Source organism: Lissotriton helveticus, chromosome 8 (assembly GCF_964261635.1).
Source record: "Lissotriton helveticus chromosome 8, aLisHel1.1, whole genome shotgun sequence".
Taxonomy (NCBI): domain Eukaryota; kingdom Metazoa; phylum Chordata; class Amphibia; order Caudata; family Salamandridae; genus Lissotriton; species Lissotriton helveticus.
The window spans coordinates 856,470,458-856,758,815 of record NC_136069.1 but is presented as its reverse complement, the minus strand read 5'-3'; the positions used below and the strand labels follow the sequence as shown (position 1 = coordinate 856,758,815).

The window sequence follows — 288,358 nt, the reverse complement described above, 5'->3', positions numbered from 1 at the left end:
CTTACTCACATGTATGTAGATGTCAAAGTGTGCTCTACAAAAATAATTTATGGTGAAATGTACCTATCTGTTTTATTAAATGTCAATGTCCGTTGCGCCCAGTTGGCGATATACTGAACCTGTGAATGAACAAAAGGTTAAATAAACCATAGTGTAAAATACATGTTCATGAAAAACTGTGTAAATACACAGAAGGGTAACAAGGAACCAAAAATAAGGTCCAGGAACCCTGGGAAACAAAATGGAAAAATACGAACAAACACATAGACTAGGACACACATTAATAGTCTCTGAAGATCTCCATCTGGTTCCATAAGATGAAAAAACGGAATTAATATCACACAGTTATCAACAGATGTATATTGCTTACTTATAGTAATGGGCTAAGTAGTCTCATGAGCCAAAAGCGTGGTATTGGGGGTGTTCTGTTCTGCCCAATGTGGCAAACTATGAGATATTAAAGGAACCGAGTTTTAGGATCTAAAGCAGTCGATCCTGATACAGGTTTAGGCAAACATACATTCCAACACACACACTCACGGTTACAGCGTGGCCTGGTTGGCTCTCATCCCCTCAACGCGGCTCCGACGAAGTGTCGGTCCAGTGAGAGACAAACCCCTTATATAGTGCCTCAAAGGTTACTGATTTTCCCTTAATTGAAAAAGGAAACGGCCCAAACATGGACATAACCCTTAAGTTCCGACCCGGTTCTGTTGGGTGTGTCCAAAGTAACAGTGTCCAAAGTAACCAGAGTATACGCGAAGGGGAGACACTAACCGCAAGCGCATGCGCATGCGCAAGGCGGTAGTGTCTGCGAAGACGTTCAGGCTGCAGGATGGAGTTAGCAACTACTCGCGCATGCGCGAGTGAGGCGTCCCATTTATTGCTTATCTCAATTTGGGTCTTTTTGGGAGCGTTGTGAGCGCAGCAAATATGTGCTCGCGCTTCTGACATCACTCATGTTACCATTGGCCACATAGTCTGCTTTTGTATATGGGTAAGCCCATTCTGCTGTAAACCGGTCCTTGTCTTTCTTCAATTTGTTAAATTTGCTCTGTTTTAATGTAGCCTCAAAGTCCGACATTTGTTGATTAAGTTCCTCCAGCCCTTTCTTAAGATCAGCTGGTGAAATGAATGCTTTCAATTGGACTTCTAGTCTTTGTATCTCAGTTTTTAACTCCTGGGATTTTCGACTTGCAGTCTGTACTATTAGTACCAGCCAGTCCCTGGTACAATGCCAGGACATTAGAGACCAGGCCTTTTTGAAGGTGAGGTCGTCTTGGAAGATGTGAGGTTCATTTTTTACTATTAAACCCTGAGGGGCCAGTTTGTTCCTTAAATACTCCCTCATCAACAGACCATGTAGAGCAGCCCTGATCTGTACTTTCCGTACATTTGTCAATTCATCCCAATCTCCTACTGCTGGAGCTGGATCATTGGTACTTAGTCCTTCGAATGGATTTTCTTCTGCCAAAATCCTGTCAATGCCATCCTCACTGAATGTTAGCCCATGCTCATCCTCCATGTTGGTGCAGATGAAAAGGATGATGAATAAGATGTTGAGTGTAATGTGTGTCGACAATCTATATGTGTTCAGGTTGGTTGGGAGGGGCTCCCACAGCTGTGCGCTGTCCAGAACAAGTAATAAACAAAGGGGGGAGGGAGAGGAAGAAAAGGATTCTGTCTCCCCTAGTAATATGCATACACAAAAGGAATCCACTAGATTGGGTTCGGTGATCCTTACAGTGGTGGGGAGCAACCAGTGTTGTTTAAATACCCCTCACACACCAAAAGGCCCCTTGGTGTCATGCTTCATCATCGGGGTCTTTGCAAACCTCTACGGAATGCGGGGTGCTACGACTCACGACTACGTAGGAGCACTGAAAGTGAACTATGTGTTGGTGTGTGTGGGGTGGTAAAATGTGAGTAGTGAGGTGAAAGTGAAAACTAAAAAATACCTGGCTTGTAGGTAAACAAAAACTTTTATTGAGTCCTCGGCTGGTATCATTAAAAAGTGAAAGCGAGGTTGTTTTCTACTGATTAGGGTAAGGCTCCCTCAAAAGTGCGTCAACATGTTTCGGAGTAGAAGACTCCTTCTTCAGGACAAGGATGTGCATTCGTTATACTCACCTTACTCACATGTATGTAGATGTCAAAGTGTGCTCTACAAAAATAATTTATGGTGAAATGTACCTATCTGTGTTATTAAATGTCAAAGTCCGTTGCGCCCAGTTGGCGATATACTGAACCTGTGAATGAACAAAAGGTTAAATAAACCATAGTGTAAAATACATGTTCATGAAAAACTGTGTAAATACACAGAAGGGTAACAAGGAACCAAAAATAAGGTCCAGGAACCCTGGGAAACAAAATGGAAAAATACGTACAAACACATAGACTAGGACACACATTAATAGTCTCTGAAGATCTCCATCTGGTTCCATAAGATGAAAAAACGGAATTAATATCACACAGTTATCAACAGATGTATATTGCTTACTTATAGTAATGGGCTAAGTAGTCTCATGAGCCAAAAGCGTGGTTTGGGGGTCTTCTGTTCTGCCCAATGTGGCAACCTATGAGATATTAAAGGAACCGAGTTTTAGGATCTAAAGCAGTCGATCCTGATACAGGTTTAGGCAAACATACATTCCAACACACACACTCACGGTTACAGCGTGGCATGGTTGGCTCTCATCCCCTCAACGCGGCTCCGACGAAGTGTCGGTCCAGTGAGAGACAAACCCCTTATATAGTGCCTCAAAGGTTACTGATTGTCCCTTAATTGAAAAAGGAAACGGGCCAAACATGGACATAACCCTTAAGTTCCGACCCGGTTCTGTGCGGGCTTGCTGGGTGTGTCCAAAGTAACCAGAGTATGCGCGAAGGGGAGACACTAACCGCAAGCGCATGCGCATGCGCAAGGCGGTAGTGTCTGCGAAGACGTTCAGGCTGCAGGAGGGAGTTAGCAACTACTCGCGCATGCGCGAGTGAGGCGTCCCATTTATTGCTTATCTCAATTTGGGTCTTTTTGGGAGCGTTGTGAGCGCAGCAAATATGTGCTCGCGCTTGCGCACATCATAGTGGGAGAGGGTTAATTAAAACTTGTCAGTGTTAATGAGGCTATCATACTCGATAGAGAGTAATGTACAAATACAAACGTTCTATCAATTTTGGGGGGCATAAGGTCTTATGGTGACAGTGAGAGAAAGACATTTTTACTCTTAATTGATGCTGTTCAAGGGTAGGTTGATAGTCATTGGCCTGTTATCAACGTAGTTGGCTCCCAGGAATGGAGTCATTTAGCCCAGTTGCATCCGAGCCCAAGCAAAAAACCCATCTCTGTTCTTTTTCAAATAGGCCCCTTTCTGAAGGCAGTTGCTCAATTACAGACCAATGTATCTCATTCACACAGTGCTGTGCCTCTAGAAAATGTGATGCCATTTTCGTGGTCTGTTTCTTGCACCTTACATTGCTTTTGTGTTCATTTATTCTGGTTTTGACAGCACGCGTTGTCATCCCCACATATTCTTTTCCACATGGGCATGTAATTAGGTACACAACGTTCCTGCTATTACAGTTTGTGAAAGCACGTTGTTCCCATCTGGTGCCGTTTCTGAAGGTGAGAGTAAGACTTTTTTCAGTGAGGTGGCAGCTATTACAATTTCCACATGGATAGTGCCCATGAAGACCTTGCAATCTAGTTTGTTGGATCACATTGGTACGAGGTCTTGTGTGCACCAAGATATCTTTCAAGTTTCTTCCTCTCCTGTGAGCGAATAGGGGTTTTTCTAAATTTAGACTCCCACTTGTCAGAATCCGCCAATGTTTATTCACCAGTTTAGAGATCTGGTTTGAGATGGAACTGTACGTCGTCACACAGACTGTTCTGTTTTCTGTTTCTTCTTTTTGAGTACTGTCTTCCAGGAGGGCTTCCCGATTATTATTGCGGGCCCTTTTCATCGCCTGTTTTATGATTTTGTCGGGATATCTTCTTTGTTGCAGTTTTTTGCTTAGGTCTAGGGCTTGGGATTTGTATTTTCCCACATCGCTGCAGTTGCGGCGTAGGCGTAGGAACTGGCCATATGGTAAGTTCTCTCTTAGGTGACGTGGGTGGAAACTGTCGTACCTAAGGAGGCAGTTCCTAGCCGTGGGTTTAAAATGTGTCTCTGTTTTTAAGTAACCCGCCTCATGGTAAATGTTCAAGTCCAGGAAAAACATTGACTCATTGGACATTTGGTGGGTAAACTTCAGGAAGTTATTTTGATTATTAATCCACTGCATGAAGTCCATGACAGATTGACCATTCCCTGCCCAGATGACCAAGACGTCATCGATATAGCGCCTCCAGGAGAGAATCCTCCTCCTGAATGGATTGCTGGGGTGCAGGATTTTGGCTGCTTTAGATCCTAAAACTCGGTTCCTTTAATACCTCATAGGTTGCCACATTGGGCAGAACAGAAGACCCCCAATACCACGCTTTTGGCTCATGAGGCTACTTAGCCCATTACTATAAGTAAGCAATATACATCTGTTGATAACTGTGTGATATTAATTCAGTTTTTTCATCTTATGGAACCAGATGGAGATCTTCAGAGACTATTAATGTGTGTCCTAGTCTATGTGTTTGTTCGTATTTTTCCATTTTCTTTCCCAGGGTTCCTGGACCTTATTTTTGGTTCCTTGTTACCCTTCTGTGTATTTACACAGTTTTTCATGAACATGTTTTTTACACTATGGTTTATTTAACCTTTTGTTCATTCACAGGTTCAGTATATCGCCAACTGGGCGCAACGGACTTTGACCTTTAATAAAACAGATAGGTAAATTTCACCATAAATTATTTTTGTAGAGCACACTTTGACATCTACATACATGTGAGTAAGGTGAGGATAACGAGTGCACATCCTTGTCCTGAAGAAGGAGTCTTCTACTCCGAAACATGTTGACGCACTTTTGAGGTTGGCTTACCCTAATCAGTAGAAAACAACCTCGCTTGCACTTTTTAATGATACCAGCCGAGGACTCAATAAAAGTTTTTGTTTACCTACGAGCCAGGTATTTTTTAGTTTTCACTTTCACCTCACTACTCACATTTTACCACCCCACACACACCAACACATAGTTCACTTTCAGTGCTCCTACGTAGTCGTGAGTCGTAGCACGCCGCATTCCGTAGAGGTTTGCGAAGACCCCGATGATGAAGCATGACACCAAGGGGCCTTTTGGTGTGTGAGGGGTATTTAAACAACACTGGTTGCTCCCCACCACTGTAGGGATCACCGAACCCAATCTAGTGGATTCCTTTTGTTTATGCATATTAGTAGGGGAGACAGAATCCACTTCTTCCTCTACCTCCCCCCTTTGTTTATTACTTGTTCTGGACAGCGCACAGCTGTGGGAGCCCCTCCCAACCAACCTGAACACATATAGATTGTTGACACACATTACACTCAACATCTTATTCAACATCCTTTTCATCTGCACCAACATGGAGGATGAGCATGGGCTAACATTCAGTGAGGATGACATTGACAGGATTTTGGCAGAAGAAAATCCATTCAAAGGACTAAGTACCAATGATCCAGCTCCAGCAGTAGGAGATTGGGATGAATTGACAAATGTACGGAAAGTACAGATCAGGGCTGCTCTACATGGTCTGTTGATGAGGGAGTATTTAAGGAACAAACTGGCCCCTCAGGGTTTAATAGTACAAAATGAACCTTTCATCTTCCAAGACGACCTCACCTTCAAAAAGGCCTGGTCTCTAATTTCCTGGCATTGTACCAGGGACTGGCTGGTACTAATAGTACAGACTGCAAGTCGAAAATCCCATGAGTTAAAAACTGAGATACAAAGACTAGAAGTCCAATTGAAAGCATTCATTTCACCAGCTGATCTTAAGAAAGGGCTGGAGGAACTTAATAAACAAATGTCGGACTTTGAGGCTACATTAAAACAGAGCAAATTTAACAAATTGAAGAAAGACAAGGAACGGTTTACAGCAGAATGGGCTTACCTGTATACAAAAGCAGACTATGTGGCCAATGGTAACATGAGTGATGCTGACAGCGTCAGTTGAGATGGAAGCTCCACTAGTACTAACTCAGGGGGTTTCAGGAATAAAAGACAACAGAGGGGTGGTTACCGCCAACAGAGAACCCAGTTCCCACGCCAAAGAGGGTGAGGAGGTTACCAAGGACCACTTCCTTTTAACCCCTTCCAGGGCCAGTATCAGTTCCCCCAGTACCAATATGGCCCCCCACCAATGGGACCAATGTACCCACAATGGGGAGAAGACCCAACCACTGCACCACAGCAAAATCAACAGCCTTTTTTATCATGGGGTCCAGGATCCAACAGAGGCAGGAACAGGAGAGGGAACAATGTCACCTGGCAGCCGGTGGCCGAGACAGACCCCAGGGTACAAACCAGGAGTATGACAGCGAGTCGAGCGTCAACGAGCAAGAGAGGGACCTAGTCATAAATATATCCCCCTGGCCATTAACTAACATGCAAAAACAAGTACTAAATAAAGGCTTAGGATATGTCCCTACGAATAAACCAGATATATTCCGCCTACACAAAGAGGTTCAGGACTTTGTCAGAACTATCAAGCTGAAGGCTTTCTTTTACAATCAGGAACCCACAGTTGAGACATCCGATACAGGCTTAAAACCTAAGTCGTCCTTTACACCACAGGATAACCAACTTCCTGTTGAAGTCCTGGCCTTCGAAAAAGCTGTCATGTTGGAATTAGGCAAAATGGATATCGACCATTAAGTATTCCACAATATGAGCAGACAAGAAAGCGAAGCAATAAGGGAACTTTCTCAAAACAAACTGATCGTTATAAAACTTGCGGATAAGGGCGGGGCAGTGGTTATTCAGACAGCCACTGCATACGATCAGGAATGCAGAATACTCCTTTCGGATAGGAGAAACTATCAGGTTCTGGATGAGGACCCCACAGAGTCCATACGCATCCAAATTCGGGCAATGACTGAAGAAGCCCTTGCCCATGACTGGCTTTCGAAAAAGGAGGCCCAGTTTCTGACACAAAAAAAACCTCGAAAACCTTACTTCTACACAATACCCAAGGTTCAGAGGAACCTACAAAATCCACCGGGCCGCCCCATCGTGTCCGGCATTTCGTCCGTACTCGAACCACTTTCCAAGTTCGCGGATGCCTTCTTGACACCTCTTGTTCAAGCTACAGACACATATCTTAGGGACACAAAAGCTGTGCTCCAAATGTTACAAAACCACCCATTCAACCCTGACTCCCAAATACTACTGAGCCTCGATGTGGAGAGCCTTTACACCAGTCTCCCACACGACGAAACTCTCCTAATCATTGATGAAGTATTACACAGCAAACAATGGAACTATCATACCCCACGTGGAGTGGTGATGGAATGTATTTCGATGGCACTTACCAAGAACTTTTTTGAATATGAAGGAACCCTTTATTTACAACGTCATGGGACGAGTATGGGCAGCACATTCGCGCCGAGCCTGGCGGGTCTCTATGTACACCACTTGGAGACCACCAAAATCCTGCACCCCAGCAATCCATTCAGGAGGAGGATTCTCTCCTGGAGGCGCTATATCGATGACGTCTTGGTCATCTGGGCAGGGAATGGTCAATCTGTCGTGGACTTCATGCAGTGGATTAATAATCAAAATAACTTCCTGAAGTTTACCCACCAAATGTCAAATGAGTCAATGTTTTTCCTGGACTTGAACATTTACCATGAGGCGGGTCACTTAAAAACCGAGACACATTTTAAACCCACAGCTAGGAACTGCCTCCTTAGGTACGACAGTTTCCACCCACGTCACCTAAGAGAGAACTTACCATATGGCCAGTTCCTACGCCTACGCCGCAACTGCAGCGATGTGGGAAAATACAAATCCCAAGCCCTAGACCTAAGCAAAAAACTGCAACAAAGAAGATATCCCGACAGAATCATAAAACAGGCGATGAAAAGGGCCCGCAATAATAATCGGGAAGCCCTCCTGGAAGACAGTACTCAAAAAGAAGAAACAGAAAACAGAACAGTCTGTGTGACGACGTACAGTTCCGTCTCAAACCAGATCTCTAAACTGGTGAATAAACATTGGCGGATTCTGACAAGTGGGAGTCTAAATTTAGAAAAACCCCTATTCGCTCACAGGAGAGGAAGAAACTTGAAAGATATCTTGGTGCACACAAGACCTCGTACCAATGTGATCCAGCAAACTAGATTGCAAGGTCTTCATGGGCACTATCCATGTGGAAATTGTAATAGCTGCCACCTCACTGAAAAAAGTCTTACTCTCACCTTCAGAAACGGCACCAGATGGGAACAACGTGCTTTCACAAACTGTAATAGCAGGAACGTTTTGTACCTAATTACATGCCCATGTGGAAAAGAATATGTGGGGATGGCAACGCGTGCTGTCAAAACCAGAATAAATGAACACAAAAGCAATGTAAGGTGCAAGAAACAGACCACGAAAATGGCATCACATTTTCTAGAGGCACAGCACTGTGTGAATGAGATACATTGGACTGTAATTGAGCAACTGCCTTCAGAAAGGGGCCTATTTGAAAAAGAACAGAGATGGGTTTTTCGCTTGGGCTCGGATGCAACTGGGCTAAATGACTCCATTCCATGGAGCCAACTACATTGATAACAGGCCAATGACTATCAACCTACCCTTGAACAGCATCAATTAAGAGTAAAAATGTCTTTCTCTCACTGTCACCATAAGACCTTATGCCCCCCAAAATTGATAGAATGTTTGTATTTGTACATTACCGAGTATGATAGCCTCATTAACACTGACAAGTTTAAACTAACCCTCTCCCACTATGATGTGCGCAAGCGCGAGCACATATTTGCTGCGCTCACAACGCTCCCAAAAAGACCAAAATTGAGATAAGCAATAAATGGGACGCCTCACTCGCGCATGCGCGGGTAGCTGCTAACTCCCTCCTGCAGCCTGAAAGTCTTCGCAGACACTACCGCCTTGTGCATGCGCATGCGCTTGCGGTTAGTGTCTCCCCTTCGCGCATACTCTGGTTACTTTGGACACACCCAGCAAGCCCGTGCAGAACCGGGTCGGAACTTAAGGGTTATGTCCATGTTTGGGCCGTTTCTTTTTTCAATTAAGGGACAATCAGTAACCTTTGAGGCACTATATAAGGGGTTTGTCTCTCACTGGACCGACACTTCGTCGGAGCCGCGTCGAGGGGATGAGAGCCAACCAGGCCACGCTGTAACCGTGAGTGTGTGTGTATTGGAATGTATGTTTGCCTAAACCTGTATCAGGATCGACTGCTTTAGATCCTAAAACTCGGTTCCTTTAATACCTCATAGGTTGCCACATTGGGCAGAACAGAAGACCCCCAATACCACGCTTTTGGCTCATGAGGCTACTTAGCCCATTACTATAAGTAAGCAATATACATCTGTTGATAACTGTGTGATATTAATTCCGTTTTTTCATCTTATGGAACCAGATGGAGATCTTCAGAGACTATTAATGTGTGTCCTAGTCTATGTGTTTTATTCGTATTTTTCCATTTTCTTTCCCAGGGTTCCTGGACCTTATTTTTGGTTCCTTGTTACCCTTCTGTGTATTTACACAGTTTTTCATGAACATGTATTTTACACTATGGTTTATTTAACCTTTTGTTCATTCACAGGTTCAGTATATCGCCAACTGGGCGCAACGGACTTTGACCTTTAATAAAACAGATAGGTACATTTCACCATAAATTATTTTTGTAGAGCACACTTTGACATCTACATACATGTGAGTAAGGTGAGGATAACGAGTGCACATCCCTGTCCTGAAGAAGGAGTCTTCTACTCCGAAACATGCTGACACACTTTTGAGGTTGCCTTACCCTAATCAGTAGAAAACAACCTTGCTTGCACTTTTTAACGATACCAGCCGAGGACTCAATAAAAGTTTTGTTTACCTACGAGCCAGGTATTTTTTAGTTTTCACATTCACCTCACTACTCACATTTTACCACCCCACACACACCAACACATAGTTCACTTTCAGTGCTCCTACGTAGTCGTGAGTCATAGCACGCCGCATTCCGTAGAGGTTTGCGAAGACCCCGATGATGAAGCATGACACCAAGGGGCCTTTTGGTGTGTGAGGGGTATTTAAACAACACTGGTTGCTCCCCACCACTGTAGGGATCACCAAACCCAATCTAGTGGATTCCTTTTGTTTATGCATATTACTAGGGGAGACAGAATCCACTTCTTCCTCTCCCTCCCCCCTTTGTTTATTACTTGTCGGTACCAATTGTAATGAAACCTAAATACCATGGGGTAGATTTACAAGCCCCTTGCGCCAATTTTGCGTCACTTTTCCCATGTTAAAAATGACGCAAAAGTGGCGCATTGGGCTTGTAAATCTGCCCCCATATACCTTATAATCAGAGCACTGGCCCTGTGTCTGGTTAGCAGAGACCAGGACACTGTCAGAGTCAATTACCACCAGTATCAATCAAAAAAAGGGGGTGATCAGGGTAAAACGAAGGAATTTCTCACAGGAAGCATCAACAATTTGGAATTGTTTATTTAGTTTGGTGGTCAAGTGCATAATGAAATCAGTTTTGTGACCTCCACAGTTAGGCCTCATTCCAGTCACTTTGCATCTGGTGGAAGTGTCATTGTGGCCTAAGTGTTTTCCCTGGGTATTCCTCCAGGTCCTCCAGCATTTGCACACAGTGTGAAGGTCTCAATTTTGCAATGCAAACTTATTGAGGAATCCTCCTTTAAAATAAGCTGGGTATGGAGAACACGGGAATAGGTTTGTGATGAACATGCATTTATTTGTGTTTCAAGCCAAATTTTACAGGTTTTCTCCCGCCACTGGTAAAACTCATTCTCCAAGATGGGGATGGAAGGGATGTTTCCATTCACTGCAGGCATGCACTTGGCTCACATAGTGATTAAGGATCTGAATTGGGTACTGGTGTCCGAGTTCCTTCTCTGGGTCACAAAGTGATCTTAGAAAAGCTCTTTCAGAACTTGAATTTAACATTGATCTTAGTACCATTGAGAGACAGTTGAGACCTGGAAGACATGACAATGCAACACTGTCACAGTCATTACTGGCATGAAGAAACCTATCATCCACAGGTGGTATTGACCTGCTGACAATTACCAGATAAGACTGCATAACTCTTTTCTGCATTCAACATCATTTTCTCCTTGGGAATACTCAGGAGCTATTTAATTCTGACAGAGGGAGAGTTAACTGTCACTCATATCCTATGAAATCAGTGCACAATTATATACAGAGAGACAGTAAATAGCTAAGCTCATCTCATCCATTGCTTGATGCATGCGCCATTTACATTTTGGATCAATTTGTGCGTCAAATTTTAGCAGATGGGCGTGTCAGCCATGAATTATGGAGCATGCCCTCTTCTTGAAAAATCTGCAAGGCAAAGGGGTCTATCTCTATGATGCAGCTGACGGGTGGAAAGTTATGGCATGAGTCATGCAAGCCTGGGCTGCCCCTTCTCCTTGCTTTCACGTGTGGCCTACTGGCCTGCTACCCTCGTGTGGCACAGCATTAGGGGCCAACATTCTCTCAGCCATTGCTGTCACACAGAGAGGATAACAACCAGGCACAAAGCTCCATGGCACTGCCCTTACAGGGATTTCACTTCTTGCAATAGCAAATGCCAACCCCAAACACAGTGACTAGTCCTGAATGTAGCAGGTATCATGGAATGGTGATGTTGTAACACTACCAGTCCATCATGTAACCTTTAATGTGAGGGACGTGAAATAATGTAAAATATGTTTAACCTATCATAAGAAAGCATCACCATCATGTTAAAGGCGATGAGATACACTCTAAGGTGACTGCAGAATGAGTTAAATGTACTTGTGCGAATAGGATTAATGAGCGATGGTACAATTCAGAACATGCTTTCAAGATTAACATGTGATTGGGCAAATCTGACAAGACATATTGGTGCTTGTTCTAAACTATTTGGGGCATTTTTGGTACCATGGTGACAACTCTTGACATTTTGAGGTTACTCTTGGATCAATGGTGCTCACTCCTGGTGTAACCTTGGTAATGGCATAACGGATGTTGGTCTTGTATATTGTGAGGATTCTTGGCAAAATTGTACCCAGCCATGCTGTAATTCTTACACTCGTTTAAGTTTGGTACTGCTTGGTTTTTAAACTTTCATATTTGCAGTCTGAAGTCTAAGCCTATAAGATTGATGAACCAGTCTGCGTCAGTCCATGAACTCACTCTCCCATTCATCCATTCATGCACTTAACCATGTAACCATTCACACGTGCACTTACCGATTTATTCTTCCATGCACTGACTCACCGGTTAATTATCCCTGTACTTAGTCATCCAGCCAATGAATCATTCTTGCCTTCATTTGCTCACAAATCAACACAACCACACACACCCAAATGTGTCAATCGAGACAGAAGAAATATGACTGAAAACCGTCTGAACTATTGGCTTCGCGTTTACTTTTCAATTTTCCTTTGGAAATGGAAACAAAAGCACACGAAAAAAGACCTTTAGTCACAATTCTTTAATTCTGTTATTTGGAACCCCTCACTCACAAGAATGCTTCACTCTTCCTTGATCTTAAATCATCTTTTAACTGTAGGATGAATGAACACCAACCTGCACATCAGTGGCGTAGCAAGAGGGGGCGGGTATAGTCCGCCCCGGCCGGTCTCAGTTTTGGGGGCGGCGGCCTCCTCATGTATAAAAGGATTGCAAAAGCCTGGATACCATCTCGTGTGATCAGTGAGCTACACGAATCAATATACCATAACATGCAAATGAGTACAATAAAATACAGGAGAGAAAAAATAAAAAAAAACGGTCAAAACACAACATTACGCAAAGAAATTAATGTTTTGCAATCATTCGTTACTTTTTTCCCGAGTTTTTAAGGTAACATCGTTTCTGTTTTTCAGAGTAGAGGACAGGTGAAGAGGACACCTTTTCCCACTGGGTTCTCAAGCAGGTGGCCGTGATTAACCCCCTGAAGTTGGAGACAACCGCAGCGCGCGCCGTCAAATAATTGCCACTTAGTATATCCCATTATCCCATCGAGAATCCGGCTGGGCAATCACTGTTAATGAGTCATTTGAATGCGTGATAATGTAGAAGAGATTGTATGGCGGTATTGCGAATTGCGCCTCACTCAATTGTGTATCAGGGAAAACATTTTCAGGTGAAGTCCTTACTTGTCTTTTTTTTTTAATGATAGTGGCAGAGAAGCATCGGCACACACATCCCTGCTTTGCAGATTATTATATTTATTAGCTGTGTTTAGATGTTTAGAAAGCATCCTTCAGTACTGCAACCATTGTTGACTCGCTGTTGAGCAACATGGTGGCAAGTTACAGGAAACAACACAATGCAAACCTCTACTTATCTTGTGAAAAATACATGCTTTAATGCTTTCTGGTAGGTTGCTGCTTGTGTTTGTGGCCAAGGTTACAGTCCTGCATAAATCACTGTTCTTCCATGCAGCAAACGATTATCTCAACTTAGTACGCACTGGCACGTCACTAGAATCTGCACGGTAAATGGTTAAACACGGTAATCCATTCAGCTTTTCTCGCCTATTCGGCCTTGTCAGTTATTCTCAGTCACCAATCTTTCTGCTGCATTAGAGTACCAGTGTCCATGACGCGCCCCAGCCCTGTGAGGCTGTCCTTTCTCTCACCTCCATCAGTTGTGTGTCATTAAGCAGGGCCATTGTTTTTTAAGTTTATACTTAAATATACGCTATATCTTTATGCTACATATCCAGTAATATCGTAATCCATTACAACGATTATAAAACTGGTTAACCTGTACTCTAGCACCGCAGTCAACTGTAAATTTAAAAAATGATATATCAATAAAAAATATTGGGGCTGATCTACGAGAATCTAAAGCAGCGCGGTGCTGCAAGTCATTTTGCTGCGCCGTGCTGTGTTCGATGCACAGGGATGCGGCATAGTTACAACAATATGTCAGATCTCTGTGCTTCCCCCTGCGATGGTGCACAAACTGCTGCCATGCGCCGGCGCAGGCACCCTTGCACCATGGTACAAGGATGCCTGTGTCGTGGAGAGATTGTTTTTGTTTAGCAAGGGGCACCTTCCTGCACAAAAATAATCAATTGAGTTGATTTCGTCTTCCAATGTGTGCTGTAGAATGCAGCATGCATTGAAAGAGGAAATAAACAAGGAGAAATGAAAACATTTCTCCTGGTTGCACCTTGCTACGACACCCCTAGGGTGGCGTAGCTTTCTGATGCATTTCCAGATTTACGATTTCTCATTAATCTGGATATGAATCAGTGGACATGGGTGTTGCGTGGGAACTCCCACAGCAACATCCATGTCACGCCCCTAACACGCAAAGTGCTGCGTGGCCAGGGGCGATATTTATAGGCACAGGTTAAGTCACGAAGGGTAACTTGACCTGTTCTTGTAAATATCACTTAGCAGGCTGCGCCACCGGTGCATCACACAACATGATGCACCGGCGGCGCAAGGGGCTTGTAAATCTGCCCCATAATTTTTACCTTCTTGCGTAATTTATAACATGTCCAAGCATTTCCTTTCATTTCCTAAACACACCGATAAACAATATTCCTGCTTTGGTACATAAAGTGATGTTCTCACAGTTACAAGCTGATGATGAATGTTCATTTTTTGAATAACAAGCATTAGCTCTTTCCGACTTTCAATGTGCAAAGTACTACAAAAGACTATACATTGCTCAAGGACACGTAGGTACGGGGAGATTAAGGGGCAGATTGACAAGGCCTCTGCCTCACTTTTGCGTCACTTTTCCCATGTTAAAAGTGAAGCAAAAGTGGCACAAGGGGCTTGTCAATCTGCCCCTAAGTGATTTGCCCAGAATCACAGGATGTTGAGCGCCATTACCGAGACTCGAACCCGGTTCCCGAAATGAAAAATAGAGGTTAGGCTACATCCTCTCCCCATACTTCATTTGAATGCAAATTTCACAAATCCTTGACCATCAGGAATTGACGAGTGGAGCTTTCTACCATTGTTTGTACTTAAGAAATGAGCTTACTTTTGCACTTCAGACTTTCATTCAGTGCATTCCTAGATACCGACCATTCCAGCTTTATATAGAGGAAATGCAATTTTTTGTTTCCTAGATATTGCTTTCATACCAGTTGTTTTTATTGAGCAACATGATGTATAATAAGTACAACAATTTGAGCAAATAATGAACCAATCAGCATGTCAGCGGATGCTGCCAGATTATCATACTGAACATTAGGTACTCCTTTGGACCAGGATAAAGCTCTCCTAGTCCAGAGTCCAACGCAGATGATGCAATACAAGAGATCTAGCTGCGTCTCAGCATTATTATGTCTACATGAGCCCCAAAAAATTAATTGGCAACATTAGAGGCAAATCCCAACAGATAGTCCCATTTCCCTCCATCACCACCCACCCAATTCCCTTGCTAACTTCCTCTGTATCCTATCACAATAAATCAAACTCAACAAGTAGAGAAAGAAGAACCAAGAAAAGAAAAGAGGGAAACCAAATGTGAAGAATGTATCCAAATACTTTGCCTCTGTAATCCCACCCCTGTCCTGGCTGAAGACCAAATCTCGCTGCCACGATTCTCCTCCACCGGGCTGTAATCTCGAGCCTGCCACAACCTATTCAGGCCGCCATACAGCTATTCTACACAGGTCTCATTAATTTGGAAGAGGGCCTCAAGATTTGGTCTTCAGCAGCCTGCCTCATGGCCTTATGTTTCTGTTACTTTCTAGGGGGTTGATCTCTCAGTGTAAGAGTATTTTTATTCTTTACCTTATTACTGAGGTGAAACTGTTATATATGGGCTATTTGGCAGCACACCTCAGATGTCCCCACATATTTACAGTCCTGATGTGTCAGTGACACAAATCTCATCAGGGTCCATTGACCGGCAGGTGGTCCATTGAGGCATCTTCATTCCAAGAGCTCTCCTGAACAGCAAGGGAAGGACTTTCTCCTGTTTTGGAATGAGAAGTGGTATGGTAGGCACAAAGGGCTGGGTGCAGAGTACATTTGAGTGTGATGCCCTCCAGTGCAGCCTGTCGAACCATCCTTTTCAAACTACTCATAATTCATTCCACAATGCCATTTGTTATGTTATGTTATGTTATGTTATGTTATGTTATATGCGGATTTGTAACGCGCTCCGATAGTCAAGACTGTCCTGGCGCGGGGAAGAAACTGGATCAGAGTGGAAAAAGGAGTCTGCTATTCATGAGCTTGAAAGAGGTGAGTTTTAAGCAGTTTTTTAAAATTGGTCAGATTGGGAGCGTGTCTAAGAGCGTCTGGCAGGGCGTTCCACATTTGAGCTCCCTTTACCGTTAGAGATTGTCCACCCATGCGGGCTCTTCTGAATCTGGGGACGACCACCTGCTTTCTGGAGGTAGATCGCAACTGACGGGTCGGGAGGTAGAGAGTGAATCTTTTGGCAAGATAGGAAGGGCACGGTCCATTGAGGGCTTTATAGATGATGACCAAAGATTTAAAGCGCACTCTTTGTGCCACGGGAAGCCAGTGAAGCTCCTTCAGCTGTTTGCGAACGCTGAGTCTCCTAGGGATGTTAAAAATGAGTCTCACCGTAGCATTCTGGACTACCTGTAACCTTCTGATCATATAGTCAGGAGCCCCTATATAAAGGGCGTTTGAGTAGTCCAGACGGGAGAGAACCAGAGCTCTGGTTACCGTTTCTTTGGCCGTTTGAGGGAGGAGGGGAAAGAATTTGCACAGAGAGGTCAGGGTTCCAAAACACATCCCCGCCAAGCGCGAGATCTGGTCGCGGAAACATAGGTCGGCTCCGAACCAGATACCCAGGTTCTTGGCTATCCCACTCTCTCCCGTAGGGCATGTTGATTCGCTGGGCCAAATAGACTCCTTAAAGTCAGTGGGGAATTGGCCGTAGAGCAGAATTTCTGTTTTTTCCTCGTTGCATTTGAGGCATGATTTGGCTAGCCAGGCAAATACAGAGGATAGGCATTGGCGTACTCCAGAGGTGCACAAATTCTCTTTTTTCCAGGTGAAGAGAAGCTGGGTGTCGTTGGCATAGGCCATTATCTTAGCACCCCAGCTCTCAGCCAGCCGGATCAGAGGAGTTAAATAAATATTAAATAAAAGGGGACTTAAGGTCGACCCCTGGGGGACACCAGTCTCTACCTTTCTATTGGAGGAGTAATATGGGGGTAACCAAATCTGTTGGGAACGGTCAGATAGGAAAGACCTAATCCAATCTAAAACCGTGCCCGAGATGCCAATGTCCTCCAGCCTAGATAAAAGCTGGCGGTGGGGCACCGTGTCGAACGCGGCAGAGAGGTCCAAAAGAATAAGGGCCGCTCTGCCGCCTCCGTCAAGGCATTCCCTGATGTCCTCAGCCATTTCCACCAATGCAGTTTCTGTACTGAAAGAGGTGCGGAACCCTGATTGGGCCGGATGAAGGGCCTCAGAGGATTCCACGAATCTCTCAAGTTGCGGGAATGCCGCCTTCTCGCAAACTTTGGCAAGGGCTGGTAGGAGTGATATGGGCCTGTAGTTGGAGGTGATCGATGGATCTGCGGAGGGTTTTTTTATCAGATGGAGAAGTTTGGCTTGTTTCCACTTGGTGGGCACAGCTCCTGAAGTTAGGGATTCATTAACCAGGGTGGTGACCATGGGGGTAATTACTTCAGCTATTCCATTCAGGACACTTGCAGGGCAAGGATCTATAGGTGACCTTGACTTCAGAGTTTTTAATAAGGCCATAACATCTATACTTTCAACCTGAGTGAATTTGGTCATTTCCACTTTAACCCTTAACATTAGGGAAAGTGGAGGAGAGAGAGGTTGGCAATTTAAAGCTAGATCCGTTTGCGAGACAGGTGGCTGGTCCGGGTTATTCAGACTGTCTTGAATTTTTTGAATTTTCTCGATGAAAAAAGTGGATAGTTGTTCGCACCATTCTGTTGAAGGCGGAATTGCCATCTTCTCTGCTACCGGGGCAGTAAAGCTTTTAACTATGGAGAAAATTTCTCGACTGTTGTTTTTGGCTTTTTGGATTCTAGACGCATAGAATTCCCCTTTAGCTGTTTTAATCGCTGCGTAGTAACTTTTTTGGGCTGCACGAAGTTTCGTTTTAGCAGTGGGACAATAGTTCTTTCTCCATACTCGCTCTAACGCCTTACATCCTGTTTTTAAAATTTTTAATTTTTCAGTATACCAGGGGGAAGTAGGGGTGGTCCTATGGTTGTTTTTACCTTTGCTTTTTGGTAGTGACTTAATGGAGGAGTCTATCCAGGATGAGAAGTTGTCTACAGCTTCATCCAAGTTTTGTGCTTTCATAGGGGTGGAGTGGGTCAGGGCCTCCACTAAATCCGGAATATTAATTCTTCTAGGGCGTTCCTCAGTCTTAAGAGTGGGTAGCACACGAATTTTGTTAATGAACCAGGAGAAGTGAACCGGAAAGTGGTCTGACCATGAAATGGGGTATGGTGGATCGGTGGAAATGTTAAAGTTGAATATACCAGATCTAAACAGTGCCCCCCTTCATGAGTGACAGATTGCACCTGATGAACCATCTGAGCCAAACTACAGATTTCTTTCAGCTCTTTAACTCCAGGAGCAGAGCTCGTGTCCATATGTAGATTTAAGTCTCCCAACATTAGGAAGTGTGGGAATCTGAGTGCACGTTGGATGGTGATCTCTTCCAGGGATTTGATGAAGTTGCCTAGAGGACCCGGAGGGCGATAGATCAATAGTCCCCCCAGACCATTTGCCTGTGGCCAGAGAGGTGTACTTTTCTGATGCTTGATGTTCAAACAATAAAGAAAGTCTACAAACTCTCTGCTATTGAAGGGTGAGCCATTGTGAGATTTGAGAATGGAGGGAACACCCTATGTTGCAAAAATGACATTCAGCCTTTCGATTACTCGGTCATGTGTAGTTGATGATACGTCTTCTGCCAGAGGAAAACGTGAGTTCTCATTGACAACTACCATGGGAGGATGTCTGTTGTTGAGAGATTCAAAGAACTTAACACCAATCTTTCCCAATTTCCCTATCCTTTGTGTACCAGTTCAATAACTTGCTCTCTCATGTTTCACAGATAACTAACCTTTACCCTCTTAGTATGACACAATCATTTGTAACAGAAAGTTCTTCACAAACATTTTTAATTTTCTGGTACTCAACATCATCTGTAAGAGGTTGATTATGATTCCTCCATGATTTTGCTGTAATTATTTCCTTGAGCTTAACCCTGCCTTTGTCAGTATTAGTAGCTGCCATAATATTTTCTATAGAAAGAGCTGCATGTGCAATTGACTTTACTATGAAATTGATGTAGGGAAGATGTGAGGCAAGATAGTGTCTTTGTGATCGCTGCAGGAGCCACTCACCCCAGTTGCTATTACAGTATAATGGTGTAAACTCTGGCAAGCAATCGAGTGCTTTGATGAAACTCCACCAAGAAATCAGACGACTCTGGGCAGCTAGTAAAAGTTGGATACTGTGAGGGTCCATCAGAGCCAGGCAACTCACTTTTTTGCTGATCTGAGCTGTGCTGAATGTACTTGGCGGTCATGGACAAGGCTGGCAATAGCTTCAGCGGCTCAGAATGCCTCCCAAACAGACCAAGCCGCCCAAGAATCACGCAGGGGCTGGAATGGCTGCAGCGACGTGAGGAGCTCTGTCGAAGACGCTAGCTGGATGGAGGACAGAGGACGCTACTCCCCCTGCGGTAGGACAGGAAGCGGAAGAGGCAGCCAGCAAAGCGAAACCGAAGGAGCAGCGTCCTAATGAGGAAGTAGTTAGAGCGAAGCAAGCTGTAATTCCGGGGATGTTCTCTGGACAGGTTATTGAGGGCAACAAGAAAGCAGCACCCTTGGAGGTGGTGGCTGAGACGCAACAGACCATTGGAGCTGGTGATGGTGCTGTGTCCTCTGCTAATGGCATGAGTACTGATTTGGCTCCTTTTACTTTTTTTGGGACAGCTCTAGGGGGCATGCAATGCCCTGAATGCTCTGAATTTTCCTTTAAGTAACTCTGAGGATGGGGGGTGGAATTATGCCCTACCTGCTCAACAACCTCAGACTCAACAGGGGGAGAGCTTAATAATCCTGGGGGCCCTGTTTACGAGGCCAGAAGCGAGCTCCAATTGGGTACACTCAAAGGCTAGGGGGACTCCACATTAAAGCAAAGCAAAGTGAAGCTTGACTGGAGAATAAGAGGGCTCACTTAGCTACAAAACAACGTCAAGGGGCTCTTCGCAAGGTGAATAAAATTTGCTCCGAAATATCAGAACGCACAACTATGCTGGAAGAACGGACAGGTGCACTGGAGGCCGGGCTGAGGCTATGGTGCAGCAAGTTTCCTTACACAAACCCTGGATGACAGACACCATGTGCAAACTTGAGGGTTTTGAGAACCTCCAGCGGGGGAATAATCTGAGAGTGCTGGGTATAGCAGAGAATGCTGAGGGGGCGGACATCCGGGCTTTCGTCTTGCATCTGCTGAAGGGGGCCTTTCTGGAATTGGCTCATTGGGACTGGGATTCAGAGGTGGAGAGAGTGCATCATTTTCCACTCTGATCCTAACGAGAAACCTAGAGCCTTATTGAGTTTTTTCAAGAACTTCCTTGTTAGACCCGGGATCCCTGGTTGGCTGAGGTAGGTACCTTAGGCCGATTAGGGACACGTTTTCCAACTTTAGGGAAAGGTAGGTCATCTTCTTAGATAGCCGAGCTCACCCCCTCGGTAGCTTGGCACGAGCAGCCAGGCTTATCTTCAAGACAAATGTGTAAAGTATTCGAAACCATGCTCAAAATAATCCGATGATGACACCACAAATAGACTCCACACAAGTTTTATAAAACAAGTATAAACTTTATGTAAAAAGATATACAATAAGACCATACAATATAAAACCAACATAAGAGGGTGTGTAATATTTCTCCTGGCCGGTTGTTAGGCCAGCCAGCCCTTGTAAGTTCTGGTGATGTCAATGAGCACTTCTAAATATTCTCCTGTACTCCTAATATCATATCAGACAGTTTGTGATGCTAGAATCAGGCACTTTTGTAATGTAAAAAGTACTGTAATGCATAACGTAGAAATCAATTTCCTTGAGGGCAGAACTCAAGCTGTCCGTCTCACCCCGTTCACCACTCCTAAACTGGCAACCTCATATGGAGTCCCAGGGGGTTCCTCCATGTCGCCCCTTCTTTTCAACTTGTATCTTCGCCCCCTGATCCACTCTCTAAAAAACATGATGGTCACCACCTTTAACTATGCGGACGAGCTTCAGCTGCTTTTTAGCCTGATAGCTCCACTGATTCCATCCTTAACTTCCAAACCACCATGCTCTATATTCAGAGCTGGATGGATCAGAACCATCTGAAACTCAACCCGTGCAAGACTGAAATAATCTTGCCCGGGAAGAGTGCACTTGCCTGGGGACCCCATTATTGGCCGGCTGAACTGGGCCCCTCTCCCTCCCCTTCTCCGTCGGTAAAGAGCCTTGGGGTCATCATTAACGCCGACCTTTCTCCCAGAGGGCAAGTGGGCGCAGTGGTCTCCTCCTGTTTATTTCAGCTACGGAGGATCAGGAAAATTGTCCATTTGCTTACTCACTTTGCTTTAATAAAGGTTGTGATTGCTCTGGTTCTGTCACGCCTAGATTTTTCAAATTCCGTTTATCTGGGCCTCCCTCTGGGCCTACTTAAGCGTCTCCAACTGGTCCAAATTCAGGCCGCCAGGCTAATTCATAAACAACCTAGATGGTCATCTGCCAGACCGATACTGGATAAACTCCATAGGCTCACTATGGCCCAATGCATCGCTTTCAAGACTGGGTGTATCATCTTTAAAGCTTTGCACGGCAACAGCCCAAAATTCATTAGCTGCAGAATAGTCAGGCACACACCCTCTCGTAACCTTCGCTTGGCCTACCTCCAGCTCTTGTCTGTTTCTGCTTTCAAGCTTAAGCGCCAGGGGGGCTGCAGGTTCTCTCATCTCACCCCATCATTCTGGAACTCTCTGCCACTGCCAATCCGGATGAGTAATAACCTCCTGACGTTCAGGAGAATGCTTAAAACTTGGTTATACGAGCAAGCACTCGGGTGATTTCCTTCAGTGTGATTCCTGCCTAGTCAGCACCATGAAACCTCTGGGTGGCCGTGCGCTTTATAAGTTCCTATTAAGATAAGATAAGATAAGAATCAGACACTCTGCAATGAAAAGAATGCAATGAGTAATGCAACAATTAGGCACTTTGCATGGTAAAATAATGCAATGTGCAATACAACCCCCAGATATATCGTTCTGCGAAAATAAAGCAATGCGTATACACTAATCAGGTAATTTGTTATGCAGGAACAATGCAATGAACTCAAAAAATTGAGAGAGGGACCCCTTAATAGTATCTGAGAGTTACGTGTACCAGATGGAAAGTGGAGCGCTCTGTTGCCGAGATTAAGAAAGCGATAACGTCGGTTCGTTGACAAAAGCCGCTTGTAAGGACGCCCATATAACAGTCAGCGCTCCCGCATCGCAAGTACATTGAAAGACGATGCAAATTTCACCATGGTAGGAACCAGGAATAATATACGGAAACATTTTAAACATCCAGGAAAGCCACCCGATAGGAATGCGAAAGAACACAAACAGATATTGCTTTTAAATAGACAGACAAATGCACCGTGAATAAAAAGGGAAACACCACCAAATGCTCAAGTAAACAACGTTGAGCCGGATCTTAAAAAGGATTAAAAGACACAATTCTGTGGAATATAAGAAAAAGGAGACAAAAAATGTTTTCTGGTCTTGATAAAGATGGGTTTATAAGCAAGATACCATCGAAACGCGTCAACGCTGGAGTGAACACAATTCAAGGACTAATCAATCCTAGTTGAATGTTGATGGAATTGAAACATCCAGTTGGAGGATTTTAGAATCAGTTTTGAATGTGTACTTGTATTTGGCAAGGGGTTATGTCATACTGTTGTTTTGTCTCTTCTTTTTATGCTGGCCATAATTAGAAATTGTTAAACTAATTATTGTACAATTTTTCTTTTTTTTGTCACAATAGGAATAGTTGTGGGAAGGCAAATTGTGTTTTTAGAAGTTATGGAACAGGAAATGATTTTAATTGTGTATAAAATGGATGTATAAAGGATAAACCTTTTTTTAAACTTTCGAATAAATGCAAACATAGTATTAACACATCGAATGAAAGAATTGACTTTTTGGTATTTGTTTGACTATTGTATTTTGATTTCACTTGGGTCAACTGAACTGTTTTCAGCTTAGGAACAATGCAATGTGCAATACGCTAATAAGGTGGTTGTTTATGCAGAGACAAGGCAATGCATCATACAACAATCAAGTAGTTAGTTATACAGAAATGATGCAATGTGTAATATGTCAGTCAGGAACTCCGTTCTGCAGATATGGAATACTACACAGTAAACTCAGGCCCCAATCACCGGGCCTCATGCGGTCTCTCCGCCTCTCCTTCTGACTTTCCATCAGCCCCTTTCAGTTGCCCCCAACACAGTACAATGTAATTCCAAAGTGTAGCTTTGCACTCCGGCCCCTGTACCTCTACTCCCTTGGCAATATGGGCTGAGATACAAGCCGAAGCAGAGGCTCGAGGTGCCAACATGAGAGAGAGGCCAAGAGCGTCTCCCTCCGAGCCCGCGCCCAGCCCCAGGAGTCGACACACGTTACCTGGGGGTGAACTCACTCTCCTCTCCTCGTCCAGAGGCTGGGCCTCCAATGCAGCATGGTGAAATGGCAACAGTGGCTCGGGCTGGCAACTTATCTCCTCTGGGACTGCCGGTCCGGGCCGCTTCACTTATGAAGATCTCAGGCTGCCACAAAGCACAATCACACAGCGTCGCTGAGTCTTCCTTCACTCCGGGTGAACAATCTCTGGGCACTCTACACACAGGTCTCAGGCTGTACGAAGATCACATGCACAGCGTTGGTGAGACTCACTTTACTCCGGTGCACACAACAACACAGCAAATCCTCACAAAAGTCTCCTGGTGCACAACACACCCACACACAGCGGCGATGAAACTCACTTGGATCCCGGTGCACACAACAAGGCAAATGCTCATGAAGGTCTCACGGTGCACAACACACATGCACACAGGGTAGGTGAGACTCACTTGGATTCCGGTGCACACAATAACAAGGAAAATCCGGACGAAGGTCTCACAGTGCACAACGCACATGCTCAATGCGTTGATGAGACTCACTTGGATTCCGGTGCACACGATCACTGGACAATCCTCACAACGGGGTTCAGGTTACACAAAGCACACGCACACAGCGTAGCTGATCCTTGCTTGGATTCCAGGTGCCCCCAATCATAGGCCGATCCTCCTGAAGGTCTCAGGCTGCACGAAGCACACGCACACAGCATCAATGAGACTCACTTGGACACCAGGCGCCCATCATCACAGGGCAGTCCTTACGAGAATCTCAGGCTGCAACAGGCACGCTGACACAGTATCGCTGAGACTCTACTGGAAACTTTTGTGTTCCTTTGTTTCAAAACAGGGAGCCAGCTCACCTCAGGCCATTGGGGATAAGGTACTTAAGGACACAGCACACAGCAAAGTCCTTCATGCAGAGGGACACAGCACACAGCAAAGTCCCTTTAGCCTTTCCTTGGTTGAAACAGCAAACTGCAGGCCAGCCCCAGATCACACAGTAAGGGTCAGTCCTATCCTTCAGTCTCTTCAGTTGTTTCTTCCTTGGTAAAGGGCCTCTTGACACATGAAGTAGCTCCAGTCTTGTTCACACGTGATCAAGCAATTATCCAAAGTTGAGGCGCTTCAGCTCTCATAGTTATACCCCTCAATGGTTTTGAAGTCTTTGTGTTTCAGGGGGCACTGACCCCTGTTCCAACCAGTTCTGGGTGCCTCCCTGCCAGTGACACCTTTCTTCCTTTGATTAGTGGGGTCTGGATTTTCAATCACTCAGCAGGAGATGAGCCAATTGTTTTATAGCAGCAACCCAGGCCTCTTGACCACTAAGGGCTTCTCCTCCCCCTACACTCCAGATGAAGGTCAGCCTGTTGCTATCTCACCTCCTCCCCTGGGTCAAGACATTCCCCAGATCCTATCGCTTTCAAATCCAGCCAGTTAATCCACAGCCAGGCAGCGACACACAAAAATGTTAGAGCACAAAAACTCGGCCACTTCTAAAAGAGTGACTTCTGGGCACACAATGCAAAAACCACCTTCATAAAAAGATGTGTTATTACATTGTGAGTTCAGGCATACTAAACTTCACCTTTCCATTGTAAGCCTTTGGGAAGATAGGCAAGAAAACATATTACACAGCCTTCCCATTCTATCCTATGGGCAAGATGGCCGTTCATCAGTGAAAAATGAAATGGAGATTATTTCACTGTCAGGACATGACACACACCTTAGTACATGTCCTACCTTTCACATGCACTGCACCATGTCCAGGGGGTACCCTAGACTGACCACAGGGGTGTCTGATGTACACAGAAAGTGAAGGGTAAGGTCTGGCAAGTGAATGCACTTGACAGAACAACCTGGCAGTTTAACAAACTGCACGCAGGCCCTGCAACGGCAGGCCTAAGTTCCCTTTTTAAAGCTACTTGTGCGGGTGGCACAAATAGTGCTGCAGGCCCACTAGTAGCAGTTGCATTACCAGCCCTGGCGCACATAGTGCACTTTACTAAGGACTTCCCTTAGTAAGGCAAATATACCAATCATGGACAACCAGTTACCATTCCTTTATACAGGGAATACTAACACGTTGACACTGTTTAGCAGTGGCAAAGTATCCAAAGCATCTAAGTTGGCAACACCATGTCAGAAAAAGGTCTAGGGGGAAAGTGAAAAGTTTAGGGACTTTAGTCAAAAAGGGTCAAGTCCTAAATTCCTCTTGCAACAGGCGTTTTTGAAAATGCAAGACCTGAGGCCAGGCACTATGCTGATGGACACACTTTTTTGTAAGACCAGACTTCTGCCATATGACTGTGGAGAGAAGGTGGTGAGAAGGTGGAGACTGCGGCAATTGATTATGCTTTTTCAGAAGCTTGGGTGCGAAGTGTTTTTGTTGAGTTCTCCCCGCCTTATGGTTTTCTTTAAGGGGAACCCAAGGGTGTTCTCCTTGGAAATTCAGGCTCAGGAGTTCTTACAGGAAATCTCAGGTGGAGGGAAGTAGGGGGTGACATGGGTAACAGAAAGGTGGGGTTTGTGGATATGGCTTTTTCAGGGTTTTTTCTCTCTCTCTCTTTTCTCTTTTCTTTTTTTTTGGAATGCTTTAGAACCAAAGTTGTAGAGTTGCAGGTATATAAGGGCTAGGTGGGTGGCGTGTGGTGCCAGTGGGATTGCAGGAGGCATCACAAGGTTCCTCAGACCTATTTTGCCTGATAAGTGGGGGAGGGTTGGAGGAGGGCTAGGGGTGGGGGGAGCTGATCCAAATAGGTGTTTTTTCTGGGAGAAGGTGATGTTCAAAATGCCCAACATGTACAGACTGGTATCGATCTTGTGTAGATGGGTAAGCTAAGGATTGCCTCTATCAATAGTTGTGGTTTAAATAACCCCCTAAAGAAATGTAAGGTCGAAAAAGATATACAACACTTAAAAGGGTACATAGTGTGCCTTCAGGAGACACACATAGAGGCAAGCAGACGGGATGTTGCTGAGCTGGTGGGCTACCAATTGGTCTCTAGTATGTTAAAAGGGACTCATACGCAGGTGTAGCTATTATGGCATGCAAGGTAACAGCTAGGTTTCCATGTTGCAGCGCAGACAAACAGGGCAGATGGGTGGTTACGCAATGCTACACTGATAACATTTCTTTTACGCTGTATTCAGTGTATGGTTCAGTGATGGATCACCCCGCTTTGTTTGAGTGGCTTAATACCAAATTAGTTGGGTGACCGTATCACGTAAAATCTGTGGAGATTTTAATATAAACATTAGCTCTGGAGGGAGCAGGGGCAAGGTAGGGGGAAGATTGCATCACAGTTGTAAACCTAAGGTTTCTAAGTCCCAGACACACTTATGCATGGGCTATCTGATGTCTGGTCTATGAAAGAACCAAAGGATCTGGGGTGTACATTTGTTCCAGCACCGCATCTGGTGCATGCCAGGCTAGACTACTTCTTTGTATCCCATGAGTTGGTGCAGCTAAGCAGAAAATATCAATTCGCCAGAGTTATATCCAACCACAATCCCCTGGTGCTACAAATTGCAATACAGGCAGTCCTGCTCCAAGTTCCCCACTGGACATTCGAAAGGGCTCTGCTGTATAAGAGGAATTTATTAAACATATAAATATCTGGATCCCCAGATTTATAGCAGAGAATAAAATATGTGCCCAGCTTGACGTGGTGTTTGACGCCCTCAAGGGGTGAGACATTAAGATATAGCTGGTCATCCTGGAAAAAAGGGAAACCATTGGTGTAGGACCAATATGAAAAACTGCTGGATGCAGAAATTCATTTGGCTGGAGCAATTTTAGGATGGGAGGATATTGATAAGGCCCAATCGAGAGTATTGGTTGTTAAATCTACAATAATCGATATCTCGTCAAAGAAAGCCACAGGGAAATATACGGCTTGGTGAAGCAAGATGTATGAGTGCAACAAAAGAGTGGGGCATCTACTTGCACTGTTTACAAGGCAGTGGACAACTCAGGGGGATATCAGGGAAATAAGGGATCCAATCTGTATCCCAATTTCAGGCCCAAGTGCTATACGCTCATCATTTCGGAGGTACTATCAACAGCTGTACACTGAGGATGTTCACTATGGGAGAAGAGAGATAGAGAACTATTTGGTGGGTATACCTGGGGAAAGGTTATCTTCAGAGGAGAGGGAGTTGCTGGACGAGCCAATTGTGGAAGAGGAGGTCACTATGGCAATTCAGTCGCTTCTGACAGGGAAGGCGGTTGGACAACACTCAATACTGGAAGAATTCTATAAGGTGTTTGCTTCCTGCCTCGAAGAATTTATGAGAGACGTCTTCTTGGAGGCACAATTAGTTGGGTTACACCAGATTCATGGGGCTCTGCTAATATAGTTGTGTTCCCCAAGAAGGGCAAGCCGGTCAACGAGCTCGGATCATACCATCAAATTACGCTGGTTAATTGCGATGTCAAGATCTACGTTAAGAATTTAGCTATGCGACTGGTGGGGGTAATTAAGAAATGTATCTCCCTGTTTCAGCAAGGTTTTGTCCTGGGACATAGTACAATTGATCACATCCAGCGAGCAATTACCCTATTTGACGCTTCAAAGATTACCGCAGATCCTATGACTTTAAGCCTGCTAGACGCAGAGAAAGCATTTGATAGGGCCTCCTGGCCTTTCTCATGGGCAATAAGAGATAACAAAGGCTTGGGCCCGGGCTTTATTAAAGCTATCCATACATTATATCATAATTAGGCTGTCCGGTTTTAGGTTTAAACCTATATTAACTGATAAACTGCACCAGAAAGGGAAATAGCTATCACCAGTGTAAACATTTAAACACTGAAACAAAAACCTGCACAAGCACAAACCAAATGCAATTCAAAGAAAGGAAAAGGCAAGTGAAAGAGTCATCTTTATTTCTTCCTCAAGGGGTCGATACAATGTAATTTTATTCTATAAAGTGCAGTAAGAAAGACTGGGCTAACATTATTCTGCTTGACTTTTGTTGTTTAGGGATGTCACTGAAATATTGTTTCTTCTTCCTTTTTTATTTTTGTGGTATTTTGTCTAAAGATATAGGGGTTTAAAAGCATGTTTTAGGTGTTGTTTATTTATTTTATAAACCGTAGAGATTCAGGAAATGTCAAAATCATATTTTATTTTCTTGGCTATATTTGAGTCTTTCACTGGTAGGAAAAATGGAGGTTTCAAACGAATCTTTCCCTATATGTACCATCCCATTTACCCACAGAGAATGGGTAAAAAACCTTGATACATCAGCCCCCTTATCTAGTGACTCAGTATTGATAGTAGGTGAATTGCCAAACACCCCAGCCTTTTAACATTCAATGCAAGGTACAGTAACAGGTATATGTGTAAAGAGTGCGGTCACAAAGCATCTGGGATACTGGTGAAAATATCACACCAGACTTTTGGAAAACATGGAACACAGTATCACTTGGAATGCTGCTGCAAAAAGTTCTTACCAAGTGTATTGGCAGTGATTCAGCTGCGTATATTAAAAAGTTGTCTGATGACCTGTCAAATACGATACCTGAGCTGAAGTGCTTCCCTGTAAGAGATCCTTGCCACTTGATAGATGGTATGCTAAAAGTATCTTTACAATCTTCCGAGTTAATGAAGAATGCTATTAGCTTTTTAGTCCGTTCTGGTGCACTGTTTTGTTTTGCACGGAAACTAAAACACAAATATTTCTCATTTTGTGACTTGAGTGGCATTAAAGAAAGAGTCATCCCAACTGTGTCACTTAGCTGGTGGTTCTCAATCCTAGAGACCATGAATGCTATATTATCCATATGGCAATTATTATTATTATTACATTTAATTTGTAAGGCACAACAGCTACCCAAAAAGGGTTTCCCAGCGCCAGCCAGACCAAGGAATAGTTAACAACTTAATGATTACTGTTTAAAAAGCCAGGTTTTTAAGGACGTGCGAAATTGGACATACACCGTTTCATTCCGAATTGAGGTCGGAAGTGAGTTCCGTAAGGAAGTTATGCAAACGATCAACCGCCCATCTGGGACAAGTTAACTCTGGGCACAGAGAATTTCTCTTGGGTGGATGAGCGAAGGCAACTAGGAGGCATGTAAGGGCGGACCAGAGACTGCATATACTGAGGGGCCGCACCTATTTTGATTTAAACATGTAGCTCAGGGCTTTGAACTTAATATGATTCTCAACCCTGAGCCAGTGCAGGTCCCGTAGGTGACTTGAGACAGAGATGGTTCTAGGAACCCGACAGAGCAATCTTGCTGCTGAGTACTGAACCATCTGCAGCCTGCGGGTCACCTCGCTTTTACAGAACCTTTGCTGAATGATGATGCCAAAGGCAAGAAATGTGAGGATCTGGGACCACATATTGATAATGATTTGAAAAAAGTACATTACACTGCATGTTTAGATTTTTACAGGAAAGCATGACTGCTGTAGTGGACATAATAAGAAAAGTAGAGTCTGAAAGCACACCTGTTAAGGTTAATTAGTGTAAATCAGCTGGGTGACACTTCTTTTGACTTTGACAAATCAGCAATTTTTATTTTACAATGTACGGGAAATAGCCCTTGAAGGGGAAAACAGGTGTAGATGGGACGGGTCCTCCATCAATATATGAATTACTATTGGGAACTGAAGCTAGGGGCTGCCTTTTACGCCATATAGATTTGGCTATTTTAAAAGGGTCAGGTTAAAACTGTGATTTGTGCGTTCAGGGTATGGACAGTCGTCCGGAAAAATGTGGGCTATGCCGTGTCAATGCTTATACCCCTATGTACAATAATGGTATACTTCCAGATATATTTAAGGATGGATATATGAAATGCTGGGAAGAACTTTCTTTGAGTAATTTTGGGGATCTCATGGATGATGGGGGGATCCTTTCCTTTGAAGCAATTAAGGATATATTTGGCATAGAGAACATGCAATTTTTTAAAATACTAGCAAATAATGGACTTCCTGGTGAAAAAGATGGGAGGGATGTGGCTTTGAAAGAAGGGTTATACTGATTGAGCTGCTTCTTAAAGCTGAACCATCATTGGCCACTATGTATAGGTTACTGAATGAGGAAATGGTTGACAATCTAGTTAGGCATATGGATAGGTGGCAAGGTCTTATGCAGGTAGGGACAGGGGACTGTGAAGGTTCTTTGCATGTAACTCAGACCTCTTTTATAGAAAGCCAGCCTGCAAATGCAATGTTTTAAGACTTGGTTTAATCCATACATCACCCCTGCTAACATAGCAAGGGGGGGCTCTGCCGGTTCGCACTGCCTTCGCTGTGGCTGCTACGATATAGCTTCCTGGCCCAGCCTTGATATTCTTTGAAAATAAAATGTATTACATTTTCCAACTTACATACATCATTGCAGACACTAGTGATAAATTTCTTGGTATGCCATCAACATCTTTGCACATCTGAGTGTTATAGAAGCAGCTGGTAGTATTGTCACACTGCATATCACTTATTACATCTCCCCCCCTCATAGGTGCATACATAGGGTCTTGTGGAAGGCGGACAACACATGTTGAAGCAGTTAATATTTCTATCTCAGTGTTTCGATGGGTTACATTGACAGTTTGGATCTTAACTTGGCATATTCCGTATTAACCATTTCACTCCACACCAGGCAAACCACCGAAATGCCATACCCAGCCTGCTTCTTCTTAACGGTGATTATTTGTCGGATTGTTCTCTCAAGTATTCCAGCAGTGGTTCCCAGATATCTCTGGGGCATGATGAGGTGGGGAGCAGCTCTGCAAAGCATGTCAATTGATCCCTACAATAAATGAAGTCCGATAGCAAATCCCTGAATTTAGGGGCACGTCCCCTACCCCATTTACATACAACTTTGCGTTTATCAAGTAGGAATCCTAATGCTATATGAGTTTTTTATGCGGCATGTGTATGTCAGCTGTATAGTTTAAAAGCGCAATGAGCGGGGAGTTGGGTACCTGTAGGGGACCTGTTGTCCGGTTGCTCACGACTGGACAACAGGTTTCTTACGGGTCTGGAGACCTTGCTCAAGTGCAAACAGTCCCGACCCCCGGCAGAGCTCCATGGAGCTTTGACCCCTGAATATAGGTGTACAAACTGAGAGAAAACACCTCTTACACACACAAGCACCTTAGCGCGTGCTTCAAACACAGGGACGTGACAAACATATAGATCCCCGTAACATCCTCACACATATTAGGCCGTGAAGAAAGCCAGTAGAAGAAAAGTTCTGGATGAAACTAGTCGATCGCACTGGACGTTGGAGACCATAAGTCTACCATGCATGTCCAAAGCCTTTGTTTTTAGTCACTGCCTGGAGCCCATAAATAAAATAATCTTTGGGACCCCAAGGACAGTATTTTAAAACTTGACATACGCCTAACACACTCACAAACTCGATAAAACCTGCTCCGCAGTAATCTGGCGTCGTAGCACACCTGAGGCACACTCGGTGCCTTGGATGGGGTCCGATGATGAAGCATGCCACCAACTAGGTTGGTGGGTGAGGGCCTTCATAAAAAACCAAATGGTTTCCCATACAGACACATAGCACACTAAAAAGAGCTAGTTCTGGTTGGTTGATAATAAATCCATTATAAGCATAGTTTAACAAAAAATGAAGTTTCAAACGGCGAATTGTTGTCATGTAATGGTTGTTTGTTATTAGACAATCAACATGTAGATTATAACAACCCTAGTACAAATACATCAACAGTTAATATGACATATCAAACATGAATCATTTCATTCTGTGGTGAAATAACATTCTGGCTTTCAAGTGTTTTCAAATCGAAAAGCATTTCAACATAGCCCGATGCATTTCTGGACTCACGGTCCCTTCCTCAGGGGCCACTATGTCACATGAACTGGCAAGTCCAAAGCTGAAGACTTCTGCAGATATGCAAGGGTAAAAACACTGAAATGGCCTGTTATGACACACTCTTGAAAGAAGTAAACGGAAGAGGTTAAAAGACGGTTCTGCCAGAATCCAAAAACGCAAAGACGCGTACCCTGATCCCGAAGTTTGAACAAAGAGGGCTGCCTATGCGTGTTGTATAGTTTTGCAGAAAAGCCTGTGAAAATATCAAGTATTTCCTGTGAGTTTATATGTTGTTTAACTTCATTGACCACTATCTCTAGGACCTGATTAGCAAATCACGGGGGTCTAGTTGCTTCAGCCAGTGCCCTGCCAGGGCATTAACCCTCCCCATATGCTCGCGCTGTGTGATATTTAGAGAGAAATTCGGATTGATGCTCTGCTTCAGCTGTGTACTCTTTTAGTAGTTCTTTGAGCTGTGCTTCAGCTTGGGGTGAGAACATTAGTTATACTGTCTTCTGCTTGTTTGATGCGCTTTTCTATTGCTTGTAAAGCCCCTCTGATGGCTCGCAGTATGCCTCCGCTCTTGGCAATGCATATTCCTCGGATTGTAAATTTAAAGATTTCCCAAACACTCATCAGTGTTGGAACACTGTTCCGGTTTCTGGGAAAGAATTCCTCAATCTCCTGTTGTACTTCTTCGAAGAAGGCAGTATCAAATAGGGTATTAGGTTGCAGTCTCCAAGCTCTATAAGGGGATTCTCTACATGGCAGTGACAGGGTTAGGAGTACGGCTGGGCGTAGTTTGCGCTACGCGAAGCTACGCAAAGTGCACTTCGCACTACGCTAGCTACAAGTAGCACTACGCGAACTGTGTAGTACCCTGTTCGCACTGTGCAAGATGCCATTTTCAATGATTGCACAGTGCGGACAAGCATCCGGCACTGTGTAATCATTGAAAACGGCATCATGCACAGTGCGAGCTGTAGTTTTCTGCCGCTAGAGTAGATTTTTACTCGAGTGGCAGCTTTCTCAATGCGGACTGGTAGTTTCTCGTCGCGAGTATACGCGACCACTCGCAATGAGAAACCTGATCTCCTCCCGTTGAGAATCTCCCCGGGAGGCTTATTTTCCATGCTCCCGATCAGCAACTTGATTTTGCCGGTCGCGAACGAGGAAAAAGTCTCACCTGGATGTCATTTTGCTTGCTCACGGTCACCAACTTGATGTTGAGGGCCACGAACAAGCAAAAAATGACTGCTGCACTACAAAGTGGAATCTTTTCATGTGCAGCAATAGTTCATGTGTATACAGGTTAATGAAAAACTTGTATTTCAGATCAAAATTGTAGTTTATTTAATAAAAGCAATCATATTATGGTTCGGCAAATTGAATTTATTATTCTAAAATTAATTCGAAAAATGTGTTAAGTACCAACATTCATGGATTTTCATAATCTAAAAACGAGTCTGGGCATAAAATTAAGAGCTATGCAAATATATATCAAACCTGTATTTGCTTGATATTCACTATTGCTGTCAGCAGCTCTACTCTTTCTGGTCGAGAAATGTGTGCAATTGTTTTATTTATCTACCTTACATCTTAAAGGATATTTTGAGTCATACAATGTGATTGAGAAACTATATAGGAGGAGCAGCCAGCAAGTAAAAAAGCGAAAGTAAAGCAATATTCTATGACAATAGTTGGCCATGTGAAAGCCAGTTTCCTAAACTGACTGTATTATAAATGGCATTTTAGTGCTTAGGAAAAGGGTGCTAAAAATGTATCACTTTGCTACAGGTTTTTTGGGGTGGGTGAACCCCAAACACAACTGTTGTAGATCAGTCATACCAACTGCTTGTCACCATAACACTTCTGGAACATTTCAGGAGGCCACCTTTATCGCATATTTATTTAAAAATAGTGGTTTACAAGCACTCCATTTGATTTCTTTTTTTGAAAACATAAGCGAGAAAACATTCTCATGATCTCTACAGGAACTCAGACATGTTAGCTATGCTCACTCCATTTAAATTCAGGGTTGATATTTATATCCCAACACTTTCAAAGATCACCAGCCACCACTACTTGGAGGTGAGCACCCTACTACAGTTGAAAGCATAAGGTTCACTTGTTGAGCTCATGCACTTGTACTGTAAAGAGCTTGTTGAAGAATTGTTACCAGAGCTGCCTTGCTCACCAGCTGAGCTCACACATATGTATGGTGTATAGCTTGTTTAAGAATTTTTACCAAAGCTGCCTTAGGTACCATGCCAGCTTCTGGTGGAAGCTGCATTATGATCTAGTCAAGGCATGATGTTATGTGTGTCATGTAAGCCCGAGACCCGGCTGTAGAGGGGCAACATTTAGTTAGGAATTAGACTGACAAACTAGCATGTCATGTAGTTTGCACTCCACGGTATGAACTCAGGATATGTTGTCCTATAGGCCTGCTAGCTTACAGTGCAAGCATAAACCCCCCTAGACCTAGTCGGCTAGCAAATGGTTCTGGCAACCACTGAACATGACAAGCCTGATCTGAGGAAAAGTAGAAAATGACTCACTCTCCCCACCAGGGATCTATCCAGCAGTTTGCATAATAAAGCAGCAAAGGAATTGACAGGCAATCTGTAAAATTAAAAGACATCTTTATTATAATTAATTATGAGGCTTCGTCGTCCAACTGTAGTTTTACAATTGAAAGAGGGAGCCTGCCTGAGCTTTCTCAGGCAGGCCTTTTATACAAAAAGTTTGGCCCTAGGCTCACATTCTTGCTGTGAAACACATCATTGTAGGTCGCTCCCATGGTACCATAACAAAGCAGGCTATAATTATGAATTCCATTCTACTTGCCCAAACTGACCAACCCATCTTCCATCATGAACATATGTCAAACTTCACATATTTTCCTGTGCAGGCCGGAGAAGCTCACAATAGAACTGGTTTCCTCCCCATCATATAAACAGTCACCTCCCCATTGTAAAAGCCCAGAAGCAGAGAAACAGAGCCAGGTGTGGAAGATAGAAATGTAGGATAAGGTATGCTTGTGGGTCATAAACAGGCATGGCTACTGTATTCGGCCTTCTAATCTTGCTCAGGCCAATGTACACAACAAGTTGCTCAGATCTTTAATATAGATTGACTAGAGGGCATGGACTGGTTTGGTGAGGCCAACATCACGTAGGCAGATTCAGCCTGTTCAGGTCAAATGGGAGTCAGGGAGAACTCAAGCTAAGGGGTACGTGTCCTTTAATACTTGCTCTACCAGAATCATTGGCTCATGTATATGCCTATGTAAAGGGCAACACCTAAGATGGCTGCTGTTCACAACATAGAACCTGTGGGCTCAGAATGAATTTGTCAATAACTTCTGCATTCATCATTGTATCGTGATGAAAATACACACACATATAAAACTTGCCATTTTCGTTTCTCTGATATCAAAATCAAAGCAGAATAATGATATTTTAAACACAGGTTCAGATTTCAAAGAACCTCAGATCCACCAGGAATCATGGTTACAGATCTAGACCCTTTTGCTCAGTCACTCGTGCGCTCTTCTTCTCGGAGAAAGATACAAGGAATACACAGTGGGACATTTTCAATGTTTATTGAACCAACGTGATTCTTGGATAAAATATATGTGCTGCAATGATCAATTTACAGAAGCATATGAAAGTGATCAGAAGTACTAGGGCAGTAAGCAGAGTAAAAATTCCACCATCATGCTAAGACAATGTGCATATGCAGGCATATAAAGCAATGTGTAAATCTGGTGTATTCCTACTATAGGCCCCTTAACCTGTGTTTAGAGCATGGATACTCACAAACATTTTCCCTGGGGCCGCAGAATTTGGTCTATGGTGTGACCGAGGGCCGCACTGATTCCAGTGGGGGGTGTAAAGTGGGTTTAGGGGAAGCAAAGCATGTATACCTAGTAGTTCTCTTTACAAATGACAGTGTTCCTAAAGTTATTTCCTTTCGCTAACTGCAATGAACCTTTAAATAAGTATTTGCTGTATATTAAACTTTTGTCCCATGTTAGTGCTGAGTCAAGTTAACGGCAGCCCAGTGCTGCTGCTGCCCCGGGGGCCTCATGTAAAGGTCAGGAGGGCCGCATGCAGCCCCCAGGCCTTACTTTAAGTATCACTGGTCTATAATTTGTGTGTGTGTGTTCTGCCAAGAATCCCCGTACTGGATGATACAACCCCAGTTTGCTGAAAGGAAAGACTGTAAGTCCCTGTTGTGCACACAAGCTGGACGCCCTTTACAGAGATATCAGCAGGCAGCTGGGACAAACCATCAGTGTGTAGAGACCTCACCAATGACAGCAAAGGGCTCCTCTACCTAAACCTGATAATGCATGTTTATTTATGCTGAAAAGCATCCATGTGTGTCCTTAGGCATGCCAGCATTGTTGTGGTCTATAGATAGCCGTGTCACCTCGTGGATAAATAATAGGGCAACATTTGCACAATGTGTGTCAAGGCCTTGGTCATGGTGTTCAAGGAGTCTTGATTATGTTCTTGTGACGTGGAATATGTAAGTAAAGCAATTTCAGATAAACTAATCCAGCATTGTCAAGCAAGCAAATGTGTGTAAAAGGATATTGTGTGAAAGGGAAGGCAACTTAAGAAACGTGTACATAGTGAAAGATGGCAATGTTTCTTCATGGGCCGAACTAAGACACATGCCAATCAGGCTGAGCCTAAGTGTCAAGGCAAGGAGGTGTGCAAACATGTTCCTGCTTGATTATGCCTATGCAGTCTGTTATCATCAATCACAACAAGAGAGGCCAAACCCACCAGGGTCACTGGTCCCTCTTGCTGACAGCTTCTATCTCCCTGGGCAGTCTGTGTGCTGTGTGCATTACTGCAGCAAGTCCAGTCTACCAGTGGCAGCCGAAAGCCTTCCTACTTTGCTCTCACCTGTCCTTGTTACCAGCACAGGAAATACGCATGGGTCTGCAGTCAGTCAACTAATGGATTATGAACACCACTTCTCCAGCAAGAGGCTGTCCACTCCAAAAACTAGACCATACTGGGGCTGCCTGGACACTACTCGCCAGAATGTCTGGGCCAGACCAGGGACCTCCTTATAGGAAGTTACATTATTTAGTAACTACTGCTCACAACCAGCCAAGTTGAGGCAAGAGAGTAAATGCTTATGATGTAATGCCTCACTGGTTTCCTACTCCCACTCTGGACCTGTTTGTGTTCAATTGTGATCTGTTTTATACTCTGTCCAAAACCTCTAATGAAGCTACCTTAACCTGCAAGGGTGCATTTCAAACTAGCCATGATTGCATTGCTTTATGTGTCACACAGGACTCCATATTTATGTCCCACCTACACATCTCCACTCTATGCCATTCTACGCTATGCCACTCTACTCTATGCCACTCCACTCTCCTCTATGCCACTCTATTCTATGCCACTCTATGCCACTCTCCTCTACGGCACTCTGCTCTATGCCACTCCACTATTTTTAGCCACACTGCTGTACAACATGGCTAAAAGACATTGGCAAAGCCAAGAGCTCTCACATACACTCTCACATAGGCAAGACCTATTGGCTTTGGCAATGCTTGTGACACTAGCAACACTGACGTTTATTTTTAGGGAGTGGGGCATAATGTCCATCATCAAAATGTAATCCAGATTAAGAAAGAGTAAGACAGAAATGGAAGAAGGAAGCAGGAAGACAAAGATAGGAAGGCAGGACCAGAGGAAAAGGCAGCGATGAAAAAGAACCTGTAACAGTGAGATAAAGAAACATGAAGTATAGGCCGATAGAGCAAAGAAGCATGAGGTTGAATCATGACGAGGCAGTCTTGGAATTCAGCAACCCCAGCCCTCAGCAGAACCGACTACAGGCTTCTAAGAAAAACTATGGCCCCCTGCACCTATTTTTAACAAATTAAACACAGCTGATAACGGAATAGTAAGTGGAACCCTTTCACAAAATGTGCCCAGTCTCTTGTAATTAACCATTTTGAGATTTAGTGCTGTCCTCTGATGTAATTGGAGAAATATATCTGTCTGTCCCTTCAAAATATGGGCAAATTGTGTTATGTACAACAGATCATGCTTAACCCCATGCGCGCTGCGGGTTTTCCCGCTGTGCGCTGACTTTTTCGAAAAGCCTCGGTTCATGACGAGCTCAGCTCGTCATGAGCGTACGACAGGCGTAACTCATGACGAGCTGAGCTCATCATGAGCATTGAAGGGGTTAATGAAAAATTTGAACCCTTTCAGATACCACCCCCTCCCGGCCACAGTGCTCTTGTTATGGACAAGAAACAACACTTTTGTGTTATGATTTCTTCTCAAACTAGAGTAAAGTAAAACTGACATTGGTTGCTAGTAGTTAATACCCAGTGGGATTCACATTGAAATCAGTGTAAAGTGCACATTTTCCATGATTGGCACATATGTGATTTATAATGTTAGTGTCATTTGTGTAGTGCAATGTCTGCCAATAGCATGATCTAGCAGCACTGTCATGTATCCAACTTGCCTTGCATACCATGCTGCTATGGAGCGGTACTGAAAGTGCTAGAAAATGTTATGTTATGTTAATCAGAACTTATAGAGCGCATGTTCAGCAACAGGTTTCTTGGTGCAGGTATTTTTTCATTTGTGGTCACTAGTCATAAGGTCTAGGTTGGGTGAAGAGCCAAGTCTTCAGCATCTTCCTAAAGTGAGGGAAGTCTGACTCTAGTCTCAGTGGGGGTGGCAGAGCATTCCTTAATTTGGGTGCAAGTATTGAGAAACGTGACCCTCCTGTTTGTTTGTGTCTGAAGCCCAGAACCACCAATAGATTCATGTGCATGGATCTTAAGGTGCGCTGAGGGGTGTACCTATGGATTTCTGAGGATATGTACTTTGGGCCAGTCCCATGCAAGGCTTTAAACAGGACACAGACTGTTTTGAACATGGAGTGCTGCTCCACTGGGAGACAGTGCAGCTCTTTTAGCAGTGGCTTAATGTGACATTGTCTGCCTTGTTGGTATATAATACTAGCTGCCTAGTTTTGTATCAGCTGCAGACGATGTATCTGGTTGCGCTGGAGGCCTATGTATATTGAGCTGGCATAATCAATTTTTGATAAGATCAAAGAGATGATGATTTGGATGCAAATGTACCATTTAGCTCCATTTTGTATCACTTTTTCATGGTAGAGCTCTGGGTAAACCACAGTCATCCCCTGAGAGTCAGGCTCACTCACTACTGGCACCAAAAAATACACATTTAATAAAGCTTCTAAATATTTGCTCCATTTTACGTTACCCGGCAGAGGGGTTGCCTGTGTTTTAGTCTGTTTTAGCCCCCTTGCTGTTGTAGGGACTTACTGCTTTTGGCATTGAAACAGGTCTCTGCTTCTTTAACCTGTAAATCAGGGCAGGTGCTTTTTATAGCAGATTAGTGAGAAGTGCAGTGAAACACAGTAAGCCAAATAAATGAGATAATAGTTGACCTTGAACTTCAGAAGCATCTGGGAGCTGCTGAATATAAGGGAAGGAAGGATAGGAAGGTAAGGAGAAAGAAAATAAGGGAGAAGCAATCAAAACAAAATGAAGGTAAGATGGAGACAAAGAAACAGGTACAGATTAGCATCAGATCTTTGTTCAATTGGGACAGAGTCTGTGTCAGTGTTAGTCTTTAAGGCCTTTAACCCCTTGCATGCTGGTGATGAACCCCAGCCGTCACGCTCCGCGGTGCTCGTGTGCTGATGACGGCTGGTGTTCGTCACGGCCCCGCCCTGTTTGTTTTTTTACCGCACAGCGGCGGAAACGGGCCAGCAGCGAAGGGGTTCATGAGTTTGAAGCCTTGGCTGGGCCAATGCAGCCTTTGATCCTTCACAGGCCAATTGACTAACTATCATTAAAGTGAGTAATAATAATGCCTGTCTTTTATTACCATTGGGCAGTGTAAAATAGTGGTCCTAGGACCTATGTAAAAAGGAAGTTATAACTCCAAGTATTACCATGCTTGCTAATTTTTTTAAACTTAAACAAAGTGCTTACAGGTATAGTAACTAGGACTGGGAGGATCTCACGGAGTTACCAAAAAACTCAGCCACATTCCACAGAGTTTCACTAGCATGCAGAGTAATGATTCTGTCATCCAGCAATGATGATCTTTGGAGACTAACTCTACCCCCTCACTCAAAGTTATCCGCGAGACATAAATAGAAGTTAAGTTTGTGAACAAATATGTCCCGGGAGACTGCATATGAACATCAGTGGGGTTCAGGCAGCTCACACGTTGCTTGCATAAAATTCAAAAGAAATCTAAAGCATCAGAAAAGAAAATATTTCAAAGAGCATACTGCCCAGGTCTACAATAATTGATTTGCCTCTGACTGTAGCTCAGATCAAGTTGAATGTTGTGTTTTTTACTGAAGGGAAAGGCTGAAGTGAAAAGCCATGTGCTCTGTGCTGTTTCCCCTTATTTTCACAGGGAAGGTTGGAGTCGGGCACCGAGAGAGAGGAGGCTGGAGAAAGGAGTTTTCTTGCACTTACCTGCAGAGGTCCGACATGGAGGCAGAGACCTGGCGTGTGGCAGACCCCATCGCAGCTCTTTAGGATTCCTGGGGGCAGCCTCCGCCTCAGGCCTTTCAGAGGCAGAGTCCTGACAGAGTATTCTGTAACCCTTGCAGGTGTCCTGCTCCTTCAGGCCGAGAGTATCCAGCAACCCCATCCCAGTGGGCCCCCACTTGCCATTTCCAGCCACTCTTGCCCGCTTAAGGTCCTACGTTCCTCCAGCACCACCAGTAAGCGGCGAGGCTCTGGCAAGCAGCCAAATGCTAGCTGGGGCAGACTGTGTGCGGACAAGCGATGCCCAGCATGCCAGCTCCATGAACAGTAAGGTATTCAATTACTTATAGGGCCAGCACCAGCCCCGCTCCCTTCCTGCACCCTCCTCACACCCGCCGCCAGTATCCAGACTCCGACCACCCCTCCTGCTCGGCCATGTTTGTATGTGCGCAATCTTAGGATTCGAGCCACCACCATGGTAGGCCTTCGCCGTTGCTCCTTATACTCTCACTTGCCACACTCTCACCTAGTGCATCACAAGTTCCCACCGTATCGAATGGTGATAAACACTAGGGGCCTCATTTATGAGGCTATGCGTCACTTTTACGCCACTGGTGCGTCACTTTTTGTGACGCACCAGTGGCGTAAAAAATGCGCCTTGTTGCACCATATTTACAAAGTGACGTATCTATGTAGATACGTCACTTTGTAAACCCCTGCGCCACATTATACAAGCCCCAGGTATAATGTATGCAAGGAGGGCGTATTGACGCAAGAAAGGGTAGTAGAAGTGACGCAGTGAAATCTATGTGATGTCACTGCGCCACTTCTAGGACACAAAAGCGTCAATTTCTTACGCCTGCCTCACAGCAGGCGTAAGACTGACGCAGGCCCTTTCACATGGGGCTTGTCCCATGTGAAAGGATACATTGCTGGAGTTGCGTCACTTTTGTGACACACTCCAGCAATGCATCACTTTTGTGCCATACAGATACGTCAGAAATACTGACGTATCTGTAACTCCTTGCACAATGATGCATCATACAGTAAATATGACGCATCATTGGTGTTGCAAGAAGGGCACAGTGAAAAGTGACACATCGCTGTTTTCAAGCAGCGATGCGTCACTTTCCATAAATGAGGTCCTAGATCGCTAGAAGAGTAAGCAAACTAACAACAGTCATGTTGGGTTGGTGGGCAAACATGAAGAAGTGGTCTTTCTGTAATATAGTGCTGATGTTTTTTATAGGGGTGGGCGGTATACTCCGCTATGCTACGGTTGGCAAAGTTGCTGCTGAACTCCACGCTACATGTGGAGCACGGAGTGGAAAAACTCTGTGAACTCTGCTGGCGAAGCGGAGTGTACCACCCACCCCTAATGGTAACCCAGTTCTGTGCGACATCCACTGCAGTCACTTATGTGTGAGCAGTGAGTCACAGACTCAAATCTCCGCCTCCCAAACATTTATCCTTCCCATGTCAATTAAAAAAAGCACCACTGTGATGAGTAGCAATACATATTTTCCATCATTGTCAATGTACCACCCCACAGGCAGTGATCAAGCACCTTACAAATAAACATGTTATCTCATTAAAAATGTCAACTACTTGATGTGATTTTCTTTCCTTTCTTGTTATGTTATATGGCAGTAAACAATCATTTATATGTACCATTCCTGCATTTTATCCCATCGCTCCAATAGTGTGAAATTGTGTGAAACATCCTCTGCTGTGCAGGCCCACACCCTCGGAGTGACGATAAATATGGATGAACATCTAAAGTGGTGGATGTCCAAGTTCAAACGGTCACACCTGCTCTATTTGTGTACTTTGGACCACTGATGCATGAGAGCACTGTAAATGATAAGAATCCAGAAATCATGTTACATAGCACTCCTATATTAATGACAGAACTTGCACCACACTTGTAGCGTGACCGACTGGCAGAGCCAATAAAAAACTGAAATGATGTGGCTCAACCTATGTGGCTATAGGCTGCACAACAAGCATTGAGGGAGCAACTGTGACATTGAGCCTACCAGGAAGTGGGAGACTAGTGGAGGAACACGATTAAGAAAACAGCCAACGAAGACATGATGGCAGGGAGATTACATAATAAATATTACTCAAAAAAATGTTGAATGCTGCTCGTGTGTGTTCATATGTATGTGATCATGTACATAAGTGCACTTGCACCTGTATACATGCATGAGGAAGCTTATGTAAATAGTCCACCCCTCCACAGCACGATGATACCCACTGTTGTTATAATGGTTACTCTAATATATTGATAGTGGCTCTCGACAAAATGTGGGAATCTATGGCATGATAATGCCTACCCATTTTATTATGCTGCCCCTGTATACCGGTGCCTTTAATGTGGAAATCTATGGTACACTGACACCAGGTACTTGAATAAAGCTGGCCCTGACATAGTGAAGGCCATTTTTGCCATATTAAGGGCACACATTGCATGACAGTAGTATAACATGGGCCCAGATATATTATGTCCATCCTTTTCATAAGACAGTGATAAATGGGTAATGTGTGGTACACTGTGTCCTTTTGTTGTATTAGTACTCAAACATATTGTATAAAAGTCACACCAAACACACATTCACTGAAAATAAAAAACTTGGGGCCAGATTTATAAAATCTACAATGAGATTTACCAAGCAATGCAAGGCCATCTTCTGTGGCCCTGCGTGGCTTAGAAAACCTGGACTAACACAAGGCAGTGCAAGTCGCTGCCTTGTGTTACTCTGCGGCAGGAAGACGTTCCATGAGTGGAGTATGGGTGTTACTACTCATCCACCCATGCATTCTGCCGCAGTCCCAGATTTACCAACAGTGGTAGACCTGGGAATGCGTAAGAATTGTATGCCTCCCCACCAGAGGTTCAATGAGGAGAAATCTTGGTATTTCTCCTTGTTTCCACTTTCTACACTGTGCTGCAGCAGCACACATATAAAAAGGAAAATTCCACTGAGGATTGTTTTAGTGCAAGAAAGTGGCCCTTCCTGCACAAAAACAATCCTGCCTACACCACAGTGCAAGAGTGCCTTCGTTGGCGCAAGGCAGCACTTTGTGCTCCGGTGCAAGGAAACAACAGGAATGCGTTGTATGATGTTAAATACGGAGCACTCCTGCCCTTCCCCTTTCATGCAGCGCAGCACAGAGAGGTGGCTTGCTGCATTGCGCTGCGTCAAAAATTTATACATTTGCCTCTTCGTATTTAACAGTAAAAATTAATTGTATATGTATTGATAGTTGTTTTTGGTTTGGGAAAATTAGTTTATTCTTCTAAAAGAAAAACGTTGCATTTAGTAAAATCTGATCTGAATATTGTATTTCCAAATATATGTATTTAAATAACATTTTATGAATTATTTATTGGTGACACCTTTCTTCAGAATAATACTGGTGGTGGCCAAAAAGTATTGGTTAATGGAGCTCTTTGAGCACTTTTTAATTTGGGAACTGTGAAGACATGTTCATTGATGGTCTCTGATCAGGTACTCTCACATACATTGGAACCCACAGCGAGCAGCTGACACTAATGTGTAGCTTTTCCAAACATTTTTGTCAAATTTGGGTAGGCCAGCTATAGAATTGATATTCCTCGATACCGAGTGTACCCTGATGCTTTTGTCTAAAGTTGTATCGAAATGCTTTACTCTTGGATTCCTTAAAGTAGTAACTCCTGACTTCTAAAATGATCTTTTGTTTATATCCGGTTTTGATCTATGTTACTGGCTGATTGTACTTGTAAATGAGTTATTGGCCTCACTTTTTTGAACAATCCAGATCGCCTGAAAAATGAACTCAAATTGGTCGCAATTTTAACTAATATGACCGATTCCTTTTACCTGGTGACTTTCTATAAGCTAAGACTAATGACAAAAATTCATTATAGAAGTACCTGGAAACCCATTGTAAAGTTGCCTATAAATCGAATACCTTTTTGACCTATTTCAATGGCCAAATATAGCATGTATACAACCTGGGACACTAATGTCTTCACCTATACCTTGGGGATTACAATGTCCGTCCTGTATGGATATCTGTGAACTATGTTCAGCTATGACTAACCTGCTTTAAAAAAAACATTTGTTGCTCACTTACCCCTTAAAATAAAATCGATTGCATGCTTCTAAATATCACTGTTAGTACAGCACTTTTTTAAAAAGCTACCAGGCTGAACCTACCCCTGCTCCAATGACCACTTCCTTGTCATTGCTGGGGGGCAGTTTCCCCAAAACATATACTCTTGGGTTATTAGTAAAGCAAACAGGGATCTCTAGTAACAACCTTTGTACTGCACAGTAGCAAAGCCATACATGTATCAAATTCCACAGCGACCTCTGGTAAAGACCTGTGGTACTGCAAGTAGGAAAGTCATTGCGTGTGTCAAATTTCATGTGGACCTCTAGAAGCATCATGAGGTACTGTACCCTAACACATCAGTTGCATGTGCCACATTTCAAAGGGTTAACAACTAATGGAAGGCATCTACCAGGGTCACAATTTTAGTCCATACACTAAAGCAAACACATTAGCACATGTACTAAAATCAGACATGCATACACAGTGTGAGTACTATTATTCACTGAAGAATCAATTTTTACTCATGTCCCTGTCTGCAACTTATTTCCTCCTGGTCGGTTTAGATGTGCAGCCTGCACGCGCTGTTCATAGGTCCTACCTGTGTTCTGCTAATGAATGCTATTAGAACATGAGCCTGTGCTGGGTACCTGTAACCTGCTCCTATGAGGACCTTGCACCTTTTAACCTGCCCCTATCAGAGCACTGAATACGTTGCCCATTCGTTGCACCTATGGCTATCTCTTTCTGTTGGCAGCACAAATGTGTTTTTGCCTGTTGGCTTCAATTGCTCGAAATGAACAAAACATGTGACCTGCATATTTGAGAGAGACACAAAATCCCCTAGGTGATGTAGCACTGTACACAGTATCACAGCTTTACATACCCAAAGTCATGTGCTGAATATTTTCCTACCCGCAAACCTATGCACTGATCATATGTTTTTGTTGTATTATTATTGTGACTATCTGTGTGCTTTATATTTTTCAGTATAATCATTCAAGTTGAATTTGGTTATTAAAACAGTATCGAATTGATTCACATTAAAGTTAGAAGACACGTTTGTAAGGCATCCTTTACAAAAATAAAGCAAAATACACTTTTATGTTCCCTACTTCATCTGTGTGGAGTATATTTTATTTGTTCATTTTTGTATAGGGAGTAGCATTACGGAATGGTGTTAAAAGTAGTTTTGCTCTATTAGTAGCCCAGTAATACAAGCATAATAATACATGCTCAGCCTTAATATTCACAATCCTTTGCATAGATATTGTATTTCTGTTTCATTTTTATTATGAACAGCTCTATTTCTTATGTTTTGTAATGCAATAATTCAAGTTCAAACCACACAATTGAACCACATAGAATGGTTTGCTGCCCTATGTTTTCAGATATTCTTTCACAAACATAAAAGAAAACACTATTTTTTTATGTAACCCTCAGTATTGTATATCAGGTAGAATTTTTCACGTACCGTTCTCGGTGCAGCATCCAGGTTGCAACTAAAAATGTCTGTATAAAGAGTAACCCTGGGCGTAGTTCGCGAAGTAGCGCTACAATTTGCATGGTCCCAATACTTTACGGAATATTTTTATAGCTGCCATTCTTTGTACCGGTCTTGTTTTTCGCTTTCTCTATTACTGTGAGGAGGTGACTATTTTTCATTTTGCAATATTATAATTCACGTGTGAGATTTTCTTTAATACATTTGAACCACATAGAAAGGTGTTTCACTCTAAATTTGGAAGGTACCTTTTTTGAATTGATAAAGAAAAACATTATTTTCCATTTATCTCATACAGGATCTATGTGGGCGAGTTCTTTATGTGCACCTTGTTATGTGGTTCTTCACGTACTTACTGTTCTCATATTCTGCCTCTAGAGCTGGATAAGCTGAAATCGATGTCTTACCACTACAATTGCCGTGTGTCTTTGCAAACTAGACAAGGAACTGTTATACCAAGTTCAGTGTGCACTACTCTGGAAGTCCCTATAACCTGAGTTATACACCTCCTGCATCCCTGAGAAGAAGAATGTAAAGACAAAATTAAGAACTGGTCAAGCTACATGTAACCATACAAGTTGTTATACCTAAATACAATTGTTTTGAAACTTATACCTTACCCCAATCCTTACTTTCAATTTTGTTATCTTCATCCTTACCCATTTCTCCTGTTTTAACTATCATAATATTTAGGCTTCCTTCCTTTCTTCTTAAATTCACAAGTATCCATCCCTTTATGGGAAGATTCATCCATTTGCAACCCATCCACCTTCACTCAAAATCTTTTCAGTTTGCTTCACCTTCGATTTCGTTGCATAACTAAAACCTAGATTTTCAACATTAGTAGCTCTGTTGTTCTCTTCACTTCATAACTCCCATCTCATGTACTGCCACAGATTGCCCTTGAATTTGCAGTGTGGAGGAGAGCAGTGTAGTCTCTTTTTGTATTATCTTTTCCCTCATCTTCTTTGAGACTCATTACTTATCCTTAACAAGTTCCAATTGCTACACCTTTCTTACCATTTGCGGATCCCCTGTCCTCTTTCTATGGGTAGATAATTTCTTATATTCCAATATACATCTTTCACTGTTCTTTTTGATGATTTGACATTTTTATAAAACTTTGTTTCTCTCTGCCCAGGCTTCCTAATATTTCCAATTCATTGCTGAAATGTAATATCTTACACAACTGGCTACTCACATTTCCCAAACTATGGCTCTTATTTTAATTCAGCATTTCATTCTATCTTCTCTGATATCTCTATTGTCTTTCTATGAAACCTCAGTACTGAGCACCATCACATGTCATTTTCCTTGTTCCTCATCATTCACTAGTCTCCTTTCCATCCATCTTTTCCATTAGTTTAACTAGCTGTGACCTCTGCCTATTTTACCATCATACTCTTGCCTCACCTGTTGCACCCAACCTTTCTCGTCTTGTCTCCTTCATTTCCTTTTATCTCATATTAACATTTACATCGCTCCCATGATCATCTTCAATTCGCATTTACTACTCTCTCACGATCTATTTTATCCATTCTTGACTAACAACCCCTGATTCTTCTTTATAATTTTCTTGGTGGCGCCCTAGCCCTGACTCAGCGATACGTTTAAATCACTGTGTGTGAGTTTAAAGCAGAAAGGAAGAGAAAGAAAACTGACCCGCTCCAAGCGCCACTCTGTATCCACACTTCCTAGGACCTATTTCCTGCAAAACAATTCCACATCTCAACCTTATAATTTCCATATCTCCCCATCCTTTTTGCTTATTGTCCCTTTTTAACCAGCCTCTCTTTTCTTCCCTCATACACCTTCATCTCACCCCATACTAGTTTCTGAAGGCTCCCTTCTTTCCTTTCAAGACTGACACGTTTCACAAGGTTTAAGCTCACACTTCCTGTTCAACTTGTATGTCGAACCTCTTACAGAAATTCTCAGAGACGCAAACATATCTTATCACATGTATGCGGACGACACGCAGATATACATTAGGATCGCATCTCTGGAAGACATCAAGTTAATGAATGAGGCCTTAAAAGTGTCATTACAATGGTTAACTAGCAATCATCTGAAGCTAAATGCACAAAAATCGGAATTCCTATTAATTTCACCACCAAAGAACCACACAGAAGTGAAGGAATGGACCAAACTGATCACATCACTAAACTGTACCCCTACTCTAGTGGACTCAGCGAAATCACTAGCAATCACACTGGATGAGAACCTAGACATGAAAGCCCACATCAAATCAATGGCAAAAAGTGCCCGATTTCATTTGAACTACATTAGAAAAAGTGAAACCATTCATTGCTCCGGCGGATCTCAAAATGGCAGTCCAATCCTTAGTTATCTCAAGGAGTTAATATGGTTGTACAACTTTAGCAGGTCTACCAAAAATTTCCACAGCACCACTAAAAGCATGCCTCAATGGAGCTGGCAGACTCATCACCAGAACGAAGAAATTCAACCATATCTCCCCACACCTGAAAGCGTTAAACTGGCTACCGTACAAAGCCAGAATTCGACTTAAATTGGCATGTATTACCCACAAAGTGCTCCACTACAAAACACCAAGATACCTGGCCCAAACAAATTGAGTTATCAGGAGGAAGCAAACCAGCCAGGAGTGCCAGGGAGCTGTTGCTGAGACGACCCATCTTCTGGAAGAAGAAAATGTACGATAGAGCTTTCTCAGGAGCTGCCCCCAGAATATGGAACTCACTCCCTCCAATCATTAGGAAAATTCCAAACACAGCAACATTTAAGAGGGAAGCTGAGATCTTCCTTATGAGTAAGTTCCTTCCATAGGCAAGACAGTTCATCACCAGCAACGTGACATAGATGTTTCCAAAACAGAACAACTATGTAGTGAAGAGAAAGTCACCAGCTATACTGGGGATAACCTCTGCCGGCCCTATACTACTTCTGACCTTTGTAGAATGCACGGGAAAAAGACATTTCAGAACTATTTTGTACTAGAAGCCCCAGTACACCATGATATCAAGTTGTATCCTAAAATTACCTCATGTCAATGTATTTACCTATGTTAATACTCTATAGCTTTATACTTAACTTACCTCATATCAATATGAATTGTTATGCTATACAAGATGTAACTCTAAACTACCTCATGTAAATGTGAAGCGCTCTGATACCCAAGGGCCACGTTTGCGCTATACAAAATGCTTTAAATAAATAAATAAATAAATAAATAAATAAAAATTACTCTTCCTGGTGTAAACCTCACAATGTTCTGACAACTTCGATCTCATCTTGGCTCCTCTTATTCATATTTATGATCTCCATCATAACCTGATACTTTCTACTGTTGTCTCTGGCATCTATCAACACTAAACCACCTTATTAATTTATAGCTCTCCTCTAGGATCTATTCTTACAGGCACATGCATCAAGCGTTTAAGAATTCGCAAAAATTGCGAATCGCAAAACAATAGCAATTGCGATCGCAATGTTCCATGTCGGAATGCATTAACCTTATTTTTGCGAAAATATGTAAGTTTTCGCAAAAATAAGGAATCGCAAAAGAATTCTGTGAAAACCCTTGCGAATTCTTATTTGCGATTCTCAAATACAGAATCGCAAATAAGGAATCGCAATTGAAATGCATAAAAAAATCGAAATTTTCGATTTTCATAGAAATCGCAAAATTGCAATCGCAATTTAAGAAGGGACTGAACCAGGTGGTAATCATGAGTGCAAATCTGAAACAGCTGAAGAGCAACTGAAAGTGATTTAAACACACCCACAATGAGGTCCCAGAAGTCAAAATGGCTGGGCTGTACCTGATGGCGAGGAGGATGAGGCTGCAAGCTGCTCGACAGAGAGGGAGGCAAATCAATGAACGCATTTTCAGAGTCCGCATAACGTTGCTAGGACAGCAGGAGGACGAGATATATGATAAGTATAGGCTGAATGCCCAAATGATACATGATTTAATCAATGAATTGGACCCCATCCTGCAACAACAGACTCATAGGACCAATGCAATTCCAACGCATGTCCAGATTTTATGTTGCCTACATCTACTGGCATCAGGCAGTTTTCAGGGAGTAAATGCAGTAGCAGGAGGTGTGTCGCAGAGTGCATTGTCACGAATATTCAAAGTGTTCCTTGATGCCATGATGGTGCGGATACACTCACACATAAGTTTCCCTAACACAGCCCATGAAATTGCTAGGACCAAGCAGGATTTTTACCAAATAACAGGCTTCCCCCAAGTACTGGGTTGCATAGATTGCAACGATGTGGCAATATGTGCCCCTGCAGCACAGGAATATTTGTATAGAAATAGGAAATGTTATCATTCCCTAAATATTCAGGTCGTGTGTAATGCCAAAAACAATAAACATCATAACGGACATTGTCTCACAATTTCCTGGCAGTGCACATGATTCCTATATCTTCAGGCAAAGTGGCATTCAGACTCGTCTAGCAAGGGGAGATTTTGGAGAGGGACATTTGCTAGGTAAATATGTGCAAAACAGCATTCCATTCCTATTACATATGTTAATGTCAAACATGAACTGACAGCCTTTCATCCCTCACATGTAGGTGACAGCGCATACGCCTTGCGAAATTACCTGATGACACCATATCTCAATCCTACGACTGCCGCACAAAGGAGATACAATGCAGCACATATTTCTACAAGGAACGTGATAGAACACACAATTAGGCTGCTAAGGAGCCGATTTAGACGCCTCCATAAGACCGGAGAAGCAATGAAATACAATCCTGAACAATGCTGCAAAATAGTTGCAGCATGTGCCATGCTGCACAACATTGAGACAAAGGGAGGTTTGGAAATGGAGCTGTCTGACAGTGACTTGGAGGATGGGAACCAGCAAGTGCAACACCACCCTGCCCTACAAGGATCAGGCGCAGCAGAAGGGCGCAGGCGCAGATTGGAGATTACACAGAATTACTTCTAAGGTGAGTATTGATGACACAAACACAGTATATGCAATGCAAAGTAAGCTTTATGAAAAGGTATTGTGACCAGGGAAGTGAAGCAAACTTCAAGAGTGACTGTAGCTGTGGCAAGCCTATTGTTAGACTTTCCTTGCTGTTTGAGCTGCTGCATTAGTTGACGGTGCTGTCTATTGTGCGATGTTTGCCCCTCCTGCATGACCTTTGTCAGTTCCTGGACACTACTGGCCAGTACTGCTAAGTTGGCTGACATTTTTGCTATTTACTCCTTCACTAATCGGGTGTTCTTTCCCTGCAGGCGATGTGAACGGAGCATCTGTCCCTCCAAGCCACCCCAGACCTGATTTGTCTGCTCAACCTGCTGTGGTCTGCGTGCTCTGTGTCTTCTCCGTTGCACTCTGCGATTGCCTCTCCGGATCATTGTTTGTGTACTTGTGGCGCTAATTCTTTTACGAACACTGACCGCAGGTGCAGCACTGGCCTCATGATCTGACTCCATGGGAAGCAGTGTTGGTACAGGTGACCTACGGGAATGAGGTACACGTGACTGTGTAGTTGGCAGAGCTGGTGTGTTCTCATGTTCAGAAGCGCTACTGTGGTGCATTTCCGGATCCTCAATATCCCCGGCCTCATCACGTTCTGCATCTGTGAGGTTAAACAGTGCAAAACTGCGTTAATGTATGCTTGTGAGGTTAGGTCACTGTTGAAATGCAATAAATTTCATATTCTTTTGAACATCTGCTACACTATTGGAAATCGTTTTTTGACATATGTGTGTGTTTGTCATTGTAACTGCTTGCCCTGACCACAACTCCCATGATGCACTGCCCACAGTAATGTAAATCTAGTACATGCTTTACAGTGTGCGCTGTGCTGAGCTGACATCATGACTTCAGTAATTGGGACAATGTGAACCTGCATTCCTCTTACCTTCAGACGTGTGTGCAGCTCCTGAGGTGTCCAGCTGCGTGACTCCAACAACAGCATCAGGCTGGATTGTTGACTCCACCAATTCCTCCATGGGAGTGTTTCCAGTGTGTGGTGATGTGCCCCCCCCCCCTGTTTTGTTTGCCTCCTTCAACCGATCTGCAATGCGCGCCTTGGCCCGACTGCGCAGATCGTACCATCTCTTTTTCAGTTCTTCTGTGGTACGGTGAGTCACCCCAAGGGCATTGACTCTGTTCTGAATCCTAATCCATATCTTCCTTTTTTCCTGCTCAGGTACCTTCAGTGAAGCTTTTCCAAACAGCTTGTCATTGCTGTGCACTACTCCCTCAATCAGAGTTTCTATTTCTTTTTCAGAAAATTTAACTTTTCTTTTCCTAGCACTTTGGCTGTCCTCTGCTGTATTTTCAGGTTCCATTTTTCAGTTGCTTGCAGGTGTTCTCAGTCGCTCTCTCTCACTCTCCTGTGCTCCCAGAGCCAGCTCCCTCCTCTCCCTGAGCCTCTGCACTGAAAATGAGGCTTGGAGAGCACACTTCCTGGTTCTGATGTCATCAACATGCATCAAAGTGCGACCCCGGAAATTGCGAAATCGCAAATTGCGAAATCGCAATTTGCGAGTTCGCTAAAACAAGAATTCGCATTATTTTCTGCGATTTTTACCGATTCCTTATTTAATTGCAATTTTCGTGATGCATCGCGTTTTGCGATTCCTTATTTGCGATTCCTTAAAAATCGCAAATAAGGAATCGCAAACTCATTTCTTGATGCATGTGCCTGTTAGTTCTTTAAACACAGCACTGTTCACTGAATCCATATTCTCCTGACAACCTTCTTCAATTTCTCTTCTCTCTTTTTAAAGTCTTTTTCCTCGTATTTTATAATAATGTTTCGTTTGTATTATGACTCTGTGTAGCTCATTGCTCCTCTACAAAAAAGGTTGTATTAGCCATTCATTTATTCATAGAAATCTGACACATATGGCTAAAACAGTTTAATGTACTACAGTCACTGGAAATGAAAGACACTGACCAATAAATTAATACAGCAAAGTAAAAGGAAATACTGCATTTTTGAAACGGAACTAATTTTCAAAACTTCACTCGCGCCACACAACTTTGTCAAACACCACAATCACGATTGTATCATTTCTATGGGTTTGCACCGTGAATTGAAGTACAGTTATGATATTTGAATAAATAGAACAATTGCATTAGATTTATTTGAGTTTTCATACTCTGCTTTAATGAAACCATTCTTAAGACAGACACAAATCAATGAAACTAAGGGGGATATGTATGATGAAGTGGCGGAGCATGTCGTTAGCCACCTGGGCTACGCAAGGCTGCACCATATTTACAAGAATGTGGTGCAGCCTTGCGTTTCCCACTGCGATGGCGCTAAGTTTCACAACTAGGCACGAGTGCAAGGTTGTTTGTATGCAGGGGAGGGTTGGTTATGTGTAAGTATGGGCGAATTTTGCGTATTTGCGGTCCGCGAAATCTCCCGCAATGGCAAAAAAATCAGCGAGTTCACGGGAAAATCTGCGAACTCGCGGATTTGCACAAATATATGTGACCACGCGCCGAAATGCGCCGAGGTCCCTCGAGTGAGCTGTCCATCATAGTGAGGAAAGGGCGGGAAGACGTTGCATACCCTAGTGTGTGTGGGGCGGGGCCAAACGGGCGGGGCTTCCATGCGAGTTCACATGCCTCTTGTTTATAAAGGGTCAGAGACCGATCAGAGCAGCAGATGAGAAGGAAGCAGCCTCCTGGTCACTGCAAGTACACGGGGATTGCGCTCGAGAAACTCGTGGATGCAAAGACCTCCATCAAGGATTACATCTAATTGTAGACGGTAGATATAGGGAGGAAGCACACCTGCCTATCCTCGGCCGTGTTCACTAATTTTTGGGGCTGAACGTTACCGAATTTGAGCTTCAACTCGGGCATGTGCAAAAAAAAATAATAATCTGCCCGCGAGCGGTTTTGCGGATTTTTCGGCAATTTTGCGAGATTCGCGAGCGGAACGGATTTTGCACCCATACTTAGTTATATGTTGGAAGGTGTCCCTTCCTGCACATAAACAATCCTAAAATGCCATTTGGTAACTTTCATGTGTACTGTAAATGTAAATGTATGTATACTTGTAAAGCGCACTATCACCTTTCAGGCATCCTGGCGCTGTATACCGCTGTGGAACCCTTCCTGGCTTTCCCTGTGAGATGCCCTCTACTGGGCACCCCCAAGGTGAAGCCAGGCATCCTAGTGCTTTCGAGGCCGTTGTGGAGATTAAGCAAGCTATTGCCCGGAGTTGCAGAGTGGGACCCATGATTAGAGTAGGCACCGAGGCGAGAATTATCGAGTCCATGGATATTGAGCCCAAGACCCTGCAGCGTCGGGCATTGAACCCTGGTCCCGGGCCAGACCTCTACCTCAGGGTCTGCCGCTCTAATCGGTGAGCCACACTTCTCCACAGACCAGGGCATTTTGATTTTTCCATGTGTGCTGCACAAAGCAGCACACATGGAAAAAGCAAAAAAGATGAAGAATAATGCATTTCTCCTCGTTTCGCCAACTTAAGACCAGGTTTTCCTGGTCTTAATTTTGGCGCAGCCTCCTATGCACCCCACCCTTGTACATAGCAGGCAGCGTCAAATACAATGGGTGTTGCAGTGGAACGCCCACTGCAGCACCCCCTGCACGCCCCATTCAAACCAACAGCGTGAAATGGTGCCTTATGTACAAGGCAGAGTTAAGCCACATTAAGTGGCTTAACGCTGCCTTGTACATAAGGCAAGACCCTTATCACCACGGGAACTTCACAAAAAGTGACATTCCCGTGTTGATAGGGCCTTGTGCATATACCCCTAAGTTCTTGATGAAGCAATTTATTTATTTTGCAATTTTTTTATGACAAGAAACACTGCCAGCAATTTCTGAAAGAATTGACATGACAGAATAGATTCAAATACTTGATAAACAACCCTATAACAAACTATCAGCGTTATGCATTTTGATATTATTAACTGTGGGTAGCGTATTTTACAACTAATACCATGACGAGTACCTTCATACATGCGACGTCGACATCCTAAAGCACAAAGAAATTACAGCGGGGATAGAGATGTAACAAAAAGCACCCAACAGGGAATAGCCCATGAATTACCCCCAGGTCCTTTATGTCCTCATCCCATTCATTAACTAATTGGAGATAACCATCTCCTGACAGAAAAAAAGAGCAGAGGCATGCTGGGACCCTAATACTGCCCCTCCCACCGGGAGTACATAAGCAGTACTTACCCAGCATCCCGTCTGTTCTTTTTTTCTGTCTGTCGACAGAAGTTTGCTGTGGTTGCTGGTGCTGCTCCTGCTGGGCTTGGGCGGCTTCCCTTGCTTGAATCACCCCGTCCGGCTGCCTGGCTGTGCGGTCGGGGTGTCTGATGTCCTGCCTCCTGGCCTGCCGGGTTTGCTGGGAGGCTGGTTTCTTCCTGTCCCTGGCTTTGTGGATGCGGGCCGGCCCTTTGCGGCTGGTGCGCCGGCCTCCGGGTCTCTTCCGGGTCAGGGGGCGCGTCTTCCTGGTTCCTGGATGCAGGGGAGACGCGCTGCGTTTGCCTCCGGCTGCCTGCCCGGCCCTGGCGTGGTTCTTGTGGTGTGCTTTGGGCTGGTGGGGAGGGGGGCCCTTGTTGGTGTCACGGCCTCTCTCCCGGGTAAGTTCCGCGTAGCGGTTTCTTTTTACCCTTCTTTGCAACTTTTTGCATTGTGTGCTGTGGGCTGCCGTTGTTGGTGCTGGGGCTCCTCCTCTGGGTCTGCCGGCAGTTCGTGTTCCTGCATTGCCCGGGGGCCCTCGGCTTCCTGTGATTCTGGCGAGTCCCCCGTGTCTGTCTCTGGATTTCTCTGTTTGTCTCCGCAGTTTCGGGAGGAATGGCAGGCTGAGATGGCTCAGTTTGGAGTGCATTGGTCGGCAGTTCTGATACCCTGGTTCAGTCCCAGGTTCCGGCCCGGTTTGCATTTATGCTTACTTTACAGTCATGGCTCTGGGGTGTACAGTGGTGCTTTGGGACCATTTCGCTGTGCCTGGTTCCTTGTGCTCTTCTGTGAGAATGCCTGTTATGTCTGTGGCTGGTTTTGAGGGGGGCTCTCCTTCTTGTATTTGCCGCAATACGCGCCGGAGGCTCCTGGGGTTGCAGGGGTTTGACCCTGGGGCCTCTTGCATGCGATGCCTGTGTTCTGCCGCTTCGCTACATCCGCGCTTATGTCTGCGCCTGCGTGTCCTGGTGCTGTCCTATAGACTCCCCTCACTGCTCCTGGGTTTCCTTGCCCTGGTCTTGGGCCTTGGGTTGGGTCCCACTTCCTGTGTGTGCGCGTTCTGGTGGCTCTTCTGGAGGGGGCTTTCTGTGGGGGCTCCTCTCCTCCTCTCTGGTTGCCTGCTGCGGCCTTGGTGCTCTCCCTCCTGGTGCTCTCTGGGGCTCCCTGCCCCCTCTCCCCGCCTTCGGAGCTTGGGTGTCTGGCCCAGGGTCTGTTTGGGTGGACACGCTTTCTCTACATTGTGTGTGGTGCCCGTGTCCTTGCGTATCTAGGGCTGTGTTTTTCTCTGGGTTTTCCTGTCTGGACTGCTTTCCTCCTCCTTCGGGCTGGCCTGCTGCGTCGCTCTCCTGTGGCTGGGGTGCGTTGATGGCTGTGCCTGCTGCTGGGTCCCTTGGGGGTGCCTGGTTCTGCTCTCGGCGTGCTTCGGGGCTCTATTTTTCCCCTTTCTTTCCTCTTCTCTGGCTCCTCTTCTCTGTGGGCTGGAGGGGGACTCCTGCTCTGCTGCTGCTCTCCCATGCTCCTTGCTTCGCGCAGCTGGCCTCTGGTTCGGGGTGCTGGCCTGTTTACGGGTTCGGTGCTCTTTGGCCTACACTGCCCCTCGGTTGCCTTTGGCTTTGGCGCTGGCTTCCTTGGCCTCGGATTGCGGGTTTTGGTTCCCTTCTGCGGTGCCTCCTTTCTGTGCTCCTCTCCCTTGGTCTGGGTGGTGGGTGTTTCTGTTACTGGGCTTCTCCCTTTGGTTCGCTGCATTCTGGTGGTGCTCCTGCTCCTGGCCGCTCGTGCTCCTGTGTTTTCTTTGAGGCGCTGTTTGGGGGGGGGTCCTCCTCTCCCTGATGTGCGTTGGCTGCTTCTCTGTGTTGCTGGCCTTCGCTATTTCCGTTTGGTGGCCTGCCTCGGTTTGGCGTGGGTTCCTGTCGCCTCTGCGGTGGCTGTTTCCCTTTTTTTTCCTGGCCCGTGTGTGCTTGCTCCTGGGGTTCCAGGTATTGTTGGGGTCTCTCCTGCCTGCTTGCTTCCGCCTTTCCCTCTGCGGCTCTTGTTTCGGAGTCGCCTTTCGCTTCCTCGGCGGCGGTCTGTTGAGGTTGCACTTCTGTTTAGCCTACGGCCATACCACCCTGAAAGCACCTGATCTCGTCTGATCTCAGAAGTTAAGCAGGGTCAGGCCTGGTTAGTACCTGGATGGGAGACCACCTGGGAATACCAGGTGCTGTAGGCTAAAAAAAAAAAAAAAAAAAAATAAAATGCATGCCTCCTTTTCGGGGTGTCGCTGGTGTGGGTGTCGTGACCTAGCCTTGATGGTGCTGCGTCCGCCCTTTTTTTGGGTGGCCTTGCCTCCGCTGCGGGCTGGCTGTTGTTTTGTGGCCTGTGCTCCGATTGCTTTCTGGCTCTGCGCCTCCGCTTCCTGGCTTTGGCTTGGTTGGTCGGGGTGTGGGGCGCGGGGGGCTCCTGGTTCTCCTGCGCCTCAGTGGTTCGTGCTGCCTTGGATGTGGCTGTTCTGTTCTCCTTTGCTCCAGCCTGGGGCTTCGGGTATTGTCCCGGGGCCTTCTTTGTGCTTGGTTGCTTCGGGGGTCTGGCTGCTTCTGTTCTTCCTTGCTCATGCCCTGGCTCTCCCTGTGCCTTCCTTTGGATTGCTTTGGGTGTTTCCTGCCTTCCCCTCCTGGTGCTGCCTGTGTTCCTGCCTGGTTTGATCCCGGTTGGGGCCTCCTGTGGGTGCCTGGTGCGGCTTCTCTGGCTGCTGTTGTTGGGCACCTGCTCTTCATCTGTGGTGCTTCCCTCCCGCCGGGGTTGTGTTTCTGTTGGTGGTTCGCCTTTTAGGCCCTGGGGTTCGTGACTCTGCTGTTTGGGCCTGGCCGTCTTTGGCTGTTGCCTTGTCCTTGACGGGGCGCCTGTTTTCCCCTCTTTTGGTCTGTGGTTCTCCCGGTTGGTGGCCTGTGGCTGTACTCCCGTTCTGCTCTGGCTGGGGGTCTGCTGGAGCTTTCTGCTCCTGCGTGTTGGTCTTCTTTTTGGGCTCTGCATCCTTGCATGGGCTCTCTTTTGTGTCCTGGTGGGGCGCTCTGCTGTTGTGGCCACTTCCTGGTGGGTCCTTCTGGGCCTTTTCCTGCTGGCGGTTCTCTTCCCGGTCTTCTTTCGCCTGGGTTGGGGCCTTTGTGGGGTCCTGTGGCTCCTGTGGTCTGCCGGCTTCCTGCTTGCTCTGGTTGTCCTCGGGCTGTGCCTCCTGGGCTTGCTGGCTGTTTTTGCCTGCTCTGTGGAGTGTTTTCGTGTGCGTTTCCTGGTTTTGGTGTCCTGGGTCGCCTCTGACTCCCTTGCTGCTCCCGGCTTGGTTCCTGCCCCGTCCGGCTGTCTGACTGTGAGGCCGGGGTGTCTGCTATCCTGCCTCCTGGCCTGCCGGGCTTGCTGGGAGGCTGGTTTCTTCATGTCCCTGGCTTTGTGGATACGGGCCTCCGTGGTGTTCTTGCACCGGTGGGGTCCTCTCTCCTGGCTGCGGGTTGTCTGGGGTCTCCTGCTGCCTGGCCCTCTGCTTCTCTCCTTCCTCCGGCTTCTGCCTTGGCGGTTGTCTCTGTTTCGTTCCGGCCTTCTGTTAGGTCGGGCGGTGGTGTGCTGAGGGTTCCATGCTCTTCCCTGCCCTTTTGATGTGACCTGGGAGTTGCATGGGCTCCTTCCGGGGTTTTGGTGGGCCTGCGGGTCCTCCTGTGTGGTCCGGTTGCTTGGCTCTGGTCCTGGCTTCCTGGTTCCTTTGGCATTTGTTGCCCTGGTTTCTCCTGTTTTCTGGGCTCCTCTCCGGCTTTGCTGGTGTCGGGCATTGAGGACGTTTTGGTCTGGGTGCTGTGCGTCCTGTGGCTGTTTGTTTTTCGGCTGTTCCTTCCCGTGCTGCTTGCTTGGCCTGGGTGTGGGGTACCTGTGTGGTTCTCTGCCGTGCTGGCGCCTGCTTTTTTCTGCCCTCCGTGCCTTGTGTGGGGGCTGCTGGGTGTTTCCCGGTTGCTCTGGCCTCCGGTCCTGGTTTGTTTCCCTTCCTTTTGGGGTTGTGGGTTTCTGTGAGTTGTGGCCGGTGGCTCTGCCCCCGCCCTCGTTGGGCTTGTTCGTTTTTCCGGTCTTGTCGGCCTCTCCTTTGTTGGTCGGCTTTTGGCTGGTGCTTCTGGGGGCGTCTCTGGCCTGTGGTCTTTGGGTTGGCCTTCCCTTCCCCTACTGTTTTGGGTTCGGTGGCCTTCCTGGTTTGATTGGTGGACTCCTTTCCTGTGGTTTTTTTTGGCCTCCTGGGTTTTTGGGTGTTTTCCCCTTCCCTCTCTTTCTGTTTGGTTGGGGTTTCGCTCCTGCTTAGCTCTTGCTCTGGTCTCTCTGGTACTGAGTCGTTCGGTTTGGTGGGGTGGGCCTGTTTCTGGCCTGTCCTTCCTCGTCCTTTTTTGATCCGTGCCTTTGTGGCTGGTGTGTCCTGTTGGCCTTCGTCTTGGTCCGGGGCTGGGCGGCCTTGTCTAGTGGGTTGCTTGGCCGCGTCCTTTGGGTCTTGGTTCCGGGTGCCCTGTCTCTGGGTTTCTCTGGTTGGCGGCCTCCTTTTTGGGGGTTCTGGCCTTTGTTTTTGGGTTGTCTCCGGTCCTTGTTTTGCTCCTGCTGTCCTGTTCTGGGTTGCGGGCCGGTTGTTTCCTGCAGTTCCCTTTTTCTCCTTCTCGGTGCTCCCTTGGTTGCTGCTTTTGTTGTGGTTTCCTGGGTGTGCTTGTGGGGGCGGAAGGCTGGTTTTCTGCTTTGGTATTCTCCAATTAGTTAATGAATGGGACGAGGACATAAGGGACCTGGGGGTAATGTTCCATTACTTACCGGTAATCTTTATTACCCCAGGTCCCGTTGTCCTCGTCCCATTCATGCGCCCCTCCCTCCCTCCCTCCCAGGCGGCCGGCCTTCCTGTCTGGGCTTGGTTGTACAGACGGGATGCTGGGTAAGTACTGCTTATGTACTCCCGGTGGGAGGGGCAGTATTAGGGTCCCAGCATGCCTCTGCTCTTTTTTCTGTCGGGAGATGGTTATCTCCAATTAGTTAATGAATGGGACGAGGACATAAGGGACCTGGGGGTAATGTTCCATTACTTACCGGTAATCTTTATTACCCCAGGTCCCGTTGTCCTCGTCCCATTCATGCGCCCCTCCCTCCCTCCCAGGCGGCCGGCCTTCCTGTCTGGGCTTGGTTGTACAGACGGGATGCTGGGTAAGTACTGCTTATGTACTCCCGGTGGGAGGGGCAGTATTAGGGTCCCAGCATGCCTCTGCTCTTTTTTTCTGTCGGGAGATGGTTATCTCCAATTAGTTAATGAATGGGACGAGGACAACGGGACCTGGGGTAATGAAGATTACCGGTAAGTAATGGAACATTAATGGGGAATTATATCATTGCTCAATTATTATTGAACTCAAGACCTAACTTATTACTTGTACATATTTAGAAAGAGAAAATCAGTACCTGCTAATTTCACAAACCAAATCATATGGTCGTCTCATGAGTTAATTGGCTAAAGGCTTCACTTCAGTTCCATAGGTATTAATCCAATACTATTCAATAAATGACCCATGTAACAAGGACGTGGTATTATTCACAGGTGGGTCGGAGTTGATTGAGCATCTCCTGATGAATTTCCTTGGTGTTCTGAGAGGTTAGACATTCGTTTACAATTGAATGGTACAGAGTTTGCTGTGTTTCTCTCAGGGCACGTTCCTGCTCTTCCAAATGTAATATATTTCTATTTAAAAAACGAAAATACACAAATAGTGAGTGCTCAAAATAACAGTTTCCACACATCTGGTGAATTAGTTCTATCTCCTTACGAGTATTTAAATTAATACTGAGGTCTGATAAAAACAAACATTGTTTCTACACATTCAATTTACAAAGGTGTATAAAAAAAGAAATGCCATGCTGAAGCAAACCCGCAAATCTGTTGTTGTTGTTGCAGTTCTTATATAGCACGAAATCGACCAAAGGTATTGGAGCGCTTTACACGAGCACCAGTTACATTTCACGAGGATCATTCATTTTTTGGAAGGCACAGGAAGATCAAGCGATTTGTCCATATTCACAGGATGTTGAGAGTCGTTGCCAAGACCTGAACCCCGTTTCCCAACTCCAACGTCTGCAGCTCTGGCCGTTAGACCACATTCTCTCCCCAAAGATGCTCAATGAGGCCCTCAAAAAGAGTTAATGGCTAATTTCCAATCCCTGCACAAACACGTGTTTGAGAGATGTGTGATACTTATCACATCCTGGCAGTTTTCCAGCTGATGCATTCCAGCACGTCAAACCTGCCAAAATGTATCGGGGTAATGGGGGAAGGTCTGAAAGAAAGTCAAAAAGTGCAATTCAGTGTTGAATACTCAAAATGGGAGGCATTCCACACACGTTAGGAGAAAAGCATATCTACTGAAGCATGTCATTGAGTGTTTTTCTCTCGTGCCTCCGGATGCCACAGGTGGCTTGGAAAACAAACAATGCAGTTAGCAAAGAAACCAAGGGAGGATTGAATATGGAGATAAGATTTTTGAATATCAAGATTTAGACTGAATATTGTCCTTGGTAAATGGCGTTTCCAAGCTTTACTGCCTGCAACACATTTCCTAACACGTTCAGTTATCAAAGTACGTTGTATGTAGCACTCTTTTGTGGAAAACGAGCACGCTTCCCTTCTGTGATAAGAGGAACAGAACAGGATCATTTTATGGCCCCTGATGCCTTAGGAAAATGACAGTTATCAGCAGAACAAAGAAGTGTGTGATTGGACTAAATGTTAGGCACTGATGGTAAATGAACAACATTTGTCTGTGTACCATTTTCAAGTTTTTACTTGCTACTTTAGCAAAGGTCCATGCAGACTTCATGAAGTTATGAATTTTTATGCTTTCCTATGTTTCTTTGAAAAGTGTGACTTTTACAGCAATTCATATTTCAGAAGGTAAACTTGCAGAGTGTGGTTTTTGGTGCATATTGATCACAAATGTTTGCCATCGTTTACATGTTTTTATGTGCTTTTAAAATAAATATTTCAGAAATGTGGACTATTTTGTGTGCGACAAATTCACCTATACTGCTGACTAATTACAAAAAAGGCACGTATAGGGTCTTCAGGTAAGCAGTTTGATTGAATGGATCGGGGAAGTGGAGAGAAAATAAATTCATGCCTCTAAACAAACTAAGTAGAAGCTTCTATGCCATTTAAGGTCAAAGAGAAAAGTGTGTTATTCTACCCATTCATTGTTTACTTGTAGTTCCTGATTTATTTCATCTGCACAGTCAGTTTCATTCAATGATTATAAAATCCGGCACAGAATTAAACAGGTATTCACGTGCCAGATGTTTCTCGCGTTCAGTATATCCACTGCCACCCCGATAGGAATTAAGGTATGACATCTCCTTTAGCTAGCATTTAGTTAACTCAAATATTTAATGTACCGTTTCATACTTCATTAAGGATCATACGATTGTCATAAATTTTCAAGCCACAGCCTTGTCTCCCTTGATCAAATCAGCAAAAGAGAGGCCATAGAACCTTCCATTTCTGTCACTAATTTGAACATTAAATTTGTCCCTGCCGAATCAGCAGCAGAATTTCAATGAGTGGACATCACGCTCCAGTGATAATGCCTTGAACTTGTGTGCTTGCTTTTGAAGTAAGAGGACTTACTTTCTACGGTTTTGAATTCCAAAAGAGATTTCAGGATAAAAGCAGGAGTTCCATAAAATGATTGCGGTATAGACTTTCTCTTGAATGCCTCAACTGAGGGACAACCATTGTAACCTCTATTACCTCTTCATCTGGTTTCCTAGCTACAGGCCTTATGCTTGAGATCCTTCCCCCCTCTGGCAGAACCTATTCCCTGGCTGAGATAAAAAAAAGTTCCCCCAAAATCGCCGCTGTTACACTGGCACTACCACAGAAGGGAGGAACTTAGGGGCATATTAGCAACAAATAGCGATAATTATCGCTAAATGCCCTTAGCGCATTTTTTTTTATTGACGCCTATCGCCGGATATTATCGTAGAGATAACATGCTATTAGCAACGTTTATCTCTAAAGCGATAAAATGTCCGGCGATAGCGGCTCAATGCGTGAATATCACGGGAAATCCAGCGATATTCAGGCATTAACGCTAATGGGGCCTTAACCTGAATATCCACCTCCCAGTGGAGTGGTGTGGCTCACTGGTTAGAGGTGGCAGACCCGAAAACAGAAGACGGCCCCGGACCAGGGTTCAATACCCGACCCGGCAGGGTCGTGAACCAGGGTCAGCGGACTCGATAATTCTCGCCTCGGCGCCTACTCTAACCAGGGATCACACTCGGCAACTCTGGGCATTAGCTTGCCTCATCTCCACAACGGCCCCCCACAAACGCCGGAGATGCCTAGTTTCACCTTGGAGATACCCAGAAAGGGAACATCTCACAGGGAAAGCCAGGACGGGTTCCCCAGCGGTCTATAGCGCCAGGACGCCTCCGGGTAGCAGTGCGCTTTACAAGACACACACATTTACATTTACATTGGATATACAGGTTAAGTCAGGGTCTGAACAGGCGTTAGGTTCTAGCAATAATCGCGCTTAGAGCGATTTTTTTTATCGCTTCGCCTGCCTTGCTAATAGGCGATATCTGTGTTAGCGGCTGCTTACAGTCGCTAACAGGTTGGGTACGCCCACTTTGCATGTCATTAGCAATAAATATCGCTGACATGCAAAGCGGGCCCCAAACTTGGAGCTATCGCCTGCATGCTGTTTCTAACTGCTGTTAGCAACAGCTTGCTAATAGGGCGATAAAAATATCGCAGCTTTAGCGGGAAAAAGTCCCACTATAGCGGCGATATCGCCCTTGCTAATATGCCCCTTAGTGTGTCACATTCAGTTTTTTTCTTTCTGACAATCACACCCTATGCTGAAAATCTGGGGCCTTATTTATGAAGGACTTGCGCCGCCGGTACGTCACTTTTAACATGGGAAAAATTGACGCACCGGTGGCGCAAGGCTTTCATAAATGAGGCCCCAGATGTTAATGTAAGTGGGAGAATTTGGGTTACTAGTTAAAGGAGGGTGAAACTCTACTCAAGCAGCAACCACAATCTTTATCAGGGTGAGGCACAAGAAAACCCCAAATTAATCTGTGCTTAACCCTCTGGTAGCTTGGCACTGAGCAATCAGACTTAACTTAGAGGTAATATGTAAAGCATTTATGAAGCACTTCAAACAGTATTAAAGTGAAAACACAAGAAAAATAACACACCAATTTAGAAATGAAGAGTAAATTGTGATAAATAAAACGGGACCAAAATGATAAAAATCCAATCACTAGAACTGGCAATATGCAAGCTTAAAGAGTTCAGTAAAAAAAGGCACCAAAAACTACAAAGGGCCAACTGTGGATATCTGGTCACACAGGACGAGGACATAGTCAAAAGTTCATTCCGGGGACATAGTCACAAGGTCATTCCGACTGTGAGGAGGCAAGGACCAGCTGCAGGGCCCTAGTTAGGCTGGCTGAATAAGAATACCTTAAATCCTGGTTTGTGAGGCATTGCGTGGTCACGCATTGAGGATGCATCTCACAGCAGAGGTGATGGGTCAGTTTTGAGAAGGAGTGAAGCTATGAGGCAAGGTCCTGCGCTGCCATTGAGGATCCTTGCAATGTGAAGTCTAGCATTGAGGATGCTTCATGCAGTCAAGGTGATGCGTCAGTTCAAAAGAGCTGTAAGGCTGCAATGAGAGAACCTGCGTCATCATCGAGGCTGCTGTCGACGAGGGATTTGCAATGCAAGGGGCTGCATCAGGAAAGCTTTGCACATGCAGCAGTTCTGATGCAGGCTGCAGGGTCGATGCAGTGTCCTTGCCCTGGGAGAACCCTCACTGCAGAGGCAGTGCATTGGTTCTGAAGTCGATGTGGCAAATAGCAAAGGCGAGGCACCGGTTGTGTCAAAGATGTGCTGTGGAAGAGATGCATTGGTTCTGCTAGATCCACAGATGGGCTGGCAGAGCACAATTAGTCCCACTTCCAAGGGTCTAGGACTGGAGTGGCACCACTTGGCAGGGTAGTACTCAAAGAGGGCAGAGTCCATGTGCTAGGTTTAAGTTTGTTGAAGCCTTTGGTCCCTGAGGCTCTATTTAGGAGGCCAGCCATCTAGCTATTGAAGTCACTATGGGTTCTTGGGTTCAACAGATGCAGGGAAAGTTTTTCTCACAAAGGCAAGAGGGCAGAAGGCAGCAAGTCAGCACAGCAGGGTAGCACATTTCTTCATGGCAGCATTCTAGCATAGTGGCAGTCCATTCTGCAGCACAGCAGTGCTTCTTCCTGACAGAGTATCCACAGGTCCAGAAGTGTACTGAAGAGTTGGTGTCTGGGGTCCAATATTTATACCTGGGTCTTCCTTTGAAGTGGGAAAAGCTTCTAGTAGCTTCCCTGTGCAGTCCCCAGCAGGGCTGGACTGGGAACCCAAAGTAGCCCTGGCAAATTTGTCAGACCGGCCCTCACCCCTGGGGGGAGGGGGCGGGGGTGTTTGGTTAGACGTGAAGCACTGCTGCTTTTGTTCCTGGAGACCTATATTGCAGTATCACTGCAAAGTCGGCCCCCAGTAACAAAACTTCCCCCCACTCTTCAAAACCGCCCCCTGCCACTCCAAAACCGGCGCCACCCTTCCAGCCTCCCTAGCAAATGGTCAATGCCCGCTATGGCCAGTCCGGCCCTGGTCCCCAGGCATCCTGCCATCCTAATCCTGGCTCCAGATGAACTACAGAGGGTATGCAACCCTTTGTGTGGAGGCAGAACACAGCCTATTCAATTGTAGGTAGGGCTGTGCCTAGCTCCACCCTCCCATCCCCCCAGTGATGGCCCATCCAGGCATACCTAAGCTGTCTATTGTGTGTGGCTATCTAGGAGGAATACACAAAGCCCAACTGTCAGCTAACCCAGTCATGTGACCCAGAGACAAGCTGTAGGTACTAAATGGCTAAATCAGGAAAATAAACATGCAATGGGTGATAAGTTATCACCGAACCCGTCCAGCACTGCAAATGCTAACCTCTGGGGTTCTGCCACTAATTTATGTTTAGGTGTAGTTTTCTTCTGCACAAATAATGATCATTTATCAAACTTTTGTTGCTAATCTCAATATTGTTGTTATTTATTTACATAAACAAAGCAATACATTTTCAGCGTACTATCTAAATCCATATGCAAATTCATATGTGTCAATTAACAATAATCACAAATAATAATCTTGTATGATTTCTCTTCACATCATAACAAAAAACAGTTGTGAATCCCAATGCATTTCGAGATCAGTTGATCTATTCTTCAGGGTAACTGCAATGTAAAAAAGTTCATATCAATATAACATTCATATTATCAAGTCAAAAAAAGAGAATCAATTACATGAGGTCTAATGGCATTCAATCGATTTAACATGAGTTATGAGTTTCTAGTGTGGCACGTTAATGGTTAAAACAGAGTTATTCACTTCCTAAATAACTAACCAAACTACATGAGTGTTGGTATTTCAGTAAAAGTGGCTTACCAACAACTTGATGAAAATTCTGACTGAAAGATCCAATGAAGTCACTCTAATCTGAATCATGAAAGACTAGAAAGTCAAAAGCAGGGAGAAATATTTTTAGCATACTGATGGGAAACAAAAACTGCTACATGTGACAGCAGTTACACGCTGTCCTAGCTGAAGTATCAAAGAATTTTAGCATACCTTGAAAAAGCGAAGAAAGAATATAGCTGTTTACACTGTGAGCGGCGGAGTCCTACAACAGACATGTCAAAATAATCTCAACACTTTACTCCATCACTGCGCTGCAAATGCATGACAACAAGATGCTGCTCATAATCGGTGAATTTAGTAACTATGCTGAAAGTACCTGAATTTTTGAAGATCAATGACGGATGTCGGACTCACACGGTTAACGTGGTATGTTTTCTGAGGAGAAATCACGCAATTTTGTCAATACCTTGTTAGCGTGGCTAAAAGTGCCTGTAAACAAACCAACCGTATATGTGGCTAGTACCTGAAGTTTAGAAGCTCAGCAGGCAAGAAACAAACTCTTGCGGCAAAAAGATATATTATCTGTTGGAAAAAAGCCAACAATCTATAAGTCATTTGCTAATATTTAATCACATGACTCGTTTATGCGGCTCATTAATAGCGATAGAATTTACCTGAACAAATGTTCGATTAGGTCTTTCAATAGTTCTTTCACTGCCCGTAAAACATAAGTATCCGTGCTCGATCAGATGGTCACATGATACAAGAAGATTTCGTGTCTAAAGAGAAATAGAGTGATCTATCAATACTTGACTAATGTGACAAAAGTCACTCGTCGAAACTATTAATTTGTAGCGATATCATTTACCTTGGTAAATATTTAGAAGAATCTCTCACTTGTCCATTCGCGATCCGGCGGCGTTTCTACAACGGTCTCATGGTCACAATAAATGAGAAAAACTCAAAAGAGGACTACGGTCTGACTAGAAAGGGAGTCGGCCATCTTTGGTGAAATCGAGTTTAAGAAGCAAATACAACAGAGCGCCCATTTTAAGCTAGTCTCTAATGGACTCGATTACCCTCTGCGGTAAGGAGAAAAGTGCTGGAGATGTGAAAAAGTCACGTGGTTAAGAATGGAAATCGGATGTCACCGAAGCATAGTAAAGACCGGAAATCTCATGCTCTTGACAGAAAAAACCTTGTGTGTAGAAACTAGTGATGAATCACAGTTCGAGAACATGTGACAAAAATAGCTTGTGTATATTTGCCTCCATGTACAATATCATTATCTAACACGTGTGTGCAACTTTGTGGTGAAAAGGTGGCACTTAATAACTTTCAACAATGTACACAAATTGCTGTGCTTAACGGGCTAATACATAAACATTCATTTGATTTGCGTAGACATTTACAGATATAGCGCTCATCTGTTAAGCTGGCATTAAATTTATACTGAACATCCTTACTACTGCTAATTCTAGGAAAACCAGCATGTTTACATTAACAAGTGTATACACGTAATAATGTATGACAAATTGCTCAGACAAAGTACAACTGATTGATATACCTCTCTAATGCTCACTGTGTCAACAACAACTGTATAGAGTGTTATTCTGTGCTTTCTCCTGAGTTATCCAATTGAATATGATTCTAGGCACAACTGTAACTAGGATCCTAATCTAAGGGTATCTGAAAACACTATCAAACTTTCTATCTGGTGAGCTCGATGTGAATTTGGAAATGACCATTTGGTTAGAGACTATAAGCGATAACTGCTGTTGTTCATGGAAATAACAAATGTTCATAATTAAAGAGTTCACAAAAAACAGACCATGTCAATCTTGTCGTTAAGTACTTTGGGAATCATGGTCTCCATATATTTGATCCACCATATTTCTCTTTGTGATAAGAATTTCATGTTGTCACGGTCTGGTTTTTGGTCAATCACTTCCAATACTTGGAATCTGAGTTTTGGTATGGTATGATTCATTTCATTCCAATGTGAAGCCAGACTCGATGTGGTAGACTGATTACGTATTCGGCTCTTATGTTCAGATATACGTATTTTAATTTTTCTGTCAGTTTTCCCTATATATAGTTTGCCACACGGGCATTTTATACTATATACTACATGAGTTGTATTACAATCAGCTCTAGTGCGAATCTGAATCGTTTTGCCTGTCCGTGGGTGTTGAGTAGTTCTGCCAACTATAACATTGTTGCAGTGAAAACAATTAGTGCATTTTTTCATTCCTTGTTGTGCTGTACTTAATTGTGTAGGCAATATGGTAGGTTTAGTAACCATTTCTTTCAAGTTTCTACTTCGATTATAGGCAAACAGGGGTTTGTCCTTGAAAATTCCATGAAAATCTTGCTCGGTTTCTAGTAATTCTCAACGTTTATTGATGAACTTTTTTTTTGGGGCAGATGGTGTGGAAAATTTAGTGACAAATACCATCCGTGATTGTTTAGTTTTCACTTTGGGTTGTAGTAATTGACTCCTTGGAATGGTTTTGATTCTGGATTCAGCTTGTTCAATGATATGCGAAGGGTATCCGCGTTCTGTGAATCTTTGTTTCTGAAACTGTAATTATTCAGAGTAAGCTTGATCTGTGGAAGAGATCCGTTTGGTCCTCATGAATTGTGAGAAGGGTAGGTTTCGTAGTAATGCTTTTGGATGAAAGCTGGTAAACAGCAGAGTATTGTTCCGATCAGTCGGTTTGTGGAACACCATTGTTTCCAATTGTCGTGTGTTGTTATGTATCAGTACATCCAAGAAAGGAATTTGACAAGGATCTGTTTTCCATGTGAATTGGATACGCATGTTTTTAGTGTTGAGATCACTGATCTGTTGGTGAAGCATTGTTTCTGGACCATTCCATAACAGAAAAATATCGCCAATGTATCGCTTATGGAATACCAGGTGTTCGTTCCAAGATGCATCAGATAAAATAAAGTCATTTTCGAATTTAGCCATAAAGGTGTTTGCAAATACAGGTGCTTCGGAAAAACCCATAGAGGTTCCACTGATTTGTAAATACCATTCCGATTTCCAAGAAAAATAAGAGTGTCGTAAGCAGAATTGCAGAAGTTCAAGAAGAAAAACTTTATTAGCTGGTAAGTCTGGTGTTTGTAATAAAGCCCATTCACAAGCTTCTAATCCTTCCTCAATGGGTATTGACGTATACAGAGAGGTCACATCAATAGTACACAGGATTAGGTTTTTGGGAACTGTGGTCACTTCTTGAAGCAATTGTAAAAAATGTGTGGTGTCTTTCAAATAAGTTTTCCATTGTTGAACAAATGGTTGCAAAAATTCGTCAATGTATTGCCCCAAGGGCTCAAAAATAGATCCACATCCACTGACTATTGGTATGAAAGGTGGGTTTTCTAAACTCTTATGGATCTTGGGCAACATGTAGATCCGAGGGCATCTAGGTGTAGATGTTGTCAAAAATCTGTTTGTGGTGTTAGAGATCCAGTCCATTTCAGTAGCAATCTGTAAGATGAGCTCCAGTGTTTTTGTGATGTCATTAAGGGGATCTTCTGACAATTTCAAATATGTAGATTCATCTTTTAGATGTTCAAATACTTTAGTTTCGTACAAAGAGGTATCCATAATTACCAAGGCTCCTCCTTTATCTGCGATTTGTATCGTAAGAGACAAGTCCTGGGCTAATTTTTGAATGATTTTCTCTTCATGTTTATTGATATTTTTTCTTGTCTGTTTGTTCCAGCTGATTTTTTGTAAATATTGTTTTACCAGGATTTCAAAAGTGTCAAGTAGTTTGTGTGAGACTGGTGGCATAAATGTACTACATGGCTTGAATTCTTTGTATTCACTTTCGGTAGTTGTCGACAGTTCCGGTGACGAAGGTACAACATTGGTGAAAAAATGTCTCAAGCGTAATGAGCGCATACATTTGAAAAGACTGATTTCAGTGTTAAAGTAATTGCTCGAAAATGTGGGTACGAAGCTCGTGCCTTTCTGTAAAGTTTGTAATTGCTGTTTGTTAAGAACCTTACTGGAAATATTGATCACTAGGGTTTCCCCTTGCTCCGTAGATTTGAACTGGCAGGTTCTTTGACTGCGTCTTGTTTTCGTGTTCCTGCCGTTTCTGGCGGTTTGCCTAAAGCTGGTCCCGTCTCTAAAAAACTCTGTTGAACAGTGTCTTGACTGGCTGAGGCTTGTGCTGAAGTCCCTTCACTTGTCACTGGTGGAATTGTGCTTGTTGGTGGTTGACGAGACAAAGTTAATTCCTGATCTGATACTACACTCTCTTGTGATGATGTTGCTGAGAGTGTAGGAGGTCTCGGTTGGGCATACACCTCTGCCCAGGTGTAGACCTCGTTTAATTTGTAGTCAATGGTGTCGCGTTTAAATTTACGCAACTTACGGTCTTGAGTGTGCTTTCCATATTTGTCCAATTTATCCTGTAGTTCTTTCAATATAGCACTCCATTCTTCTGATTGTATTTGTCGTGCTAACTCATTGGTCAATAGTTCTAGCTCTTCTTCCAAGTCTTTAATGATTTTTGCAAGTTCTTCTACTAGCAGTAGAATCAAATCTAGTGAACATTTATTAAGAATAGCGTGCCATTTGTCCATAAAGTGTTTATTGTATTGAAATTTGAAAAGCATGGGTTTAATTGGTAGCCTTAAGCCTCGCGGTATTCTTTGGACTTTATGATACTTTATGAGAGTGGAAGCATGGAGTTTCTGGTTCAGTACTCTTTTAGATAAGAATTCCAATTGCCGTAGCTGTTGTGGTATCGATCTGCTTTGTTTGCTGAAGGTTTGAATGTCTGTAATCAATGCGTAAATATCAGAAGCTTGTGCTGATGTATAAGTTTTGGTATCAGCTTTATCATCCGTTATATTTGAAATAGAGTCGAACTGCATTTTGGTGGTGCTACAGTACTATTAGCGAAAAAATCAGATTTGTGGTGGGTTGTACTGTGCACTCAAAATTCTACTACTTATCCTGAGAATCAAAGCTTATTTTGTTTAAAATAGGGCGTGCGGGTAGGGAGGAGGACGCTACTCTCCTATGAAATCAAATAAACATGCAATGGGTGATAAGTTATCACCGAACCCGTCCTGCACTGCAAATGCAATTTAGGCAAACCGCCAGAAACGGCAGGAACACGAAAACAAGACGCAGTCAAAGAACCTGTCAGTTCAAATCTATGGAGCAAGGGGAAACCCTAGTGATCAATATTTCCAGTAAGGTTCTTAACAAACAGCAATTACAAACTTTACAGAAAGGCACGAGCTTCGTACCCACATTTTCGAGCAATTACTTTAACACTGAAATCAGTCTTTTAAAATGTATGCGCTCATTACGCTTGAGACATTTTTTCACCAATGTAGTACCTTCGTCACCGGAACTGTCGACAACTACCGAAAGTGAATACAAAGAATTCAAGCCATCTAGTACATTTATGCCACCAGTCTCACACAAACTACTTGACACTTTTGAAATCCTGGTAAAACAAGATTTACAAAAAATCAGCTGGAACAAACAGACAAGAAAAAATATCAATAAACATGAAGAGAAAATCATTCAAAAATTAGCCCAGGACTTGTCTCTTACGATACAAATCGCAGATAAAGGAGGAGCCTTGGTAATTATGGATACCTCTTTGTACGAAACTAAAGTATTTGAACATCTAAAAGATGAATCTACATATTTGAAATTGTCAGAAGATCCCCTTAATGACATCACAAAAACACTGGAGCTCATCTTACAGATTGCTACTGAAATGGACTGGATCTCTAACACCACAAACAGATTTTTGACAACATCTACACCTAGATGCCCTCGGATCTACATGTTGCCCAAGATCCATAAGAGTTTAGAAAACCCACCTTTCATACCAATAGTCAGTGGATGTGGATCTATTTTTGAGCCCTTGGGGCAATACATTGACGAATTTTTGCAACCATTTGTTCAACAATGGAAAACTTATTTGAAAGACACCACACATTTTTTACAATTGCTTCAAGAAGTGACCACAGTTCCCAAAAACCTAATCATGTGTACTATTGATGTGACCTCTCTGTATACGTCAATACCCATTGAGGAAGGATTAGAAGCTTGTGAATGGGCTTTATTACAAACACCAGACTTACCAGCTAATAAAGTTTTTCTTCTTGAACTTCTGCAATTCTGCTGACGACACTCTTATTTTTCTTGGAAATCGGAGTGATATTTACAAATCAGTGGAACCTCTATGGGTTTTTACGGAGCACCTGTATTTGCAAACACCTTTATGGCTAAATTCGAAAATGACTTTATTTTATCTGATGCATCTTGGAACGAACACCTGGTATTCTATAAGCGATACATTGACGATATTTTTCTGTTATGGAATGGTCCAGAAACAATGCTTCACCAACAGATCAGTGATCTCAGCACTAAAAACATGCGTATCCAATTCACATGGAAAACAGATCTTTGTCAAATTCCTTTCTTGGATGTACTGATACATAACAACGCATGATAATTGGAAACAATGGTGTTCCACAAACCGACTGATCGGAACAATACTCTGCTGTTTACCAGCTTTCATCCAAAAGCATTACTACGAAACCTACCCTTCTCACAATTCATGAGGACCAAACGGATCTCTTCCACAGATCAAGCTTACTCTGAATAATTACAGTTTCAGAAACAAAGATTCACAGAACGCGGATACCCTTCGCATATCATTGAACAAGCTGAATCCAGAATCAAAACCATTCCAAGGAGTCAATTACTACAACCCAAAGTGAAAACTAAACAATCACGAATGGTATTTGTCACTAAATTTTCCACACAATCTGCCCAAATAAAAAACATCATCAATAAACGTTGGGAATTACTAGAAACCGAGCAAGATTTTCATGGAATTTTCAAGGACAAACCCCTGTTTGCCTATAATCGAAGTAGAAACTTGAAAGAAATAGTTACTAAACCTACCATATTGCCTACACAATTAAGTACAGCACAACAATAAATGAAAAAATGCACTAATTGTGTTCACTGCAACAATGTTATAGTTGGCAGAACTACTCAACACCCAGGGACAGGCAAAAACGATTCAGATTCGCACTAGAGCTGATTGTAATACAACTCATGTAGTATATAGTATAAAATGCCCGTGTGGCAAACTATATATAGGGAAAACTGACAGAAAAATTAAAATATGTATATCTGAACATAAGAGCCGAATACGTAATCAGTCTACCACATCGAGTCTGGCTACACATTGGAATGAAATGAATCATACCATACCACAACTCAGATTCCAAGTATTGGAAGTGATTAACCAAAAACCAGACCGTGACAACATGAAATTCTTATCACAAAGAGAAATATGGTGGATCAAATATATGGAGACCATGATTCCCAAAGGACTTAACGACAAGATTGACATGGTCTGTTTTTTGTGAACTCTTTAATTATGAACTTTGTTATTTCCATGAACAACACCAGTTATCGCTTATAGTCTCTAACCAAATGGTCATTTCCAAATTCACATCGAGCTCACCAGATAGAAAGTTTGATATTGTTATCAGATACCCTTAGATTAGGATCCTAGTTACAGTTGTGCCTAGAATCACTTTCAATTGGATAACTCAGGAGAAAGCACAGAATAACACTCTATACAGTTGTTGTTGACACAGTGAGCATTAGAGAGGTATATCAATCAGTTGTACTTTGTCTGAGCAATTTGTCATACATTATTACGTGTATACATTTGTTAATGTAAACATGCTGGTTTTCCAAGAATTAGCAGTTGTAAGGATGTTCAGTATAAATTTAATGCCAGCTTAACAGATGAGCCCTATATCTGTAAATGTCTATGCAAATCAAATGAATGTTTATGTATTAGCCCGTTAAGCACAGCAATTTGTGTACATTGTTGAAAGTTATTAAGTGCCACCTTTTCACCACAAAGTTGCACATACCGTGTTAGATAATGATATTGTACATGGAGGCAAATATACACAAGCTATTTTTGTCATATGTTCTCGAACTGTGATTCATCACTAGTTTCTACACACAAGGTTTTTTCTGTCAAGAGCATGAGATTACCGGTCGTTACTATGCTTCGGTGACATCCGATTTCCATTCTTAACCACGTGACTTTTTCACATCTCCAGCACTTTTCTCCTTACCGCAGAGGGTAATCGAGTCCATTAGAGACTAGCTTAAAATGGCCACTCTGTTGTATTCGCTTCTTAAACTCGATTTCACCAAAGATGGCCAACTCCCTTTCTAGTCAGACCGTAGTCCTCTTTTGAGTTTTTCTCATTTATTGTGACCATGAGACCGTTGTAGAAACGCCGCCAGATCGCGAAATGACAAGTGAGAGATTCTTCTAAATATTTACCAAGGTAAATGATATCGCTACAAATTAATAGTTTTGACAAGTGACTTTTGTCACATTAGTCAAGTATTGATAGATCACTCTATTTCTCTTTAGACACGAAATCTTCTTGTATCATGTGACCATCTGATCGGGCACGGATACTTATGTATTACAGGCAGTGAAAGAACTATTGAAAGACCTAATCGAACATTTGTTCAGGTAAATTCTATCGCTATTAATTAACCGCATAAACGAGTCATGTGTTTAAATATTAGCAAACAACTTATAGATTGTTGGCTTTTTTCCAACAGATAATATATCTTTTTGCCGCAAGAGTTTGTTTCTTGCCTGCTGAGCTTCTAAACTTCAGGTACTAGCCACATATACGGTTGGTTCGTTTACAGGCACTTTTAGCCACGCTAACAAGGTAATGACAAAATTGCGTGATTTCTCCTCAGAAAACATACCACGTTAACCGTGTGAGTCCGACATCCGTCATTGATCTTCAAAATTTCAGGTACTTTCAGCATAGTTACTAATTTCACAGATTATGAGCAGCATCTTGTTGTCATGCTTTTGCAGCGCAGTGATGGAGTAAAGTGTTGAGATTATTTTTACATGTCTGTTTTAGGACTCCGCCGCTTACAGTGTAAACAGCTATATTCTTTCTTCGCTTTTTCAAGGTATGCTAAAATTCTTTGATACTTCAGCTAGGACAGCGTGTAACTGCTGTCACATGTAGCAGTTTTTGTTTCCCATCAGTATGCTAAAAATATTTCTCCCTGCTTTTGACTTTCTAGTCTTTCATGATTCAGATTAGAGTGACTTCATTGGATCTTTCAGTCAGAATTTTTATCAAGTTGTTGGTAAGCCACTTTTACTGAAATACCAACACTCGTGTAGTTTGGTTAGTTATTTAGGAAGTGAATAACTCTGTTTTAACCATTAACGTGCCACACTAGAAAATCATAACTCATGTTAAATCGATTGAATGCCATTAGACCTCATGTAATTGATTCTCTTTTTTTGACTTAATAATATGAATGTTATATTGATATGAACTTTTTTACATTGCAGTTCCCCTGAAGAAGAGATCAGCTGATCTCGCAATGCATTGGGTTTCACAACTGTTGTTTGTTATGATGTGAAGAGAAATCATACAAGATTATTATTTGTGATTATTGTTAATTGACACATATGAATTTGCATATCGATTTAGATAGTACGCTGAAAATGTATTGCTTTGTTTATGTAAATAAATAACAACAATATTGAGATTAGCAACAAAAGTTTTATAAATGATCATTATTTGTGCAGAAGAAAACTACACCTAAACATAAATTAGTGGCAGAACCCCAGAGGTTAGCATTTGCAGTGCAGGACGGGTTCGGTGATAACTTATCACCCATTGCATGTTTATTTGATTTCATAGGAGAGTAGCGTCCTCCTCCCTACCCGCACGCCCTATTTTAAACAAAATAAGCTTTGATTCTCAGGATAAGTAGTAGAAATTTGAGTGCACAGTACAACCCACCACAAATCTAAATCAGGAAAATGCCAACTTTCTAAAAGTGGTACAGACTGATTTGCATATGGTCATGTCTGAACTGGGGTGGCAGAGTGGGCTAAAGAACGGTGATGGATTAAACCCAGATCTGTTGACTGGGTGTGAGTGTTTTATTGGTTCAGATGCTCCGTCCATCACCACCCCTTTTGTACAACTTTCTAAAAGTGGCATTTTCAAAATTGTAATTTAAAATCTGACTTCACCATGAGGAAGGATCTTTCATTACAATTCCAAAGACACCAAACATGAACTATTTATCTGCTTCAATTTAGAATTTATCACTTATTCAGTATAATAAGGTAACTCCAATGTTATCCTATGAGAGCGGTAGGCCTTGCAGTAGTGAAAAATGAACGTTCACTACAAAGACAAGTGAAATGAAAAAGTACATGACCCACTTTTTAAATACACTGCATCCTGTCCTGTGGGCTATCTAGAGCCTATCCTAGGGGTGACTAACATATATTAAAAAGGAAGGTTTGAGCCTGGCAAAAGGTGCATTTCGCCAGCTCGACATGGCATTGTAAAAACTACCGTTCACACAGGTTGCAATGGCAGACATGTTTTAAGGGTGGCACAATCAGTGCTGCAGGCCCACTAGTCACATTTAATTTACAGGCCCTGGGCACAGGTAGTGTCAATTTTCTAGGGACTTACAAGTAAATTAAATATGTCAATTGGGTATAGGCAAATTCTAACATGTTTAAGGAGAGCGGATAAGCACTTTAGTTCTGGTTAGTAGTGGTAAAGTGCACAGATTTTGGCAAAAATGAAGTCAGCTACAGGAGACTTGGTGGTAAAAAGTTAGAGGATAAACCACTCAAAGGATGACAGGCTAAAAGTAGCATGTATTTTTGTGCTTGGTTTTAAACCGCTTTGACAGTATTTTGTCTTTATGCTGCTTTTGCCTGTAACACTGTGCTCTAGCGGGTGAGGCTCAACAGGGCCCCCCTTACCCTCATGGCTGGCTTTCGGTCTGGTGGCACCCAGTTCGACAATGTTTGTCGGAGCCACCCAATGACCTCCTTCTCAAGATATTCCGCCATTTCCTCCCTTTAACAGTGCCCCTCAAGTCTCCATAGCCACTCTCTCGCTCATGTATTTCTTTTATTTTATATCGCCACTCCTACCAGTGTAAGGTATCAGAACACTTTACATCACATTCACATTACACAGAGGCAATTAATCATGTGTGTAAATCAGTGTATGGTAAATGTTACATTAGAGGACTACAACGTGTAGGAGTTACAAGTCATTCATACTGGTAGAAAGTATAGTTTAAGACTGTGTGGTCTGGAGAAGCACAAACACAGAATTTAAGTAATGGTTGGGGGTTGGCTTTACTAATAAGAATTGACTTCTACCCAAGTAAACCCTTTTTGCAACATTAGGATAAGGAAAGACTGGGAAAAAGCATAACGCTCTATACCTTGGAGTTTGGAAGCAGCTCTTTGATGACAGTTAACAGCTCACTGTTCTCTATTAGTATTTAAATGTATAAACTGCAAGTAACAGTAAAAGGGTCTCTCTGACAGAAGCAGTAACGCATTGAACTATTTACATTATATGCACTTTGTGATCTGCGTGGCAGACTGCTTTGCAGCAGGCATTTTAACCGCCTGTGCTATTTTATGATGAGTTAAAACTTCCACTAGACAAAACTCTGATCTCTCTGCAGCAGGTCCGTTAATCCTCAGAGTTATCTTGACACTTTTATGGTTGCCTGAAAATTGCTGGAGGCAAGGAAAACAGCAGCAGGTACTTTTAAAACCATATTGTACTTGAAAACACGGCACACCCACAAAGTCATTGCCCAGTGCGGTGGCACCAATCACACCTTCCTAGAGCTGGCACTGTTTACCCTTATCTCACAAACTTGGGAAGCAGTCTCTTGTGTGAGGCTTCAGCAATTGCTTCTGCAATGCATGTGGCCTCCCTCACTGACCGATCATGGAGTCTTGGTAGCACTACTTCAAGCAATCCCCCGGCCTCCCAAGAATACTTTTGTGGGAGTGGGTTGCCTAGAAACTGACTGTAAGCAGGAAGTTTTCAGTTGGTTTCCTTCCCCTGCAGTGGCGCAGGTGACTGTGAAGATGACATCCATGGAGACTTCTGATTAAGGGGCAGGGCCCTCGTCTCAGCCCTCTTTAGCATCTATACAGGCGATGGTTATTGCTCCAGCAGAAGAAGCTCACTAGGCTCATCTGCCTCCTCCAAAGCTTTCAAGAGAAGGTTTAGAGGATCAGAGGGCACACCCTGATGACCTATTAAGCATTTAAGGGATAACTTAAATCTTCCTACTCCTGACCCTTCAGCTGATGGGGATGACTTTTTAGCGCATTGTCAGCATATAGAGCCAGATACTTTCCCCTTGTATAATGCTATCAAGTGGGTCCCATGAGTGGAAAGAAGTAGATAAGACATATTTTCCCATGTTCCTTTCATGCCTTTATCCTGTGGTTAAGTTTGCTGATGAGTTTTTGTTGGTGGTGAAGGTGGATAATCTGATGTCTGGTCTTTCCACTCAGGGGAATGTGGTGTCTGAGAACGCATCATCACCAGATGCAGTGGATAAGGTGTATGGCGCAGTTAAGCACCGTTATGCTACTGTCAATTTTTCAAATTGTGCCAACGCATATACCACATACACCGTCCAGTCCCTTCTTAAGTATTTCCAGCCACTGACAGAATGCATGCCTGAAGGGGTAGACTTTTTGACTCTTTTGTCTCTCGTAGAGCAACAAGTCTTCTCTCTTTCGGATCTGTCATTAGACAATCTGTGTGCCTCGGTAGCGGCATATGAAGCCACTGTTGCTGCACGGCTGCATTCATGGATGTGTTCATGGAATGCAGACGCAGTTCAGAAGGGAGTTCTAATGAAGCTGTCTTTTGAGGGTTTGAAACTCTTTGTCCAGCAGTTGAAGGAGCTGATCAAGAAAATAGTTGAGAATAAAAAACGAATGGCTCTGGCTTGTCCCTTTCCTAAGGGTACATGTTTTGCCTATTAGAGAGCTTTTCCTCCGAGTCCTCTGAAAGGTACGTCACAGCTCTATCTAAGTCAGGGTCGTGGCTGAGAATCGCAATCTTGTCAAATCTCGTTTCCAGGCTTCCTCCAGTGCACCCAACCCTCCTCATCCCAAGGCATTAGTTTCTGAGGTCTTGTCCAGTTGGAGTGTGCCTTCTGGAGTTTTGGACCCATTGGTAGCAGAGTCTCAGACACATGGGCGATTCAAGTAGTCTTTGAGGGGTATCAGTCGGAATGTTCAGACCCCCCCCCACATTACTATTTAAAGCACTACCCTGCCAAGATATCCAGTTTGGATCAGGTGCAAACAGACAGTTAATCCTGTCCCTCAACTGGAGCAGAGGCAGAGATAGATATTCCATACTATTCCTGGTGCAGAATGTCTCAGAGGACTATTGTCCATTTTTGGATTAAAGTAATTGAATTCTTTTCTGGTTTACTGCACGTTCAAGATAGCCACCCTAAGAAGCATCTTTCCTCTGCCCACCAAGGGACAGTATGTGGCATCCTTGCATATGTTGGACATGCATTTGCATATCTCAATTTCTTTCCCTCTCCACCAGCAGTTTCTGAGATGCTATGTGGCAAACCAGCATCTCCAGTTTTGAGCTCTTCCATTTGGCCATGTCTTGGTGCCCAGGGTCTTAACAAAAATACCGACTCGTGGGTATTTTGCACTCTCGAGGTATTCAGGTGGTTCTATACCTTAATTGCCTCTTCTACTCTCCAAGACTGTCTAGGGTGTCAAAGATATCTTTATTCCTACTCGAGTATGGCTTTCTACTAAACTAAAGTCCCACCAGCAGTCATCCCTTTCTCTGCAGTTTATAAAAGCACTGTTCAAGATGGACTTGGCAGAGGTCTTTCTTGCCCCAGATCAGAGAGACAAACTGCTGCATCACTTATCAGTTCTTCTGGCGCTCCCAGAGTCTCCAGCAAACATGTGACTCAAGAGCCAGGACTAAATGGAATCTAATCTAGTTCTGGTGCCTTGGAGACGCTTACATATCTACCTCATTGTTCATCACATTGCACAACACTAGAGCCCGGCTTTGCAGGACTACGAGGCTCAGATTCCTCACAACCCTCACATTTTTCAGGACATTCAATGGTGGTTGAACCCAGTCAACCTCAGCAGGGGCCATCCTCTGAGTCAACCCCCCCCCCTCATGATCATCTCAACCAATGGCAGATAATTGGGGTTGGGTAAGCCGTGAGAGAGCTTAATGCTGAGGGGGTTTGGGGCGAGAGAGGTTCTTAAGTCCTCAAAGTAGAAAGAGTTGAGTGCAGTAAGGGAGGCTCTCTTTTTATTTTCTCCCATTGATCAAATCAAAGGTCAGGAGGTTTATGTCAAAACAGAAAATCAGGTGAAGAGGAACTATTTGTGCCATTAAGCGGGCATGATCCATTCCCTCTTTCTGCTTGTTCAGTAGATTAAGCTGTGGTCAGAGCAGGATCTTCAGCATCTGACTGAAGTTTATCTTCTGAGGAAGGAGAAAGGGCCTGCCAACCAACTCAGTCGGAGGTTCCCTTGTTCGATCTTGATGTGTCTCTCTCCCCGTATTTTCCAGAGGTTTGGGATCCCATGATTGGACCTATTTTCCATGGCGGAGATCACCCTGCTTGTCTGTTTCTACTCTCAAGCTTGGGCAACGGACGCTCTTTGATCCCATGGCCAGGGGTTCTGTTATACTGCTTTCCTCCCATACCATTGATTCCCAGGGTGTTGCAGAAGGTAATAGCAAATCAATCTTGTGTTCTTCTGGTGGTTCTGGGGTGATCTCAAAGATCATGGTACCCTCTTTGCCTTCATTCCCCCTTACTTCTTTCCTCTCCATCCTTCCCCCTTGAGTTAAGCGATCTAGTCGCATGACACTCTGTGGCAACTCAGTCTAGAGGTTTGGCTTCTGAGCGGCTGACTCTTTTGGCTCAGAGAGGGAAACAGCGTTTACAACGCTGTTGTTACAATGCAGTGCTTTTACAACGCGGTCGTTACAATGACCATTTAGTTACTATGCAATACCTTTACATCGCAAGTCATTAGAACGTCTTGCTGTAGGGGGGCAAGGTATTGGATATGAAATCCACACCTTCCCTTCTGTTGCGCAAATTGGAGTAGGAATAGTAAATAATTCTATTCCTAAGTCCAGCGCTACCCTACAGCAAGTCATTATAATGACTTTTGATGTAAAGGTATTGTGTACTAACAACACAGTTGTTGTAACAACCGTGTTGTAATAGTACGCAATGTAATAACATGCATTGTAACATGCTAAATTCACTCAGATGTTTTTGGTGGCAGTTGCAGAGTCAATGCATTTGTCTCATGGACTCTCAACTCGCAAATCATATGGTCAACAGTGGGGTCTGTTTTAAAAAAGGTGTCAGGCAGAGGGGTTTGTTCCATCAACTTGCATTCCAGTGTGCATTCAGAATTTTTTGCAGGATGGTTTCCATATGGGGTTGGCGATGTTCACCTTAGAGCCCAGTGGACCATTATTCAAGCTTGTTGGATGGATGGTCTCTCTGAGGTTGCTCCCTTGGCTTCCTGCCTTCTTCAGTGTTTCTTTCTTCACACACCGGTTTCCCATTCTCCGGTCCCCCCTTTGGATTTTCCCTTAGTGCTCCAGGTCCTGACTGGTCCTACTTTTTAACCACTGGACTCTGTCTGCGGTAAATTTCATAGGGTTTTTGGTAGCTGTGTGTTCGGACAGACGGATGGGGAAAATTGAGCAGTGTTCTTAGTTTCCCCATTTGTTAATTGTTTCTAGACAAGGTGGTTCATCAACCTAGTCCTAGTTTCTTGCCCAAGATTTCTTCGCAGTACCCCTGTTCCGAGGATATTGTGCTTCCTGTCTTATTTCCTCATCCCTCTTTGGTTGAAAAGGAGGCTTTGTATTCTCTCAATCTCTGCAGGGCCTTGGCAATCTATCTTGAATATATCTCCTTTTTAGAGTGGACTCTTTTTTTGTCACTTTTGGTCTCCCTAATAAAGGGTCTCACCACTCTACGTCTTCTATTTCTCGATAGATTGGATAGTGTGTGTGTTTTTGCCATTCTTGCTCCTTGCTCCTTAGTGGGACTACAAAGGCCAGTGATACCAGGGCCCCAGGATGCAGTCCTTGGTAAACTTTCCACATCTGCAGTCTGATGAGCGCTATAAAGCGCAGCGAGGAGTCCCGCAGCGCAGAATGCGTTTGGGAAACACCCGGGAAAAGCCCACACCAAGTGGCAGTCCAGTCAGCACCTGTTTGTGTGCCGGACTAGGCTTGGATGGGCAATCCTCCTAACATCTACCCTTCAGCTGGGGTGAGTGCATGTCTGTTAAAACCTTTACATCTATATCTGATCCCCAGTCATTTGGTGTTTTCACTTTTGCCAATGTGCACTTTTGATAAGACAGTATGACTGTACGAGCTGCAATGTGGTAGTGCCTGGAGTGAATGGAAAAGTATTTCTGTAATTTTGCCATAAATTAAACAGCGAGCCTCTGCGTTGTTGGAACTTTGGTTTTGGCCTCCTTAGTTTCCTACTAAGGTATAGGGTCTCTTCCATTCTGTGTGAGAAAGCCACAGGCAAATGGAAAGGGGTTGGGAATTCTTTAGCTGTTTCCTCGCCCCATAAAACGACTTCAATCAACAGGATGTTGCAGAGGGCTACAGAGGTAACCGCTACTGAAATTAAACTTTCAGAGAGGAGACTGTACCTGGGAACTGTATCTGGTCTGCATTTTCTAATTCTCAAGATGTAATCCCTTCTATCACTACAACCAACGTTGGCCCCCCTGACCCAGGAAGCGGTATTTCAACAGCACAATGTCCATTAGTTACCTTGCCTTTCCCTGTGGTTAGCCATGAGGAGTTTTGTAGGACCCCAGTTATTACCAACACATCTAAAAGATTGGCTTGGAGCAAAGTTTGTAAGGTTGGCTCACAAGTTGACTTATCCCTGATTTCTATATCTTGCAAGCAGCTTAATGGACATAATTGGCGCTGGGTACTGACTTACAGGCTTCCTGGATGGCTCAGATGTAGTAGAGCTATTGGTCATGGTTAAAGACCTTTTTCACTAAGAGATTTCTCCCATAGTGCTGCGTCTTACGGCAATGGATAAAAAGTCTTGATACTATTAACAAATTGCCACTTGCTAGATGGCATGCATCGCGGCCTGCAGCTCTTACTAGAGAAAGGGGTATCTTGAATGCTGCCTCTTCTTCAACTGTCCCTCATAATAAAGTATTCACTGCCAGCACCTCCTAATGTGACAGGCTAGGCCAGAGCAACTCTTTCGCACCACATATGGGAGCCCACATGCTCAAATGTCAATCTACAGATAATAATAAATATGGTGCATGGCTGCAACTCGATGGGGTTAGACATGAGCACAACAAGCCTCATAGTCCTATGCTAAAACAGAAACTTGCCATAATTAACTCGCCCACTGCATCATGACCTTACATAGTGATTATTTTAGGAGGGCCACAGTTGTGAAAGGATCAGAGCGAAATACATGATGAACTAGCAAATAAATCTCTGGACTGGCTTGTGCAGAACACAGATTTCCCTTTCACTATGGCAAATAATATCCTACTAGCCCGCATGGTGGGTTGGATTGGGATAGGACCAGTGGATCATCAAGGGGACTTCATTATTCTCAACTTTAGAAACCCACATGTATTGCGCAGATTATTATTTGACCTTGTGGACAATCCTATTGGTGGCTTAGGTATATCTTTATTGCCCTTTGGAGACTTTTACAAACAAAGATTCTTTGTTAGGCAAGACCGTTCTTTGTTACAGAACACTTCTTTTTAACCCCCTCCACCTTCAGTAAATGCCAACGGACACTGATATAATCCTGTGGGCTACAATGTTCCAGTTTATAATGGTTATCTGTGCTTGAAGGGATTGATTGACTTATGGATGTCGGGGGCACAACAGTCTTATTGGGACTGATGTAACTATCCTTGGATGTTGTTTGGAAAAATCACTGCAGGAGGGAGAGGGGTGTATGACACGTTCAGCACCACAGGTTGATGATGCTGGGAGTCAAGTTTTTAGCTTCCCTGATCTATGATGTGGGTTCAATTGAGTCAACAGGGGATCTCACTTGCCTTATTGAGAATCAAAAACTGCCAAACAGCCAAGCTGGAAGATGTAATGGAAGACCAGTGCAATCTGTAAACTATACGTGCATGCACCTAGATGAACCCCATATTAGCAACAGTGACATGGGGGGAGGGGATTTTGATAGGGGATAGCCTATTGATGCACTCACTCATTACAATTCTGGGGCAAGTATATGGTAAGGGTCTATTGAGGGGGTAGGCACTACTGAGCCTAATCTGCCAATTAGGATCCGCTCATGGAACATTGCCTGGTTACGTACAAAGTTTGACTGTACAGACTGTGACATCTTTATAGATATGCACTATTTTTGTCTCTTCCAGGAGACATGGCTCTCCAAACCAGCTTGGTTAGGCCGGGTTAGGCAAAATTCACGAAGGCTGCAATCAATGGGGGCAAAGGTAGGCTTTCTGAGAGTCTTACGACACAGGTGAGGTTTACATTTGGGTGTACAGCCTATGAAGTTAAAATCAACTTAGTGATAAAGTATGTGTTAAACTTTCATTCTCACATCATTGGTTGTTTAGGTTTATAATGTTTATTCCAGGTCTGTGGGGAATAAGAGGGAATATTCAACTATTGACATATTGTCCATGCCTTTAGCCTCCTTTCCGGAAGAAGTGTTTAAAATCGTGGCTTGGGATTTCAACTGTCAATTTGAGCCTCTTGATAAAATCATTGTTAATCTTGCTGAAGAGGAGGACAGAGTTTGCTCTGTCCCTGATTTCCATGTTCCCCCCATTAGAAAATGGTCCCCCTTGGACTTACAATTAAACGCCCTAGTCCTAAAACATTGTATTCATGCTTGTAATGGTAGAACTCCATCCGATTAAGAAGGGAACCACACATGTTACTTCCCCTCATCGGTCATGGAGCCTCCTGCCCAATGCCTTGCTGAACACAGCTTTTTGTGAGGAGATACGTCAGGAGATCAAACCACATCTATACACTCTTCTATCCCAACTACTACACATACCCACCATCACCTACAAATAGTACACAACTCTATCCTATAGCACTAACCAATCCACTCATCACTAACACAACACCATTCAACACCATACATAACTGCATTCCATCCAGACACACGCTCCCTGCTCTAATTACTCCTAACACACCACCTTTTATCACTAAAAACATATAATCAGCCTTCCATCATTTGTCTAATCAACCCCATCCTCTTGCTTCTACCATAATAACATTAATACACAACACATACACTGCACATCACCACACTTTTTAACTCTTAAAACAAACCAGTCTAAAACAAACACTCTTACCTCTACTTCATTCCCACCTACATACAACATACACTCTACTCATAAACACATCACCACCCCCTCTACCTTACAGCCTCCTCTCAAAAACAATACTATACAACCAAATCCATTGCATGAAACAAATACACCAGCACCCCTTTTCACTACTCCTTAAAAAAACATATCACACACACCAGCACAACAAGATCTTCAAAGCGCAACATCTCATAATACTTACCATCACAAAATACAAACATACACCCACCTTACAAACCAAACAAAGGAACAAACTCCAATGCCAAGCTTACTCTCTTCCACCACACCTAACACAGATACAGCAACACAGCAACTCTCTTCTAACCGCCTCTCATCCATTGGACAATTCATAACCTTACTACATGACCCACATGCTGCACCACCACCCCTGGCACATACACCTCCCACCCTAAACACATGCAAACAATATAAGCGACAGGCCACACCTCACAACTTCGCTTTCCCATATCTACTGCACAACAATGTTACACCACGAAAACAACACAGCACACCAACTCACTCTCAAACACCATCTCCACCACATACACACACAGACCCATCAAAATACCTTCTTAGCATGCTGAATGAGGAACATGATACACAACAGCTACACAATTGCTATCATAATACAGATAATGCCAGCACTAAAAACACACCTGCTACAAACCCACACAATACTGATCACTCTTCTACAAAACAAAGTCTCACTATCACCAAAGGCCATTCTCTAAACTGTCTACTAATAAATGCTTGATCCCTCTCTAAAAACAAACATCACATCTACGACCTTCTCACAGATGCAAAACCAGACATACTATTCATAACTGAATCATGGTTGGGAGATGGTATGGCTCCAGTCCTGTATGAAGCTGTTCCTCTAGGCTATCAACTGATCACCCAAAATCGTATAGGCAAAAAAGGAGGTGGTCTAGCTGTTGTGTTCAGGCAAACATTATATATCACTAAAGTTGCCGACATCTCGATAAAGAATTGTGCGGCACTTCTAACAAGATGCAAACCTACACCGTCTTCCTCCTGTAACTTTCTGCTCCTTTACACATAGCAAGGCGACATTCCCAGATGCACTTACAGACACAGTTTCAAACCTGATAACAATGCACTCCAACCTATGCGTTCTGGGTGACCTCATCATTTGGTTTGACAAACCCAATATGACCCATCCAAAAACAATAACCGCTGGCCTAGACAGACTGAACCTGCATCAGATTGTCCACAAACCCAAATACATTGCTGGACATATTCTAGATGTCATTTTTGAAAATACTGAACTAGTTACCTTTCAAACTATAACTCCAGTCACATGGTCAGACCACCACTTGCTTGTTTTCCAATTTAAAACAACACTAAGCGACTCCCCTAAAACTACCTTACATCCATTCACCTATCAGCCATGGAACAAAATCAATTTGTAACACTTAGAAACACAACTAACATCCAGTACAAATCTTGAAACAATACATTTTGTTCAAAATCTATATGAGTGGCTACAGGAAGCTTTTGACATCCTGATACCACTGAAAACCACACAACATAACTAAAGAAAAAATGTGCCTTAGAGAAACATAGAAGTAAACGACATAAAACAACAAATTAGAAAGCTGCAAGGTATCTGGCTCAAAACAAATGCCAAGCAAGACAAACATCACCTACAGAAAATTAACAGATTATACAAGTCAGCTATCAAAAAGGTGAAGAAAAGGTACTATTCAGACAGAATTCAAAATGCTAAATGTGCAAATAAAGAATTCTATAAAATACTCAATGAATTTCGCAAAGCAAATTGTCTAGGAGGAACTCATCCTGTTACTCAAGATTTCACAGACAAACAGGCAAATCATTTCACAGACAAAGCAGACCCATTGGACTCGTACTTAAAACAGAAACAAAGTACCAGCACTAACCCTTGTACAAAACAACAATCCAAGAATACTCTAACCCAGCCTCTCCGCTCCTTCCAACACATCTTACACAATGAATTTATGGACCTGGTCAAAGCAAGCAGGCTTGCTGGCAGCCCTTCTGACCCCTGTCCACCACAAACGTTCAAGACAACTCTTTTAACAACCTCTGCTGCCACTCCAGTAAGATGAATCATCAACGATTCCTTAAATACCGGAATATTTCCAGAAGAACTCAAAAAGTCACACATACATCATTTACTGAAGAAAACAAACTTGGACCCGCTGAACTCTGACAACTACAGACCCATTACAAATGGACCTTTCCTCGGCAAACTGATAGAAAGAGCAGCGCTTGTCCAGATGTCACAATTCAATAAAGAGAATGAAATACTTTCAGACTTTCAAACAGGATTCCATCCGAGAAGAGACACTGAATCTGCCCTCCTTGCCATCGGGGATGACCTGAAGAATACAGTAGACTGCAACGAGGTTGCTGCGCTACTCCTCTTGGACCTCTCGGCTGCCTCTGACATGGTTGACCATGACACTCTAAAACAAAGACTCTATGAAGCGGCATAGAGGGCACTGCTCTACACTGGATCGCGTCATAACTTCGAAACAGAACTAATGTCATCCATAACCCACCTTTGTCGTCCAAACCATGATCCTCAAAAGCAGGGGTTCCTCAAGGCTCTATCATCTCACCCATGCTTTTCAACATCTACATGAAGTCATTACTGGTACTGATCAATCAATTTCACCTCACGTGCTATAACTATGCAGATGACAAGCTATACTCCTTTGACTGGAATGCCCAAAGACATTTGAAAATCCCCAATTTTCAGTTGTCTCAGAGCCGTGGATCAGTGGATTACTTAGCGCCATCTCAAATGTAATGCTTTCAAAATGGAAATACTCACGTGTGGCAATTGGAAACATTATGACCCCCTTGCCGCCTAGCCTGATGAACTGGGATCACCGTCTAAAGTATTGAAGGGAGGAAGAAACCTCGGAATCCCCCATGGACAAGCTGTCGATGAATGCCCAAGTAGACAAACTAGCAAGATCAAGCTTTGTCATTATAAAAACACTGCAACAAATTTTCCCTCATTTGGGATTTCCACACAAGTTCCAAGCTACCATCTCCCTTGTTCTGGCCAAACTTGATTATGCCAATAGCCTCTTCCACGGATCACCTTAAACGACCATGAAAAGACCATGAAAAGACTAAAACGGATTCAGAACTCGGCTGCCAGACTACTCTTGCATATCAAACCGCAAGACCACATCTCACCAACTTTGAAAGCCCTGTATTGGTTACCGGTTGCCAGAAGATCCACGTTCAAGCTACTTTGTATCACCCACAAAGCAATACATGGAATGGGACCGCTCTTCATCAGGAATAAAATCACCAAACACATTCAACAAAGGAAACTCCGCTCTAAAGGGGCATTTTATCCTCAAAATCCCTAAATACAAGAAAGAAAACGTGGGTGGCACATCCTCCTCTGTTCAAGCAGCGAAAATGGAACTCTTTACCCCCAGCATAACAATTACCGGCAACCACCTTATCTTCAGAAAACTACTCAAGAATTGGCTCTTCCCCACATAAGTACCATACACAACCAGAAATTTACAGCATTTCCCACTGTATATAAGCATTCATTTTCACTATATTTCCGGAGTAGCATGCTCCAACACCCCATCAGGGCTAACATGCCTTATATAAATACAAATCTTTTTTCCTCTTCTATCCTTCTGCTATCCTTCCAAATCCAAATAACTGATTAACCTACACACCACTTAAAATGTAATGGCATGTTTCACTATACTAATTCAACACTAGTCCTCTATGGGTCCTGGAGTAGCGCGCTACTCGTCGAAAAAGCACTTCAACGCCACGTCAGGGGTAGTAAGCTCTATACTAGCTAGGTACCTAGCTTGCAAAAAATGGAACGAGCTCCTGATCGAACTCCGCATGGGAATCGTCGGAGGTAAGATTCTGACTTAAACTGAAAACTTACCTATTCCCTCGAACTCAGGGCACTTATTAGTTCCTCTTCCCCCTTTGTGATGCTAAGTACACAAGGTCTTGCTTGCTGGATGGACTGCTTCCATAGCGCGGGACACACTGTTATAGTGTAATCATGCGCACTACAAATGGTTTTTATTATTATTATTATTATTATTACTAATGAAATTACAATACAATATAATTGCACTCATTGCACCAGTCTGATTATTTGCTGTTAGATGTAGGGCTGTGGGAATGCTTTGTGGACATGGTAGTTACACCTAGGCATGATAGTGATCATAATGCCCTAATTCTGACTATGGGCCTACCTAAGTTTAGGGGTCCTTGCAGTTGTTCTGATCCTCTTGAAAGTAGGCTGCAATTGTCTTCCAACCATTGTAGAGTTAAATGGTGTACCTTAGTGCTGTCCCAAGAGCTGGTTAGGTCATTTTACAAGCTAGTGGAGGGTACCCTTGAGCATTTGCTTGGTCTGAATTTGACCCTGGTTTCAGATAATCCTCTCCAGTGCTGACAGGGGAATCCCCTAAGCTTTTGTTTGAGGGCTTGAGGAATTTACTTACTAAGGAAGTCAAGCCCGTCTTTAGTTGAAGTAATCAACCCAATTGGTTTAATCGATCTTGTAGAGACGCAAAATCAGAACTGATCACTTGTATAAAACTACAGGACAACAGTCTTATTTAATTAAGGAGGGCTGCGCATAACATTACTATCGCAAAAGCAAAAAGGGAGTGGGTTTAAAGGAAGTGGGAAGACTTATTGCTGCTTCAAAAGAGGGTGACCAACGTTCTTTCTGGAAGATAGTAGTCACTGGGAATAAGGCGGGCTATTGTCCTATAAAGAATAATATTACATTGGCTGACTGGATAGAACATTTCTCCAGTTTATACTCGAATGGCTCGGTGAGCGATGGCTTTCGCACACCTGTGGAGATGGGCTCTGAAGCAGCATATTTTTGACGGTTTTGGCAGTTTCTGTGAACTGACGTGTTTAGAATTGAATGTGGAAAAAACAAAGAATATGTTTTTTATCTGCAGCTCGACAACCATAACTAATCCTACATTAAAATTGTTTTCCTTAACCAGGTACACACCATAAAGTATCTTGGAGTCATCCTTACAGAGCAATTTGAGTGAGCTTCTCACATTGTGGGCTTCTCAGATCTCGAAGCGCAGACTCACACTTGAGCATCAGATTGGAGGACTGATAAAAGCCCAAATGGGCTCATTCTGAAAACCTGTCTCCCCAGTAATTCAAGTTTACAACAATCAAGGCATTGAGGTTGTGGAACTCACTTTCTGCGACAATTGCTACGTCTTGCGGTTAGTACCACCCTACTTCCTCTTAGGATGGATGTGGGTCTCAGGTCAATCTCCGATGGATTGGTGTTAGACCAATCCCATATTGGAGAAGGATCTGAGTCACTGCTGAACTGGAAGTATACAGACTAGGGTTGGAGGAAATACTCAATTGGCCGGGTAAAAGAAATTCACAGTTGCTAAAGTATGGGGGTGAATCCTTGAAAGCCATGGGCAATGATAGTCTTTGGGAGGCCCAAAGGAAGGTCCGCATATCTACTGCAAAAATCATTCTAAAAAGTAATTATTTACAGTATAAACAGAGTACATTGTTATCTAGGACTTCATTGGGTTCCCTGACAGATGCTGTCCTACAATTGAAGGGTGATTACAGAGCACAGGGGTTTCTTGATGAGATTCAGCCCACACAGTTGAGGACGTTCTATATCCAGTTCTGGGATGCGACTTTGCCAGTTCACGCATTTATTGCTGGCTGGGCTGGCCCATTAAGAAAGACTCAGATGACTTGCCCGGCATGTGAAAATCCCTCAGAGACTGTGGTACATATCTGTTTTTTCTGCCAACTGAACAAGCCAGTGAGTTAAATGGCTGATACCTATATGCCATGATTTGGGAACTAGGTGCTGTTGCAGCAATTCTGTTCAGGATTAGAACTATGCTTGGGACCATAGATCATCAACATGTAGGGACTGAGTCAATTTACCACATCAGTACCTATGGGCCCGAATCCTACTAGCATATAGTGAATCACTTGCCCTCCTAACCTTCCCAGAGAGAGAAATTATTTGGCACCTGTTAGAAATGGGGGTCTCTAGTTGGCAGCGTGTTACCCTGTCCAAGTAGGGATCCTTCTTCCTAGTCAGGATAAGGGAGCTATACTTCCAAAATAACCTCTGCTCACCCTCTTAGTAGCTTGGCACAAGCGGTCAGGTTATCGCAGAGGCAGTGTGTAAAGCATTGGCACATAACATACAGTAATACAGTGAAAACACTACAAATGGACACCGCACCAGCATTAGAAAAGTGTCCAATATTTCTCGGTGTAAAACAAGACCAAATCAATAAAACTCCAACATACAGTTCTTTAAAATAACAATAATGCAAAAATAGACTTCAGAAATAGTTCCTTAAAGTGGATAACTCCGTCTGGAGCTACCACAGTGGTGTGGAACAACCACTCCCACTGTTCCAGCCACCGAGGCAGTGTGGCCCGGCTGCGGTATCAGAAGACCCTTAAACAGTACCTTTTGTTCCAGTCGACTGCGGTTGTGCAGGCCGGCTGTGATGGGCATTGAGGCTGCAGTGTGAAGTGGAGCATTGCTGCGTGTGGTTCCCTTAGGTCGTGGGGCAGTCAGCGGCTTGATGGAAGTTATCCAGTGGCGTCGGTAAGACCAGGGATGCGGTGTGAAGTGGGGCAGTGCTTGTCGCGGTGCTGATGGTCAGGGTGAAAGCAACGCTATACTTTGATGATCAGCTGTCACTGGGGCTGGTGTCAGTGGGCAGCGACTGCGGTTTGGGACAGGGCGGTGCTTTCTGTAACTTACAAGTGGTGCCCCCAAACCACAGACAGTGGCGGCAATGTCAGCTAGCAGCATCGTCGTCGGGGAGACCAGGGCAGCGGAGTGAAGTGAGGCATTTCGGAGTGCGGTGCCCACAGGTCACAGTGCAAGCAGCAGCTCGATGTTGGCGGCGGATGTTGTAAGTGAGACCAGGGTTGTGGTTCCATTGCCATACATAAACCAGTCCTGCCTGGCTCAGGCGAGGTTCACTCCAGGAGGTGGAGACAGCTTTGTGGAAGGCAGACATAGTACATTCAGGGGCAAGTGACAGCTCCTCCCACCACTCTAAATGCAGCCATGTGTATTCAGCATGGCTATGAGTCACCCAAGAAAGGCAGGACACACCTCAGCCCCCTTTATGTTCCTGTCTATTGTGAATGCACAAAACAGCCCCTGTCATTCCAAAACCCACAAAGCTAATACACAAACAGGCAGAGGCACATGGATGGTTAGGCAAGGAAATATTCACTTTCTAAAAGTGGTATTTCCAAACACACAATATAAAAAGTCCTCTTTACTAAAGGATGAATTTTTAGATCCTGAGTTCAGGCATACCAAACTCCACTTTTCTATCAGCTACATTTGTAAAAGTGTTATAAAGCAACTCCCTTGTTAACCTATGGGAGAAATAGCGTTTCGTCAGTGAAAACAAAATGCACAGTATTTCACCATATGGACATGTAACAAACACCAGTGCATGTCCTACGTTTCCTTCACGCTGCACCCTTCCCACAGGGGTAACTTGGGCCTACCTAAGGGATGTCTCATGAATGAGAAAAGATAATGTTCGGGCCTGGCAGGTGGGTGCCCTTGCCAGGGCAACATGTCAGTAAAAACTGCACATTGATCTTGCAGTGGCAAGTCTGAGAACGAATAGCACTCGTTACTTAGCATGTGTTTAGTACGCATGCCATCACAACGCGGTTGTTAGTAGGACCGCATTGTTAGTTTGCATACCTTTACTACGCAATTTGGAACAACGAATTGCATTAGGGGGCGCTGGATGTTGGAATAGTATAATTTACTATTCCAACTCCAGTCTGTGCGGACACTAGTGAAGGTGTTGGATTTTAAATCCAACGCCTTTTCCCCCCTAATGCAAGTCATTGTTCTGACTTGCGTAGTAAAGGTATAAGAGCTAACAACACGGTCGTTATAACGACTGCGTTGTAATGGCATGTGAAGTATCGCATGCAAAGTAAACGCTGTTCACCCTGAGAACCCTTTGAAATGCTGCTGGTGTGGGTGGCACAATCAGTGCTGCAGGCCCACTAGCAGCATTTGCTTTACAAGCCCGGGCACACACAGTGTACTGTACTAGGGACTTAGGAGTACATCAAATAAGCCAATCAAGGAAACATCAATCTATAAACACAATTTACAGTAGGAGAGCTTGCCCTTTAGTACTGATCAGCAGTACTAAAGTGAGCAGAAACACTAAACCAGCAAAAACAAGATCGAGAGTAACACAAATACTAGGGGGTCATAAGCAAAAAGACTAGAGAAACATGCCAAAAAAAGCCTGGTCTAACAGCACCGAAGAACACAACACTTTGTTTCTTTTTTTATAATATTTTTATTGGTTTTATTTTATTTATAACATATCAACTTCGAACATATGATGGACAGTTTCACTGAAGTTACTTCAATCTATCTACTTTACATGTACGCTCAACAATCTCCCAGGTATAGCATATCTCCTCTTGCTTAGGTCTTAGTCCATTGAGCCCCATCCCTTTGTCCTTTTTTCTCGGTTGTCTGTTAGTCCTCTGTTTGTGGTTTGTGTGGGCATATCTAGTAATTCCAACCCATAGTGATGCAACCAACTCCCCCATATCTTACAGAACTTTCCAGGGCACCCTCTGCTTTTGTCTGTTACCTGTTCCGCGGCCATGTATTGATCTATTCCTATCTTCCACTCATGTAATATTGGTGCCATCTGTGCTCCCCGGTGTCTTGCTATATCTCTTTTGGCTACTACTAGGTCTAGAGCACTGAACAGTAGTTGTGGTCGTGTAACATCGACTCGCTATTTATCCCTATGAGGGTACATTTTTGTTCTAGGGGGAGGGTGACCTGCAGTACCTCATTGAGTTCTTGTGTAATCCCCTTTCAATAGATTCGTATAATGGAACAATACCATATTGTGTGGTAAAAGTCTCCTTTTTCGTAGTGGCATCTCAGACAGTTTGGGCTGTCAGCTCTGCTCATCTTGTGGAGCCTGTCTCTGTCATAGTAGGGCCAATGGAGTATTTTGTATTGGATAAGCTGTAAGCACGCCCTGATCGCCACCTTCCTAGGGTGCGTCAGAGCCGCCTCCCAGTCAATATTTTCCACCATTCCAACCTCACTCTCCCATTTGCCCCTAAGGGAATCTAAATTCTCTGGCATATTGTTGCTCAGTGTTGCGTATGTTAGTGAGACTGCTTTAGTTGTAAGTGATTCCTATAGGAGCCGGACTTCCGGTGGTGCGTACTCTGGGAGGTTGGCCGATCCTCTGACCCTCCTCCCACCATGCATGTCGCAGTTGTGCGTATTATAGGAACTGCGATTTGTGTAGTTGATAGTCAGTGCAGAGGATGGAGAAGGTTCTTTTATTCCCCTTGTCACAGATGTCCCCCACTGAGGAGAAACCCAGAGTGTCCCAGTGACAAAATTCCTTTAATTTACTGTATTCCTTTATCCAATTCCCCTCCCACAGTGGCATTGCCTAAGTGATTTTACGGCTCCACCCTAGTGTCCTGGAAGCCCTTTCCCAAACATTGAGGGTGGTTCGTGTTGCAGGTAGTAGTCAATGTTTTCCTTCCCCTCCATATAAATAGTGAGTGAATGAGGGGGTGTCAGTGTTTTTCATTCCAGTCTGTGCGTGGGATGGTCGCCCGCCACATGTATCCAGTCATTATAGAGGTTAAGTGGTCTGCCCAGTAGTATGCTTCAACATCTGGTATAGCCAACCCCCCATTGTATGGATTTCGTTGCAGTGTGAGCAATGCACTCTGGGTGTTTCCCCAGCCACAGTAGCGAGTACAACACAGTGCCAATTTCTCTGAATATTGTAGGTGGGAGGAGGCGGTATGTGTTTTACAGTGCATATAAGAACTGTGGTTTAAACATTGCGGCATGTCCCATGATTGTAAGTGGTAGGGTTTTCTTTGAATTGGTTCAATATTCTTTGGACATTATGCTTATGGCACAGTCTCTGGTCCATCATGAGGTATATGCCTGGATATTTGAAGCCTTTCTATGCTACCCTCAGATCTTTGGGGAGGGGAGGCCATACTCTCAGTAATCTGGGGCTGTATGCCATTGACTTTTGCCAATTTACTTTATAGCCGGAATGTCACCTGTATCCCTCAATGGTCTGGAAGAGCGTGGGAATTGTATTAACAGGATCTGTTATGTACAGCAGAAAATTGTCTGCCTAGAACCTACTTCCCACTTTTATCAACATTGGTGAGTGATCGGGCAGTCCCCTTGCTAGATATTTTGTTTCTCTGACCGCCCCAGGTCCCCTACGGGGATAAAAAATAGTCCAGTCTCGAATAGACCATGTGTGCCCCAGAGAATTATGAGTATTGTTTAGTTCGTGGGTTCTGTGCCCTCCATACGTCCACCAGACCCATTCTGTCCACAAATCGTGCCAGTGGGGTAGTGGTGGTGGACTAGCCCTGGCCTCAGGTGCGGTCCATGGACGTGTCCATTATATTGTTAAAGTCTCATCCTATTACATGAAGGGACATCAGTTCTTCCAAGAGGACTTCCAATACTTTGGTCAATGTGCGCACCTGTAGTTGTGGTGGAGAGTATACGGAGAGAAGGGTCAACTTCATTCTACCTCAGGTGCCCGCCACCCAAACGTGTTTGCCACAGTAGTCCACCCACGTGTGTGATACTTCGAAGGGGAATGTTTTCCTTATCATGATGGCTACTCCTCGGGATCTGGTGGTATAGCCTGCGTGGGCCAACACCCTATAAGGTCCTCTCCCCAGGAACCCATACCTGGTGCCTTGTAGGTGAGTCTCCTGGAGCATCACCACATCTGGATGTCGCCATTTAATGTGACACGAGACTAACCTTTGTTTGATACTCTCTCTGAGGCCATTCACGTTCAATGTAAGGCACGTGAGAACCGTGTTATCTATGGGGGCCGGAATGGGTAGTGTGTGTCTTACCTTCACATTAACTGTATGTGTCCCATGTATGTAGAGCTGTGTATCGAACATTGGAACCACTACCCATCCAAACCAGTGGGAAAAAACGGCATTAAAACTTGCAGGACAAGATTTCTAAGTCCCCCCCAACCAGCCCCTTACCCCAACCCCACATCCTTCTCACATCCTTCGACCTCCAAACCATATGAATTCCGTGTGTAAGAAGAGAAGGAGAGGTCTGTCATCCGCCCCCAACTAATAAACGTTAAGCTGTAACTCAAACTCTCACATCATGCAAATAGTTCTCTCTTTTCAGGAAACCTGTCGCCTTAGGGATCCCACTGTTGTCGAAGTTTTGGTGACAGGTGAGAGGCAGCCATCATGGTGTTTAGAATGCCATTGTCTCCATGGCCAGAGCGTATGGCGCAGTTCATTCTCCTGAATCGGTTGGTCCTGGTATTTCTTGCTGGTGATCCGGTTCCAGGTTATGCTCCATTGCTAATATTTTAGTGACTAGTGGGATTCGGAGTTTCGTTCTCCAAGGACAGCTCGGGATGGTCGAAATAAAATATGAAGTCTCTCTGACTGGAGTCATTTGTTGTTCTTGTGATCTTCCTTATGGGCGATTTCACCTTTATTTTGAGTTTTCTTCCACTTTGCCTGGATCTCCACAAAAAGTAAGGGGTGTCCCCCATATTTTGACATCTCTTCTGTTCCATTTTGTGTTTTCGTTGTAGTTTCTCATTGGTCCCATCAGCACAAGTTACCTGTAGACTGTGCAATGCTAAACAAGGCGACATACTAATCTGCCCATGCAAAGAAATGCTTCAAGCACGGTGGAATCTCCTAAAAAAAAAACGTTTAATCTAAAAGGTATCCACACTAGGAGGCAAGCTGTGTTAGCCTGTCTCAATCCAGAAAATACCCAGCTAAATTGCCGACTAGTCAAATTCTTAATGATAGCCGAACAAAAACTGCTTAAGAATGCGTAAGACAAACAAGGATCTGCCTCCTCATTCCACCTATCTCTGGGAACATGTTCCAATAAAGACCATCCTTTCGGACTCATTTTCCAACCGCATTGGAACTATGCCTGCAGTACGTACGTAAACACATTTCAAACTAAACCTCGATTAATACCTGGGTTGTGGCCGATCTGCTATGATGCTAAGCCACTGAGGGCTACCCCTAAGAACACTAGTTTGACTGCACATAACCTCTTTGTATAAGGACCTTTTAATCACAGGGGGGCAGATTTATGAAGGCCTTGCACCGCCGGTGCGTCATTTTTAACATGGAAAAAAGTGACGCACCGGCGGCGCAAGGCCTTCATAAATCTGCCCCAGGATCTTTTGCACAGACTTAGAACGCACTGCTTATCGTTAAAAATGTTAATGGTTTTTAGAGCCGGTCTGAGACGTTTATAATTTTACATTTTTTTTATCTTGTAGTATTTGATTTGGTTTTACTGTATGCAATGGTTTTAATTAACTATGCAAATAAACTTGAATTTGGATCTGATTCTGGTCCCAGAAAGTGCTCTGCCCGAGGCTCGTACTCCAGGTCCCTTCTCTCTGGGTGGGTGTAGGACTGGCCTCTCCTCCATCCATGTCCAGACCTCTTCTGGAGATTGAAAGAAATGTGTTTTACCCATGTAGATGACTTTGAGCTTTGCTGGGACCAAGAGCATATATTGTATTTGGTGAGTTCTGAGTTTGCCAATTCATAAACTTTATTCGGCAATTAAGTCATAAAAGCATTCATAAAACATACATAAAACCACAGTTTTTCAATATAAGAATCCAATAAAATAATTCAATAAATATCTAAGAATAGATTAAACTACTATAGACTATTGCCGAATATCAATTATTTCAATTCATAAAATCTAAAATCATAAAACAAAATCCATCATTTTTTAATAGAACAGGGGGTATTGCACATAGGTAACATAAAATGAGTAGGCCCACATATTTACACATAATCAACAGTAGTAATTAATCAATAATCAGAGCCCTGCCCCAACAAGGCGCATACGGATTACCCAAGCCCATTTCAGAAATTTAGCCATAGCAATGGCAATCAAGGGGCTGGGATCAGTACATAAAATTCTTAAGGCCTCTGCATGCCTGCGTGTGCCAATCGCTCTGCAAATAGGCTTAACCCACATGGCTCTGGGTGCAGAATATAAGGGGCAAAAGAAGAGAAGGTGGCTTATTGTTTCTTGTTCTTCCCCGCACTTAGGGAATTTATCCTTACCGTTTTCCCCTCCCCATTTGGATGTAAAAGACCTAACTGGAAGGGAGCCTACTCTAAATTGGAAATAGAGTTTACGATCCTGATTTTTCTCTATGGCATCCCAATATATTTCCAGTTTCGGTTGGGCCTTAAACTCTAGAAAACGGCCTGTTAGGTGTGAGGAAAGACCCCTTATACAAGCTTCTGCATTTACCATCTCCCAATAACTTTCTTTCAGAATTTTCTTGGAAGGGAATGCAGCATTTATCGGGTCGTCCCATAGCTCTTTCAATCCCAACCTAAACAGTAGGGACCGAATGGACTTCAGCCAGTGTATTTTTTGGGAGCCATCTTTAGTCATAATCTCCCTTAATCCCTGTGCTTAATGCTGTAGTTCCTCTGTGGTCCACAGTCATCGCCAATACAGCAAAGGCCGTAGGGAGGCAAGGTCCTGGACCGCTTTTTTTCCGAGATCCCACATTAGAGGTATTAGAGGGGTACTTATGGGGACGCTAGTTGCTTTACGCAAAAACTCGTTTTCTGCTAGCGTCAAATTTCTCAAATTCTGAAAACCCCATAGCTCGGCACCATACAATGTCGAGCTTAGCACAGAGTCAAAGGTTTGCCATTGGCTCTGTACCTCGCCGCTATAGTCTGGGAAGATCATTATTTTGGAATTTTTGTGTCTGATTTCTCCCAGGCGTCCGGCTTCTCGCCGAATCATGTCTCTATCGAGAAAGTTAAGCAATCTTGCTATTATTGGTCTGGGGGGTGCGCTTGGAGGGGGCCTCATGGTCAGCGCCCAATGTGCTCTTTCAATCACAAAACACATAGAGACTTTGTACGGTTGTTTGATGTTTTTCAGCCATGTGGACAGGAAGGTCAGCACATTCGCCTCTTTGACGCTTGTAAAACCCATGAATTGGAGATTGTTTCGCCGGGCCCCGTTTTCAGCATCAGCAATGCACAAGAGAAAGTTTTGACTGGTTTCTCGCAGCTCTGCCACCCCTGTACGGAATTCTCTTAGTGCTTCCTCTGCTTCTGTAACACGTTTTTTAGCCGTGGCAACACTCTTGGAGACGTTTCGCGAGTCCTGCTGAAGCATCTTTACTTCCGATTGAACTTTCTATATTTTATGCTCTAGTATCTCTCTAGAGGATTGTATTGCCTGCAGCAATGCAGCCATATCCGGCAGCAGGTGTTGTACAGTTTCAGGAGGGGTGATTGGCTTCGTATAGTGGTCCATTTTCCCCTGTCTGGGAGGTTTGGGCTCTGTCTCTTCCCAATATGGGCTGCATGCGGGGTGTCAGTGGGGTCCCCTGACTTGCTCTGGTTGTACCCTTGTTCTCAGTGTCTCTCCCTCCTTTGATCCTGATGTTGTGTTGATCGTATCGCGGGGTAATTAATTTGGGTGTTTTTTCATAATTTATTTTAGCGTGTCTCTGACCATTGGGTCTATACTCCCCTGCTTCTCTACTATGTGGTTCAGGGCTGGCCCTAACCATGGCACCTCCTCCCCCTCAAGTTTAATGTCTACCCCTGTTCAGGGGAGGTGTGGGGAGGGCCTCTGATCTCAGGTGATTATAATGGTGCAGGTTCAATATGAGTTTGGTTTCCTCTCCTGATTGACTGCCTCACCCTCGTTTCGTGGAGCCGAGTGGGGATTGACCATTCACATCTGAATGCTGCTGCTTTCCCCCTGAAATTCTGAGGCGAACAGCCAGAGAGGTCATTTATACGTTTCTGGCTGAGGGTGTGTGTGCTTTGTGGCTAATTCAGCAACTGGGGGACCCAGTGTTAGAGCTTTACATGTTTCACCTCAGTCTTGGACAGTGCATGCCCGGCCCGCTCGGGAACTGTGTGCAAGCTGTCTCCCAGGCCGCTCCTCCATCGTGTTGGGCACCATCCCCCCTCTCACTCACCTTATCAGCCCATATGGTTCCACAGTTTAAAGTGAGTGCATCAGCACTTTCCGCTGACCTCCTGCTTCTTCTAGTCTCCTCAGGGCAGCCGCCCACTGCCGATCCCAGGCCTGGGTGAGAAAAACCTCCAGTCGTCTCAGTTGTACAGTGCCTGCATTGTTAGTTCATTGCAGTGTTTTCCTTACCCAGCATAGCTCGGCGATCTCCCTCTGGATGTGGAAGGGGGGCAGGGGAAGACCCAATGTCCGGCCTGGTCATAGTGTGTAAGGGCGTCTCCTACCTTACTGCCCCAGATGTCGATCAATTCCTCCTGTCCGGGACCCAATTCTCGGTTCCAGACCCCAGGTGGGACATATACCCGGCCTTGGGCTCGCCCCTTACTTGAGTCGGGCCACCCATTACGCGCGCTCCCTCCCACCTGCTGCGGTCACACGACCCTTCTCTTCCGCGGATCCCAGCATGTGTCTTTCTACACGTCGCACCTGCCGGCTGTCGACTGTCGAGTGATGTAGGGGGAATCTGCAGATTCCCCCCTGGTGCTTCATCTGCCTCAGCCAGTCTTCTTCTCAGCCGCACATGAGGCCCCAGCCTTTGCCGCAGCACCAGACCCAATCGTGGTGTTCTGATCTCTTTGTCTCCGGTTCGGTTTGTGACCTGTGATTTGTCCTGCCCTTGTAGAGTCACATTAATCTTGGCATTGAGGACCTTTTAAACAAGTGCAACCTTCAGGATTCAATGCAGATTCTGTCGCTCCAGTCAGAGCTCTCACAGAACATGTCTTACTAGGCCATGTTGCTGGCCACGCCCCCCCAACAGAACACTCTTAGGGATCGCAGTAGCAGATCATCCCCTTTTAATCGCTCATTCGTACTTGTCCACAATAAATAGAAAAGAAACAATAAGGAAGCTTACAATATTTCTTTAAAGTAGTGTGCTCTAATATTTAATAACTGCACCAGAATCAGAAAACATATACAGGTTAGCATGATTAGAAGACCATATACAATGAAAAGCACTGTCATATTAGCTGACATATTCGCCTAAACCCACCCACCTATGTAAGGATAGTGTTATACTATAGATCTCTGGGTGCAGTAGCAGAGCTCATTCCTTAGCATAAGTAGATAGTTGCTCTTCATTTCAGCCAACAGAGCCCTCTTGTCTCAGGACATTTGCTCTGCTTGCAAGTCTCTGCTATTTGTGTTTTTAAAAGGACATGTCCTGGGTTATATGACAAAACACGTGTGTTCAAAAGCAACAGCTGGGATTCTCTATTATGTGTTGGTGCTAATGTCTGACCACAGAGATTAACAAAATGCAATTATGTTTGACCTTGCATGGGCTGTTCTGACTAAATCCCAGGTAAAGAACAATATACAAAAGTATCTGCTGACTATGTATGAAAATACAATGTGGCACAAAAACAAGCGTGATATTTGGTAACGTGTGCAAAGCAAGTGCGACCTATATTGTGCATAATTAGGCTAACATAGGGAAAACGACAATGAACAATATAGGGAACACACAAAAGAGCCACTAGGAAGCCTTTGGATTCTGCAATCTGACATAACCCGGCTTGCATGTGATGGTTCAGGTTCAAATGAATTTTGTCCCAAAACATTCAAATTAATGCTTAATCTTATCAATTATCATCCAATGTGGGAGAGCTGTTTTCTATTTTCCATGCAGTCTCCAACCCAACCCTGTACTGTGACCTAAATAGTTTTGAATGGCACCAATGCTTTGTATATTTTAATACTATTTACATTTCAATTCTTTTTACTATCGATATCAATACTGAATATTGTTTAATTAATTGTTTTAAATGGTGGTCTTTTATTTTGTATTTAAAAATGTCGACTTTTTTTAATTAAAATAAAATAGTTCCTTGTAAACAGCAAATTATAAACTGCTCTTTTATGGCTGACATCTGGAAATAAAGATTGCGATGATGATGATAATAGATTAAAGATACTATCATGAGAGAATATCAGGTTTCTGGTTTTGTCGCTCCTGCACAGGTTCAGGGGATATCCACCAGAGGCATTTCAGCCACTTGGGCTGCTGGTAAGAGAGCCTCCTTGAGGGGTGTATGTACTGTGGCTACGTGGAAATCTCAAATACACCTTTCTTTCTCACTACAATTTGCAGGTGGGTGGATGATTGTATGCAGCCTTTGGGAACCATGTTCTTTCTGCTGTCTCTGATGCTTGACCTATTCTTGTCCTCAGGCATTCTTTGTTTGGATATAGTAATAAACTGAGTTTGATATTGCTTTCCAGGAGTTTTATGTCTTACTATGGAGGCTGAAAATCAAGAATGGCTGGCTTGGGTATTGTCTCAAGTGTAAGGCCTGCATCCAGGAGTACAGACAAGGATTACTGGTTACTTATCGGCAATCTTCATTACTGTGAGTCCTGGTCTTCCTTGTTGCAGTCCTGAGTGCTCCCGAAACCCACCTTGGGGTAAGGGATTGATTATCATCAGGTTGTCTGGAATTTACCAGGTTTCATTTGCTTGGTATATTACAGGACATTACGCACTAATTTCTTCCCTTTTGTGGTGGTACCTGTGTAACGGTGTCCATCTTGGGGGATCTTTTTGATTTTCAGCTATGGAATATATTTTGCTAGAGGGGAAAAGGACCTTAAGCGTATGGACTGCTCCAATGAACATCAGGGCTCAGATTAATAAAGATTAACAGTAAGTAACCGGGGCGTTAGCTCAGCTGAACCTAAGCAGAAGATTCATGCTCATACCACATTTGCTGGAGGTTATTAATCTGTGTTCTTCCTAAGAGAAATCCCTTGTAAACTGATCTCCTGAACATTGCACATTTAAGCAACTGTCAGTGCTGAGCTTGCAGGGAAAAAAATTAATGGTTTCTGCCAAATTGGTCTAAGCCTTTGCAGTGTTTATCCTTAAAGTATTTTCAAAAGAAAAAAACAGTTGACTTATTAAGCTGCTGCTGGAGACCAAATGGGGTCCTATCAAGGACCACAAGGTCACCAGCCTTTTTAAATATCTGTAAGCATTGCTGAAGGGAAAGTAATGTCACATTGACAATTACTTATTCTTTCTCTCCCCCATTCAAACCTCCCTCGTCTTCTACAAGCCCATGAAGAAGGGAGAAGTTATTTGTACAGCCAAGAAAATAAAGCTGACACCTTTCTCAAGGAAATTAACCGAGCAGTTTCCATGAAAAAAATGCTCAAACTTCATAGCGGACATAAATATTCTAATTAACCGCTCCATTTTCAGTGGCACAGAAACTTGCCTATTTTTTTCTAGGAGTTTTTATATAGTGCAAACTTGTTCCGAAGGTATGAGGAATCAGAACGCTTTACATGAGCACCAGTTTCATTACACAAGGACATATTCATTTTTTTTAGGCACAGGGAGGTTATCGGCCAGATTCATCATACTGAAATCGGCTCGCAAAGGGCCAGATTCTGAGAATCTGGCCCTTTGCGAGCGCCATTTTTGCATTTGGGATTCATCATCCCAAATGCAAAAATCGCTATACTAGAAATCGCTATATTGCGAAGAATCACATTTAAGGAATCTCAATTAGAGATTCTTTAAATGCTATTCATGAACCTTTTTAAAATTGCGAATTCGCAATATGGGCCTGCTATTTACCGCGAAGTGTAACTTCGTGGTAAATAGCGAAAACTTGGAAAAATGCACTTTAGTGCATTTTTCTAAGTTGTATGTTACACGCACAAATGTCCTTTGAAAATGTGTGTGCGAAACACCAGTGTACATTTGCATTTCAGGGGTGCTACAGGGTGTCCTTTGGACACCCTGGCACCCTTGAAATCGCTTCCTTATTTGCGATTCGCTAATTGCTAATCGCAAATAAGGAATGACTCCCCATTCATTCCTATGGGCCTTGAGGCCCATAGGAATGAATGGGAAAGCCATTCCTTATTTGCGATAAGCAATTAGCGAATCGCAAATAAGGAAGCAGTAGAAATCTCAAAATAAATTGCGATTTCTACATGCATCCCGTTTTGCTAGTCTTTAATAGCGATTCCTTAATAATCGCTATTAAGGACTCGCAAAAGAGGACAATGATGAATCTGGGGGTAAGTGATTTGCCCAGAATCACAGGATGCTGAGCGCCATTACCGAGACTCAAACCCAGTTCCAGAGATTTGAGATCGACCGCCCTGGCCGTCAGGCCACATCCTCTCCCCTATTAATACAGGAAGTCATCAACACCTTCCTGAAAAGAACAATTACAGAACCTGCATGTGTTACTCAACCACTCAACGATTTCCAAACTCCCACGTCTAAACAAAATCTTAGAAAGAGTAGTTACCAGACCAATGTAATTTGGCAGAGAACTTGGTGCATATCTATGAGCCCCTTGCGCCACTGGAGATTCCCTTTGGTGACACTCTGGCAGCGCAAACCACAAAATCATATCTATGAGGTCACCAAAGCCAGTTTGCACGGCTTTGAATGGCCTTGCATATATGGAGTAAGACAAGGCAGTGCAAATTACTGCTTTGCCTACCTCTGCCCTTGTGAGGCTTTCCGTGGTGTCCCCACACAACAACCATTGATTTTGATGCTTCCCCAGCTTTACAAGACCATGTAAGCCTCGGGTAGCGCCAAAACCTTACGCATCCCGAGGTGAGGCGTAATGAGGAGAAATAACACTATTTCTCCATGTTTATTCCTCTTTCTATGTGTGCTGCAGAATGCAGGACAATGCATGAGAGCGCAACTCAGGATTGTTTTTGTGCAGGAAAATGCCCTTTCCTGCATAAAAACAATCCTGCTCACAACACAGGCACCCTTGCACCATCCTTCCTGCAATGGCTCAAGGTGGCCGAAACAACGGCAGCGCAGTTGGAAAGGGCAAGAATGCACCATATTGGATAAATACAGTGGATTCGCCCCTTTCACTTGGGTGTAGGGCAGTGCAGCAATATGCCTTTTTGCGCTGCCCTGCGCCAAATCCCCATAAATGACCGCCTTAATATCGAATATCTGACAGTCAAGTATCAGAAAATTGTCAAGCACAGAGCCAACCTTGCCAGATACCATAGAACACCTTGCCACCCTCAAGCAGGAAGGGAGAAACAAAGGACCTTGGGTATTATTTATATATTTACAGTCTATGCCACAGAGTGCCACACAATTTGCTTTGAGCAGAAGACGCAGGAGTAGCAGGTCTTGCCTTGACTGGATTATTTGTTTCCTTCGTAACATGCAAATGCAAATAGGGTACGCTTCATCATCCACATGGAAATTGCATTGCAGACTACTATTAGGCTCTTCCTTCTTTTATCTTCTCTTCAACATTTACATGCTGTCCTGTTCGACATTATTGAATCTAAAGCAGATACAGTTCCAAATATGTGCCATGTTATTTACAAATCAGTCTGAAGTACAGGACTGGGCAGCATGTAGAAACTACTGCTATGTTCCTTGATAAAATTAGTTTTTCTTGGCCCACCAGTATGTGCACTATAACTAATGCCACCCTATTGACAGGGAAACCTGACCACCGAAAAGAGCCAGCTCATACTCTGATGAAGTTATTCTTGGATTACTGTGACATAGAGTTACTGGATATTGCAAACAACCAATACCTAAGCTTCAAAGAGCGGAAACTTGATATGTGAAATGTGCTTATGTCTATGGAAGCAAAGCCATGTCATATCAGCTTTGAATTCACTCCAATGGCTACTGGTGGAATATAGAAATTAATTAAATCTGTATCATGCACAAATTATAGTGGTGCAATGGTTCCGATAACTTCCAAAAATTAGCTTGCAATTATGATCCTATACACTTCTGATCACTTGCCAAAAATCTGATACAACAATTCATGTTCTCAAACATGGCAGAAGATGATTAGGAGTCCAGTGCCGGAAATTATGCAAACCTGAACATTTCCTTCTGGCCTTGAACTAGATTCAATTATTCCATGGAGAGTGACTGAAGAATTCAGGATTAATGACTTTCCTTTTTACCTGGGTTGGCTCTAACCCCCTGAATATTGCAGTCTCCTCAATACCTGTCCATTTCCATTAAGCATTTTGACGTGCTACAGGTGTTGTTTCTGTATAAGTAATTACATATGTAACTATGTGTTTTGTTCTGCGTTGCAAATGGACCCTTTTTGGATGTCATTTCCAGTTTTTCATTTTTTGGGACTAAGATGCTGGTAATCTTGACATGTAACACTGGGACACTGCTATCCAGTGATCAATGTATACACTCTGATCCCTAAAGCATGTCAATAAACATTGGCAGAAATTCAACCATGGCATGGGAATATAAAACGTCATGTGGACTACAGCACCTATTGTGCCATCCAATACAGTAGCACTGAAAACATGACTCCAGCCTACTATGTGTAGCCTGAATATGGCAGTGTAAAACCTGCAGTGTGACCTGCACAAATAAGCGTTTTTGACAGGTGAAGATCTCCCTTTTAAATATTAGTAAATCAACCATATGTAGCATAGAAGGCAAGATTCATGATATTTAAAAGTGGGATATTGTAGACAAATAATGTTGCCAAGTCCATACAGTGACAAAATACCCTAAAGTTATTTCATTGTGGCAGGCCTAGCTGTCCTATGTAGAAAACCAGATTACAGATTAAAATGGTAAAACTGCCATGTCGGGAATGGGACCAGCTAGAAAAAGAGGCAAACCACTATTTTAATAGTTATTAAATATCCAGATCAATGATGAAGTTAGATTTGTAATGAATAATAGAGAAAAGTAACTTTTAGAAAGTTACCTTTTACCTGCCTGAGTCTTCAGGAGACTAATTAGTATTAGCCTCTGACAGCTGGTCAGCTTGTACTTGACTTGATTGAGGTGTGACTGAGGTGTCAATGCCTTCCCAAGAGCTACACAATAGATCAGTTTGATTGCTAACTCGAACTGAATGGGTAGGAATGGCTTCTCTGAGCTTAGCATGATATTCAGCGTGAATATATGACGTAATCCCGCATACCATCAGTCCGCAAAAAAAATCCCGCATGTACTATTAGGCCGCAAATTAAAATAACGAAAACTTTTAGAAAGAATATGCCTTTAGCATGCATGCCTTTACAACGTAAAGGCATGCATATTAAAGGTATACTCGTTGTAAAAGTTGTAAAGGTAAGTAAAAGCACACTACCCAACCCTACACTACCCTACACTCTAATGTAATACCCAGCACGACCCCCAACACTACCATAAAGCACTTTACTACCCTACACAAACACTACAACAGAACCTTAATACACTACCCCCAGCATGACCCTACACAAACACTACAATACTACACTAAACCACTACACCCCCTAAACCCTAAAACTCTACCCCCAGCATGACCCTACACTACAACACTACCCAAACCCTAAACCACTACACCCCAGCATGACCCTACACTACACAAACACTACAACACTACCCTAAACCCTAAACCACTACACCCCAGCATGACCCTACACTACACAAACACTCCAACACTACCCTAAACCCTAAAACACTACCCCTGCATGACCCTACACTACAACACTACCCAAAACCCTAAAACACTACACCCCAGCATGACCCTACACTACGCAAACACTACAACACTACCCTAAACCCTTAAACACTACCCCCAGTATGACCCTACACTACGCAAACACTACAACACTACCCTAAACCCTAAAACAGTACCCCAGCATGACCCTACACTACGCAAACACTACAACAGTACCCTAAACCCTAAAACACTACCCCCAGCATGACCCTACACTACGCAAACACTACAACACTACCCTAAACCCTAAAACACTACCCCCAGCATGACCCTACACTACAACACTACCCAAACCCTAAACCACTACACCCCAGCATGACCCTACACTACACAAACACTACAACACTACCCTAACCCCTAAACCACTACACCCCAGCATGACCCTACACTACACAAACACTCCAACACTACCCTAAACCCTAAAACACTACCCCCAGTATGACCCTACACTACGCAAACACTACAACACTACCCTAAACCCTAAAACAGTACCCCAGCATGACCCTACACTACGCAAACACTACAACAGTACCCTAAACCCTAAAACACTACCCCCAGCATGACCCTACACTACGCAAACACTACAACACTACCCTAAACCCTAAAACACTACCCCCAGCATGACCCTACACTACAACACTACCCAAACCCTAAACCACTACACCCCAGCATGACCCTACACTACACAAACACTACAACACTACCCTAAACCCTAAACCACTACACCCCAGCATGACCCTACACTACACAAACACTCCAACACTACCCTAAACCCTAAAACACTACCCCTGCATGACCCTACACTACAACACTACCCAAAACCCTAAAACACTACACCCCAGCATGACCCTACACTACGCAAACACTACAACACTACCCTAAACCCTTAAACACTACCCCCAGCATGACCCTACACTACGCAAACACTACAACAGTACCCTAAACCCTAAAACACTACCCCTAGCATGACCCTACACTACATAAACACTACAACACTACCCTAAACCCTAAAACACTACCCCCAGCATGACCCTACACTACGCAAACACTACAACACTACCCTAAACCCTAAAACACTACCCCCAGCATGACCCTACACTACGCAAACACTACAACACAACCCTAAAACACTACCCCCAGCATGACCCTACACTTAACAACCACCACAACTCTACACTACACTAACACAACACTACACTACACAACACTACACTACACAATCACTAACCCACGAAAAGATTAACACAAACCCACTTACCTCTCTTGTCATCGTGGTTTTCACAACGCAAATGCATTTACCATACATGCCTTTAAAACGTAATTTGTTGTAAAGGCATGCGTGATAAATGCACATGCGTTTTGAAAAAATGCGGGATAATGGTATGCGAGCTCAATTACCTTGCGGGATAATGGTATGCGGACTGAAAGTCAGCGGGATAAAAAATGCGGGAAAATGGCTGCAAACTATTCAGCGTAGGTACTGTGAATCATGTTGCACAACATTGTCAAATCTGGCCTAATAGATCTGTCTGAAGCAATTGTGATACTGAATGCACCCCTAAAAGGGATAAAGCAGGACCAGAATACAATTCTTGGAAATCCCGTTTGTTTGCTGAAGGATCCTGCTTTTGTCTTACCAGACCTCTGTCTTCTGTTTTTTTGTGGGTAAAGGCCGGGGCCTGCTTATACTGTATTTTAGTGTTAGATATGGGACGACATTGGTGATTTCCATAGTACCCTCCCAAAACCCATCCCAAGCTCTCAGAGCCCAAGTTTAGTGTGGTTGAAGACATCAGCCATCTTGACATTGCCATGGCACATGATATATAGAGCCTTTTTGCCATAAGGTAAACAGGAGCTACTGAGAAAGTAGGTAGTCCATGGCCCTGCAACATATACTCCAACTAGCAGAAAAGTACTAGGAGTGTATTAGGGCACCACCACATACAGCTGGTGAACCCTTCAAAACTGGACTCTCAGCCAACTCTCCTTACAGTACTTTCTGGACCTGGATAAGATCAGCAGAGGACCGGACTTGCTGTTTGTGAACTGAGAGTAGCATTGAAGGACTGAACCTGCTCCCTCTTGCACCCAGGACAAAGGAGTAGACGCAAAGAGTCGGTTGACTGACCTCCTGTGTGACTACAGGGACACAACAAGCTTCAATAGGTTCTTTTATGAAAATGTCTTGCTTACCAGTAGCAATTGTACCTGGACAGGACTTTGCTGCTGGCGTCAGCCTGACACCCTGGGAGTATCTAAACACCCTCCCTTTAGATCCTGAGGGCAACAGAAGTGTTTTTCTTGAGTCTTTTGGGCACTAGAAGAAAGTTTGGAAACTTTAAAAACGATTTCCTCCAGAGCTTCAATTAGAGCTGCCAGAAAAAGTGCATGAGCGGCAGTTCACGGAGTCAGATTGAATTTCAGCGTTGTCAAGCTCACGGTTCACAGAACTTTAAAAAAAATGACTAAGGGCCAGATTTAGATTTTGGCGGACAGGTTATTCCATCAAAACGGCGACAGATATCCTATCCGCCAAAATATAAATCCCATTATAACCTGTGGGATTTATATTTCGTCAGACAGGATTTCCGTCATGGTAGTGATGGAGTAACCTATCTGCCATAATCAAAATCAGGCCCATAGTCCCACTCTGCACTGGGACGTACAAAATTTTAAATCTCCAATGCTCCGGAGTTCCAGAGCACCAAGCTGCTTCAAGTTTCTGGCCTTTGGTTCTACGGCCATGGCTACAATATTATCTGCAGCCTGCTCAAGGAGGATTTTTCTTCTCATCCTGGCTGAAGAGGGGTGAAACCCCCAAACCGGTCTTAGGATGTTTGTTTCCGGTCCAGGGAGGACCTGGCTTGGCAGTTCGGACAGGACTGTTCCCATGAGGCACAGGGTCAAGGCTGATTTGCATATGGTCAGGTCTAAACTGGGGTGGCATGGTGAGCAAAAGAATGATGGATTTTACCCAGATTTCTTGACTGGGGGTGAATGTTTTGATTTGTTCTGCATTCCGTCCATCAATTTTGTGTCTTTTGCTCTCTCGCCATAAGTGCGCTAGGTATCGCCAGACGTGGGTCCTGGGCTCTCTGTGCCACTGGAATCAAGCTATCCTGGCTGAAGTGGGGTGAAACCCCGAAAGCGATCCTAGGATGTTTGTTTCAAGTCCAGGGAGGACCGGGCTTGGCAGTTCGGAATGGACTGTTCCCATGAGGCACAGGGTCAAGACTGATTTGCATATGGCTAGGTCTAAACTGGGGTGGCATGGTGAGCAAAAGAATGATGATTTAACCCAGATCCATTGACTGTGGGTTAATATTTTGATGTGTTCTTCATTCCGTCCACCAATTGTGTGTCTTTTAAAATATTATCTGCAGCCTGCTCAGGGAGAATTTTTCATCTCAAAACTTGACAAAATCCCTTTCTGCATTAAGGCTTGGAAAAAATGTCAATGCTTTTGTTTAAAAAAAACTGACGTGCCAAAGCCCATTATTGATGTGGGGCTTAGAAACTTTTTTGAACTTTTTGACTTCCAGACTTTCATCGGGACCAATCCATTTGTTGTGTCTAACCAGGGTTCCATCATTTTCAGCCACAAATCACATCTAGGTCCTGGTCTGTGGCGAGTATTGATTATCACTGGTGTTCTTTTGTTACTAATAATGTTTTGTTCTTATTATAAAATTGGTTGGACAAGAAGATGTCAGCATGTTGGGTGACCTCCTTGCTTTTCCTATGAGAATAAAAAGGAGGTTTCCATGCTCCAGGTGAATGTTGCACAAAATTCTTACTTAAATGTAGAGTCAAATGTCTCAGTCAATTATGGCCAGCACATGTAATTGAAAAATTAGCCAACTGGATAGTAGAACTGAGAACTATTTGATGAGACTTGATGTGACTGAAAAAAATCTGGAGAAAATAAAATAAAGGCTTACAGTGGATGCAATTTCGGCTGTCAATAATGGAAATCTTGAAATCCAGTCCTAGAGATTCAACCTATTTGAACCTATTTCTGAGCAAGGTTTTGTTCGGCTGATTTGCCTGAAAAAGAACAAGAAAGCAATAGAAGGGTAAAAAGTATTCCTCTAATGACAAACTACTCAATATCTGAAAGTAAGGTAAATAGCATAGATTCCCTATGTCCTCCTGACAACCAGAAGTTGCATTAAGGAACCTTTTATTAAAATTGTAAACCAGTTAAAGCACTACAGACAAGCTACACTTCAGCTAAGAAGAAAGGAGAAATGTCTTTTTGGATCCACAAATGATTAAAAAGGCCTTTGCAGCCCTTAACCACATTAATCGTGGTCCTATTACAACTGACAGAGAACATATTCCGTCCTTCACACCTGTAATAAAGCAGAGATATTTAACCTAGATGCACATCCATAGATCCTATATTAAAAGGTGTGCACTGGTGGTTGTCATGCACATCCTTTTCAAAAAGAAGCGTGCAGCAATTGTGGCTCCATAATTACCAGTGTGCAATATACATGTGTAGACAAGGTTCAAGGAGTTCAGGCCCTGTCTTTTGAGACTACCCATAAATTAAAGAACCCTTCTCAAATAGACATCCTAAAAAGACTTGCCCCAAAACACATCTTCATAGTCATCTTGCCAACACTGATTGTGGAAAAAATTATTCTAGCTGCTTCATCACTGTTTGTAATGGCATTGTCCTGCTCATCAAACGTGTTTAATCCACATGTTGAATCAAGTCAAAGAAGGCTTTATTCAATTGAATAGACAAACAATCATAAAAGCCCACGATTACAATATACATACAAATATTTCTTACATTAAAAAAGAAATTCACCTGAGTGATACATTAATAATTTCATGACTGTGTTAAAAACAGTATTAAACTTACAAAAGCCCTCATCTCATTAAAAACAGTTAAGTGTGCATGTGTTTCCTTAGGCTCAGAGATTTTTTCATGAAAATTGTTATCCTAAAAACACTATGCTCATTATCTAAACATTGTAAAGCCAAAAGGTCAGGGTGACATTGGTGTAGCCCAAACTGTTTTAAGATATGTACTAAGCGCAAGCTCAATGGTTAGAGCGGCAGACCCTGATGCAGAGGTCTAGCCCGGGACCAGGGTTCAATTCCCCACCTCGGCGGGTCTTGAGCTCAGAAATTCCACGGACCTGATAATTCTCGCCTCGGTGCCTAGTCTAATCATGGAGTCCCACTCTGCAACTCTGGGCAATAGCTTGCTTAATCTCCACAACGGCCCCCACAACGCTAAGGATGCCAGGCCTCCACCTTGGGGGTGCCCAGGAGTGGACACCTCACAGGGAAAGCCAGGATGGGTTCCACAGCGGTATTCGTACAAGCGCCTTGAGACCCTTGCGGGTGAGTAGTGCGCTATACAAGTATCAATTTACATTCAATTTACAAGCTCCTAGCAGCGGAATAAAAGGTAAAAAAAAAGAATGACATGAATCGTGGATTGTAGGGAGGTACTATCGCAGGGGCATCGCTGGAGGTCTTGAGACCAGTCATTCATTATGGGAAAAGTTACTAATCTATGGAAGACCCTCAGCCTGAAACGGGTTAACAAAAATCCATCACAGGCACCAGGTAAAAAAAATAAATAGGGTTGAATATTAAAAGTAGTTAAGACCAACTGATTAAGCAGGAATGTGGATTTTAAAATTTCAGATGACATTCTAATGGTATCCAGGAGCAGGATAACCTCTTTTCTTAATTCCTTCCTTGTTGTTGCCCTAATGGTAGTAGGATTGGTAAAATACTCTAAATGGCCAAGATCTTTTAAAAAGTTATAAACATATCTTAGCCATGGTATCCTCATAACACCTTCCAGTTTCAAAATATCTGAAAGGATATCTCTGTTCAGTTTGGCCTCTACTTTAGTGCAGAGCCTGTGCCATAATATCTGAGCTCGTCATGTAACGCGGTATTTACAAAACTTCAGCGCACAGCGGGAAAACCGCTAGCGCGGATGCGGTTAATTAAATCAGAGATAAAGGGGAGTCCTAACTCTGCATGACAAATTCATGCTGAGATACCACTTGGGACAGATAGAATATGTCTTAGGAAGGAGTTCTCTACTCTCTGAATTGGAAGCAGATCAGCAAACCCCCAGACCCCACTCCCAAAGACTGCCGCTGAAACGCACTTAGCCTTGTAGATTTTAATAAGCTCCTCTGGGGGGTTTTTGCCTAGTTTTCTGGCAAAAACGGTAAGAGCAGATGTAGTGAGCAGGAGTGCCAGTTTCTTTGCTGCAACTGCTTGTACCTAAGTATCTTTGTGGGCAAAAGGAATGCCCAAGTATGAAAATTTCTTTGTAACCCCAATCTTTTGTCCAGCCAAAAACATATCCTTTTGTTTCTTTATGCCATTACCACAGTACATGATAAAAGTTTTGATAGAGTTTACCATTGAACCTAGGTCTTTCATGAAAAGGGAAGAACTGTCCAAAATGCGCTGTAGGCCTACTTGTGTGCGAGACATCAACACTTGGTCGTCTGTATACAAGAGAGCTGGTATACGGTGACTGGCTACTAGGGGAAGTCTTGATTGTCTTTAAGGAGCGCCTCCCCCCATCCATTTATATACAAATTAAAAAGGAACAGGGCCAGGACACAACCCTGCCTAACTCCGCTTCTAATCGGAAAAGCAGCTGAATGCTCACCCTTCAGACCACAGCGCATGCGTGCCTTGGCATCACTATAAAAAAGTTTAAGAAAATAAATAATATTTGCATCAACCCCCATATCTTCTAATATTGACCATAGTTTAGTGTGGATCGCACAGTCAAATGCGGCTGTGAAATCCACAAATACTAAAAACAGGTTCCCTTTCTTAGCCCTAGTGTACTTCCCCACCAAGAGAGACAGATTAAGGCCCTGCTCTAAGGTCCCCACGCCAGTCCGGAAGCCATATTGTAGTTCGGACAGGACAGAATTTTCATCAGCCCAATCCTGAAGGCGTTCCAATACAATACTACCCACTACCTTCGTTATGCTGTCCAGCAGGGAAATTGGCCTAAAGCATCATGGGTCTTGTCTGTCCCCCTTCTTAAAAATGGGCACAATAGTAGACTCTACCCAAGTGGGTAAGAAATCAGTGCTACAACTGGCGTTAGTCACCTGTACCAGTAGGGGCCCTCATAAAGGAATGTTTGATTTAATCATGTCTATGGGGACCCTGTTCGGTACATGCGTCTTGGCGCCTTGACTTGCATGTAGGGCCAGCTCCACTTCCTCTAAGGTGAACGTTAGTTCTTTATAGTTTGAAAGATAATTTAAGCTGTTGCAGGGATTCTGCTCACACACAGAACTGTGCACAGAGACCCAGGACATCAGTGAATTGTGGTGGACCATAGAAACTCACCTCAGTACCTAGAACCCCTAACCAACTAGCATCAGTGTCACATTAGCTTTTCGTCCTATAGTAAAGTAACCAATGATTAGACAACCCAGAACATGCGACTTAGGTTTCTCTCAGGAATAGTGTGAATCTCTCTTTCGTTTGCTATTCTCATACTAGTCCACAACATGGCTAAAAAAGAGACACGGTAAAGTTTAAAATGTTTATTTTTAACAATGTGCTCTAAGATGCAGTATTTTTGCGAGCATAAGCAGGCATATGATTAAAAATAATACAAGCAGCATTGTTACAATTCCATAAAAAAATAAAAAGAGAAATCATATTATAATGATGGTGGAAACTGGTCCTATAATGCCTTGTATACCACCCTTCCTAGCTAGGAACTATGTTTTATAAAATATAGAAGGTCTCTTAGGCTTGTATAGGGGACCCCATACCTCTACAATCAACAGAAGTGAATCACATCAAGATCTACAAAAACTCTCTGTCTCTCTGGAAACGGAATTCTTTCAAGTGTGCCCAATCATGATGTAGTGCAATATTAAAGGCGTCAGGATTTCAGCTAGCTGCTGCTGCGTGCATGTTATGTCTAGCGCATGAGCCGATCAGCCCGAACAACACCTAACATTGCTATGATAACCTTGGAGGCTTCAGCACTCACTGTGCGGACTAAGATCGAGCTGTAAGTCTTGGAACGTTGAAAACAAGCCATTCTCATGTGAAGCGATTCAAGCAGCCTAACTTACAACAACAGTTACATTTTGGGGCCGATTCTGATCCTGGACTTTTATTTTCCATACAAATAGGATTTGTATTTTTTTCCATACAAATTGTAAAAGTCCCTTCCAACCTGTGTAGTACGATTCGTACGGGAAAAATACATACAGATCGGCCCGATCCTTACAAATCGGATCGGGAAAAGCTGTACGACACGGACTTGTAAAAAAGACCATACAATTTGTAAAAAGGCTGTCCAACCCGTCAAGTACGATTCGTACCGGGTTGTCAGCATACGATTTGTATGGAAAATGGCCTGTATACGGGGAATGACTCATACCGGGCAACGAAGCGAACCCCTATACGCCTCGTACCCTGGAATGACTCGTTCTGGGGGTACGACTCATACCGGGGTACGGGTTGTATAGAGGTATGAGGCGTACAGGGGTCCCCCCACATGCGAGGCGTGTGTATGGTGCGTACCCCAACATCGGTGCGTACATACGTGATTTTGGGGTACTGGTCATGTACGAACAGTACAAGCACCGTACCCCAAAATCGCGTACCTATGCACTGTACCCCAAAATCACGTATGTACGCACCGTACCCCAAAATTGCGTACGTACGCACCGTACCCCAAAATCGCATATGTATGCACCGTACCCCAAAATCGCGTACCTACGCACTGTACCCCAAAATCACGTATGTGCGCACCGTACCCCAAAATCGCGTACGTACGCACCGTACCCCAAAATCGCATATGTATGCACCGTACCCCAAAATCGCGTATGTACGCACCGTACCCCAAAATCGCGTTTTTGGGGTACGGTGCGTATGTTCGCGATTTTGGGGTATGGTGCGTACGTACGCGATTTTGGGGTACGGTGCGTACATACGCGATTTTGGGGTACGGTGCTTTTACGGTGCATACACGACCAATGCCCCTTCGGATGGCACGGAAAGTGGGGTACGGTGCGTACATACACGATGAAGGGGCATTGGTCGTGTATGCACCGTAAAAGCACCGTACCCCACTTTCCGTGCCATCCGTACGCACTGTACATACGCACCTTACCCCTGTATTCATGGGGTGTACGACACGTACATGAGGGGGTCTGTCTCGTACTGTTTTCGGGGCGTACAAGGTTTTTACGGCACTTTTTGGCTCTTGTAAAAAAAGAGCTCTATGGAGTGCCGTTTGTACGAATCGTACTTGCCGGGTTGTAAACTGCTGCCGGGAATACATGGGAACGTCGTGTACAGAGCAATCCGAATCGGAATCGCTTGAAAAAACGAGTTGTATGGTCTTTTTTACAATTTGTATGGAGTGCGTCTATTTGTACGGATCGTACTTCCTAGGTTGTAGGGGCCTTCTTACAAGTACGAGTTGTATGGGGAAAACGCTCCATACCACGATTTGTACAGCGTTTTTCCAGGATCGGAATCGGCCCCATAGTGTTGTGTGCAAAAGCAGCAAAAAGGTAAAATGGTGTTTAAACTTCTAATAAGCCTATGCTAACATAGCAATGTCTGTAAGTAAGGCCCTGCCTTCACTACAAAGCCATGAGCCCCCTGAACTTGGGTATCCATTGTATCAGTAATTCCCTTGCCCTTGTATACTTGAGCAAAGTGCTTGATCCACTGTTCCTCATTTATGGCTATCTCAATAGACTGGCCATCCTCTATAGTTATAAATGGTGCCCTAATTGCCTTCCAGAATCCCATACTGTCTCTAGCTACCGAGGCCGAATGTAGTGCCTCCCATGCCTCCTTCTTCAATATGACTTTTCTATCCCTTATTGCTTGTTTATATGCCCCTCTAGCCAACCTTATTTCCTGCGTATTCCTCGGGGTTTTATGCAGCTCTTTTTTAAACTTCCAATATGTTTGGGTGCACCTCGAGTGAAACTACCCATTCTGGGATCTGTTCTTCTTTTTACGCCTAATAAGAGACTCTCTTATTACGGTGGTTATTATCATAAAGGAAGCTAAAATGTAAGCATGGGCGCAAAATCCGTTCACCTCGCGGATTTTCGGCAAATTCGCAATCCGCAAATTCCCGCGAATTTGCCGAAAATCCGCAAATCCGTGAGCGGAACGGATCCGGGGGGCAAAAGTTCGAGCTTCAAGCTTGTAACTATTTCTAAAATAGTTACTAAGTTAGCTTCAACAGGATGCACTAATAGAAGCAGGTGCTCGAGTTTAACTGAATTCCAGCACCTGCTTTATTTTATCTATTAGTGCTTCCTGATGAAGCTAACTTAGTAACTATTTTAGAAGGGCGCTGGCAGCTTGCTGGCGCCATTCTAAAATAAAACAGGAGTGGGGCAGAGGACAGAAGGGCACAACAACGAGTGGGGCAGAGGGCAGAATGGCACAAAAACGAGTGGGGCAGAGGGCAGAAGGGCACCAAAACGAGTGGGGCAGCGGGCAGAATGGCACAAAAACGAGTGGGGCAGAGGGCAGAAGGGCACAACAACGAGCGATCTCGCACAAAAAAAAACCCGCGAACACGCAAAGCGCCCTGTGAACACGCAAATTGCCCCGCGAACACTCAAAGCGCCCCGCGAACACGCAGAAATAAAAAAATCTGCAAATTCGCACGAATTTTACGGATTGCGAATTCGCAAATCCGCAAATTCACGGATTGCGAATTCGCAAAATTCGCCCATGCTTACTAAAATTTTATCAGGGGCAGCTGTTTCATTCAGGCATATCTCTATGGGTGTTTTACATCTATCCACCACGGTATTAATCAACGCAGCCTGATCTACCATAGCCCATACCATACATAGCCATTAATGCTCCCAATGGCTATAGTTTCTAACAACTGATAATTGTTAGTATTGAGTCTAAAAGTTTTACTAGAGAGTAATGTAATAGCCTAACAAAGGGGGAAATGGTCACTAAGGGGCCCATTAGGATGTCTGGCGGTTGCATCCTAATACCCCCTACGGGACCCCCGCCCTTATGGCGGGCGGTCCCATTATCCGATAGGATGGCGGGCGGACTAAGTCCGCCCGTCATCCTAATGACCCCCTAAGTGTGTTCTCTGAGACATGGAAGGAGTGTAAACTATGTGCGTGGTTGCTTGACAATAAGAAATAGTCTATGGTGGAACAAAGTCCCCTACCCTTGAATGTGCAAGGCAAAGGGGCTGATATTGGGCAAAGTTCATTTACAAATCCCAAATCAAAACTAAAAGTCAGTTCATTTAGTTGCTCTCCCAAAGCAGTATGCCTAAAATAAGACGAGCATGTTCCTTCTTCTCTTAAAGCTCCGCATAAATTGTCCCCAGCATTCTCACATAGCATGCAGTTGAAATCCCCTGCCAGTATTAACATTATGTCTTTTGTTTCTGCATTTACCCACTCAATTTAAGCAAGTGCATTTAAAAACAGTTGGAAATAGAGCCTAAAGAAAGAGAGCCTGGTGTCCAAAGGTACATTTTAACTGATTTAAGCATCGTAGTCAGCTGATTCTTCAGTGGCATTTGGTGTTATAAAGCCCCTGGCACAGACATCAGCAGTTGTGGCACCTATATGTAGAATGTTGGTTGAGTTTGCTTACATTTTCTTATTAGCACAGTCCTTTCTGAAATGCTGATGCAGTATGTACGCTGGATGAGGAGACAATATGTGCAAGGCGGCAGAACCGTGTATAATTGAATAAAAAATTAATAGCAGATCAGGCAGATTTTCATAGCCATTTCAAGAAGGTGGTTCTTTGGGATGGAATAATTTATTTCAGAATGCTATGTGAACATCTAAGTCAGCTGGGAAATATGAAAGAACAAGTGTTACCTACCTAACCATTCTATTCCCACTAGGAAATATCTTTCTGTTGTTTCGGGTCCATTGGCTTCTTGGGAACAGGGATCATACAGTTTTCACTAAATTCTGAAAGTCCATTTATCACACTCTTTGGGGCCTATTCATGAACTGCATTTTGTAGTACTTTAATAATACTGCAGTTGAATGACTTACATACAACAAACTATTTGTTCATAAAGCTACGTGCTGAGGTCTTTGCCCCCACCTGTCCTATCTTTAATGTGCAGAGATCTCTGTTCCGACTGTGGAGATTTCCGGACATATTCTTTTTTTTTAGTAAACCAGTGAGGAGCAGTGAGGAGTGGCTGGAAAATGGGCTATATTTACTACTAAAGGGGAGGGGTCTTTGGAGGAGTAAGGTGGAGTTAAGTGAGGGCTAGAGGGAGTTTAGGGATCTGCATGCTCCCACCCACAAGTCCCTTCCTATTCACAAATTGTATTTCTAAAGTTACTGTATCCAAAAAGGACTTACACCTACCACCAGCTCAAAGCTGTGGAAGTCCAACACCACCCATGGCCACTCGTGGATGTACGGCAACGACCGTAAGACTAAAAATAAAAGCCCATGACAATTAATATTTAAATTATTTAATTTATTTAACCTTTTTTATAAATTTGTTTCTACATTTTTAATGTTAAAATATATAAATGATATATCAATATTATTTTAAAATAATGTAATGATCTTTTTCAATTTAAAAATGAGTGTACCTATTTTTTAATTTAATATATTTAAATGAATTACATTTCTAATTTAAAACATAATTAATAGTGCTGTAGCATTTTTTTTATTATTCTAGATTTAAAATGCATTTTGTAGAGTTAATTTACACTAATGTTTAATTAACACATATTTGAATTTTTTTAAACTTTAATTTATTTTTCAAAATTTCCCTTTGCTTTAGCACACACAGATCTTGCCCAATGGAAGATGTCGTTGCCAAGTGTGTGACACACCATCTACGGTTTTAAAGTCAATACAAATAAAAGGTTCATGGTCACTTATGACATTTTTACTCACCCACACCCTATTTCAGGCGGTGGAGACAAGTAAGGCATGTTTTTGAGTAACTATAAACTTGTAAATGCTGAGCAACCAAAAATAGTAAGTTACTCAAACGTTTAAGAGAACATTTACATGTGTAGATTTACTCATGTGTAAGTTTTTGCCTTTGTGACTAGGCCATAGTGTGTCCAGATTTAAGGCTGGGTTGATGGTCAAACCTTCACATTTAAGTGTAAGTGTGTGACCGCACATGGTGCGGTCACATACTCACATTTCCCTATGGAAGCATGTGCTACAGCTGTAAACCGGCCGTAGCACAAGTTCTCGTAGTGAAAAGGGAGGTTGTGTTCATCCCACCAATCGTTGGCCTCTGTTTGAAGGATGCCCTGCTAATGCCCCCCAAACTTGCTTTACGACAGGCTTTCCATGTTGGAAAGCCCGGCATGGAAAGCCTGCCGGAAACCGAGCAACGTAATTCGGACGGCGTAAAACAACATCCATATTTATTATGTGCCGATTCCGACTGGCCGACTGTGAGGCAAACTTTGACTGAACATTAGAAGACATCAGCTCTGCAATATTTGGAGAAGCTGTTTTTCAATGTTTACATTGTTTATCCCATATATGTTTGCGCAATACCATGACTATGAAATTGCTGCTGCTTTCCAGCACAATCTGAAGGTCTTTGCGTTTCTTTACATATGCCTCCAGCTATTACTTTAAAGTTGCAACACTTGTGCTGATTAGCTTCTCTTGCTGAATCTGTGGTTTGCTGGTAGCCTAGGGAGCAGTCAGACTGTTTGCCTGATTGCAATGCTTATCAAAAGTACCTTACATAGCATTATCACTCTAAATCAAGGGTATGCTTGGATAATCTCTATAATTTTATTTCTCCAAACTGTCCACATCCCTTCTCAAGTATCACACATTCTCACTACCAACCATCTTCACAAACTACCTATCAGGGATCATGCCTAACTCGTATTAATTTGAATTCACAAGGAAACTGGGATAAATAAACAGAAACGTTTCCTTGAGAGCACAAGACTAATCTCAGTAATCATAAGTAAACAATAACCACTTTTTTTTATAGCAAATGAGGGAGGAGCAGGGAGCAGTGGCTGGAAAATGGGCTTTACTTATGACCAAAGGCGATGGAGCGTTGGAGGAGTAAGGTGGGCTTAAGTGAGTGCTAGAGGGAATTTAGGGCTATGCACCCACCCACCAAAAAATAAGCACCATCTTTGCTGCAAACATTTCTAAAGTTACGGTATCCAAAATGGATACAAAACAGTTGTACATCTACTCCAAAGCAGAGCTGGAGTACGTCCAAGATCACCCATGGTCACCCACAGGTATACTGCAACATCCTAAAGAGTTAAAATAAAACCCTAGAGGAATTCATGTTTAAATTAATTAATTTATTCTTGGTTTCCGGAGGAGCAATCTATTGGGAGTGAAGCGTTTCAATGCCTCGTTGGGGGTAGTAAGCACTATATAAATGCAGATACAATACAATACATTACATTAAAAACCTATTTACCAAGAATTGCTTTAAGATAGGTGGAGGTCAGTCTGATCGGGCTTGGGTTAACAAAGCCACCAATTTTCTGCTGCTATACCAAAGCGCGACCTGCAATACCTCAATTTAAAAATGTGTTATCACCGGAAAACGATATTACTGGATAACACGGATAAAATTTGAGGCTAATATTTCATGACTATTTCTGAAGGAAGGTTTAAAATTTCTAAAAGGTTTCTCGGTGATGGTTTATTTCTCTGTTGATGCATTATTTATATTGCTACGTGTTTACATTTTTAATTGAACACCTTTTTTAATCCATTTCATGTCACACCTCATGAGCTTTTAAAAATTCATGGGAAAACGGGATTACTGGATAACATGGATACAGAATGAGGCGAACACTTGAGGACTATTTCGGGAAGAGTGTTAAGAAATTCTGAAAGGCATTGTTCGTGCATTATTTCTTATCCCATGTGTTGATATGCATTATTATCCAACATTTTAAGTGGTATCTTGTGACAATAAAAAAAAAAGAAGGTAATTTGAATAATGGCCAGAGTCGTTCAGTCCTTCCTGGTTGATACATTGTATGTAACTATTTACACGCGGTCCTTGTTGCAAGAGAGCAACAGAGATGCGAACATGTGGATTGGAATTTGAAAGGTAAAATAAATATCGTCTATGACAAGTTGTGCCTTTAAAATGGAGTATAACATTCAGGGGCATATTATCAAGGGGGTTTATCTCCGCTTTTTTGGCTTTAAAAGCCAAGAAAGAGGAGATAAAATTATCTCCCTATTACCTATCTGTCGCTAACACCAGTTAGCGACAGCTAGTAGGAGATAGTGACCATCTTGGGCCCCACTTTGCATGTCAGTGATATTTATCACTAATGATATGCAAAGTGGGCGTGCCAAGATGTTAGCGACATGAAACAGTCGCTAACATCGCTATCTCCTATTACCAACTTTTGGAGATATTTGCGCTAAGCGCGAATACCTCCAAAAACTAACACCTGCCCTGAGCAGTTCTTAGCCATGCTATCCAATGGGAGGTGGATAACATGGCTAAGAGCATTAGCTCGGTAATGCATGAATATCGCTGACTTTTCAGCGATATTCATGCATTGCGGCCGTTTTTTATCGCATTTGCGATAAACCTTGATAATAGCAAGGTTTATCTGCGATACTTTCTGACGATGCTTAGCGTTAAAAAATTCGTTGCTAAGCATCGTTAGCGATAAATATCGCTTAACGTTGGTAATATGCCCCATAGAGTTTGCAATTTTCCATAGAAAATTTGGTGGATTTCACCTGCCGGAATTTCCCAGGGGAAAATTGTGGGGAATGTGTGCCTAGTTTGTTTTGCTCGAGTGTAATCTCGCATAGAACTCTTTGCAGAATTAACTTTTCATAGATTTATGCCATTAAATGCGAACATGATGTTACACATTTTGTGTGTGAGCGGACTGTGACTGGCCTACTTTAGAGTATTTGTTGCAGAGTAGTACTGCAATATTTGCGCTCTGCTCGCAAAAACATTTCCACTCCATCTTCATTGTTGATGATTAATCGCGTCCTTCTTTTGTCAAGAACAGACCGTCAAAAACCAAGGGGCATATTATCAAGGACAGGCGATACATTATCGCCGCTTTCATCAGCAGGAAACTGCCGATAAAGCGGCGATAATGTATCGCCTGTCCTTGATAATATGCCCCCAAATTTGGCAACATAAAAAGTTGCGAACTACAGATTTTTGCATAAGTATATATTACCGCAAAGTGTGTTTTCATGTGAATTATGTGTGATCTACATTATGCGTATACTATGTGACTTTTCTCAGAAGTAAAATTGACCACTAAACTTGTAGGGCCTCATTTACGAGGCCTTGCGTCACTTTTACGCCGTCGATGCGTCACTTTTTGTGACGCACCAGCAGCGTAAAAAATGTGCCTTGTTGCACCATATTTACAAAGTGACGCATCTAGATAGATGCGTCACTTTGTAAACCCCTGCGCTACATTATACCTACGCCAGGTATAATGGGGCAGATTTATGAGTTCTGGCGCATCTCTGCAAATCAGCAGGGATGCGCCAGAACTGATGCGTCACGCAATTCCCTCCTTGCGGCACCACAGATGCGCCGCATTTACAATGCGGCGCACCATGGTGCAAGGAAGGGCAGATGCGTGACGCATCTTGTGGTGTATGGGCGGCGCATTGCTGGAGTAGCGTCGCAAGTGGATGCAACTCCTGCAATGTACAGAGGCCACCCATACATAACGTGGTGCGTCACTCCTTACGCCTGCTTCAAGCAGGCGTAAGGATTTGACCCAGCAGCGTCGTAAAACTGACTCAGTGAAATCTTGTAGATTTCACTGCGTCAGTTTTACGGGGCTTTCCTACGAGGGAACGCCCACCCTGCGATAGAACGCCCACATGAAACCTGACGCAGGTTTCATATGGCGCAGGGCTTTACAATGTGACGCATCTGCCTAGATGCGTCACGTTGTAAATAGGTCACAGGGATGCGCCACGTTTCCGCGCCGTTGCGTGACGCAACGGCGGCGTAAACGTGGCGCAAGTCCAACATAAATCTGCCCCAATGTATGCAGGGGGGGCATTCTGACGCAAGAAAGGGTCATAGAAGTGACGCAGTGAAATCTATAAGATTTCACTGCGCCACTTCTAGGACACAAATGCGTCAATTTCTTACGCCTGCCTCACAGCAGGCGTAAGACTAACGCAAGCCCTTTCACATGGGGCTTGCCCCATGTGAAAGGACACATTGCTGGAGTTGCGTCACTTTTGTGACACACTCTAGCAATGCGTCACTTTTGCGCAATACAGATACGTCAGAAATACTGACGTATCTGTAACTCCTTGCGCCATGATGCGTCATACTGTAAATATGACGCATCATTGGTGGCGCAAGGAGGGTGCAGTGAAAAGTGATACATCGCTGTTTTCACGCAGCGATGCGTCACTTTTCATAAATGAGGCCCGTAATTCGGATCCTTGTGCAAACAGTAGTTTGTGAAGGCACTGAAAAAGCACGAGACGCTTGTATTGAGGGCCTACGTTTCTGTCGACTCCCCTGCACTCACAATCTGCTTAAATATGCAAACGTGAAGGCGTCAGACAATACTACTTCAGTAACTCGTGTCATGATGCTTTTTTTTTTTTAGATCAAACACTTCACAAATTTATCGCACAACACATGCAGGGCCAGATCTCAGACATGTCCTTGTTGGTAAATTAAAGCTGTGCTTTCTCCAAACGCCATTACTACCTGATCATGAAAACAGGAAATTTGAAGTTGAGATGTACGACAAGAACGTTTCTGCAGATTTCCTTTGCGGAATTGTGTTGCAGTGATGTGTTCTGATTGTTTTCTGCTACTATATTTTTGTGCTGCATTATTGCAGTGTTTGTTTTGGTGTTGACTGCGGGTGTTGTGTTGCGTTCTGTTCTATTTTACTGAGATCTGCTATGTTCTGTTTTATTTGTGTTGTAATATTGTTTGTGTATGGAATTGTTTTGTTTTGCTGCTTCCTTTAAATATGTGGATATGTGCTGCTATATTCCTACACAAAATAACGTTCTCCTCTAGCACGCAGCATCTTGCTTTTTTATTGTTCTTCTTTGATCCTTACTTGTGTTTCGGGGGAAAGCTTTGTTCTACAGTTAAAAGAGAGATCACATTCTACTGATGCATTTCAGCGAAGGTGATGGCATTGTATAATTTCTATTTCTGGTATATGTTCTACCCTTTATTTGATTTTCGGTTGTCCGAGCCAAAGCAAACACTCATTTTATAAAGCTGGCTATGGATTACCTATAAAATGTCCAATAGATCTTAAGATTCCGAGTAGGAGTAGTGCAGTGTGGAATTTCCGTGTGGAATCCGGCCTTTATAATTGTAAATGTCAGGAACATCATACTCGATTTTTCTTGCTGAAAATCCTGGCAGGTAAATTTCTATCTCTTTCTGTGGCCCCCAAGGGAATTCGCCTTACTTTAGCAATAATAGGAATTGCACTCTTCTTAAGTGTGTTGAGATGTTTATAACCTTTCATTTAGCCTAAGGTATTAATAAATAAATCAGGAAATTCGGACATGGAGTCACCTACTTTTGGTTCAACAACTTGAAATTAAGGCCTCATTACGATGTCGGTCAGTAAGCCTCCGAACGCTCATTGGAGGCTTACCAACTGACACCGTAGGTTTACAGTCCGACCCTTGAATTTCAACGTTGGCGGTCAGAGTGTAAACCGGCCGGTCAATCTGACTTTGTACCAAAGGGCTCAAGGAGCTCGTAGGCCAGTTGGAAACCTATCATAATCCCTTTATGACGGCGTTTCTGACGTTGGGATTATGATTTCGGTTTCTGACTGCTTTTCCAGAAAGCAACTTTGGGGCCCACTAAGCCTCCATCCCTCTGCGGCCTACGGTTGTGGGCCTGGGGGCACTTGTGAACCCCCTGAAAAATCCCTGCACCGTTCGCTTACCATTAGAAGATAATAACGATCCATTTTAATCTCTTTGTTCATCTGCACTGAACGCTGGTAAATTTTCCAAAATGTCCTGCTCCTCACCTCATAGAGAATGCATTCTTGTGTTATGTCTAGGTGCTAGTGCCTGGCCAGCAAGAATAATAAAGGACATTGTTATTCAACCGTGTTGTTGTGCTCAGACTAAATCCCATGAAAAGTGGGACATGCAGAAAACACACAACACCATCCCTTTGGTCAGAACAAAAAGCACCAAAAAATAAAAAAGGAGAATGAATGCTAATAATGTATTCAACAAGTGAGGACACCCAAAGCACCCAAAGCACTATGGTAGGAATGCTAAAGATAAGAATCCTAATTTCAGGTGCAAAAGACGATTTTGAAAGATTGTCCAATCATGGTGATGTAGAGAAGTCCAGAATAATACTCACTTCATAGGCCAAAGACTTGATGAAGGAATCAGACTCTGTGCATATTGATTGATCAACAGCCCAAGTCACGAGCTCCAAAGAAGAACATGCTCTCCTGTCTCAGCCGATGCCGAGACAGTTAACGGGCAACCTGCATATGTGTTAATAGAGACTGTTTCTTGTGATCCATGTGCACATATTTCTGCATATGTTAAAGTCTGAAAGCTCACATTGTGAAGAAGTCACAAGCCTAAAGCACAGTTCTGAGAATGTGTCACTAAGGGTCTCATTAGCATTCCAAAGTTCAAGGCAGTGGGTGTCTGCAAAGCCAGGCATATATCCAGTGCCTATTCTAAGGGAGGCCAGATGCAGTGGAACACGGGTTGCACACAGGTAAATCAGGCAGGCTGGAATGTCAAAATCCAATCCAGATCTAGTTCCTGTAGTAGAAGCATTCCAAAAATATGATTCATCTGCTAACAGTAGTGTTGGAGCAGTGCCAGTTCCAGAGTGTTTGCAAATGGAACATCCATTGCAGAGAAGTAGGAACAGGACAAGAGTGCAGCAAATGAGAAATATCATCCACAGGAATCCTCTGAATACACTAGAGAAATTGGTGTACTAAAATCTTGGATTACTCCAAAAATGGTCTGAAACGAACAAACGAGGCTGGAGCCTAAAACCTTAAAAAAGTGGGCAAGGCTGGCCGTACTGGAGGCGGTAAAGATTTGATGCACTAATTCACCAAAATGCAAGGGAAGGTTAGTATTTAAAAATGACTGTATTTCACTAGATCGATACAAAAGGGGATGATGTCCTACCCAACTGCAACTAAAAGGTCTTGCAGGCAGATGTGAGAGCCACTTCTTGTTGAAACAATACAGCTTTGACTTTACCAACTGTAGATTGCAACCTCCAATTCAAATATCCAAAGAAAAAGTAATTTATGAATGTCCATCCAGTATTAACAATGTGCAGGTTTCTTTATTCTTCTTTTTAATTTGAAACAAAGCACCAGGCAGCCAATGCGTTTTGTTCTTTTTACACAAGAACTTCGTCAGGGCAATTGTACTGTTACTCATTGTTTTTTGTGTACCCGAAGCCACAATCTTCAGGATGGCTCAGCTAAGAACTCTCCATGTGAAGTCACCATAAATCCGTGCTTACAGGTGGAATATAATGGCTGTTATGTCTATCGTACTGAATTACCAGGTGTAATCTCTAACCTGGCAGCGATAACCTATGGAATGGCTGTTGTGCCAGCGAAGAGCTGTATCGAGCAGCAGGAAGTGTTCCGGATTAAACGCGCAAGAGCTTTTGATCCGGAACAATAAAGAAAATAAAGAAACAATAATACACTTTGTAGTGTGTGTTGGGTTGTGCTGTTTCTTTGCTGGTTTTACAATAACGCTTTGAGCCTGCTCAGCTTGTCGAAGTCTGTCTTCAAAGTCGGAATGAAAGGCCTCAGCAAGCTATCTACTATCCAATGCGAAGGAGAAAGCAAGACACTGTTGCAACAAGTGAATAACTGGGAAGCGGACACAATATATGGGACTACAGTCTGTATTCAGCAACAGGCTTGATCACTAAGCACTAGATAACTCGTTAGAGAGTACCGTAATGAAGGGGAGAATTGCGGGAACCAGGATCTCTTTTAGAAAACAAGCCAAATTAGGTGCCGAAGTGTTCCAAGTGCCATGAATTTCTATTTGTTTACAAATTAGTGAATGTCCAACCAAAGTGTTGCATTCTTCACCAGTAATAAAGACTATATTGTTGCTATGGTCACAATGATAGGCAAAGGGAAGTCTTTATTACTGGTGAAGAATGCAACACTTTGCTTGGACATTCACTCATACTTTATGTATGTACCTGCTACCCAGTTGCCCGTATCTACCTACAGCAAATGTTTCATGCAAGCTGTGATCCAGCTGGCTATAGAAAATATATCATAAACAACGCTACCCAACTTCATAACCTATAAACAAAATTCTAAACTAAATATGGACCCATTTATGAACCTGATATATTTTGGGCCTACTGAATCAGGTGGTCAGAATAAATCTATATACACATTATCTACAAACTATATACATATTTATACATTTGCAGAAAGAATATTGTCATTAGAATAAAACCCAACCATTTAAACGACCACCATAGGCGACGTGATCTAGCTAATAGTAACCTACACTTCTGAATAACCAAGACCAGCTTGTTTGTCAAAAGTAAGATTTTATTTTCTAAATTATGGTATATAAGTTGAAAGTTTTATAAATGAAATTTATTAGCAATAATGCAAGCATGATTGTAAAGAATTAAGAGAAAAATACAATTTAAGCAAATGAATCAAAATCAAAGTGAATATTAAAAGTTTAGCATTTCTAAAACCTAAGTCCCTAAATAAGCTAAATAGATAGAAATTAAAGTAAAGTTCTTTGAGGATTCTTACGTGCTCCACGCAAAGTCCAGCAGCACTTCACCCTCATCGGAAAGTCAGAAAGCAGCAGCCAGCCCAACCCTAAGGGCATGACTTTTTATACCTTTCTACGCTAACTAAACTAGCAAAGGAAAGTTTTCAGAAATCCTCGACGTCCCATTGGCTGAGAGTGACAAGTGACATGTCACCCGTTTCTCAAAAAGTTCCATTAAATCATGTCTTCACAAAGACCATTGTCTCTTCCACGTGAAGCCAGAAGCTTCCTGCGTTTGCAACTATGTAATAAGTCATCCTCGCAGCTTCCATAGACTTTCATTACACTTCCGCGGATGCCAAGTTAAGGACTGACAAAATGTTCACTTTCGACCTTGGCCATGTCCGACAGAATGATGTCAGCTCATCAGTTTTTGCTTTGTGAATGCAGCTTCAATAAACGTTTTAATTCAGAATGGGCGTCTCGTGACTTTCTGCAGAATAATATGTCAGCTCTTTTTCTGCGGTTCAAATGACTAGGCCCAAAAGCAGGCAACTTATGTTTTCTAGTATAAAACAAACACAAGAAAAGTATTAATGTAAGAAATAAAGTAGATTCTGTATCCACCCCATGGTTTACTAATTAATTAACCCACCCGATTAATCAAAATGTTACCTAGCCATTGCAAACAAATAAAGCAGCGTTTATATTTACCAGTCTCCGATTTTCCATGAGACCCATATGCACCTAGAATAGTAGAAATGACATCACACAGACAAGGAAAAGCAAAACAAGCACATGCTTATTTTAAGTTTGCAGCAATTAATAATGACAAAAACGAAAACAATAAATTATTTTATTATTTTGCACGAACAAAAAGATGCAACATTTATGCACGTTTATGAGCACACATGTTAGTCCCCCCACGTGTAAAGTTTAATCTAAGTTGTATTAGCACGACATTTCACAAATCATTAATATTATTATTCATGTTATGGAAATGTGACTTCGCGAGTTTAAACAAAATTTTGTTTTCTATCTCGCTCCATCAACTCCCTCATCTGGTGATTAACAAATCACCACACCAACACTCAAAATTTTGGTAAATTAAATTTTTAAGAAATCGATTCAAATTCATTTGTATCAGTAAACCTAAAAGTCTGTTTCTGCATAATCTTTGCAATTAACATGACGCTCTCTATGTAACTCCTGTAATTCGATCTCCCTTTCTTCTTCTTTTCTGAGTTTATAGATTCTTTTCTTTTCTTTTAATTGTTTCTTTCTTTTATGTAACAAACAACCTAATTTAGTCAAAATAAAAATGAATACTATTATAATCAAAGGTGCCAAAATCTTGCCAAGAATTGAACTTCCGATATTATGAAACCAGTTTTTAATTGCTTGAAACCTTTTTGAAAGTTTCCCTGTAAAATCTTCTTCTTCTAAAGGAATTATCTCTGAATGCATTTGTGTAATATTCTTAATATACATTTCAATATTCTTACTTTCATCAGGTATATATGTACAACAATGTTGGACATGTAAAATGCCACAGACTCCTCCCTCTTTTGCTAGGAGTATGTCTAAAGCAAGACGATCTTGAATTACCATAGATCTAATTGCAATAACTTCAACATTTACTAATTGAAATCCATCAGCAGTGTCAGTTGATAATCTATCAACTATAGTGGACAATTTTCTGATTCTCCCTGCATTTAGGGTTATACCAACAAAAGGTATTACAGCTTGAAAAATATCTCCCAGAACTTCAGTAAAAGTTTCTCTTTTAGCTCTATTTACATAATTATGAATTTTAAACAATCCTTCTGAATCTCTGTCAACATGAAACACTTTAGGAAAAACAATTCCCACATAACAAGTTCCATACCAATGGTCTGGAAGGTTGTAATAGGCTTTGTCACCACAAACAAAATAAATCCCAGGAAAGATAGGATCTTTTCCACCTTTAAATCCCCAACCTCCCATAATCTGATAAGTATCTTCACAGTTGCTTGCACCTACAAAATAATTATCAAAAAGTGTGTTATCTCTTCTAATGCAAAGTTTTCCACTAACAGGTTTGTCTATGTGAATTGCAATATTTTCAAGCATTTTGCCATTTAACTTCTCATCCTCTTTTTGCCAGAAGGCTGACTTAGTCTGCTTGACTAATTCATTTCTCTTATAAATTGCTCTTCTCTCCTCAACCATATTCAAAAATTTCTTTCCTTCAGCACTTAATTTACATGTTAGATTATTCTTGTAAGCATACTCGTAAGTGAGTTCGTTAGTAACAAGGAAATATTCTCTCATTTGTTTTGCTTTCTTATGCTTATTTAAAGCATTATCAATCTTAACGTTAGCAAAAATCTCATCATAATTTGAATAGTAATATTCTAAACGTCCAGTTTGATAAAATAAACTAGTTAATACACTACATGTTACAGCATAAGTGAGAGGAAGCATATTATATGTTACTCCCTCAGAAACAGAAGCAGGTAACTTAACACAGACATAGCAGTCTTTTGCATCCATTACCTTGACATATTCACTCAAAAGCTTTGTGAATGTATTACTTGAAAAATCACCTATTGATTTATCTTGATGAATGTTAGGCTGATGATCAATAACTTTTGCAGATGTACTATGTTTAGTTTGACTAACCAGAGCTTTGCTTGTTAAATTAACTTTGTGTAATTCTCTATTCATTTCTAAAGGGATAATCACAGCTAGTACCAACCAGAGCAGAACTAAAATGAGCAGACATACCAGAGTCATCTTACAGCATCTTTTAAAAACAGAACATCTTGAAGTGTTCTCCTTAACATAAGGCATTTTTAGGTTAGTTTTAGCCTCAAAAATAAAAATAAATTTTAAAATTTATATACACCCCCCTTTTAAAATATATTTTTCTTTTATAACCCTAAACAAGATTTCTTCGACCTTATGTCATACATAAGTTTTCTTCAACTAAACAGTTTTTCTTCGACCTTGTGTCAACTAACAAGATTTCTTCAGCCTTTTGCCAATTTAATATTTCTGTACTTCAATCATTGTCACTAATTTCTTGGATTTCGTTTTCTTCTTCACTACTATCATATATGTCAATAACAGGTGGAATTACTAAGTAAGTCCACTCAGGAGACTTGTATTTTTGATTTGGTCTTATTATCCTCTTCCCTTTTCTTGATATCACTTCAATTTTCCTTCCAACTCCAACTTCTTTTCCTGGACTCTTTTGACTACTGATTTCTTCAACTTGTTCTATTGGCTTTTTGATCAGTCTGACTCTTAATCTTCCACCAGGCCAGTAGTCTGCTTTTCTCACGTACTTCTTCTTTGGTTCAGAATTATTTGATTCTGACTTCCAAGTCCTTTTCTTTCTCTTTTCACTTTCACCTTCCACGTCACTTTCTTCAGTTTCGTAGTCTGAAATTTCAATTGACTCAGGAACTTCTCTATTCGGCAATTTCACTCCTTCAGGAACTTCACTTTGTCTTCCATCACTGGTACTCGGTAATTCGTTCTCCTCCTCTTCCTCAATTACCTCTAACTTCCCAGATTTCGGATTTTTGTTCCTTACTTCAGAGTTTGTTCTCTGCCTTTCGATACTCTCCTGGTCTGAAACTTCTTTTGGTTCAGCTTCTTTGTCCTCAATAGAGACAACCGAATCCTCAGTTTTCTTTCCTTTTAACAGATTCTCTTCACCTTCAGAATCTATTTCAATGATTTCTAAGTCTTTTCTTGTTACATTCCCATTCACTGACACAGTTTCCAGATGTCGACTTTCTTGTCGATCTTCAGAATCTGGAATTACTTCACCTTCTGTTCTGTCTTCTGCTTCAGAATCAGAATCATCTGTGGTATCACTTTCAACATCAGAACTCTCAGGAGTTGGTACTGGAATAGTATGACTAGGATGAATCCAGCGTTTTAATCCTCTGCACTTTACAGCATTAGTAGTGATCAAGATTACCTGCCTAGGTTTCTGCCATCTAGGAGTTAGACAATTCCTTCTCCGATGTACTTTCATTCTGACCCAATCGCCAGGTCTCAGATCATGAGTCAAAACTTTTTCATTTGATTGAGCATTAGACACAGAAGTTACCATATCAGATAACCTTTTACAGTAATCCAAAATTGCACTGTCATTTATGCTCAACAGTTTACCTATAGGTACAAAAGCTTGCCTCATAACTCTTCCCATTAAAATTTCATGAGGACTCAAACCTGTCTTTTTATCTGGTGTACTTCTTAAAGACATCAAAACAAGTGGAAGAGCATCTGTCCACTTAATACCTGTCTCAAGACACATTTTTCCAATTCTGTTTTTGATTGTTCCATTTATTTGTTCAACTACACCTGATGCCTCTGGTCTGTATGCACAGTGTATTTTCTGCTCAATGCTCAAAGCTTCACAAATTAACTTTAACAGTTTGTTATCAAAATGGCTTCCTCCATCACTCTCAATAGTGACTGGAAAACCGTACCTTGGGATGATTTCTCTGAGCATTAGTTTTGCTACTGTAATTGAATCACAATGTCGTGTAGGGAAAGCCTCTACCCATCTTGAGAATAAGCATACAATTACAAGTACATATTTCAAACAGTTGTGTAAAGGCATTTCAATGAAATCTATTTGTAACCTGGTAAAGGGACCACCTTCTCGACCAATTATTCCTGTCCCCACCACTGATTTTCTGTTTGGATTCATTTGTTGGCATGACAAACACCTTTGACAAAAAGATTCAGCAATGGTTCTGAATTTGGTATTGAACCATGTTTCTCTGAAAAGTCTGACCATAGAATCTCTTCCTAGATGTGCTGGACCATGATATAATCTGGCCATGTCAGAAATCAAGCAATTTGGTAAAACTACTCTGCCATCTTTGTAAACCCACACTCCATCTTCTTCACGTGGTCTACAATCTGATCTTAACCATAGGTCTTTTTCTTCATCATCTGCTTCGTTTTGTAAATCTCTAATCTCATGCCATGTTTCTACAACAGTTGTTAGCATTAATGAATTTGAATCAGTTTCTTTACTCCTCTCCCGATTATATGAATAATTTTTCCTTGCGCAGTACTTTGCTGTTTCGTCTGCGAAGGCATTTCCCTTGGAAATATAATCAGTTCCTCTAGTGTGCGCTGCACACTTGACTATGGCAATTTCTTTTGGCAATTGTATTGCTTCAATTAATCTTCTAATGAAAACTGCATTTTTAATTGGAGATCCTGTTGATGTCATGTATCCTCTCTGTGACCAGAGTTGTCCATAATCATGCACAACTCCGTACCCATACTGACTATCAGTAATGATGGTAACTCTTATATCCTTTGATATTTCACATGCACGAATTAAAGCAATCAATTCAGCCACTTGTGCTGAACGAACTCCTTCAAGACATGATGCTTCTTCAACATCTACAACTGTACAAACTGAGTATGAAGCTTTCAAGACACCTCCTTCGGATCTTAAGCATGAGCCATCTACAAAGTAGACAAAATCCGATTCAGACAAAGGTCTGTCTTTGATGTCTTTTCTTGGTTTAGTGCAGAATTCCATGACATCTAAACATTCATGTTCTGTTTCAATGTCATCAACAATTTCAGAATCAGGCAGTAATGTAGAAGGATTCAGATTCAAACATCTTGAAATCGAAACATTATCTGCTCCCAGTATGATTTTCTCATACTTTGTCAATCTGCTACTTGTTAAATGTTGAGTCTTACCTCTTGTCAGTAATATTTCAACTGAATGAGGCACAAAAACTTTCACAGGAAATCCCATAATGATTCCTTCACTTTGTTCGAGGCTGATACTTGTAGCTGCAACTGCTTTCAAACAACCTGGTAATGCTTTTGCAATTGGATCAAGAACTGCAGAGAAGTATGCAATAGGTTTCTTTAAATTTCCATGTCTCTGTATTAATACAGATAATGCACATCCTTCTCTCTCACTGCAATACAGTTCAAAATCTTTCTCATAATTTGGCATACCTAAAGCAGGAGCTTGGCATAAGCTCTTTTTCAGGTTCTCAAAAGATTCCATCTCAGCATCATTGAGAATAATTGGATCTTTTATATCTGATTTGGTCAGTCTTTGTAGTGGTTTTGCAATTACTGAAAATCCACTTATCCATTGTCGACAGTAACCTACCATTCCCAAGAACATTCTGACCTGTCGTTGTGTTCTCGGTGGTAACATTGCCTGAATCATTTTTATTCTCTCTATTGTTACTTGTCTTTTTCCTTTTGCAATTCTGTGACCAAGATATTTTACTTCTTGTTTGCAAAATTGTAGTTTTGCTGGGGACACTTTGTGTCCTTCTTCTGCGAGGCGATTTAACAGAATTATTGTGTCTGTTACACAATTTTCTCTTGTCTTTGCAGCTATTAACAAATCATCAATATACTGCACCAATGTAGATCTACCTGGTAAGTCTAAATCTTCTAATGATCTTTTTAACAGTTCGTTAAAGATTGAAGGACCTTCTGTATAGCCCTGAGGGATTCTTGTCCATCCGAGGGTCTTACCTTGGAATCTGAAAGCAAAGATTTCATAACTGTCTGGATGTAAGGGAACAGTAAAGAATGCATTGCAAAGGTCAATGACTGTATACCATTCAGCATCATGTGGAATCTGAAATAGAATTACTGCTGGATTTGGAACCACAGGACAACATGGAACGACAATTTGATTAACCTTTCTCAAATCTTGTACGATCCTAAATGTTCCGTTAGACTTTTTAACTCCCATAATTGGTGAATTACAAGAGCTACTCTTCATTTCCTTTAATACACCTTGCTTAATTAATTTTTCAATTATAGGTGTAATACCTTCAATTGTTTCTGTTTTCATTTTATACTGTGGAGTGTTTGGAAATTCTATTCCCTGTTTCAATGCAATTTTTACAGGATCTACGTTTTTCATTAGACCCATCTCATTTCCAGTAAAATCCCATATTTCAGATTTCACTGTTTCTTTTAGCTCTTCAGGTAAATCCTTTTCTTCAAATGCAGGAAACAATTTTGTTTCTTCTGCTTCCATCATCATCATTGTCATCCTGTATAAACCATCTTCCTCCATTGTTTGTAACTCAACTCCATCAGGAGAACAATATATTCTGCAATTCATTTTACATAGGATGTCTCTACCTAATAGATTTACTGGACTACTATTACAAACCACAAATCTGTGTTTATCTTTGTAGTTTCCGATTTCAACTGGTACTGGATCAGTTAAGTCTGTTTTAATTTGCTGATTACTTACTCCGACAACTTGGATGGTATCCCCAGAGAGAGGTAGGTTTTCAATTTCCACTGATCTAACAGTAGAACGGGTAGCACCAGTGTCCACTAGAAAAGTGATGTCTACATCATTAACTTTCCCGTTTACATAAGGACCAGACTGGTCAACCTCAAGAGTGGCTCCAACAACACACTCTTCCTCCTCTCTCGGGCACCGTCAGCAATAATCATCAGAATCACTGTCTTGACTTTCTGCTAATAAAAATTGTTGTGAAGCATTTTGCATTTGAACCTTTTGCTGCTTTTGCTGTTTCTGTGGTTTTATTACCTGTTCACTTCCCTGAAATCCCACGTTTGGATTATATTTTTGAACTCCCCCACAATTCGGAAAAGGTGGTTGTGGCAATTGGTCTTGACGATTATTCACCTGTTGTTGTTGCTGTTGCTGTAACTGTCGCTGAATAATAAATTCGTTTAACCCCTGTTGCATCTGTAGCTGTCGCTGCAGGTCAACACCATTCTGCATCTGTGGATTCAATAAGGGATTCTTTGAGTTTCTAGGAGGATGAGGACACTCGTCCCTCCAATGTCCAATTTCGCCACAATTAAAACAAGGTAATCTTTGCTTTAACTCCTCAATCTTTGGGCTAAATTTCTTTGGGAAATTATTACCTTTAAACTTTCCTTGTATCTGATTTGTATTTCCAGTTTGAACAAAATTAGTGTTCTTATTACCCATGCTGGCAATCTGTTGCTCAGCCACCTTTACCTGAGCCCACATGGCTTTCTCCTTCAGCTTCTTCTGTTTTACTTCTATTTCATCGCTGCAATACTTTGCTTTTCTTAGAATATCATCTACAGATAGTGATTGCCATCCGACAATACTAGTTCTGATCATTTCTCCAATTTCAGGTTTTAGTCCATAAACAAATCTATAGACAAAATGACTCATGTCTTTTTCATCTAATTTTTCATAACCACTGTATTGTTTAAAGATTAACAGTAGTCTTTCATAAAAAGAATGAACTGATTCTTTTGTTTCCTGTTCTGTTCTTTCTATTTTAACCCAATCAACTTCTTTGGGTGGAATTTTGTTTTTCATCCAAACAATTACTTTTTCATAGAAATCCATTACGATTGGATTTGGGGCACCTGTTTCTTTAATTCGCTCAGGTTCTGCTTTTGGCCAACTAATCGATATTTTGCATTCTGTCCAAAGATCAGATGGAACTACAATGTCAAAAAATCCATCTAAATCAATCCACAGAACTTTTGACACTTTGATAAATCTATCAACTTGCCTGTACCACTCGACTGGTTTTTCCCTTAATTTTGGAAAGTCATTTGTAAATAACAGAATGTCCTGTCTTGACCACGGGATATGAACATATCCTCCACCTGCAACTTCTCTCATTGGAAATTGTTTTGACAATTTATCCAATCTTTCATCTTCCTTCTTTTTCGTCCATTTTACTCTCCATTTATTCAGTTCTCCTAGCTTTTTGATATACACAATCAAATCTTTAATGTGAACTATTCTTCCCATTGAGTTCAAACTCTCAATGTCGCTTTCTGAAAAATCTAATCTGTAATGCTTTGCAAAATTCTTTTGTTTACTCACATCGATTTCAAGTTCTGCTGCTAGATCCTCTAATTGATCATATTTGTTTTTCGTTTTCCACTGTATGCTTTTGCAAATGAATAGTAGTTCATCATCCCGATAGTAATTTAAACTATCTGGGCCAATTGTTCCAATTATTAATTCTTCGATATTCGCTTTTAATTTGGCCACATCAAGTTTTGGTGTGGTTACCCTGACTTCAGGACTCCCTACATCTGACATAGCACCCATTGGTGTTTTTGGAGATAAATCCTCATTAAAAGTTAAATCAGGCATTCTCGATCTAGAAGTGTTTAATTCCGTTAAATCTGAATAAAATTTTTCAGTAGCCTTTTGAGTTTCAGTATTTAAAGGAATAGTTAATCCATTTTTGTTTGTATCTCTTTGGTCAAATACAGGTTGAACAGGCCCTATTGTTACTGGAACTGTGACAGCTTCCATGCCTTTTGTCATTCTTTTAATTAATTCTTCTTTAGATCTTAAATATTCATTATAATCAACATCCTCAACATTTCTTGCCTCTCTTGCATAATCTTTTGGAGGTTCCCTTGCTCTTGGAGTCATTGAAAAATGTCTACCTTCATTTCGAGCATTCTCGAATTCTGATCTTCTAGGAGTTTCAATGATTTCACAATTATTTGGATAAAGTTTAGGAGCTTCACTAATTGGAGGTGCACTCGGTGAAGTTTCAGTAGAAACCACCGGAGTAGACCATGATCTAGGAGGTCTCAAAGGCTGATTAGGCTGATTCTTTCTAGCAGTTGTATATATTTCTTCCATAACTGCATCCTCAGATTCACTTTCCATAGATTTCCCTGTAGGAGAACCCATCACCATTTCATGAATTAAATACAATCCTTCACTCATGTTTCCCTGTCTCCACATTCGCAATCTATCTTCATGAGTTTCTCTTTTCCAAGATGGATTTTTAGAAGGTCTTTTAATTCCACTAGCTTCTCTTTGTAACTGATACATCTCGTCTTCCCACTCAACTAAAGCTTCAAATTGAGTTGGTCTCGGTTTTGGAACAAGAGCATTCATTTTCTCTCGTAAGTTTCTTAAAACTCTTACATTAAATGAACCATCATCAGGCCAAGCTAAAACACCGTCGTTTTTAGTATAGCGTTTCCAACTGTCGAACCATAAGACAGTATGATATCCGTATTCACCTTCCATGTACGCTGCAGGTGTTTTATACTTATGAAGTAGTTTACCACCTCGCGTTTCGATTTTCTTGTCAGGTGAAAATAAATTTTTGAATTTCTGAAATAATGTTGTCTTTTTCTCAACATGTTTGAAATGATAACTCATTTTTAAAAGTTAAATTTAATTCACAAAATCGTTCGTAAAATATTTCCGGGATGTTCCGCAAAACAACCAATCCGTGCGCGAAACACACCAACAAGCCAATGACAGTTGAGCTACGTCACTTTTCTGCTCAACCAATAAATTTAGAGTTTTTCCGAACAACCAATCAGCTCACAGGCCGTCAGAGACTCAAGAGCCAATCAGAATACAGCTTGTGACGTAGGTCACCCAATCCCAGCGCGGCTCTGTGACGTACACAGCAGCTGCGGTTTCTCGCTTCTCACTCCTGACGCTTACCCCTCCTTCACAAAATCTTTTCACAGCGCCATTTTAAGGACACTTTTCAGTGTAAATTAATTCTTAACAATGACTATTAAGACAACATCTGTTCGTTTCACTATTTAGGATAGTTTACATACATTCAAGTATCCACACTTCGGAATAGGCGGCGCTATTCACACTAAGGATAATATTCAATTGTCAGTAGAGTAACCTTACCCCACCCTTCTAACACGTATAATTATGAACTCGCTTTGCTCTGAACCCACCGCGAAGTGAAAGTTCTAAGAGTTCCACTTGAACATAAAATACAATTCAAACTCGCACTTTTACACGGAAAATTCCCTAATTTCAAACACACATGAAATCCGTACAGGACTCTCACCTGTTTATAGAAATCATGCACCGTTAGCAAAATAACGACGTTATCCGTACAGGGCTCTCACCTGTTTATAGATATGAAACATGTACCCGTACAGGACTCTAACCTGTTTATAGATAATCATGCACCGACGTTAATTTTACCCTTCACTCAAGCTCGGATATAACTAATATTCTCATCACAGTGAGTTTTATGGAAGGCGCTTTGTCCCTATTCTCATGCTGCTTTGATTTCTTAGAAAACCCTCACTATACAAGATTCAGACCTAGCCCTATAACTGTGCTGCTCGGCGACAACACTATGGTACACGGCGATACCTCTTGTGATACTCGGCGATATCACTACAAACAGAACAGATGGCTTGCGTGACTAATTTCTCGCCACACAATCTATACCGGTATAGCTTACAGATAGGCACGAAAAACGAACTCAACAAGTGTTAAAACATCGATCCTATTTCCATACCATAACGTAACCCTTAGCAACCAATATATTACCTTGGTTACCCCTTAGCAACCATCAATTTCTGCTACCAGAGAATTGATCCAGCGGGCTATAGAAAATATATCATAAACAACGCTACCCAACTTCATAACCTATAAACAAAATTCTAAACTAAATATGGACCCATTTATGAACCTGATATATTTTGGGCCTACTGAATCAGGTGGTCAGAATAAATCTATATACACATTATCTACAAACTATATACATATTTATACATTTGCAGAAAGAATATTGTCATTAGAATAAAACCCAACCATTAAAACGACCACCATAGGCGACGTGATCTAGCTAATAGTAACCTACACTTCTGAATAACCAAGACCAGCTTGTTTGTCAAAAGTAAGATTTTATTTTCTAAATTATGGTATATAAGTTGAAAGTTTTATAAATGAAATTTATTAGCAATAATGCAAGCATGATTGTAAAGAATTAAGAGAAAAATACAATTTAAGCAAATGAATCAAAATCAAAGTGAATATTAAAAGTTTAGCATTTCTAAAACCTAAGTCCCTAAATAAGCTAAATAGATAGAAATTAAAGTAAAGTTCTTTGAGGATTCTTACGTGCTCCACGCAAAGTCCAGCAGCACTTCACCCTCATCGGAAAGTCAGAAAGCAGCAGCCAGCCCAACCCTAAGGGCATGACTTTTTATACCTTTCTACGCTAACTAAACTAGCAAAGGAAAGTTTTCAGAAATCCTCGACGTCCCATTGGCTGAGAGTGACAAGTGACATGTCACCCGTTTCTCAAAAAGTTCCATTAAATCATGTCTTCACAAAGACCATTGTCTCTTCCACGTGAAGCCAGAAGCTTCCTGCGTTTGCAACTATGTAATAAGTCATCCTCGCAGCTTCCATAGACTTTCATTACACTTCCGCGGATGCCAAGTTAAGGACTGACAAAATGTTCACTTTCGACCTTGGCCATGTCCGACAGAATGATGTCAGCTCATCAGTTTTTGCTTTGTGAATGCAGCTTCAATAAACGTTTTAATTCAGAATGGGCGTCTCGTGACTTTCTGCAGAATAATATGTCAGCTCTTTTTCTGCGGTTCAAATGACTAGGCCCAAAAGCAGGCAACTTATGTTTTCTAGTATAAAACAAACACAAGAAAAGTATTAATGTAAGAAATAAAGTAGATTCTGTATCCACCCCATGGTTTACTAATTAATTAACCCACCCGATTAATCAAAATGTTACCTAGCCATTGCAAACAAATAAAGCAGCGTTTATATTTACCAGTCTCCGATTTTCCATGAGACCCATATGCACCTAGAATAGTAGAAATGACATCACACAGACAAGGAAAAGCAAAACAAGCACATGCTTATTTTAAGTTTGCAGCAATTAATAATGACAAAAACGAAAACAATAAATTATTTTATTATTTTGCACGAACAAAAAGATGCAACATTTATGCACGTTTATGAGCACACATGTTAGTCCCCCCACGTGTAAAGTTTAATCTAAGTTGTATTAGCACGACATTTCACAAATCATTAATATTATTATTCATGTTATGGAAATGTGACTTCGCGAGTTTAAACAAAATTTTGTTTTCTATCTCGCTCCATCAACTCCCTCATCTGGTGATTAACAAATCACCACACCAACACTCAAAATTTTGGTAAATTAAATTTTTAAGAAATCGATTCAAATTCATTTGTATCAGTAAACCTAAAAGTCTGTTTCTGCATAATCTTTGCAATTAACATGACGCTCTCTATGTAACTCCTGTAATTCGATCTCCCTTTCTTCTTCTTTTCTGAGTTTATAGATTCTTTTCTTTTCTTTTAATTGTTTCTTTCTTTTATGTAACAAACAACCTAATTTAGTCAAAATAAAAATGAATACTATTATAATCAAAGGTGCCAAAATCTTGCCAAGAATTGAACTTCCGATATTATGAAACCAGTTTTTAATTGCTTGAAACCTTTTTGAAAGTTTCCCTGTAAAATCTTCTTCTTCTAAAGGAATTATCTCTGAATGCATTTGTGTAATATTCTTAATATACATTTCAATATTCTTACTTTCATCAGGTATATATGTACAACAATGTTGGACATGTAAAATGCCACAGACTCCTCCCTCTTTTGCTAGGAGTATGTCTAAAGCAAGACGATCTTGAATTACCATAGATCTAATTGCAATAACTTCAACATTTACTAATTGAAATCCATCAGCAGTGTCAGTTGATAATCTATCAACTATAGTGGACAATTTTCTGATTCTCCCTGCATTTAGGGTTATACCAACAAAAGGTATTACAGCTTGAAAAATATCTCCCAGAACTTCAGTAAAAGTTTCTCTTTTAGCTCTATTTACATAATTATGAATTTTAAACAATCCTTCTGAATCTCTGTCAACATGAAACACTTTAGGAAAAACAATTCCCACATAACAAGTTCCATACCAATGGTCTGGAAGGTTGTAATAGGCTTTGTCACCACAAACAAAATAAATCCCAGGAAAGATAGGATCTTTTCCACCTTTAAATCCCCAACCTCCCATAATCTGATAAGTATCTTCACAGTTGCTTGCACCTACAAAATAATTATCAAAAAGTGTGTTATCTCTTCTAATGCAAAGTTTTCCACTAACAGGTTTGTCTATGTGAATTGCAATATTTTCAAGCATTTTGCCATTTAACTTCTCATCCTCTTTTTGCCAGAAGGCTGACTTAGTCTGCTTGACTAATTCATTTCTCTTATAAATTGCTCTTCTCTCCTCAACCATATTCAAAAATTTCTTTCCTTCAGCACTTAATTTACATGTTAGATTATTCTTGTAAGCATACTCGTAAGTGAGTTCGTTAGTAACAAGGAAATATTCTCTCATTTGTTTTGCTTTCTTATGCTTATTTAAAGCATTATCAATCTTAACGTTAGCAAAAATCTCATCATAATTTGAATAGTAATATTCTAAACGTCCAGTTTGATAAAATAAACTAGTTAATACACTACATGTTACAGCATAAGTGAGAGGAAGCATATTATATGTTACTCCCTCAGAAACAGAAGCAGGTAACTTAACACAGACATAGCAGTCTTTTGCATCCATTACCTTGACATATTCACTCAAAAGCTTTGTGAATGTATTACTTGAAAAATCACCTATTGATTTATCTTGATGAATGTTAGGCTGATGATCAATAACTTTTGCAGATGTACTATGTTTAGTTTGACTAACCAGAGCTTTGCTTGTTAAATTAACTTTGTGTAATTCTCTATTCATTTCTAAAGGGATAATCACAGCTAGTACCAACCAGAGCAGAACTAAAATGAGCAGACATACCAGAGTCATCTTACAGCATCTTTTAAAAACAGAACATCTTGAAGTGTTCTCCTTAACATAAGGCATTTTTAGGTTAGTTTTAGCCTCAAAAATAAAAATAAATTTTAAAATTTATATACACCCCCCTTTTAAAATATATTTTTCTTTTATAACCCTAAACAAGATTTCTTCGACCTTATGTCATACATAAGTTTTCTTCAACTAAACAGTTTTTCTTCGACCTTGTGTCAACTAACAAGATTTCTTCAGCCTTTTGCCAATTTAATATTTCTGTACTTCAATCATTGTCACTAATTTCTTGGATTTCGTTTTCTTCTTCACTACTATCATATATGTCAATAACAGGTGGAATTACTAAGTAAGTCCACTCAGGAGACTTGTATTTTTGATTTGGTCTTATTATCCTCTTCCCTTTTCTTGATATCACTTCAATTTTCCTTCCAACTCCAACTTCTTTTCCTGGACTCTTTTGACTACTGATTTCTTCAACTTGTTCTATTGGCTTTTTGATCAGTCTGACTCTTAATCTTCCACCAGGCCAGTAGTCTGCTTTTCTCACGTACTTCTTCTTTGGTTCAGAATTATTTGATTCTGACTTCCAAGTCCTTTTCTTTCTCTTTTCACTTTCACCTTCCACGTCACTTTCTTCAGTTTCGTAGTCTGAAATTTCAATTGACTCAGGAACTTCTCTATTCGGCAATTTCACTCCTTCAGGAACTTCACTTTGTCTTCCATCACTGGTACTCGGTAATTCGTTCTCCTCCTCTTCCTCAATTACCTCTAACTTCCCAGATTTCGGATTTTTGTTCCTTACTTCAGAGTTTGTTCTCTGCCTTTCGATACTCTCCTGGTCTGAAACTTCTTTTGGTTCAGCTTCTTTGTCCTCAATAGAGACAACCGAATCCTCAGTTTTCTTTCCTTTTAATAGATTCTCTTCACCTTCAGAATCTATTTCAATGATTTCTAAGTCTTTTCTTGTTACATTCCCATTCACTGACACAGTTTCCAGATGTCGACTTTCTTGTCGATCTTCAGAATCTGGAATTACTTCACCTTCTGTTCTGTCTTCTGCTTCAGAATCAGAATCATCTGTGGTATCACTTTCAACATCAGAACTCTCAGGAGTTGGTACTGGAATAGTATGACTAGGATGAATCCAGCGTTTTAATCCTCTGCACTTTACAGCATTAGTAGTGATCAAGATTACCTGCCTAGGTTTCTGCCATCTAGGAGTTAGACAATTCCTTCTCCGATGTACTTTCGTTCTGACCCAATCGCCAGGTCTCAGATCATGAGTCAAAACTTTTTCATTTGATTGAGCATTAGACACAGAAGTTACCATATCAGATAACCTTTTACAGTAATCCAAAATTGCACTGTCATTTATGCTCAACAGTTTACCTATAGGTACAAAAGCTTGCCTCATAACTCTTCCCATTAAAATTTCATGAGGACTCAAACCTGTCTTTTTATCTGGTGTACTTCTTAAAGACATCAAAACAAGTGGAAGAGCATCTGTCCACTTAATACCTGTCTCAAGACACATTTTTCCAATTCTGTTTTTGATTGTTCCATTTATTTGTTCAACTACACCTGATGCCTCTGGTCTGTATGCACAGTGTATTTTCTGCTCAATGCTCAAAGCTTCACAAATTAACTTTAACAGTTTGTTATCAAAATGGCTTCCTCCATCACTCTCAATAGTGACTGGAAAACCGTACCTTGGGATGATTTCTCTGAGCATTAGTTTTGCTACTGTAATTGAATCACAATGTCGTGTAGGGAAAGCCTCTACCCATCTTGAGAATAAGCATACAATTACAAGTACATATTTCAAACAGTTGTGTAAAGGCATTTCAATGAAATCTATTTGTAACCTGGTAAAGGGACCACCTTCTCGACCAATTATTCCTGTCCCCACCACTGATTTTCTGTTTGGATTCATTTGTTGGCATGACAAACACCTTTGACAAAAAGATTCAGCAATGGTTCTGAATTTGGTATTGAACCATGTTTCTCTGAAAAGTCTGACCATAGAATCTCTTCCTAGATGTGCTGGACCATGATATAATCTGGCCATGTCAGAAATCAAGCAATTTGGTAAAACTACTCTGCCATCTTTGTAAACCCACACTCCATCTTCTTCACGTGGTCTACAATCTGATCTTAACCATAGGTCTTTTTCTTCATCATCTGCTTCGTTTTGTAAATCTCTAATCTCATGCCATGTTTCTACAACAGTTGTTAGCATTAATGAATTTGAATCAGTTTCTTTACTCCTCTCCCGATTATATGAATAATTTTTCCTTGCGCAGTACTTTGCTGTTTCGTCTGCGAAGGCATTTCCCTTGGAAATATAATCAGTTCCTCTAGTGTGCGCTGCACACTTGACTATGGCAATTTCTTTTGGCAATTGTATTGCTTCAATTAATCTTCTAATGAAAACTGCATTTTTAATTGGAGATCCTGTTGATGTCATGTATCCTCTCTGTGACCAGAGTTGTCCATAATCATGCACAACTCCGTACCCATACTGACTATCAGTAATGATGGTAACTCTTATATCCTTTGATATTTCACATGCACGAATTAAAGCAATCAATTCAGCCACTTGTGCTGAACGAACTCCTTCAAGACATGATGCTTCTTCAACATCTACAACTGTACAAACTGAGTATGAAGCTTTCAAGACACCTCCTTCGGATCTTAAGCATGAGCCATCTACAAAGTAGACAAAATCCGATTCAGACAAAGGTCTGTCTTTGATGTCTTTTCTTGGTTTAGTGCAGAATTCCATGACATCTAAACATTCATGTTCTGTTTCAATGTCATCAACAATTTCAGAATCAGGCAGTAATGTAGAAGGATTCAGATTCAAACATCTTGAAATCGAAACATTATCTGCTCCCAGTATGATTTTCTCATACTTTGTCAATCTGCTACTTGTTAAATGTTGAGTCTTACCTCTTGTCAGTAATATTTCAACTGAATGAGGCACAAAAACTTTCACAGGAAATCCCATAATGATTCCTTCACTTTGTTCGAGGCTGATACTTGTAGCTGCAACTGCTTTCAAACAACCTGGTAATGCTTTTGCAATTGGATCAAGAACTGCAGAGAAGTATGCAATAGGTTTCTTTAAATTTCCATGTCTCTGTATTAATACAGATAATGCACATCCTTCTCTCTCACTGCAATACAGTTCAAAATCTTTCTCATAATTTGGCATACCTAAAGCAGGAGCTTGGCATAAGCTCTTTTTCAGGTTCTCAAAAGATTCCATCTCAGCATCATTGAGAATAATTGGATCTTTTATATCTGATTTGGTCAGTCTTTGTAGTGGTTTTGCAATTACTGAAAATCCACTTATCCATTGTCGACAGTAACCTACCATTCCCAAGAACATTCTGACCTGTCGTTGTGTTCTCGGTGGTAACATTGCCTGAATCATTTTTATTCTCTCTATTGTTACTTGTCTTTTTCCTTTTGCAATTCTGTGACCAAGATATTTTACTTCTTGTTTGCAAAATTGTAGTTTTGCTGGGGACACTTTGTGTCCTTCTTCTGCGAGGCGATTTAACAGAATTATTGTGTCTGTTACACAATTTTCTCTTGTCTTTGCAGCTATTAACAAATCATCAATATACTGCACCAATGTAGATCTACCTGGTAAGTCTAAATCTTCTAATGATCTTTTTAACAGTTCGTTAAAGATTGAAGGACCTTCTGTATAGCCCTGAGGGATTCTTGTCCATCCGAGGGTCTTACCTTGGAATCTGAAAGCAAAGATTTCATAACTGTCTGGATGTAAGGGAACAGTAAAGAATGCATTGCAAAGGTCAATGACTGTATACCATTCAGCATCATGTGGAATCTGAAATAGAATTACTGCTGGATTTGGAACCACAGGACAACATGGAACGACAATTTGATTAACCTTTCTCAAATCTTGTACGATCCTAAATGTTCCGTTAGACTTTTTAACTCCCATAATTGGTGAATTACAAGAGCTACTCTTCATTTCCTTTAATACACCTTGCTTAATTAATTTTTCAATTATAGGTGTAATACCTTCAATTGTTTCTGTTTTCATTTTATACTGTGGAGTGTTTGGAAATTCTATTCCCTGTTTCAATGCAATTTTTACAGGATCTACGTTTTTCATTAGACCCATCTCATTTCCAGTAAAATCCCATATTTCAGATTTCACTGTTTCTTTTAGCTCTTCAGGTAAATCCTTTTCTTCAAATGCAGGAAACAATTTTGTTTCTTCTGCTTCCATCATCATCATTGTCATCCTGTATAAACCATCTTCCTCCATTGTTTGTAACTCAACTCCATCAGGAGAACAATATATTCTGCAATTCATTTTACATAGGATGTCTCTACCTAATAGATTTACTGGACTACTATTACAAACCACAAATCTGTGTTTATCTTTGTAGTTTCCGATTTCAACTGGTACTGGATCAGTTAAGTCTGTTTTAATTTGCTGATTACTTACTCCGACAACTTGGATGGTATCCCCAGAGAGAGGTAGGTTTTCAATTTCCACTGATCTAACAGTAGAACGGGTAGCACCAGTGTCCACTAGAAAAGTGATGTCTACATCATTAACTTTCCCGTTTACATAAGGACCAGACTGGTCAACCTCAAGAGTGGCTCCAACAACACACTCTTCCTCCTCTCTCGGGCACCGTCAGCAATAATCATCAGAATCACTGTCTTGACTTTCTGCTAATAAAAATTGTTGTGAAGCATTTTGCATTTGAACCTTTTGCTGCTTTTGCTGTTTCTGTGGTTTTATTACCTGTTCACTTCCCTGAAATCCCACGTTTGGATTATATTTTTGAACTCCCCCACAATTCGGAAAAGGTGGTTGTGGCAATTGGTCTTGACGATTATTCACCTGTTGTTGTTGCTGTTGCTGTAACTGTCGCTGAATAATAAATTCGTTTAACCCCTGTTGCATCTGTAGCTGTCGCTGCAGGTCAACACCATTCTGCATCTGTGGATTCAATAAGGGATTCTTTGAGTTTCTAGGAGGATGAGGACACTCGTCCCTCCAATGTCCAATTTCGCCACAATTAAAACAAGGTAATCTTTGCTTTAACTCCTCAATCTTTGGGCTAAATTTCTTTGGGAAATTATTACCTTTAAACTTTCCTTGTATCTGATTTGTATTTCCAGTTTGAACAAAATTAGTGTTCTTATTACCCATGCTGGCAATCTGTTGCTCAGCCACCTTTACCTGAGCCCACATGGCTTTCTCCTTCAGCTTCTTCTGTTTTACTTCTATTTCATCGCTGCAATACTTTGCTTTTCTTAGAATATCATCTACAGATAGTGATTGCCATCCGACAATACTAGTTCTGATCATTTCTCCAATTTCAGGTTTTAGTCCATAAACAAATCTATAGACAAAATGACTCATGTCTTTTTCATCTAATTTTTCATAACCACTGTATTGTTTAAAGATTAACAGTAGTCTTTCATAAAAAGAATGAACTGATTCTTTTGTTTCCTGTTCTGTTCTTTCTATTTTAACCCAATCAACTTCTTTGGGTGGAATTTTGTTTTTCATCCAAACAATTACTTTTTCATAGAAATCCATTACGATTGGATTTGGGGCACCTGTTTCTTTAATTCGCTCAGGTTCTGCTTTTGGCCAACTAATCGATATTTTGCATTCTGTCCAAAGATCAGATGGAACTACAATGTCAAAAAATCCATCTAAATCAATCCACAGAACTTTTGACACTTTGATAAATCTATCAACTTGCCTGTACCACTCGACTGGTTTTTCCCTTAATTTTGGAAAGTCATTTGTAAATAACAGAATGTCCTGTCTTGACCACGGGATATGAACATATCCTCCACCTGCAACTTCTCTCATTGGAAATTGTTTTGACAATTTATCCAATCTTTCATCTTCCTTCTTTTTCGTCCATTTTACTCTCCATTTATTCAGTTCTCCTAGCTTTTTGATATACACAATCAAATCTTTAATGTGAACTATTCTTCCCATTGAGTTCAAACTCTCAATGTCGCTTTCTGAAAAATCTAATCTGTAATGCTTTGCAAAATTCTTTTGTTTACTCACATCGATTTCAAGTTCTGCTGCTAGATCCTCTAATTGATCATATTTGTTTTTCGTTTTCCACTGTATGCTTTTGCAAATGAATAGTAGTTCATCATCCCGATAGTAATTTAAACTATCTGGGCCAATTGTTCCAATTATTAATTCTTCGATATTCGCTTTTAATTTGGCCACATCAAGTTTTGGTGTGGTTACCCTGACTTCAGGACTCCCTACATCTGACATAGCACCCATTGGTGTTTTTGGAGATAAATCCTCATTAAAAGTTAAATCAGGCATTCTCGATCTAGAAGTGTTTAATTCCGTTAAATCTGAATAAAATTTTTCAGTAGCCTTTTGAGTTTCAGTATTTAAAGGAATAGTTAATCCATTTTTGTTTGTATCTCTTTGGTCAAATACAGGTTGAACAGGCCCTATTGTTACTGGAACTGTGACAGCTTCCATGCCTTTTGTCATTCTTTTAATTAATTCTTCTTTAGATCTTAAATATTCATTATAATCAACATCCTCAACATTTCTTGCCTCTCTTGCATAATCTTTTGGAGGTTCCCTTGCTCTTGGAGTCATTGAAAAATGTCTACCTTCATTTCGAGCATTCTCGAATTCTGATCTTCTAGGAGTTTCAATGATTTCACAATTATTTGGATAAAGTTTAGGAGCTTCACTAATTGGAGGTGCACTCGGTGAAGTTTCAGTAGAAACCACCGGAGTAGACCATGATCTAGGAGGTCTCAAAGGCTGATTAGGCTGATTCTTTCTAGCAGTTGTATATATTTCTTCCATAACTGCATCCTCAGATTCACTTTCCATAGATTTCCCTGTAGGAGAACCCATCACCATTTCATGAATTAAATACAATCCTTCACTCATGTTTCCCTGTCTCCACATTCGCAATCTATCTTCATGAGTTTCTCTTTTCCAAGATGGATTTTTAGAAGGTCTTTTAATTCCACTAGCTTCTCTTTGTAACTGATACATCTCGTCTTCCCACTCAACTAAAGCTTCAAATTGAGTTGGTCTCGGTTTTGGAACAAGAGCATTCATTTTCTCTCGTAAGTTTCTTAAAACTCTTACATTAAATGAACCATCATCAGGCCAAGCTAAAACACCGTCGTTTTTAGTATAGCGTTTCCAACTGTCGAACCATAAGACAGTATGATATCCGTATTCACCTTCCATGTACGCTGCAGGTGTTTTATACTTATGAAGTAGTTTACCACCTCGCGTTTCGATTTTCTTGTCAGGTGAAAATAAATTTTTGAATTTCTGAAATAATGTTGTCTTTTTCTCAACATGTTTGAAATGATAACTCATTTTTAAAAGTTAAATTTAATTCACAAAATCGTTCGTAAAATATTTCCGGGATGTTCCGCAAAACAACCAATCCGTGCGCGAAACACACCAACAAGCCAATGACAGTTGAGCTACGTCACTTTTCTGCTCAACCAATAAATTTAGAGTTTTTCCGAACAACCAATCAGCTCACAGGCCGTCAGAGACTCAAGAGCCAATCAGAATACAGCTTGTGACGTAGGTCACCCAATCCCAGCGCGGCTCTGTGACGTACACAGCAGCTGCGGTTTCTCGCTTCTCACTCCTGACGCTTACCCCTCCTTCACAAAATCTTTTCACAGCGCCATTTTAAGGACACTTTTCAGTGTAAATTAATTCTTAACAATGACTATTAAGACAACATCTGTTCGTTTCACTATTTAGGATAGTTTACATACATTCAAGTATCCACACTTCGGAATAGGCGGCGCTATTCACACTAAGGATAATATTCAATTGTCAGTAGAGTAACCTTACCCCACCCTTCTAACACGTATAATTATGAACTCGCTTTGCTCTGAACCCACCGCGAAGTGAAAGTTCTAAGAGTTCCACTTGAACATAAAATACAATTCAAACTCGCACTTTTACACGGAAAATTCCCTAATTTCAAACACACATGAAATCCGTACAGGACTCTCACCTGTTTATAGAAATCATGCACCGTTAGCAAAATAACGACGTTATCCGTACAGGGCTCTCACCTGTTTATAGATATGAAACATGTACCCGTACAGGACTCTAACCTGTTTATAGATAATCATGCACCGACGTTAATTTTACCCTTCACTCAAGCTCGGATATAACTAATATTCTCATCACAGTGAGTTTTATGGAAGGCGCTTTGTCCCTATTCTCATGCTGCTTTGATTTCTTAGAAAACCCTCACTATACAAGATTCAGACCTAGCCCTATAACTGTGCTGCTCGGCGACAACACTATGGTACACGGCGATACCTCTTGTGATACTCGGCGATATCACTACAAACAGAACAGATGGCTTGCGTGACTAATTTCTCGCCACACAATCTATACCGGTATAGCTTACAGATAGGCACGAAAAACGAACTCAACAAGTGTTAAAACATCGATCCTATTTCCATACCATAACGTAACCCTTAGCAACCAATATATTACCTTGGTTACCCCTTAGCAACCATCAATTTCTGCTACCAGAGAATTGATCCAGCGGGCTATAGAAAATATATCATAAACAACGCTACCCAACTTCATAACCTATAAACAAAATTCTAAACTAAATATGGACCCATTTATGAACCTGATATATTTTGGGCCTACTGAATCAGGTGGTCAGAATAAATCTATATACACATTATCTACAAACTATATACATATTTATACATTTGCAGAAAGAATATTGTCATTAGAATAAAACCCAACCATTAAAACGACCACCATAGGCGACGTGATCTAGCTAATAGTAACCTACACTTCTGAATAACCAAGACCAGCTTGTTTGTCAAAAGTAAGATTTTATTTTCTAAATTATGGTATATAAGTTGAAAGTTTTATAAATGAAATTTATTAGCAATAATGCAAGCATGATTGTAAAGAATTAAGAGAAAAATACAATTTAAGCAAATGAATCAAAATCAAAGTGAATATTAAAAGTTTAGCATTTCTAAAACCTAAGTCCCTAAATAAGCTAAATAGATAGAAATTAAAGTAAAGTTCTTTGAGGATTCTTACGTGCTCCACGCAAAGTCCAGCAGCACTTCACCCTCATCGGAAAGTCAGAAAGCAGCAGCCAGCCCAACCCTAAGGGCATGACTTTTTATACCTTTCTACGCTAACTAAACTAGCAAAGGAAAGTTTTCAGAAATCCTCGACGTCCCATTGGCTGAGAGTGACAAGTGACATGTCACCCGTTTCTCAAAAAGTTCCATTAAATCATGTCTTCACAAAGACCATTGTCTCTTCCACGTGAAGCCAGAAGCTTCCTGCGTTTGCAACTATGTAATAAGTCATCCTCGCAGCTTCCATAGACTTTCATTACACTTCCGCGGATGCCAAGTTAAGGACTGACAAAATGTTCACTTTCGACCTTGGCCATGTCCGACAGAATGATGTCAGCTCATCAGTTTTTGCTTTGTGAATGCAGCTTCAATAAACGTTTTAATTCAGAATGGGCGTCTCGTGACTTTCTGCAGAATAATATGTCAGCTCTTTTTCTGCGGTTCAAATGACTAGGCCCAAAAGCAGGCAACTTATGTTTTCTAGTATAAAACAAACACAAGAAAAGTATTAATGTAAGAAATAAAGTAGATTCTGTATCCACCCCATGGTTTACTAATTAATTAACCCACCCGATTAATCAAAATGTTACCTAGCCATTGCAAACAAATAAAGCAGCGTTTATATTTACCAGTCTCCGATTTTCCATGAGACCCATATGCACCTAGAATAGTAGAAATGACATCACACAGACAAGGAAAAGCAAAACAAGCACATGCTTATTTTAAGTTTGCAGCAATTAATAATGACAAAAACGAAAACAATAAATTATTTTATTATTTTGCACGAACAAAAAGATGCAACATTTATGCACGTTTATGAGCACACATGTTAGTCCCCCCACGTGTAAAGTTTAATCTAAGTTGTATTAGCACGACATTTCACAAATCATTAATATTATTATTCATGTTATGGAAATGTGACTTCGCGAGTTTAAACAAAATTTTGTTTTCTATCTCGCTCCATCAGCTGTGAATTGAAATGTCAAAATAGGCAGTGAAATAAGTCTATGTATTAACCACACCACCGAAGGACTTTCAGCTATAGTGAATGGGAGTTGTTCTAACTTTTTTAAATGTAGCATTGTATAGGTCATGTCTTTCATGGCCATTAATTGTTTTTTGCATGTCAAATTTAAATGGTAAAAGCAAAGCAGTACAGTTTAGGTAGTGCCATGGAACACATCCCTTTTTAAGTGTTTGCAGTGTCCAGCTAACCTGCAAGTTAGTGCTAAGCTGAATTTGCCCATTATATAACGGTGACACTTTGCGCAATATTAAAAACAGACAATACAATATTGTTGAAATTATAAAGACGAGATGGCAAGGTATTATTACTATTATTGACAAAAGCTAGCTCTTTATCCAGATTATCCTGGTCAATTTGTCTCAAACGGACAGCAGCTTCCACTTGGGACAAGTCCCAAATTTCATTCTAGGCAGCATATATAAATCTTTTCGAATAAGGGGATTTGGGACCTAAAAGAAAATCTTATAAATACATGTCATCAGGCAAGAGAGAAAGATGTTGTTTTACTGCAGACAGTGTGGAATGTTCCAACCATTATTGGCACCACTTTCCTACCGAATAACTGGTTATAGTATCAGAATGTGTTAACTGTAATATCGTGGATCAGTTATACTTGATTTAAACTGATGTGTGGAATTGAGAAAATGAGCATGATGACCATTGATCTCTACTGGCCAAAATAACATCCCACCAGAACTCGAAAATGAAGAATTAAGGGTAGATGTATCAAGCCTTTTGCGAATTTTGGCCTTTGCATTTTTTGAAATGTATCACAAAATCGCAAAATAAGGAATCGCAAAAATTTGCAATTCCTCATTAATTGCGAATTCGCAAATTGCGAATTCGCAAATAAGGAAGACCAAGAAATCGCAAAAAAAATAGCGATTTTCAACATACATTCCATTTTGCGATTTCTAAATAGCGATTTCTTAAAAATCGCTATTTAGAAATCGCAAAATGGAATCTTGATACAGCTAACCCTAAATTTACCATTCTGCATCTTGCTATTTAATTGTACTACTGTGTAATTTGTAACATTTTGCCAATCATCAAAACAAATTTTAGACAATCCCAAACTAGTAGTATGGTGGATTGTTTTATTTAAAAAAATCATCTGTGTGGGAATTAAACAGGCCCAAAATAAAGTAGCTGTGCCTTGAACCTGCCAGGGCTTTGTACCCCAAATTGATTTCAAATCAATGGTGTTCTTCCAGTAATAATAACCTTTAAGCGCCAACTGATTGACGAACATAATAGTATATATAACTTTAGTTTGAGTACGCCTATATTTATTTAGTGGTTTTGGAGTTAATAAAAAATAATATGATGTTGGGTTTGAAGCATCGTGCCCGTGAAATAAGTATACTTATCTTTTGCTTTTTGGAAGTTTTTGGAGGTGGGGTTGGGCAATGTTTCCATTGTATATAATCTCTTTTCATTTTATGTGATGAAGAAGGGGTCCAACACCACATCGACTAGCACCGGAGGTAATGGCCATTGTTCAGTAGGAAGAAAACAGTCACAAATCCAATCCACAAGAACAAAAAAACAAGGAAAGTATGATCCAGACACATTTCTAATGAGGGGCTAAATAAGTATGTTTTAAACATGAAATGAATGTACAAATCCATGCTGGAGGTTTGTACAAAACAGACGAACTGTTGGGAGAAAAATGATCTCGATCCATATAGTACCCGTAGGTACTCAGCTGAAACACAGGAGGATGGTACTTAGTAGTAGGGCTCGAAAAGGCCAACTCGGATGGAATTGCCAATGATGGATCATTGTAAATGACATCTGGAGAAGTGTGGCTCACTGGTTAGAGGAGGCAGACCTGGAAGCAGAGGTCAGCCCGGGACCAGGGTTCAATTCCCGGCTCGGCGGGGTCTTGAGTCCTAAAATGTCCATGGACTCGACAATTCTCGCTCCGGTGCATACTCGATTCACGGGTTCACACTCTGCGACTCTGGGCAATAGCTTGCTTAATCTCCACAACGGCCCCTCGCGGCGGGATGCCTGGCTTTCACCTTGCGGATACCCTGCCGGGGTTATCTCACAGGGGAATACCAGGACGGGTTCCCTAAGCAAGCGCTTAGAAACCGCTTGGTGATTTGCGCTATATAAATTCCTGTACATTTACATTTACATTTACATCTGTTGCAGAAAAGATTGTATTAGAAGCAAGTAGCGGGTCCAAAAAAATGTTGATGGAGGATTTAGCCTCTCCCTCTCCCAGCAAGGGAATATCAGCATTGACAGTGCTCACAGGCTGTAGAGAAAAATCATTGTGTGGAAAGGAACGTCTCTCTCGTGGCATACTATTAAGTATCGGCCACATGGTGCAGTTGACATTTTCAATGGAGACAAAACGATTGTCTTTATATGAAGGGAGAGGTGGCAAAATCACATTTCTGGCACTTTGAAGGTCAAGGACTGGAATAGGAGCATGGTACGCTGAGCTGAATTCCTTTTTTATGGCCACCTTTTCATGAACCAGATCTCCAATTTTCAGAAACAAGCCAGAAACTGGAAGAACAAATGCTGTTGTCAAAGCTTGAGATGCAGGCAAATGCTTGCTGGAGTTACTGACTCAGGATGGTTGAGGGTCCTGTAAGACAGCACAATGGTTATATACATCAAAGGTTGTAGCAGCTGCCATAATGCCTGGACCATCAAGGTCTGGAACATATATCTTGATGTCAAAAAGTACTTCCTACTGGGTCCACTCACCCAAAGATCTTTTAGGGAGGTTATTTAATGCTGTTTGAACCCCATATAGGTGGTGCAACGTGACTAATAACCTAGATGTTAAGGACTGCTTTAAATCATGTTTCATTCTCTCTGCAACAGAATTACCCTAGGATCTGTACATAGAAGAAAAATGCACCTGCACACTCATTGACTTCATCTAATCACAGTATGCCTTACAGGCAAAACCCAAACCTTGGTCTGAGAGGAATGCGCATCAGGCATATGTCCTGATAAAGACTTGCAAGTCTTTAAATACAGTTTGAGAAGCAGCCAAGCATTGTGGCCAAACCCTGAGAAATCTAGAGCAAATAAAACATATTTGAATGCAGTATCAGATGTCAGAGGACCGCAGTAATCTAAATATATACAGCCAAAAGGCTGACTAGAAATAAAGAGTATGTCTGCAGTGGACGAGACGTAGCAGAACAATTAATCTGCTGACATATGTCACAACACAAAACATATTGTTTGGTTTGTTTGTATGAACCTTGCCACCAATATCTTTGCTATAGAAGTGAAATGGTTGCAGTCACACCGGCATGTGTAGATGCTATACCTTTGTATGTGGCTACAATGAAATCATGTCTGCGGTCTGCGTTGGGAATCAAGCTATCACCAATGCCAGGAATAGTTAAAAAAAGGAAAATTATGGTCATTTAAACTATCGGAAGAATTAGTTGGAAAGCCTTTCAGTATGGAGGTGCCATTTTTGAAAGCATAAAGGGAATCCAAAATATCATTGTTGATACGAGTCTTTGAGTGATTTATCTCTGCTATTTTAGATGTGGCAACTGCAGAATTAGCAGCTTCGTAAGTCACAGAATCCCCTAGAGCATGTCCTACCACACGTTGGTGACTCAAAGTATGTATAACATGAGTTTGGGACAACCTATGTTTTAGATCTGCCACCTTAACCCAGAGCAACTTGTGCTTGGTTGTGCTACCCTTCGAATCTCTATGGTCATTTTGTTTCCAAAAATGTAGATTATCATTAAACGATTGAATACAATAATAAAAATCAAGGGAGACACACGAGTATGCAACCAAGATGGCGGCTCGTTAGCGTTCCTCCGATATTTGATGGAGCGAGGTGGCAAACGCGAAATTTTGTGTACCCCTCGCAAAGTTAATGTCCCATAACATAATAAGTACTAATTGCATGTTTTTTCGAAATTAACCAACCATAGAGTAAAAGTGCACACATTATTTTTATTTACACATGGGGAGAACTAACTTTGCTTGCATGTTGCAAAAATAAACCCAGCTAATATGTATTGTTATCGTATTGTGAACTAATGTGCAGCTTATTCGTAAACAAACGCAATTTAAATGTGCTTTTTGTATTCATTTATGTGATGGAGAGGTCGAATTGTAAGTATAAAACGCATTTATGTGGCTTATGTGCTAGGTAACAACTAATTGGGAAACATTAGTAAGGTGGGAGGTAAACAGAATGGGTTTAAATTCATAATTTAACATAAATCTGTGTTTGTTTCTATGATAGTTCTAAAAGTGGCCTCTGAGGCCTATGCAAATGATGGCTGCTCGGGTAAACTGTGAGCAAGAGCGGGACAGCGCAGGCGCGCCAAAACCTGCAAGTCAGAGTGAACTGCCTGTACTCGAGGAGGTTCAAGGTTGATGCAGCCAGGAACCTAGGATGGGTGCCAAGCATGGATGATGTCGTGCTCAGAGCCTGGGAAGATGTATGGATGTTGCCACTCAAGGAAATGCCTAGGCCAAAGACTGTCCTAAAGAAAGCCCCTTTTCTTTTTTCACTGATACGTTGAGAAATTAATGCTGTAATGGTGAGATGATGCTCACCCACCCCGAAATTGTCCAATGAACAACCGAATAGGAAACGTTAGATACTTTTTAGATAGATTAAGTTAGGGAATTAAGGTATAAAAACCCCTGGATTTGTCTAGTTGGAGTCGCTTTTTGCATTTCCATCGGAGATGCTGCCCGATTGCTGACCGATTCCTGGATGTAAGAACTTTAACGATTTCTTTACTTGTTTGCTTTGCAGGATTGAAGGATAAGATGAGGGTGTTAGTTAGGGATGTTAGGAGAGAATGACTTTGGAACTATCTGTTCTTTGCTAATCTTTAACTGTTTTCTAAAATAAAGCGATTTTTCCTTGAGCTCAAATAAAAATGATCATTTGAAATAAAGTTTACGTTTTACCGAATAAAGATTTACTAATGCATAAAATGTCAGACATGATAAAGTTTTGCTTAGAATAAAAATTAAATAAATGAAGAACTAAAAGCTGGTCTTTGAATTCTTCCTACGCCTAATTTTCATTCTAACAGATCCATTGCAACAATGGTGGTGTGTCTGAATAATTTACTCTATGATTAAATGTTAAATCTGCAGGTGTAAATAATGATTAATTAAATAGGTTTAGACGCTCCACCAAAATGCAACAGCGTTTCTCCAGTGTGATTCACCAGAGCCTTGAAGCCTAGTGTAAGTGAACAGGGTAAATGCGCAGTGTTATGGGCCCCACTGATGCATGATTTGTGTGTTTTAAGGTTTCAGGGAAATGGTGAGTATTGATTAGAAATTATTTCTGGAGCCGCGCTGGAGAAAGACGACCATTGTTTTTAGATGATGCAGGCAGGTTTGACTTTCTTCCTGCTACTTAGATCGCTTATTTGCTCCTGCTGCCCCATTTCTGCCTCATTGCTGGTGCAACGTTGGTGTTTAACAGGGCTTTTCATAGCTGGCTTTCTACACCGAGCCCTCCTTCAACTTCTCTCCTCAGTTCCTGTCAGAAAGACGGAGTCTCATACCAGGAGAGGGAGCAGCTTGGGACTTGGATGCCTCCCACTGATGGGTTTAGCTGCTGCACTGGTTTGCCTTCGTTAATAACTTTATTTATAGATTTTGACTGTTTTTGCCAGTTTTCTCTCATTCTTACTTACCATGGAAAGCAAGTCTGTGGCACATAAATGCAAACATGCTGTTTCTCCTCCGCCTGCCAAGTCAAAATTAGTAGATTCATCAGAACCCTCTCTTCTCACTATTTTGGAGGAATTGAAGGCTGTCAGGTCACATTCTGACAGTCAATCAATCAATCAATCACGACATTTGCATAGCGCGCTACTCACCCGGGAGGGTCTCAAGGCGCGGGGGGAGAGGGGGTATGTTACTGCTCGAACAGCCAGGTCTTGAGCTGCTTCCTGAAGGAGAGATGGTCATGGGTCAGCCGAAGGTGGATGGGGAGGGAGTTCCAAGTCTTGGTTGCCAGGTAGGAGAAGGATCTTCCTCCGGCGGTGGCTCTGCGGATGCATGGTACGGTGGTGAGGGCGTGGCTGGTCGATCGTAGCTGGCGGGTGGGCGTGTAGAAGGTCAGGCGGTCGTTGAGGTACTTGGGGCCCAGGTCGCGGAGAGCCTTGTGTGCGTGGGTGAGGAGTCTGAAAGTGATTCTCTTGCTGACGGGGAGCCAGTGCAGGTCTCTCAGGTGTCCGGTGATGTGGCTGTGACGGGGGAAGTCCAGGATGAGTCATGCGGAGGCGTTCTGGATGCGTTGGAGTCTTTTTTGAAGTTTGGCTGTGGTTCCGGCATAGAGGGTGTTCCCGTAGTCCAGTCGGCTGGTGACCAGTGCCTGGGTAACGGTCTTCCTTGTTTCGGTGGGGATCCATCTGAAGATCTTGCGGAGCATCCGCAGGGTGTTGAAGCATGATGAGGAGACGGCGTTGACTTGTCTGGTCATCGAGAGGGAGGAGTCCAGGATGAAGCCCAGGTTGCGTGCATGGTCCGTTGGTTTGGGAGTGGTGCCCAGGGCAGGGGGCCACCAGGAGTCGTCCCAGGCGGAGGGGGATGATCCCAGGATGAGGACTTCCGTCTTGTCTGAGTTCAGTTTCAGGCGGCTGTTCTTCATCCAATCGGCGACGTCTTTCATCCCTTCGTGTAGGCTGGCTCTGGCGGTGGCGGGGTCGTTGGTGAGGGAGAGGATCAGCTGGGTGTCATCGGCGTAGGAGATGATGTTGAGGTTGTGTTGGCATGCGATGGCTGCGAGGGGGCTCATGTAGACGTTGAAGAGGGTTGGGCTGAGTGAAGATCCTTGTGGTACGCCGCAGGTGACTTCGGTGGCCTCGGATCTGAACGAGGGGAGGCGGACTCTCTGGGTTCTTCCGGCGAGGAACGAGATGATCCACTCCAGTGCCTTCTCACGGATTCCGATGTTGCTGAGGCGCTGCACTAGGGTGCGGTGGCAGACAGTGTCGAACGCAGCAGAGAGGTCCAGGAGGATGAGGGCCGCTGTTTGCCAGTTGTCGATCAAGGTTCTGATGTCGTCGGTGGCTGCGATCAGGGCGGTCTCGGTGCTGTGGTTGGCCCGAAATCCGGACTGCGAAGGGTCGAGGGATCCGTTCGTCTCGAGGAAGGCGGCGAGCTGTCGGTTGGCGGTCTTCTCGATGACTTTGGCAGGAAAAGGAAGGAGCGAGATGGGGCGGTAGTTCTTGAGGTCGGTGGGGTCCGCCGTCGGTTTCTTCAGGAGGGCGCTGAGCTCGGCGTGTTTCCAGCTCTCCGGGAAGGTGGCGGTGTGGAAGGAGGTGTTGATGATGTCCCGGAGATAGGGTGCGATGATGGCGTCGGCCTTGCTGAAGACGTGGTGGGGGCAGGGGTCGGTGGGGGATCAGGAGTGGATGGTGTTAATCGTGCGGGTGGCGTCTTCGGTGCTAATCGGGTCCAGTTGCAGAGGGTGGTGGTGGCGGGCGTTGGTTCGGTGGTAGGGTGCGTTGTCTGTGCGTCGAAGCTGTTGTGTATGTCGGCGATCTTGCGGTGGAAGAATGAGGCGAGTGAGTTGCAGAGGTCTTGCGAGGGAGTGATGTTGTTGTTTCCTGCGCTAAGGTTGGAGAACTCTTTGACGATGCTGAAGAGTTCCTTGCTGTCGTGGTCGTTGTTTCCAGTCGTTCTTTCAGTGCTGTCTTCTTGGTGGCGCGGATCAGCTGATGGTGTTTGCGGGTGGCGTGCTTGAGGGCGGTCCTGTTGTCTGTGGTCTGGTCGAGCCGCCCGGCTTTCTCAAGGGTGCGGCAGTTCTTCTTGGAGTCCTTGAGTTCGTCGGTGAACCAGGGGGTTTTCTTGCTGCCGAGTCTGCTGGGAGGTTTCTTCAGTGGTGCGAGGTCATCGGCGCAGGCGGTCAGCCACTTGGTGAGGTTGCTGGTTGCTTCGTTGGGGTCCGTTGTGCTGGTGGGAGCGTTCTGGCTGAGGGAGGCGGTGAACTGCTCGGCGGTGATCTTGCTCCAGCTCCGGCGAGGTACCTGTTGCGGGTGGTGGTGGGTCGTGGTTCTTCTGAAGCTGAAGTTGACGCAGCTGTGGTCAGTCCAGTGGAGTCCGGTGGAGTGGCTGAAGGAGATGTGCTTGCTGGATGAGAAGACGGGGTCAAGCGTGTGGCCGGCGTAGTGGGTGGGGGTGTCCACCAGTTGCTTGAGTCCGAGGTTGGCGAGGTTATCCAGCAGGGTGGTGGTGTTGTTGTCCTTGTTGTTCTCCAGGTGGAAGTTGAGGTCCTCTAGGAGGATGTAGTCGGCGGAGGGGAGGGCGTGCGGGCTGATGAAGTCTGCGATGTCTTCGCTGAATTGTGTGCGTGGTCCCAGGGGTCTGTAGATGAGGGTGCCTCTGAGGGTGGTCTTGGGGTCGGTGTGCATCTGGAAGTGGAGGTGTTCGGCGGCGGTGAAGGTTTTGTCAGAGTTGGTCGAGATGCGGATGGGGTTCTTGTGTACAATGGCGATTCCTCCTCCCGTCTGGTTGACGCGGTCCCTCCGGGTGATCTTGTATCCGTCCGGGATGGCTATGACGATGTCAGGTGCTGAGGAGGCGTTCATCCAGGTTTTTGTCAGGAAGGCGACGTCTGGTGCTGTTGTGTCGAGCAGGTTCCAGAGTTCCACGGCGTGCCTGTGGACGGAGCAGGTGTTGAGCAGGATGCACTTCAGGTGGTTGCTGCTGGTGCTCGGCTTGGCGGGTGTGGTGCCGGTCCGGATGCAGGAGAAGTTGCAGGATTGGCAGCTGAAGGGTCCGTGGGAGCGTCGCGGGGTGGCTCGGTAGCATCCGTGGGTCCGGCCGGTGTTGAGTGCGTTGAGGGTGGCGGCGTCGTAAGTCTGGTGGGTGGTCTCGCATTGGCGGGGGCCAGGGGTCCTGGCACTGGGCGCGGTCCAGGCGTGGACGGGTGCAGACGGGCTTGCCTTTGGCGCGCCTTCGGCCCACAATCGGCGCGCCCGCTGCGCGTCAACGCTGCGCGTGGGAGTGGGCGTCATAAATAAGGAGCCGGGAGGGCGGGTCAGCTCGGTGGGGGGAGCGGGGCGGGAATGGGCGGCGGGGGGCGGGGCCGCAGGGAGGCAGCGGCGGGAAAGTAGGTGCGAGCGGCCGGCTCAGCGGTGGCTGTGTCGCTCAGGAGGCTGTCGGCGTCAGCGGGAGCAGGAGGGGGCAACCAGGCCTAGGACAGGCTCAGTGGTCACTCCAGAAGGCTGTCCGCGGTCCCCTTAAGTAAGGAGCTGGGAGGACGGGTCAGCTGGGTGGCGGAAGCGGGGCGGCGAATGGGAGGCAGGGGGTGGGGCCACAGGGAGGCAGCGGTGGGAAAGTAGGTGCGAGCGGCCGGCTCAGCGGTGGCTGGGTCGCTCAGGAGGCAGTCAGCGTCAGCGGGAGCAGGAGGGGGCGACCAGGCCTAGGACAGGCTCAGTGGTCACTCAACAGCATGCTGTTGAAATAAAAAAAAAACGGAAGGATATGCCCAGCCTCTCCATGAAAGTTGCTGATAATGAAATTAAATTGCATGATGTTATTGCTAAAACTGATATGCTGTTGCCAATGCTTACAAAAATACTCTTCAGTAACTTGACATAGAAACTAGAAATAGGCAATATAACCTGCACATTTTCAACTTACCTGAAGATATTGAAGGGAGTGATTGCAGGCTTCATTTTAAAAATGTATTGCCTAATTAACTGAATTTGAAGTTCTCCAAAAGGTTTTGATAAAGCTCATCGTATCCCATCTCACCGCAAGTCAGACTAAACCAAGGCAAGTCATCTTCAAGGTTCTACGCCATCATCATCTTGTTATTATTAAAAAGGCTTTACTACATGTGGGGTTGTGTCCTACACTGTGGCCGGGTTGGACAACATATAATTTTTTTGAAATAATGACCCGGTCACTGTTTTTGTTCTGCAACTTTATTACTTGAGGCAGAATCTCACCCTAAGGTGTTTAATCCTTGGGTGCTTTTTATATTCTTAATAAAATAGTACAACATTTTTTTTTTTACAATATTTGAAAACCGTCCGAGGGATAATCGCTGTCCTACACAGTGGTATATATTTACATGTGCTGAAAACAATTATTGCAATACAAACAAAACATTGAAAAACCTTTAGCAATTATATAACATATTTATCAAAACATCATCGTTATCAATTCTCATGATGGTACCATACCAACTAATTCAACCAGGCCGCTATAATACAATTTTGCTCAAAGTTCGGCCTAGTAACGCAAAGGCATTCGATTTAATATTTTTCCTTTTATTCCATGCAGATTTTTTGTGAAGCCTTATGCGGGAAAGAAACCATTCGTAATTAAAACGAATGTGTGGGAAGCCGACGCGTTTCCGAGCCTGTATTTTACTTGTCAGGCTCTTCTTCAGGGCTTTAGGATGGGTACCTGTATGAATGTAAGCGAGGGACATACTTTAGTGTGGGACCTTCACATATGTTGTCACTGGTGTGAAACTTATGAACAAGTCTTGTTACCTTCCTGTCGAATTTACGAATCTAATCCATTTGTTCAGACTCTTGACTGAATATTTCATTTTGTTCTGCAATACAAAACAATGACATTGTTTCTATTTACTATCTTAAGGGACTGTGCATCGTTAATTCAGAAAGATGCTTGTGATATATCTTACATAATTATCGGGTGGTACATGTCTTCCAATCTGCAGTTATTATTGTGAATGCTGAAGAGTCATCGGTATCTGCAACATTAAAAATGGGCAGTTTTTTTAGTCACGTAGCTAAGGGGTCTATCTGCAGGCAAAGACCGCTGGCGCACCACAAGGGTATCGTGCACTTACTTCGTTTTTGTCACAATGGTGCGGAGCACCGTGGTTTCTTTTAATGGGGCGCCACCTTTTTCAATCTTTTTCAAAAGTCGCCACTTGTGCTGCGGGGGCGAAGGGAATTTGGATTAGGGGGCATGTCTTCCACGTTTGATGCTGTGTAAATGCGAGCAGTTCACAAGGGTATTATACACTTACTTCAATTTGGCCACAACCGCGCGGAGCGCCGTGCTTTCGTTAGGTGGGGCGCCGCCTTTTTCAGTCTTTTTCAAAATTGCCGCTTGTGCTATAGAGGCAAAGGGAACTTAAATTAGGGGATATGTCTCCCACATTTGACGCTATGTCTATGCGGACATGTTCGGCATTTACCTGCAGTGCTCCGTTTCAATGCTTTCGTCTGCCAGTTTCTCACTCGTATGGGTGAGTGTTGCGATCACGTGACAGTTTAAAGACCAGACATGTGACCTGGCGTTTATGGGACATGTAGTCCAGGACATGAATCATTCTAGAAGTAATTCTTTATCATAATTTTGGGACATCTTTTAGCAGTGATCGAATTACATTTGACCTGTTTACTGATTGTAGCATTCTCCGTATTCGTTCAGACCTACACTCACGCAGTCGTACTTCAAAATCAGATAGGCTTCTCTCCTTAATGGTAGTGCTTCTACATTCCCTCCCCGAGGTGGAGCTTTTATCTTTGATAATACTGACCATTTTAGATCTCTTTCTGAGTGTCCTTGATCTATAAAATGTTGGCCCATTGGTGCGTTCAACACTTTTTGTTTTATCCTTGATCGATGTTGGGCCAATCTTTGTGCAATTTGTTGTGTTGTTTTGCCAATGTAAAGTTTGTCGCAAGGACAAACTATTACATAAACAATGTTTTTACTTTTGCAAATTGTGAACTCAGTATGTGTCCATCTGATGGTGTTATGTTCAATCATGGTGCCTTCAATAGTGGTAGCGCATGATATACAGGTTCCACATTTGTGGTGGCCCTCCACTGGATTTAATTTCCATAGTGTGCGCAAGTCACTCTTTGCTTGGAAGATACCCAAATCTGCCCTGATTATTTGCTGTCCTATGTTTTTATTCTTTTTTAGTGCAAACATGGGTTTAGCAAATGGAATGTCCAAATTGGACAATAAATGCCAGTTTTTCAAGACAATCGATTTAAATTTATTGGTGAGTGGGCCGTAGGTGGTGACACACACCAGTTGTTCTAGTGGGTTTTTGTCTTTCTTTGTTAGTAGCACTTCCCTGGGCGTGAACCACGCACGCTTGGTCGCGTGTTTTAACATTTTTTTGGGGTATCCTCTTCTTGCTAGTTGGTCGCACAACATTTCTGTGTGTATTAGGTAGTCCTCCTTTCTCGAGCAGTTATGCCTAATCCGTAACAACTGGCTGTATGGTAAGTTTTCCTTCAGACTTTGTGGGTGGAAGCTCCGGTAGTGGAGGATGGTATTTTTGTCTGTTTTTTTACGGTATAAAGTTGTTGCCAACTCATGGTTCTGCCTCAAGTAATAAAGTTGCAGAACAAAAACAGTGACCGGGTCATTATTTCTAAAAAATTATTAGAAAGGCAGCACATGAAATCCCTTCTCTTTTAGCCAATGGCTTGAAGATTTTCATTCACAAGATTTCGCCAAGGAGACAGTGGCACTACGAAGAGATTTTGCAGCCTTGCCACCACGTTTATGATCTTCTGGATTCAAATATGGTCTTTTTGACCCTTCCATCGAGCGAATCTGAAAAGACGACAGATCCAAATCATTTCATCGGCCGGAAGACCTTCAAACCTTTTTGGATCATCACTCTCCTCTTACCATGGATACATCTGACTCTCCTCCTTGAATCTGTCTACATAGTGCTACTGTTTGCTATTGTATTACTATGTGGTAGTTGGTAGGTATTTTTGATGTTGCAACAGTTATAATCCTGTTATTCTCATGATAATTACCTAGTATGGGTGTATTACCATCCTTTTTTCTCACTTCTTGGATGCACATGTGTGTCTCCTTAATGTTCATGTATGTTCTCTGTTATGCTGTATATAAATTAGTTTTCTTTTTTTGTTGCCCTATATGTCTTGTGGCTACTTCCTTGGTCTCTTACAATACTCCTAATGTTTATATACATTTTCTCCACTCTTTCTCCTCTTTTTTCACCTAAAGCATGCATTGTTCTTCTACAATTAAATTGTCTTATTAAATGTCAAAGGTTTGCGACATCCAGTTAAGAGGTTGAAGATTTTAGATTATTTACGTAGGCAAAAAGCTGATATATGTTTCTTACAAGAAACTAACATTGATGACGCCATATTAATGCAGATGTAAAGAAGTGGGATGGTCAGATTATTTCTTCTCATGCACAGAGTAAAAAGAATAGTGTGGCTATCCTTTTCTCCAAAAGTCTCCAACTACAAGTTTTAGACAAACAAACTGATGCTGCAGGCACATTTTTATTAGTTAAAATAAAAATTGTAGATACAACTTTATATTTAGTTAATATTTATAGTCCAACAGCAGATGACCCCTCTTTTTGGGCCCATGTTAATTCTGAACTTCTTCACCTTGGGACAGTTCCCTTAATTTTGGGGGGCGATTTTAATTTGATTAACGACCCTTCTTTAGATAGATCATCCTCAACTGAATACACACCTTTTAAAGCATTTCACTCCTTTAGAGCGTTATTAAAAAACACTAAATTGGTTGATGTATAGAGGTTGCATTTCCCTACACAAAAAGAATTCACATTTTTCTCCAACACCCACAATTCTCATCACTCATGCTTAGATTATATCTTGGTGTCTAGAGATTTGGTGCAATTTATAACTCAACCTACTATTGGTAGTATTGAAGTTTCTCACCATGCTATAATTTCCCTTCACTTCCAAATTAATAATTTATCTCTGTCTCATTCCCATTGGCGTATGAATGTTGATGTTGCTCTTTAAAACAGCCGTAAAGATACACTTTTAAAAGCTGTTCGTGAATACTTTTGACATACCACTGAGGGTGCAACCTCTCCTATTATCAGATAGGATGCCTTCAAAGCCTATTTAGGATGTGTTGTCATTTCTATAATGGTGCATGAGAATAAGACATTTAATACTAAATTGTCCCACTTAGAAAAGCAAATTGCAAAATTTGAACGTTTGTTTATTTCTTCCCAAAATCTTGTTTTTAAAACTAAATTCCAGAAACTCAGATATGAATATAACTCTATGCTAAGTACAAGAGATGGTATTCAGCTTGCTAATCTTAAAGCTAAATTTGCTTATAATGCCAACAGGTCCAGGAGGCTTTTAGGGAATTAACTTCGCATTAAGAAAGATAGAAATCACATCCATGCCATACACAGACGCAATGACTCTATTGCTGTATACACTTCAGACATTTTAGATAATTTATAAAGTTTTACTCCTCATTATACAGTAATATATATGTTATAGATCCTCACATTATTGATACATTTTTAACCTCGTCCAATTTACCGCAACTCTCTCAAAATAATAAAACCAAATTGGATACTCCTATCTCAAAAACTGAACCTTTAATGGCTATTCATTCGCTGCATAGTGGCGGGCGATTTTAACATTCATATGGATGAGGTAAGGGATGTAGATACGATAAAAATTATGGAGGTGACGGCTCCCCTAGGCCTCGTGCCATACCATCGGGGACCGACGCATCTAAAGGGCCACATGTTAGATATGATATTTTCGACGATCCCTATTGAGATTCTGGCACCCATTCAGGTGCTTTGGTCGGATCATTTGTTGGTTAAGTGTTATGTGCCAGAGATAAGCAAACCAACTAGTGTTTCACGACAGCTTTCTCAGGGCTCCAGGGCTTTTCATCTGGTGACCCCCGAGCTGCTGGCACAGGCATGTCTGGCTCACCCTTGCATCCTGACAGGAGACGTAGAAAGGGATTCAGAGCTGGTACATCGGTGGATGTCGGAAAGGATGGATGATCTTGCCCCAGTTAGGCCCCCCCGTAATACTGTTAAACGGGTGTCCGCCCCTTTGTTCACCGAGGCACTGGCGGTCTCACGACGGCAGTGTAAGGTGGCAGAAAGAGCGTGGCGTGCGCAGTACGATTCCGAGGCCAAGCTCGTTTATAGAGCAGCCGTTAATGCCTATCATCGAGATATCCTCTCCGAGAAGAGAGGCTACTTCGACAGGAAAATCGAGAGTGCCTCCAACTCCTGTAGGGAGTTGTTTGCTGTCGTGAGGGAATTTACAGCCCCACGTGTTCCTTTGACCATGGCACCCCCTACGGGGGCTTGGGTGAGTGCCCTTGCTGATTTCTTTACTAACAAGATTAGGCGGATTCAGGACTCTTTTCTCGTGTCAGGGCCTGCTGTCTCTGATCCATTGGAGGGTGCCCCGGGGCTCTCTCTCAGCGCGGATCCGATGCTGACAGATTTTCCACCACTCCTTGCCTCTGTATCACTTGACCTGATGGCCGGTCTTAAATCAGGCTCTCCGCGTGATGCTTGCCCTGCTAAATTCTTGGCTAAAATGGCAGGAGTTATCAACCCCATTGTCAACCCTCTCCTGAACTGCTCCCTTAGTGAGGGTATAGTCCCTCAGCTCTGGAAGCAGGCAATGATTTTACCTCTGCTCAAAAAGCCTGGTTTGGACACGGAGGTTTTGGCCAACTATAGGCCAATTTCGCTCTTGCCTGCCTTTACTAAGATCCTCGAGAAGCACGTGCATAAGGTGCTCTCTGAGTACCTGGAAGCGCATGATATACTCCACCCTACTCAATCTGGCTTCCGTACGAATCTAAGCACTGAGACAGCGCTCTTGGAGGTCTCGGAGGCTATTAGGGAGGTGCTGGATTCGGGCGGCAAGGCGATGCTAGTGATGCTCGACCTGTCGGCGGCCTTCGACACCGTCCCTCATGAGGGTCTTCTAGCCAGACTTTATAAGATCGGTCTGAGGGGGACGGTGCTCAGCTGGTTTCGATCTTTCCTGGCTGGCCGCCGACAAACGGTCTGGGCCTCCTCTGGCTCCGCTGAGATGCCGCCATTGGGTGTCGGAGTCCCTCAGGGCTCAGTATTGAGCCCGACGCTCTTTAACATCTTCATGACTCCTCTGGCGGCACTGGCGGAGTCTTTTGGGGCTCAGATCGTGTCCTATGCCGATGATACCCAGCTCCTCTTTACATGCCCTAAGGGTGTGGAGTTTGATGGAGAGAGTATCCAGGGTTGCCTTGAGGCCGTTTTTAACTGGTTCCATCTGAACGGCCTCAAGTGCAACTCGGATAAATCTGAGGTACTCTTTTTTGGATGCAGCGCGGATCCAGAGTGGAAGGAATGGTGGCCGAAGAACATGCTTCCACCTTCAGGTTCATCTCAGGTGGCCAAGAACCTGGGTATTAAGATCGACAAGGACCTGTCTTTGCGTTCTCAGGTAATTGGGCTCACTGGCACCTGTTTCGGTTTGCTTCGGATGCTCCGCATGTTTCTTCCCATCCTATCAGAAGACCATAGGAAGGTAACGGTACAGGCGATAATCGGTTCTAGACTAGATTACGCCAACATCTTGTACCTTGGCCTACCGGAGTATCTGTTACAACGATTACAGGTGGTCCAGAATTCGGCAGCTCGGGCCATTTTTGGTCTGTCAGGCCGGGCTCGAACCTCGGGTCTCCTGCAGGCTCTGCACTGGCTCCCTATTCGGAAGCGAATAACTTTCAAGGCCCTGACCTTGGCTCATAAAGCTCTCTATGGGTCAGGAGCCAAATACCTCCGGAAAAGGGTAGCTTTTTATCACCCTACAAGATCCCTGAGGTCTGGATCTTTGTTTCTTGCGGCGGTCCCTCGGATCAAGAGGGCCCGCATAGGTGGCCGCTCTTTCAGACTGTTGGCACCCCAGCTCTGGAATTCTTTACCACTGGCGCTGCGCAGCACATCCAACTTACTGATGTTCAGGAAGGGCCTCAAAACCTGGCTTTTTTCTACTTAGCTTTGGTTTCTTAGGCGAGTCTGTATCTTTCTGTTTTTCTCCTCCTTTTGCCCTGCTTCTTTTAACTGTGTTATGTTTTCAGTATGCAGCGAAAAGCGCCGGGACACTCTCTGAGTAGCCGTGCGCTATATAAAACAATTATAACATAACATAACATAACATTAAACCCCAGAAGTCTTTTGGCCCTGATGGCATACTGGCAGAATTTTATAAAGCTTTTGCCGACACTCTTACTCCTTATTTACATCATTTATTCACTATATATGCCCAATCTGGTTTCTCGCTGGATTCTTCACGGAAAAGTTGATTTTAGTTTTGCCTAAAACAGTAAAGACCGGACTAAGGTTTCAAATTATAGACCTATTTCTTAAATAAACCAGGATTGTAAAATGTTTGAGAAAATCCTAGGTACCAGATTAGCTCGTATTTTATCGTCCCTTATACATATAGATCAGTCTGGTTTTATGTCAAAATGTTTTTCTGTTAATAACACAAGACTAATTTTTTCATGTTATCGATAAGGACTCAACCACTACCTCGCCTACTGGCCTCTTAGCTTTAGACACAGAGAAAGCATTCAATAAAGTTCACTGGCAATGCGGATGATGTTCTACGAGCAGTGTTAGAGGTTATACAAAACTATTCTATTGTCTCTGGTTATTCCTTGAATACTCATAAAAAAGATTTTTTTCCCTGGAATGTTCACAGCACTCTTTCCATATTGGATAACACTTAAATATCTAGGTATACTATTCTCACTTCCCTTTAAACATTCTGTTACTCTTAACTGTGAAAAAAACTTGATCAATAGTCCACATTACATTTATCGTGGTGGGGGAAACTTGAATCCATTAAAATGGTATTAGCCCCAATTATTTTCTACACCTTATCTATAATCCCTGTAAAACTACCTCTCTCCACATACATAAAAATTGATAAGCTCATTTCCACATTGCTTTGGAATCATAAACCCTCTCGTTTGACTTATTCTTAACTTAAACTGTCTAAACTTAATGGCGGGTTTGGTTTGCCAGATTTACTTAAATACCATAAAGCATTTATTTTAAAACAAGATTCACTTTGGTTCACATGTCCAGACCCAAGCTACTCTCCTAAATGGTTAATGATTGAATGCAATTTAGTGTAAGAATTTCCTCTAACTTCACTTTTGACAATGTCTAATTCAAATACATTTTTTAAATCATCTTGTATTATTGCTTCTACTAAATTCATTTTTACTGATTTTGACACATCATTCTCCTCACGTATTTCTGATTCTACTATGATTTCCCTTTGGCATAACCCTACTTTAAAATTGAACCATACACTTACATTCTGGAAACTTTGGATATCAGCGGGCATTTTCTCTATCCAGGATATTTATGAAGATGGTGCCCTATTAGCCTTCTCTGAATTAGTAACCAAATACTTGTTACCCAATTCTGAAACTTTTAAATATGAAATTCTGTGTAATACTTTGCTTCATACCTTTCCAACTGTATTAACACAAATTTCGACCCCAGATTTGGTAAGTTGTCTTAAAGCGTTTTCAGCTTCTCAACATACTGTTTCCAAATTTCAAAAACAACTTAATTGTAGTAATGCTATTAACATTACCTTTTTAGTTACCTTTTGGAATACAGAACTATATTTGAACCTCTCCTTAAAAGAGTGGACCAAATATGGACCATTAATATTTCAGGATGGTTTCCTGTTTCTCGGTCTCAAACTAACACCTTTATTTTGTTTAATTGTCTAAGGACTCCTTGTAAACTTTTTAAAGCTAACCTCATTGATTCAAAAAGCAGTAATGTTGGGACCCCCTCTATAAATAAAATCGGGCCAGGGAACAGAGGGGAAAAACAAGATACAATCAGAAAGAAGTTCCCTCGTTGGCCACAGCTATTTTAACCACGTGTACATCATATACTTAATGCTACGGGTGACAAATACACAACAATTTTTTGGGATTTTTCTTCACCAATGTATATCCTTTTTATTTTTATCAAGTATAATTTATTCGTAGCGTTGCTTACATATGTATATTTTCATTGAAGAAAGATTTCATATAAAGTACAAAAATTGTTCACACATCATAAATACATCTATAATAATTCAATAGTACATGCAAAGGAAAACAATATACCATATCACACACAATTGAAAAGAGAAAAAGAAAAAAGGTAATTAAATAGCTATCTCTCTACCCCTGGCAAAACACAACGATTCAAAACATACATACTCATTCATACTAACATTGCATACACATCCACTACGTGCGAAAATGGAGTCTGAGTACTCGACAGCAGGGAACCCTGCTGATTAGCAGGTCTCAGGAATCAAATATGAGACCCCGCACTCTGGTCTACGCGCGTTTCGGCGGCATATACAGCCACCTTCCTCAGGACCTTTTTCCTCTTACAGACACAGGAAACCAGGGGACACTGTGATGCATCAGCAAATACTATAATCAATGGAACCGATAACTTGGGCCATAGTGGAGATGATATCGCAGTCTAGCAAATCCCTATATAGGGCTTGCGGGAGTTCCTATGGTAATTTGGAGATGGCACAAAGGTATAATTCTTCAATGCAAGGAATGTTTCTTCTGAGCTGGCTTACATCCTACGTATGGGGTCGCTGTACTGAGTCCCAATTCTTCTGTTGTCGTTACTTATTTCCATGGACATGCGCGAATCTCTCCATCAGAAAATCCAAAGTAAGTCACCAATTCTTACTACACTGGTTGTCAAATCCTGCACGAAGTGCGGCGCCAAGGTCGGAACTCCCACCGGTACAGATGGTTTGGAACCAAGGTCGGAACTCCCACCGGTACAGATGGTTCCAAACCATCTGTACCAGTGGGAGTTCCGACCTTGGCGCCGCACTTCGTGCAGGATTTGACAACCAGTGTAGTAAGAATTGGTGACTTACTTTGGATTTTCTGATGGAAAGATTCGCGCATGTCCATGGAAATAAGTAACGACAACAGAAGAATTGGGACTCAGTACAGCGACCCCATACGTAGGATGTAAGCCAGCTCAGAAGAAACATTCCTTGCATTGAAGAATTATACCTTTGTGCCATCTCCAAATTACCATAGGAACTCCCGCAAGCCCTATATAGGGATTTGCTAGACTGCGATATCATCTCCACTATGGCCCAAGTTATCGGTTCCATTGATTATAGTATTTGCTGATGCATCACAGTGTCCCCTGGTTTCCTGTGTCTGTAAGAGGAAAAAGGTCCTGAGGAAGGTGGCTGTATATGCCGCCGAAACGCGCGTAGACCAGAGTGCGGGGTCTCATATTTGATTCCTGAGACCTGCTAATCAGCAGGGTTCCCTGCTGTCGAGTACTCAGACTCCATTTTCGCACGTAGTGGATGTGTATGCAATGTTAGTATGAATGAGTATGTATGTTTTGAATCATTGTGTTTTGCCAGGGGTAGAGAGATAGCTATTTAATTACCTTTTTTCTTTTTCTCTTTTCAATTGTGTGTGATATGGTATATTGTTTTCCTTTGCATGTACTATTGAATTATTATAGATGTATTTATGATGTGTGAACAATTTTTTTACTTTATATGAAATCTTTCTTCTATGAAAATATACATATGTAAGCAACGCTACGAATAAATTATACTTGATAAAAATAAAAAGGATATACATTGGTGAAGAAAAATCTAAAAAAATTGTTGTGTATTTGTCACCCGTAGCATTAAGTATATGATGTACACGTGGTTAAAATAGCTGTGGCCAACGAGGGAACTTCTTTCTGATTGTAACCTCATTGATTCTCCAATTTGTTAGAACTGCAAAAGTTATGATGGTACTTTGAAGCATATGCTTTTTGATTGTAATATAATATCGCAATTTTGTTGTTGTTAAAATACTCCCTATTTCTGAAATTTTCACATATGTTCTTATTTCTTATCATCTATCCTCTCAGAACGCCAACCTAAGCTTTTTAATCTACTTATCTCTATCACTGTTAAATCCATTGCCTGTAATTGGAAATCATCTGTTTCAATATCAATCCAGGCCTGGTGGTCATATGTCACTTTTATCAGGTCAGGTGCTCATCCCTCCTTTAAGGGACCATTAAAAAAACACTATTGTTTCAACAGTTATGGAAACCGATTGAGTATTATATTAATATTTATTTATGACTTACTCAATTTGTTTTTATTAATTATATTCCATAACTAATGTTTTTGAGGAGTAGCCTTGTTTGTTTCGTTGTTTTTTCCAATCTTTATGATTTCTTATGTTTAGGACGATGGTAAGATTTTGGTATATTAACATTGTCATGGTAATATTTTTCATGACTGCATTATTTTATTATATGTACCAACATTGTATAATTTTTGTTTGTCCTGTTTATCATAAAATCTAATAAAATATTTTGAACTAAGAAAAATCAACAACAAGAAAAACAATAATAAAAATCACATGGTATAAGGGTGGGGAATCAAGGATCTGCATTTTAAAGTGGCAAAAGTAAAGCTTTCAATTCAGCCAATTGCGCAGTGCAGTCTCCTAGACATTGTGTGTGAGTAGTTTGAGGATGAACAACGCCATCAGAGGCATTACCTAGGACGATGGAGCATGCAGCAGTATATTGCTAATTAGAACCTATAGCTGGTTGTGCAGATCAATCTGTATAAATGATGGACACATATATTGTTCAAGAGGAAGATTTGTAGAAGCTAAAGGATAAACATGTTCATGTTGCAAAAATTCTTGAGTTTCCAAAGAAGGGTAAAGACAAAGGGGCTGATTTACAAGCCCCGTGCGCCACTTTTGCGTCGCTTTAAACATGGGAAAAGTGGTGCAAAAGTGGCACAAGGGGCTTGTAAATCTGCCACCAAGTCTACATCAACGGCAGTCAAAGATGTGGCTAATTCTATTCACAGAGAGTGGAGGGCTTTTGAATTAGGTACGTTGGCTTTTGTAACAGCCCCTAAGGCAGGCACAGGAGAAACAACAAGGCTTTTGCCTTGAGCCAGTGGTTGTTCCTTAAGAATCTGCACAGCAGTGAGAATTTTTCAGTCAGTTCTGCAGGTGAATATAAATGGGATTTATAAGCAATAGGGAATGTTTCACCTACATTAAAGGTGACGGTAAAACCGGATGACCAAATTAGTAGTATTTGAATAATTTAAGCAATTCAAACTGTGAAAAATTAGTGTGGTAGTGTGTCCCAATGCCCAAGTGCAGGTAGAAAAATCAGGGTGCACTAAAGCATAAAGTGGTTTAATATATTGAGCCTAATAAGGTACGTACTTCCTGCCATAGTTACAAAATTCCATCAAAGACTGCAATTTTTAAAGTGCAATAAAGAGGTTGTAACTGAGCAAAGTTTTCTAGAAAATGTGAGCCAAGGCTCTTTCTCTTATTTGTCAGTATATATCCTTATAAAAGGACACTGATAAAAGTGATATAAGACTTTCTGAAGTTAAATTCATAACCAAGTTCTGCGGATCAAACAAAATTGTGATCCGATCTTGCAAAGTTGGGGTTCAAATAGTCGTCAGTTAGGTAGATATCTTCAACATAGGACAAAGTTTTTTGGTCGTTCTCATGAAGAAACAACATAATCTGCACCACAAAAACACACTGGCTATTTTATACCCCATAGGTAGTTAGGCATAGCCCATTTGAAAACTGAGGGTGCTAAATGCGGGCCAGTTACGGCTTTCCTGGGCCAAATTGTGACTGAAAAAAGTATTGGAAATATCCAAGGTGGTTTTATATTTTTACTGTTGATATTATTAATCAGTGCCATACTATATATATTTTGCAAGGGAAAAGTGTGAGTTTGACTATTCATTTGTCTATAATATAAGACAAAGTGACAAGAATGATCAGGTTTCAGAACAGGAAAAAGAGGATTGTTCACTTGAGATACACAGGGTTCAATAATTCCCTGCTTCTCCAGCTAAGCAAGAATGCCTTTAACGGGTGCTTTAGCATCCAGTTTAATTGGACACTGTGGTTGTACCTGAGGGGTAGGCCGCATAGGAATAACGTGGTAAGGAGAATCCTTATTGTAACCTGTATGGTTACGATAAAGTGCAGAGGCCAATGCAATGTCTCACTCAGAGGCAGAAGCCTGTTTGACTTCATCAGGAACATGGCATGAGAAAGAAGAGAGAATAATATCCTCACCTTGAAGGCATGCAAGAACAAATGATGGGGCCAGTTGTTCTCCGCCAAGAGAGTGTCATAAGACTTAGTTAAATTGTCCCTGAAGATTGTTTCAATGGTTCATTTAACATCACCTTCAATTTGAATATCTTAGAGATATAATGTGTCTGGAGGGTCCATGCAGGTGTCTGCAGTCTCAACTATAATAAATGTGTCATTTGTTTTCACCACCAGAAACTGGTGAAGATTCCGGAGTACTATGGTGACCTCTGCTGCACTGTTGACGAGAGCCACTGCCCAACTCTTGTTCAGGAGCAGGGTTCTCAGTGTCAGTGGCATATCTAGCAGTTAATGATGCAGCTTTCTTTTTCTGAAACAAGGCTTTATAAGGAGGAGTTCTATCCTCTTTCTTTATCTTCACGTCAGACTAGCGTTGTGGCTCCCTTTTCGGTGGTACGTATTCTGCCGGTCTGCGAACAGATTGCCCATCGTATTAATGTTCAGAAGATTCCTCAGTGAAATGAGGAGAAAGGGTGTCAGGGATTTGATACCTATCAGGGGTTTTAATTATTGGGAAATCATGAAAATCGTATCACCTTTCAGAATATTTAGGGGCGGAGTACCTCCAAGCTGTCTAGGCTTTTGTTGTTTAGTTTAGTCCCATGGCTTCTTAGGACATTCACAAGTCATACTGGTATCTTTATCGGAACCCGGCTTACCAAGAATTGGGACTGTTGGTCTGGTCCCCAATCTATTGCGTTCTAAAGACATATATACATCTTCAATAGTAAGCAGCAACTCTCATTCACGGTCAGCTACAGCCACCATGAAAAGCCGTTGGCATATGGCCAAGGATGTTGCTTCACCTTTAACATTAGAAAGAATCATTTTACAGACAATAGCAACATTTCTAACTAGTTTCATCCTCAAATCGACGGCAGGACCTGCCCCATGCTCATTCTGTTTGAGGACATTCGGTTGAACGTCCATTGAGGGAGTGCCATGACAAAGTAGGCAAACCGTGGCAAAAATTGTCCTCCAGGTATTGTAGTCTGCAACAGTGAGAACCAGACCATTGGGTAAGAATATAGTACGAATCCTGTGCTTGTCTTGGGGTCCCATAAGGGGAAACACAGCTTCAAGTTGGTCTATTTTCTATCAATCCAGGAGGGAATTTCTTTGTGATTTGTAGACTATTTGCCCATAACTGAATTAACAACCACAGGACTGATTGTGGGCCCAGCAGGCAGTTGAGCCTGAGCCTGCAGGCCAAAACTGGCCAGGCCAGCTAACAAAGTACGTGAAATAAACTGAGTAATACGTCTACATAGGCCAGCTAAACCATTATCAAAGATAACAGGCCCTTGAACAAAATTGAGCGCATTTCAATCTGGATATGGGGTATAACCGCCAACGTCTGTCATGTGGCCCCGGCATTAGTTAAGGGACCCATTTAAACATTACCAAGCACATGGGGAAGGGCGTCATTGAACCAGGTTTGGTGTTCCCAAATCTTAAGAGGAACTTCAAGAAGTGCATATCAACAATACGCAACCAATGCCTACGACACGTTATAATCATGATGAAAAGTATTGTCATTAGCGTCCACACTAAGAAAGGTGGCCCAGGAATAAAAAACATAAAGCAGAATTGGGTGCCCGCCACTACTTCAAAAATCACAGGAGCTCCTGCATAAGAGACTCCATGCTGAAGCAAATGTTGAGCAAGTGTTGGGCGGCAATTAACATTAATTGCCAAGTGATTAGCCATAGCTAAATGGAAAAGGATTCAAATGGTAGTAAAAAGCCGGCATAAACCTTTTATAATTCCAGAATGAAAAACCAAAAGAACTAGGTTCTACCTAATCACTGCAGAGGAGAAATCCCCAGATTCATGGACGTCTCTGGGTAAAGGTACAAGGGTATTGTGGACAAGAACAAGAACTACTCGGTGTTCCTGCAAGTAAGTACCTGACCAAATGTTGGGTGCCATGTTGCAGGGATTCTGCTCAGGAATCCATCAATCACTCAATCAAGGATTTATAGAGCACACCACTCACCCATGAGGGTCTCAAGGCGCTGGGGTGGTTCAGGCACCTTCGAGGTCATCCGAAGAGCCAGGTCTTGAGGTCTTTCTGAAGACTTGCAGTGTAGGGCTTCGTCTGGTGCTGAGGGGGAGTTCAATCCAGGTCTTGGCCGCAGTGTAGGAAAAGGATCTGCTCCCGTTCTGGCTCTGTGAATGGAGGAGATTTCTGCAAGGGCTAGACTGGCAGAATGTAGGTATCTCTTGGGGGCGTGGAAGGATATTCTTTCATTCAGTTATTGGGGTCCGGTGTTGTGGCGGGTGTTGTAGGTGTGTGTGAGCAGCTTGAAAACATTCTATTTTGATGGGGAGCCAGTGGAGGTCTCGGAGATGCTGGGTGATGTGGTCATGGTTTGGGATGCTGATGACGAGTCTGGCTGTGGTGTTCTGGACGGTTTGGAGTTTGCGAAGGAGTGATTTGTTGATTCCGGTGTAGAGAGCATTTCCGTAGTCCAGCCTGCGGGCATAAACCTTTTATAAACCTATTATAATTCCAGAATGAAAAACCAAAAGAACTAGGTTCTACCTAATCACTGCAGTGGAGAAATCCCCAGCACCATGGATGTCTCTGGGTAAAGGTGCAAGGGTATTGTGGATAAGAACAAGAACTACTCGGTGTTCCCGCAAGTAAGTACCTGACCAAATGTTGGGTGCCATGTTGCAGGGATTCTGCTCAGGAATCCATCAATCACTCAATCAAGGATTTATAAAGTACACCACTCACCCATGAGGGTCTCAAGGCGCTGGGGTGGTTCAGGCACCTTCGAGGTCATCCGAAGAGCCAAGTCTTGAGGTCTTTCTGAAGACTTGCAGTGTAGGGCTTCGTCTGGTGCTGAGGGGGAGTTCAATCCAGGTCTTGGTCGCAGTGTAGGAAAAGGATCTGCTCCCATTCTGGCTCTGTGAGTGTAGGAGATCTCTGCAAGGGCTAGACTGGCAGAATGTAGGTATCTCTTGGGGGCGTGGAAGGATATTCTTTCATTGAGGTATTGGGGTCCAGTGTTGTGGCAGGTGTTGTAGGTGTGTGTGAGCAGCTTGAAGGTCATTCTATTTTGTCTAGTTAACTGTAGTCACTCTTTCTGTAATAGTACTATTGGCATGGCAGGAGACATTTTGTTTCATTTCTCTATGTGCAACTGCAGTTTCCCTGAAATCATGTGACTATGCCTTTTCTCTCTTTCATGGCATCAGCCAAACCGTGGTTGATGTCTGCTAACTGGTAGCTCAAGGGAAACTCAAGGTCGCACCTGCCTTCTTGGTGGGATGCGCACATTCTCACAAAGCCCGTTCTTGTCCTCCCCGGCTGTAGATAGACTGGGAGGCAACTGGTTGACCTGCCCCCGGAATAGCTGAAGCTTAGGATACTAGCAATCAATTGTGCCTTATATGGGTATTCCTTTTTGGCCTGCTGACAAACTGTGTTTTTCCTTGTAGGGTGCCATTCTCGATGTGTGAAACGTATACGCTTTGTGCTTTGATTATGTAGTCAGTCTCCTCTGCGCACCTTAGTGGTTGTGTAGACCGGGGCTCCCCTGCCAGGGTTTGACTTTGATGAATAAATGATTGAACCTTCTCCATTGTCGACTGAATTATTGATTATCCTCTAATGATATATGGGTTATTGCTAAGTGTGACCCATTAGAATTAATTTGAACTCTTCAGTTGGCGACTCCGCCGGGACTCCGCGATAGGGTCGTCCCCTCCTGTAAGAAGGAGTAGCGGGACAAGGAGGAGTTCTGGCCGAGTGGGTGGACAGAAAGAGGATCCTGATTTGAGACACCCGTTTGTGGTAAGAAAACTAGCCATTCCCCTCTCGAGTCCCAGCAGTTGAAGACCCTACGACGGAGTCCTACAGGCTTAGCCCGAGAGAAGAACAGACTGTGTCGGTCTGTTTAGATATCGGCAGTGGAGAACCTGCAATCGACTGAGTGCACCAGGTGAGTGATCTTTGAAATTGAATTGGATACGACTCACTTTGAGGAAGTGTTTCTTTTGGATATACAGTTAACTGTTTTTGTTTGAAGGTGGCCGGGGAAGCCGGACTACGAGGGAATCGGGGGATCTATCGTTGTGGCAAAGGGGCTGCGCGAGTAGAGACCTCATGGACTTGTTTTGTGATTAATTGAGACTATCTCCGATGCCTTAGCGAAGTACGGTGTTGCTCGCTCGGCCGAATTCTCTCTGGGACAGCTCTGGGAGCAACTGGGTAAGCTAGTGGTCTGGAGACGTATCCAGATATCCGGCCCGAACAGAACGGGACCGTGGGGTGCCCCGTGAGAGAATTCGAGGTTTACCTATCTGAGGGTCTTGGAGCATTCTAACGATTGTCTCTTTTGTGAATCTGTTGGTCTACAATTCTTTTGAATCGGTTCCCCGAACAGGAGTCGACGGGCTCTGTTCGTATTTGAAGACGTCATTTGCATTTGAATAGGTTTTGAGAACTATTTGCCTTGCACTGCTTTACAGCACTTTATTGTAATGAATGTATGAATGAAGTACTGTGAAAGGGCGCATCCCATTGAGTATGTGTAATTATATGTGAAAAGGAACGAGTAGAATAAAAGGAATAATGCCATGTTTCAGTAAAATATGTTTTGGGTGCTGTTGTCGGAGAGGTACGCGGCTCGAAGAAAGACAGCCTGCCCCTCCCGAGGGCAGCCCCAGTTTCGATATGTATACCAAACATGGATTACAGCCACTTTTGTTTAACACCCTGCTGAATACGTATACTAAGGATAATTTGGATTTACAGTGGCCTCTAACGGGGTCTTTTGATGAGAAAAAGATAAATTACATACAGAATAAATTATTTATGAAAAGGAGTCGTCAGTCTATGTTTGATTCCTTGAACCTATGGTTGAAGGAAGCAAAAAGATGTTGAATTAGGGAAGAGAAGTTGGGGAAAATGAAATCGGGTCACACGGGTACACAGAAAGCTATAGCATATGATAAAGATAAAGTGGAAAAGAATATCGAACGAATGGATAGGCAGTTCCGGTTGGAAACTGATAAAAGCTATGTAGCTAGACCAGAAACAGGGGACGAATTGGAAGAATTGTTGGAAACCCGACCACCTCCCCCTTATGCTCCGCAAGGCCTGTATCCCGCCGTGCCTGTGGTACGTCCGGATCGGGCGGGTGCTGTTGTGGTCACCCGACCAACGTCGGGAATGATTGCTACAGCCCCCGTCGGCAGAACAGGACTTGATGTTCCGCTTTCCCCTCCTTCTCTTTGATTAACTACCTCACCCTTATTATCTCTTTGGCTGGACGCGGCTGTCCCTTCTCCCTTGCACCCAGTATTTCTCTCTCCTCCGACAGAGACCTCTTTAGATCTTCAAAATATGGTCGGCCCAGGAGCCACACCCAAGCGACCGATGTCTGACTCGAGTGATCAACGAGCTTTCACTCGATCGCTGTTAGGACAGGAGGAGAGAAGGGCTATTATAATTCAGGCATCCCAATGGATGCGGAATCCTATTTACACCTTAGAGGATATCTGGAGTACTATGAAGGATTTTGAACCTGTTGCACAACAGTTGGCTCTAGAGAGCATGGCGATCCGATTAATCTCAATATGGGAACAATGTTTTAAGGAGGGATTACCTCCTCAGATATTGTGTGACATTAGTGACCATGCTCATAAATTCCATCTCCAGGTTGAAGAAGTTTATCAGAATGTCAGCACCCTTTTGAGTTATAGGGAAAGAATGCATCGAAAGAGCGCTGAATGGGGTGCGCAGCATCCCATGAGAGAAGTAAATGTAAATGTAGTTGAGCTTATATAGCGCACAGCTACCCGCAGTGGGTTTCCCGGCGCTTGCTTAGGGAACCCTTCCTGGTATTCCCCTGTGAGATAGCAGGGTATCCACAAGGTGAAAGTCAGGCATCCCGCCGCGAGGGGCCGTTGTGGAGATTAAGCAAGCTATTGCCCAGAGTCGCAGAGCGTGAACCCGTGAGTCGAGGTGGCACCGGGGCGAGAATTATCAAGTCCGTGGAATTTTTAGCCCAAGACCCGCCGAGGCGGGGAATTGAACCCTGGTCCAGGACCGATCTCAGCTTCCGGGTCTGCTGCCTCTAACCCCTGAGCCACACTTCTCCAGAGTGTACCCCCTCTTTTTCCCTGAAGTACCTGAAATAAAAGATGCTAATAATGTAGTAAGTAGTGCCAGGGTGGATGCCAGGCTTCAGGAACAATGGGTTTATACCCCTTGGAAACGGAGTGAAGTGCTTACATTAAAGGCCCAGTTACCAGATCCTCGTAAGAATCCAACAGCTTATTATAAAGAATTGACTGAAGCTGCCAATTCTGCTTTCATGACTAAAGCTGATATTGAGCTATTTTTTGGTCTCCTAATCCTGGTTGATATCTGGAGGCAGATTCATGATACTGACCATATTCCCGAGTTAGGGGGTACGTGGAACCAACTAAAAGATTGGGACAAGGAGTCAAGTCAAGTCAAAACCACTTTATTCGATTTAGTAAAAAATCATAAAAGCATTCTACAATCAATTTAAAAAGGGCAATTCATCATGAAAAGTTACATACAGCAATAGCATTTTATATACACAGTTTAAAAACAGCTAAAGAAAAAGATAAATATTAGCTAAAAATTACAGGTACAAAGAACACATTTCATCCTCCAAAGCAAAGCCCTATATTACATTTGCATTCGCCTCCTCCTGATCCTAACAGCAGCACGAGATAGTTAGCCACGCTAAACATAACTAGAGGTGAGTCCAGCATTTGGAGATACAGGAGGGCTGGTTTTGACTGATGAAAGGCTTTGTCCTTCAATAAAGGCACCAAATATTTTTGTCTGGGCATAATGTAAAAATGGCAGAACAGCATAAGGTGCATATTATCTTGGAGTGAAAAACTGTCACAATTACACACAGGTGCATCCTCCTGCTTGTACCACCCTTGGCTGTCACAAAGAACCGTATAGATCTGGTTGAACCGGAATTTTACCAGAAGCCACCTGTGAAAGGGGATGTTAACTATGGCAAGATACGGTTGTATAGCTAGGCAGGTAATAGTCAAAAAATGGGCTCTGACTGTGGGCTTTACAAGTTGGCATTCCTCTCTCTCCAAGGTTTTCAATTTAGAGAAATTAAGCTTAACCCAATCTAAATCAGATTTCTTTAAGCCCCGGGGGTAGGAAAAAATCTCGGGGCGACCAAGTTCCAAGGAACACTTATGAATGTATGACAGCCAAGCAATATCTTTTGATTTGTCCAGTTTTAAACAGTCCGTCAGTATTTTATGATTTAGACCTAAGTTGTTATTGGTCCAAGTCCTAATCCATACCAGAATAGGTGCCATTGAAAGGATATCGGTAATATACCCTAAACCAAGCTCCTGATGAACTGAAAACGTGGCTGTTGATTGGGGGAGCCCTAATATAGATCGAAGGAACTTATTTTCTTCCCTTTGTATGGTTTCACTATTCACATATCCCCACAGACCGGAGCCATACCTAGCTATTGCCACAGTTTTTGCCCTGTACAAGCTTAATAAAGCACCACTCGGCTTCCCACCAAGTCTCCTAGACTTGACTTGACTTGACTTGACTTGACTACAATGAAAGCTATCACAATGACAGATACGAGGACCAGGAGTACGCATGAGACAGCCAAGGACAGAGCGGGGGCTGTATTACAGTACCAGTGGACCAAGAGGGACCCTATGTAGAAGGAGAACTATTGGGTACAGCAGGAAAGTTTTTAGTGGATACTGGGGCGATGAGTAGTTCAGTCACCCAGGCTCTGGTCCCAGGGGCAGCTCTGTCTGGCCAAAATAATGTATCAGTCAGATTCTCTGGAATACCAGTAGTCAGCCCCGTTTCAAAACCTCTGCCTTTTACGATTGGTCCTATTTCTGTACATACCCCATTTCTCCTTACTTCTAATTGTGGAGAGAATGTGTTAGGTTTGGATATTTTAAAGAAACTACATGCACGAATTTATTGCTCACCCGATGGTTTACCTCACTATGCAGAAACCACCTGTAGAGATGGCTCAGTATTTTGCTAAAAACGAACCCTTACCTCCTGAATTTGATACCATCCCCCCAACCTTGTGGGCGAAATGGGATACCGACGTCGGTCTGTTAATAATAGACCCTGTGTCAATACCCATAAAACCAAATGCAAAGATGCCTCGCATTCCACAGTATAAAATATCACCAGAGGGTGAACGAGCACTGCTTCATATCATTCGTGATTTAGTTACAAAAGGAGTGGTGGAAGAAACAACGGCAAATATCTGTAACAGTCCCATTTTGCCGATTCTGAAGAAAACTCCAATTAATGGCACCCCGGATTATAAATCTGCATATCGTTTTGTGATTGACCTTAGAGCAGTCAATAAAATAGTGGTCCCACAATATCCGGTGGTGCCAGATATCACTACGATTCTTACCATGATTCCCCCTACTGCTCGATATTTTTCTGTTATCGATTTAAAGAATGCTTTCTTTAGCATTCCTATTCATCCTGATAGCAGACATTTCTTCGGATTCTCATTAGGAGGTTGAAGTTTTAGATTTACGCGCCCACCTCAAGGCTATACAGAAAGTCCTAGTATATATAGCCAGGCCTTGAAAGCAGTATTGGATGAATTAGTTTTACCAGCCGGCAGTACAATCATTCAATATGTTGACGATATTTTGGTGGCTTCTGACACGGAGGAAGGGTGCAGAGATGCTACTGTAAAACTGTTACACCATTTGGCTGAAAACGGAAACAAGGTCTCCCTTTCCAAATTTCAATATTGTCGACAGGAAGTGACCTACCTCGGCCACTTACTGTCGAAAGCGGGGAGACGACTAACACCAGAACGAATATCTGTAATTACTAACATGTCTGTACCCCGTACTCAACGTGATGTTCGTGCTTTTCTTGGCATAACCTCTTAGTGTCGCCAATGGATTCCTAACTATTCCCTCATCTCTAAACCCTTGTTGTACTTGACTACCAAAGATGTGCATGAACCCCTACCCTGGACGGATGAATGTCAAGAAGCCTTTGACTCTTTGAAATCTGCTTTGTGTTCTGCACCTGTCTTAGGTACCCCAGATTACCGGAAGCCTTTTTCACTTTATGTGCAGGAGGTGGACGGTTGTTCCCTTTCAGTGTTAACTCAGGATTTCGGGGGAAAACAAAGACCCTGTGCTTTCTTTTCATCAGTGCTGGACATAGTAGCACGAGCCCTTCCCAGTTGTCTGAGGGCCACGGCGGCAGTAGCGGTGGCCATCCGACAGTCTGAGGGGATAGTCTTGAACACTGACCTCACAGTAATGGTACCATATGCCGTGGATATTCTGTTAAATAAAACCAAAACCCAGCACCTTACAAGTGCCCGCTTGACAGGATACGAATTGACATTGTTTGCACCCCACATTACCATTAAAAGATGCCCCACACTGAATCCAGCAACATTATTACCTCTCCCTTGTAGTGATACAAAGGACGATATCCATGATTGTGTATTTAAGACTGTGGAAGAGACAAAAGGCCGTGTAGATCTCACAGACATTCCTTTACCAGAACCCCAAGGAGAATTGTATGTTGATGGTTCCTGTTTTAAGTTACCAGACGGAACTGCAACAGCTGGGTATGCTATTACGACTTTGAAGACAGTAGTAGAAACTGCTAGGATTTCACACCACTCAGCCCAGGCAGCTGAACTAATAGCTTTGTTACGGGCGTGCGAAATTAGCAAAGGATTGAGAGTAAACATTTACATGGACAGTCAATACGCCTTCGGCGTTGCCCATAGTTTTTGGAGGTTATGGAGGGAGAGGGGTTTCTTTACCACACATGGCCAAAAGATTCAACATGGTCCTTTAATCGATCGTTTGTTGTTAGCTCTGACACTACCTGAGAAAGTGGCCATTATCAAATGTAGCGCCCATCAGAAAATAGTCGATTCTACAGGAAAGGGAAATGCCTATTCTGATTCAGTAGCGAAGGAAACAGCTCAGACTAAAGCAACCCCCATGTTTCCCAGTACCTCAGCTCGATGGGTGGCAGAAACTTCTGTGTTTGACAATACCATAGAGAGTGTGAAGGAATTACAGAAAGAAGCCACCATAGATGAAACGAAGAAATGGGAGCAGGAAGTGGGAAAACTGGATAAGAATGAATGTTGGATAGATCGAACTGAAAGGCAGCGTTGGTTACCACCTAATGCATTAGTATATGCAGTAGTGACCATGGCCCACGGTCCGGCACACATAGGAGCAAAAGGTATTTGTGCTGTACTAGACCCCGTCTGGAACAACCCAAACATTCCCAAAACAGCAGCGCATGTGGTCAAATATTGCCCAGTGTGCTTACGCTATAACTTAGGGGGCAGAGAGTCTGTTCTAGGTGGAAATTTTGCACCACCCTCCTTGCCTTTTGAAGTTATTCAGATTGATTATATCCAAATGGAGAGAATGAATGACTTAAAATATGTATTGGTGGTGGTTTGTGCTTTCAGTAAATGGGTCGAAGCCTCCCCCACCAAGGAAGCCACGGCGGTGGCAACTGCTAAAGCCTTAATTAAAGAATACTTCCCCAGATACTGCTTGCCCCGAATTATATGGTCGGACAATGGGACGCATTTTAATTCGGCATTAGTTCAAAGTGTATGTAATGGATTACAGATTCGCCAAAAGTTCCATGCAACCAGACACCCTCAGTCAGCAGGATTCGTTGAGAAATACAATGGTATATTAAAATTGAAAATGGCCAAGATTTGCGCAAGCACTGGGGTAAAGTGGCCTGATGCACTCCCTTTGGCATTACTATCCTTAAGAACAACTCCACACACGAGAACTGGGTTGTCTCCATATGAAGTAATTTTTGGCAGACCTGCCAACGTGTGGGGAGTACCTAGACCTAGGTCCTTTAGAGACATTGATTATCCTTTGATGACAGATTATTTGTATGCCTTAACTAAAGATCTGCGTTCTATTCATCAACAGGTATCCGAGACATTGCGGCCGCTACTAGAGGGTCCTGGACATCGATTGGAGCCCGGTCAATGGGTTCTAGTACGGAAATACCAGAGGAAATCGAGTTTGGAGCCAAAATGGTCTGAGCCCTACCAGATCATTCTTGTAACCAGGTCAGCTGTGAAGGTGCACGGGCGGAAACATTGGATCCACGGGAGCCATATGAAGCGGCTCCCTCTTCCTTTGCCCTTTGATTTGCAAAACCGCGAAGGAATTCCAAGCCAAGAAGGAGAATTGCCTTGGAGCTTTGTTCCTTTTTCAGAAGCTCGAGACAGGGGGCAACCGAGTGAAACTGAGCCCCCAGTCGACAAAGTGGTGGCCCAATCAGTGGAGACCAGGATTGGGGGTCCATCACAAGATTCGGATGTATCTAATGCCCGTGCCCCTGAGTTGTTTTCTGATCAGGAACGACCTGGTTACTGCAAATACGACCTGCGGCCCCGAAAACAGCGCGGTACTCCAGCTCCTCTTGCTAGGAGATAGGGAAAGACTTGAGTTCAGAAACCTTGGATAGATTTGCTGGAGTACTGAGCAAGACACTGGACTGAACGCGTTGAGAGCTTGGAACATTGTGCTAAATAGCTCTGTTCAGCAAGAAAGACTGAATTGGGGGCTGCGGTTGTTCTACAAAACCAAGGAAATTGTATGCTGTTTTGGCCCATGGATGTGAATGACGAGAGTCTGCCTGTGAGACTCTGAATGGACACAGGGAGAAGAACCCCTCTGGTGGCGTGCGTGCTTTGGGGATACAGATAGTTTTGGACTTATAGAGAGGGACCGAGTTATATCTGAACTTTTAGCAAGCATGTTTCCTTTTGCCAGATTTGCAATGGAAGATGAGAGACCACTAGCCCCTCGGCGATATATGGATAATATGCATTTGTTTTCCGGATGGTCCACCAGAGTGAAGGTGGCTTTCATTGTGTTTATCATTATTATTACGATTATTATGATGAGTGTGTTTATATATTTAGAATTTCAGCATCCAGTACAGAAATTATTAGGCACCACTGTTGCTGCTGAAGAACATCTCTTTTACTCTTTACCCCCTCATAAGGCTAGACATAGAGAGAGGTATATGAAAAATGCCTTCATAGAAATGCTGCATTAGACTCATTCCACGACCAATAAGTCGAACTGTTGGGTATGTGGACTACTCCCTTCAGTCAGAATTTATAGAGCACACCACTCACCCATGAGGGTCTCAAGGCGCTGGGGTGTTTCAGGCAGCTCCGCGGTCATCCGAAGAGCCAGGTCTTGAGGTCTTTTCTGAAGGCTTGCAGTGTAGGGCTTCGTCTGATGCTGAGGGGGAGTTCAATCCAGGTCTTGGCCGCAGTATAGGAAAAGGATCTGCTCCCGTTCTGGCTCTGTGAATGGAGGAGATTTCTGCAAGGGCTAGACTGGCAGAATGTAGGTATCTCTTGGGGGTGTGGAAGGATATTCTTTCATTGAGTTATTGGGGTCCGGTATTGTGGCGGGTGTTGTAGGTGTGATTGAGCAGCTTGAAGGTCATTCTATTTTTGATGTGGAGCCAGTGGAGGTCTCGGAGGTGCTGGGTGATGTGGTCATGTTGTGGGATGCTGAGGATGAGTCTGGCTGTGGTGTTCTGGACGGTTTGAAGTTTGCGAAGGAGTGATTTGTTGATTCCGGTGTAGAGAGCATTTCCGTAGTCCAGCCTGCTGGAGATGAGTGCATAGGTCTTCCTGGAGTCGGGGGGAACCATTTGAAGGTCTTGCAGAGTATAAAGACAGTGTTGAAGCATGTAGAGGACAAGGCGTAATCTGTTGGTTCATGGTGAGTGAGGAGTCGAGTATGATGCTGTGGTTGTGGGTGTGGTCTGTGGGGGTGGGAGGGTTTCCGAGGGCGAGGGGCAGCGTCGGACTAGTAACACGGACACTCGGGCAATGCCTGAGGGGCCGGTGTCTGAGTTCCAGCATTGGGCTGCTTTTTTGAGCAGTCTGGGTGGCCGATTTGGGGGGTTTCTGTCGTTCGAATGGAGCCAGCGGCCCAGTGGGTGTCTGAGTGGCCTTTCTGGAGGCAGATGGGTGCTCATTACCTCCCCCATTTAGCAACAGGCAGAGGTGTCACTCCCTTTCTCTCACTCAGGTGTGTTTCACCAGTGTAAACTAATGCGTGGATTTTTTTAACCCAACCCCCTTTTTTATTTTAATAAAATTACGCCGAAGCAGTGATTTAAGGAAAGGCATAATGCAAATTTGGCCCATTTTTTTTATGCGCGCCCGGGCCGATTTTTAATCCCAATCCAACCCTGGCGGGGGGCCACCAGGTGTCATCACGCATGGTGGGGGTGGATCCGAGGATGAGGACTTCCGTTTTCCCGAGTTGAACTTCAGGCTGCTGCAGCTCATCCAGGATGCAACGTCCTTCACTCCTTCCTGGAACCTGAGCCTGGTGATGTTGGGTTCCTTGGTGAGAGAGAGGATGAGCTGGGTGTCATCTGAGTAGGATACTATGCTGAGTCTGTGTTTTTTATGGTGATTGCAATGGGGGGCCATGTAGATGTTAAGGAGCGTGATGGAGGATCCTTGGGGTACTCCGCATCTGATCTCTGTGGGTTTGGAGAGGAAAGGAGGGAGTCTTGTTCTTTGTGTTCTGCCAGAGAGGAAAGAGCAAATCAAGTCTAAGGCGGTTCCCTGTATGCCGGGATCATGGAGTCTGGCATCTGGTGTGCGGTAAGAGATGGTGTCGAAGGCTGCTGAGAGGTCTAGTAGAATGAGGGCTGCAGTGTGGCGGCCCTTGATTAAGGAGGGTGCGGATGTCGTCAGTGGTGGCTAATAGGGTGGTCTTGGTGTTGTGGTTGCTACAGAATCTGGATTGAGATGAGTCAAGGATGTTGTTAATTTCTACTAATTGCATTAGCCCGGTGTTGATGGTTTTCTCGTTTACTTTGGTGGCAAAGGGTAGGAGAGAGATGGGCCTGTAGTTCTTGAGGTCCATCTGGACAGCGGAGGGCACCTTGAGGAGGAGTTTTACTTCAACGCATTTCTATTCGTCGAGGAATGTGCCTTATTCAAGGGCGCAGTTGATTGTCCTCCGTAGTTCTTGTGCTATGACGGAGGTGGCCCTGTGGGAGATGTGCAGTGGTCAGGGGTCAGTGGGTGCACCGGAGTGGATGCTCTTCATGGTCTTTGTGGTGTCTTCTGTGGGGACACGGGTTCAGGTGAGGAGGATCAGTTGGGTGGCGTAGCTGGTAGAAGGTGTTGGGTCGGTGCCTTGGTCTTCGAAGTTGTTGTAGAGTGTCCTGATCTTGTGGTGGAAAAAGGAGCTGAGTTTCTTGCAGAGGTCCTGGGAGGGAAGGACATCAGTGGTTTTGCTGTGGGATCTGGTGAAGAGGTCCTTGCAGTTGTGTGATTCAGAGAGGATTCTGTCCTGGGTGAAGTTTCTTTTCATAGATCTGATGAGCTGGTAGTGTGCCTGTAGGCAGTCCATGCTTCCGGGGTTTTGCTGTTTTTTCATGCTTTCCTCAGTGGTCAGCAAGAGCGAGTGGATTCACAGAGGTCTGTGGTGAACCAGGCAGCTTTCGTGTTGTGACTGTCAGAGTTCTGGAGGGGGGCGTGCATGTTGCCGCAGTCAGCAATCCATTGGAAGAGGTCATTTGCTGCAGTGTTTGCTTCTGTCGTTGTAGGGGAGGATGAGGTAGAGGGCGGAGGGGAGGTGCTCTTTGACGATCTTGCTCCAGTTTCTGCATAGGAGGCATGGCATAGGCTTGTGGGCGGTGGGTTCCAAGTAGGAGAAGTGGACACAGTAGTGGTCCTTCCTGAGAGGTTCTGTGGTGTGACTGAAGTGAATGTTGTTTCCTTTGGCGAAGATGGGGTCGAGAGCGGGTCCTGCCATGTGGGTGGGGGTGGAGACAAGGTGCTTCAGTCCAATGTTGGCGAGATTGTCTAGGAGGGCGGTAGAGTTGGGGTCGCTGATGTTGTCAAGGTGGAAATTCAGGTCCCCGAGCAGTACGTAGTCCATGGAGGTCACAGTGTGGGGCATGATGTATTCTGCAATGGTGTTGGTGAATGGTGAGCGGGGTCCGGGTGGTCTGTAGGCAAGTGTTCTGCTGTGTGTCATTTTGTGGTTGGGCTTGATCTGGAAATGCATGTGTTCCATGGGGGAGGTGAGGCTTTGTCCAAGTTGGAGGTTGTCAGTCGGAGGGAGCTGTTGTGGACTATGGCCTTGCCTCCTTTAGGCGGTCGGGGCAGTCTTTCCTCAGGGTGTTGTACCTGTTGGGGATGGCGATTGCAATGTAGGAAGTGGAGCTGGCATTGGTCCAGGTCTCTGTGAGGAAGGCGACATTGGGCAAAAGGGCGTTGTGGAGTCCCAAACTTCTACTGCGTGTCTCTGTAGGGAGCGTACTTTGAGGAGGATGCAGCTCAGGGTTTTGGTTGCACTGGTGTTCAGTGGGTTGGCAGTAGATGTCTGGGTCCAGAGGGGGTGAGTTTGCGGCAGCAGTGTTGGCAGGAGAACAGACCTTATGAGTTGCTCAGCGCTGGCAGTTGTTGTTGCATACGTGGTTGAGTGCATGGAGAGTGCTGGAGTCGTAGTGGTGGGGGGTCGGAGGACCAGGGTCCCTGGCACTGGTCGTGGTCGGGTTGTGGACAGGTGCAGACGGGCTTGCCTTTGGCACAGCAGCGGTGTGCCCTTACAGCGGCCACCATTAAGTAGGGAGTTGGGGGAGGGAGAGCAGCTGGGAGGCGAGAGTGGGAACACTCAGGTGGTGCGGGGGCAGCAGGAAAGGGAAAAGGAAAACAGAGGAAATACAGCAAAAATAGGCAGAGGCAAACTGAGATAAGGAAAAAAAGGCAAAGACAGAATAAGAAAATAGAAAAGCGAGCAGACAGAAAAATACAAATAAATGCTGGCAGAGTGGACCAGCAGAAGAGCAGGCTGTCCACTGGACCACCTGGGATGAGGCGCAGGCAGGAGACTGCAGGTGGAGGAGGGCCTTGAACACCTAACTGGAACCAGAAAGGCACTGGGGGCTGTGCCTCAATGACAGAGCTGCGCGAGGTGAGAGCAGTTTCCCTGACCAGGAGGTCAGAGGTCTTGCTCGCCCTGTCGCACAGTGGCCTCAATTAAGTAGGAGTCGGGAAGGGAAAGCAGCTTGGAGGTAGGAGCGGGAAAATCCAGGGGGGTTGCCACCGGGCAGCAACTGCGAGAAAGGCAAAAGGAAAACAGAGGAAAAACAGCAAAAATAGGCAGAGGCAAACAGCGTGATCAGGAAAAAAGGCAAAGCCCCAAAAAGAAAATAGAAAAGAGAGCAGCTAGGATGAGGCTGGCATAGCAGACCAGCAGAAGAGCAGGCTCTACCACTGGACCACCAGGGATGGGGCGCAGGAAGGAGCCAGTGGGTGGAGGAGGGCCTCGGATACCTACCTGGAACCAGAAAGATGCTGGGGGCAGTGCCTCAACGACAGAGTTGCACAAGGGGAGAGCAGTTTCCCTGACCAGGAGGTCAGAGGTCTTTCTCCAGAACATAACTATGCTTGGGACCATGGAACATCTGCATGTAGGGTCATCCTACTGCCTCAGTATCCATGAGCCTGAGTTTGACTGGCTATAGTGCCTCACTTTCACTTTCCCTTCTAATTATTCCAGAGAAACAAGTGAGTTGGCACCCCCAGAACACAAGACTCTCGACCCTCCCAGGGATTGCGGTAACAGGACACATCCTTTTGATCTCTCACTCATACTTGACCACAATAAGAGAAACAAGAGACACAAAGGAAGTTTAGAATATTTATTAAACTATCCTGCTCTGAAATGCAGTATAAGTGCCACAATTAGAAAACAAATTCATAATAAAAATACTGTTAGCATGGTCAATAATCCATATACCATAGACTAACCTAACTCCCCTCCCCTGTACATAAAGCTAAATGATTATATTTAAGATCTCTGTGATTTTTGTCAGAACCCATACCTTAGCATAGACTAATGAATGCTCTACATCTCAGCAGACGCAGTGTTCTCGTCTCAGAATTTCGTTCCATGTGTCTGTTTATGGCTCATGTACTCATCTATATGCTAGGACATGTATGCACATAAACAACAGCTGCATTCTTGTGTTATGCCTAGATGTTACTGCCTGGCCAGAAAGAATAGCAAGGGACATTGTTGTTGACCTTGTTGGCTGAAAAGCAAGAGTATTTATATAGAAATGTGTGCAAAGGAAAATGAGGGCTATAACATGCACAGCCAGGCCAACACAGGGAAAATTATAATGGGCCAAGCAGAAAACACACATTTCCACTCTTTTTTGTGGCTCTTTTCTCCTCTTGCTCTTTTTTCTTTTGTGACTTTTCTCTCAGATGTTTGCTCATTTTCCCCTAACACATTCCCCTCTGGATCTCCTGCCTTTTGTGCTTTTTTCTGACTTTTGCCTCTTGCCCCTCTTTTTCACTCTTTCCTTTTGCTCTCTTTTCCTATGATGTTTTCCTGTGTCTTTTTTGTCAGCTGTTTGCCATCTTCCTCTAGTGCCCCTCCAGAGCTCCTTTTCCTACATCCCTCCAATCCTTATCTGTTCCTTCCCAGAACTCCTGCTCCTTTCCGTGCTGATGCTGAGCACCACCCAGCCCCTAATGCTCTTCCCTCTCCCAGTACCTACTTAATGGCGGTCACAGTGCAGACACGAGCACCGGGGAAACCCGCTCAGCGCACCAAAAGCAAGTCTGTCCGTGACTGTGCTCGCCTGGATTGTGCCCAACGCAACAAAGCCTGGCCCAACCTCTCCTCAACAGTACTCTTCATTGTCCCTCCAGTTATTCAGCCTAGGAAGCCAACCTCCCTGATGCTGCTGCGCTGTACCACACAGAAACGATGGAGCCTTCCCTTGCAGCCACCACTGTTTCTCATGTAGAAACCCACCAACATGTTAGCACCTCCCACACACACCCAACGTAAACAGAAAACACCCTGACTCCCTTTCGAAAATGTGCACCACATGCTAAACTATCATGCATTCTGCTGAACACTCGCTTCCTCAGCAAACATATCACAGAAATTTGGAATATTCTGCACAACAAAACACTCTACCTCCTCTTCCTTATGGAAATGTGTTGAACCCTGAATCAGCACCCAACATAAACATTGCCATCTCAGCATGATACAAGATTACACAACAGGAACACTAATACAAACCAGGAGGAGAAATTGCAATCATTTTCAAAGAGGGCTTCAGCTTCACAACAGTCACAGAGAATGCAACCACCTTCATGAGTATCTACACTTCAAACTACAACTCTTGGTTACCTTCACCCTGAATGGAACTCTAATCTACCATTCACCTGGACCACTAGCAGGTTGCAAAGACACCATTGCAGATGTTGTCGACCCTCATACCATTGTCTTCAAAGCCTACATCTTCCTAGGATAACTCAACTTTCACTTGAAAGACCGGCCCGACCCAAACTCAATCGCAATCCTCGAAAGTCTAGGAGATTTCAGACTGATACAACACATCAACAGAACCACACATTCCAACAGTCACACCCTCAACCCTGTCTTCACCACCTTCAACAGCATCAAAGTTACTGCAACTGCATCTCTCTCCTGGACGGACCACTCCATCAATCACTTCCACATCAACATCAATCATCAAACAAAACACAACACCACCAGCCTGGCCAGCTGCGGCAGGTGCAGCATCATGGAATTAGACTGGTCCCATACCTTCTGCATGAACCCACCCAACCCGGCAGCAAATTAGAAAGTGACATTAAACAACTCAACAAGTAGATCAGAGACTGCGCCGACTCCCAGACACTCTGCAAGCAAAATAACCAAAAGAATATCAGGAGGCAGGCCAATTGGTACAGAGGGGAACTTCAATCAACTAATACATACTGCAATCAGCTGGTAAGATGGAGATCCAATCACAAAGAAACCGACAAGGACACCTTCAAAACGGCTCTGAGATGTTATCCCCTTCCAGGCACCTCTGCTCAGCTTGACTCTCACTAGCACATGTAACCTGCATACCCAAAAAACTGGGCAGGAGGTCACACCTTCTCCTACATCTCCCTGAAAGCACGGAACAACCTCCCTCAGCATATCAGAGCCTCTTCATTGCTTCTTGAGTTCCGCAAGAAGCTGAATTCCTGATGCTTTGTATTAATCTCCTTAGGAGACCGCCGCCTACCCACCAGCAAAACACCTAGATACGCTTACAGGTAATTAGCCCACTATACAAATATGCACAACATAACATGAGCAAATTTGTTTATATCTTTTGGTAGTTTTTAGATCTTTTCTTGTCTCAGACATTGTTTGCAGTCATCCAGTTCCTTGTTGATTTCAACTTGAACATAGTCACTTGTATAATTGTCTTCAAATTGTTTTCACTCATTTCTATTTTCATAAGGAAAGCATCATACAATCTTTTGGTGGTTTTTATTCTCAAAACATAACATAACATAACATAACGTGTATTTGTAAAGTTCACGTTTACCAAGAAGAGTGTCTTGGTCCTGAAAAACAGGTGTTTATAGTTGCCCAACTCAATGGTACTTATTTTATCTACCTCAGAAGGGTGAAAGGCTGATTGGACCCACAGGGATTTGAACCTGTGACCATGAGTCAACAAACCCAGCAGAGCAAAACAACCTAATTGTGACTGTATCGCCACGTGTTTAGTTACTACAAACAGGATCAAGCAAAACAATTCTTGGCTCGTTGCTCACTATGAGGCCTCTGGGGCGGAATTTGCCTCAGATGCTCTATCATAATGATGCTGTGTAATATGACTTTCACTTGATTATGTTTCAACTCAATTAAAGTATACAAGTCTTCAGCCTTTGCTATTGACTGAGCTATACTAGTGTCATTGAGTAGAGGAGGACCAAAGAGGATCAGGCTCACCGCCTCTTCAGAGAAAGTTAGTCCTAGATTCTAATCCATGTTGGTGATGAATACCAGGTAGAGAAAGGATTTTCTTGAAAACAAACAGTGGTGATGTAATTCTTCTCTCCATTAGTTCCACTCTCTGCTTAAGTAATAGAGAGTGCAGAGCTGAAAAACTCTCCCACAGCTGACCCTGATAAAAATATATACTAGAGATGCAGGAAGGGAGAAGAGTGTATTGGGTAGTGTACGTTATCTTCCCCTGGGGACATATACCTATACTAAAGAAGATGCTTACCAACCAAGGAAAGGATCACTTCACTCCTATTTCTAGCAGAAAAGGAAGGGAGACTAAATCTTTGTCTAAAAAGGCCCTCGCCCACACAAACCGTGTGGCATGGTTCATCTTTGGGTTCTCACCTGGTGTGCAAAAATACCACCAGGTATGCTCAACCTCACTTTTGGGGGAACACTTTGATTTTGTCCAAAAACAGCTTTGTTTAGTCACGGGGATCCGTAGGGAGGGACTTAAAAGTGCCTGTGGGTGATGTATTAATTAATCTTTATTTAAGGGCACCCTTAGAAGGTTAAACACACAGAAGATTACATTAGAGCATCAACTGGCAGGCATCCTCTTTAGTATTGTAGACATGAAGAATTGAAATGGGACCTGATGTGCAAAATTAAACAGACAAATAATCGTGTAAAATGTGTTGCAAAAATGATAGGATAGTAGATTCAGTTTAACATACATCATATTCAAATTGTTCTATCTCAGAATTTATAGAAGCGTGCAAAGAGATTCTGTTGTTCTGTAATGACTTACAGCGGGCACAAATTCACAGTGTTGACAGAAATATTTAATTTCTGTTCATTAAGGTTCATTTTAGAAAAAACAGAGCAGAAGGAAAGCACTAGTTCTCATTTTCCTTTTAAAACTGCAGATGTAATTACAGTGTCTCGCCTGCCTTTCACCTTGGCTGCTGGCTCTGACAGTAGGCATTATAATGTCACAACTCAACTGAAAAAACGTATTACAGTTGAGCAGCCATGTCATTCTCATATAACAGGTGACTATAACAGACCTCACAACTCAACTGTGTTAAGAGACAGGATTTTTACAAAGGGATTGCAGGATCCTATGCATTATAACCCCTTGTGTACTTATGATGTGAGAATGCTGGGCAAACTTTATATATCAGAGAAAGCATGCTTTTAGTTCCGTGGAGGAAGAGTATATAAGAATCATAAGATATACGAACCTTCCATTTTGCAACTTGTAAATTGCGGCGTTTTGCGACTCGCAAAATGGAATTTACAACAGTGGGGTCGCAAATGACCTGTCTCATTAATGTTCATGAGGCAGGTTGCAATTTGCGACCTCATTGGGAATGGCCTGCACTCACAGGGATGGTGGCCTGATGGGGTCAGCAGAGCACCATGTCTGTGACTGCTTTTTAAATACAGCAGTTTTTTTTGTTAATGCAGTCTGTTTTCCTTAATGGAAAATGGGATGCATTTAAAAAAGAAAAATGAAACGTTTCTGTTACATTTTTTAAAAGTAAGCAGTGGCACATGTGACCACTGCCTGCTCTTAAAAAATATTTTCGTTACCAGTCACAAAGGTGAAGGAGTCCCCTGGAGATCCCTTCCTGTTTGCAAGTGGCTTACTACTTTTTTCAAATGCGTGGTAAACTGTGAGTATTTCGCGACTTCAATTGCGGTCGCAAAACAATTGTACATTGAAGTGCGACTCTCTATGAGGAAGGGACACCCTTGGCACGCCCCTTCCTAATATCGAGTTTCAAAACCTATTTTGATAGTCCGTAATAGGTTACTGGCTCACAAAATAGGGTTTGTACGTAGGGCAGACTTATTTTGCGCTCTCAAATGGGCCGATTGCCCGTTTGCGACCACAAAAGCTGGTCCAACATCTGACCCTAGATGTCTTATGGGCATATTACCAACGTTAAGCGATATTTATCGCTAACGATGCTTAGCAACTAATTTTTTACCGCTAAGCATCGTCAGAAATTATCGCAGATAAACCTTGCAATTATCAAGGTTTATCGCAAATGCGATAAAAAATGGCCGCAATGCATGAATATCACTGAAAAGTCAGCGATATTCATGCATTACCGAGCTAATGCTCTTAGCCATGTTATCCACCTCCCATTGGATAACATGGCTAAGAACTGCTCAGGGCAGGTGTTAGTTTTTGGAGATATTCGCGCTTAGCGCGAATATCTCCAAAAGTTGGTAATAGGAGATAGCGATGTTAGCGACTGTTTCCAGTCGCTAACATCTTGGCACGCCCACTTTGCATATCATTAGTGATAAATATCACTGACATGCAAAGTGGGGCCCAAGATGGTCGCTATCTCCTACTAGCGGTCGCTAACTGGTGTTAGCGACAGCTAGGTAATAGGGAGATCATTTTATCTCCGCTTTCTTGGCTTTTAAAGCCAAAAAAGCGGAGATAAGCCCCCCTTGATAATATGCCCCATGGTTCTTACTTAAAATATTAGGACTATTTATCAATAACAAAAACATTTGTAGCACTGTAATTAGGTGATCTCTGCATCTTAGACGTGATTCTGAGAGGATCGCTAGCTTCCATGTGAATCTGAGCTCAGTTTTAATCTAATTTGATTCATATATGGTTGGATATTTTATTTATCTAAGCGACGAAACGGCTGCAATTATATTCTCAGATTTTTAAGCAATACAGCCAGGTAAGTTTTTTTATGCATGTATTTTATTGGTGGTGTCATGATGTATATTTCTGATTTTATGGCGTTTGTCTAATGAATATTCCGGTGCTTTGAAATTAGACGCTGTGTCTGTACGAATTTTAATTACCAGCCACTGGATAAGCCAATAAACTTATGCTGTCTGCCACATGGTGGAAACAAATTAAATATCTGATTTGATTAATTGCATTATATGCCCACATCGTTCTGCCAACGCTGATTCCGGATGCGTCACTGTAATATTTGTGTGATATTTCTGAAGAGACTCTTAGTAAAAATTCTGTTAGACTGGACAACGTGCGTTACTGCGGCTGGGGGGTGGATGGGGGGGGGAGCTTTCCTTGCGTTCTCATTAGCAGGCCTTCGTTAGCCGAGGTACTACTAACAAGACACTAACGAATAATGCATTTTCAAACTCATTTTTCATGTCGCCCTGTCTCTAAATAATGAATGGTTTGACACATCCCCAAGGGGCAAATGCATTTAACAAATGACTTCACTTAAGGCATAAGGTCGCCTAATTTTGCCACTACCCGGATAAATAAAAGCCTCTTGGCCTTTTCACTTTATTACAATGTAAAACAGTTGAGTATTAGAACAGAAACGTCTGCCTGATGATGTTCCAATGTCGCTTCTCGGTGCTGTTTTGCCCTGGAAAGACCCAGGCTTTTATATGCAAGTATAATCTAGTGCAAATACTCATTGTTTGGTTTTGTATATTTTGCAACATTTTTGCATTTTAACTTGCGTGCCTGCCACATAGTTTTACCATAGGAGACTGATTTGAGCAGGAAGTGTTGTGTAGGAACTGTGGGGCATATTACCAAGCAATAGCGATAATTATCGCTATTGCTTGGTTAGAGACAAAAGTTTACCGCTGAGCTGCGGCGATTTTTATTGCAGATAAGCCTTGGTATTACCAAGGTTTATCGCAAGTGCGATAAAAATCGGCTGCAATGCATGAATATCGCTGAAAAGTTAGCGATATTCATGCATTACCGAGCTAATGCTCTTAGCCATGTTATCCACCTCCCATTGGATAACATGGCTAAGAACTGCTCAGGGCAGGTGTTAGCTTTTGGAGATATTCACGCTTAGCGCGAATATCTCCAAAAGTTGGTAATAGGAGATAGCGATGTTAGTGACTGTTTCCAGTCGCTAACATCTTGGCACGCCCACTTTGCATGTCATTAGTGATAAATATCACTGACATGCAAAGTGGGGCCCAAGATGGTCGCTATCTCCTACTAGCTGTCGCTAACTGGTGTTAGCGACAGCTAGGTAATAGGGAGATAATTTTATCTCCGCTTTCTTGGCTTTTAAAGCCAAAAAAGCGGAGATAAACCCCCTTGATAATATGCCCCTGTGAAATCTGCAGCGGCTGCATGCACTGAACTAACAAGGGGGCATAGTAGCAAGAACCTTGTTAAAATTATCGCAGTTTAAGCAGCAGGAAACCCGCTAAAACGGCAATAATAGGCTTGCTAATATGCGTTATAGAATTCCAACAGAAGCCCAAGTTAGATGTCCTGCACATCTAACCTGGGCTTCTATTGGAATTCTATTACGCATATTAGCAAGCCCATTATCGCTGTTTTTGCGGCAGTTTTCTGCCGCTGAAACGGCATTAATTTCAACGAGGTTCTTGCTAATATGCCCCAAGGTTCCCTCTGGTTTAAGCAACTGCATGACAATTACGATGAGAAGGCGTGTTCCAAGTTTATGAGTACACTGTGGCTGTCATATGATCCATCTTCTCATGCATAGATGCATTGGCGTCTCCTCCGCTAAGGCGGAGGAGGTCACCCCATTGAAAAAAATTATAAGTAAAATGGTAATAACTTTTGATATCATCATTTTATTTTTTCTATAGTTGTCAGTGGCTCTCGGACAGGGCTGGCGGAGCAGGGAGAGGAGTGGTTTGCACTCCTGAAGTGCGAACGACCGCTTGGCTGACCGTCTTGGGCTGGCCAAACAGTCATGCAGTCATGCACACTTTGCATGTTCCCCAGCAGGCTGCATTACACTGACTGGTGAGGAGTCGTGTACGCATGGAACATGCGAGTACATCCCAGGGAGGCACTCCTGGGTGGCTCAAAACACAATGATTCCACTGTTTGTTTGAAAGTATTTATTCGTTCAAGTTATTCCTTTTGATGATATTAGTATTCATATCAATAATCTTGAAATTCTGATGAATATGTCGTTTCACGCATATAGCTCCGATGCATTTCGGGCTAAAAACGCCCTTTTTCAAGGAGCGCTGAAAGAAGAAGAGATTAACGCTGGTTAGGAACGTGGAAACGGGTCACGTAGTGAAAAGCAGTAAAAAAAGTAAAAAAAAAAAAAAAAAACCCGTGTATGGGTATGTGGAGTTTAAGTGACTAAAGGGTGAAAAACGGTAACAACAGAAACTCATATATCGCGTTGATAAAGTGGGCGTGGAAAATAAAACTATCATGCGCTACGTATCGCATTGACCAAGTGAATGTTAAAGGTGAGGGTATCAAACACGTTGTGTTAAATAGTTTAGATGGTACGTGTAGCGGATTGAAAAGCGGATCAAAACATGCTTCGAAAACAGGCTGCTTGTAAAAAAGTCGGAGATTAATCAAGGGTGCAGGCAAGCGGGTTAGGTACTTACTTCATGCGGAGGAAAGCATGCGTCTCGCTGTCAGCGTGCTCGGTGTGTTAGAACTGGTGAAGAGTGAAGGATTAGACAAAGTAGAGAGTGTAATCAACATAAACAAGGGGTTAGGACGCGGATGATGGCGGCCATCTTAGAACAGGAAACATAAAGGTGTAGTGATGGTTAAAAAATGTAAACGAACAATGCATGAGGTGACAACATTATATAACTAATGTGTTACAGGTAGCAACTATATTCTGCCCGATCATTGAGTCCATTAGGTTTCAAGGTTTGTAATCTATAAATCCATTCTAATTCTCTTTGTAAGAGAAATTTGCGAATGTCAATGCCCTCTTTTTTTTGGAAGTGTCTCTAACACGATGAACTGTAGTTGGGCGATGGTATGGCGAAATTCATTAAAATGTACAGCTAGATGTGACTTCTCATTTTTTGTGCGAATATTTGACTTATGTTCAGTCATGCGTGTTTTCACTTTTCTTTCTGTTTTGCCAACGTATAATTGTCCGCATGGACATTTTATTGCATAAACCAAGTTCATTGAGTCACAGGTAGCATTGACATGAAGTTTGATGGGGTTACCTTTCATCGGATGTTGTATGATGTTGCCTTTAATGATACAGTTGCAATTGCTGCAATTTTTGCATGGGATAGTTCCTTTGTAATCAACGTGGTCTTCGGGTGCTTTTGAAAGAATTTCTTTCAGATTCTTACTGCGTGAGTATGCAAACAGGGGTAAATCATGAAAGCATTCCCTGAAATCAGGTTCCATTTGGAGAATAGGCCAGAATTTGAGTATGATTTTTTTGAAAGTGTCAAATAACAACAAGATCCCTATACCTGGGGTGATTAATACATTTCACAGACATGAGTAAACATCACTTCAGATTTTATTTTTAACATACCGAAGTGGACCCCTGCTATCTATCGCAGTGTGGTCAATCCTCTAATGTCTAATTATCCCCACTTAATCTATTGTTCCAGAAAATTAAATACTAAAGTCTCTATACAACCAGTGTCCAGGGTGATGTCCAACAAATGTCTGCCTATTTTACTGGCAGTACATCTATCCACACTTCACCACATGTGCACAAACCTAAAAAGGAAAAATGTGTGGTGGAGAGGAAGGCACCTCACGGGCGAACAACCCTCGGGGATGTTGGCAGATGTTGCTAACTCAAAGCCCCTTTCTCATCATCGGTTGCCTTTCAATCCAAACAAAAAACAAAATGAATACAACACATAAACTGAAATGCGTGTGTAGGTGCAAAATAAAGAGTATCACAACATTAACTCATAACGGACAGAGTGACATAAAATTGACAGCCACACCCACTCAATTACTTTATTCTTAGATTCAGTGTGAGCTGAAGAGTTAAAAGAGAGGTTGGTAGCTTAATATCGCCTACCAGTACCTGATACCGACATGTTTCACTGCCCCAAACATTTCGGCAGATTCATCAGGGTATTCAACACTCGGTCACTGCACCAATTTTTTGAACATCCTTTCTGGACACTGTTGGATCGAGACATAAATAAAACCAGAGACATGCCCACGAGTCAATATGGATTCATAGGTTTCCACATTAAAGTAAAGGTTGCAAATATCCTTATAGTGATGTAACTGGAAAGTAATCATTATAATTACCCCAGGCCAGCATGGGCAACTCATACCGGCCGACCAAATCACACTTAGAATCGTTTAAAATCGATTGCACTGTCAATCTATAGGAAATGAGAAAAGATAGTATGAAACATTCAGACCCTATACAATAAAACTGCACACCAGCGCTAATTTCACTCGTGTTTTATATCAAAGCCTTGAAAATACTGGGGCCCGTGGCAACCTTAACTGCGCATTATGACCACCAAGCGCGGGTAGATTGGATCCGCACAGTCTCATACAGCGCGCCGCCACAGTCATCTTTTAACAACGTGAGGGGCGTGGTGCATCAGAACATACACACACAAAAACACGAAGCGCCTCGTTATGTAGCTTCAGCCCTAGCTGCGCAGTAACACTACATGAACTGACTATCCGTTTGTTATAGAAGCTGAATATGTCCATCTACCAACCCCCACTCCTCACCGTACGTTATGGTAACAGGACCGTATCTCATCCCAGGAACCCCGCGTACTTGCCGGCATCTGTATTTAAAGGTTACCGGCAAAGTCCGGTCACGTGCTAAATCGCGCATGCGCACAAGGGGACGCTACGGTGTGGAATTGTAGCGCCATTTTGGAATGGCTAAATCCAGCATTAGTCGCCCTAATGTCTGCAAGCCCCTATCCTCGGCCAGACCATTTACTTGTTAGTATTTTCATTTAAATCTATGTAGGCTATCGCGGCACCCAACTGCCTGCAAGTATATGTAGATGACTTGATTTCCAAGTTCTCAATACAGTGATCATCAATTCATAGCGCCATCTTAGAGTGGGGCCACTCACCATTTCTATTTATTGTGCAATCTGAGATGTTGCGCTATCTCATTACTGGGTACTTTAAACGCCCTTTTTCAAGGAGCGCTGAAAGAAGAAGAGATTAACGCTGGTTAGGAACGTGGAAACGGGTCACGTAGTGAAAAGCAGTAAAAAAAGTAAAAAAAAAAATAAAATCACCGGTGTATGGGTATGTGGAGTTTAAGTGACTAAAGGGTGAAAAACGGTAACAACAGAAACTCATATATCGCGTTGATAAAGTGGGCGTGGAAAATAAAACTATCATGCGCTACGTATCGCATTGACCAAGTGAATGTTAAAGGTGAGGGTATCAAACACGTTGTGTTAAATAGTTTAGATGGTACGTGTAGCGGATTGAAAAGCGGATCAAAACATGCTTCGAAAACAGGCTGCTTGTAAAAAAGTCGGAGATTAATCAAGGGTGCAGGCAAGCGGGTTAGGTACTTACTTCATGCGGAGGAAAGCATGCGTCTCGCTGTCAGCGTGCTCGGTGTGTTAGAACTGGCGAAGAGTGAAGGATTAGACAAAGTAGAGAGTGTAATCAACATAAACAAGGGGTTAGGACGCGGATGATGGCGGCCATCTTAGAACAGGAAACATAAAGGTGTAGTGATGGTTAAAATTAAATGGTCCTCAATTACAATCGCTACCACGACAGACATTAGTACTAGGCACACTGCGCAGAACATCAAGAAATTAGACTGGGAAACGGTCAAGGTCAGGGTTGTCTCTCCATAACCAAACTAAATCAGGATTCCTCCCTGGTTACTACTAGTCAATTCGAAGAGCAGTGTCTAAAACACAGGTAATAGCCCAATGGCTAGTTCTATGTTATAACAATAGTGCCAGGGATGGGTTTATCATGAGGCAGGGATTAAGTGGTATCCCGCTCTCTCTCATTAACCCATACCATAATCCATTAACATGCAGGTCCAGTGGGACATGTTCGGTCTGCCCCCTCACTAAAAAAAGCAATAGTGTGACCTTGAGTACAGGTAAAGTGTGGTTTTTTAACCACTTTAGCAACTGCAACACCACGAATGTGGTGTATAGACTGCTATGTTGCTGTGGCCTCCAATACATCGGCCTCACCACGAGAAAAATCAAGGTGCGCATTCAGGAACACCTTAGCACAATCAAGGCGGGCAAACTGACCACTAAGTTGGTACAGCACTGCCACAAAGAAAAACATGATTTCACATGGACTGTGCTAGAGGTTATTAAAGGCAACCCACAGAACATGGAAACAGCGTTGCTTAGCAAGGAAGCTTGATGGATATATAGAGAACGCACTGACAGTGGAGGCCTGAACGAAATCCTTGAGTGGAATCGAGTGAAATAGACCTCTAGGGCCAGTCGAGAAGAAACACCTGTTTTTGGGTGTGTTCCCCCTAAACACCCGAAAAGACCCCTCACCGATTTTTTGTTATGCGCTCCTTGTTGACCAACCGTCACCTGTAAGGGTGTTGGTGCCTGCCTAAAAAGACGTCTGGTGGGCTCTGTCATGAGTGGACCTGCATGTTAATGGATTATGGTATGGGTTAATGAGAGAGAGCGGGATACCACTTAATCCCTGCCTCATGATAAACCCATCCCTGGCACTATTGTTATAACATAGAACTAGCCATTGGGCTATTACCTGTGTTTTAGACACTGCTCTTCGAACTGACTAGTAGTAACCACTCCAGGGAGGAATCCTGATTTAGTTTGGTTATGGAGAGACACCCCTGACCTTGACCGTTTCCCAGTCTAATTTCTTGATGTTCTGCGCAGTGTGCCTAGTACTAATGTCTGTCGTGGTAGCGATTGTAATTGAGGACCATTTAAAGTACCCAGTAATGAGATAGCGCAACATCTCAGATTGCACAATAAATAGAAATGGTGAGTGGCCCCACTCTAAGATGGCGCTATGAATTGATGATCACTGTATTGAGAACTTGGAAATCAAGTCATCTACATATACTTGCAGGCAGTTGGGTGCCGCGATAGCCTACATAGATTTAAATGAAAATACTAACAAGTAAATGGTCTGGCCGAGGATAGGGGCTTGCAGACATTAGGGCGACTAATGCTGGATTTAGCCATTCCAAAATGGCGCTACAATTCCACACCGTAGCGTCCCCTTGTGCGCATGCGCGATTTAGCACGTGACCGGACTTTGCCGGTAACCTTTAAATACAGATGCCGGCAAGTACGCGGGGTTCCTGGGATGAGATACGGTCCTGTTACCATAACGTACGGTGAGGAGTGGGGGTTGGTAGATGGACATATTCAGCTTCTATAACAAACGGATAGTCAGTTCATGTAGTGTTACTGCGCAGCTAGGGCTGAAGCTACATAACGAGGCGCTTCGTGTTTTTGTGTGTGTATGTTCTGATGCACCGCGCCCCTCACGTTGTTAAAAGATGACTGTGGCGGCGCGCTGTATGAGACTGTGCGGATCCAATCTACCCGCGCTTGGTGGTCATAATGCGCAGTTAAGGTTGCCACGGGCCCCAGTATTTTCAAGGCTTTGATATAAAACACGAGTGAAATTAGCGCTGGTGTGCAGTTTTATTGTATAGGGTCTGAATGTTTCATACTATCTTTTCTCATTTCCTATAGATTGACAGTGCAATCGATTTTAAACGATTCTAAGTGTGATTTGGTCGGCCGGTATGAGTTGCCCATGCTGGCCTGGGGTAATTATAATGATTACTTTCCAGTTACATCACTATAAGGATATTTGCAACCTTTACTTTAATGTGGAAACCTATGAATCCATATTGACTCGTGGGCATGTCTCTGGTTTTATTTATGTCTCGATCCAACAGTGTCCAGAAAGGATGTTCAAAAAATTGGTGCAGTGACCGAGTGTTGAATACCCTGATGAATCTGCCGAAATGTTTGGGGCAGTGAAACATGTCGGTATCAGGTACTGGTAGGCGATATTAAGCTACCAACCTCTCTTTTAACTCTTCAGCTCACACTGAATCTAAGAATAAAGTAATTGAGTGGGTGTGGCTGTCGATTTTATGTCACTCTGTCCGTTATGAGTTAATGTTGTGATACTCTTTATTTTGCACCTACACACGCATTTCAGTTTATGTGTTGTATTCATTTTGTTTTTTGTTTGGATTGAAAGGCAACTGATGATGAGAAAGGGGCTTTGAGTTAGCAACATCTGCCAACATCCCCGAGGGTTGTTCGCCCGTGAGGTGCCTTCCTCTCCATCACACATTTTTCCTTTTTAGGTTTGTGCACATGTGGTGAAGTGTGGATAGATGTACTGCCAGTACAATAGGCAGACATTTGTTGGACATCACCCTGGACACTGGTTGTATAGAGACTTTAGTATTTAATTTTCTGGAACAATAGATTAAGTGGGGATAATTAGACATTAGAGGATTGACCACACTGCGATAGATAGCAGGGGTCCACTTCGGTATGTTAAAAATAAAATCTGAAGTGATGTTTACTCATGTCTGTGAAATGTATTAATCACCCCAGGTATAGGGATCTTGTTGTTATTTGACTGTTTAGAGTGGAGGGCGATCCCTTATATACCTTTCCAGACCCCTCTTGGCTCCTTCGTGTTATTGTTTTTTGAAAGTGTGACTGGTGGTAGAGTATTTAGATACAAGGACCATCCGTTTAGTCGTGTCGGTTGATTGTTTTTTTTGCAGGCTGTCCTGTCTGCTGATGGTTGCTACGCGTGTTAAGGCATCATTGAGGATTGAAGGAGGGTAACCCCTTTCGGTGAATCGGTTTTGCATTTCTGTCAATCTGGTTATGCATGTAGATTCTTCTGAGACTATGCGTTTGATACGCAGCATTTGGGAAAAGGGGAGGTGTTTTTTTAATGATTCTTGATGGAAGCTTGAATAATGTAGGGTGTTGTTGCGGTCGGTACTTTTTCGGTATAAGTCTGTGATGATTTTCTTGTTGATGATTTTTATGTTGACATCCAAAAATGAGATTTCGTTCTCGCTCATAAGCCATGTGAGTTTAATTCGTTCATCCTTGGTGTTACGAGTGTTCAGAGCTGCATTGAGAGATTCCTTGGTGTCTGTCCATAAAAAGAACAGGTCGTCGATGTACCTGACGTACATTTTGATTTTATCATGAAAGTCAGGGTTATCATAGATGTATTGCTGTTCGTAGTTGTGCATATATATGTTAGCGTACGTGGGAGCCGCACAATTTCCCATCGCCATTCCTGAGCGTTGTAAGTACCATTTTTTGTCATGCTGAAAGTAACTGTGGTATAGAGTATATACCATAAGTTCCATTAGAAAAGATTGCATGGATGGTTCAATGTCACTTTGTAGTAAGGTTTGTTCGATCGCTTCTATACCTCCCTGGTGGGGTATCGAAGTGTACAATGCACTAACGTCAGCTGTGCATAATGTGATGGATTCAAGGGTACTGATGTCCACTTGTTGTAATTTCAACAGAAATTCGGTGGTATCTTTAATGTAACTCCGCATCTTGGTGACTGAAGGTTGTAGGTATTTGTCGATGTATTTACCGACATGTTCATGAATGGATCCTTTGGTGGACACGATTGGTCGGAAGGGCGGGTTTTGGAGATTTTTATGTATTTTGGGTGCATGTGAATGGCGGGACTTTTTGGGTAGTTGCAGAGCAGATACTTTTTCGTGCGGTCTTCAATGATGCCGTTTTGATGGGCGTTAGTAACTAAGTTTGAGAGAGTGGTTTGGAACTCGTTGGTAGGATTGTGGTCTAATTCCAGGTAAATGTTATCATCCTGGATGTGTTCAAGTAAGCGTTCATTGTAAAGACTGCTGTTCAAAATAACAATTGCTCCACCCTTGTCGGCTTTTACACACTTGATGTGTGTGTTGTTGGCCAAGTTTTTTAAAGTGTCTTTGTCCTTTTGTGTGAAATTAGAGTATTTAGATCTCGTTTTGAAATTGATTTTAGATAATTCTTGACGAACGAGGTTCTCGAAAAGGTCTATGCTTTAGTGGCTGTTCGGTGCTTGGTAAGTACTAGCCGGTCGTAGACCTCTGAGTTGGTCAGGTTTTTGGGTTTGATCGTTGGTGAGAATGTTGTCAAAAAAATAACGTAAGCGGAGTTTGCGTGTCAATTTGAATGTGGATACCTCCAGTTCTAGTAGATTGGTTTGTGTGACTGGGATGAAAGATGTGCCTTTCTCCAATAGGTTGATCTGATGTTGAGTCAACTGGGTATCAGAAATGTTAATAACTAAGTGACTTTTTTTAGTTTGGCATCCTTCTTGGAAACTGTACTCCTGGTTAGTGGTGGACTTGTCTCCGTGTCTTTTCTTCTTGCTCCTCCTGAGTCTTCGGTGACTTCTGGGCCTGACGCTAAAAAATGAACCTGGGATGTGGATTGTGCGTCGGTGGTTGATGTGCTGGCTTGTGTGCTCGGGGTTCTTGCCGTAGTTTCATTGTTAGTGCTTGGGACGGTTCGTCGCGCTGGTCGATAGGTGGAATCACTGCCTGAGGATGATGTGTCCGTCTGGGTGTTAGGTGGTCGATTGCGACATTTTTGAGCATATATGTCGGCCCAAGTATAGACCTCGTCTAACTTGTAATCAAGAGTATCACGACGATACTTTCTTATTTTTCGCTCATTGATTTCTTTGGTGTGCTTGTCGAGTGTACTCTTGATGTCTTGTAACATGGTGTCCAGTTCTTCAGAGGTTAAGAGATCTTTCAATTCAAAATCTACCTCACTGATTTCTTTTTCAAGGTCTTTCAAGATACTAGACAATTCTTCAACGATGAGCAAGATTAGGTCAAGACTGCATTTGTTGAGTATACCTTCCCATTTGTCTTTAAATGTCTTAGAGTTTTTACACAAAGAAGGCTTAAGAGAGATTCTAAGTCCTCGTGGGATTCTGTGGGCTCTGTGGTATCGCAATAATGTGCTCGCATGGAGCTTCTGGTTGATGTGTTTCTTTGAAAGGTATATAAGTTGTTTCAGGCATTGTTCTTTGGTCCGTGAGGTTGTGCTAGGGTTGATGTCTTCTTTAATCAGGGAGTAGATTCGACGGCATTCTTCATCATCGAATGCAAGGGTATGGGCTTTCGCATCAGGAGATTTGCTGATTTCATCAAACTGCATGTTTAAAGCGTGCTATCCTCAAGTTTGGCGGGTAGGAGAATTGACTATAATGTGTACAGAGGATGCACAGCGAGTGGTTTGGTGGGGAGATGGTTATCTCGGAAGGGTGCACTCCTTGGTAGCGTTTCCGTCACAAAACGCCCGGTTAATTACTGAAAAGTCGTGTACGCATGGAACATGCGAGTACATCCCAGGGAGGCACTCCTGGGTGGCTCAAAACACAATGATTCCACTGTTTGTTTGAAAGTATTTATTCGTTCAAGTTATTCCTTTTGATGATATTAGTATTCATATCAATAATCTTGAAATTCTGATGAATATGTCGTTTCACGCATATAGCTCCGATGCATTTCGGGCTAAAAACGCCCTTTTTCAAGGAGCGCTGAAAGAAGAAGAGATTAACGCTGGTTAGGAACGTGGAAACGGGTCACGTAGTGAAAAGCAGTAAAAAAAGTTAAAAAAAATAAATAAATCACCGGTGTATGGGTATGTGGAGTTTAAGTGACTAAAGGGTGAAAAACTGTAACAACAGAAACTCATATATCGCGTTGATAAAGTGGGCGTGGAAAATAAAACTATCATGCACTACGTATCGCATTGACCAAGTGAATGTTAAAGGTGAGGGTATCAAACACGTTGTGTTAAATAGTTTAGATGGTACGTGTAGCGGATTGAAAAGCGGATCAAAACATGCTTCGAAAACAGGCTGCTTGTAAAAAAGTCGGAGATTAATCAAGGGTGCAGGCAAGCGGGTTAGGTACTTACTTCATGCGGAGGAAAGCATGCGTCTCGCTGTCAGCGTGCTCGGTGTGTTAGGACTGGCGAAGAGTGAAGGATTAGACAAAGTAGAGAGTGTAATCAACATAAACAAGGGGTTAGGACGCAAACAGTGGAATCATTGTGTTTTGAGCCACCCAGGAGTGCCTCCCTGGGATGTACTCGCATGTTCCATGCGTACACGACTTTTCAGTAATTAACCGGGCGTTTTGTGACGGAAACGCTACCAAGGAGTGCACCCTTCCGAGATAACCATCTCCCCACCAAACCACTCGCTGTGCATCCTCTGTACACATTATAGTCAATTCTCCTACCCGCCAAACTTGAGGATAGCACGCTTTAAACATGCAGTTTGATGAAATCAGCAAATCTACTGATGCGAAAGCCCATACCCTTGCATTCGATGATGAAGAATGCCGTCGAATCTACTCCCTGATTGAAGAAGACATCAACCCTAGCACAACCTCACGAACCAAAGAACAATGCCTGAAACAACTTATATACCTTTCAAAGAGACACATCAACCAGAAGCTCCATGCGAGCACATTATTGCGATACCACAGAGCCCACAGAATCCCACGAGGACTTAGAATCTCTCTTAAGCCTTCTATGTGTAAAAACTCTAAGACATTTAAAGACAAATGGGAAGGTATACTCAACAAATGCAGTCTTGACCTAATCTTGCTCATCGTTGAAGAATTGTCTAGTATCTTGAAAGACCTTGAAAAAGAAATCAGTGAGGTAGATTTTGAATTGAAAGATCTCTTAACCTCTGAAGAACTGGACACCATGTTACAAGACATCAAGAGTACACTCGACAAGCACACCAAAGAAATCAACGAGCGAAAAATAAGAAAGTATCGTCGTGATACTCTTGATTACAAGTTAGACGAGGTCTATACTTGGGCCGACATATATGCTCAAAAACGTCGCAATCGACCACCTAACACCCAGACGGACACATCATCCTCAGGCAGTGATTCCACCTATCGACCAGCGCGACGAACCGTTCCAAGCACTAACAATGAAACTACGGCAAGAACCCCGAGCACACAAGCCAGCACATCAACCACCGACGCACAATCCACATCCCAGGTTCATTTTTTAGCGTCAGGCCCAGAAGTCACCGAAGACTCAGGAGGAGCAAGAAGAAAAGACACGGAGACAAGTCCACCACTAACCAGGAGTACAGTTTCCAAGAAGGATGCCAAACTAAAAAAAGTCACTTAGTTATTAACATTTCTGATACCCAGTTGACTCAACATCAGATCAACCTATTGGAGAATGGCACATCTTTCATCCCAGTCACACAAACCAATCTACTAGAACTGGAGGTATCCACATTCAAATTGACACGCAAACTCCGCTTACGTTATTTTTTTGACAACATTCTCACCAACGATCAAACCCAAAAACCTGACCAACTCAGAGGTCTACGACCGGCTAGTACTTACCAAGCACCAAACAGCCACAAAAGCATAGACCTTTTCGAGAACCTCGTTCGTCAAGAATTATCTAAAATCAATTTCAAAACGAGATCTAAATACTCTAATTTCACACAAAAGGACAAAGACACTTTAAAAAACTTGGCCAACAACACACACATCAAGTGTGTAAAAGCCGACAAGGGTGGAGCAAGTGTTATTTTGAACAGCAGTCTTTACAATGAACGCTTACTTGAACACATCCAGGATGATAACATTTACCTGGAATTAGACCACAATCCTACCAACGAGTTCCAAACCACTCTCTCAAACTTAGTTACTAACGCCCATCAAAACGGCATCATTGAAGACCGCACGAAAAAGTATCTGCTCTGCAACTACCCAAAAAGTCCCGCCATTCACATGGCACCCAAAATACATAAAAATCTCCCAAACCCGCCCTTCCGACCAATCGTGTCCACCAAAGGATCCATTCATGAACATGTCGGTAAATACATCGACAAATACCTACAACCTTCAGTCACCAAGATGCGGAGTTACATTAAAGATACCACCGAATTTCTGTTGAAATTACAACAAGTGGACATCAGTACCCTTGAATCCATCACATTATGCACAGCTGACGTTAGTGCATTGTACACTTCGATACCCCACCAGGGAGGTATAGAAGCGATCGAACAAACCTTACTACAAAGTGACATTGAACCATCCATGCAATCTTTTCTAATGGAACTTATGGTATATACTCTATACCACAGTTACTTTCAGCATGACAAAAAATGGTACTTACAACGCTCAGGAATGGCGATGGGAAATTGTGCGGCTCCCACGTACGCTAACATATATATGCACAACTACGAACAGCAATACATCTATGATAACCCTGACTTTCATGATAAAATCAAAATGTACGTCAGGTACATCGACGACCTGTTCTTTGTATGGACAGACACCAAGGAATCTCTCAATGCAGCTCTGAACACTCTTAACACCAAGGATGAACGAATTAAACTCACATGGCTTATGAGCGAGAACGAAATCTCATTTTTGGATGTCAACATAAAAATCATCAACAAGAAAATCATCACAGACTTATACCGAAAAAGCACCGACCGCAACAACACCCTACATTATTCAAGCTTCCATCAAGAATCATTAAAAAAACACCTCCCCTTTTCCAAAATTTTGCGTATCAAACGCATAGTCTCAGAAGAATCTACATGCATAACCAGATTGACAGAAATGCAAAACCGATTCACCGAAAGGGGTTACCCTCCTTCAATCCTCAATGATGCCTTAACACGCGCAGCAACCATCAGCAGACAGGACAGCCTGCAAAAAAAACAATCAACCGACACGACTAAACGGATGGTCCTTGTATCTAAATACTCTACCACCAGTCACACTTTCAAAAAAATCATACTCAAATTCTGGCCTATTCTCCAAATGGAACCTGATTTCAGGGAATGCTTTCATGATTTACCCCTGTTTGCATACTCACGCAGTAAGAATCTGAAAGAAATTCTTTCAAAAGCACCCGAAGACCACGTTGATTACAAAGGAACTATCCCATGCAAAAATTGCAGCAATTGCAACTGTATCATCAAAGGCAACATCATACAACATCCGATGAAAGGTAACCCCATCAAACTTCATGTCAATGCTACCTGTGACTCAATGAACTTGGTTTATGCAATAAAATGTCCATGCGGACAATTATACGTTGGCAAAACAGAAAGAAAAGTGAAAACACGCATGACCTAACATAAGTCAAATATTCGCGCAAAAAATGAGAAGTCACATCTAGCTGTACATTTTAATGAATTTCGCCATACCATCGCCCAACTACAGTTCATCGTGTTAGAGACACTTCCCAAAAAAGAGGGCATTGACATTCGCAAATTTCTCTTACAAAGAGAATTAGAATGGATTTATAGATTACAAACCTTGAAACCTAATGGACTCAATGATCGGGCAGAATATAGTTGCTACCTGTAACATATTAGTTATATAATGTTGTCACCTCATGCATTGTTCGTTTACATTTTTTAACCATCACTACACCTTTATGTTTCCTGTTCTAAGATGGCCGCCATCATCCGCGTCCTAACCCCTTGTTTATGTTGATTACACTCTCTACTTTGTCTAATCCTTCACTCTTCGCCAGTCCTAACACACCGAGCACGCTGACAACGAGACGCATGCTTTCCTCCGCATGAAGTAAGTACCTAACCCGCTTGCCTGCACCCTTGATTAATCTCCGACTTTTTTACAAGCAGCCTGTTTTGGAAGCATGTTTTGATCCGCTTTTCAATCCGCTACACGTACCATCTAAACTATTTAACACAACGTGTTTGATACCCTCACCTTTAACATTCACTTGGTCAATGCGATACGTAGCGCATGATAGTTTTATTTTCCACGCCCACTTTATCAACGCGATATATGAGTTTCTGTTGTTACCGTTTTTCACCCTTTAGTCACTTAAACTCCACATACCCATACACCGGTGATTTTTTATTTTTTTTTACTTTTTTTACTGCTTTTCACTACGTGACCCGTTTCCACGTTCCTAACCAGCGTTAATCTCTTCTTCTTTCAGCGCTCCTTGAAAAAGGGCGTTTTTAGCCCGAAATGCATCGGAGCTATATGCGTGAAACGACATATTCATCAGAATTTCAAGATTATTGATATGAATACTAATATCATCAAAAGGAATAACTTGAACGAATAAATACTTTCAAACAAACAGTGGAATCATTGTGTTTTGAGCCACCCAGGAGTGCCTCCCTGGGATGTACTCGCATGTTCCATGCGTACACGACTTTTCAGTAATTAACCGGGCGTTTTGTGACGGAAACGCTACCAAGGAGTGCACCCTTCCGAGATAACCATCTCCCCACCAAACCACTCGCTGTGCATCCTCTGTACACATTACTGACTGGTGAGGAACATGCAAAGCCTCCCTGTCCACGTCTAGCGCCAAACCACGGCACTCAGAATCATAAGGCTGCTTTGCAGCATTGTGATTGGGTTAGAAGAGCAGGGTGCTTCCTGTTGCTGGCCGGGATTCTTCAGGAAGATGAAGGAAGATGTAGGAGAGGCGGCGGTTGGGCGGCCGTTTCAGATAAGTGGTTTTAAAAAAAAGAAAAATTGTTGTTCCAGCCTTCGGTCCCTCTCTTCCTCCTCACCGCACCACCCGGTCTGGTAGCAGCCACTACTGATAGATTGCCGATTATTTCAATAAATATTTCCAATTGAAATGATTCAGTTATTAGCATTACTATATGTAGGTTGCAAGGCCAGCCACACTTCTATTTGTCTATCAGCTATCTGCCATCTTCTGCTGTTAATTGTTGTAATCAGGCATTTGACCTCATTATCTAGTACAATAATATTGTGATACCTCAATCTCATAGACAAAATATCGAACGGTAAGTTCATATAGGGGAATTGTATTATTCTTATCTCTAACTTTAAGTACCTTGGAGCAATATATCAATTGTCATGGTAGCCACATGTGGAGTTAGGTATAGATGATCTATACATACTTACATGACACTATTATTGTCCTTGATATTTTGGCTATGATATTAAGGTGAAACAATATCCTCTGCTCTATATTTATCACCCATCACGTAGAAGTGTTGTAATTTCTCCAGACGTTCCATACATTACATTGTATGTGAGCCACAATGAACAGCAACCATACCATGTGCTGAATATTCAACAATAGTCTAGGCAAAGGATTCTGTACAGGAAGCGTATCCTTCTAGTACAAATCCCATGCTAGACAGCCCAAATCTCTGCACCATGGCGCAAAGGTTGTGCAAGGCACTAGTGCAGGGGCAATGAGTCTATTTTTTAAAAACATATTTCGGCAGCATTTTCTTCCCCTTGCACAATGCGGCACAGCAACTTTATTTGCTGCACTGTGTTGTATAAAAGAATCAATCTGCCTCTTAGTGGGCATGCCGGCCCTGCCAAGTCTTAACTGGCACACTCTAAGGCAGGTAGTATAAATTAACATGTAAAGTAATCTTTCTGTGTGATTTCTCTCACCTTACCTCACCTCACCACGGCTATCTTAACCTTTTCCGTGCTGAGCTCGTCATGAGGCACGGTGCTCCGGTGGAACGCTCACACGCTGGGATAATTCCCCTGCTGTGCTGAGCGTTCCTAAGGAACGGATGTGGTCATGACGAGCTCAGCTCGTCATGAGCTCCGGAGCACCGTGCCTCATGACGAGCTGAGCTCATATTGAGCACCGGGGCGTTGTGTGCGCCCCCCCGCCCCCAGCACAGCGGGGTAATATGCCCCGCACAGAAGGGGTTTACACTCTCTCTTGACCTCTCTTTCCATCCCTACTTTTCTATGCACGTTTATCCTCTATCTCATCTCTCTTAACTTCAGCTCTCTCTTATAATACCCAATACACCTCACTCAACTTATCCCTCTTCCACTCTCTAATGACCTTGCCTCTCTATCTATCACTTTCTGTGCCTACATCTATATCTGTAACTCTTGATCCCCCCTCTACCTCAACTCACTCTACCTCATCCCTGTCTCTGTACCTCACTGCTCTTTTTCCATCTGACCTCCCATGTATCTCTCCTCCATCAACAGCACTTTTCACACGACTTTATCGGTGTCTTTACCTCACCTTTTTATGTCTCTCTCCATGTCTCTATTACCCTACTTCTCCCTAACGCTCTATCTCCCCTTTCTCTACCTCTCCATTCTCCCTCACCTTTCTAACTCATTGCGGTCTCTCCCACATATGTCCCTCACTAACACATCACTTTCTACCCACCGCTCTCTCGTTACCTAACCTCTCGATTTTCCTCACCATTAATTCAGCACATTACCTCTCCATCTCCAATTCCATTCATTCTATCTCTGATCCCTTACTTTCACTTCCCTGTTTCGGCTACGTCTGTTTCTCTACCTCTTCCCTTTTTCCTATCTTCAACCCCTCTCTTTCTCTTTCACACAAACACATGTCTCACTCGACCTCCTTCCCAATTTCAACTCACCTCCCTCCACTTCATAACATATGCATAAATAAATAAAAAATTAAAACTGTTTCAAGCATTACAGTCTTACTCATCATTAAGATATCCAAGATTGAAATGGCCATTATAGCAGTCAATTACAAAATAGTAGAATATATCCAAAAACAATTTATTCTGGGACTAAAATGCACAAAAAAGATCTGGTTCTCGAATGGATTCAGAGAATTGGCCACTACGTTCTATGTCATGCCTTAACAAGTATTTACATCTAAGATGCCACGCGTACAGCAAGTAATCTCATCCTGCACTCCTCTGTTTCTGTATAAATTTCCTTATCCTAATCTCTCTCTCTGTCTGCCTCTATATTGCATCTGAAAACCTTAACTTTTTTTAACCTCTTTTTATCCACCTACATCTTCCTCTTTCAACCTCTCTTTATCTCTCCTTCAGGCTTCTTCAGGCGACACTGTTTACCTTACATCTCTCCCTAACTCTTATCTATCTTTACTCCCTTCTCCCTCTACTTCACATCCCTCATTATACTGTTCTCATTGGGTCTTTGTCCATCTCTTGTATCGTGACCCATTCTATTTCTCTAACACCATCAAAGCCATTGGCAATGGTCTAGCCAGAGCAGTGCACACGCAAAAAGATGAGAAATGTGAAAAAGCTGGGGAAGGGAAATTAGGAGAAAATTATTATATTTTTACCAGTGGAATGTGGTGGGTGGTTTCTGGCAGCTCTTAGAGTGAGCACTGTATGCTATAAATTCTAGCAGGGGATAGTATTTTTTCAAACCATGGTGGCAAACTCTAAAGGCATGAAGCAGGCAGCAGCCCAGCCCCAAGGCAAAATAATATCCTGTCCGAGGGGAGCTACAGCAGGGGCCAGAACTGGGCCTGGGAGGGGTAGGGGCTGCTTAGTGTACACCGGTAACTTAACCAGTGGCCTTCAAGGTATTCAAATTGACAACGCAAATGTACATAGAGTTATCCCCTGCTACAACAGTGTGTTTATCAAGCAAACATCTTCTTCCTCAACCGGAAGTATCCTACTGTACAGTTAGGATGTTGATAACTTAGCAGAGAAGTGACCCTCACTCACTCAGGTACTAGGGACTGAAGGGATCCTCAACTCAAGGAGGAATAGTTTGGGCTCTATTTGTATCCAAAAGGGATGAAAGTAATTATTACAATTCCGCAAGCGAACCTAGTCTTATCTACATATGATACTTAACCAACATTAGTAAATGTCTCATTTAGAACAGCCAGGTCTTTAGACATTGCAGATGCTGCAGATACTGTAGAGGCTACACCATTCCTAGATGAACAGCTATAGTATGCTTTACATATGCTTGACCTCATGAGTACCAATGAGATCTACAAAATTCCTGTACCATGTGGAAACCAATTTTCTACACTTTATGTAGCAGAGCACAATGATATCAAAGAAAAGGGCAGCCTCCAGGTGGCACACAAGTCATAAGATAAAGAACTGTATGCACTCATAACTTTGAGGCCTCCTTCTATCAGTGTAGACCCGACAGGGACCAACTCAGAGAACAGTACTGAATCTTACGCATCTGTCTACTCTACAAAATGAATGTTCAGAATCACCTTGAAGGAGATTAAGGTGATCAACAGAACCCAAATGGAAAAGACAACACAAATTGAAGACCTAACTAAGAAGTTGGAAACCCTTAACGAAACTATAAAGAAGGGCAAGAGGAGATGGAAGGTCAGATGTCCTGACATGAGCAGCAAGTGAAGACGAGCATGGACTAATATAAACAACATTTGAATGTCTTGTCAAAAATGTGAAAACCTAGAGAACAGCTCTAGATTCTCCTATCTACGAGTAATTAGTGTAGTATTGTTCAATCTATTTCAGTAATACTGTGCACTCGGACAACATAAACGTCAAAACTGTGCGGGACTCAGTTCAAGCACACCATCAGGATATGTTGGCTTAGTCCTGGCTAGTTCACAGTATACCATCTGGACCTCTTAACCTTACAATTTACCAGATGTTATGCACAACATTAGAACATGACAACCCTGATTCTCCAAGGAAACTGTGAAAACAGATCTAACTCTTTCGTACTTTAGACAGACTATGTCCATACAGTTCAATATTGATTTTCTCTTTCCTTTCAGCATGGAAGCACAGAAGATTTTCCAGCACCTGTAGTCATCTCACATTGCCACCAAAAAAACTACGAAGACTCTGAAACTGTGTGTAGGTGAACCAGTTAAGAGGTCCAATAAATGGCAGTCCTCATTTGTTGTCCCACGGATTCTTAGGCTTTGGCCAGTGTGTTAAGGAGCATATGCCTACCATTACATATGCATGCTGCTAGTTGTTTCCTAATATAGTTAGGAAGAACTTAATTATAATAGGTAAACTCTTAACTAGTTCTTTCTGCTCTCTCCTCTGGGAGCTCCTGATTGCACTGCTTAATACTGTGGCAATTACCCATTTTGATCAAATTTGGTATGTTGCCATTTTCATTAATGGCTACACTTCTGACAACTGTGAATTTCTACTTGTCTTAGTCTGTTCACCCTCATGAACATTTTTGTATTATTTTCCTTGTTACTAAATTAGTCGGGTTCAGCCTTCATTTGCTTTTCCCTTTCCCATTAGAATGTGGTGATCAAGTAGGAATAATTTTATCTCATTACAGAACTAACTTCACGGGAACAAGAGTAGCAATTGCTTGATGATGGGAATTTTAGGAGGTTTGGGGCCTAGCCTGTAGTGTCCTGCAATCCCAGGTAGTCGGCAATAACCACGCCACACACGGAGAGTAATTTTACATGTCTTTATTCTACTGCCTCTATGTCACATCTGGTCAATTGGCACCTTAAGTATGCCAAATGCCACAGTTTATGTGCCACCTGTATATGGTCATGAAAGCCTTTCTTCTCCAGCTTTATACTTTTAAGCTACCTCACAAAGGAATACGATTCCAGACCTTCAGACATGTTCAATATCTATCCTAGTATCTTTTTCTGTACTAGCCGATCTCCCTAAATTTTACACAGCTCTCACTTCCCTGACTTTCCCCCAATAACTGATGAGCATGACCTGCTTCCTTCCAGGTGGCAGCATTGAAAGGGAACTCTTACATTGCTTATAGGCTATCAACATTTCTCCTTTGACTCTAAAGTCTTTGTAATCAGTTTGTTGATTTTTTTATCAAATTCTTGGTTCTCTTTGGTTTTGGAAGTGATTTAGTTCAAGAAATAATTGCATAGGGATAAAAGGGCCAATGCATCTCTGTAAGTGTGCATTTCTGTCTTCCTAGGACTTTGTCTAGAAGTCATATCTCCCCCCTGGGCCTCAATTAAATTTGTTTTTACTTTAGACAGACTATGTCCATACAGTTCAAGATTGATTTTCTCTTTCCTTTCAGCATGGAAGCACAGAAGATTTTCCAGCACCTGTAGTCATCTCACATTGCCACCAAAAAAACTACTAAGACTCTGAAACTGTGTGTAGGTGAACCAGTTAAGAGGTCCAATAAATGGCAGTCCTCATTTGTTGTCCCACGGATTCTTAGGCTTTGGCCAGTGTGTTAAGGAGCATATGCCTACCATTACATATGCATGTTGCTAGTTGTTTCCTAATATAGTTAGGAAGAACTTAATTATAATAGGTAAACTCTTAACTAGTTCTTTCTGCTCTCTCCTCTGGGAGCTGCTGATTGCACTGCTTAATACTGTGGCAATTAACCATTTTGATCAAATTTGGTATGTTGCCATTTTCATTAATGGCTATACTTCTGACATCTGTGAATTTCTACTTGTCTCAGCCTGTTCACTCTCATGAATATTTTTGTATTATTTTCCTTGTTACTAAATTAGTCTGGTTCACCCTTCATTTGCTTTTCCCTTTTCCATTAGAATGTGGTGATCAAGTAGGAGTAATTTTATCTCATTACAAAACTAACTTCACGGGAACAAGATTAGCAATTGCTTGATGATGGGAATTTTAGGAGGTCTGGGGCCGAGCCTGTAGTGTCCTGCAATCCCAGGTAGTCGGCAATAACCATGCCACACACCGAGAGTCATTTTACATGTCTTTATTCTGCTGCCTCTAAGTTAGAACCCTACATTCTAAGCCTTCCGTCAACTTATCTCTCCAAAGCTTTTATCATAGGCCTACGGTGTTCAGTGGAAACCAAAAGAGTTCCAGTGTTCTTTTATTTAAAATACACTACATCTCATGCTTTTTTAAACAAAAAGTTACACAAAAAGACGAAGACTGAATGCTGAACATTGTCAAACATTCCCCCTCAATCACTCCCATGGGGAGTCGGGTCAAGACTGATTTGCATATGGCTGGGTCCAAACTGGGCTGAAATGGTGAGTAAAATAACAATGGATTTAATTCAGATCTCTTGACTGGGGGGTGAGTGTTTGAAACGTTTTAGCACTCCTTCCACCATCGTGTTATCTTTGTGATGACGTAAGTGGCCAAGGGTGCACCCAGAAGTGGGTCCCGTGCTCACTGTGCCACTGGATTCAAAATAACCTGGAGGATGAGAGATGATACCTCAGAATCAGTCCCATAATGCTTGTTTCCAGTCCATGGAGGACCTTTACAGGCAGTGGGGGCTAGGCTGTTTCCATGGGTAATAGTGTTAAGACTGATTTGCATATGACTATGTCCAAACTGGGCTGACATGGTGAGTAAAAGAACAATGGATTTGATCCAGATCTCTTGACTGGGGATGAGTGTTTGAAATGTTACAGCACTCCATCCACCATCTTGTTACCTTTGCTAAGTTCGCCATATGTGGCCAAGGGTATGCCCAGACATGGGTCTCTTGCTCACTGTGCCACTGGATTCAAGCTAGCCTGGCTGATGGGGGATGACACCCTCTCACCTATTCCAGGATGCTTGTTTCTGGTCCAGGGAGGACCTGGCCTGGCAGTTCGGGCTGAACTGTTCCCATTAGGAACAGGGTTCAGAACTGATTTGAATATGTCTGGGTCCAAACTGAAGTGGTATGGTTAGCAAAAGAATGATGGAGTTATAACATATCACTTGACTAGGTGTGAGTGTTTGAAAAGTTTCAGCACTCCATCCATAATCTTGTTGTGTTTGCTATGTCCGCCATATGTGGCCAAGGGTATGCCCAGATGTGGGTCTCTTGCTCGCTGTACCACTGGAATCAAGATAGCCTGGCTGATGAGGGGCAATACCATGTAATCCGTCCCAGAATGCTTACTTCTGGTCCAAGGAGGACCTGGCCTGGCAGTTCAGGCTGGACTGTTCCCATGGGGAACATGATCAAGACTAATTTGCAAATGGCTGGTTCCAAACTGGGATTGTATGGTGAGCAAAAGAAAGATCGATTTAACCCAGATCTCTTGACTGGGGGTGAGTGTTTGAAAGGTTTCACCCCTCTGTCCCTCATTGTTGTGTTTGCTACCTTAAAGTTACAACTTCTTCAAAATAGATGAATAAATACACAAAATAAATACATTAATATATACACAGATAATCATAGATAAACAGGCAATAAAAATTCTTCAATTAAGAATCGTGGTTTATGAATCAGAAGTCCTGATCAGGTGACTGGAAACCAGGAACTGGCTATTGAAGTGTCAGTGATCTGCACGGGTGTGGTGTAATTACCAGCATACAGAGAGTCATCAATAGTCTGTCTGGACCCAGTTTCTACATCGACAGCGATGTTTTGTGACTGATGGGTCACATGTCGAAAATGAAAGGAATCTCTAGTAAAGGACTTTCCAGGTGTCCTTTGGTGTTAGTAATGGTAAAGGGTTCAGCCTCAAAAGGAGCACCAGACTTTGTTTTTTCTGTGTTGTCTGGCAAGCACTTGATCTCCTCTTGTAAAGGTGACATCGTTTACATGACATTTGTCTGTCAATATAGATCTTCATCTTCGGTTTGCGACCAAAGTCTGTCTCATGAATGTCTTCCTCAATCTTGAATCTGAGGTTCGTCCATTGGCACAGCTCGGTCATCATGGCTCCAGAAAAAATGAGAATTGCAGAGCTTTCCCCTTTTGTTGAGTGAGGGATTGAATGGTAAGATCGAAGAGTAGTGATCGAAACAACTTTGAGGTCAAGCTTCTCTAATGCAGGAGGCTGAACAGCTTTCTTTAGGGTACTCATGAACCGTTCTTCCTGGGACTAACAAAGAGTGCTTTCTTGATGTTTTATTTTGAGGTGATTTAGACTAATAAAAGGTGGGCTGTTGTTAGATTTTAATATTGCAGGTTCACAAAGACGCTATCTAATTTTTTAATAACTTTTTTCATGTGTAGGGGATGAAAGGTCTTCTACCAATGGAAACCCGAAGTTTTCATCAACAATAACTTGAAGGTGATGTCCATTCTCAAGAGGACCAAAGAAATCAGTAGCAATTTTCTCCCAAGCATGTTGTGGCAACTTTGACATGTTTAAAGGGTGCTGAATAACTTGAGAGGAAGGATAGTTGCATATGTAAAAAGTCTTTAACTCTTTTTCAACTCTTTTGCCGAGTTATGGAAATCAGACTCTGTCACAAAGAGCTCACTTCAGACCCTCATGGGTGAGTAGCTACACTGTACAAACCCCTGATTGATTCCTCAATGCCCCTCATGGGTGACGTCGACCACTTTTTGTCAGAGTCTCTCTGCAATAACAATCCAAGTACCTCATAGAATGGGGAAACATCCTTTACAACGCAACTTGCAACGTATTTGCGCTGAGCTCTTGAGGCGGAAAGCCGAGAGCAGGGAAATTTTAACAAATTATACTGTCACTCACTTCTTGTGTTTTTTTAAATTCACTCACCCTTCTGGTATCGATTTGTCCAGGGCAGCGGACCTAGCGCTGACTCGGCATCTCCAACCAAGCACTTCTTGGCGCCATTTCGCCAAGCCCGGAGGCCACACCCCTTCCAGAGGCCACGCCCCCCACCAAACACTATTTCAGACGCCGACTGAAGGCGCCTGGGGTAAAAGCATTTGCGCTGAGCTCTTGAGGCGGAAAGCCGAGAGCAGGGAAATTTTAACAAATTATACTGTCACTCATTTCTTGTGTTTTTTTTTTAATTCACTCACCCTTCTGGTATCGATTTGTCCAGGGCAGCGGACCTAGCGCTGACTCGGCATCTCCAACCAAGCACTTCTTGGCGCCATTTCGCCAAGCCCGGAGGCCACGCCCCTTCCAGAGGCAACGCCCCCCACCAAACACTATTTCAGACGCCGACTGAAGGCGCCTGGGGTAAAAGCATTTGCGCTGAGCTCTTGAGGCGGAAAGCCGAGAGCAGGGAAATTTTAACAAATTATACTGTCACTCATTTCTTGTGTTTTTTTAAATTCACTCACCCTTCTGGTATCGATTTGTCCAGGGCAGCGGACCTAGCGCTGACTCGGCATCTCCAACCAAGCACTTCTTGGCACCATTTCGCCAAGCCTGGAGGCCAAGCCCCTTCCAGAGGCCAGGCCCTCCACCAAACACTATTTCAGACAGACGCCGACTGAAGGCGCCTGGGGTAAAAGCATTTGCGCTGAGCTCTTGAGGCGGAAAGCCGAGAGCAGGGAAATTTTAACAAATTATACTGTCACTCATTTCTTGTGTTTTTTTAAATTCACTCACCCTTCTGGTATCGATTTGTCCAGGGCAGCGGACCTAGCGCTGACTCGGCATCTCCAACCAAGCACTTCTTGGCGCCATTTCGCCAAGCCCGGAGGCCACGCCCCTTCCAGAGGTCACGCCCCCCACCAAACACTATTTCAGACGCCGACTGAAGGCGCCTGGGGTAAAAGCATTTGCGCTGAGCTCTTGAGGCGGAAAGCCGAGAGCAGGGAAATTTTAACAAATTATACTGTCACTCATTTCTTGTGTTTTTTTAAATTCACTCACCCTTCTGGTATCGATTTGTCCAGGGCAGCGGACCTAGCGCTGACTCGGCATCTCCAACCAAGCACTTCTTGGCGCCGTTTCGCCAAGCCCGGAGGCCACGCCCCTTCCAAAGGCCACGCCCCCCACCCGCCTCCCAGCGATAGTATAAACCATGTGTATGTTCCGGACGCGCAGCGGACGAGCGCAGCGGGCGCGACGTTTGCGCGCCGGAGGTGCGCCTGAGGTAAGCCCGTCTGCGCCCGTCCGCGCCTGGCCGGTCCCAGGGCCCTTAAACGCTAGCAGAGTGATTTCCTACACACCCAACCTATTACGGTCCCTACGTCCTCCTGTTATACACACCTGCGAAACTCTAACTAACTATAGAGACAATAGCATCGCATGTAGTGTGTGCGACTTCCACCTCGATACTCCGCTACTATGAAGCCAGCAACCCAGACTCAAAGACCACAAGACAACTCGCTCTTGGCTATTCGGCAGTCTTAACTGCAGATCCCTCAGCAAACACAAAAGGGAGCTCTTCGACCTTTTGTCCGACAACTCCCTTGACGCCCTCTTTCTAACCGAGACATGGCTACATGCTAGTTCTGGCCCAGACATCGCCGAAGCCCTTCCATCCAATTATGCCATCATTCGTCAGGACCGACCTTCCGGTACAGGAGGTGGAATAGAAGTCATTTTCAGGAAAACGCTGCATTGCCTTCTGGAACCTATCCAGCTTCCTGCAAGTGAGGCGGCTCTCTTTAAGCTTCAACTTCATCCGACCTTCACTTTTACTGGCCTTCTGATTTACCGCCCGCCTGGCCCCACTCTACCTTGGGCCACACAACTAGCGGACTGGATTGCCTCGGTAAGGGTGAACTACAACCATCTATTCGTTCTCGGAGATCTAAATATTCATTTCGACGATCCTGCCAACAAACCAGGCACAAACCTAATTCAAGATCTGCCGCCATGAATCTCTTACTATGGAACTCCGGCCCTACTCATATTAAGGGGCACCTTCTGGACCCCATTTTTTCCAGTCTCCCCCAGTTACAGTGCCAGCAGGCTCTGTCCCTAGAGTGGTCCGACCATTTCCTAATAAAATTTCATCTGAGCAACCACCTAGCCGTCAGCCCCAGCAGCGGAACCACTAAGTCCTTTAAAAGAAATTGGAAAAATCTGGACATTAAACACCTTATGTCCACTTTAAGCCTGACTACTCCAGAGGAAGCCTTAAACATCGGCGACATCGAATTGGCAGCCACCAATATCAATAAATGGCTCATAGATGCCTTGGACACCTGCCTGCCCCTAGCCCACAAAAAAACCACCTCCCACAAACCTCCTGCCCCATGGTACAACGAGCAGCTAAAATCCTCTAAATCTAAATGTAAACGTTTAGAACGCCTGTGGAGGAGGGAGTACTCCCCAGCTGCCAATCTACTCTACAAAAGTGAGCTCAAGCTCTACCACAAAGCTTGCAAGAATGCAAGATTTATCTACGTTACTCAATCCATAACTGAAGCTACTAATAAATCAAAAACTCTTTTTAATCTTGTAAAAGAGCTTGCAGGCGCAAACACTTCTTCCAAACCTCTTCCCCTCGACAGCCTGCAATGTGAAGAACTGGCTAAATATTTCACTTCCAAGATCGAGACCATTCATCAAGACATAACTTTACAGCAGCAAGCCCAGTCTACAAGCACGCAAAACCTCACATCCTATACAGATGTCACCCTAACCCAACCTCATCTGTCTCACATGCCTCTCAATTCGTGGCCTGAGATAGACGTCCAAGGTCTACGGGACATCCTAGGAAAAGTCAAATCCGGGTCACCAATCGACCCCCTCCCGATCTCCATTCTTAGACTCTTGGACACTCCTCTCCTCGCCGTGCTAAGCCAAGCCTTAAATCTATCCCTTACCACGGCCACAGTCCCATCATCGTGGAAACACGCCATGGTCTCCCCCCTCCTTAAGAAACCAACGGCTGACCCCAAGATCTTGGCTAATTTTCGCCCAATATCCCTCCTGCCTGCATTTTCCAAAATTCTGGAAAAGCATGTCCATGAACATCTCTCCAAGTTTACTGAGACAAATAACATCTTGCACCCCTCCCAATCTGGTTTCCGCACAGGATTCTCAACGGAAACCACACTACTTGGAGTTGTGGAAAACCTCCGACATCTGGTCGACTCGGGTAGCACTGCCGTGCTGATTCTTTTAGATCTCAGCGCGGCGTTTCACACCATCCCCCATCAAACACTGCTCGCGTCCCTTTCCAAGATAGACATAAGAGATAAGGCATTAGAGTGGATAGCATCCTTTCTGACGCTTAGGACATTCCAAATCTCCTCCAGCAATGCAACATCTAAGGTCCATTTTTCCCCACACGGGGTTCCACAAGGATCAATATTAAGCCCCCTGCTTTTTAACCTTTATGCAGCCCCGTTGGCCCAGATTGCTGAAGCCGCAGGCCTCATCATGTACACATATGCCGACGACTCCCAAATAGTTTTCCCTCTGTCAAATGACAACCAAGATTCTCCCTCACGCCTTCAGGCAGGCCTTAGGGACATCTCATCTTGGATGAACAAAAACATGCTCAAACTCAACGGCAGCAAAACCGAGGTTCTGATAGTAGGCTCCAACCAGAACCTCTGGAATTCCAGACATTGGCCATCTGAAATGGGCCCACTGCCAATACCATCACGTCAGGTCCGCAACTTGGGCTTTATCATTGACAGAGAACTGACCATGGAGCCCCAGGTGAACGCCCTCTCAGCCACCTGTTTCACAATCTTAAGATGGCTCAGAAAGATCATATGGATGCTCCCTGGTAACACTCAACAGACGGTGATAAATGCATTAATTACCTCCCATTTGTACTACGGGAATGTCCTTTATTTAGGGGCATCTCAGGCAATTACAAAACGCATCCAACTGGTACAGAATGCGGCAGCCAGGCTGCTTTGCAAATGCAATAGAAGAGACCGCATGTCTAGCCACCTTAAGGCACTCCACTGGCTCAAAATCGAAAATAGGGTCAAATTTAAGACACTCAGCCTAATGCACAGGATAAAGTGGGGCATGGCTCCCAAATACCTTCAGACCCTGGTGCACACCTATATGCCAGCCCGTTGCCTGAGATCTGCCACCCAAGGTCTCTTCTATGTCCCTAAAACACGTCGAGCAAGGATGGGAGGTAGATCCTTCTCCCTCCTTGGCCCAAAACTCTGGAACTCCCTTCCCCAACCGCTCCGTCTTGAAAGAAGGTATTCGTACTTTCGCAAAGCCATTAAGACTTGGCTCTTTAACTAGTAACCTCATTTGTCCTCCCATACTCAACCAACTCCGTTCCCTTGAGCTCACTATTCTGCTTAGCGCCGGGAAGCCCTTTTTGGGTATCTGTCGCGCTCTATAAGCTAAATAAATAAATACAATAAAATAAAACTTTTACCACGCAGTGCCTTTACGACGCAACTTTTACAACGCAAACCATTACAAAGCATTGCGCTGGGGGGCGCTCTAGGATAGGGAATAAGTTTAATTTACTATCCAACACCTTCCCTAGTGTCCACGGGGACTGGAGTTGGAATAGTAAATTAAACTATTCACTATCCAGCACCCCAAAGCGCTATGCGTTGAAAAGGTTTGCGTTGTGAAAACCGCGTTGTAAAGGCATGCGTGGTAAAAGCATGCGTTGTAATGTCATACATCCCATAGAATGAGACCTGCTTGAGTCACTGAAAGTTCACCTCTCACTTTTTGGAACTTCAAATGTTCACTGTCATTAGTGAGGTTTCTAGAGTGCTTGTTCCCCAATTGATGAGCAATAATATCTTTTAATGTTAACTTGTCACTATCTTGGCTTGTGTTAGTGCAATTTGCTCTAAAGACTTGGCAGCTGGTGTCTTCGATTTCATAATAAACTTGATGTAAGCCTCTTTCATCTTAGATGGGGTACCAGGGCATTGTAATGGCACTCTAGAAAAATAATTAGCTGGATTTATATTTTTTCCTGGATGATGAAGTATTGTGTAATTGTATTTTTGTAACCTCAAACAGTTAATTCTACAAGGCGTTTTGGATTTGGGATTACCAACTATTGTGAACAGTGCTTAATGATCATTCACTACTTTGTGGGCTTTCCGTACAGAAACACATGAAAACATTTGCAAGCCCAAACCACTGCTAAACATTATTTTTCAGGTTGCGTATTAGCACGTTCCATTTTTGACAGGATTTTACTGGTGTATGGCACGAGATATGTCGCTGGGCATTTGGCTGTTCATTGTTCTTGGAATGGATTGAGCCTACATCGAAAGGGCGAGCTGCAAATACAACATCTGTATGAAGTATGGGATCAAAGTAGGCCATTTCAATGGTACTCTCCATAGCTTGCTTGATCTTTTGGGAGCTCTTCTCATATTCTCGTGACCAATGAAAAGACACGTTTTTTTCCATTAATTCTTGTAGCCGTGCACCTATCTTGAACAGTAGCGGCCCATTCCAAGCAATAGCTGTAGCATAGAAATGTCTTGTGGTGGATTTGCAGTAGACAATGCTTGTAATTTAGCTAGATCAGGTTTCATACCCACACAGAAAAGACATGGATAAAGAATTTCAAGCTTCTCTTGTGGAATTCAGCATTTACCAGCATTGAGAATTAAGCCCACATCATTCAGCAAATGACATAATTGCTTAAGAGCGTTGTCATGCTCTTTCTGTATTGCTCTGAAAACCAATATGTCATCACTATAGGTAAATGCATTTACTACGGGCTTTGTGATACGTCAAATGACGTCTTGGAAAACTTCTGCAGCAGAGGACATACCAAACCTCAATTGCTTGTAGCGAAACAAACCAATATGTGTGGAAAAGGTTGTAATGTACCTGGAATTTTCTTCAAGCTTCAATTAGCGATATCCCTTATTTAAGTCGAGCTGAGAGAAGAACTTTGCACCATTCAATGAAGTTAACATATCAGAAATGTGCTGACCAGGATGTCTCTCCTGCTCAATTGCAGTGTTGGCCTGGTGTATCTCAACAAATATGCATACAGCTCCTTCACTGTCTCTTTTAGGCACTATTACAATTGGAGAAACCCATGGTGTTCAACCAATGGAGCGTTCAATGATTTCATGTTTAAGCAAATAATGAAATTCCTTTTCAACAGCTCTTTTAGTGAAACGCTACTCCTCTGTGACTTGAGCAACAGGATGAACATCCTAATGTATGTGTGACTTAAATTTCATTGTTTTGAGTTTTCCTAACCCATGCAATAATGAAGGAAATTGACTTATAATTTCATGATGAGCATTAATATTGTAGTTCAGTGATATCAGTTCCATATCAGCATCAGTGCTAAAACTCAGCAGACAGGCCTTGCACCTCATCCTTGAAAACCATGAATAGACACTGGTACCACAGTTGTCTTAGGTTTCATTGTGGCAACGTGCAAGCCTTACATCTTTAAAGGCATTGAGGCAGCCCATGTGTATACTTTATTCTTTGAATTCATAAGTTGTTATAACAGAGATAATTCTTGATACTTCTCAGGCACGATATTAATCAACACACGGCTATCAATCATGAATGGAATCAAACACCTGTTTATCTCTGATTTGATATTTGCCCAGTGTTTAAATGTTTGTAGTGCTTTTCATGTCAATGTTTCTTGACCTTGGACGTTGCCTCACATTTGACCATTCCAACATGTGCATGCCCTTTTGAAGTAAGCATTGACAATGAAGAATATTCATTATCACTTTCACTTGAAACTGATACTGTGGAATTGTTTTTTTAGACATCGATCAACTTTGTTTGGTATTGATTTGCCTCTTTTGGTTTGACTGCTTAGCCTTGTCGGAGCCTTGTCAGAGTCTAGCTTGAATCCAGTGGCAAAGTGAGCAAGGGCCCCACATCTGGGCATACCCTGCCAATTTAGGGCGAACACATCAAACACAAAGAGATGATGGAAGGAGCACTGAAATTTTACAGACATTCACCACCAGTCACTGTTAGATCTGGGTTGAATCCATCATCGTTCTTTAGCTCACTTTGCCACCCCAGTTCAGACCCAGCCATATGCAAATCAGTCTTGACCATGTTCCTCATGGGATGGGGAAATGAGCTAAAGAGTGATGATGGATTCCACCCAGATATGTGACTGGAAGTGAGTGTCTGAAAAGTTTCAGTGCTCTGTCCATCATCTCCTTGTGTTTACTGTGTGCGCCCTAAGTTGGCAGGGTATGACCAGATGTGGGTCCCTTGCTCACTTTGCCACTGGAATCAAACTAGCTTGTCTGATGAGGCCAGTTACCCTGAAACCGGACCCAGGATGCTTGTTTCTGGTCCAGGGAAGACCTGGCTTGGCAGTTCGGACTGGACTGTTCCCATGAGGAACCGGGTCAAGACTAATTTGCATATGGCTGGGTCTGAACTAGGGTGGCAAAGTAATTTGAAGAACGATGATGGATTTAACCCAGATCTGTTACTGGTGGTGTGTGTCTGAAATGTTTCAGCACTCCATCTATCATCTCCAATGCTTACTTCTCAAGCTAATGACTGATGCACTGTGCGTGCCTCGGGCCTCCATGTCAGTCACTTGTTGAGCAGCAAGCTCTTCAGCATGGGCTGCTTTGAGGCCTTGTTATGAGCTCAGAGGGGTTTATTCAGCATTAGTAAATGAAAGGAATCTGACAGACATCCATTGATTACTCTGAGGCATTGAACTTACAGTGCTTCACCAGCACATCCAGTCTCTCAACAAACTCATTGATGGTTTCACCTGGTCTCTGGTATTCTTGACTGAACATGTATCTTTCACAATCCACATTTGGCACTGGATAAATTTGACATACAATGCTGTTTTGATGTGATTGTACGACACTTCACCTTCTTGTGTTATATTTTTCATGGCTTCTTTTACTCCTTCACAAGCTATGTTCTTTATAATATTTTGCATCTATGAAATCTTCAAAAGGCTCTATCCTTGCAGTTCATCTATTGCCAATATTGTGTTTTTAAGCAGTATCAAATGTAGTTTGTGTTTTTAAGGATGCAGCCGCAGTACATACCTTGGTGGACAGTAGTGGTCTCTCAGGCGCTTCTTGTGAAAATTGATCAAACAGAGCTTCTCTGGCGCCTTATGATGTGCTGGCGAGGGATCAGCCTTAATTACTTTTGGAGCTTGGATCTCCCTCTAGCTCTTTATCAGAACTCTCTACTGATGGCAGTCTGTGGAGTTGTACTGGGCCCCTTATAAGATGCGTTTGGAGGTAAGATTCTTTGTCTATGGATAGCTCCACATCCACAACCCCTCCGAACTTCCCTCTGGGGCCATTCTGCACCATGTTGTGGCACAATGATTCATTAATGGTTTCAGAAAGTTAAAAAAACATGTTCTACTAGTTCTTGAAGTTAGATAAGGTTATGATATTAGCTTGACGCTGTGTGTGAATGTTTCTTCGCAAACACCTGGTTAATCTCTGTTTCATAGAATATGAATTTCAGTTTCATTACTGAACTATGGATGTGTGTTTCTTTTGTAACGTGGGAGCATCCACCTTTAGTGTTAATATTCCATATAGCAAATTTAATCAATTTGCGTAATGGCACAGTACCTTGTATTTGAGGCTCTTTCATTCAGTTTCTGGCCACCAACATGTAGACTTTCATGTTGCTTCCTTCATCTTTCAGCATTTTGTACACGCTGGAATTGTGCTAAGACTTCACCAGTGCCTGCGTCGATTCTGCACTTCTAATGCGACACACTTGGTATGGATAAGCAGTTTGCTGGACCACGGAATGCTCTCTGAAAGAGTGCTTTCAGTGTACGGGCTCCGTATCCTCTATCTCATTGCCAGTTACAGCTTTTTGCCAGCCAAGGTACTCACAAATAACCATGCCACACATGGTGTGTAATTTTACACGTCTTTATTCTGCTGCATGTCAGTCAGAACTCAACATTCTAAGCCTACCTTCAACTCATCTCTCCAATGCTTTTATCACAAGTCTAAGGTGTACAGTGGGAACAAAAAGAATTCCAGCACTTTTTTGTTTACAAGACACTACTCAGCCCTTTTGGAACAGGGTTCTCATCAGCTATGTGAATGCTGGGACTGTTGAGAGAGGAGAGGAGTCAGCTACTTCCTCCAGTCTCATTACAAGGTCCCCTATAAGTAAGATGGAGCTGACAGCAGGAGTTACCGGGTCCACTGTAATGACAAGATCCACAGTAACACCACAAATCTGGCAGCTTTCATGTGAAGACTTGACCTTCTAAAAGCAGATGAAGTCTCCAGATGGATTTCTGTAGAGAAACGAGGAATAGCCCAGACAATAGAGATGTACCTTCCCGCTCCTGGAATTTCTTTTTTTGAGGCAGGGAGGAGATGCTCCCAAGGTCATACGGAGATTTTTTGTGTTGTAGAGCAACATTGTAACAATACCCTCAGTAAATCCAGCATGTTGTTCTGCATTTAGGGTACCACATCATCGGTCCCTCTGCGGAATAATTTCTTTACACTTTTTATTGCTCTACGGTTCAACACTTGGGGATTTTTGGATGGTGCTCTAAGGGACCACTTCCCTGAATCGGTCCGCTAGGAATGTTTGGTATTCAGCCATATTCTTAGATAATTTCCGGCATTTTTACTTTCACATCCTATGTGAGAATCCTGGAATTACACCTTTATGCAAATCATGTATTTTTCTGTCAGTTATATGAAAACTCTCATTGCAGGGGAATGGAAAAAACATGAACGAACAGAATGCGAGCGCCTTATTTTGCGTCATGTGCAATTTTGCACAATTTGTACCTCAACACGAGTCCTCGTGAAATTTCAAGACTAAAAAATATCTCTGAATTTGCAATCAGTGTAACTTTACTGAAATTTTCTACAATTGTAAAAATTGAAATTATGTGGACTTCGCACACCAATACTATAGACACCATACGTTTACCTCAACCTACTGAGCTATATTGATTGTGTACAACATGCTATTGTTTAAATGTTTTTGGGAGGCACATCATTTTTATTGTCAGCAATAATACCAAACCTTATTCAAACTAAGGACCTTATCACCGACTTAATAAAATATGCAATGTAGAATGCTACTAAAATCGCCTTCATATTTTATGCAATGAATAGGCTTATACTGGTAGTCTCAATCAAAAATACTGAGGGAAAAAAATCATTTTCAGTAAATGAGGAGAGTAGCAAGATATATTAGTACTGAAATGTGATATTGATTCTCTAACAGATGAAAACAAATCTACTTGTTAACATTGATCCTGTTAATTCAATTTCAAAGAAGTCTAATTTCATCGAGATTTAAATATAAATCATTTTCAGAACACATGATATTTCAAGAGTTTCATTTAAAATTGTCTAATTAAAAGTCTTGGCAGAGTAGTGACAGTAGTGCTGTTCTGTAATTATTTAAGGCATCACATTATCCAACCTGTACAATAAAAATTAATGGCGCTGATTCCGAAAAAAAATAACTCGTTCAAATATCCAGATTTTAAACCACATTTATTAGACATTTCCGCATTCAGTTGCATACAGAGTATGTGACTACGTTTTCATGAACGGTTTTAATGTATATATAATTATTTAAGTGCATGCAATTTGGAGACAAATTATATCCTTGCTGGAAAGCAGTGCTTCAATTAGTATTCTAGAGTTGGAAATGATTTGTTCTTGTGGCAGGTCAAAGGTTACAAAAAATAATTCTACAAGTTTTTTAGTTACCAAAGTTTTGAAGTGTCTCGTACAATTTCGACTCAGTGATGTTGAGAAAAGAAGGTGTGAAATATAACCAACCTGCAAATCATTAAAGCTTTTCTGGCAAGACTGTCTTTCAGTATGACTTTTGTTAACCTCTGCATTTGAATCAAGTGTAGAAATGTCAGTCGGTTATTTATATAGTAACATTAGAAATGTAAAGGCATTGATTCTCAAGCAAAAAAATGCTGGGCCGGATTCACAAACATTTTCTTGTGGCTTACCTTTGTAGAACTTCCGGGTTATTCCTAAATTCCCACAGTAAGCCACGAGTAGTCCTAGATGACTCCTGAAAGTTATAAGCATGCCAGGAATACTAAAAGAGTAAATCACAAATACTCACTTCACAATCTGTGTGAATCAGGCCCATAATTCATTAAAATAGAAGATGAATCCGATCTCTGTGTATAGATTTCCAAAAAGCATATATTAAAAAAGAACCAATGATATTTGTAGAAATTCATAAACAAATATGAAAAACTTACTCACATAAATTTGTTCTTGGAAACTCTTCAGCAGAATTTCCTTGCACATGGACTGTACATATATTTGGGCAATCACCTCAAATACATTAAGATGAAAGACCAACAGTCGGAATCTTCTTTGTGATGAGAAGGCAGATATAATCGTAACATTTTTAAGGCAACACTGGGGCATATTATCAAGAACAGGAGATAAAATTATCGCTGCTTTATCGGCAGGAAACTGACGCTACTGCTGTGATAATGGGCTTGATAATATGTCCTTGTGAATTCCCATAGCAGCCCAGGTTAACACCAGAACCAGAACGCTGTGTGACTCCAGCCGCATCCGGATACAACACCGAACGTTCGGTGTTGTATCCGGATGCGGCTGGAGTCACACAGCGTTTTCGAGGGATATAATCTAATTGACAAACGTAACATCTTAAGAGCCTGATGAGAGACTGCTCTAAGAATATATTATTTCCCATGCTACTGGAGATTACCACATTTGTGTCAAGATCTTCAACAGAATTGACCGGGAAATTTGTGTTCCTGATGCACAATCGTTTTTGAGTGCCTCTAAAAATACACTCATACGCCTTTGGAAAGTGATTTCTATCTAACCTCGTCATTGATAGACTTGAGGTGATCTACTATATAATTTTTGGCTGGTGGAGCACATCATTTACTGGTGGCCCATCGATTTGAAGTGTTTTCTGCTACCGCTTAGGTCCCCCGGTCCGCCCCAGTCCTGATGAAGACCCATAGCTGAGGTGCTAATTTACCCACCAATGCGCCAGGGTCGAAACGTCGACATCCATCCCCTTTTCTGGAAACCTGAATCCTTTTTACCCCCTCCCCCCCCTTGCTTAAAGTTAATGTTTTTGAATTAGTTTTTGTTGGGTCAGGTTTCTGTTATAAGGAATTGTACCTTATTCCTTTATTGTGAATTATTAAATCTTCTTTCCATTAATCTTTCCTTTCACACGAGCACTTTTTCCTGCACTTTGCTACTGCACCTGGCAGTCTTTTCATTTAATGTATGCATAAAGTTTTTTAAGAAATTGTAAATATTCAAATAAATGTAGATGTTCGGCATGAGCATCTTTTGGAACATTTGATGGGTACATTGTATATATATGCATAGACAAGAACATTTCGCTCTCTTTTTTGCTCAGGATTAATTCCAATATACTAATAGCTGTCAAATAATTGATTCATTTTGAGTATTAATTATAAGTCTAGGGCCATTTTCATGGTTACCATTTGATACCCAGGTCCTTGGACTATTTTGGGTGATACCCCATTTTTTAATGGCACATTTGCATATTGGCTTTCTGCAAAACACTGCTTCGGCAAAGTTTTATAAAAAGAAGGCATGTTTTCTTAACTTTACTTAGATAAAAAAAAGCACTGATTAGTTCACATTGGTAAAAAACATCTGAAAACAAGTAAGGCCACTTCTGCCCAGGCCCCCTGGTCAATATGCAAACATTAATGGGCCGACCCAGCAAGGGAAAGGGAGCAACACCTCTGCCTGTTGATAAAACGGAGGTAATGGATGCCCATCTGCCTCCAGAAATGCCACTCAGGCACCCACTGGGCCACTGGCTGTATCCGAACAACACAGACACCGCCCAAATCAGACCACAGGCTGTCCAAAAAAACAGCCCACAGCTCGAACTCGGATACCGGCACCTCGGCCATTGCCTGAGTGCCAGCCTTCCCAATCTGACCCTGCCTAGATGATGAATATGTTGAGGGTGAAGATTCATTTTGTGGGAAAATTGAAGAGAAGGTCAAATAAGGAGTTAAGATAAGTCAAACAGTGTATTTAGAAGGACATGGGTGGCTGCTGTAGGGCTTTGAAATAGAACCTCAAATTATCCTTCTTTTCCCGATAACATACCTGCTCTCTGACACCTTATCTCATTACCATTCTGTAGCATTGTAAGAGTCACTTGTGAACAACCTCAGTGTCTGGAGGGGTTCAGAGGATAACACATGTTGCAGCTACATCTCAGCTATTGTTCATCTGGTCAACTTACTTAGAGCAAAATAATTATTGGCATGGCACCAGCTGGACGAGGATTGAAGACTGACTAGATGTAGGCAATTGCACTTCAACTTTTGGTGAAAAGATGACTTTAATTTGAAAGGTAAATGTAATAAATGACTCCAAAGGGAATTCTTATTTGTACGATTGTTAAAACAGAGAGTGACAACTTGCATTTGTTCCTTCTCACTAGTTTACGATTAGCAGATGCAATGCTGGCAGTTGTGAGCAGATGCTGGTGAGTTGACCAGATGTCTGCCTTGTATCTATACCTGTTTCAATTCCATTTGCTATAGTAATTGCAGGGCAGTAGCAGTTCATTCTCGAATATCTCTGCGTTTGAATAATGTAAGAGTGTGTACACCCAGAAATATGCCTTCAGAATATTCAAAAATATTACTACCATATAGTTTATACATTGTCTTGCGAAAATAATTGCTATCAGTGGAGATAAATTGTGAATATAACACCTGGTCTAGAACAGCAAGAGGAATGTCGAAGTATGTCTTGAAGTGTACACTCAGTGAAAAGCCTATTGCCTTAATGCTAGAACACTATCAGAAATCATAATATCCTATGATTCTACCTAAGAATGCATCGCTTGACCTACCCCCTAAATACAATATTTTTAGGAATACTTCTGGTTGGGATATGAATTAAACAAATATACTTGATCTCATGGATCCACAAAGTTATCAGTGGCCGCGAGCATCCCAATATTCATTCACAGTAATACACTCAGGATCAATTGGCAAGTCTCGGATCTTGGTGAGAATCACATATACAATGTGCTGACTATATAATAACCTGCTGCTTATACCGTATTGCAGTGCAAATAGTCTTTGTATGAGATCCTGGCTTCCTGAAGTTAACCAATATTCCAACGCATAGCTCCCCGCTCCTGAGCTATGAATTACTGATTACATCTCACATCAAACTTTTGACGGTCCAAGTGAAAAGACAAATAATCCCATCCATAAGTGTCTGGTTTTTCTCCACACACCTTTCCAAGCAAGCCTTGGCTGGCATCCTCACCCCTGCCTTTTGCTATCAACTTCTATCCCTCCTCCCCCGAGCATATGCACCAACTTAATCTCACCTTGAAGCACCACTCACACCCCAATATGCTGCATGCGCTTGGCCACAATATTGTGCTAAAAAGTACTATTACTCTGTTTTATGTAACTAGAGACTTTCGTCTATCCCAACCATTTGTTTAACCAAAATTTGGACAATACTGCAGTTTCCTGTATGAATGAATTGTGTGTATTAAAAATGAAATATTTGATGCCTGCAATAGCTCAATATTTTAATGTGCAATTATGTAGCCTATCCATATCATATTAAAAAGATGACAGCAGTGATATCTACTGTCACTTAAGCGCAATGCTGTACAGTATGGCTGTGTAGGATACAGTCCCTCCTTGAAACATTTTTTTCCATCCCCAGTTGTATCCAATGGTTGACACAGACAACTACATACTTACGTGATATATTGTGTTTTCTCCCCAGTTCTTGGCCTAATATTTCTAACCCCTGTTGCAGGGTTTCTGTACTCACACAGAACTGTGCACAGAGGAGTGGAACCTCGGCAAATTAGGATGTCCCAAAACTTACCTTAGCAACCAACTCACCCCTTACCGAGCTAGCTACAGTGTCTCATTGGACATATCAAACACCCAATGTTTAGACAAACCAGAACATGAACTTACAGTACCTCAGGGTACGTGGGACTCATGAACACTCTTTCGTTATATTATCATTACAAACCAGAACATGGAGTAAAGAAGACACATGTGCATTTGAAATGTTTATTTACTAATGCCGTCTTCTCAGGCGCAGTATCTTTGATAATACAAGTATACTTATTATCAGTAGCAAAATTATCAGCATAGTTACTAAGACATAAAAAGCGAATGGTGACAGCATGTTAACATGCTGTAATGAATAAGAGTTAACAACACTTATATCTCACCCTCCCTAACACATATATTATATTATTATCTAAGAAGGTCTCTTTGGGTTGTTTTAGGGCGGGCCCATACCTTAGTGTCCTAGCATGAAGGAATCACATCAGCATACACCAGCTCTCTCTGCATGTGCACCGCATCAAGTGTGTTAACAATTCTCGTGCAAAGCAATATCAATCCCGCCTCAAGCCCAAGTTGGCAAAGGCTGCACTTGTGTTATGACTATGAAGGCGTGGAGATCAGACCTCATAACAATTCCATATCGTGTTGCTCCTGAAACTTCAGCACTCTCCGTGCAGACATGTTTTATTAAACAAAGCAGATATCAGAGCAATAACATATTATTCTCACATTCACCACGGCAAACTACTAGGTTGAAAGCTAAGTCAACAAATGAGGGTCGTGTGCAGAAGTTGCACGAAAGGAAAAATGGCGTTTAAATCTCAAACGTACCTATGCTAACTTAACACGATATAGGGATATATAGGAGTTATACAACACCCCCCCATGATCCGAGAACGGACTAAATAAGGTAACAGAAGTGCCATCACATGAGAGCAGAATCCATTTATAAGCGAGCATGAATATAAAAATTAATGCTAAAAAAAATAGCCAATAGGCAAGCAAAAAATAAAATGTCTTGACCAAAAGTCAATAAAATCAAGGAAATGCTATCAATCAGCATGTCAATTTGAGGCAGTGTCTATGATAAGACCGTATATGAAAAGTAAGCTGCAACAGCCTCCAGGAGGAAGTCACTGTCCTCATCCGAAAACAGTTCAGCCATCCAATTTAAAAGATGAAAGGAACATACGTGATCTTCCAGCACCGGATCCTCTATAACCATCAGAGGACAGCTCGGTGGGTTCTCAAGAAAACTTAGTTCCAAGAAATTTTGCGCTGCCGACAACACATCCCAGGGACCCATTAGTCCATGTGCCACCGCCAAGGCCATAACCCTTTCGTCAGAACAAACCAACTCGTGAGCAATGATAGGACTCATCAGTTGATCAAAATCGACGTCAGAAGATGCTGGTCCGCAGAGACACAAATCAATGGCCCAAAGGAAATCACAGGTCAGACAGCGAAATACAGGCTGGACACAGGTGAAATAGGAGAACCGAAAAGATAATCCAAACGCCGTGCTTAGAGTCGCTAACGGCAGTGTGCCATAATAATCAAGCATGCGGTTGCGAAACCGCGTCAGTAGTAGCTGTGCGTGGTCTTGCACATGAAGGGCATCCATATTTAAAAAGGCAGAAAACCACCAATGCGCCAGCCGCTAATGCAAGCAAAAACGGGAACCCTCCAAACAAGGATGAAAAAATAGAATGGAAGAAAGCAGGGATGACTCCAAAAATCTTCTCAAAGGAAGTCACGAGACCACCGCTAACAACTTTAAAAAAATGTGCTAGGCCCGTTGTGGAGGATGCGTTAAAGATTGAACGGACCATGGCTCCGAAATGCAAGGGCAAATCAGTGTTTAAAAGAGCCTGAACCTCCGTACGGGTGTTAGCAATGTGAAGCACGAAAGTTTCACGGGCCGAGCTCAAGGCCACCTCTTTCTGGGACAATAGAGCTCTTATTCTAGCCATGCCGCTGAATTCTGCTCCCAAGGTCGGTATCTGTGGCCAAATGGAAGACTCCCTATGTTCACGTGTGGGAGGATAAAGAACATTTCTGCAGCAAATAACTCGCTCACTAACCGTTACTATGAAAGCTATACCTTTAATTAAACCACAGCAGTTTTCATTATTGAGCATTAAATAACTACCATTCTCTAACAATTTAAACGTGGGGATGATAGCAGGAACTGGCGTGCCCTGTAAAACGCAAGCCAAATTCGGTCGGTCCTTGTTACATGAACCGTGTAACTGTATGTGTCTGCACATTAAAGAATGATCTGGCGTCTCAGTACACTCATCCCCTGTTAGATAAACCTCTTGTTCATCCTTGAAACATCTGTATGTGTATGGGAGTGACCAGACCTCATGAAGAAAACCGCTACCTAAGGGTTCAAAACGACCTATTGGCACATATTTCATACAATTTGAAAACTTATATAAAGCAAAAGGCAGCGTTATTAAACCGTGGATAAGCCACGTAGCAGCAGTGGTCTCTGCCACAGAGAAAGGTAAAGATTCCAATCTTTCAATATGTAGCATAGAAAAGGAAGCATCACGCATTGAAAGCAAGCGTTGTTTGTCTGTCAAATTAAACGGTGCAAATAAAGAGGAAACGTTCATGTATCCCCAAGGAACTTTACCCATTTTTAGAGTCTGTAGTGTCCATGCAAACTGCATGATCGAACGTAATTGATTTTGACCATGGTATAATACAGACACTTCATCATGCACAATATCAACAACAGACGACACAATATTATCTAATGTGTAAATTCTAGAGGAAAGTACGTTAATGCTATTGTCCACAACTGCAAGAACTTTCTCAAGATTTGCCTGATCAATTGCCCTAAGGCGTGAAGCAGCCTCAATTTGTGAGAGTTTCCAAATTTCATTGTAAACACCATATAACCAGCGTTTCGACCTGCCACTAGCTGGGCCCTTAATGAAATCATTCAAATCCACATCTGCATTCAGTTTGGAAAGGTGATATTTAACCGCAGGTAAAGTTGAATGTTTCAGCCAAGCTTGACACAACTTGCCCACAGAGTAAGAGGTGACAGTATGACTCAAATCAAAACGGGGATCAGATCTAACAGCCCTAAAACCGTCAGTCATATTTAAAAATCTCTTTTGGCAAGAATCAGCACTACGGTGCCAAAGCAGCCAACCCTTGGGGTTCATACTGGAAATGTTAAAGGAGGAATTCAGAAGCAGAGCCTGTATTTCTCTAATGGACAATTTAGTAAAATTACTCCAATTCTCATATTCCTCCAACTCCGGGAGAGACGGGGTGTTTAACCTTTTAGATGTAGCCAATCCAAAGCACGTGGTCTGGGAAATGGTTTCATTTAAAAACCACATATGATTTGGGATGAGACATGCACGGTGCAAAGCCTCAGTGCCTTGTACCTGCCAGGCCCTTGAGCCCCAAACTGCTTTAAGGTCTATGGTATCCTTCCATAACTCATACCCTCCAGTAACTAATTTATCCAGGAAGGCCTTTGAATATAACAATTTTGTATTTGTAAGTCGAACCTTGGACAGTGGCTGTTTGTTAAATTTAAAATAAAATGACTCGGGATTGGACTGATTAAAGTCAGTGAAATAAGTATACTTTTTAAGAAACGTTTCTGAACTTCCTTGTTTTGGTGCTGGGCAATGTTCCCACTGAGTAAAATTAACCGCATCCCTTCGGGAAGATGTCTTGTGTAAGAAGTGATTGCCATAATGTTGGTAACAGAACAATTCACCATAATTAGCAGATTCTAAATATAAATCCTCAGCATCAAAAGCAGCATAATATTTCAAATCAGAAAACAAACTTTCCACAGCATTAACATCCCAATCATCAGAACGAATGTTTTGTTTCACCACATCCCCCATATTAACTCTCAGTACATTAGGGACATTAACGACTTCCGTTGGACCATGAATCTGAAAACGAACTGCATCCCACGCGATTCCATCCAGAACAGGCCATGCTGTGATGTTAACCAAAGTCAAGTCTCTTTTTAATCTGTGTGTAGAATGTGAAGAGGAAAGTGGGGCCAAAGTTCCATTCAAATGAGTAATGCAAGTTCTCTCCTCGACATAGTGTCCATTCATAATCCGAAAAAAATAAAACACAAAACCAATTGACATAAAAAGGTAAACTGAAAAAAGGACCAGCCAAATGTATATCCAAGGAGGTATCAAAAAATGTTTTTTAAACAGGCTGGCATATACTGCAATTTTAGAGGGTTTTTTCGAGGCAAGGGAAGCAGAGTCAAATGAAAATCTGGATTCCGTGGCTAAACGAGCTTGCAGGTCAGGCATGGACAAATCAGTGGGGTATGTATAGTCTGTCTCATCAAGGGTAGTTCCTGGTAAGTTATTCAATAATGGACTGGAAATAGCAGGTAATTCGATGGCCACCTCAGGTTCATTATTAGAAGCAGTGGGCATAATTGAATTTCTCACAATGGAAGGACAGGAAACAGCCGGTGTCATGCTAAGAAGAATCGGCCACTCTGTGTATCTTGACATTGTCAATAGAAATAAACCTGTTTTCCTTACGACCTGGAAGTGGTGGTAGAATGACTGTTCTTGTGCCCTTCACTCCAAGCACTGGGACTGGAGCTCGATAGGAGGGACCAAACTCTTTCTTGTTGTCGATCTTCTCTCGAACCAGTTCTCCAACTTGGGGTAGCCAGCCAACTACCGGGATCTGCAACGCATCATCCGATGTGGAGGGCAAATGTTCCTTTGCAAGAGTGTCTCTCGTCTTTTGTAGATTCTGTAAAACATTGCAATGTTCATCTGCGTCAAAGGAAGTGGCGCGAACCACCGAGTCTAGACCGTCAAGGTCAGGGACGAACATCTTGATGCCAAAGAGCATTTCGTATGGGGTCCGCCCACCCAGAGACCTTCTAGGGAGATTATTAAGAGCACGCTGCACGCCATAGAGGTGGGCCAGCCAGTTTCTGCCAGTGCCTATAACTCGGGCTGTCAAAGATTGCTTTAAATCACGGTTCATTCGTTCAACTACACTATTACCCTCGGGTCTGTAGGGTGACGAAAACTTGACTTGGACCCCCATCGAAGTCATGGCATCCTTATACGCCTTAGAGGCGAAAGCCGGACCCTGATCCGAATGGAAGGTACCACAGGCAAAAATCCCTATAAAGATACGCAAATCTCTGATGACAGTCCGGGAATCAGCGCTGCGATGTGGCCATAACCACACAAAGCGTGTGCATGAGTCAACTGCTACTAAGATGTATTTATACGCAGTATCAGATGAAAATGGACCGCAGTGATCTAAATAAACACAGCCTAGTGGTTTATTAGAAATGTACAACTGAGTCTGAGGCGGACGCGCAGCAGTTGAATGTTTAATCTGCTGGCATATGTCACAAAGAAGGACATAATCACGCGTCTGTTTGTACAGTCCCCGCCACCAGAAACGTTGTTGTAGTTGCGTTACAGTGGCTGAGACGCCCGCATGCGCAGACGCCACACCTTCATGAGCCGCTGTAATCAAGTCTGTTCTGCGATCCGAGTTGGGAATCAGCCGTTCCCCAACATCAGGAATTGTCACAAAAGGAACCTTTTCGGGACTTAAGTGGTATTTATACTTCGAAGGGAATCCCGAAGGATGTTTACTTCCCTTCTCAGAGGCAGCAACCGCTGCCAAGATGTCGCTATCAATCTTGGTTTTAGACCTAGTAACTGCTGCAACTAAGTATGTAGATACTGCTGATTTCGCCGCTTCATCAGCAAGCGAGTTGCCAAGAGCGTGTACTCCCACGCGCTGATGACCGAGAGTATGAATCACATAAACGAGCGGCAACATAGCCTTAAGCTCTGCCACTCGAACCCAGATCATTTTATGTTTTATTGTGCTACCCTTGGAATCACGAAAGTCATTTTGAATCCAAAAGAACAAGTTTTCATTGTAAGACTGGACACAGTAGTAAGAATCACTTACAATTAGAGTAGTAACACTTGGATCTGCGTACTCCAAAGCTAGTAATAGAGCACGAAGCTCTGCTAATTGTGCAGTGCAATCGCCCAGGGGCAACGTGTGTACCTCCCTGGAAATGAACTCGTCATTCAACATAGCACCGACCACAATGGCGCATGCGGAAACGTAGGCATGTTTAGAGCCATGCGCAACCTGCGCCGACCCATCAGTGTAAATGATGCAATGGAAGTCCTCCAAAGGTCGCATCGCCAGAGGAGCAGGATGAACGAATTCATACTGCAAGTACTCTTGTGACCGTAAGGAGGCGTCAAAAATAAACATGACATCTGCGGAAGACAACGACGCAGCCCACTGAATCCACCGAGGGTGCAAAGCCTTTGAATTTGGTACACTGGCTTTCGTGACTGCCTCCAAATGAGGACAGGGTGTTACCACTAGCATGCGTTTCCCCTGTGACAGAGCACGTTCTTTTAGAATTGCCATCTGTACAGCAGTTAAAACCTTTTCTATGGTGGGAAACCGCATCTCAGCCGAGGTGTACAAGTGTGACTTGTAAGCAATAGGTACTGTGTCACCTTCATTAAAAGTAAGGTAGGTGAAACCCACCGTCCCAGGAATTATTCTTATTACCAGGTTGGTGTGGTTATCACGAGTCAGTAAATATTTAGAAGCGAGCAGATCAGCCTGCAAGGATTGCAAAATGGCTGAATGCTCAGGCAGCCAGCATGATTTTGAGAAAGTTGGTTGTATCAAAGCATACAGAGGCTTGACACGCTGGGCATATTCCGGAATGTAAGTTCTGCCGAAATTCAAAAAGCCCAGTAAGGATTGTAATTTCTTCAGTGTTGTTGGTGCGCGCAATTGTGCGCACTTCTCCAAGAAGTGAGGAGCCAAACCTCTACCTTCATTGTTGAGCTCATAGCCCAAAAACAACACTGTATGTTCAGCAATGTGCGATTTTGCAAAGTTGAATTTGTAACCCATGTCTGCGAAGTTGCAAACAAGAGAATTCACACGACACAGATGCTCCCAAATATCGTCGTCTGTGAGATATATGTCATCCACATACGAAAAAGCATCAGGGTCGAGTGCCTCCAGAATAGAGACAATTCGAGCGGTAAATACTCCAGGACTATTCTTGTAGCCCATTGGAAGACGCCGGAATTGCTTTTGGACTCCAGCGCTTGTAAAACTGGTCCATTGGGAGCTAAAGCTGTCCAATCTGTGGGCATAAAAACCATTGGATATGTCAAGCGTTGTCTTGAAACGCTTACGCACGAGACTATCCACTAGGGCAGAGCCGTGGGTATTCTGTACTGCACAGTTACGGCAATGCGAGTTCAAATGCCGGTAATCCAAAACCAAACGATATGATCCGTCAGGTTTATTCACAGTAAAAAGGGGATTATTCATCGGTGACACACACGTTTCAATAACTCCCTGATATTCCAATTGTTCAAGGATTTCTGCGACGGAAGATTTTGCTTCACGTCGAATGGGATATTGAGGTTGAGGCTGCGGCTGAGACCGCAACGGAATTTCGTGGCAAGGCGACAATTTATCCCAACCACATTGGTTACGGTACAGAGCCGGCGCGAGAGCCCGAGCCCACTCTTCTGCAAAATGCTGCGCATGCTCCTTCGAGACAGTGTTCGCGAAACTGGGTAGGATTACCTCCTCCCCTCGCGGCGCCGCGAGCACAAAAGGTGGGGGCCAGTCAGCCTCCGAAAGTAAAATATCATATGTGGAAGACAGATTCTCCCAAAATACACCTTTAACGGTACGCTGTATGTCACCTTCAATTAACAGGACGATTTCATATAGTCTTTCAGGGGGAGCAAGTCTCGTATCCGCTGTTTCTATCACAACGTAGACATCAGTCGCTGTCACCCTCAGTAGTGGACGCAGCGCCTCTCTGACTATTGTTATCTCCGCCGCGCTGTCCAGCAAGGTCAGAGCCCACGTCAGATTCCGAAGCCGCGTTCTCACTATCTGTGGCATATCGATGCGCTGTTAAGGCTGCGACTTTCTTTTTCGCAAACTGCGGACGCCTAGGCGTAGAATCCTCTTGCTTCACTGCGCCGTCCGTCTGGCGGGACTGACCACGTCCTTGTTGGCCACCACGTCCACGTCCACCCCCTCCTCCTCCACCGGTTTTCTGGGCCGATGTGTCCTGAAAGGAACGAGGAGAGCGTTGATCAGAAACCTGAAAACGATCAGGTGATTTAATCATCGCGCGGTCGCGCAAATCATAAACTTTCTCGGATGGCGCAGGAGCTTCAATTGCAGGAAAAGAACCCTGAGTCTGCATTGTCTGCTTCCCCTGTGTCTGTTTTTTAGGCCAATTTTGTTTCTTGGACTTTGGCTGGGCATCTGTCACTGCAGATTGCCCCTGTGGTTGTTTTTTCTCCTTCACTGGAAAATATTTCAGACCTCTACTTGTGCGGCCAATTGTTTTATAAGGGGCCACCACAATCTTTGCTAACTGGCGGGGTTTGTCGGCATCGGGCAGGGCAGCCAAAGCATTCGACACCTGAAAGTTAACTGCATCTCCTTTAACATTGGAGAGAATGAGATCACTTACAATCTCAAATGAACCACACAGGCGCATACCCAATTCAACCGCTGCCTCTGGACCGTGATCATTCTGAACACGTCGAACGATTTCAGGCAGGGCAGTCATAGACGGGGTGCCGAAGCACCTTGTATAAACTGCCGCAAATGTTTTTCCCCAGCTGTCACAGTCAGCAAGTTCAGGAGTTATATCCTTCGGGAGAGTAATCGTCAACATTCTATGTTTATCAGCAGGAGTGGAATTCGGAAAAACCGCTTCCAGTTGATCAAACTTCTCTGCTAGCCAGAATGGGAAGTCATCGTTGTCAACAGGACGCGCACCAAAAACCGAATTTACCATCACTGGATTGAGACGCATTCCGCCTCGTTCCAAGGGAGCGGCCGCACCCCCCTGGGGACCACCAGGAAGATGTCGACCGATGTATTGCACTAAAGCACGAATCACGGAAATGGAAACTACATGTAGCCTGCGAATTTCTGCCAGGGTACAAGCCCCGTGATTCGGGTGCGGGGTAAAGCCACCCAACGCAGGCCAATTAGTACCTGGAATCGAGAGTGGACCTAACCTCGCACGGGACATAGAGTGGGGGAGGGCGCCATCAAACCAAACTCGATGCTGCCAATGATCAATAGGTATTTCCAATGCCCTGTATGGCGTATATTCAGCCGGGACATCCGAGGCGGTGTAGGAGTGGTACAAACCAGAATTAGCGTCCACAGCCGGAAACGTAACCCAAGAGTAAAACAACTCGTAAGGAAACGCCGGATCCGCACTCACCACGAAAATCACAGCCATCCCATCTACTGGGACCTGGTACGTCTGAAGATGGTTGCGTATCGCTACGCGACTATGCTGCGCAATAGCCACCGCTGCCGCCATCACAGAATTGGAAACAAGAAAACACAAAGAATACTTTGTAGCACAACTGGGTAGTAATTCAAAGAAACCGTTTAAGTAAGAATCAAGCTTGAATAAAGACCTATTTCAAAAAATAGGTAGGTTTCACCAACACCCCGTTTTCCGGAAACGGATGTGAAGGGGTTAAGGCATGAATGATAAACTACTCGAGTGTCATGATATAAGACCACCGAAACCGTTGGGCGCCATGTTGCAGGGTTTCTGTACTCACACAGAACTGTGCACAGAGGAGTGGAACCTCGGCAAATTAGGATGTCCCAAAACTTACCTTAGCAACCAACTCACCCCTTACCGAGCTAGCTACAGTGTCTCATTGGACATATCAAACACCCAATGTTTAGACAAACCAGAACATGAACTTACAGTACCTCAGGGTACGTGGGACTCATGAACACTCTTTCGTTATATTATCATTACAAACCAGAACATGGAGTAAAGAAGACACATGTGCATTTGAAATGTTTATTTACTAATGCCGTCTTCTCAGGCGCAGTATCTTTGATAATACAAGTATACTTATTATCAGTAGCAAAATTATCAGCATAGTTACTAAGACATAAAAAGCGAATGGTGACAGCATGTTAACATGCTGTAATGAATAAGAGTTAACAACACTTATATCTCACCCTCCCTAACACATATATTATATTATTATCTAAGAAGGTCTCTTTGGGTTGTTTTAGGGCGGGCCCATACCTTAGTGTCCTAGCATGAAGGAATCACATCAGCATACACCAGCTCTCTCTGCATGTGCACCGCATCAAGTGTGTTAACAATTCTCGTGCAAAGCAATATCAATCCCGCCTCAAGCCCAAGTTGGCAAAGGCTGCACTTGTGTTATGACTATGAAGGCGTGGAGATCAGACCTCATAACAATTCCATATCGTGTTGCTCCTGAAACTTCAGCACTCTCCGTGCAGACATGTTTTATTAAACAAAGCAGATATCAGAGCAATAACATATTATTCTCACATTCACCACGGCAAACTACTAGGTTGAAAGCTAAGTCAACAAATGAGGGTCGTGTGCAGAAGTTGCACGAAAGGAAAAATGGCGTTTAAATCTCAAACGTACCTATGCTAACTTAACACGATATAGGGATATATAGGAGTTATACAACACCCCTACCACAGTGATTCTGCTATCTTCACAAACGACTTAGGGGACAAGGATATTTAGGTTTGTCGCTTGCATGGACACATTATACAACTGACAGAGCTCTGGCATAAGAGCAAAAGGGACAGAGATGGCAGCCAGCTCCAAATGTATCAAGCTCAACATGTCAACAACAGGCAGGGTATCATTGCACTCTGCCGGGTGGCATTTGATCCTCCATTTCTCTCGGTAATACCTACCAGAATCATTGCTGAATTATTTTTTACCATAATGTCCTGGCAGCCTAAACTCAGACTGTTAAGAAACGGCAGCTTTGAAATAGGGAGATTGTCTGGAGGAGAGAAGGTGTTAAAAGGATTTATATTTAATTATTACAAGTTGAGGAAATTGCTATCAATGTTGACACCCAAACGTGAATTGGAGACGAGTGAGGATTTCATTTCACGTTCATGTTTGAGAAGACAAGAGAATATACAGGAGAATGTGCAGCTGAAGCAGAAAGAAAGTGCCTGATTCAGGTACCTTCTCTTTCACCCTGCCCCACTTTATACAGTCTATGACCATAGAAGGTGTGAGAGGATTTGTTAACCATAGGGGAGTTCATTTTTTGCTTAGCAAGACTTTAGTACACAAGAATGCATTACTTTTTACGTGTACATGCCCTAAATCCAAATAAGTGGTAACAACTGCCTGAAGTAATTGAAAAGTGATATGTGTTTTAGCCATCAGGAATCTTCCAAACTTGTTTTGGTGGGCATTGTCTTTAATGACACCCTTTCCTTTTACTTTATGCTGGATGCTGAGTGTAGTAGGTAGCTATGACCACACCCACCAAATGAGTATCTATGGAGTTAGGACAGGTCATATTCGATTGCCTAGGAATCACTCTGGAATGATGGAGGTTGTGAAATTATTCCATTTAGGCTCTCCTATGTACCAGAAATGGGCCTAGTTACACCGGTATCTGTGCCCTTCTGAATTTAAGAGACCTCGGAAGCCACATATATGCATAAACCTATTATCTCCATAGAATGATATCTAATCCTCATAATTTCATTGAAATGTAATCCTCATAATTTCCAATTGTGCACCAAAATTGGAATTGTATCTAGAAATTGAGTTTCCATTAACATCCATCTCTAAATCAGACCTCTGCTTTTGCTCTAGACTCCTCCGATGGTCTTCCTATTCCTCCTGAATATTGAAAATCATCTAGAAGAGGGATGGTGAACCCTGAACAATGGTCATATTTGACTTGTTCTCTTTAATTTAATTTGAGTTGCCTGTACATTATGGCACAGGGATCATTGGAGTAGTATTAAAAATGAAAAAGGGGTCCCGGAGTCTATTGCAGGTTGACCCAGAAAGTGAACACTAATTTGTTAAAGAAGTTACTGTAGGAGACTGATTTAGAGTTTATATAGTGATCTCTACTGATATACCAATCTCTATACCTAGAGATCCCCTCCAGGCAGGTGGGAGCCTAAGTGCCAAAAGCGGAGTCACCATAGCACTGGCCAAATCTCTAAAGCTTGACCAAAAAGGCACCATATCTGAGGTGCCCACTCAGAATGTTTAGATTTTTTCAATAACAAATTCCTAAAAGCGTGAGGTTGTTACTGAAAAACAGAAAACAATTGGCCTTGATACACTGGATGGATACTCCCATTGTGTCCCAAACACTTCTTTTTGGGATCAGAGTAGTTCTTTGCTGGTTGTTAACAGAAAAGAGCTGTGTCATTACTACCTTCCTTAATTGGGGTGACATTATGATGTACATTAACCAATGGCGCTTTCGCAAATGGACAGTCAACCAAATGTTTTTCTGGCAAAGCCAGCTGAGGGTCCACCTCCACAAACCTACTGCTTTTACCACATCAAATTTTGCAGGCGAACTGCAAGCATAGTTGAAGGGCTATCAACCACTGTTTAGCAAATGACCTGCACCCTGCAAAACCCTAAATGTGGCCCTAAGTTCCATTTAAATCAGTTTCTAAGGATTGCTGCTGCATTTTGGGCATTTCCTGCTGCATTTGAATTAAAGGAAATGTTTATTATACATACTGTGGTTCTAATTTCGAAGTGGGAAAATTGATAGATGCTTTATCTGGGAAATATTTGTTAGATGCATAATCTGCAGCGCTGGTGACATGACTAACCGATCTCTTGACATTAGCAGTACTATAAACAAATTTGGTATAGACCTCTGACTATATTTTGAAGAGGGCATCCGCTGTATAATGTGTGGTTGAAAACCTGCACTCCTGGGATGAGGGAACAACATAAATGGGCAGTATCTGGCCAAAACTATACTGCATTATGGTTACACAATTTGACCCTGCTGTTATGATTGTACTGCAACGTTTGAGGACATCTGGCATCACTAATGTCAAAAGGCATGAGCACATTGCATAACTGCCTCAAAGATGTAGCCACACAAGAGAGATCACAATTGAAGATTCAAAGCCTTTCTGAAAATACATCACATGGTCATGCATTGGGGTATTTATCCATGGCCTTCCACCCATTTGCAGATTAGGTATTCATCTTTAAACCATACTCTATCCACTCAGTCAGGTACAGTATATCTTCTTATATGTCTCTTCATGTTCATCCCCTCACAAAAACTCGAAGAATACTTCACAGGTGTCAGAGACGCCTGATAACACATCTCTTCTGCATGGACCTATGGCATGAAAGGCCAATATCAATTTCTTTCCCTCTCTTGCCTCCCAATATCTGGCTCCCATATACATTCCTCTCTCACTAAATGCCCCAGCACAAGCCCACATTCATCTTCCAGATCAAATGTCAAAGACAAGCTTCCGCTTCTTGACACATGGACACTGATTATGAATCAAGTAGAGCTGAATCAGATCCACCTGATTTAGAGTGGAGTGAAGTTCCCGCACACAGTTTTCCTGGGTGTGAGAACGCCGGACCCAATATTTCAAGTCAATAATTTTGCCTGGAAATATTGCATAAGCTTCTGGCTGTAGTAACAACTATGGGAAGTTTGCCTGGTATATGCCATCCAATTAATTAAATTGGGCACCTTGCACCAGTCCAAACGACCCTTATTGATGATTAGGTCAAATACAACCTTTGAAGAAAGCTTTCCTAGTGGTAGCTGTGGGGAGCAGCCTTCAGGCTAAGTCTCGAAGGAATGTAAAGCAGCTTGTTTTACCAGATTAGAACCTCCTGAATAACCAAATGAAAGGAGAACCACACAAAAGATATATAAAATATATGTATTTATTACTAAACACTTTCTACTAACCTCTATACGAGATTAGAGCACAAGGCACACAATTATTAATCAATAGAACGACAGTAAAAAGCACAATACACAACGGGCTCCATGGAGAGATCAAACCATATACTAAGAAAGTGGTATAACAAGCACAACTTCCCTAGACACAGTGCCTAGAGCACGTAGAGTCACTGGGACCTCACAGAACCACCCAAAGTAGCGACACAGGGGACCCATGGAGGTCGGGTGCAGTGCGAGAACACAGACACGATCTCCATACAACTCTATGGGAAAGTTGTGGTTGGAAAATTACAGATTAAGGACACTTCGGAGAGGACTTCAAGCAAACACTTTGAAACATAGAAGGTTGTAAGGCCAGCACCTTGGAAAGTACCAAAGTTCCCGTGTTACCTATCCCAGGGTAGCGGGGTGCATAGGGATCAAGTGGTGTCGGAAACCTTGTTTTCAATGGCGTGACTCAAAGAAGTGCTGCTGCCGGGAAGATGAAAAGTGTCTAGTGGAATACAAGCCTGGATCCAAGGAGAGAATAACCTGAAAGGAGAGGGGACAGAGACAGGGTCACTTCAGGGTGACCAGGGGCTTGGTAGACGAATGCCCACCAATGTCGGGTGCTTCAGGTGAGATGATAGAATGTTTGACTCTGCAGCCACGAGGACCAGGAGATATTGAAGACAACCAAATTCCGGAGGTGAGCTGTCCCATGAAGGATGTCAAGTGCTGAGGGGTCAGTATCCGGATTGAACACCAACAAGCCTTGGCAAATGAAACCCACACGGGCAGAGGAAAAACAGTCATGGTGAGGACCAGCAAGGTCCTGGAGACTGTCCAAGCTATGGGGAGTCAGGACACACCTACAGCAACCAGGGAATCCCAAGAGAAATCAAGGTTACCTTCACAGGGACCCACAGGCCAACAGACCAGGGATCTCAAAGGGACCTTAAGCTGAATCACGAAATACCAGCCCATGGAGCACCCGTGGAGTGTAGGCCAGACATCTTCAGTGCAATTACTTCTCGGGGTCAGGACTACATGTAGCCCAAAGCACAGCCTCAGGGATTTCCAAAACGCATATGCTGCTGCAAAAGTACACGGTGCACAGGGGTTCAAGTTGCACGGTCCCCACAAGGGATAGTTGTCTCAGAATTGCTGAGAGGCAGGTCAACTTCAGAGACACTCAGGAACCCACCTCCTGCTAAGAACTACAGACTCATAGCGCTTATAGATATAGATGCAAAATACTTTTCAGGGCTACTCTTGGAAGAACTAACCTCCTGGGCATCAAACAAAAAATTAATCCCTATCAACCAGACTGGATTCCAAAAAAATCTAGGGACCTCGACTAACATCCTACCCCTCTCCTTGCTGATAGATGCTGCCATTAAACATAAAAAACCATTATATGCGTGCTACATCGACTTCTCAGCCGCTTTTGATAGCATTGACAGAGGGAAACTGTGGTCAAAACTTTCAAAGTAGGATGTGGACCCCAAATTGCTTAACTTACTGATCTTATTACATTCAGACACCTGGATCCAAATAAAACTGGGGGCCGGCAATTGCTTATCAAAAGAAATTCCGACCACAAAAGGTCTGAAACAGGGGTGCGTCCTCGCACCGACCCTGTTTTGCCTTTTTATGTCTGACCTTTCTAAAGACCTGGACAACTGCAACCATCACGCCCCAAAGCTAGGGGGTCTTACACTGTCGAACTTATTATATGCAGACGACCTGATACTGATCAGCCACACCCCAGTAGGCCTCCAACATCTTATTAACTCAACAAGTACATTCTCTGATAAAAATGGCCTGACCATAAACATGGAAAAATCGAAGGTGATGGTTTTCAATCAAAAATCAAAAAAGCAAATATTTCGATGGTCTCTGCATGAACTCAAAATGGAAACAGTTAAAGAATATAAATAACTGGGGATAAGTTTTGATTCCAACAGCTCATTCCAGCGACACACAACAACAATAAAAAACAGAGGGATTTCACTGGCCATCGCTTTAAAAAACATCAAGAATAAAATAGCAGGCCCAAACTTAATCCCCTTGCTGGACACATTTCGCGCAAAACTGCTACCATCAATAACATATGGCAGTGGATGCATGAGAGGGAGAGACGAGGACACTCTAGACAATGTGGTCAGTAAAACGCTCCGAATACTCTTCTCACTCCCCCCCTACACCTCCCCAGCACAGTTAAGGCTGGAGTTTGGCTTACAGAAGCAGCAAATCGCACGTAAAGGGGCATATGCTAAATGCTGGCACAAAATAAAGAATGCTGAACCAGACTCCTTGAACGCCCACCTTTGGAAAGAGAAGGAGACAAACAAGGGATCCCCAGCAACGGTGTAACTTCAAGCAGCTATAAAATCCCTTGCATTAAAAGACCTTTGGCATTCGAGCTGTTCACACAAGTGCTTCAAGCGACTTGTCAACAAGTCAGTGAAAATTCTTTCCATGGAAGAAGACAAAGCCGCACTAACCAGGAGATCCCACGGGTGGTTCGTGATCCAAGGCTACACTAGCGCCCTACCCCAGCCATACCTCAGCACCAGCTACTCAAGGAAGGTGAAGGAAGATTTCCTGCGGCTAAGGATGGGGGTAATTCCGTCAAAAGTACATCTTCCCCCATGGAAACGCTTGGAAACGAACTCCAATTGCAGGCTTTGCGAAAATCCAAAGGAGGACGTTCTGCACTTGGTATGTAGCTGCAAAGCTCTAGACAGTGCCCGAAGGGGCCAACTAACACAGCTCTGGAATCAAAATGGTGTGCGAACTCGCAGACAAGCCCTGTTGATCAGCTTCAAGGGAGAAGACATCCAACTAGCCTGCAGTTTAGTGCGTTTCATGAAAACAGTTAACACGATCCAAATCCCAGAGGCCAGTGATCGAACTTGACTCAAAAAGACCTGCTTTTGCATCTTAAGAAAACTCTCTTTCGATTATCAAAGACTCAGTAAACCTTGAACTGCTCTTTTCTTTTCTTTCTAAACCACAATGTATTGCATCAGTTTGCACGGATCTTTCGCCCATATTTTTAACTCTCTTTTACTGTTTTTAACTGTTTTTGTAAAACTCTTGATCATGTATCTACTCCAATGTTTTTTTCAAAGAGTCATTGCAAAGATTTTTATTAATCACGCAATAAAGTTATTATTATTATATATTTATATATACCTCCTGCATTGCAGAACTCTTTGGAGTCTTCAGGAGCTTGGGAGATGCAAACCAGTCAGATGCGTTAAAGGTGCCTGCCTTGCAGGGAAGTAACTTCTTTACTCCAAGGGAGCTTCTTCAGTCATCCAGCATAGTGTAGATCGTCGAAGTACTTGGTTTCTGCTTGCAGAGTTTAGTCCAGGTAAAATCTAAAGTCCTGTAGTCAGGGTTCCTACTTTATACCCAAGGAACGGGTTGAACAAACTCTGGGGACCCTCCTAGGGGAGGGACAGGACAGAGGAGTGGTTACACCCATGTCCTTTGTCCAGTTTCACACCAGAGCAAGAGCAAATGGCTCCTGCAACCGGTTTGAGCTGGACTATGCACAGGAACACCAAATGTGCCTCCAGTGCAGATTTTCAGGCACTCTCAGAGTGCACCCACCCAGCTCCGATACACTAAAGCCTGTCTGGAATGTGGTCACACCTCCCTGTGACAGGAAACCTTTTGTCCAACCTTCCCCTGCTCGAGCGCAGCTCAGCAGCAGGAGGGCAGACTCATGTCTGTGGCTGTCAGCATCCATTTTGTGCTGCCCAGGTCGAGAAAGCTGGTACCTGGTAGACAGCCCCAGCGAATAGATTCCAAAGGCTGCAGAGGGGTTCTGCTCATGCAGGAGCACCCTCTCACACAAAACCCAGCACTCTGCCTTTAGGATTGAGAAGGCCTACCATAGGGGTGACTGATAGGTTTATATGTGCAGTGATTGGAAAATATATAGGTAACCTATATCTAAGTAAGGGGTGCATGCACCACCTTACACAGGCTGCAGTAGCAGACCTGTGGTGTCAGTTTGAATAGTCTCTCAGGGGTGGCATAATACATGCAGCAGCCCCTAGGTCTCCTCTGGGGTACCTATGCCCTGGGTATATGGTGTACCATGTACTAGGGACTGATAAGGGTACCCCAGTCTCCAATCTGGAGTGTACATAAAGTACATACATGCAATCAATTTAGAGGAGAGAACAGTTAGGCTAGGGTCCAAGCCAAACTAAGTAAAAAACAGTGAAACATCAGAAACAAGTGGGGGTAACTATAAGAAGAAGATCCTACTCTCCTACAACAACCAAGCTTCTTTCTCCATTTGTCTGGTCAGAATGTACCTTCTCTTTCAATCCCCTACTCCACTCACCCTCTTCCTCCCTGCTGCTTCAGACAGAAGCATATATTTACCACCTGCTCGGAGTATATGATATTTATGTAATTTAAACCCCACAGAATTCGATATTCTGTGTGGTTTCATGACCTGCAGATCTGGTCCCAGACAGTAGCTCCTCAATCCACGGGGTCCATCTTGTAATTCCACAGTACTGCTGTAGATTTGATGCATGCTAACTCCAAATCTGCATGCCCATTTCACCCAAGCCTGAATTAGAATCACAGCAATGGTACTTGCACGGTCATGTAAGTTCACCTTAGGCAAGGGTAAACCATGTCAAATCAGGGGTACTGATTGACCTGCTGTACACATGCACACCTAACTTGTTAGGCACTCTCCTCCCTGCCAAAATGCCTCTGCTACTTGCCTCACACCCTGCGATGACGAAGATGTGGCATGATCACTTTAAAAACACTTAAACAGATGCAGTGTGAACCTTTCATAATTATAACAAAACATACTCCTAAACGAGTAACATATTCAGCACATTCTGATTACATCACATCAGTAACGTAAAAACATTAGGAACTATCTGTGAAAACGTGAACAGGAAATAGGATCTAATGTCAAACTCATGACCCCAGCACAGGGCCCACTACCGGACAGCCTGCCAGCTTCCTTACAGACTTATTACCAAAAACACGGGCAACACGAGATGTCGTTTGTTGTGGTCGTTGTTGACCGCAGTTTTATTACCATTATATACCAACTCCTTTTCCTGTCCCCTGGGCATAACTTTTCGTGGCCAGAGTCATAAATCATTATCATGGCTTATCATAAATCATGTGTCATACATCATCCGTGTATCATGAATCATTTGTGTCCTAACAGCCCTAAAATGGGTGTCACAAGTAATTAGTGTTGCTTGTCATAAATATTTGCCATAAATAATTTTTGTCGGTCATAAATCATTTGTCTGTCATCACTTATTTGCATATCAGAGGATCGTACATCATGTGTCATAAATTATTTGTGTACCATAAATCATTTGTGTCATGAACAGCCATAACTTGGACATCATAAATCATTTGCGTTACATTGACGTAAATCATTTGTCATCCATCATTCTTGGTCATAAATCATTTGCTTCTCATAGAATTGTGAATCGCCATGAAAGTTTGTTATTCTGCTCTCTTAGAGGCGTATCTCCTTTCTTGGCACTTTTGGGGTCCAACTTGTTCTGTTGGTTTCCACACCCCTTTGCGTGTGGGGGGTTAGCCTCTCCCTGGAGTTAGGCCCCAAATCGCTACCTTGTTAGTCTCTTTTTGTGCCCCGCTGTCCGGCTGGGTCTGGGCTGTGAGAGCCATCTCCGTTTGCTACCCCCTAGGTCAGGCCTACTCAACCTGCCGTATGGCATCCCAGAGTGAGTGGTCCTCCTTCTACACACCGCCCCGTCGGTGTGCCTCCATAACCATCCGCTGTACCTCTCTTATCTGCCTTCACTGCGACACTGCTGGTATCTAGGTGTGGGTGGGTGGGACTCAAAAATCCTTCTGTGCATCTCCCCAGCTCCATAGTGTAGTGACGAGCTGCAGTATGGGGAACAGCGTGTTATAAGCCTCCCACAATTTTCCCGCCATGAATGGGCTGTTGCTGCTATTGGGGGAGAGTTGAACCTCACCTGGTCCCCCCATTGGCCAGGCGACCAGGCGCCTTCCTGGCGCGAGTTTTTCTGCAATGGAAGTGCCCCTTCTGCTTCGGGGCACTTACCGGCGGCTAGAACCGGATCCTTCCGTCGCTCTAGCATCCGTTATGGCGCCGGCCCTCGAGGCCCCCTTCGGGGGTGGCGCTGGAAAATCCACTTAGAACATTCTGTTCCTAAAATATACTTCATTTTGCCTTTAAACCCACTTTACCTAAATATAACTTTGTATCCCCATTCAACTAGTACATGAAAGTCTATGCGACATTAATTATACCCGTATTATTCTTGGTGTCAGAAATCAGAACACGGATGTGATTCTTTTTTTCCTTTCTAAATTGAAGTGAATTGATATGTATTTTACAAATATGGTAAGCTGCAGTTTGATTAATTTCTGTTGTAGAAACATAATCCCACTAAATGTAGAGAAAATAGGTCATAGAAGTGTAGGTCTTTGAAGGTAATAAGATGAAATAATTGGACCTAACACCATAGCTTAATTCAATCCAGGCCCAAAGTAAACAATGAGGATTTTATCTGAAGTGCTTTTATGCGTATGCTTCTAGTTTAGAACAATAGAAGTATGTTAGAGGCTTTAATATAAATTGTGTTACTTAAGTTTGATTTCTGTGTCAAAAATCCTTGGTTACACAATTTGATTAACTGCATAACTCAAAAGCATTTAGGGAGAATAAATTATCCAGACCCGATTCAATGTGCAGCTCGCCACTTAAAATGGATTATGTCGGGAGCAAAGCTGAGTGCAAGATGGCGACGGATGTGTATTCGCCGAGTTCCATGTCTGCTACAAGCGGGCAAAAGAGCCATCTACAAGATGTAGTGGAGCTAATCACAAGCAGGGCTGGACTGGCTGTAGCGGGCACTGGGTTTTTCCCTGTTGGGCCGGAATGATGGGGGCCCGTTTTGTGGCAGTGAGGGCTACTTTTGCCACAGGGGGCCTGTTTTGCAGCAGTGCTGCAATTTTGTCCCCTTGTAACAAAAGCGGGTGCTTCTTAATATCTCTCTCCCCAACCCTCCTGCTCCCAAGGCTAGTCGAACAGCAATCTGCTAGGGCTGGTTGCTGTTGCTAGTCCGGCCCTGATGACAAGGCCGATGGACTGAGCCTATCGCTGCCAAAGGGACATCCATCAGTGGACAAAAGAGCCCAGTGCAGAGAGAAGACTCAGTGAAAGAGAACTGTGTATTTGTAAGGGGGCAGAAGAGGTTGCCCTTTCCCTGAAGACCCCCCACACTTCTGGATGCCTGCTGGATCCAATGTAGGGATTTAGTCTGGCACAGCTGAAGCTGGACATATAGTGGAAGTGTTACGATGACTGCAGTATAGTGCAGGGGTAGAAGGCAGGCGAATTTCACCCATTACTCACTAGAGGCTTTAGATACCCTGTTGTCCATGTCAGTGAAGGGGTGAGACAAATATCACCTATGCAGAGGAGGTAGGCGGGAAGACATAACAAGGCTCCCAACACCACTCTGAGCCACATTAGGTTGCAAAGGTAAAACGAATGAACAAGGCACAGGAAGGACAATTATGCCAAACTCATTAGGTGTGAGGAGCCCCCAGGGATAGGACGAGAGATATTTGGACATTGTCTGGCACAGCGCTGAGGTGGTGAACACTTTAGAGCTTCACAGTTGTAAGTATGTCTTCAGAAGCGCTGCAGAAGGTGATTCATAAGATTGCCAGCACAGCACTATGCAACAAAAAGGATAAAACACACAGTGAACAGCATTAAGAGCTAATTCTTGACACTGAGTAAAGGAAAAGAGGACACTCAAGTGGAAAAAGTGGGCAAATCCCGGGTCCCCTTAGATCTGACTGGGTTACCAATAAAAACTCCTCCTTACAGAACCAGATAGGCTATTAGACACAGAAGGAATCAGAGGTAGGATTAAAAGAGACTTTAATGGGAGACCCGCTTGAGCAAGGTGGCAGAAACAAAAATAAAGAGAGAGAGCTGATTTGAGAAGCTAGAGGAAAAATAAATGAGGTAGCAGGCCAAGCAAACAGATGAAGATAACTGGGTAACTAAGAATTTCAGAAAATGACTTGTCATAGATATAAAGAAGGACATTGGGTTCTTAAGAGGGAGCCTAAACAGAGCATGAGAGAGGTAAACAACAACATAACTGATCTGGTCGATAGAGTTTGTTCCCTGGAGGAGACCATTGATGAAAGAACCCTGCACCGGGAAATCTTTAGAGCAACACTCTTGCAACTGGAGAAGGAAAACAGTGTACCACAACACAAGCAGGAAGATTAGAGAACCAATCTTGATGGATTAATGTGCAGATAGGAGTAGTTCCCCAGAGGACAGATTGAAAGTGCACAAAACTGTTTGTGCAAACCTGATTGACACTCTGATGAAGGGAACAGGGTACCTTTGTTGTGCTTTGATAGGGATCACTGAGTGAGATGGGCTCCTTCTATACAACTGGTCAGTAGAACTTGACATTCTGAAAGGTTTTCACTATTTAGAAGACAAAAAAATCATGTAAACAGTCTCCATCATCAATGCATTTTCATTTACTGACATTGCTGTACACATCTTCCATGATCTATCAGGAATAAGCCTTCCAAAATTAGGGGACTTCCAATGGTGACTGACGTATTGAAGAAGCAAAGCATAACATATTAATAGAGTATCCTTTTTGGTTCATCTCAATTTATAGGAGCAACTGAGATTCAGAAGATCCATTATGAAAGCCTGTAAGAAACAAAGGATAAAACAGAATATTATGACCAAGCTGAAAAACGAAACTCGTAGGGGTATGAAGTATCCTATGAGCAAAGAAAAAAGATGCCTATGTTGAGGAAGTAATGGTAGACCACGAGGAATTCATGGCACAACTTATAAAATCTAGGGGCATATTTATCATAGGGTTTTTTTGCTTTCGCACCACATAATGGGGTTCAAATGCGACACAATGCTTAAGATGCTATTTATCAAGCCACGGAAGGCCACCTTGAGCGGCCCTGAGTGGCTTGATAAACTCAGAGTAATGCAATGCAGTTCTCACACAAAACCCATGGATTTTTACATAATCACAGAATTACCATATGCAGTAGACCTGGGAATATGTCAAAATTGCTAAGCCACTCACGGTGAGGCATAACAAGTGGAAACATGTTTATCTCCTCGTTTTCTCCTTGCTTTTCCCTCTTTTTATGTGTGGTGCATAATGCAGCACACAAAAAAAGAGAGAAATGCCTCAGAGGATTGTTTTTGTGCAGGAAGGTGCCCCTTCCTGCACAAAAACTATCCTGCTAACAACGCAGGCACCCTTGCACCATGGTGCAAGAGTGCCAGGTGTTGGCGCTAGGCAGTTCATTGTGCAGGAATCGCTGGGAAAAGGCATCAATGTGCTGTACAATGTTAAGTATGGCACATTCCTGCCCTTTCCCTATCTTGCAGCGCAGCAAAGTGCCTTGTTGTGCTGCACTGAGTGATATAATGATAAATAGGCCCCCTAGTGTTGTAGACATATCACAACAAAAGGACTGATGTTTGTTAGTCTAGGGATCTTCACAGGTATGAGTGCAGCCCTTGCAGAATAAGACTGACAGACCACAAGAAAATGAGATGCGGAAATGTATTGGGAGCCATTGATGAAGGATGCAGAAATAGACCCTGATAACAAGAATTGCTGCGGAGGGTGGTGGTGGGGGGGGGGGGGTCAGTCTAAACCAAAAGCCATAGGCCAGCCCTTCACTGCAAATAATTTGAACAATTTTGAGTTCATAGCTGACCACTGTGTTTAAGCTTGTTGGGGTAGAGAGAGACAGAGAGAGAGAGAGAGAGAGAGAGAGAGAGAGAGAGAGAGAGAATATTTTGTTAAGGCAGAATCCACCTAGGTCGTTGACGACCATAGGAAGGGAGCATAGACTTGCAAGGAACGAGCTCTGTGAAGGAGAATGAAGAAAGTGATAGAGGGCTTGGATAACTGACAAGGATGTGGATCCTAAAATAGCTCTAGTCTGTGAGAGGTTTGACTCTCTTCCAAGACATTGAGGATATTGCCTGAGCCAAAGAAATAGAAGTCAGATATCACTTTCCAGAAGGAAAATCCCCTCTTTGAGGTTTACCTCTGTATAATTAGAGCAAAAGAGTTCCCAGTGGAAATGTTCCACTCGGCACCGAGAGAGGTAAAAAGGGTAGCAGGGTTATTCAACTTACCTTGTTGGTAGAGGAAAGCAATGTGGGCTGAATCGTATTTTACAGTCAGGGCCGCTGGGGACAGAGTACTCCTAGTTGTCCATTAGTCCTGCTGCTTTTTGGATCATGCTGCAGAGATCTGCAAGGTTGGGTGGGGGGATGACGTGAGATCTCCACTGACATCGTGGCTTCCACCAGAGATCTTACAGGATGTGGAGGGAAGGGGGTGCTGTCAGGGTCTTTGTTGGAATTTTAAAAAATGAATGAGTCCACAACCCACCATAGGTCCACAGAGTGGGGGCTGTGATACGGGAAATTGGTCTGGCTTTGCTACGGGGTTAGGCACACCTTGCTGGCTGAACTGATTTGAGCGGAGGATGAACTAGCACACGTGCAACAGCTGCCACTGGCTGTTCTGCAGATGGGGTGCAGGGAACAGGAGCTTCAGTGACAGCAGCAAAAGTGAGGGATATACTAGATAAATACACACTATGGTCCTATCAACAGTTCCTTACCAGGGAAGGGGATAGATCTGGGAGGGTATTTGTGGGAATACTGAGTCAGGAAACTCCTCCTTTTCCATGCTCCAGCTCAGGACATCTAAAGGCAGGGATGTGTACACTCAGAAGGGGATGCTGGAAGTCTTTGAGGTGCACCTGGAGAAAGTGTATAGCACTCCTCGAACATCCAACCCCGAATTAATATCTGCTTTTTTGATTGCCCCCATGGAGGAGGCCACGATCCTTGAGACAGACCTTACCTTTGAAGAGATACGGAAGGTGCTTCAACTGCTGCCTAGAGGGTAGGCACCAGGAGGAGATGGCCGCCCAGTGGAGTTTTATCAGGCCTTCTCCTTGTCTCATACTTGACACCTGCCAGAGGTCTAACTGGAGGCGAAGGCCAAAAGAGTGCTTCCTGAGACTATGAGGGAGGGTTGCATCTCTATGATTCTGAAGCCAGCTGCAGATGGTTCAGACCCGTCCTCCTATAGCCCACTCACAATGATTAACACCGACATGAAGGTCCTCTGTATGGTGTTGTCCCTTTGATTGCATCCTGCGATTGCTCATATCATTCACAAGGTTCAATATGGGCTTACCCTGGCCATAATACTTCAATGAACCTCCAATGGTTATCACGTCTTACACAAGGTGGAGGGCCTTTGACACAGTGAACAGGCAGCAACTCATTCAGTCACTCATTCATGGGTTTGGTAAGCGTGACTACTCACCCGTAAGGGTCTCAAGGAGCTGGGGGGGAGGCACAGGGTACTGTTCATCAAGCAGGAGGTCTATCGAAGAGCTATGTTTTAAGGTCCCTCTTGAAGATGGGGAGTGATGTCGTCTGTCTGAGGTGGAGCGGGAGGGCGTTCCAGGCTATGGCTGTGAGGAAAGAGAAAGAGTGGCCTCCCGATCTGGACTTCCTGGTGCGGGGGACCACAGCATTGGAGAGCTGGGCTGATCGTAGGGTCCTTTGGAGAAGGCGTAGATTTTAAGTCGGCTGTCAAGGTATGCAGGTATGCTGGTCCGGTGTTGTGGAGGGCTTTGTGTGCGTAGGTGAGAATCTTGAAGGTGATTTTTGCCTCGATGGGGATTCAGTGGTGTGTGCGCATTTGCTGAGAGATGTGGCAGGCAGGTTGCGGCGGCAGTCTGGATGTTTTGAAGCTTGTGGGTGAGGTTTTTGTTGATTCCGGCAGAAAGTGACTTGCCGTAGTCAAGTCTGCTGGTGACGAGGGCATGAGTGACTGTCTTTTTGTCCTAGAGGGGGATCCATTTGAAGGTCTTGCATAGGAGGCAGAGGGTGAGGATGCGACAGAGTTGATATGGTGGTCCATTTTGATTTCGGAGTCCAGGATGATTCTGAGGTTGTGAGCGTGGTCCGTGGGGGTTGGTAGGCTTCCGAAGGCAGGGGACCACCAGGTGTTGTTCCAGGCATCGGGGTGTCAGCCCATAATGAGTACTTCTGTTTTGTCCATGTTGAGTTGTAGACAGCTGCTCTTCATCCATTTGGCGACTGCTTTCATGCCTTCTTGAAAGTTGTTTTTGGCTGTGTTGGGTTCTTTGGACAGGGAGAGGATGAGTTGGGCCTCGTCTGCTTATGAAACAATTTTGAGTCCGTGGGTTCTGACGATGGGCGCGAGTGGAGCCATGTAGATGTTGAAAGGCGTGGGACTGAGGGAGGATCCTTGGGGGACTCCGTAGTTGGTCGGTGTAGAGTCCGAGAGGAAGGGAGGGAGTCTGACCCACTGCGTTCTGCCGGAGAGGAAAGATCGGATCCATTCGAGGGCCCTCTCCCGGATCCCTACGTCGTGAAGTCTGTGTGTTAGGGTGTGGTGAGAGACTGTGTCTAAGGCTGCTGAGAGGTCAAGGAGGATGAGAGCTACTTTCTCTCCTCTGACTAGGAGGAAGCGGATGTCGTCTGTGGCGGCAAGGAGGGCAGTTTCTGTGCTGTGGTTCTTTCTGAAGCCGGATTGGGAGGAGTTGAGGATGTTGTGCTCTCGATGAAGGTGGCAAATTGGCTTTTAATGGCATTCTTGATGACGTTCGCTGTGAATGGGAGCAGGGAGATGTGACCTGTAGTTCTTGAGGTCAATGGGGTCTGCTGAGGGTTTCTAAAGGAGGGGGGTTGCTCTCGGTGTGCTTCCAGTCGTAGGAGAAGGAGGTGTTAATGAGGGAGCCTTTGATGTTGTGGAGGAGCATGGAGCGATGGTGTTGGGGGCTCTGTTGAAGATGTGGTGGGGCAGGGGTCCATGGGGGTGCCAGTGTGGATTGACTTCATCGTCTTCGGTGTATCTTCGGTGGTGAGGGCTGTCCAGCTCACAAATGTTGGCTTCAAATTGTCGGGTGGTTGGTTAGGGTTCTGTGTGTTGGCTGTCTTCATCGAAATTGTCGTACATGTATATGATTTTGTGGTGGAAGAAAGTGCTGAGTTCGTCTCAGAGGTCTTGTGAGGGAGGGATGTCTGTCGACTCGCTGATGGGTTGGGCGAACTCCTAGAGGATGCTGAAGAGCATTTGTATTTCTGATGAGTTGGTGGTGGGCGTTGGTGACGGCTATGAAGTTGTTGTGGGCTTCTGTAGATTTGGAGTTTCTCCAGGCCTTTTTGAGGTGGCGGCATGTGCATCTGGACTCTCGGAGTTCAGTGGTGAACAAGCTGGCTTTCCTGGCATGTGTATTGTTGTTCTTCTTGAGGGGGTTCGGGTGTTGGCGCAGTGAGAGATCTATCTGTGCAGGGTTCGGGCTGCGGTGTTGGGGTTGTCGTTGTCCGTGATGGTTGGGATGGAGTTGCTGAGTGATGTGGTGAGCTGGTCGTAGTGATTTTAGTCCAATTTCTAAAGTTGAAATGAACCAATTCCCATTGTCTTGGAGACAATGGGAATTGGTCCTCACTTCTGAGCATGGGAGGGGCTGCGTTATGCAGGCCTTAGCACAAGATTGCACATTGTTAAACTCTACTCTGACTGTTTGTGGGTGGGAAGGGGTACAAGAAAGGGTTTCCCACTCTCCCCACTGCTCTTCGCCATTGCTATAGAACCGTTGGCCACTTTGATACAACAGAAAATGGGGCAGGGGGGATTAGGGTGGGTGATGTTGCCTATCTAGTACCCTTGAACACTGACAATGCTCTTTTTCACCTTATGCTACAGAGGCATTCCCTTCCATCCTAGTTAGGGTACATCAAGACATTTGGAGAGATATCTGACTTCTGAATGAATTGCAAGAAATCACTAGTGTTTCCTCTCGGCACACTCGTTGACCGACCTCCGGAGACCATACTGCACTTACCCATCTGATGGGAAGCTGACTGTTTTTGTACTTGAGGATGACGGTGGCACATGAAACCGCAACACCTGCAGCTCAATCTTGGCAGGGTGTTTGAGGGTCTTTGCTCTAACTGCTGGCTTCCTCTCTCCATGAAGGGCCGAGTGGCCATTTAAATATTGGGGCTTCTGCCGGGCTGTCTATATTCCATTCATAAGTCATTTGACAGTCTACCTCAGACGGTATTCAACAGTTGCATTCCTTACTTACTTTCTTGATATGGGCGGGAGGCCGCACAAATGTGGAGAGGGATTTCCTCTTTGTGCCGCTGAAGGAGGGGAATATGGCAGTCCAGCTATATTATCTGGCCTCTCAAATACAATACTCAGCATATTGGCTGATGGAGGGGGATAAATGGGAGAAGAGACTATTGCAGGGCACTGCTGGAGCTTGGTCCCTTCCTCAGAAACTAATGGTGGGGGTAGACACTGGCCAGAATGTACAGTGAAAGTGGTGTTGAAACAGACCCCTTTTGCTAGGTAATTTGTGCTCTGGGACCTTCCGGCCTTTAGGATACTGGTGGACTCTAAAGAGGAATCTGCTTGGCATTTGGGGGGTGGCTAGACCCTAGGGAATCCTTTTCCCAATGTGGTAATTATCTCATTTGTTGATGCGCAGAGCAGGTTTGGCATGGGATCAGGAAGTTCCTACACTATACTAGTATAAAGGCTATAATTAAAGATATATGGCCCTCGTTCCCCCTGTCCCCAAATGTGTCACACACTTTGTGTGGTTTGCTGTACCTGAGAAAGGGCTGCCACCTGAGTTCCTCATTTTACAAACAATTACCAGCTGATCAGTTGCGCATTCCCTTACCTGCGCGGGCAGCCTGGAATAGTGACTTAGGACTGCACCATGAGGATGCGCAGTGGGAGAGGATGTGCATGCTGGGTGAAATCCATTCCATCTAATGCCCGGTTTAAGCTTACCCATTTTCATCTCCCACACTGTACATACATAACAACCGGGCTCTTACATAAGATGGACCAGACCAAGACAACAGGCTGCCCTAGCTGTCATCAATGGCAGGCTTCCTTCCTACATCTGGCATTGGAGTGCCAATTAGTACAGACATTTTGGGTATAGGTAATAGCCAGGATTCAGGTGGTGGTGCCCATTTCAGGTTCCCTAGAACCTCCTATTTGCATACTAGGTGATGCCCGCTAGCCCAGGGCCCAGACGATGGCATTTACGTTTTTAAATGTACTGATGCTACTGGCCAAGCGACAAGTAGTGCTCACATAGATGAGGCTGATGAGCCCTAGTGTTGAGGGTTGGGTGGGTGACGTGACTGAGTGAGCAGTGGCAGAGGAGGTATGATTGAGGAAGTGTAGACATGAGGAAAAAAGGAGATAGACATTAAGGAGTGGGGCGAATTACTCATTGAGTTTCTGGACACTACCCTAGCGGCCCTTGGTCGCCCTCAACTGCAGGTAAACTGACTCTTGATTCGATCAGAGCTTGGATACTAGTACTGTACTCAGCTCCAGAATAATTTGCTCCTATGTTTCGTCTGATGCCCGGTACCTGAATATAAGTTTATTATTTTACAAGTCCTGTTTTGCTACATCTATGCTTGTGACCTGTGTACTTGACCTCTCTGTGACATGTTTAACAATAGCTCTTGTTATGATACTTTGTTCTTCTGATTTTGATTTGCAAAAATCAATAAAAGATGTCTTTAAAAATATATATATACAAGGATTCAAAGTGATAGGTGTGTGAGGACATTGGCATTCTATGAACATCTTCCTTTAATCCACTTCACGCCGCAACCATCCAATGTGAACTCGGATTTGACTTGAAGGTCTGTGTGTCACATGCAGAGACACAGTGCCATGCAAGTGACCTTAATATTAACCGGGTCCTCTAACTTTCTTTACAATATAAAAATCTCTGGCTGCATAACTTCACACACTGCAGGTCTGTAAGTAATTCACTAGGCAGACATTTTCTGGCCGGGACAAATGTCGTGCTGTGCCCTTCTAACAAATTATTAGATTATTCTCCTGGACTCTTTCCACGGTCTATTATTATGTCTCTGTCCACAACCCACTCATCTTCTCGAGTTGTTATGCACTTGTCCGACTTATTTGTGTCGCTCGCTGAAATTGCATTTGAGAAGGATGAAGTGGCGAGATTTTTACTCAAAGGCATTCTCTCTTTCACTCGCTCTGTTTGCAGCAGCAGAAAAGAAGCAGGCACTGAAGGCCAAATATACACAACCCTTTTGCGTTCACAAACAATGAGATTTGCAAAGTCACAGGATTTGAGAACGTAAAATAATTTTTTTACAATGTACTTACTAACACACATTTTGTGAAACGGAAATGCATTTCCACCTCGCAAAGTGGCTTGAGTAACTTAATCAATTGTAAATAGGATGGCACATGAAAGGGATGTTCCTTCATAAGTGTTATTTGGTATGAATGTATCAATGGTTTGCGACTACAATTGTAATTGGAAACGATTGCTACGATTACATATGGTAATCCCCATTACTCTTAGTCCTACTCGTCCTCGACCCAGTCATTACTCATGAGGTATTCCACACGACAGGAAACAAAACAGGAAACGCTTTTAGACTCCACCCACCCTCCTGTCAGGTGCTATAACACACCTCACCACCAGAAGCATATCCTGATGTACCAAGCACCAAAGGCCTGGAAAGGGAGGGCGGGCGGGACGTATGACTGGGTCGAGGACGAGTAGGACTAAGAGTAATGGGGATTACCATATGTAATCGTAGCATTACCTCTACGTCCCTCGTCCTCGACCCAGTCATTACTCATGAGGCATACCAAAGCAACGCCCAAAACAGGCCTTTGGCAACCACACAACAAAACACAGACCAGACACAAAGGAGTGCAGCAAGATAAAGTCGCAAAAGCGAACAGAATCAGAGCGGAGGGAAAAAAACCCCACAGCCAGCAACACTCCAGGACCAAAAACCGGTCCGGGCAGAAAAGGCACAACCCAACCAGCAGTGCCGCACGAAAGTGGATTCGGAGGCTCAGAACCCAGCCCGGCAAACCACCAAGAGACACACCCAGGGAAGCAGTCCAGGAGGCAGACACGCCCCGAGCGGAACGCGCCAGGACACCCGCCGGACAGGGCAAACCAGCACCAAGAAAGGCAAGAGCAAAGACCGCCAGAAACCAGCGACCCAAAAGAGAGCCCGGAAGTAGCCGGAGCCAAACCAGCCAAGCCAAAGGACACGGGGAGAGACACAGAAGAGCGAAACACCCCAGAACGAGCCCCAGAAAAGGACAAGGCACGCGCGAGGCCAAAAGAAAGAACAGAAAAGCCACCAGGCCAGAAATACGGGCCCACAGATCCCAAAGGGACAAAAAAGGGGAAGACAGCAAACTCCCCAAGACCAAGGAGAAACCCCATGGGGGCACCAAAGAGCGACCAGAAGGAGAAGAGAGCAACCCCGAAATTAATCCAGAAACCCAACAAGCCAGCAGAAGGGAGAAAGGAAACCGGGATCCGGAAGGCACGGACAGCAGCCGAAGGCCCAGCAAGGGAACCAGAGGAGGAACACCACCTCGAGAAAGAAGACCAGTGCCCCGCATAGGAAGACAAGGCAGACCACCAACGAGAAGCCTCCAGCACCAAAAGCAAGAGGTCGGGCAGACCACGTCCAGAAAGAGGGACGGAGACCACAGAGGAGAGGGGAGGAGGCCCCATCGCCAGGCCCGCAGCAGAGGAACTCCAAACCCAGGCACAGAGACGAGGGAAACCACCGACTCAGGGAGTCCGCCACCACATTGACCACACCCCCAATGTGTGGAGCAGACAGGGCCAGAAGATGAAGCACCGCCCAAGCCGAGATGGAACAAGCCACCAGACTCAGGGACGAACCGTGGGCCCCCCCCAGGAGACACAGAGAAGCCACAGTCACCGTGCAGACCGATCGCACCAAGACATGGCAACCCTCCAGACGAAGGAGGAAATAACGAAGCCCCCTCAGTACTGCAAACAACACCAACCAGGAGGATGACCCGCGAGACTCCGACGGGAGCCAGTGCGCCAGCACCACCCCACGGGCCAGAGCGTAGCCCAAGCCCGAGGTGCAGGTATCCGTGGCCACAACCAGAGGAGGAGGGAGATGAAACAACATCCCCACGGAAAGGCGGGAGTGGACCAGCCACCACCGGAGAGTAGACACAACATCCAGAGACACAGGAACAGGAACCGCAAAGTCCAGGACAGGAAAGGGGATCCACCTCTGCACGAGCCACAGCAGAGGCCGCAGACGAACCCAGGCCCAGGGCACGGTGAAAACAGAAGCAGCCAAGAGGCCCGAACCTCCAGCCACCGAAGAAGGGGAGCCGAGACAAGCAACAGCAACAACCACAGCAAAGACTGCAGGAGGCGAATCCGGGCGTCTGACAGGAACAACCAGCCCAACACAGAATAGAACACTGGCCCGACGAAGGTCCTCCGGGACGCAGGCACCAGGAGACAAATGGGCAAGTAGAACAAACACTCGTGGCCCCAGAGAGAAGACATGGACAAGTGAAGGCGGCGAGACACGACCGCCAGTGACGGATCCCGAACCAACCAGACGTCCAAACACGGGAACACAGACACCCCCAGGAGATGGAGAAGGGCCACCAAGGGAGCCATCACCACGGAGAACACCCGGGGGGCGGACCGAAGACCAAAGGGGGGGACGCAGAACAGCCAGCGCCGACCCAGCAGGCAGAAGCGCAGGAAACGTAGACACCGCACAGCCACCGGGACGTGCAGGCACGCAACATGGAGGTCCAGAGAGGAGAACATCCAACCGGACCGGATCAGCTGAAAATCTTCCGGAGAAACACCATCACGAACAGGAACTCCAGCACGAACAAGTGCAGACCCCGAAGGGTGAAGACCCCCCCTGAACTGCGGCACCACAAAGAAGATGGAGTAGACGCCCAACACCCACACCTCCTACGGAACAGGGACAACCACAAGCACGCGGACCAAAGAACGAACACCGTCCAACAAGGCCAGACGGCGGGAAGCAAACCGAGGAGAAGGGGACACCACCACCCCGGAAGGGGGGGGAAGGGGGGAGACAAGAATCCGAACCGGAAGCCCAGTGACAAAACAGCCAGCACCCATCAGCCCGAGGACGTCAGGCGCCAAGCACGAAGGAGCCCGCGAAGACACCCAACAGCCAGAGGAGGACCACCAGCGAGAACGGGCCCCAGGGTGGCATAGTCCGGACGCTGCGGACCAGACCCGGCACCCCACTGAGACACCTCCAGAAACTTCCGGGAAAAAACCTGCCAGATCCACGCTGAGCCCAAAAGGAGGACCGGCGAAACCCAGAAGGCAGGCGGAAAGTCCAGGCACCAGAGAAGGAGGAACCCCCTCTGGGCGGAAGAACATGAAAGGACAAAGAATGCTTGAGCACCTCGAAGACCCTGTGTAGCTACACCTCCAGAGAGACACCAAACAGACAGGCATCAGCGGAAGGCGGCCCCAAAGCCATGGAACGCCGGGCCGCGTCCGACATCCAAACCCGCAGAAACAGGATACGGCGGGTAGCAACAGAGGAACTACAGGACACAGCAGAAGTCCCCACAGAAGCAAAGGCGTCGACCGAGAGAAGTGATCCTCCAGGCGGGCCACAGACGCCAGTCCAGAAACGCCCGAACGAACAGCCAGATGAGAAGCAGCAGAAGACATCTTCAGGGCAGAATCCGCCCACTCGCCCACACCGTCCATCAGAACGTGACCAGCAGCTATGGAAGGACGACCCATAAGACAGGCCACCGCAGAGTCCACAGGAACGGAGAAAGGCAAAGAGTCAGCCACATCCCAAAAAGGAGAAAACAAGGACAAGAAGAACCGAAGAAAACAGAAATCCCAACAGCAAGCAACAGGAGTCCAGAAGAAGGCGCCCAAACCGGGCATCAACACACCTCCAGGCATCCCAGGAGAGGGGAGGAGGCCCCACCGGAAAAGAAACACCACCCCACACGATGGAGGCAGCACACGACCAACGCTCCAAGCCGAGCTCCAGGCATCCGTGCAACTACCCCAGTAGAACAGGAGAGGGTAGGAGAGGGAACGCAGTGCAGTGGAACAGACTCCTCCAACGGAAAGCGATGAAAGAACAACACTGCCGAGCACTTACCGTCAGCAGACCCCCACCAGACGCCAAGCCAGGACGCCAAGAAGCAGAAGACCAGCGTCCAGGCCACAGCGCACGTGAACACCGGGCAACGTAGAAGTCAAATGTAGAGGAAGCGCAGCAAAGACCCCTGCAATGGGGAACGAAACAAACAGCCGCTCCATAAACAGTAGAGGCTAGTGGAGGGGATGTAGCTCAGTGGTAGAGCGCATGCTTCGCATGTATGAGGCCCCGGGTTCAATCCCCGGCATCCCCAGGAGTCTCTGGTCTGTAGCTTGGCGTTTTCCAGAAGGCCAGCCTGCCACCTTAGCACAAAACACAAAAACACGGCACGGCACAGTGCAAGTACAGCGAACAAGACCATCCCAGAAGAGACGGCATACCGGACCTGCACGTTCTCCCCACAGATCACATGTAGCTCCAAGAACGTCCTAGGGTGATTAGAGCATAGAACCAGGCAGCAACAAAAACCCCACGGACATCGGGCAAAACTTTTTCAGCCAGAAAGATCCCCGTAGCAGCCGCTACATGGGGAGGCAAAGAAAACCTGTCCCACCGAACAGGCGAAGCAGCCAGTATCCACCGGCACGGATAGTGGTCAGAGTCCCATCCGGACTCGGGGCTACCGGGAGCCCGCAGCGGCAGCCAGCGGGGCAAACAACCCTGGAAACACTGCACCGCCGAGCAGGAAATGGAGTTTTCAGCACCAATAGGCACAAATCAGGACGGGCATCCCAGCCGGAAACTCTCCGATGCGGCAAGGAAGTCAGACGCGGAACCAGAACAGCGTCCCGACCTCCCGCAGCAATCAATCCAAGTGCTCCTCCCAGAAGGCCTACTGGGCACAGAATGCGCAACCGTGTACAAACACGGATCAGGCACGACTCCGCTCCAAGCACCGGAGCGCCCGGAGCCCACCCGGGCGTCCGCCCACACCAGCACCCGGCACCGAACACGGCCGATGGGTGTAACAGGGGGCAATGCGCATGCGCGCAAAATCCAGGAAGACGCCGCCGAGACAGCCGGCAGTCCCAGAGCAGTCGGGAGAACAACGCGACCCAGAGGCACACGCAGGAGCCGTCACCAGGGCCCCCACAAGGCAAGGAGGCAATGGCGACATCGGGGAATCCAAAGGGGAGGAGCGCGCCCCAAAACAGCCCAGCGCTCACAGCCCCAAACCCCTACCTGGTCCATGGTCGAAGATCCAGCAGGAAAGCAGCAAGCAGCAGGAGGACGATCCACAGCACAACCATCAGCGTGACTGGGGCAGGAAAAACGAAACAGGAAGACCCACAAAGCCCAGCAGTACGGGTCACCTGAATCCAGGAGGAGAAAGGGAAGCCCAGCAGCCCCACTCCAAGAAATCCCACGACGGTCCATGGGAGCCCCCCAGAGCCCAGCAGAGGAGGATCCACAGGACAAACGAAGCAGGTAAGCGCCCGGCACTCACCCCAGCGTCTCCCATCAAGCAAACCACCGACAGGAAACAAAACAGGATATGCTTCTGGTGGTGAGGTGTGTTATAGCACCTGACAGGAGGGTGGGTGGAGTCTAAAAGCGTTTCCTGTTTTGTTTCCTGTCGTGTGGAATACCTCATGAGTAATGACTGGGTCGAGGACGAGGGACGTAGAGGTAATGGCCAGCTACCGAGACCTCAATGGGGGCAGTAATTGTCTTGTGAAGGAACAGCCCCCTTCCCTTTGGGAACCGTGTCAGCAGCTTTGGGGAGTAGGCAGGCAGTGGTCCAGGGGAACAGTGCCTGCTCCCCCGATTTTTTATTTTTAAATAGGAAACTTTCATTTTTCAGAACAGCCCAGCTTCTTTATGAAACATGGGCTGCTTTAAAAAAAAAGGGTAGGTTCTCTGTGTCTGTGGCCAATCACAAGGGACTGCAAATAGTGACCTGCCTAATTAATAGTACTGCTGTGTCTGAAGATGATGCAATGTAACCTATTAGTAAATAGGGTGCATTGGAAAATTAGAATTCGGTTGCAAAAGTCAGTGGACCATTTGCAACTACTTACAAGCATTTGAATTGCACATCTGACCTTAAAATCTTTCAGAAATATTCAACGCTTTAAGGATGTGTCAGGCATGAAGACCAAAATAGATGTGCACTTGGAACGAAGGTTTGATATATGAACGAAATTGTCATAGTGCTTGTAATTTTTATGATGTTATCTTGATATCTTTTCTGTAATTATGGCTCCATGACATGTGAGCCAAAGTATCAGACGCGGCGGGTGCAGCTAAACGCAGTGTGGCGGTGGTGCGGAGCTGGCGGGGTGGGAGGGAACTCGACAGACAGCGGAATATGTGTTATTAATTTAATTTGACCTATTCCATCGACAATCGACTTCCCACAAGCCCCCGCCACGCCACCGCGCTTACCGGCGCTGTCTGCCGCCGCAAATTACACTTCACTTAAAGGAGTGGTTAATAAAAAAAAATGTGAGGATATAATATAGGGCCGTATTTATGAAGGCCTTGCGCCGCCGGTGCGTCACTTTTTCCCATGTTAAAAATTACGCACCGGCGGCGCAAGGCCTTCATAAATTTGCCCCACCAGAGTAAAAGTCAAAGGGAGAAATAAAACAATGAAGGAGAAAAAGAGAAGAGGGACAGGTGGGATGGGATGAGGCATGCACACATCTAGCAGTCCTTTTGCACGCTTGGCCTGGTTTATGTCTGATCCATCAGTGCTACTGGTTTATTTATTGTACGAAAAGACATGTTACTGCTCAGAAAACATATGCTTCCCAAGAATTAAAAACCCACATGAATACCGTGTCGAAATGAACAAAACACCTGCTGCAGACTCGATGCTGCCAAGAGGCAACTTGTTAAAAAGTTGGCCGATAGCCGAAAATTTCATAAATACACAATGATCTCACGGAGAGGGGGTGTAGAAAAAAATTAAACATGATAGGAGTGACTGTTATGTGTAGTTGTAAGATGCATGGTTCATGATAACCTACGTGTCGCTAAATCCCCTGCAGCCCTCACTAAAGCAATATTGGCATTTTAATAAGGTTTCAGACAAAGCACAAATACGCTTTCATACACGGATTCACTGACCGTGTTATTGGCAACCAAAGACAGATGTCCCTCAATTCCAGGAATAAAGGCAGAGTCGGACTGGTAAAGAAAATGGACCTGGACACTAAATTCAAAGCGGCCTCCATCAATTAATCAAATATCTAAATAAGTGGCCCACATTTGCAAATCAGGGTAGTTTTAAAGTTGGAAAGACAAGCTGTATAGGTGTTTTGTAAGGTATGGGATATTGTATGACGTTGTGCTTGCTGCAGGCAATGCTTGTGGTATTATCAGACACATAAACAGTAAAAACTGGCCCACAGACCACAAACCAGCCAGCAAATAGCCAGAAAATCCACTCGTTACACTGATATTTCAGAAAAGCCCTTGGGGCTCAGCCTGATTGCCATATAGGCAAATCCGACTCTTAGTAAAAGATTTGTTTTACTTCACATGATGCGGAACTGATTCATAGTGTTAGATTATGAAAGTACAATGGGTAGTTAATACAAACCAATCAAAATGGTACATTGAATTAGTAAAGTAACACCATTGATATGGCTTCAATAATGTGGTGCACGTTAAGGTATATTATTGTTGTAGTTACTTGTACAAAGCAAGTTCCAGAGTCTGTTTATTACAAGCTGTTGAATATACCAGCCATCTGATGGAAATTCTTAGTTGGTCATTCAATTAAGATCCCCTAGTTGAAGCAAAGTAAATGTATTCACAGAGTTACAAAATTGTGGAGCCCTTGGCTAGAGAACCATTAACTGTCAATACTTTAGAACATAAAAAAACATAACAGCAATCTTGTTCTTAGCAGATTCTAAACGTATATTCTAGTGTTACATATCTACACATCAAATAAAGGCCACTGGTATAGGATATATATCACTTCTCAATTAATACACAAACATATATACAACAGAGAAATACAGACAGTACAGCACAAACAACTGTTGTACTGGAAAAAATAACAAGGAGGGCCACACTTACTAATAGCCCAATAATTACTCCCAAATAACCAGTCAGTTGGCAGTGAAGAAGGGTCAATCATTTATTAACAAAAAGACTCTGCACAGAGGTGCCCCCTCGTCCACACCCAGTCAGTGCGCCGAGAGGACTGAACACTTACAGTCAGAACAGAACAGATATACTTTCAGTTCAACACATGAAGTCACCTAAAATGGAAAAATACAACTTGGCCCCTTAGCTCCAGGAATGAACCATATATGGCACACATGATTAGTTCAAAGCTTAGCTATTCATTACTGCGGAGGTCAGGAAGGGTGACTCCCTTTCATCTTGGAGCTTTGGGAGGGTGCGCACGGCGCCTCCAGGAATGTGCTTATCACCTCTGTAACCAGATGCGACCTTGGGTCTCAGAACAGTGGAAGAATAACACGAATTCAGCTGTCTGTGTAACTCAGCTAACGGGGCCTACTTGACTGCTGGAGGACAGCATGTTACTGCTGCCTGAATCTAAGACATGTACACCAAAACGGCGTCGGTTTGGTTCTCTATTTGAAGACAAAGAATACTACACAAGAGTGGGAAAGGAGTTCCTTTATTGATATAACTAATTATTCTAAACTGTGATAAACGTGAAATAGATTAGGTATATAGATAAATACATCATGCTAACAAATATATATATATAACTATGTCTAATGCTGCAGAAAGGGGGAGGAACCGGATTTCGGTACCACACAACAATTTAAGGAACACAGAAACACATTTCAGAATACTTTTTGCATACAAGATATCCCTTACAAATCACAAGGACATGAATTGTCTGCAAACTCTCAGGCCTGGTGTCGTGTGGTTCCTATAAATCTATATAGGATCTGCTCGTTTAGACAACATAAACTAAGGGATTGGTGTCCAGACTGATTCCAAATACCCCCAAAGGATGTGTTAGGAAGCCTTTAGACGAGCTAGCTCACAATGCCACTAAAAGCCCCCTAACCTTACCAAGGATCAACTAGTTTCTTTCAACTATCGAACATGACAACACTGACCCTTCAGGGATCGTGGAAACAGTACAGTAATTTCCGCTCACACACTCATGCTCACTTATTCTCGGAGTAAGACACAGAATAAATGATGGGGATGTTTTAAAAAAGCATTTATTAAACCAGCGTCATTCTAGTATAAAATATGTGTGCTGCGACAACCATAAAACAGAAACAGATATATACGATTACAAGCACCACCAGAGTAAATAAAAGGTAGAATTTGAGCATGGTGCTAATACAGGGAATATTTGCAGGTATTAAGATACTTGGCAGTAATCACCGGTACTCCTAAGATGCTAACCCTATCTAAGTGTACCTAAATGTACCTAGCATCTATGTAGGTGTAACACCAAGAATTCCCTAGGAAAGAGCCAACCCCATTAGCTGATGAAAGAGAATGAAGGACCCCATCTTGGTATCGAGTTGGACAACCCGCAAGGGATGTCAGACCACTACGAGCTGTAAATTCTGAGTGCAGGGACTTCAGCGTCTCGTGTCAGCATGGAAGCTTCTCCTCTGGTTTGGCCAGCAATGATGTGGTGCTTATATACCCGAAAGGTACCCACAGGGGTTCTACCTAGATGTCTCATGGTATTGTGGGCCTGTCGTCCAAGGATGATGATAGCAGTGACTTTTGTACAGAGTTATTATACAGAAAATGGTAACCCTGCTGTGTGATAGTAAGAATCCTCATGCATAATAAATTAGGTTAGTTTTAGAAGAAAATCACACAACATTTATTCAGCACCTAACTAGGCAAAAGGCCAGTGCCAGAACCACTATGTAGAGCAAGGGAGGACACATGTAGGTAAAAGGTTGTGCAGCTAACTAGGCCTATATTGGGGTACACTGGAGCTCATAACACTAGATCTTCCCTAGAATTCTGCAACATCATTACCCTTAATACCACCATGAACTACATCAGCAGTGAGGCACAGCCACTTCCAGGTTCATCTCCACCGATTTATTGTTAAACTAGCAGCCCGTCCCGACGTTGTCCGGGTATGAAATAGAATGTGTGTAATGTGTATATTTGGCAAGGGCAATTTATTTTAAAATCTCGCGGTAGACAACATTTTTTGTTTCATTAGAATAGGGACGGAGAAGGCCCAGCTGCAGCCCTGGTTGATGTTAGCAGGCGCGTGTAATTGGTGTAGTGTCTCTGCCGCCTGAGCCCGGCTACAGCACTGGTTGATGTTAGCAGGCACGTGTAATGTCGTTGAATGAGAGAGTTATCAGCCGCGGGTAAATCCATTTAATGAGAGAGTTGAGTGACAGCGAGTAGGAGAGGCTGCAGTAATTGTCCCCGCCGACACGCTCATTTGCGTGTTCCCCCGCTTGAGGCCCAGATGCAGCCCTGGTTGATGTTATCAGGCGTGTGTAATTAGTGTACTGATCTGCCGCCTGAGCCCGGCTAGAGCCCTGGTTGATGGTAGCAGGCGCGTGTAATTTAGTTGAATGAGAGAGTTCAGCCACAGCGTGCAGGAGAGGCTGCAGTAACGTTACTTACCAGGCCTCCAGGTGAACGCGTTTGTCACACCCCCATCACATGGCCACAGCAGACGATCTTCTGATTAATGTACGACCCACATGGCATGAAGGGCTGAACATAGCACACACCCCCAGCGTGCCCCTTGATGTGGCGCAAGTGCGTTCACATGGCATGAAGGCCGGACAGACGCCCCCAGTGTTTCTCATGCCCCCAGCGTGCCACGCCCCCAGCATGCCCCTTGATGCTGCACAGCAACGTACTTGGCGCTTGTATGTACGACTTACATGGCATGAAGGGCGGACACATGCCCCTAGTGTTTGTCACGTCCCCAGCATTTGTCACGCCCCCCAGCAGACACCCACAGCCCATGATGTGATGGCCGTAGCACACTACTCCAGCGTTAGTCATGCCCCCAGCCCACGCCCACAGCACAACGCAGACACGCCCACAAGGGACTACTTTGCTGGCACGGTTCGTTTACCTTTTAAATGAATAGAGGAGTTGGCCTAACGGCTAAGGCGCTCGACCTCGGACCTGGGGATCTGGGTTCGAGTTTTGGTAACGATGCCAAACATCCTGTGATTCTGGGCAAATCACTTAATCTCCCCGTGCCTAAAAATTAATGTGTGTCCTCATGTAACGTAACTGATGCTATGTAAAGCGCTCAGATACCTGATTCAGTTCGGGTCAAGTTCGCGTTATATAAAACTCTGCAAAAAAAAGAAATAAATGGTGGCCGTCTGCATAGCCTATGTCCTTCTGCTGCAACTGCCCTTTCCAACGCTGTATTGGGTGTTGTGATTGGTGCTGTGGTTACTGAGATTACCCACCTCAAAGGTTTGGGCTCTTTCTTTATAATATTAGTATGGATTTGGCTAATCTTTGCAGATTCCACCATTGTCCATTGGTTAATTTCCATTAATGGCTTCCTCATCCACTTCAATTTGTCCTCATCCACTTCAAAATGGCATCTAAGTCTTCCACACACTCTCCAACAATTTAATTTGTGCAACATGTGCTCTTTTCGACCCTCCCGCTTTTGACACACTTTATTGTATTCATTATATCTGACATTACTGAACCCTGCCGGTTATCATGCCGTGTTCTTGATTTTGTGAACCGATATCTTATTTTGAGTGACCATGAGCGTATACTACCTTTAAGACTTCCCTAGTGATACTCTTCTATTTTTTGTAAATTTGTAAGATCTCGAATTTACTTTGATTTAGGCCATACTGGGAACACAAGACTCTACATTGTTCAGTTACCTCTTACCATTGCTGATAGGCTGATCACATAAGAGTTCTATACCAATTTTGGTCCAGGCACATTGTGCACTTCAGGACGCTGTTTGTTTCACCACACTATTTTCCAACGCTGACTGGTCAAATATTAAAGAGATTTTCATCAATATTGGTCCAGGCATATTATGTTCCTTAGGACTTCGCTTGTTTTACCATATTATCCTTCAAGTCTAATTGGTCAAATATATAAAAGCCCTGACGAATTTCCGTTTTGGCACCACTGGGAATGAAACGCATTGGTTGTGTGCCGATTTTGTAAGGATTGACTCAATAAAAAGAAGCACTTTTTGGAATTACTGTTTGCGTGTCTAACTTTCTGCGAATGCACCTTCCACTTTTTCTTGATACCTGACATTACTGCCGTTTTATTTCTATCACATTTTATTGGATCACCTTGCTCTGTCCCTTAATTCTTTTTTTTAAGTCCTCCTCTGTAAAACCAAGCAGGTCTTCCTATGTTCTTCTCCACAAACTTTCAAAAACTAAAAATGATTTGGTACCATGGGATGTATTCTTCCCACTTGCCCAAGCCCATCTCGGATGTTCATTGACTTGTTTGTTTATCATCTTGGACATTGCCCTGGGCATTATTATTGCTAAACATTTTATGTTTATTCCTAAACTAGAAAGACACTTTTGCATTTCTCTGGCTGTAAATTGCATTCCATTATTAGCCAGCAATTCAGCCAAATGCCTTCCTCAGGAGAACACATCAATAAGACAATTCTCAGGAACTTAAGTATTTGGCTCCCCTAAGATACACACTTTGATCAGTTTAATCTTAAATTCTATTACCAGATTGGTTAAATTTCTAGGCCTGGATAAAACAAGGAAGAGTAAAAAAAAAATCTCTTTCCACCTGCTCCTATGCCCTTTTCAGTATGCCTACCTTCAACGTCAGTTGAACTCAATGCCGTATAGGTTTATCACTCAGAAGGCATATGCTACATGCATCTTTCACTCTTTCTCTCTACAGCCCAATCAATTTCATGCCTCCATGTTGTTCAAAGTCACATCCAAAGGACCTTGGTGAGTAATTTCAACTAACTTATCTACTACAACACTAGGGGGAATCAAAGTGTTTCCTCTAAACATCAGCCCCTCTAAAATTAAAACCTCAGATTCCAGCTTTTAGTACATCAACAAACCGACAGGAGGACTATTGTCTCAAGCAAGCCTTTTCTGATCAAGTACAAAAAACTGCAATGCCACATCCTTGGCCAAAGCTACTTTCTTAATATAATGTTTGCTCATTCACCTAAATGACTTTAGTCGTCCTCTGTTTGCATGAGCCGTTACATAACTAATATCATTTAATACTTTTGGTATGGAAGCTTCTGATTTTACGGATACACCATGACTAAGATCCACCACTCGAGGCACCTAAATTAAAAAAAATATATTTTCTCAGTATTCACAGCAACTTGAATACTATCCTCCACAGTGCTTTCTGATACAATGTTAGTCAACAGGGTGTGGCAAATGCTATTGCATACTCGCATTTGGTGTGTTGGTGAATGCTTCTCTGCTGTATCCAATGGTGGCACTCAAAAAACATGTTTTACTATGCATCTCACATCATACACTGATTTATGATTTATGCAGTCCAGGGTGGCCTGGACTACTACAGCTGGGCTTTCACCATGGTTGGTCTAGGGATGCCCATGATCTTACAAAACAATTCGACATTAGGTCATATTGTTGTAAAAGGTCACAGAGCTCCTCATGACTTGCAAAATATTTATAACTTTTAAAAGGGGGCGCTTTATGCCATATAATAATTTATACAGGTTCAAAAGAGGGAAAACTCCATGACCAAGTACCTCTAGATGATATTGCCAGAGATATAGTACCTCATTTCAAGATATGCATACACAACAGCTCCACAGACCTTTATTGAGTTGATGAAATGTGAAAACAATGTGGCCATTGTAGTCACCATGGAACAAACCATGGGGATCAAAAGGGATATATGGCCTTGCACAATCAGGGTCACAGTGGCCTATGGGGCAATCAGGAAGCGTCCAATGGGTGGCCCACAGATCAGTGTGTGGGTCAGTTTTTGTAGCAGTTTGTGGGCCTGCTTTATGACCAGATTGGTCGGTTTTTACAGCTGGTTTCTCTGATATTAAAGCAAACATTGTCTGAAGCAAACATAAATGCATGGGGTCTCCCATGCCTTACAAAATACTCATTTAGTGTGTCTTTACAAGTTAAAAACTGGTCTGATTTACAAATGTGGGCCACTTTTTTAGCTATCAGGTTCGCTAACATTGGCCACTTTTATTTATGTGCCTGGGTATATTTTTCTCCCAGTCCTACTCTGTGTATGACACAGTAGTAATGTATTTCTAGGCATTCATAAATACTCTACTGTCAGGGAAATGCACTTCAACTATGATTGGTAGAAACATGCATTGAATTCTGGCCACTTGCTAAGCCATATTTCGCAACATGGAAAATATACTGGGGCTGAATATTGAATCATTAACAGTAACCTGGGGAAAGTGGAGATCTACTAGACCAGAGATAAAGAGCCAGTAACTCTACCGTGTGGATCCAGGTGATATTTTTGGTTGAAAAGAGGATGACAGAAACACTGTGAGCCCCCTATGTCGAAGGGATGCACCATACATGGTAAGCCTCTGGAGCACATACTAAAACAGCAGGACACTAGGTGCAAGAAGTTCTGACTGGCTGCAAATGTGAAAAATAAATCCCAGTTTAGACAGCAAGTGCAACTGCCAGAGAGATATCACAAAAACAAAACACACATTGCAGCCTTGTGTTGGCCTGTGAGTGGTGCCGCGCCCATCCAAAATCGGTGGGAGCGGGCCACTGAAGACAGGAGACAATGTGGTGTGAACCTAGCAGCAGGCCAAGAAGGGCAAAACAAACAATTGGCAACAGAAATTACATTTTGACACCAGAAAAATTACTAGGTCACAAGATGGTGGACCACTGAATGCAGATGAAACCACAACAGACCATGGGACAGAGGCATGGACAGAAAAAGATGTAAAAACATTGCTGATGGAATTGAAAAGTAACTTGATCTGTACAGACCCACAAATTGACAACTCAATATGCCTCCTTGATGAAAGGAAGGAGAGAGTAGAGATGTAGAACGCACGGATAACCATGACAGAGAGATACATAACTGAAACAATGATGTCGGGAGGGTTACAAAAAATCAAAAATTATTGGACCCCATATTAAACCCTTTTCCGCCCGCCAGGGACCCCCGCCATACTAATATGGTGGGGGGAAATGGGTGGTGGGCAGGGTAGGATGTAGGGCGGATCACCACCGCCATGCAGGCGGTGCCGTTCAGCCATACATCCTAATGGAACCCTAAGACTTGGGAGCTAGGTCTGGAAGAAATAATCTCAGAATTCTTAGCTTTCCAGAAACGACTGCAATGGGTACACCAGAATTATACATTGAGACCATGCTGTGTGATCTATTGGGTCAAGAAACACTTTTGCAGGCCTTTGTAGGGGAAAGAGCACACCGAAAAACTGTATCCTGCCCTTGGCACCACCAAGGCTAGTAAAAGCTAAACTACCATGACCACAACGCAATTTTAAGTATGGCATGCGAAAGATGTTAAATTAACAATTAAGGTTCTAAACTGGCCTTCTACCCAGATTCCACACAGACATTCTTGCACTCCCAGCGTAAGTTCCTTCCGGTGAAAAAGAAACTGCCTTTAATTGGATTTAAGTATGCCTTGCTACATCCAGTTAGACTCAAATTCCACATTGCAGACAACGCAGATTTTATCTCTGACCGCCAGGTGGCAGCCATAGCAATAAATAAGAATATACTGAGGGCCTGATTCCGAGTTTCGGCAGTCCTCGAGCGGGTGGCACGCGACTGCTCCAGGACCACTGAAACTCACCATCATCCGTTAGATTACAAGTCATTTTGTGGTCTGGCAGGCGGTTAGTGTGGCGGTCCAACAACAGTGCTGTTTAAAGGCTCATTGCGAGCCTTGAACAGCATCGCAGCGAGACCTCCAATGCATGTTCCTGCACAGGAAGGAATGTACCATGTCATGCATTGCTCCCTGTGCAGGGACTGGGGGTGCAAAACTACAGGGAGCATAACATGTACCCCTATGCATGCACTCCTATTCACAAGGGCAAAAGGGGGCCCTGAAGGGCCCTCTTTGTTGCCTCACCGACACCAATTTCATGTCGGTGCGTCTTCTTTGAAAAGGGAGGTGGAGAGGCAACTCGAAAAATTCTTGGCATACTTTGGCCTTGAAAGGCTGCCGGACCACTGCTTGATCCTAGATCCGCGGCGGTTGCTGTGGTTCAGTGGCATTCCAGCCACCACACTTATAATACTGCGGGTGGTCCCGCAGTGTGGAGGTGGTAGGACTGCCACACGACTACATCCTAATAAGGCCCTTAAACATCGGAACAGTGGATGATGGCATCCACTCCCAGAATCAATCGCTGGACAAAGTGGAATGATCAGCCATCAGGAATGATAATATGA

The 288,358-nt window shown here is 43.3% G+C and overlaps 2 non-coding genes across 2 annotated transcripts; both read left to right on the top strand.

Annotated features, from left to right (window-relative positions):
- The first annotated feature begins 58,029 nt into the window (after positions 1-58,029).
- Positions 58,030-58,148, top strand: LOC144774381 (5S ribosomal RNA). The gene has a single exon (XR_013600218.1). It is a non-coding gene; the product is annotated as a 5S ribosomal RNA (ribosomal RNA).
- A 218,029-nt stretch (positions 58,149-276,177) lies between these two features.
- On the top strand, positions 276,178-276,249 carry TRNAA-CGC (transfer RNA alanine (anticodon CGC)). The gene has a single exon. It is a non-coding gene; the product is annotated as a tRNA-Ala (tRNA).
- The last annotated feature ends 12,109 nt before the right edge of the window (positions 276,250-288,358 follow it).